At 44.4% G+C, this 288358-nt stretch overlaps 1 protein-coding gene and 1 pseudogene across 39 annotated transcripts; one reads left to right on the top strand and one right to left on the bottom strand.

Moving 5' to 3' along the window:
* Positions 1 to 11355: 11355 nt before the first annotated feature.
* LOC615297 (palmitoyltransferase ZDHHC4-like) lies at positions 11356 to 14143 on the bottom strand (annotated as a pseudogene).
* Positions 14144 to 59301: 45158 nt separating this feature from the next.
* CNIH3 (cornichon family AMPA receptor auxiliary protein 3) lies at positions 59302 to 216674 on the top strand. Of its 39 annotated transcripts, none has more exons than XM_059875510.1 (11): positions 59316 to 59801; positions 66159 to 66235; positions 93574 to 93653; positions 94563 to 94656; positions 96552 to 97305; positions 135183 to 135251; positions 142641 to 142688; positions 198933 to 199045; positions 205735 to 205878; positions 210129 to 210189; positions 214727 to 216674. In XM_059875510.1, the coding sequence occupies exons 5-11, from the start codon at positions 97159 to 97161 to the stop codon at positions 215045 to 215047; spliced, it is 903 nt and encodes a 300-aa protein (XP_059731493.1). In that variant the 5' UTR covers positions 59316 to 59801; positions 66159 to 66235; positions 93574 to 93653; positions 94563 to 94656; positions 96552 to 97158; the 3' UTR covers positions 215048 to 216674. The 39 variants fall into 39 exon arrangements, with proteins under 39 accessions (XP_024832243.1, XP_024832244.1, XP_059731509.1 ...); XM_059875516.1 differs by lacking the exon at positions 66159 to 66235 and adding an exon at positions 105958 to 106188; XM_059875509.1 differs by lacking the exon at positions 59316 to 59801 and adding an exon at positions 60342 to 60429.
* Positions 216675 to 288358: the final 71684 nt, after the last annotated feature.

Raw genomic sequence — 288358 nt, forward strand, 5'->3', positions numbered from 1 at the left:
AGTTGGTAAAGAATACACCTGCAATGCCGGAGGCCTTGGTTCAATTCCTGGGTGGGGAAGATCCCCTGGAGAAAGGATAGGCTACCCACTCCAGTATTCTTGGGCTTCCCTTGTGGCTCAGCTGGTAAAGAATCTGCCTGCAATGTGGGAGACCTGGGTTCGATCCCTGGGTTGGGAAGATCCCCTGGAGAAGGGAAAGGCTACCCACTCCAGTATTCTGGCCTGGAGAATTCCATGGACTGTATAGTCCATGGGGCCGCAAAGAGTCAGACAGAACTGAGCGACTTTCATGTTCAAGTGCTTTACAATATTGTGTTGGTTTCTGCCATACATCAACAGGAACCTGATGTGGACCATTTTTAAGATCTTTATTGAGTTTGTTACCATACTGCTTCTGTTGTTTTTTTAAGTTCTGGTTTTTTTTGGCCCTGAGGCATGTGGGATCTTAGTTCCCCAACTGGAGACTGAACCCACACCCCCTGCATTGGAAGGTGAAATTTTAACCAGTGGACTGCCAGAGAAGTGCCATAAAGCTGTACTTTAAACAGACCCAAGGAATGTGAGGAGACCCATTAGCACCTTTATATGGGGATTGACCAAGGGGATGACTGACGCCCTGCCTAGGAAAGAGCAGGGCATTGGTTACCTGCTTGGCCAGGGGGTCAGGGAGGGACTAGCTCTTCCTGCTGCCTGCACAGCTCATCCCCATCGAATTGTCTCTTATTTTTTTGGCCTCTCACCTTGGGCCCTTGCTGCAGTAACCGTGATTTCAATCAACATAATCCATGGGCTGATTGATCCCTGCTGGTAAATTCTATTTTTATAAAGGTATGTGATACAAACTAGAAAGAGGAATATGCTGAGTTACATGCAAAATCTTTTAGAAAAAATCGAACCTCTTATTGTACTTTATATCCTTCTTTTCATTTTACCCGCTATGTTCCTTCTTTCCAACTCTAGGTGTTTAGCTTAGTCGTATATATGTGTAATTTTTCTCATGGGGACAGAGGATGTGGGGCTTGGGGTGTATATATAGGCCAGGACTTCTGTTTCTTTCCCCGGTTTTGTGCTGCTTTGATTTTAAGGCTTAAATCAAGGTTAAGTTGGAAGTATATTTAAGCCATAAAGCATTTGCTCCAGACTAAGGGGTTCAAATTTTTCTGGAACCATTTAATTTCAGCCATATTTTTTCTCCACATAAACCATCCATTGCTGAATTGTTCTCATGTCTTGGTCTTGCTAATGCAAGTGCCTGTTGTGGGGTGTGAAGCAGTCATTTGTTTCTGCTGTGCTAGTTCATTGCAATGATCATGAAGTAGAGTTTTGTCTAGTTTTAATCCTGTGTTGGTTCCACGCTAACCCTGAAACGTGAATCCAAGCTCTTGTTCACGAAACCAAAGAATAGAATCCATGGACATGCAGACACTCGCACAGGCAAAGTTTTATTTCAGAGAGTAAAAGTACAAAGCTCTCAGCATGGAGACTGAGAGGGGGAAAATTGTCCCAAAACAGTGAGAATCACAACAGTTTATATCTTTGCCAACACTGACCTGTTCATTTTTGGTTGGTTTAGGGGTCCGGATGTATGCAATCCCTGACCGGTCCATTTAAAAGTCATCATGCATAGTTTGTCAATTTTGTGGCCTTTTTTGATCTCTCAGTCCTTGAGTTTTCCTAAGACATTGAGTCTCCATCCCCCGACCTTTTCTGTGACCTCAGGCCATTGTTTAAGGACCAGATGCATATCTTAGTGTTGATGGCTCACCTAGTGTTTTCTTTCTTGATGAGTTGGACAGCAGTTACTGATTGTCTTGTCTTGGGTTTGAGTGTTGTATGGCCTCCAGGCCAGGGAGGCATTCCTCTGAATGCCAGGAAAACTGGAACAACGAGTATGGTTATAGTTTAATGAAGTGAGACGCTTGTGTAAGAAAATAGGTGGAAATTTGAGTGGTATTTTTAAAAGAAGAAAGCAAGGCCTTAACCCTACACTGACTACTTAATAATTTTCTGACCCGAGAAGGTCAACAGAGAGGAAGCATCCCTTGCTTATCACTCTAGTTCAAAGATTAGTGGTTTTCAACCCTAGCAGCACATGAAAATCACCTGAGAGCTTTGGACAACACCTGTGCCTGGGCCTTCCCTCCAAAAATGCTTATTTAATTGGCCTGGAATGGGCTCAGGCTTTGATTCTTTCCCAGCTGGTTCTGATGCACTGTGACAGTTAAGAATCACTTCTAATCATAATCATTTTCAGATAATTCTTCAAGACTCAGCTCAGTCTGGCTTCCCCTGAGAAGCTTTTTCTGACACCCGCTCCTCACAAACCTCAGCTCAGAGCTTTTCCTCTCTGCTCTCAGAGGTACCGAATCTCTCTGTGTGTCTTGTTCTTGGTACTTATCTCCCTTCTATTATAGTTTATTTAATAAATAAATTAGTTAAATTTATTTATAATTTCCTCAGATCAGATACCATATATTTTTAAATCTTTGAGATTCCTGCACTTATTACATTTCTGGGCATGTCTGCATGAAATCAATATTTGTTCAGTGAGTGAATGAATGAAACTGTTATCGAGGCTTGCCCCAGAATCACACTCCTGCCCCTCCCTTGAATAGAAACCAGTTACTCTTATCTAAGTTTTAGGAGGAAGCTGCAAAGAGAAAAAAAAAACAAGAACTGGTTAGAGCCAACTGGGTCCAAGATGGTGGAAGATTTGACTTCCACTTGAGCCTTATTATATGCTCATTGTAATACGTTAGCATTTTATGACACACCCACCAGCACCATGCTCATTGACAGTTGCCATGACAACAACTGGAAAAGCCCATACAAGGACTGAAAAGGAGAGTTGCATCAATTCCGGGTCCAAACCACACCCCTGTTCTTGGATAACTCATGAATATTCCTCCCACAAATCCTTTCCTTTTACTTCAATCCTCCTACATATGTGATGTCTCCATACGAACTGGGTTGAGAAGTTGATTTGTGAACAAAGTTCCCACTTCTCCATTTTTCGGCCATTGAATAAAGCTTGTGCTGTTCCAGTCTCAGCATCTGTTTTGTTATTGGCTACTTGAATCCTATTGGAAAAACAGCCTCCCTCTCTGGCCAGGCTAGGACCTCTACACAGGTCCAGTTGGCCAATTTGGTAACAAAACTACACATAGATCGACCAAGAAGTCACTGCAGTCAATTTGCAAGCTAAGTTTTCCTACAGTTGTACCCTTAGATCTATACTGATCGTGTCTTTTTTTTTTTTGGACTATTCTCAGGATGAGCCCGCAGGCTTCAATATGTTGTAGAGATATCTAGTCCTGGAATCTTCTAATCAGAGTTTAAAAATATTAGGTTGTTTAAAACTCTGGAGAGATCAGAAGAGAATGCTGATGTCTTGAGCTGCTCACCACACAGAGCCTTTGAGGTATTTATTCACTTCCTTGGTTGTTCTGAGGAATCAAGCTGTTCCTAGGTCCTGCATGGAACATGTGTTAAGGCAGTCATCACCTTCCTTACCATGATATATGCAACACGTCTCAAAATTTCTTTGAAACCCCAAACTAGAAGCCTGCTCTCATAGCCTGGGAGAGATTCTGACATTGAAAGGGGTGCAAATGAGTAGAATGTTTGCAAATTACTTAGGATACTAAGCTCTTCTCCAAAGGAACCTCGTTTTCAATAGGAAAACTGCTAGGGTACCTTGTTTAAGAATATGTGTTGTCTGCAGGATCATTCCAGGTATAATTTTCAAAAAGCCTTTTTAGAATGAGCCACTTGAAAGTAAACTACTTGCATACAGGGGCTTTGTTCTGCTCATCTCTGTATCTTCAGACCATACAGAGATTCTTGGCCCATAGGAGACATTCTGTATACTAAACTGATAGATAAATGAATGGAGATGAAGTTCTTTTAGCTTGGTTTTAGACCTCTGCTGCAACAAGCAGAATTCTGAGTTGGGAAAGAGGACCATAGACATTCACAGACACTTTCATTTCTTTCGACAGGTTTGGTTTTACCCCAATTGAGACTGAGAAACTTGTGGACAATACTGAACTGTCACCAACATTCCTCACCACCCTTAAATAAAGACCCAAACTGAAGAGATGATATTAGTGCCTGAGGTTTCCTCAGGCTTAATTTCTGGGGAGAAGTGAACCAGAACACTTGCTGGTTTTTCAGCCTTTGTGTATTATATCCTGATCTGCAGCGAGCATCCGTCCTATCGAGTGACTGGGGCACAGCACACAGCCTTGACCTTCTCCAACCAGACTTAGCTCAGGATTCAGGCTGGTTATTGCTTTTTCTGCAATCTGCTGTTTAGGTCATATTTACCATAAGAGTTAACTTTACTGGAAATGATGGAGCAGGACCAAGGTCAGTCTCTGCCATTGAAACGAGGCCTTGGAAACAGTCATTAAGAATCTAGAGCTACACCGTCCAGTGTGGTCAGCACCAGCCAGCATGTGGTTATTGAAGTTGAAATTAATGCAAATTAAATGCCACTAAAATTCAGTTTCTCAGTCATACTAGGCCCCATCTCACATGCTCAAGTGACTTGAGCAGCCATATGTGGCTAGTGACTACCGTATTGGACAGCACAGAGCAGAATGTTTCCTTTACTGTAGAAAGTTCTGTTGGCTAGTGCTAGTCTAGAGTGTCCAGAGACCACGGTTGGGAACCCAGTCGATGAGCAGGAAGCCTATTCCCCAGGGTGACTCAACAACAGCTGCCCCTGTCACATCTCCTCTAGCACTGTTTACTATTATTATTTTTTCCAAATGTTGCTCAAAGATTCACTATGGCTGGGAAATGATTTCTCAGGTTCTATAGTTGGAAAGATTGAAGGCAGGAGGAATAGGGGGCATCCGAGAATAAGATGGTTGGATGGCATCACTGAATCAATGGACATGGGTTTGAGTAAACTCCGGGAGACAGTGAAGGACAGGGAAGCCTGGCATGCTGCAGTGCCATGGGGTCGCAAAGAGTTGGACACGAGTTAGCAACTGAACAGCAACAACAATACTTGTTAACATAGAGACAGCCTTGTATGGGGGTATAAAAGAACATCCCTACTGGTAAAGAGATTATATTAGATTGAACCATATGAAATAGCTTTTTTTTCTTGTAGGTCAGAAAGGGCTAAATATCAATTTCATGGGGTTCAACCTAAGTCAAGGAAAAGAGTGGTGGAGAGTCAAGGGCAGAATGGGCATCTGTGGCTTGTGTTCCTTTTTTCGTTATGGGTTGGCGATAATACAGGTAGTTTTAACTTGGCAATGGGTGGTTGGCTGAAAGCCTGCTTCTTCCTTGCCTGCTGCTGCTGCATAAAGGGAGGCTTATGTGTGTTCGTAGTGAATAGTCATGGAAGAGTTAGAATGTATTAGTGGTAAGAAACAGAAAACCCAGCTTCATAGATACTGTTTTCCTAACAAGCAGCCTGGATGTGGTAGCTCTAGAGCTGGATGAGCAGTTCCATGACCTCAAGGGCTCTGAGCTGGAGTCTCTGCTTATTCTGCTGGCCTTCTCCTTCCGGTTTACTGGATGGCTGCAGCAGCTCCAGGCATCACATCCCTGTGAAATGATGTCCAAAGGCAGGAACTGAGAGTGGGCTCAGGGGTGGGCAGGACAGCGAGTGAACTCTCTGCCTGGACCTCTTTTCCCTTCAGGGAGCAAAATCTTTCCCAGAAATACACCTCCCCAGCAGATTTTCTCTTCGTCTTAGCCACCAGAGTTTGTTATGAATCCACTCATTAAATAATCTGGAAAAGGGAAGTGTGTTTATTAATCTTAGTTTAAACCAGTTATGATTCATGGCCTGAAACTGGGCGTATTTCCAAGCAAGCTAAATTGAGACTCCGTCAGCCAGGAAGAAGGAATAGAGAAAATGGACCATGGGTGGATAAGTCATACTGTTTCCTCCAAGTTATCAAGATGCTTTCCGTTGGTAAATGACTGTTGAGAACATCTTTTATTTTCACCTGCTGGATATCCACTGGGCCTCCTTCAGTGGCACTCACTGGTTTTCCTCCGGCTGTGGAGGGAGGGGGAAGGGACCCTTTCCCAAAATTCTGCAAGTGGGAACATGATCTGAGGATAAATTTCAGGACTTCTGTTTGAACTGTTAGGAAAAGACATGTTCTACTTACCCTGGAGTCTGAGAAGATAGCATGCCAGTTAAAACTGTTGATGGTGAATTTGCCTGCCTGCCTGAATGCATGAATGATACACGTGCTAACACAATGAATGCCACTTGACTACTTTTTTTTTTTTTGATTGCAGTGCATGACTTGCGGGATCTTAGTTCCCTGACCGGGGCTGGACCCACACCCTTGGTAGTGAAAGTATAGCGTCCTAACTATTGGACTGCCAGAAGATTCCCATGAATGGCACACAGTGCTAACACAGAGGAAAGAAAAATGGAAAGACAGTGAGAAGCTTGGTCCAAATGGAATCGAGCCCCTGTATGCAGTCGCACAGAGTCGGACACGACTGAAGCGACTTAGCAGTAGCAGCGGCAGCATGCAGTTATGACTGATTTATACTGAGACTATTCAGTTATGTGACCTAATAAATCTGTCACCTACCCCCGCCCCCCCACCCCCGCTGCCACTCCCCCGGTCATTTTTTTCACAGGAGCTAATTTGAATTGTGAAAGATTCCAGCTAGGTGTCAGTCTCTAGCCATGAAGTGTTACAAGTGATAGACTTTATTATTTATTTGTTTTTATGTTTTGAGTTTTTAGCTGTCAGGCATGTGGGATCTTAGTTTCCTCACCAGGGATTGAACGTGTACCACTCACTTTGAAAAGCTAAGTCTTAACCGCTGGACTGCCAGGGAAGTGCCCAAGTGATAGACTTTAAAATTAGTACCATCTAAGGTAGAATGGAAGGTCAGGCGGGATCTGACTACCCCTAGCTGAGAAGTTAGCTATCTTTGTTATGCTGTAACAAGGCATCTAGTTAAATTGCTGCCCATTCTTTCTTGGAACACAGAGCGTGTGCCATTTGAGACTGGAATCATTAAAGTCCTTGTAGAACGTCTTAGCCTGTGGAATGTGTTGGCTGCTTCTTAAAGTGCTCAGTGAGTTTTTTATGAGAAAGAGACAAGCTTCTTTCAAAGTTGGTCCATCTAGAAGTAGAAAAAGAGGGAAAAAATGTCGATAGAAAAGGTCTTTTCTGCCTTTCATAACTGAGAGCCAGGTGAAGTTATACCTTGTAAGAGTGGAAGAGGTGAGTTCTCTGCCTTATGATGAAGTTTGTCCCAGCAAAAGCAGGAAGACTAGAAACAGAACAGAACAGAAGACTAAAACCAGGAAGCAGCCTGAGCTTGATTGCAGCTCATCCTCATGGTCATCAAAAGACATCACGGTGGAGTGAAAATACGAGCCACAGGATGGGAGAAGATACTACAGCATATATAACTGACAAAGAGCCCATATCTGGAACTCCTATAAGCAAATAAGAGACAAACCAATAGAAAAGTGGGCAGGACTGATCAACAGGCCTTCACAAAAGGGACTATCCAAATAAATATGAGAAAATGCTCAACCTCATCTGTCATGAGAGAAATGCAATGGAAACAAATAGGAGATCCCACTATAGGTTCTGCCGGAACAGCTACAATAAAGAAGACAGATCATACCCATGTTGTTGAGGAACTGTTGGAGCCCACAGACACTTCTGGTAGGAATGTAAATAGGTGGTTTGGAAAAACATGGTATTATCCATTAGAATTGAATGTGTGCATATCCTATTACCAAACAGTTCCACTCCTAGATATATGAGTGCATATATACCAAAAGGTGCAACAATATTCTTAGCAGCATTGTTTGTAACAGTCCCAAAGTGGAAAACTTTCAACGCCTATCAACAGCGAATGGGTAAATAATTGCAATGAACTCTATAGTCCAATGAACACGATCACACTATTGCCAGCGTCACCAGGAGGACTAAATCTGGTAGATATAATCTTGAGTGAAGAAGCTTGACATAACACATCCTGTAGGGTTCCATTTATGTAAGCTTTGAAATAAGCAAAAACAACCTACGGCGTTAGAAATGAGGCGAATGGAGACCCTGGGAAAATGGGAGGAGGTCTGATTGGGATGGCACACAAGGGGCTTCTGAGAGCCCTGATGTCCTATTTCTTGACCTGGCACTGGTTACACTGGTGTGCTCACTTTGTGATCATTCATGTGTGATTTCAGCATTTCTCTGTCAATAACATTAAAAAAAATCTTCTAATCATAGGCTATGGAAGAAGAGAGATGGTTGTGAGAGTACAAATCAATGATTCATTAAAATAATAATTATCCCCTGGCTGCGGTTGAGAGGCAGCTTCGCTGAATCTTCCCTTTCCAGGCTCCGGTTTGGAATTTTACTGATGCAGATGAGAAAGTGGAGGCCATTAAGCTGAGAAGGAGGGAAGAGCCCTCAAGCTGCTGCTAAGAAACCAAACTCCCAGGCCAGAGTTTAGATTAAGGACAATATCTCTTGCTTTGGTTAATATTCCATGAAATGACCAAATGCAAATTGAAAGAGTAGTAAGTAGTGAGCTTCTGAGGGATTTATTTTGCTGGAGAAATCTCAGCATGGCCAAGGGGGCTTGTGATTGCTCAGCCCTGAGGCAAGCCCAAATTCTGCAACCTGCGCCATCTGGAAGTGAGTCCTCCCCAGTGTCTCTCCTCAGATGGGAATGGGGGACAACGGGCAGAGGGGATTCTCTCAGAGCAGAACCGGGGTTGTCAGATGGGCTGGCAAGGACCCCACTCACTGCTAGCCCACGAATCCTTACTGTTTTTGTCCAGCAGAACACAGTAAAGGCTGCTTATCAGGGCCTGTTTCCCCTTCTCATTTCCAAATGAGACATTTATTGTATTATCCTATTTTCTTTTCACTGTTGTTTACAAGAACACTGCTGTATACGTTGGGAGTATTTATGTCTGTCATTTAGTCTGAAGGATGTCAAACTCTACGTGCTATATCCAGACCTCATTCAGAGGAACCCACATAACTTAAGAGAGACTGGTCTTGGACCTGGGTATAAAAATGGCATAATTTGGATTGTTTATGACTGGAGAGGGTGTGATTTAATTTTTAGATGCGTGTGGTTTGGTTATACTATGTTAGGGATATAGATTATATTATATAGAAAATGGATTATAGAAATTGTATAAATGGAAAGAAGGTTGTATAGGAATAATAAGAGGGTAGGGATGCATTGTAGAATACATTTGTTATTTTTGCCTTCCGAGGAATCTATTTCCTCTTCCTAGGTAATAGCGCGCTGATTTTCTTTTGAAGAACTGCCCTCTTCTCAGTTCTCAGACTATGTGGTTTATCCTTTTCTCTTGACCACAGTGGTTGATTCAGAGATAGCCCCGTGACTGAGGTCAGGGCCCAGCCATGAGGTTCAATTTCTGAACTTTTGAGAATCTCCTGGGAGAAAGAAGCTTCCTTTGCACTGGTGGTGTTACAGTGATAGGATGTGAGCTTGGAGCCATCGGAGGACTGTCCTGCATTGCATGAGGAGTGTCTGCCTAAATGTGGCCAGTAGAGATGAAACCAGGGCAGGAGATGGAGAGAGGCCAAGTTTGATGTCCTCAATCAAGCTCTGATGACAGTTACTCTCCTGTACTTTTTCACTGTATGAGCCACAAATATGAGATACTTTGCCTGCGACCGTGTGATTCAGTTTCTGAAACTTGCAACTGAAAATCCTGTAGTTACAATCAGCTATGGGAAATGCATATGCTATGCTATGCTAAGTCACTTCAGTCGTGTCTGACTCTGTGTGACCCCATAGACGGCAGCCCACCAGGCTTCCCCGTCCCTGGGATTGTCCAGGCAAGAACACTGGAGTGGGTTGCCATTTCCTTCTCCAATGCATGAAAGTGAAAAGAGAAAGTGAAGTCGCTCAGTCGTGTCCGATTCTTAGCGACCCCAAGGACTGCAGCCTACCAGGCTCCTCCGTCCATGGGATTTTCCAGGCAAGAGTACTGGAGTGGGGTGTGCTTTGGGTTTGTTTGGTGCTCTGCACCCTTTGTTAACTGAAAGGGAGGAGAGTGACTTTAACTGAAACAACTATCTTTCAGGAATTAATGCAGTAAAGGGAAGACCTAGTTGAATATGTTCCTCTGTTTCTTTGGTTTGGCATCCAAGGCCTGAGAGGACTTTCATGTCAGCGTGTCACTGGCATACTGCTTGGTACCATGAACCGCCCTTCTCCCCTCCTCCCAGGTGAATGACATCCGGCCCCCCACAGTCCAGGTCCCCATCCTGAACTTCAGCTGAGACAGTCCATCGGGGCATGCTTGTCACAGTGATGGTGGCATGTTCTGCCCCACACATGCATGTGTGACAGCAGCGTGTTCCACACATGTTGGGGGGGTTGGGGGTGTAGGTTTGCCAGCCATGACCAGGAAACCTAGGATGACATGAGACATGGAAAGACTAGCGCTCAAGGTTAGGGATCTGTGGGCTAATGCACAAGGGATAAACAGTGAGACTGAGGAGTGAGGGCTCCCGGGGCAGTGAGTGGAAGGAGCCAAAGGCCAAGTAGAAGAGGTATCAGAATTAGGAGCCGGGAAGCAGAGAACAAGAGTCAGGAGCCAGCAAGACTGAAAAGACAGGAGGGAGGGCTTCTCCGAGGAGACACTGGGCAGGCTGGCCATGTCCCAGGGGATGGCGTTCGTGTTGCTCAGGGCTACTGTCAGAGGTCCGAGGGGAGGCACAGCAGATTCATTTGACAGTTACCTCTCCTGCATTTTCTATTAAGAATTTTGTTTCTTCAGGCTATGCTATGCTAAGTCACTTCAGTCGTGTCCGACTCTGTGTGACCCCATAGACAGGCAGCCCACCAGGCTCCCCCGTCCCTGGGATTCTCCAGGCAAGAACACTGGAGTGGGTTGCCATTTCCTTATCCAATTCATGAAAGTGAAAAGTAAAAGTGAAGTCGCTCAGTCATATCTGACTCTTAGCAACCCATGGACTGCAGCCTACCAGGCTCCTCTGTCCTGATACAAATTGAAAGGTTTAAACTTAAGAAAAAAAAGAATTTCATATCTTTAAATAAGCTTATTTACAAAATAGAAATAGACCCACAGACATAGAAAACAAACTTATGGTTACCAAAGGGGAAAGCAGGGGAGGAATAAATTAGGATGAATTAAAATACACACACACACACATAGATCCAACAAGGTCCTAGTGTTTAGCACAGGAACTATACTCAATATTTTGTAATAACTTGTAAGGGAAAAGAATCTGAAAAAGAATGTGTGTATATATACACACACACACACACACACACACACACATATATATATATATATATAGTGGCTCAGACAGTAAAGAGATCCCCTGGAGAAGGGAATGGCTACCCACTCCAGTATTCTTTTTTTTTAGAAAGTATCCATATGTATAAATAAATGTATACTGTATTTAAAAGCCAGCACCACTCTTCCCATCCCTATTTCTTCTTTCTCTCATAATGTGCAGCAGCAGGTAGAAAGATCTCTCGCAGGTTGCTGCAGTGCCCATGGGAGTGGATGTGCTGGTAAGCCTGGGACTCTGCTGATGGGGGCCTGACCATGTGGCGGCAGTGCTGGCACCAGGCTCGGTCGTCTTTGTACTGCTTGTTAGTGGTCTGGTTGGTGGCAGCCAGGTACAGACAGAAGCACAGGTAGCCCCCCAAGAGGAAGCTCAGCACCACGACAAAGCCCACCAGGAAGAGGATCCTTGGGAAGGTCAGGAACAGGTACTGAATAAGGAAGACAGGGTCAACAACCTACAAGTGTCCGAGGTCATCAGTGTAAGTCTCTAGGTACAAGTCTGACATCACCACCGGCTGGATGAGGAACATGGTGCTCACCACGGCCATGGTGGTGGCTGAGACTGTCAGCGTCAAGAGGTAGGAGGGGAAATACCAGGCGTTCCAGGCCCCGATGCAGTTTTTCACTCACACACAGTGATGGTCAAACTGGTACACACACAAGTTACACACTTGGTGCTTGGACCGCGCTGGTTTCCTTAAATCACAAGTAGGGCACCTCCTGTTCTTTGGGAACATCATTTCATCGAATGCATAAACTTAAAGGAACAGTCGTTTGTTTGCTTTTGTTATGGTACCAGGGTTGGTTACACAACTAAGGGCAAAAAAAAAACAACAAAAAAACAAAACAGGTTTACAATCAGCAGTAGATAAGGCAGAAAAATGTAATACAAAAACTCCAGCTCTTGACAGAGGCCGAATATCTCCCTTGGTATAAACCATCCCTTGCAAGGTGAGATGCAGGATAACGAAGGTGTAGTTTCTTGTATGGAAGAGGTGATGAAGCACTCTTAGCATGGCTCTCTGAAGACATTTGGGAATTATATATGAAGATATCTGTGCTCCTCTGCTGATTAGGCCTTGCAAGTAATGGGTTTTTGAGCCGATGCAGATCATCACAAAACCAACCAGCACCAAAGCCAGGTAGAGCAAGAAGAGAACCAGAGAGTCCATCCTGGGGATATTTCTTTTGTCTGGATAGCTTTCAGCCAGCAGCTCTGGCATTCCTCCTCCAAACATTCACGGAGACCTCAAACGGCGTCTCCTCTTGCGCAGCGCCGTGCGCCTGGCACAACGGGTAGCACCCAAAGCTACAGGAGACATGGTTCCCCTAGGGGGCTGGATCTGGCGCCGGGATCTGTCAACAACCAGCTGCCTCGGGCCGGCACCTCCAGGGCATGTCCCCAGACCCACTCCAGTATTCTTGCCTGGAGAATTCTATGGACAGAGGAGACTGGTGGGCTACAGTGCATGTGATCACAAAGAATCGGACACGACTGAGTGACTTTCACCCATTTACTCCCTCCCTCATATATAACTGGGCTTCCCTGGTGGCTCAGATGGTAAAGCGTCTGCCTCTAATGTGGGAGACCTGAGTTTGACCCCTGGGTCGGGAAGATCCCCTGGAGAAGGAAATGGCAACTCAATCCAGTACTCTTGCCTGGAAAGTTCCATGGACGTAGGTGCCTGGTAGGCTGCAGTCCATGGGGTCGCAAAGAGTCGGACACAACTGAGCGACTGAACAAAGTTGATTTACAATGTTTGAGGTATATAGCAAAGTGAATCACATATTCTTTTTCAGATTTTTTTCCATTATAGGTTATTACAAGATATTGAATATAGTTCCCTGTGCTGTACAGTAGGTCCTTGTTGTTTATTTTATATATAGTACTGTGTATCTGTTAATTCCAAATTTCCAATTTATCCCTCCTCCCACCTTCCCCTTTGGTAACCATATGTTTGTTTTTGATGTATGTGAGAGTATGACCTCATCTTAGCTCTATTGTACCTGCAAAGATCCTATTTCCTAATAAGATCACATTTTCAGGTACTGGGTACAGTTCCCTTTGGGCTTCTCAGGTGGCTCAGTGGTAAAGAATCTGTCTGCCAATGCAGTAGATCTGTGTTTGATCCTTGGGTCAGAAAGATCCCCAGGAGAAAGAAATGGCCCCCTGCTCTAGTATTCTTGCCTGGGAAATTCCATGGACAAAGGAGCCTGGAGGGCTACAGTCCATGGGGTCCCTAAAAGAGTCAGACACGACTGAGCGACTAAACAGCATGGTTCCCTTACAGGTCCTGGTTCAGTTGGAACTTCAGTGTATCTTTTTGGGAGACACAGTTGAACCTGCTGTTTGCAATGCCTGCTAAGCAAATAGTAGGTGACTAAATTATTTGCTGAAGAAATAAATAAAAAGAACGACATGATTGGATATAAGATGTGCATGTGGTTTTTTGAGACTACTGTGGATCTGAAACGCTGGGTGGAGGAGTTCGGGCAATGCTCTAGGGTGGTAAAGCTTGTTGAGAAACACTGAGTTGATTTTATAGGGTCAAGCAAGGGAGAATTGTAGCTTATAGCTTGGGATTTAAGAATTCTAGATTTTCAGTCTATCTAAAGATATCACCAGACTTTTGTCCCTTGATTCTATTAAAAAAAAAAAAAAAAACTGTTAAAAATACCAGTTGCCAGCTTGGAACACCCAAGTAGCAAGTCTGTGGACTCAGAACAGAGATTCTTTTTCTCGAGTTCGTGTCTTTGAAAGAAGCAGTAATGGACTCAAAAACATGTTAAGGAAAATAAACATGTTAAGACCAGTGCAAACGTGGTATCATTTTCTATAATGGAAGAGTCTAAATATAGCCCCTATGATTATAGGTCATCACCATAGACAGCGGATTCCCCCGGAGCTTCCTCAAGTCTTTCACAAACACGACCTATTACATTTCTCACCTTTTCACAGCTTCATTAGAGGAGCTGATATTTTGGCTCACGAGTCGTACTGAATTTGCAGCGAACAAGTCCAAGCGGCTGGTGTCTTCTTAAATCCCCCACGCTGAGCCCTGTAGGCAGGCACAGGTGCTGTGTTGGCAGGTACTAATCAGCTGTAGATAGCATGCCTTGCCGCTTTGGTCTCTTTAGAAACGTGAAGCAGTCACAGACATCTAGCAGCCTATACTTCTGAACCCATCTTCTATGGGTTGAATTGTGTCCCCTAAAAAGACATGTTGAAATCTTAACCCCTAGGACCTCAGAATGGGACCTTATTTGGATATCAGATCTTTGTAGATGTAATCAAGTTAAAATGAAGCCATTATGGTGGGCCATAGTTCAACTTGACTGATGTCCTTATGGAAGAGGGGAATTTGGACCGGGACTAAATGAGGAAAAGGCCACATGAAGGTGCAGACATACAGGGAGCAGGTCATGTGATAACAGATGCAGAAACTGAAGGGCTCCAGCTCAAGCCAAGGAAAACCAAGGATCCTCAACAATTCCTGAACCTGGAAGAGGCAAGGAAGGGTTCTCCCCTTCCTTTTAAGGAAGCATGGCCCTGCTGACACCTTGATTTCAGACTTCTAGCTTCCAGAACTGTGAGAGAATGAATTGCTATTGGTTTAAACTACCTAGTTTGTAGTCCTTTGTCATGGCAGCCCTAAGAAATGAAAACATTTTTTATCTCCCCAGTGTTTATCTGCCTTAAGATACATTTCTCTAGGTCATTGTACCCTGTTGGGTTAACTTAGCTAATTGTTTATTGCTAAGGTATTTGCAGTTGTTGCTATCATTGTGGGGGGTGCGTGGGGAGTTGCTGAGCACCGTGTGCTCTGTGAAGGGACCCTGTGTGACAGGTCACCCTCAGATGTGCTGACTGGGGAGACTTTAATGAAGGGAAACACAAAGGTGGACAGGGGCAAGGAAACTAACAAGGATGATGAAGGATGACTCCTACCAACTGCAGTTCGTAATGGAAGGTGCCATTACCACCCCTTGACCTAAACGAGTCAGGGAGGGACACTCCCGGGAGCCAGGGACCGCAGTAGCTGTGGCTATAGGAGGTGGCTGTCTAACAGGATCTGCATGGCAGGGAGGGAACCAGGGGATACACATCTGCTCATTCTCCTCTTCCATCCTCTGATACCTGTTTGCTTCACCCAACCAGAAGCTGGAGGGCAGCTGGCATGGAGCCTATAAAGGTCAGCTTTCCTGGGCTACAAAGAAGAGTGAAGCAGTTTAGAGAGTGGGTTCTCAAGAAGAGATGGGGGCTGAGACTGTGCAGAGATCATGCCAGATGGGGGCAGAGAGCCAGTTCTCAGCAGCCTACCCTTCCCCCAGTTTTGATTTGCTCGTCCAAGGATATGCCTGGTATAAAAGTTCCCATTTTGATCCTATTTGCATTTTGGTAGCACCTATTTTTATGTGAGAAATAGCTGTCTCTGAATGCTAAGTTCTAATGCAGTTGCTTTTAAAGCTCAAGGGCGATGGGGGCAGAGGCAGAGGGAGAGAAACCTAACAAAAATGGGACAGATAATGGTGGACTGTTAGCTCGGAGGAAAGGATTGCCAGAAGGAGAATACTGACCAGGGATGAGGTTAGAAAGGAAAAAAAAAAAAAAAATCCTGTGCTAAGGGGAAGAAGGTGAGCTGGATTCCAGTTAATAGAGAAAATGAGCTAGAGAAGGACATGAAAAGATGACCCGAATGCAATCCTGAGAGAAATCTTCAAGAGATTTCTGTCTGTGAGAATCAGGGAGAATGAAATTGTATCTTTCTTACCAGAATGTGGTGAGAAGGAGATGAGTCAGTGTAAGGAAGAGTGCTCCTTAGCTATGAAGCACTGTATACATTAAAAGTGTATAACAGCAGTCACTATATAACAGCCATCTAGTTGGGGGTACAAGGAGATGCCTGAGCAATTTCAGCTACCCTGATGGATTGTGTATGGCTAGTCATCATTTTCACCCACGATAAGCAATAGGGACTTCATTTCATCAACTAAAGTAGGGTAGATCTAAGAACAGAAGTCAGATAATTGAGAGGGAAAAGTCTGAAACTTCTGCTTTGCCAAACTCCTGCATTTGTTCCCTTCTTAATTCACCCCCTGAAAGTCTCAAGGACTTGGTAGGTTTCAGTACCTAACTGACTGGCCAGTAGAAGATGTTTCTGAATTTCTTCTGAGCAAGTGTATGGAGGAAAGCTAGGACCATACTTCCATTACTAAGGGGAGATGATGTTCAGTTTTTTTGATGTGGTCGTAATAACAGTAAGTAGGAATCTCTAAGAACTTTTGATTGTTGTTGTTGTTCAACCACTAAGTCATGTTCAGCACTTTGTAACCTCATGGACTGTAGCACGCGAGGCCTCCATGTTCCTCACCATCTCCCGGAATTTGCTCAAACTCAAGTCCATTGAGTCAGTGATGCCATCCAGCCATCTCATCCTTTGTCATCCCCTTCCCCTCCTGCCTTCAGTCTTTCCAAGCATCAGGGTCTTATCCAATAGTTAGTTTTTTGCATCAGGTGGCTGAAGTATTGGAGTTTCAGTTTCAGCATCAGTCCTTCCAATGAATATTTGGGTTGATTTTCTTTAGGATTGACTGGTATGATCTCCTTGCAATCCAAGGGATTCTCAAGAGTCTTCTCCAGCACAATTCGAGAGCATCAAATCGTTGGCACTCAGCCTTCTTTATGGTCCAACGCTCATATCTGTATCTGTGTTGCTGTTTAGTTGCTCAGTTGTGTTTGACTCTTTGCGACCCTATAGACTACAGTATACCAGGCTTCCCTGTCCTTCACTATCTCCCCGAGCTTGGTCAAATTTATGTCCATTGAGTTGGTGATGCCATCCAACCATCTCATCCTCTGTCATCGCCTTCTCCTCCTGCCTTCAATCCTTCCTAGCATTAGGGTCTTTTCTAATGAGTCAGCTTTTCCCATCAGGTGGCCAAAGTATTGGAGCTTCAGCTACAGCATCAGTCCTTCCAATGAATATTCAGGATCGATTTCTTTTAGGATTGACTGGTTTGATCTCCTTGAAGTCCAAGGGACTCTCAACAGTCTTCTCCAACACCACAGTTCAAACGTATCAATTCTTTGGCTCAGCTTTCTTTGTGGTCTAACTCTCACATCCATACATGACTACTGGAAAAACCATAGCTTTGACTAGATGGACCTTTGTCGGCAAAGTAATGTCTTTGCTTTTTAATATAGTATCTAAGTTGGTCATATCTTTTCTTCCAGGGAGAAAGCATCTTTTAATTTCATGGCTGCAGTCACCGACTGCAGTGATTTTGGAGCCCAAGAAAATAAAATCTGTCACTGTTTCCATTGTTTCCCAATCTATTTGTTGTGAAGTGATGGGACTGGATGCCATGATCTTAGTTTTCTGAATGTTGAGTTATAAGCCAACTTTTTCACTCTCCTCTTGCACCATCTTTAAGAGACTCTTTAGTTCCTCTTTGCTTTCTGCCATCAGGGTGGTATCATCTGTATATCTCGAGGTTGTTGATATTTCTTCCCACAATCTTAATTTTAGCTTGTGATTCATCCACCCATTACCTTCAGTTCAGTCGCTCAATCGTGTCTGATGCTTTGTGACCCCACAGACCTCAGCATGCCAGGCCTCCCTGTCCATCACCAAATCCCAGAGTTTACTCAAACTCATGGACATTGAGTTGGTGATGCCAACTCAATGTTGGAATTCTCCATTACCTTGGAATTCTCCGTTACCTTGGTTCTGCTCTAATTTAAGTACTTAACTCTTCTCTGAATTATTTCAGTAGGTTTTTGACATATTAAATTTCCAGTCCATTTTCTTAATTGTCAGATGAGTTATTTTCCTATAAACAGGTCAGACAGTTCTACCCCCTCAGTATCTTCAGTGGCTCTTTCTTGGCCAAAGTATCTGGCTCAGTTCCTATCTGTAGCTTTAAGGCCCTCCAGGATTGAGCCCTGATCTGTCTTTTGAGCTTCCTCACCCACTATGCCCATCTCTGGCCCTGCACATGTCACACTGCACTCCTCACCCTTCCCTGAATTTGCCATTCAAACCTCTATGCTTTTTCTTTTGACCACACCATAAGGCATGTGGGATCTTAGTTCCCCACCCAGGGATTGAACCCATGCCCCCTGCCTTAGGAGCATGGAATCTTAACTACCAGACCACCAGAGGAGTCATGAAAATCTCTGTTTTTATACTGTCTGTAGAATCTTCCTAGCTTCCATTCAAATCTAGATCTCCATATAGCCTTTCTTGGGCCACCTAATTGGAATCAATTATTCCTGACTTCATCTTTCCATAGTATTTTTCTTACTCCTCTCCTATATTTCTTATTTTTACATTGCTTTATATTATAGCTAGTTGCCTTCTGTCCAGATTTTATGCTTCTCAAGGGCAGCCATTGAATCTTATTCCTTTCTGTGTCCATCCCTTAGAGCTTCACATGTAGTGTGTGTGCATGCTCAGTCACTAAGTCGTGTTTGACTCTCGAAACTCTGTGGACTGTAACCTGCCAGGCTCCTCTATCCATGGGATTTCCCAGGCAAGAACACTGGACTGGGTTGCTATTTCCTCCTCCAGGGATAGAACCCCAGAATGGAACCCACAGTCTCCTCCATCTCCTGAATTGGCAGGCGGATTCTTTACCACTGAGCCACCTTCATACATAGTGTTAGTCAGTTAGTTCAGTCATGTCCGACTCTTTGCAACCCTATGGACTGCAGTATGCTAGGCTTCCCCGTCCATCACCAACTCCCAGAGCTTCCCTCTCCCTCCCACCAACTCCCAACTCCCAAACTCATGTCCATCAAGTCGGTGATGCCATCCAGCCATCTCATCCTCTGTCATCCCCTTCTCCTGCCTTCAATCATTCCCAGCATCAGGGTCTTTTCCAGTGAGTCAGTTCTTCCCATCAGGTGGCCAAAGTATTGGAGCTTCAACTTCAGCATCAGTCCTTCCGATGAATATTCAGGATCGATTTCCTTTAGGATTCACTGGTTTGATCTCTTTGTAGTCCAAGGGACTCTCAAGAGTCTTCTCCAACACCACAGTTCTAAAGCATCAATTCTTCGGTGCTCAGCCTTGTTTATGGTCCAACTCTCCATACCTGACTACTGGAAAAACCATAGTGTTGACTATACATAGTGGGTTCTCTGCAAATATTAGCAAATGAATGAATACTAAGCAAATCCTACAGTGTGGATCACTGAGAGGCTGGTGTTGAAGTATATATTATAGCTTCAGAATTCCTGATCTAGAACTTTCCTGGTGGTCCAGCAGCTAAGACTCTGCACCCCCAATGCAGGGGGTCCAGGTTTGATTCCTGGTCAGGGAACTAGACTCCACATGTTGCAACTAAGACCCAACACAGCTAAAAAGAAAAAAAGAATTCTTGATCTTTTTTCACCAGAGCCAGAAGTTCAAAAGGAGGTGATTTAGTTGGTGGAGAAGTAGCCTATGGGAAGTCTGAAACGGGAGCGCAGCTGTATTCCCATTTCATTTTGTTCCTGTAGATTTTGTCTCATGGCCTTGACTTGAAATTTCAGTTGGAAACTTGAAATGCAACAAAAATAGTTTCTTCTGTGTCATCCAATAATAAGGCTTTCGAAATCCTTTATTTCCATGTAAACATTTCTCTTGAAAATCAACTCTGCTACAAAGTGGGGCTAATTCAACTGCCATCCATGCGGATGTAGTTGTGAGGATGACTTTAAATGGGACATTTTTAGACTCTCCAATATGTCAACAAGTTAAGAGTTTCATTCATTTAAAAAATGTAAATAAATGCAGCTGCATCTGGTTATACAGACAATAAAAGTGAGATCGTGATGGTGCTAAAGCAAGTGGGAAGATGCTCTAAATTGAGAGACAACCAGCTTCGAGCCTAATTTAAGGAGTACCAATAAATATATTTAGAAAACTCATGCAACAAAACTCATACCTCCAGCTCATCTTTTTTTTTTCACTCTGTGGGCTAGCTGAACTCATCATGACAACTTCAGAACAACAAATAAAGACAATAAACAAATAAACAACAAATACCAAAACATAAAGTGGTGAGAAAGGAAAGTCACGTGCATCAAACATGCATGTTGGAATTCTCCATTACTCTACATAAAATAATTGTATAACTTTGTATTTCCCGTTAGAATCTTTTGTTGAGTTAAACAGTGTTAAACTTTCAAAATTTAGATTTCCAGAAATCAAAGAGAGCCTGTTTGTTTTAAGATATAATGTATTTTTCTCCTAAAATGTCATTATAAATGCAACTATGTACCCGGGCTGGCCCAGTAATGCCATTTATGCTTATAACATTGATGCCATATCATATATTTGCAAGGAAAATTAGTTTAAAAAAATGTTTGCACTGCAATATTAACATTTATGTAAGTAATTTAATCTCTCATCCTTAAAATTGATGAAGAAAGGCTTTCATTCTTACTAAATGATAATGCCTGTGGAAAAATAGATTTCATTAAAGGAGAATGAAAATATAGATTGGTACTATAGTGGAGAGTCTGAAGGGAAATTTGGGCTCTTTCGCAGGCCTTCTAATTTGCTACTATTGGTTCTTGATGACATTACATTTCACTCCCAAATGCAGGGCCTTCCTTTTTCCTCACATGGATATATCACTAGTACTGCTTTAAACTTATCATTCATGATTACGGTCATTTTTCTTTGACTCACAAATGGAAAAAAAGGGGACACAAGAGACATTTTCCTGAGGTAACTGAACAAAAATTACATGAGAGGAAAGAGGGAGAAGAGGCTCTTAACAAGGCTCTGTGTGCATATGAAGAATAAATTTCCCCTAGTGGTGAATGGAGCTGAGTCAGCAAAAATGCAAGATTCCACCCCCCACCCCCCCCCACCCCGCCTTTTAAAAAAGAAAGGAGCTGGTCATTAGATTTGGTGGTTCTCTGTCATGCTATTACCTCCTGAGAGGCAGGGACCATCACAGGATCAAGCGCAGAAAGCAAACACGGTGCCACTGGCTGTTCTTTTTTATGGGGCATTCATCTATCAGTTGTTTCTAAGTTTGAGATTTACTGCTCTCTCTCATTAACAACTTTGGATTTTATAACTGTGATTTATTTCTCTCATTTTTCCATATGAAGTAAATGAGTGTATTCTGTTTTTTAAAAACTTGTATCTCTATCACCATCATCTCCCATCCAACTTGCTGCTACTATTGAGGTAATACTTTTATAAGACCTTTCTTCAGCCAAGAAAACCTGCGTGGCTTCCCATTTTCTTCACAAGTAGAAACTTTTCTGCCAAGTGTCTAGATTCTCCATAATAGGACCTCCCCCTTCATAGCCAAGCCCACGCCTCCTCCACGTCTCATCAGATCCCTCTTCTGTGATTTGGCCAGAATCTTTCCTGTTCTTTGAAAATGCCACAACCATTCCAGCTTCTATGCATCGTCAGCTCATGTTCTCCTTGCAATTCATACTTTTTCTCCCCAGCTATCTAAATTCCACCTATATGCAGGAAACAATGTTTGGAGATCTAGTCTATTTGTAAAAATTTTAGCCACCCCCTGGTGATGTTTGTGCTACATAACCCAGCCTTTTAAGCTATGTATGATTGGACTAAGAGAGTATATCTGACCCAAATGAAACAATCAGACTCTTTTCCCAGGAACTTGGAAATGAAACTGAAAGCAGTCTGAGTGTTCGGATGTGGAACATGTGAACTTAGGAGCTGAGGATCAACCACATTTTCCTTTGTGGAAGAGAGTATGGAAACCTAATGATAGAAAGAGAGCATGCAGTGCTTAGGGTGCTCGGTAGAAAATAACAGAAACCAACTCTGGTTTGTTTAAGCAGACTATGTATTTCAAGGTCTTACGTAGCTCTTAGAATCAATGGGGAAGCTGGAAAGCCAGGTTTGGAAAATGGACAGGGACCAAGGGAGACTAGGCAGTCAGGGACAGCCAAGGTGTCTGACCAGAGACTATCTGGTTAGAAGGTCACTGTAAGCTCCATGTCTTGTGTTGACTTGTATAGGACCATATAGCAGCTGCAATGCTCCTTCTAAAATTTAACTCAGATTATGCCACTCTCCTGTGGTTGGATAAGAAAGAATTTCTTTGGTCTTTGTCCCAGGTTCCTGGCTTGGTGCTTCTAAAACACCTTAGAATTTCCCAGGTGATAAAAATGCTATTGTTATTCATGGTGGGTCTTGATCATTTATGCTAATGAGATGGCTCTGGATGGGAGTCATTTGGACCTGGAAGCTCTGGACCCCGAGGCTTAGATGAGCATCAGTGGTTGGTAAGCACATCCATGTGCTGGGAGGGTGACTCATCCTGATTCCTTGGGATGCTCCTAGTCCACACCCTATGTGTCTCTTCATTTGACTGGTCCTGATTTGTATCTTTTATAATAAAACTGCAAGTGTAGGTCTAGTGCTTGCCTGAGTTCTGTCAGTTGCTCTGGTAAAATTGAACCCGAGGGAGTCATAGAACCTCCTGAATTTTTAGCCAGTTGTTCAGAAGTGTGGGTGGCCTCAGAACCCTTGAACTTGCAGCTGACATATGAAGTAATGACTGTCTTCTTGGGGGCTGTGGGATCTCTGCTGACCCAGGGGCTTGGTATCAAAATTGTATTGCCATATTCCACCTCCTTGAACTTCCATTAACTTTTATTAAACCAGAATAACACAAATCTTCACCATGGCCTTGCCAGACCTGACCCCTGTTGCCTCTCCCACTACTTTCCCTCCACATTCACTTCACTCCAGCCACGACGGCCTTTTTTTCTGTCTCTCGTACAAACCAAGCTGGCTTCATTTCAGGTCCTTGCACTTGCTGTTCCATCTCCCTAGAAGGCCTTTCCTCCAGATCTTTGCCCAGACTTCTCTGAGGGTGAAAGTGCTGTTGGTCTTGTTCACCTCTGTATCCAAGACCTAGAGCCATGGCTTTATTGGTTGATTATAGACTCAGAGGTCACACTAGAGACGTGGTGAATCTATTCATTGTAATTCTGCAGCCGACAGGATTGAATTTGAGCTCTGATGTTTTAGCTCGATTGGCTCCATGGCTATAAGACAAGAGGTTCTCTTTTGCTGTAATAGAAACTTTATGGTTCTCTAACCCTGACATTAGGGCTTCCCTGTTAGCTCAGATGGTAAAGAATCCTCCTGCAATGCAGGAGACCCAGGTTTGATCCCTGGGTCAGAAAGATCCCCTGGAGAAGGAAGGGGATGGTTACCCACTCCAGTATTCTTGCCTGGAGAATACTGGATAGAGGAGCCTGGTAGTTTACAGTCCATAGGGTCCGCAAAGAGCTGGACACGACTGAGTGGTTAACACTTTCACTTTTCAATCCTGACATTAGCTAAGATAGTAAAGCCCTGAACTGGTCTTTTTTTTTTTTTTTCAATCTAACTCACCAGTGTGTTCAGAAAGCAGCCAGCTCATCCAGAGCCTTTCTAATCATTGTTCCTACCGAAATGGTGACTTACAGCCACCACTTGGTCTCCTCAAGCCTCACCTCCCATAAGCACTTCCTCCCAAGCGGCCAACGGTGAAAATTTAAGTCACCATTTGCTGCTGTGTACCATGGAAACCAGCATCCCAATTTCTCACTGGCATTGAGGTAATCACTGCATTCAAGCCAAGATCGCTCAGATGACCAATCCAGATACCTATTTTTGAGTCAGTTTCCTGGGGCTGTTTTAGAAGCTGAGCATGAGTTTGGTTGGAGAAACAAAAACTACTCTTGGTTTTTTAAACAGAGGGAATTTAACCCAGGAAATTGGTAACGAAGGTCTCGGGACAGTGGAACAGCAAAAACTGATCGTTTGAGGAGGCCGCTGGCCATCCACCTCTAAGGAGGCTGCACAAAGTGAACATGCCTTACCAGAGTGCACCGCTGTGCGGCTGTGCTGACCCGGCCTCCGGAGCAGGAACCCCGAGCCCTCCCTTGCTCCTGCTGCTGCTGCCACCACCACCGCTACCGCCACTGCTGCTTTCGTCACTGCCTCTGTTGCTCTTGCTGACGCTGCCACCGGAATCAGGAAAAAGGATCACTTCTCCCTTTCATCCACTTTTCAGTCTCCTCCCAGTGCCTCCCACTGGCAGAACCAGCTGGCAGGGAGTGTGCAAAATGCAGCCTCAGGCTTCCGGTCCTGGTGCTGGAGAGGAAGTGAAGTAGGGGGAGTGTTAGCTGAGAGGCCACAGCTTCTACATGGCATGAGCTCAAAGGTCACTCCCAGGCAAACCTTCCTTGCCCACCCAGACTAGAGCAGACAAGCTATGCTCACTCTCAAAACTATACATTACTATGTGTAAAATATATAACTAACGAGAACCTACAGTATAGCACCGTGTGGGGAGGGGGAAGAAGGTGCAACTTGTTTGTAGGACATATATCAAGTTAACCTTAAAAACACATTTGAATATACATTGGGGCTTCTCTGATAGCTCAGATGATAAAGAATCTGCCTGCAATGCAGGAGACCTGGGTTCGATCCCTTGGTTGGGAAGATCCCCTGGAGAGGAATGGCTACCCACTCCAGTATTCTTGCCTGGAGCATTCCATTGACAAAGGAACCTGGCGGGCTACAGTCCATTGGGTTTTCAAAGAGTCGGATATGACTGAATGACTAACATTTTCACTTTCTTTCCAATATGCATTAACTGCAGACAAGTATTGTTTAATTCCATTTATACGAGATAACCTGGAATAGTCAAATTCATAGAGTCAGAAAGTACTTTGGTAGATGCCAGGGGCCTGGAATGGGGGTTGAGGAGGGGGAATGAGGACTTAGTGTTTAATACGAATAGAATTTCAGTTTAGGAAGATGAAAAATTTGGAAGGTAGATGATGGAGAGAGTTGCACAATAGTGTGAGTGTACTTAGTGCCACTGAACTCAGTTCAGTTAGCTCTGGTTAAAATGGGCTTCCCTGGTAGCTCAGCTGGAAAAGAATCCGCCTGCAATGTAGGAAATGCTGGTTCTATTTCTGGGTCAGGAAGATCAACTGTAGAAGGAATAGGCTACCCACTGCAGTATTCTTGGGCTTCCCTTGTGACTCAGCTGTCAGAGAATCCTCCTGCAACATGGGAGACCTGGGTTTGATCCCTGGGTTGGGAAGATCCCTTGGAGAAGGAAAAGGCTACATACTCCAGTATTCTGGTCTGGAGAATTCCATGGACTGTGTAGTCCATGGGGTCATAAAGAGTCAGACACGACTGAGCAACTTTCACTTCACTTCACTTCATGGTTAAAATAGTATGTTGTATATTATGGAACTTTTACCGTAATAAAAAAAAAAAACATAAAAACCTCCCTGGACTTAGTCCTCACAGAACTTTGTATGGATTGTTATTGTATATTATATTACACATGTACATAGATGTATATGCATATTTCATATATTTATACATTTGTGTCAGTTTATGTTTTCCCTGCTAGATGCTTCTGGAAGGCAGGGCCTATACAGGTTTTGCTTTCCAGGGTCTGCAGTGCCTACATGTAATAGACACTCATAAACGTTTGTGGAATAAGTGAAGAGCTCCAAACACCCACACCTTACTGCTCATGCTTCATCATTTTCTCTCCTTTAGTCTTAATTCAGTTCCATCTATCATAATATTTCAAATCCCACAAAGAACTGTGAGACTTTTAGTAAGAAAGTTTGTTGTTTAGAAAGGTTCTTATCACCTTTAAAAAAACGTGCACATTCAACAACAGTGTGAAACCCCAGAGCATTTCAGCCCCTCCAGATTCCCTGCCACTCAGGATAACTTTCAAGTTTGTGTTGGAAGTTCCAGCATCGGGCCTCGAAGATCTCATGTGGTTTTAAGTTTAGGGGCCTGACTGGGCAACAAGGTGCTTTCAAGAAGGGCATAACAAAAATAGATGTAAGAACAAACATCAGAAAGTGCCAGGCTGAGGAGTGAGGAGCACAGAGGAGTCAAAGGGCCCTCTGGCATTGAAGGAAGGAGGGAGGCAGGAAGCAATTTCATCTGAGTCAGCTTGAACATAGGGTCTCTGTAAAGCTAATATTGGGCTTCCCAGGTGGTGCTAGTGGTAAAGAACCTGCTTGACAATGCAGGAGACATAAGAGACGTGGATTCGATCCCAGAGTTGGGAAGATCTTCTGGAGGAGAGCACAATCCACTCCAGTATTCTTGCCTGGAGAATCCATGGACAGAGGAGCCTGGCGGGCTATCTTCCATAGGGTTGCAAAGAGCTGGGCATGACTGAAGTGACTTAGCAGCACACGAGGCTAATATTTGGCTTCTGCAACATGTATTTGGCTTCCCTTGTGGCTCAGCTGGTAAAGAATCCACCTGCAGTGCGGGAGACCTGGGTTCAATCCTTAGGTTGGGAAGATCCCCTGGAGAAGGGAAAGGCTACCCACTCCTGTATTTCGGCCTAGAGAATTCCATGGACTGTATAGTACATGGGGTCCCAAAGAGCTGGACACCACTGGGCAACTTTCACTTTCACAACATATATGAGTCTGTGAAGTCTGCCATAATAAAGTACCATAGACTGAGTGGCTTAAACAATAGAAATTTATTTTCTTACTATTCTAGAGGCTGAAGTCAAAGATCAAGGTGTCAGCAGGGTTGGTTTCTTCTGAGGCCTCTGTTCTTGGCTTGCAGCCCCTTTTCACTGTGTCCCCTCATGGATGCCCCTTGGTCCGTGTGTGCATATATCTCTGTCCAGATTTCCTCTTCTGATAAGGACAGCAGTCACACTGGATTATAGTTCACTTGTATGACCTCACTTTAACTTAATTACCTCTGTAAAGACACTCCCTCCAGATTCAGTCACATTCTGAAGTACTGGAGGTTAGGATTTCAACATGTGAATTTGAGGGGCATGATTCAGCCTGCTGCTGCTGCTGCTGCTAAGTCGCTTCAGTCGTGTCCGACTCTGTGCGACCCCATGGACTGCAGCCCACCAGGCTCCTCTGTCCATGGGATTCTCCAGGCAAGAACAATGGAGTGGGTTGCCATTTCCTCCTCCAATGCATAAAAGTGAAAAGTCAAAGTGAAGTCGCTCAGTTGTGTCCGACTCTTAGCGACCCCATGGACTGCAGCCTACCAGGCTCCTCCGTCCATGGGATTTTCCAGGCAAGAGTACTGGAGTTGGGTGCCATTGCCTTCTGCAATGATTCAGCCTATAACACTGCAAACTTGGCTTCCTTCTTGCATATTTGTTTATTTCTATTATGGAAGTTTTTCTCAAACTGGAATCACAATATACTAACCTGTATCTCCCATGTTGCCAGTTTCCAGAGGGCTTCAGGGAGAACTGAAGTGGTTTGCAATAGGACACAGTAAAACGCTGTACCCCGTCCCTCCGGCACACCTCTCAGCTGCTGTCAGTGAGCATGAACTTGAGAGAGACTGCATGAGAGACCATCCTGGGGGATGATGGCTGAACCAGAGCTGGGTCAGGGAAATGAGGAGGAGTGACCTTACACAAAGAGTCAGATATGACTGTGTGACTGAACTGAACTGAACTTATATATGTGTATATATATATATATATATATACACACACACACATACTTTTTTTTTTTAAATGGAGCTTCCCTCATAACTTAGATCATAAAGAATGTGCCTGGAATTCAGGAGACCCAGGTTTGATCCCCAGGTTGGGAAGATCCTCTGGAGAAGGGAATGCCAACTCACTCCAGTATTCTTGTCTGGGAAATCCCATGGACAGTGGAGCCTCAGTTCAGACTCTTTGCTACCCCATGAATCGCAGCACGCCAGGCCTCCCTGTCCATCACCAACTCCCGGAGTTCACTCAAACTCACATCCATCGAGTCGGTGATGCCATCCAGCCATCTCATCCTCTGTCGTCCCCTTCTCCTCCTGCCCCCAATCCCTCCCAGCATCAACAGTGGAGCCTAGTGGGCTACAGTCCATAAGGTTGCAAGAATCGGATATGATGTAGTGACTAAACCACCACACACCATATATATTTTAATATTTATTTTACTTTTGACTGCACTGGGTCTTCGGTGCTGGGTGCAAGCTTCCTCTAGTTGTGGCACCAGGGCTTACTCTTTAGTTGTGGTGCACGGCTCTCTCACTGAGGTGGTTTCTCTTGCTGTGGAGCACAGGCGCTAGGCCTGAGGGCTTCAGTAGCTGTGGTTTATGGGCTTACTTGCCTCTTGGCATGTGGGATCTTCCTGGACTAGGGATCGGACCCATGTTTCCTGCATTGGCAGGTGAATTCTTAACCACTGGGCTACAAGGAAAGCCTTTGTTTTATAGATTTTGTCTAGCTTTCTTGGTAGGTTCATGCAGAAGATAAATCTGGTCCCCTTTACTCCATTTTAGCTGCAACTGGAAGTCAAATAGTCTACAGTTATCTTTTTATGTTTAAGTAGTATATTTAAATTTACATTTCCTAGTCTATCAACTCCAAAAATGAATCAGTGTCTTAACTCTTCCTAAGAAATTCAAAAACATTTGCAGTCTGATAGTACCTCCCCCCTGGATCTCCTGTTTTTGGCACATTCTGAAATTTTTTCCCTAATGTATTATCATCAAAAGCTTATTATTTTAAAACTGTGTAACTCTTCTTCCAAGATATTTATAATGATCTCATAATGTGTTGTAACTCTAGTTACCAGTTAAGATTCATTTCTATGTTTAACTGAATTCAGATCATCCTAGTTTTTTATTTAGGAAAAAAAGCTACTTTGGCTTCTTCCTGCATAAGTTCATTATTTTGATTGCAAAATCCACTGTTGAAGGCAGCTTGTGCCATTTACATCAGTGAATTTGCATTGGTTTCTATTATTAGCTTTTAGGCTAAGCACACCTAGAATGGATCCATCTCTCTGGATAGACTCATATTGACCAATTTCATGAGCGATTCAAAAGGAATCTAGTATGATATTTTGTTCATTTATAATGAAAAATTTAAGTCCTTTTGGGACCAAGGTACATTCTCTGGTCAGTGTGTTGTGTCTCAATAGGAAAGTATACTCAGAAGGTCAAATTTTTTCCAAAGCTTCTAGGTTATTCTGTAATCACAGCAAAGTAGTTGTGGGGGTGAGCTGCACTTTTAAAATAGTTAAGGATATCAGGTTCAGAGCACCAGTCTCTACTGGAGAGATGTCCCCACTATGTGCACCCAGAATCTGTGGGCCAAGGTGTCTGTTTTCCTGCGTATCTTGGGTGGGTCCCCACAGTTGCCTCTGACATTTGTTTAGTCTGTTTCATTGCTAATTTAATGCCTTCCATGTATATACCAATTTAATTGCTTCAACTTTGGATCTGTAACAATACTGAAAGAATTTCCTTATTTATCCAGTGTTTGTTCCTAGCAATATTTTATCTTTAAGGTATTTTTTAAAACATGCTGAATCTCATTAAGACTTGAGTGTTAGTTTTACACTTTCAGTTTTGGGGGAACTTTGCAGTTGCCTCTCAGACAATGATCTCCTTTCTTGGAATGCCTACCTGTTATTTGTGACTTGTTCCCACCTTATTCTGCTTGTTTCTTTTTAAATAATGGTCTTATTGTTCCCAACTGTCAGGATCTTGAGAGATGTCCTATATGTATTTGCATTCTGCTTAATAGTTAGTACAGCATCTTATACAGAGAAAGTATTTAATAGGTATTTGTCAATTGGAATAAAAAGATAGATTTCTTGATCTCCTTCTGTTCTTTGCCATCTTAATGCCCAGATGTAGACTGATGCCCTATGTGTTTTTTAAAAAGGAGATTTGGAAACCTATTTGAGTCCACTTGATATTACAAGGTGGGTTTCCTGGATGGCTCAGAGGCAAAGAATCTGCCTGCCAATGCAGGAGACACGGGTTCGATCCCTGGGTCTAGAAGATCCCCTGGAGGAGAAAATGGCAACACGCTCCAATATTCTTGCCTGGGAAATCCATGGACAGAGGAGCCTGGTGGGCTACAGTCCATGGGGTTACAAAGAGTTGGACATGACTTAGCAACTAAAACAGCAAAAAGCAATGTTATAAGGCATGAGTGACTCAAGTCATAGGAGAAGGCAGACGTGGGTGAATGGGAAGGAAGGGAACTACTAGTTCAAGAAGGAAAATACAAATGAAAATGCCAAGACAGGTATTACTATATTGAGCATAAAAGTTTAAGTTTTTCAAATAAAGTCATTATATCGATGGTTCAGAGTCTATCAGAGCAGCATTACTTAGTCTTGCCCACCCTAAAAGCAGCCTCCCTGACAACAGAACCCAATTATTTCAGCTACAGTTTAGAGGTGGAGTGAAGTGACAGGCTTCTAATAGGGGCTAATCAGTTCTGCCCACGTTCCTGTATGAAACTGTGTTCAGATGAAACTCAATGGGTTTCAGTGACAATGAATAGTAAGGTAATGCCCACTGTGTGTGGCAAAGAGACTGCAGTTTCACTGGCCATCAGTGAGGTCAGGAAAGCTGGCAGAAGGGGATGTAGGAACGTGGACATGCATTCCCATTCATTCACATCAGCTCTGGCCTTCCCCTTGTTCCCCCCTTTCCAAGGCTCTGCCCAGGGTCAATCACCTCCTGACCCACGTCTTCCACTCCAGGTGTGCTGGGGTAGGTGTACTTGTTGTACATTCCCACACCACGCTATGTTTCCATACTACCCCGTGCTTCCTGAGACTGTAGCCCTAAAACCACTGAACCGTAACTGCCCATTTACTTCATTGTCTCTCTCAGGGGTAGGACTGTGTCTTCTTCATCTCTGAATAAAATGCTGTTGGGCTGCACCCCACAGGCCTGAAACCCTTGTCACTGCCCAGCCACACAACCAAAGGAAGAGCCTAGAGATGGCAACTGAGACCTCAGTGATCTATTGGATAGGGAATGTTTAAACTTCTGAAGCAAGGTCCTGGGGTGACCATGTAAGGCAGACAGCAGACAGGACACAGCAGCAGTCTTTGCTGCTCTGGTGGAGGAGAAGGAGTCTATAGTGGGAACTGACATCAGGTTGGCTCACCAGTTACCAGGGAAACCAGCAGAGTGGCACATCCCTCATAGCCCCTCCGGTTAATCACCTGGGCCAATGTTTTCCCTTTGATAAACTATCGTAGTGGCGCTGTTCTGATCTGAACAGTGATTGATGAGGACAACCCCTGGCTGGGGCCAGAGGGCAAGTATGCAGGCAGGTACTGATTAGGAGGGAAGGTCAGTCGTGTGACTAGGATGCAGGTGAAGCAGAGACTGGTTGGGAAGGGGATGCACAGAGAGCAAGAGAGCCACCAACTTATTTATTTATGACTGTGTTGGGTCTTTATTGCTGTGTGCTGTGTGAGCTTTTCTCTCATTGTAGCAAGTGGGGCTACTCTGCAGTTGCAGTGTTTGGACTTCTGATTGCTGTGGCTTCTCTTGCTGCGGAGCACTGGCTCTAGGGCGCACAGGCTTCAGTAGTTGTGGCTCTTGGGCTCTACAGCAAGGTTGTGATGCATGGACTTAGTTGCTCCGAGGCATGTAGAAGCTTCTGGGATCAGGGATCAAACCTGTGTCTCCTGCATTGGCAGGTGGTTTCTTTACCACTGAGTCACCAGGGAAGCCCTGAGAACTGCCATCTTGATTGGCCTGACTGTACAAATGCTTAGCACACTGTGGTGGTGATGAGTGTTCAAGATGTACCTGTAGGAAGACCATGAGGATTAGAGGAGGATGGGGTGACTTTGAGATGCTCGCTCACCTGGCTGTTATAGGACAGGCACATCCTTGATGACAGAGATGCTAAGGCTTTCTCCAGCCTACAAATATTACACATCTGGAACTCTAGGCACAGGTAAGTTGAATGCAGACTACCCTGGGATTTTTACCATCGTAGATACTCGGTTGGAGAGAGATGTGAAAGTGTGCTTGCTTTACGGGGGCTCTCAGGAGCTTATTTGGCTCTTCTGGACACGTGGACTTCTCACCAGTTGGCTTGTTTCCTGCCATCTTTGCCTAGTGGTGCTGCTTAGCCTGTAAGATGCAGATTGGTTTTCTTCTCCCCTGGTAAGAAGTCCTTGCTGTTTCACTCCCACACCCAGATCTGGTTGGGAGGCCTCCGGGGGGGGTGGCCATGTTGTGAGTTAGTTTGAGGTTTGGGGGACCCAGCTCATTCACCAGGTTTTGCTCTCTTTAGACTGCGGGCATCTCTCCACTCCCACTGTCCTCCTACCATAGCACCCCCTACTAAAAATCTGTGCTCCTCTCCGAGGTAGTGCTCCCTAAAATTGGGTGTATATTCTTTCAGTCTTTTTTCTATGCATTTACACATGGAACATCAAAAGTGGAGTTCAAATTCTGTTTTTTCTTCTTTTTACAAATGAGGTCATACTACAGATTCTTTGGTTCTAGGGTCTTTCTTCCTTCTTTTATTTCCTTTCTTCCTCCACTTCTTTCCTTCCCTCTCTCCCCTCCTTCCTTCCCTCTCTCCCCTCCTTCCTTCCTCTCTCTCTCCCTTCCTTTCCCTGCTAACAAAATGGATGTTTATAAGGAATTATCTCCCTCTGCTAAGGGCATATAAACTACTTAATTTGCATTCAAATAATTGTCACCTCTGTAGGAAGCATCCATTTGCTGCAGGTCAACTATGCAGTTTGTTGAGGATTAATTAACCGTGTAGTTTTCCAAAGTTTCTCTCTTTTCTCTCCATAGGCACAAATAATCCACCTTGGGGGGAGGGGTAGAAAAGCATTTCAGAGACCAAAGGGCAAGAGTCTCCGTTGTGAACATGCTGTTTGTGCCCTGGATTTCTTGTTCTCTGCTCAATTCCTATCTGTTCCCTGGCCCTGAACACCCACTACTGTTCTGCCTGGAAGCACGGCCTGACCTTGCCTGGGCAAAACCTGATTGAAGAAGCGTCTCTGCCTGCCTTTGTGCACATTCACCTTGGAAAGATGTAAAAATGATCAAACAGTTGGATAGGGTTCTTAGGGCAGATCCACGTTTCTGTGAATGAATAACATTTATTCAATATTTACTCTGTGCCAGGCATAGTTATAAATGCTTTACATGTATTAACTCAGTTAATCCTCCCAACCTTTTACAGTGGATTCTATCATGCTCCTTATTTTACAGATGAGGAAAATGAGGCTCAGAGAGGTTGAGCCACTTCCCTCAGGATGCACAGTGAATTATGGAGAAAAGATCTGAACATGAGCAGTCTGACTCCAGATCCTGTGCTCATGGTGTGGAAAGTGTTGCCTCCAGATGTAATTACAGTTTAATGAAGACCAACAACATTTCAGTCCCTGTGGGAAGAACTTGGATTCAGTAAGGCCTTTAATGGTCCTTTTTTGCAGATTCAGGACAAAGCTGGCCAGTGCTGTTTTAAAGATCTAGGAACACTTCCTTTGGAGGCTCCATCCTACATCATTTAAAAAAATAAAATGTTACAGGAAATGTAATTTTTTTTGGCTGTAAACACTTGGAAGACCTGTAAGAAATAATTTTGCTTTCAAAGCAATCAAGCTATGAACAATTTACTTAATTCACTATTGGCTGTAGTTTCTCATTTACACTTGGAATTTTTGTGAAGAAAGCCTAAACTGCAGATTGTTTCTAAGCATAATGAAAATTTTATGAATATTAATTTAACAAATGAGGCTGACATAATATTACATTTTGTAGGCATGTAATTAAGTATTTATTGATTGTGGTGTTGTAGTATTCTTTTCATAGTTTATATATATATATATATGTATATATGTGTGTGTATATATATATACACATACATACACTTTTAAAAAATAATCCTAAACTTTTCTCTTGCCCTTGAATGGACTTGTAGACCCAACACTGTGGCTGTGAGACCTAATGAATATTTTGAATCATTCATGTGCCTGGCCATACTCCATATCTGCTTGCTCCTCGCAGCTGATCATAAGTAGGCAGAATAACTGCCCCTCCACCCCAGGTGGCTCTCTGTAAGGCCCCTCCTGCTCCAGATGTGTTGCTCACTGGCAGCTGGTGAAGTTTTACAGGGACTCAGCTACGACTGATGAGGAAGAGTGGCTATAACTTACAGCAGACCCAGCGTGTTGATTTTCTCACGATGTGCTCCCGCATTCAGTTCTTCCAATCCATTGCCTGCAGTCTTGAGGCATTCGCTTTCTTTCCTTGAATCACGCAAGGAGAAACGGCCCCACCCGTCGCTGGGTTTTCCAGTCTTTTTGCATCGCTCGCCCCTGTCTTTGTAATGGCTCCTCTCTGCTTTACTGTGTCCTCTGCCAGGTCGTCTGGAACAGCACAGTGGTTGCAAGGTGGCTTTGGACATCAGACATCCTAATCCTCACAGCCCACTTGGTGAACGGTCGCAGAGGTAGAATGTGGGGTGGAGACTGTGAAAGGAGATGAGGAGCACCCAGGAACCACTTTTCTTACTTCATATTATCATTTCAACCCTGTGCTGCAATTTCTGAAAGATGGAGGTATCATTTTCAGCTTTTCAAGTCAGCTAATTACACTGCTGTGAGCTAGTAAAATAATTAATAAATGTTAACATTTGCATGTCATTTTAATTAAGAAATAAATGTCTTTAAATGAAAAAGTGCCTGCCAGCTTATACATTAATTACCAGAGTACTGAAAGTACCCTTTGCAAGGTGGCTCCCAAAGTACCCTGGGAAAATGAGCTGTCAATCACTTTTTGCTTGTATGAGTCACAGTGATGTCTTTCTTTGGAGTTCAAACTGCCAGCCAGGTTATGAGAGGGGGTGCTAACCCTGATAAGAGGAGAACAGTCATCTCAATTCTCTATATAGTTGGGGTGGTAGCAGACAATTGGGGCTCTATGCAGTTTTACTTCCATGGATGTTTCTGTTAATAATACCTTCTGATTTCTACTTTTTTATCATAAAAGGAAGTGATAGGGTCTTCCCTGGTGGTCCAGTGCTTAAGAATCTGCCTGCCAACGCAGGGGACGCAGGTTTGATCCCTGGTTTCGGAAAATCCCACATACCGTGGGGCAATTACGCCTGTGTACCACAACTGCTGAGCCCGTGCTGTAGAGCCTGTGCTCCGCAACAAGAGAAGCCCCTGCAAGAAGCCTGTGTACCACAGCTAGAAAAAAGCCCACATGCGGAAACAAAGACCCTCCTCTGTCCAGGAGATTTCCAAGGCAAGAATACTGCAGTGGGTTGCCATTTCCTTCTCCTAGGATCTTCCCGATGCAGGGATCAAACCCAGGTCTCCGGCATTGCAGGAGGTGTCCTGCATTACAGGAGGATTCTTTATTGACTGAGACACCAGGGAAGCCTGATGAAGACCCATCACAGCCAAAAATAAATAAATAAATAAATAAGAGAAAGAAAAGTTGAAAAAGAGATGGCAATGCTTTGTCATATCATGAAATTAACTTCTCTGTGCTTGGTCTTCTATTCCTTACATTTTGCCAGGGTTTTCACACAGTCCCTATTAGATAATCAAGTGTAGGCTCTCAGGAGCAGGAATTAGGTCTATCTAGATTGCTCCTCTTTTATAAGATTTTCTCATTTTTTATTTTAAAGAAACATTTTAAAAGCTGTGAAATATAACACAATTAAGAAAAATGCATGAAAGTTAAAAGATTTTAAAAGTTATTATATGGCAAATAGGTCAAAAGTAGAGTGTTGCTAGCATATCGAAACCTCATGCTTATCTCTTTCTAATTTTCTATCTCCCTGAAGGTAACCATCATCTTGACTTTGATGGTTATCATGTCTTTGCTTATTTTTCCCCAGTAGTTTTGCCACTTAAGTGTGAATCCCTAAACACCAAATTTTAGTTTCACTTGTTTTTGAACTTTGTATAATCCTGGAGTAGGTTTCACTCAGCACTTGCGAAATTCATCCATATTGTCAGGTGTAGCATTGACGTATTAATTTTTACTATAGTACATCATGGAAGAACTAGACCACAATTTATTTATCCATTTTTACTCTTGGTGGACATTTGCCTCATGACAATGATGCTGCTGTGAACATTCTTTCTTGTACGTGTCTTTTGGTGTGCATCTTATGCATATGTGATTCTATTTCTAGGTAATTCCAAACCTATGAATTACAGGCTGAGCCTATTAGTAGTCAAGATTGTAAACGGTTTTCCAAAGTGACTGAACCATTTTGCACACTCTTCAGTAACATCAGGGACCTTCTGTTGTTCCATGTTTTCTCCAGCACTTGGTGTTACCAGATTTTTTTAGATTTAACCATCCAAGTGAGTGCTTAGTGATATCTTGTTGTGATTTTAGTGTATATTCCTGTCTTGATTAATGATATTAGGCACCTTTTCATAAGTTTATTGGCCACTAGGGTATCCTCTTTGGTGGAACATCTTTTCAAGTCTTTTGCCCTTTTTTTCTACTCAGTTCTTTGTTTTTTTTTTTTTTTTAATTTTTAATTGACTTTTAGTAGTTTTATTTATAGTCTGGTTATGATCCCTTTATCAGTCAAATGTATTGAAGCTACCTTCTCTCACCCTGGTTTGTCTTTTCACTCTCTTCTGCCTTCCAAAACAGAAGTTCTGAATTTTGATAAATAGAAGTTCTTAATTGCAATGTATTCCAATGAATCCTTCTTTTCTTGTGTAGTTTGTAGGTTTCCTTTCTTGGTCGTAAATGGATTCTCGTATATTATTATTGTTATTTTTAAAAATAAATTTATTTTTGTTGGCACTGGGTCTTTGTTGCTGCACGTGGGCTTCCTCTACTTACTTCCTCTACTTCCTCTAGTTGTGTGTGTGGGCTTCTCTTGTTGCTGATCACAGGCTCTAGGTGCATGGGCTTTAGTTGTTGCAACATGTGGGCTCAGTAGATGTGGCTTAAGGGCTTGTTGCCCAGGGTGTGTGGAATCTTCTCGGACCAGGGGTTGAACCCATGTCCCCTACATTGGCAGGCAGATTCCCAACCTCTGGACCACCAGGGAAGTCCCCTCTTGTATTATTTTTAAAAGTTTAAACTTTTTTGCCTTTTTCTTTTCATATTTAGATCTACAGTTCACCCAGAACTAATCTTAGTGAATGGTATGAGAGGAAATAAAGTTTTTTTTTTTCCTTTATGTCCAATTGATCTAGTCCCTTTATTGAGAAGACTGTCTTTCCCCCATAACTCTGATATTTATGCTGAGGTCACAGTTCTCCCAGGCTATTGCCTATCAGTGCCTGAGCACAGAGGGTACTAAAGCCTCATTTCTGTCCATGTGGGATACCTCTAATGGGGGTATTTGGAGACTACTCATCGGCCTACTGAGACTTTCTCAGGACTCCACTGTGGTCAGAGGCTCTTCATACCCAGGCTTCCTTCCACCCCTCACAGGTGTCAGACCTACAGGGGGTTCAGAGGCTCTCTCCACCTTCTGCCACTCCCTCCTTCTCTCTTTATCCTTCATATGCTGTCCCTCTCCCTACCATTGCCCTCCCCCCACCCCAGTCAACATCTTGCAAATCTAATCCCATCTTGGCTTGGTTCCTTGGAGGACCTGAACTGATACAGAGTGGGAAGATCTTCAAGTAAGAGACAGTCATAATTCAGTGTCAAGATGACAAAAAACTGGGCTGAGTTCAGGGCAAAAGAGACTGGATGAGGAGAATGAATTGAAGGACTTTCTGAAAATAGAGTGAGTGGAAACTGTGCTTGACAATGTGAAGGGCAAGGGAGGGGGTGGAGTTGAAGGTGACTAAAACTGAGACTAAATCATTGCCTCATGGAGGTGGAGCTCATTCCAGGGAACCATCAATGACACTTCCCTCATAGCTCAGCTGGTAAAGAATCTGTCTGCAACGCAGGAGACCCCAGTTCAATTCCTGGATGGGGAAGATACACTGGAGAAGGGATAGGCTACCCACTCCCGTATTCTTGGGCTCATTGCCTCATGGAGGTGGAGCTCACTCCAGGGAACCATCAATGACACTTCCCTCATAGCTCAGTTGATAAAGAATCTGTCTGCAACGCAGGAGACCCCAGTTCGATTCCTGGATCGGGAAGATACACTGGAGAAGGGATAGGCTACCCACTTCCGTATTCTTAGGCTCATTGCCTCATGGAGGTGGACCTCGTTCCAGGGAACCATCAATGACACTACCCTCATAGCTCAGTTGATAAAGAATCTGTCTGCAACGCAGGAGACCCCAGTTCGATTCCTGGATCGGGAAGATACACTGGAGAAGGGATAGGCTACCCACTCCCGTATTCTTGGGCTCATTGCCTCATGGAGGTGGAGCTCATTCCAGAGAACCATCAATGACACTTCCCTCATAGCTCAGCTGGTAAAAAATCTTCCTGCAATGCGGGAGACCTGGGTTTGGTCCCTGGGTCAGGAAGATCCCCTGGAGAAGGAAAAGGCTACCCACTCCAGTATTCTGGCCTGGAGATTGTATAATCCATGGGATCTCAAAGAGTCAGACACGACTGAGTGACCTTTGCTTTCACTCAATGACACTAGTTCTATGCTAATTAAGGGATTATTTTGTGATAAAAAATTAATAGCAATGTTAAATTACATTTGTATTGGATCTAACAGTTTACTGAGTGCCTTTGTACTTTATCTCCCTTTTTAACAATAGGGGAGGAGGGGAAACATGTAAGGGAGGTCCTCTTTGTCTTCCTTTTCGTGTGGTCTTTACTGCCACCCCTCTCACTTCTTTTTCCAAGGGCTGAAGATTCAATTGAAGGAATTGATCAGGTAAGGCCATTTCTAGTCAAGGTAGTGTAGTCGCTACCTTTTGGTCAAGGTAGTGTTAGCTCATAACAAGCCTATGTATGGTGGGAGAGGTCTTAAGGCCATGTGATGGTTGGAGAGGGGAGGAGGGTCTGGGATCTATGTTGATTTGGTTGGGAGACACCATATTTCAGAATACTTAGGGATGGTGATTTCACACAGGGAGCTAAAATGCTGATTTTTCGGGGTCATTGTCAAGAAGTGGAGAGAGACATGAAGGAAAGTGGAAAGTGTCAATGAGAGGGAAAGACCATTATAAGTGGGCCAGCAGAGGGACAGTAATGTATTAAAATGTTTAAACAGGGTTGCATGGAGTATGCATGTGTGTGTGTATACATATATTCTAACCTCAGGTACGGTAATGAAAAAAATAATTAGATGGAGAGAAGAGAAGTGTGAAAGATGTATGGAATTAGAAAGATTCCAACGAACTTTAAGATCCTTAAGACTGGCAGCCATTAATGTAGGCTCAGTCAGCTGGTCCATCTCAAGCATCTCCTGTAGCTGCTAGGCTCTACAGATGCTGTGTCTGGGAAGAAAGCTAGACTTTGAAGTTCCTTTCCATTCTAGGATTGGACAGACAGGTATTTATTTAAAAGAGCCATATGGTTCAAGGGAGTTTCTAAGTTTATACAGTTGGGTACCAGGTTTCAGTCTAAATTTGAGCTCTGGCTTTCTGCTTTCCTGTTGGCCCTGGATTGAGAATAGCCTCTCATTTACCAGCCATCTGGTCCCTCCAAAATCTCTCCTGCTGAGTGGTGTCTCCAAATATCTTCCCAGAGGGAGGACAGAATCTCCAATAAAATCTGGAAGGTGAATGTATATTTTTCCACTAGGGGATCCATAGGTGGAATCCTGGGGAGGAATAGGTCTCCATGTTGAAAGGGTCCATGTGACATGAATCACATTGATATTGATTTGATAGAGTGGGCTCCCTTGAGCAGTCACATGTTGAAGTGTGCCCTGTATGGGGAGTTCATGCCTATGCAGGCTTGGTGCTAATTATTCATCATCTAGCATCAATAAACATTTATAAGTGCCTGCTATGAGCAGGGCAGTGGTGGCGCAAAGGGGCAGAAGAGTCCCATCAGAGATTGTACGCATATTGTACCGTATGTACAACGTCACACCAGATTGTACCATATCATTTGTTAGAAAAGATGACAAAACTAGAGAACAATTTAGCTTTGGCCGTAACAATAATTATTTTCAGGAAAAGAATTCATTATTATCTCCATCAGTACCACATCTGGATAGAAGAGGTAAAGTTGTCACCAGGGCTTGTAGAGATGAAAGTGAAAGTTGCTTCGTCGTGTCTGACTCTTTGCAATCCCATGGGCTGTAGCCCACTAGGCTCCTCTGTCCATAGAATTTTCCAGGGAAGAATGCTGCAGTGGGTTGCCATTGCCTTCTCCAGGGAATCTTCCCAATATTTCCTGCATTGGCAGGCAGATTCTTTACCACTGTGCCACCTGGGGAGCCATCAAGGGGGCTTGTAGAGATCAGATCAGATCAGATCAAATCAGTCACTCTGTCATGTCCAACTCTTTGCGACCCCATGAATCACAGCACGCCAGGCCTCCCTGTCCATCACCAACTCCTGGAGTTCACTCAGACTCACGTCCATCGAGTCAGTGATGCCATCCAGCCATCTCATCCTCTGTCGTCCCCTTCTCCTCTTGCCCCCAATCCCTCCCAGCATCAGAGTCTTTTCCAATGAGTCAACTCTTCACATGAGGTGGCCAAAGTACTGGAGTTTCAGCTTTAGCATCATTCCTTCCAAAGAAATCCCAGGGCTGATCTCCTTCAGAATGGACTGGTTGGATCTCCTTGCAGTCCAAGGGACTCTCAAGAGTCTTCTCCAACACCACAGTTCAAAAGCATCAATTCTCCGGCGCTCAGCCTTCTTCACAGTCCAACTCTCACATCCATACATGACCACAGGAAAAACCATAGCCTTGACTAGACGAACCTTTGTAGAGAACTTAATGTTAATTACACAGTTAACTTTCTCTGCTTTCCATACCCTGGCCTTGACAACCCAGCATTTTGGACCTGGTGAGAGCAGGTCAAAATGAATTCAAGGGCTAACTAGAAGAGGATGCATGGATGCTTAATTGCTTCAGTCATGACTGATTCTTTACGACCCCATGGACTGTAACCCGCCAGGCTCCTCTGTCCATGAGAAGTTACAAAATGGGCCCATGGGGCCAGAGATGCTGAAAAGAATTGAACGGAGCTGTTACCACGTGGTTTGCTGGGGGAAGTCTGGAGTTTGGGGGCTGGGGGTGGAGACGTGAGTCTCAAGCCCTTCCTTCTAAGCACCAGATGGTAGAGCCACCTCACTGCACTCTGCCTGCTGCCTGGCCCATGTGCCTGCGTGGTGCTGGCCTGCTGTGTCTCACACCAGGATGCCTTTATCTGCTGGGAGGAATAATTATAGTTGAAACAAATGCATGGCAATACCTGGATGGATACAGCTCAATTGACTCCTGACAGGTCTCTGACTAAGAGAGCCTGAAGCAGTTGCAGTTCTAGAAGAGCAACTGGGGAGCAGAGGGGTGAGTGGGTAGGATAGTGTAGGACTAAGCACATGATGGGTAGACTCTTTTGTCTCCTCTTACAGATGCCCCTAAGTCTGTGTGTGGGCAGGTCTGGAAATGAAAAAAGTAATTTCTTCCATTCAGTAGAGGTATGCCGTGCTGTGCTTTGTTGCTGAGTCATGTCTTGATTCTTTTTGACCCCACAGATTGTAGTTCGCCAAGCTCCTCTGTCCATGGATTCCCCAGGCAAGAATACAGGAGTGGGTTTCCATGCCCTCCCTCCTCCAGGGGATCTTCCCAACCCAGGGATCAAACCCAGGTCTCCCGCATTGCAGGCGGATTTGTTACCAGCTGAGCTACCAGGGTAGCTCTCAAAAGAGGTATTCTCATCACCAATAGTCAGGCTGTCAAGCTGGTGACCATTCCCAGATATATTCTTTGCAATGCTGGAGACTCCTCTTCATATACGTGTGTGCATGCTCAGTCGCTTCAGTCATGTCCAACTCTTTGTGACCTTGTGGACTATAGCCCGCCAGGCTCTTCTGTCCATGGGATTCTCCAGGCAAGAATACTGGAGTGGATTGCCATGCCCTCCTCTATGGGATCTTCCCAACCCAGGGATTGAACCTGTGACTCCTGTGTCTCCAGCATTGCTGGAGGATTCTTTACCCACTGAGCCACAAGGGAAGCACCTCTCTGTACAGCAGGGGAGTTTCTAGGAGTTGAAGACCTGAGTGTATGGGAGGGGCCACGCTGCAATAGTTTTTCTCTTGCAAAAATTTTAAACCAGTCTTTACTTGTAATTTCAGTTTGTACTGTCCAGCTGCATTCCTTGAATCACTGTCAGGTCCCAACCAGACCTCCCAGCTGGCATCATCCTTGCAGCCAAGCACAGGAGAGGGCGGTGGATGGATTATGCCCTCTGCTCTCCAGGACTAAGGCTGGACATTTTCTGGGCTTGTCTGGTAGGCATGATCCTAAGGAGAGCATGAATGCAGCTCTGCCCTTCTTGCATTCTTTGCTCCAGGCCCTCCGATCCATCTAGTATCCAGAAGGAAACTTAGCTCGCTCCAGAGCCTCCACACCTGCAATTCCCCAACTTGGGGCTTTCTCTCCTTGCTTCTTATACCCACTCGGTTAGGGGAAGCACACTGACTGAAACCACCCACCTTGGCCAGGCACCTTGGTGACCATTTGCGTGAGTTATTTTATGACAGGAGGTCCTCGTAAGGAACATGGAACTAATATGCCACCACCAACCAGAAGAGTTTGGGAAAGGTCAAAAGGCGACACCACTGTTTGACTACCTCCCAGAATCCTTCTCGCTGACATCTGTCTTGGCTGAGCAATGTGTGCGCCACTAGGAAGGACTCAGTCAGAATGATTGGCCAGAAACAGCCTGGAAACTAACACCATCGCCATAAAACCCGAAACTTTGAGCCACGTGGCAGAGCAGTTCTCCTGGCTTCCCTTACCCTCCTGCTCTCTGCCTGGGTGCCCCTTTCCCATTAAAACCTCTTGCTTTGTCAACATATGTGTCCCTTCAGACAATTCACTTCTGAGTGTTAGACAAAGCCCAATTTGGGGCCCTGGAAGGGATCCCCCTTCCTGCAATGATGCCACCACATCGGGTTAACTCCTACTCCTCATTAGAACCGGAGGTTAGTATTGAACCCTCTAGGAAGGCTGAGTCAGCCAGCCCGGGGCCCTGTGCTCTCATGGCCGCCCTGCTTCTCCTCTTTGTGTGCCCAGGTGCTCAGTTGTGTCCAACTCTCTGTGATCCCCTGGACTGAGCTCACCAGGCTTCTCTGTCCATGGGATTCTCCAGGCAAGAAGACGGAGTGGGTTGCCATTCCCTTCTCCATGGGGTCTTCCCGACCCAGGGATCAAACTCGGGTCTCCCGCATGGCAGGCAGAGTCTTTATCATCTGAGCCACCAGGGAAGCCCCGTTTTACACATGACAGTACAGATATGTCAATGCTATTCTCTCAATTTGTCCCATCCTCTCCTTCCTCCCTCCCTTGTATCTTGTCTGGGGCTCTTTGTATGACAGATGTTTTCAAACTGATTTAGGGACTTCTAGCATGTGGGCAATGGCACCCCATTCCAGTACTCTTGCCTGGGAAATCCCATGGACGGAGGAGCCTGGTGGGCTGTAGTCCATGGGGTCGATAAGAGTTGGACACGACTGAGCGACTTCACTTTCACTTTCCACTTTCATGCATTGGAGAAGGCAATGGCAACCCACTCCAGTGTTCTTGCCTGGAGAATCCCAGGGACGGGGGAGCCTGGTGGGCTGCGGTCTGTGGGGTTGCACAGAGTCGGACACGACTGAAGCGACATAGCAGCAGCGGCAGCAGCAGCAGCAGCATGTGGGCCACAGTACAATCCAAGAGCAGGCATGGAGCAAGCCATTGGCTTTCCTCCTTTCTTGCCTGTTGTGTACCGTGTAATGCTGTGCAGGACCAGGCTGAGACAGTGTGCTGGCTTGCAGGCATCCCTTGTGCCTTGATTTTTATTCCTTTCACCATTCAGCTGTGGCTTCTCTCATAATGGTTTCACCAAAGTACCATTTTCCAGTTGAAAAGAGAACTAAAGAGGTAGAAATCAAGATACGAGAGAGAATGAAACACTTCTGGATACTTATTTTTAGTAAAATTGGCATAAATAACTAGATTGTAAGATTGGGGACTGGGAGCGAAAAGACTTGTTTGTCTCTGTCTTTGAATAGATCTAGAATCTGATTCTATAGTCTTCCATCTACCAAGTAGTATTGGAGTTACGAGAGAGCCACTATTTAGTTTTGCTCAATTTTTTTCTAAAATATTTATAGTGAAACAAGAAGTAGAAGAAGAATGGGCACCTAGCATCTGCCAACAAGTGTGCTGTGTATTTTACTGGGTCATCATCTCATTTAATTGTTTTGATTAAATATTGAGTAGCTTCAAAGAGTTGGCAAAGTGTCTCTGCTTTTGAATATGCTATCTAGGTTGGTCATAACTTTCCTTCCAAGGAGTAAGTGTCTTTTAATTTCATGGCTGCAGTCACCATCTGCAGTGATTTTGGAGCCCAAAAAAATAAAGTCTGACACTGTTTCCACTGTTTCCCCATCTATTTCCCATGAAGTGATGGGACTGGATGCCATGATCTTTGTTTTCCAAATGTTGAGCTTTAAGCCAACTTTTTCACTCTCCACTTTCACTTTCATCAAGAGGCTTTTGAGTTCCTCTTCACTTTCTGCCATAAGGGTGGTGTCATTTGCATATCTGAGGTTATTGATATTTCTCCCGGCAATCTTGATTCCAGCTTGTGTTTCTTCCAGTCCAGCGTTTCTCATGATGTACTCTGCATATAAGTTAAATAAGCAGGGAAGAATTGATGCTTTTGAACTGTGGTGTTGGAGAAGACTCTTGAGAGTCTCTTGGACTGCAAGGAGATCCAACCAGTCCATTCTGAAGGAGATCAGCCCTGGGATTTCTTTGGAAGGAATGATGCTAAAGCTGAAACTCCAGTACTTTGGCCACCTCATGCGAAGAGTTGACTCATTGGAAAAGACTCTGATGCTGGGAGGGATTGGGGGCAAGAGGAGAAGGGGACGACAGAGGATGAGATGGCTGGATGGCATCACTGACTCGATCGATGTGAGTCTGGGTGAACTCCAGGAGTTGGTGATGGACAGGGAGGCTGGCGTGCTGCAATTCATGGGGTCGAAAAGAGTTGGACATGACTGAGCGACTGAACTGAGCTTCAAAGAGTATTCATAAAATATATGTGATGTGTAGAGAACTATAATAGTGGACACCTGTGTTCAGCTTTACTTTTGAAATCCCCTGTGTGCCTCCCCTGGCAGCATCCTGCTTCTTCAGATGTAGTCATTTTTCTTTCAGCTTCTGCCAGTCTGAGAGGTGTGAGATGGTACCCTGTTGTGGTTTTAATTTTTCTTTTCCCTCATTATGAATGACGTGAGCACATTTTCCTTTGGCTATGGCTATTTGTATTTCTTTTTCTGCAAAGAGCAGGTCTTTTGCCAATCTTTTTCTATTGGGATCTGTATCTTTTTGTAATAGATTTGTGGGAATTCTTTGTGTATTTTAGATACTACGGGCTATAGACTGAGTGTTTGCTCATGCTCAGTCACTCAGTCGTGTCCAACTCTTTGGGACCTTTTGTACTGTAGCTCGCCAGGCTCCTCTGTCCATGGGATTTCCCAGGCAAGAATACTGGAGTGGGTTGCCATTTCCTACTTCAGGGGATCTTCCTGACCCAGGAATCGAACCCATCTCTCCTGCCTTGGCCAGTGGATTCTTTACCGCTGAGTCACCTGAGAAACCCAGATTGAATATTTGTGTCCCTTTAAAATTCAGATGTTGAAGCCTAATCCACAGTGTGATGATGATTGAGGTAGGGCTTTTGGGAGGTGATTAGGTCATGAAGATGGAACCCTCCTGAATGGGATGAAAAAGATGTCCAGGAGAGAGCCCTGGTCCCTTCCATCATGTGAGGACGCAGGGAGAGCATGACTGACTAGGACTAGGAAGTGAGTTCTTACCAGGCAGAGTCTATAGCCACTTCAATCTTGGACTTCACAGTCTCAAAAATGGTGAGAAATTAATTTCTGTTGTTTGTAAACCATTCAAACTGTGGTATTTTGTCACACAGACTGAATGGAGTGAGACAGTAGCCCAACTATATGTTGCAACAAGTAGCTTCTCTTTTCACTCTCTTTACATGTTTTTTGGTGAACAGGCATCATAATTTTAGCTTAGTACATTTACCAAACTTTCCCTTATATGGTTTAGCTTTTGGTGCCATTTCTGTGCAGTTGAGGTTATGAACATATGGGCTGTATTATCTTCTAAATGTTTCATAGTTTGGCCTTTCATGTTAAAGTCTTCAGTTTATCTGGAATTGATTTTTTTTTTAAAGTTGAACTATAGTTGATATACAATAGTATGTAAGTTTCAGGCATATAACATAGTGATTCACAATTTTTAAGGTTATATTCTGTTTATAGTTATTAAAAATATCAGCTATTTCCCCTGAGTTGTACAGTATGTCTTTGTAGTTTATTTATTTCGTACACAGTAGCTTGTATCTCCTAATCCCCTGCCCGTATTTTGCCCCTCCCCACTTACCTCTCCCTTCTGGCAACCACTAGTTTGTTCTCTTTGTGAGTCTGTTTCTTTTTAGATTCCACATATAAGTGATAACATACAGTATTTGTCTTTCTTTTTCTGACTTTTTTCATCAAGCATAATACCCTCCAAGTCCAAACCCATCCATGTTGCAAATGGAAAAATTTTCTTCTTCTTTTTTTAGTGAAATAATTAGAAAGTATTTGCAAGTTATTGCAAATAGAAATCCTGCTGTGACTATTTCAGTGAATAAATGAGCATTTTCAAAATAGTATATCAGATAATTTCATTCTTTTTTGTGACTGAATAGTATTCCTGTGTGTGTGTGTGTGTGTGTGTGTCTAAGTATTCCATAACCCTAACCTGGTGGCTCAGTGGTAAAGAATCCACCTGTCAATGCAGGTACATGGGTTTGATCCCTGGGTCGGGAAGATCCCATGGAGAAGGAAATGGCAACCCACTCTGGTATTTTTGCCTGGGAAATCCCATGAATAGAGGAGGCTCATGGTGTACAGTCCATGGGGTCACAAAAGAGTTGGACACAACTTATGGACTAAAAAACAACAACAATTCACAACTGAGCCATGTAGTATGCTATGATTACTTTTTCTTTGCTGTAAAACTTTTTGCCTTGTTGGGCTGGTTAACATTCTTTGTACTTAACATTAATTCATTCTCCCTACTTGCTCCCAGTGTATGAAGCTACTCTTACCATGTAACTACATGAGGTAACTTTTTCAGTTTCCTCTTTTTGATGATTCTAGAGCCTCTGGCCTTCTCTAGACTAGATTACTTATGCCCTATGTGTACTGAACAGCCACTATCTTGATGACTTTTTTCACCATCATCTCAGAAATTTCCTTTGTCTTTCTTTTGTGTCTGCTGTCTTAACCAGGATCCTAAAATTTCTTGAAATAAAAAAGGCATGATCATAGGGGAAAATGTAAATCATTGCTCCAGTTCTTTTACTCCATACTGCTGCTGCTGCTGCTAAGTCGCTTTAGTCGTGTCCGACTCTGTGCGACCCCATAGACGGAAGCCCACCAGGCTTCCCCGTCCCTGGGATTCTCCAGGCAAGAACACTGGAGTGGGTTGCCATTTCCTTCTCCAATGCATGAAAGTGAAAAGTGAAAGGGACATTAAGGTACTCCATACTATCTCTTACTTAAAAGCCTTTAACTGGGATTTCTCGAGTGGCCCAGTGGCTAGGACTTTGTGCTCCCAAAGCAGGGGGCCTGGGAATTGATTCCTGGTTGGAAAACTAGGCTCAACATGCAGCAACTAAGATGTGGCAAAGCCAAATAAAAAATAAAAAATAAACTTTTACTTTTGTGTCCCACTTTCATAGGTCTCTACCATCTGCTAGTTAATCTGACTATAGATTTTGACTAATTGACTGGTACAAATAATAATGAGACACATAAATTACTCATTGCTCTTGAGACCATGATATGAAGAACCCAGAGCATTTGATTACCTCCTAATGTGGGGATGGAAGAGAAGTAAATCATACTTCTCTTTTGAGGCCGTGCTACTGTATAGGGTTTGCATCATGGGGAAACATAATTATCACTCTTACGAACCCACTAGTTTGTTATTGAATAGATGGCTTTTTAAAGGTGACATGCATCATTTTTCTTTTCTTGAAGGATGATTTAAGGTCATATTTAGCTAATCTACTTTGCTAAGGATCTTTAGGGATAACATTTGAGTCATTCTAAGCCTAGAGTTTGAGACAGACTGTTCATATCCAAATCACAATGGGATAACAAGGACTCTGGGAAGCCTCGAGAGGAGGGAACTGGAGCTGCATGTCCTGGATGCCTTTTCACATCTCTGGAATCAGACGAAACTTGCCAGGATGTAACATTAAACATTTATCCATACAGAAGATAGGGTAGGCGTGTATAAAAAGGGAATGAAAATTGATTAAGGTGAATTGGGCAAAGGGATGTGGGAGGATGGGAGGAGCTGGTTCTTCTTCAGAAGATCTTTGCATTTTCATTCATAAAGTTAGCTTTCTATCTGGTTATCCTGATATCTTGAGGTTCTGGGGTTTTCTTTACCCTCTCTCTGCACTTACTCCAGCTGTGCCTGAGTTTATTTAACTGCTTTTTATAGTTGATAGATAGCCACAGGTGGACAGGTCTTAAAATGTGTTAATGTACTGACAAAAAGTTTTAGAGGCAAGCGTTTTCTTATTATGATAGAGATAGGTGTGGCCAGGCTTTTCTTTCATAGGTTTGGCTGTGTTAAGTATATTACATAAAAATAGAAAAAAAAAACCATAATTTTTTTTCTCCCTAATGTAGCTACTAACTACTTAAAAAAAAAAAATCTAATCTCTTGATATACTTTTTTTTGCCATGTGCAGCATGTGGGATCTTAGTTCCCCAACCAGGAATTGAACCCACGCCCCCTACTGTGTAAGCATGGAGTCTTAACCACTAGACCATGGAGAAGTCATGCAACTGATTAGTTTTAATCTGAAATAGTGGTGATGGGTATTGAAACATCTGGGGTGATGTCCTTTATGCAACAGACCTGAGTGAATCACCACAAACTTTTCTCCTTACATATATATGTAATGAAATGAAACTTTATTCACCCAAATTCCTTTTGGTATGAAGGAATATGTCTTTAGAAGAAATATTTTGAGAAGCCTGTTGAGGTCAGGGTAGGGGACCCCAAATGGCCTTTCAGGAATCAAAAGATATTTCAAATGCTTTCTAAGGAGGCTGAGTCCTGCTAATAAGAGGGCATTCTTTTTCTGAATATTGGGATGGTCAAGCTGAAAGTTAAAGATTAAGAGCTATTCTTAACCATAGAAGGGAGAAAAACTGGACTTTAATACAGTTTTCATTTATCTATTTATTAATTCAGACATTTTTTATTGAGTCCTTCCTCTCTTTGTAACTCAGATGTGTGACTTCAACTCATGTATTGCTGGGTATACAGCATGTGCCCAGTGTAACAGAGGCCTCGGAAAAAGTGTAGCACATCTGCCTGAGAGATTGGTGGTCTCCATAAGTAGACTACAGAGAATTCAAAACTCACATACATTTTAAAAAACATTAAACTTTAAAGAAATTGCTCTGGGTCCCTTGAGTCTGGGCACCTAGACACTTCCACCTTCATCACATTAGGTACTTACCTTCCCTAGGCACACACGAAGTGCTCTGAGAATGCAGAGGACAGAGAACATTTCTGGTAGTGGACACACTGCAGAGTGACTGATGCCAAAAGCTCAGCTTCTCTGCACTGGTCAAGTCAAATCTCAGAGACAGAGTTTTAGGTGAAGTAGGAAAGAGGAAATCGGATTAAAGATTTACTGAGCATGGCCCCGCCTATCAGAACAAGACCCAGTTTCCCCCTCAGTCAGTCTTTCCTATCAGGAAGCTTCCATAAGCTTCTTGTCCTTCTCCATCAGAGGACACACAGACTGAAAACCACCATCAGAGAAAACTAACCAATCTGATCACATGGACCACAGCCTTGTCTAACTCAATGAAACTATGAGCCATGCCATGTAGGGCCACCCAAGACGGACGGGTCATGGTGGAGAGTTCTGACAATATGTGGTCCACTGGTGAAGGGAATGGAAAACCACTTCAGTATTCTTGCCTTGAGAACTCCATGAACAGTGTGAAAAGGCAAAAAGACAAGACACTGAAAGATGAACTCCCCAGGTCGGTAGGTGCCCAATATGCTACTGGAGATCAGTGGAGAAATAACTCCAGAAAGAATGAAAAGACGGAGCCAAAGCAAAAACATCACCCAGTTGTGGATGTGACTGGTGATAGAAGCAAGGTCCAATGCTATAAAGAGCAATATTGCATAGAAACCTGGAATGTTAGGTCCATGAAAATTGCAAGTGGTCAAACAGGAGATAGCAAGAGTGAACATTGACATTCTAGGAATCAGCAAACTAAAATGGACTGGAATGGGTGAATTTAACTCAGATGACCATTATATCTACTACTGTGGGCAAGAATCCCTTAGAAGAAATGGAGTAGCCATCATAATCAATAAGAGTCTAAAATGCAGTACTTGGATGCAATCTCAAAAACGACAGAATGATCTCTGTTTGTTTCCAAGCCAAACCATTCATTATCAAGGTAATCCAAGTCTGTGCCCTGACCAGTAATGCTGAAGAAGCTGAAGTTGAACTCTTCTATGAAGAACTAAAAAAACCTTCTAGAATTAACACCCCAAAACGATGTCCTTTTCATTATAGGGGACTGGAATGCAAAAGAAGGAAGTCAAGAAACACCTGGAGTAACAGGCAAATTTGTCCTTGGAGTACAGAATGAAGCAGGGAAAAGGCTAATAGAGTTCTGACCAGAGAATGCACTGGTTATAGCAAACACCCTCTTCCAACAACACAAGAGAAGATTCTACACATGGACATCACCAGATGGTTAACACTGAAATCAGACTGATTATATTCTTTGAAGCCAAAGATGGAGAAGATATATACCATCAGCAAAAATAGGACCGGGAGCTGACTGTAGCTCAGATCATGAACTCCTTATTGCCAAAATCAGACTTAAATTGAAGAAAGTAGGGAAATCCACTAGATCATTCAGGTATGACCTAAATCAAATCCCTTACGATTATACAGTGGAAGTGAGAAATAGATTTAAGGGACTATATCTGATAGACAGAGTGTCTGGTGAACTATGGATGGAGATTTGTGACATTGTACAGGAGACAGGGATCAAGACCATCCCCAAGAAAAAGAAATGCAAAAAAGCAAAATGGCTGTCTGTGGAGGCCTTCCAAATAGCTGTGAAAAAAAGAGAAGCAAAAGGCAAAAGAGAAAAGGAAAGTATACCTGTTTGAATGCAGAGTTCCAAAGAATAGCAAGGAGAGATAAGAAAGCCTTCCTCAGTAATTAGTGTGAAGAAATAGAGCAAAACAATAGAATGGGAGAGACTAGAGCTCTCTTCAAGAAAATTAGAGATAGATACCAAGGGAACATTTCATGCAAAGATGGGCTCAATAAAGGACAGAAATGGTATGGACCTAACAGAAGCAGAAGATATTGAGAAGAGGTGGCAAGAATACACAGAACTATACAAAAAAAAATCTTCACAAACTAGATAATCACGATGGTGTGATCACTCACCAAGAACCAGACATCCTGGAATGCAAAGTCAAGTGGGCCTTAGGAAGCATCACTAAGAACAAAGGTAGTGGAGGTGGTGGAATTCCAGTTAAGCTATTTCAAATCCTAAAAGATGATGCCGTGAAAGTGTTGCACTCAATATGCCAGCAAATGTGGAAAACTCAGCAGTGGCCACAGGACTGGAAAAGGTCAGTTTTCATTCCAATCCCAAAGAAAGGCAATGCCAAAGAATGCTCAAACTACTGCACAATTGCACTCTCTCACATGCTAGTAAAATAATGCTCAAAATTCTCCTAGCCAGCCTTCAACAGTACGTGAACCGTGAACTTCCAGATGTTCAAGCTGGTTTTAGAAAAGGCAGAGGAACCAGAGATCAAATTGCCAACATTTGTTGGATCATCAAAACAGCAAGAGAGTTCCAGAAAAATGTCTATTTCTGCTTTATTGACTATGCCAAAGCCTTTGACTGTGTGGATCACCACAAACTGTGGAAAATTCTGAGATGGGAATAGCAGACCACCTGACTTGCCTGCTGAGAAACCTGTATGCAGGTCAGGTTGTATGTATGAAGCAACAGTTAGAACTGGACATGGAACAACAGACTGGTTCCAAACAGGAAAAGGAGTACATCAAGGCTATAGATTGTCACCCTGCTTGTTTAACTTACATGCAGAGTACCTCATGAGAACTCTGGGCTGGATGAAGCACAAGCTGGAATTAAGATTGCAGGGAGAAATATCAATAACCTCAGATATGCAGATGACACCACTCTTATGGCAGAAAAGTGAAGAAGAACTGAAGAGCCCATTGAAAGTTAAAAAGGAGAGTGAAAAAGTTGGCTTAAAACTCAACATTCAATAAAGTAAGATCATGGCATCTGGTCCCATGTCATCACTCCATGGTAAATAGATGGGGAAACAGTGGAAACAGTGGCTGACTTTATTTTTTGGGGCTCCAAAATCACTGCAGATGGTGACTGCAGCCATGAAATTAAAAGATGCTTGCTCCTTGGAAGAAAAGTTATGACCAATCTAGACAGCATATTAAAAAGCAGAGACATTACTTTGCCAGCAAAGGTCCATCTAGTCAAAGCTATGGTTTTTCCAGTAGTCATGTATGGATGTGAGAGTTGGACTATAAAGAAAGCTGAGCACCAAAGAATTGATGCTTTTGAAGCATGGTGTTGGAGAAGACTCTTGAGAGTCTCTTGGACTACAAGAAGATCCAATCAGGAATCAGTCCTAAATATTCATTGTAAGAACTGATGATGAAGCTGAAGCTCCAATACTTCGGCCACCTGATGGGAAGAACTGATTCATTTGAAAAGACCCTGATGCTGGGAAAGATTGAAGGTGGGAGGAGAAGGGAACGACAGAGGATGAGATGATAGGATGGCATCACTGACTCAATGGACATGAGTCTGAGTAAACTAGAGTTGGTGATGGATGGGGGTAGGGGGGCCTGGCGTGCTGCAGTCCCTGGGGTCACAAAGAGTCGGACATGACTGAGTGACTGAACTGAACTGAGGAAAGGATAGCTTTACTGCATTGCCCAGCAAAGGGGGACACAGTGGGCTTCTGTCTTGAAAAACTATGTGTCTCAACCCTGAGAGGATTTGACGAGGGGTTTTATGGCAACCCAGGCTTGATCCCTGGGTTGGGAAGATCCCCTGGAGAAGGAAATGGCTACCCACTCCAGTATTCTTGCCTGGAGAATTCTATAGGCAGAAGAGCCTGGCAGGCAACAGTCCATGGGGTTGCAAAGACTAGGACAGGACTGAGTGACTTTCACTTTATAGCAACAGTTCAAGGGTGGGGTTGCTGATAAGATTAGGGTGTGTGTTAGTAGTAGCAGGTAACGCTTTTTTTATTCTGGCTAAGTTCCCCTACCTGGGATCAAACCATGCTCTGGCACTGGGAGCACAGAGTCTTAACCACTGGTCCGGCCAGAGAAGTCCCTTAGGTAATCTTAATGGTTCCTTTAATCTCTGGTCCCCTTGATCCTGCTTCAGGTGCTTTCTTGGCTGCTCCTTCTTTGATTAACAATAACTTGAATTTGCGCTTTGGAACTCAGGAAGGTCCTGGAGGCTGGAGTTTTGCCTACAGGAAATGGTGGGGTGAAGACGGGGAGATAAAAAGATCTCCTTGCCTGGGAGCTCCACAGGGCCTCATTCAGTTTCATGACCAGAGAAGTCTTTATCAAAGCAGAATTTGAGGTGAGTCTCAAATAACTAGGAATGTTTGTTAGGGAACAGTTGGTGAGTGGGTGTTGGGGTGGGTGGGGACATGCTAGGTGAGGGGAGGCAGTATTCCCAGCTCAATGGTTGAAATGCCAGCCAGGGAGTAGACCAGTTTGGCCAGACTGTGAGAGAGTGAGAGAAAAGATCAGAACTGAGTATGAGATCAGTGGATGGGAGCCAAGTAAATATCAATTTTCCTGTTCACTACTGGGAATTTCTGAAGATTTGGAACATTATTAAAGAGATGCTCTAGGCAGGTTAACTGAGAGATGCTATGCAAAGGTGGAGGGTGAATTTAGAGATCAGATTGTTTGAATCTGAAAGTTGCTCAGTCGTGTCTGACTCTTTGTAACCCCATGGACTTAGCCCGCCAGGCTCCTCTGTCCGTGGCATTCTCCAGGCAAGAATACTAGGGTGGGTACCCATTCCCTACTCCAGGAGATCTTCCCAACCCAGGGACTGAACTCAGGTCTCCTGCATTGGCAGGCAGATTCTTTACTACTCTACCACCTGAGAAGCCCTACAATTGCAACACCCTACTTTAAAAAAACATCTTTTAAAATTAGAGTATAGTTGATTTACAATGTTGTGTTACTTTCTTCTGTACAGCAAAGTGATTCAGTTATACATATACATATATCCACTCTTTTTAAGATTCTTTTTGCCTGCGGGTCATTACAGAGTATTGAGTAGAGTTCTGTGTGTTATGCAGTAGATCCTTAGTAGTTATCTATTTTATGCATTGGAGAAGGAAATGGCAACCCACTCCAGTGTTCTTGCCTGGAGAATCCCAGGGACAGGGGAGCCTGGTGGGCTGCGGTCTATGGGATTGCACAGGGTCAGACACGACTGAAGCGACTTAGCAGCAGCAGCAGCAGCAGTGTGTATATGTCAATCTCAGCCTCCCAATTTATCCCCCGCTACCCTTTCCCCCTGGTAACCATAAGTTTGTTTTCAAATTTTCCATTTCTTTCTTAGATTGACAGGTTAATTTTTTCATCAACATCACTATTTATTTATATATATTTCAAATTAGAACACGTTAGTTTTTCCAAATCACTTGCAAGTGCCTTAGCCTCACTTATTACCCTTTCTTGGGAAATAAATCCACTGAATCCTTAGTTCTTTGAGATCTTTGTGGGCAACTTTTAAAAAGGATTTTTTTTTGTACACTATTATTGCTTGCATCACTCAAGGTTTCAAAAACATTTTATTATAATAATTTCCAGCTTCTTTTTTTGTCCTATTGTCTTCTTTAAAAGAGTTAAAATATACAGAGAAAAGACATTAAGGAAAAAAAATCTCAAGTTTACTTTGTATAGAGGCTCACAATCCCCATAAACGCTGTATGATTATTTGTCCTTGGACATCCTTAGAATAATGGGAAATTCAGAGATAATGTTATGCCTGGTGATATTTAATATAGTAAGGTACTTCTTGATCTTAAACAAATTGAATTTAAGTCTTGTTTGGGGACAAGAGGAAAAAACCACTGGTTTTTATCACAAATCCTTCATGTCAGAGCAAACAATGTTTCATTAAAAGGCAGAGAAAAAGTGCTGATGTAGATCCTTCCTTTTTGGGAAGCTGATCCTTTTGGTCATAGAACAAAGACTGGTAAAAATATTCACATTGTAGTCAACAGGACTGCAGCACTTGAATTTGATGAATAGTATCTATCATTTGAGATATATATGTATATATCTGGCTACATGATTCAGCAGTTTGATTTGCACTGACTCTTTTGAAAAAAGCGAAGCATTCTTTTGTGGTTGAATGTGTTTCTTTGAAATATTTCTAGTTTGTGGTCTAGTTGCTGGCATGGTGTTTCCTTCAGCCTTATGGGAACCTCAGAATGTCAGTGTGGATTGACCCAGCACTAAGTCTATGATGATAAGACCATGGGACTTAATTAGGGTGGGAACAACACAGCTGCATCTGCTAACATCAGTCTCAGTGGGTCAGGGAAGAACCCCCAGGCCTGCTGGCGTCTCCTGTAATCTGTTCAGTTCAGTTCAGTCAGTTCAGTCGCTCAGTCATGTCCGACTCTTTTCGACCCCATGAATCGCAGCACGCCAGGCCTCCCTGTCCATCACCAACTCCCAGAGTTCACTCAGACTCACGTCCATTGAGTCAGTGATGCCATCCAGCCATCTCATCCTCTGTCGTCCCCTTCTCCTCCTGCCCCCAATCCCTCCCAGCATTGGGGTCTTTTCCAATGAGTCAACTCTTCGCATGAGGTGGCCACAGTACTGGACTTTCAGCTTCAGCATCATTCCTTCCAAAGAAATCCCAGGGCTGATCTCCTTCAGAATGGACTGGTTGGATCTCCTTGCAGTCCAAGGGACTCTCAAGAGTCTTCACCAACACCACAGTTCAAAAGTATCAATTCTTCGGCCCTCAGCCTTCTTCACAGACCAACAAAGCATTAATTCTGCCGATAAAAAATTGTCAAACTCTCCACCTGGTTCCACAAGAATGAAGTCGCTAGGCACTGCAGCTGTTGACCTTCAACACCCACTGAAAGGAGTTCAGAGTGTGGATCAGAAATGAGGCACTCTGTGCTCTATGAAAAACTGGCAGAATAGGACTTCAGATAGTTATATTTTCAGGAGAAGATTTTATGGACCCAAATTCTTGCATCTCCTCATATCTAGAAAAGCACTAAAACAATTAATGGAGACATCTGCTCCTTGTGGCTAGCATCAACTTTCTGCCAAAATGTGTGCTTGACTGCATGCAACTCCCGTCACCAAAATCACATATATACTGACCTCCTCCTACCTCATTGGGGCAGTTTCTTAGAGCCATCTGAGAGTCTGTCTCCCAGGCTATAGTCTTCATTAGGCCTTAAATAAATGTTAACTCACAGCCCTCATGTTGTACATTTTTTCGGTTGACAATTCACACGAACAATATTGCAGCACCCTCTACTCTCAGTCTGCAACACCATTTCCTTCCCACTAAAATCTCAACTCAGTGGGTGGCATATCACTCAAGTCCTTTAGAATTTGCTTCAACTGAGCTTTCCAGCCTCACCTGCCACCACCCACCAGTCATGCCAGACTCCTCACCATTCCTGAAGATCCACTCTCTTTTATGCCTCTGTTCTTTTGCCCTTTGTCATGTCATTCCTGCCCATGTCCCTTGGTCAAAATCCTACTCAGCTATTTTTCAAGGCCTGACTCAGTGTTGCCTCTATCATGAAGCCTTCCAGACCCCCATAGTCATTCAACACATACATAATGAGCATCTACCATGTGGCAGGCATGATGCTGATGTTGTGAACAAAGATGGATAAGACACAGTTCCTTCAGGGGATCATATATGTGCTGCCATAGCCCATACAGTAGATGTGCTGGGTAGTATATGAATGATATTCAATTAAAAGGCAGTTCTTTCATGACTAAATGTCCTGAGCTTCTGTACAGTTTCTGTGCAGCTACAGCTGTCCTGTAGCTACACAAACACTGAATCAACATCTCAAGAGAGGCTGTGGGGGGGTGTGGGGGTGGGGGTGGGAAGGGGATAGCCTATGACAGAGGATCATGGTTCAGTTCTAAATTTCATATTAGAGTTTTTGAATCTATAACCAGGCAGTAGTCTTGAAGGCTAGACTTTGCTGAAAGGGCTAAAGACTCACATTTGGCCCTTGCTTAATAGGAGGGAGCCAGTCTGAACCTCTGCAGATCGTGGACTTTTTTACTATGAATATAGAAGGAGCTCAGGATAAGAGGTAAGGAAATCCTCACCTCATAGAAAAAAGGAAACTCCCCTCTCCCCCACCCTGCTCCCCAGTGCCTGGGGAGGGGGGAGAGGGGAGAAATGGGGCAGCTGATATTATAACTTATAATAAAAGACATGTATCTTGCCTTTGTCCACATTTTCTGGCTCATAGCTCCTCAAACACTTGAAATTTTCTAAGCAATACAAGCAATGAGAACATTTTATGTTACAATATATACACACATACATATATGCATATTTTGCCCTCAGTTCCTGAAATGGCTTCAGAGATATAAGGATGAAATAAATGTCTTTTTATTCATTACCAGCTCCTTTATTTATTTAAAAAGTATTTATTTATTTGGCTGCCCTGGGTCTTGGTTGCAGCATGGAACATCTTTAATTGCAGCATGTGGGATCTAGTTCCCTGACCAGGCATTGAAACCCAGCCCCCGGCATTGAGAGTGTGGAGTCTTAGCCACCAGATCATCAGGGAGTCTCTACAAGCTCCTTTGAACCACAGCTGAGTTTAGATTAACAGGGTGACTTTTGGAAAGCCCTCTGGTAATCTAGGGGTAAGGGCTGGTTGGCAGGGAGCTAACCATGTGATTAGAGGGTTAGAACTTCCAATCCCACCACCTACCTTGGGGAGGGCAGAGAGGCTGGAGATTGACTTTGATCATCAGTGGCTACTGATTTAATTAACCATGCCTATGAACTATGCCTCCACAAACATCGAAAACTTCCAAGTTGGTGAACCAGAACACATTCGCGTGCACCCCACACTGTGGAGACAGAAGCTCCTGTGTTTGGGATCCTTCCAGATTCACTCTATGTATCTCTTCATCTGTTCATTCATACCCTTTAGAATCCTTTGTAGCAAACCGGTAATCTAGGAAGTTAACTGACTTCCTGGGTTCTGTGAGCCACTCTGCTAAGTCGCTTCAGTTGTGTCTGACTCTGTGTGACCCCATAGACGGCAGCCCACCAGGCTCCCCGGTCCCTGGGATTCTCCAGGCAAGAACACTGGAGTGGGTTGCCATTTCCTTCTCCAATGCAGGAAAGTGAAAAGTGAAAGTGAAGTCGCTCAGTCATGTCCGACTCAGCGACCCCATGGACTGCAGCCTACCAGGCTCCTCCATCCATGGGATTTTCCAGGCAAGAATACTGGAGTGGGGTGCCATTGCCTTCTCTCTAGACAATTAATTGAACCCAAGGAGAGGGTCATGGGAACCTCCAATTTATAGCCTATTGATCAGAAGCACAGGTAACAATTTAGACTTGCATCTAGACTTCCCCATCTGAAATGGGGAAGGCTTGTGGGACTGAGCCTTCAACATGTGGAATCTGACACTATCTTCAGGTAAATAGTGTCAGAATTGACTTGAATTATAGGACACCCAGCTAGTGTCTGCAGAAGAATGAAATGAAGGCTTAAAACTCATAACGATCATCTTAACAGCTGCAGAAAAAGCATTTGGCAGTATTCTGCAGAACTGCTTAATATGTGGAAATCCTCCCACCCTCCCTATCCCTGACCTTGCATTTGGTGATCAGAAGCGGCAGTAGCATTCAGAGTATAGTGTACAATGTATATGAAAACAGTAGGCAGAGAGGGAAGTTTACATGGGAATGATCTGGTTCTCCCAAGTGGGCTCAAGATCTGGACCTCAAACCTCTAAAGGGAATTGAGTAATTACCAGGTGATCTGGGGACTCTGGGAACATTAGAGCAAATACTCTGTCTGCTTCCCTGGGAGACTGCAAATCTCTTAGGAGCCCTGTATCTGATAACTGGTGTTTTTATAAGAAGAGAAAACAGAGAAAAACACAGGGAAGAAGGCCATGTGAAGGTCAAGGCAGAGATTGGAGTGTTGCTGCTGAAAGCCAAGGGACACTGAGATCTACTAGAAACTGGAAGGGGCATGGAAGACTCCTCCTGCAGGGACTTCGAAGGGCCATGGCCTTGATTCCAGATTTCTGGCAGTCCTAGAAAATGACTACCATGTAGAGCTGTGGAGCAGTGTGGCTTATGAGAGCAACCAAGGTGAGTGGCTTATGAGACTTGGCATTTACATGGGCCTGAGTGAGAATATAGACAGGCTGAAGGAGCCAAAGATAGAGAAGAGTCAGGGATGGGATAAAGGAGGCCGGAGAGGAGGGCCAGATACCCAGGACTTCAGCCCTAGCAGGGAGCACTGCAACCCAGAGCACTAAGAGAGGTCAGTCACAGCAGTGGACACTGGGGTAAGAAATAAGTGTCCAGAGGAGACCAGAAAGACCTCAGTAGAGGACACCAACAGGTCAGGAAGTTTCTTGCTGCACCTGGTGCCATATTGAGAAGGAATTGGGTATGTGGCTAGACTAGAGCTCCTTTGGAAAGGGGAAGAGAACTGAAAGGGAATTTGAACTTGGAAAGTGAGTGAATCTTTACCTGAAAGTAATGTTTTTAACCTAGAAGAACCTGAGGTTTTTTGTTGTTGTTGTTATTTTTTGATTGCACTATGCAGCATGCGCGATCTTCATTCCCCAACCAGGGACTGAACCCAAGCCCCCTGCAGCAGAAGCATGGAGTCTTAACCCTGGACAACCAGGGAAGCCCTGGGCCTGAGTTATCTCTTCCTGAAAAATTTAAGATTTGTGTATGTGTATTGTCACCGGGAATTGAGCGTAAGGTAAGACTACTTATAGAAAGTATATTTCTAGTTTCTGCATATGTGAGTTTTAGTGTGTAAATGTCAACTTCACTCCCACTCCACCGTACACACCTACTCCACTGTGTTTTTCTCCCCGTGTTTGTTTCCTTCCCTGAACTGTGAACTCCTTGTAGGCAGAGGTGATGTGATAAATCTTTGAATACGTGTCCCCAAGACCTAATGGTACAATATGACACAAAATATGTCCTCAGGAAACATTTGTTGAATGAATGAAAAAATTCAAAATGATTAAATGATATTTAAAAAATTTTTTCCTCAATGTGTTTTTGTCAGTTTTAGTTTTTAATTATTTTTCTAGTTTTATGGAGATGTAATTGACATTGTATTAGTTCTAGATGTATACCATCACGATTTGATATTTGTATATGCTATGAAATGATCACCACAGTAAATCTAGTTAATATCAGTCAACCTCACATTGTTATTGGAGAAGGAAATGGCAACCCACTCCAGTATTTTTGCCTGGAGAATCCCATGGATGGAGGAGCTTGGTGGGCTACAGTCCATGGGGTCGCAAAGAGTCGGACACGACTGAGCGACTTCACTTTCACTTCACATTGTTATACATTTTTTTATTATGATGAAAACTTTTAACGTATATATTGGCAAATTTTTTATATGCAGTATTGTTAATTATAGTCACCATGCTGTACACTGCATCACCAGAACAGATTTGTCTTATGACTGTAAGCTTTAACCCCTGATCACCGTCACCCATTTTTTTTTTCAAGTTTTAATGAGTGTCTAGATTTTCTTAGAGCCTTTGCATTGGAACTGTGCACTGCAAGAGTAGAAGTCTGGGGATCAAGTTCATGGTCCAGGCAGAGCCAGAAGGATGGCAGTGGCTTTAGCTGTGATGTCTGAGTGTGAGATCCATTTACGATCTCTCCACGCTCAAGAGTCATGGCTCTATGGCAACGTGTCCTATACCTGTGAATAAATCAGGAATGGAGGAGAGGAAGTTTTCTAAAACAGTACAGTTTCTGGTAATATCTTTGCTGCTACTTAAGAAGTATTTAAAACTTCCACAAGTGCAAATTAATGCAGATGTAAACAACCGTACAGACAACCAGGAATTTGACAAGCAGAGGTGTCTGCCAACATGTCCTGAGTAATTAACTAGATTTTTACACTTTCTTTATTTTGCTGGCAGCACGAGGCAACACTTACTTATTTCTTAGCTCTGACTCGATGCTGCTGATTCTGAGTGTTGAAAGATTTTGAATTTTATTGGCCAGATTCTCAGGTTGTGGAACTTACTGTGAGAGTAAAGGCTGATTCTAGAAACTTCTGTTCTCGATTCTGAAGCTGGTTTAGCATTAAGCCCTGGGCCAAGCCACTAGCTTCTTCCTGATCCTTTTTTTTTTGCGCGGTGGGGAGGGGGGGCATTTTACATGGGATCATTCTGTGTATCAGTTTTCCAAATCTCTGTGAGAATTGATTAAAAAGGCTGAGCTCTGGTGATGAAAGTGGCTGAGTGAGCACAATCATTGCTGTTCAGAAACCTTGAAAATGCCCAAACTTCCTTTTCTGAGTTTGGATCTGCTTTTGCCTCACCTTTGCCTGGACATTAGAACAATGGAATAATTCTCAGGGACGGAAACTCAGTGCATTGTTCTTCACAGGCTCTGCCACAGAGGGTCACTGAATTCCTAGCATCTCTGTGCTCACATCTTGTTCAGGGGCACTTTGAAGGTATAACAGATCTCGTTATTATAAGTCTACATTCTGAATCAAAATAACGGTTTAGTCTCCTTAGAGGAGATGGGGTTAAATGAAAACGAGTTATATACCTTTCAATGTGCAGGCAAAAGTGATTTTTGTCCCATAAACTGCAGGCTGCCCCCTTTTCGAAGCTGACTCTTGGAGAGTTTGGCCAGGATTGCTTTTTGGATTTTTTTTTTTTTTGCCAACAGTTGGACACATATCTCTGATGGCTGCTCTATAACTTAAAGTGATATTCTACCCCAAACTCAAGTTATCTCAGGGAGGAGAGAAGATTTTTAACCCAGAATACACACACAGCTGCCCAGCCCCAGGGAAGGACTCCTTGGCCTGCGTTAGAGAGCTGCTGAGGCCAGCGCAGCAGGCAGGGATTAAAAGCGGTCAACACACAGTTTGGGAAAAAGAAACTAGAGACAGAATTAAAGTTTTAAAGATGGGAACAGGCAACTCAAGACCTCTTGGATCAAGAGCCCTGTTCCTCGGAGCCACATGACTTTTACTTAGTGTCTTGGCATGCAGAAAGTGCATCTGCTGTGCTATGATAAAATCAGCCTCCTGTGTCCCTGGTCATGTCTCCCATTTTATTGGTTACTTTGAACTATCTTTGTTATTTTCTTGTTCAAGGGGTGTCACCCAGTTAGAGGTCATAGACCCGCATAGGCTTTGGGAAAACATCTTGGTGTGTGCACAAGCAGCTTTCTGAACTTGCGCTGATCCGGCATTCCAAGGTCCACACTGTTTTTCCTTAGCTTAGCAGGGCACAATGACCCCAACTAATCAACCCGATGTACTTTTGTTTAGATTATACTGTATTGGTGTATTTTGCTTTTATTCTTTTCCCATGGTGTGTTTTTTCACGGCTTAGCCAAAGCAACAGGTGGCTGATTATTAACCCCTGCAGGGAGCTCCGTGGGGTATTTCTTTGAGTCTCTTCCCATCTCACCTCCACACCTCAGTGTGGCACGGGGGTGGACAGGAGTTGAGGAGTGGTTTCAGGCAACTCCAAATGGAGGATTGCCAGTGGAATCTTATTCTTTTGCTTGGAGGTTTGAGAATTACCAGTATATCAGCATATTTACTTTTAAATGCCAACACAGTACTTGGCAGATGGTAGACCATGAATAAATGTTTGTTAAACAAATGGGAAAATAATGAAAGCCTAAATACTACAATTGGCCATTTGAAAGATTTTGAGGTTACCTGTTCTTTGGGGTTGTTTTACCTCTATAACTTCCTCCCCTCTCCAGGTAACTGCTTCCATCTTTTAAACAATTAAAAAAAATTTATCTTTTGGCTGCACCAAATGGCATATAGGATCTTAGTTTCCTGACTAGGGATTGAACCTGTTGCCCGCTGCATTGGAAGTGCAAAGTCTTAACCACTGGACCATCAGGGGAGTCCTGTCCATTTTAATCTTCAACGTGAGGGTGTACTTATGCCACAGAGTCTTCCTTTCCATGGCTTTGGCTCTTCCCTTCCATCTCTCCTCCCAGGTGGTAGGTACTGGCTGAATTTGTGATGGCAGTTTTCAGAGCCTCTGGGGACTTCTGAGGCTTCATTTATGCCTTACATTTCCCCGTAACATTTACAGGGGTCTTGTGCAGAAACAGCACCTCTTCTAGAGTTGTTTGTACAGAAACATGATGTGGGAGGCACTTGGAAAAGGTAGACTCTAACTTCTCTTGAACTTGTTTTTATTTAATCCAGCTTGGCACTCAAGGCCACCAAACCTACTTTTCTAATTAGGCTTCCCCCCTAAATCCTCTATTAATAAACTCACAGCCAAGCTAATCTGCTCAGTGACTAATGAAATAGCACACAGGTTGGCATCCTCCACTCCATCACCTCCATAAATCCCGCCTCCCTGCTCTTCCAGGTGTGGCTAAAGGATCAACTCTCCACCTAGCTTCCCCTCTCTCCCAGCCACCACCCTCTTTGAGCTGTGAAGTCATTTAGGACCTGCACTAATCTGAGGCAGTTAGTCCAGGCCTTTTTTTGAAGTGCAAGGTTTGAAAACCAGCTCTGTGCTCAGGTTGCCTGGGTTTGAATCCCAGCTCTTCCACTTACTAGCTGCCTGTTGTTAGTAAAGTTACTTAACTTCTCTGTACCTCTGGGCCTTCCAGATGGCATATGGGAGGAGATTGGTCTCACTGGGGCAGATGGGTTTCTTCGAGGCCTGTTCCAGAGGATCAGCAGAGACCATAGGCTAATCAGGTCTAACTGTCTTGGCATCTGCTCCCTGCCCTGCACACCAGGACATGAAGGTTGGCACAGTCCCAGCTGGAGCCCTTCTGTTTGTGAGGCTCCCTGGCCCTGAACTGTACAACAGCCCATTTTCACTCTCAGAGGCTGAGCTGCCAGGTTTCCTCAATCTCTATCCAGGAGGTCCACATCCCTCGGCCTCTACCTCTGAGGCTTAGTGAGTGGGCTTTAGAGTCAGAGCTGGACATGGATCCTAGCAGACCCTGCTGTCTGCTGTGTGACCTTAGGTAAGGGCCTGACCTCTTTGAGGCTCAGTTTTCTCATTGATAACATGGAGACGATAAATACCCACATCACAGAGTGTGGGAATGAGAGGAGAGAGTGCATGGCAAGTACTTGCTCAGGATCTGGCACCCCTCTTTTTTGAATTTCCTTCCCTTTTAGTCACCACAGAGAACTGAGCTCCCTGTACTATACAGTAGGTTCTCATTAGTTATCTATTTTGTGCATCAGTTCAGTTCAGTTCAGTTCAGTTGCTCAGTTGTGACCTCATGAATTGCAGCACGCCAGGCCTCCCTGTCCATCACCAACTCCTGGAGTTCACTCAGACTCACGTCCATTGAGTCAGTGATGCCATCCAGCCATCTCATCCTCTGTCGTCCCCTTCTCCTCCTGCCCCCAGTCCCTCCCAGCATTAGAGTCTTTTCCAATGTGTCAACTCTTTGCATAAGGTGGCCAAAGTACTGGAGTTTCAGCTTTAGCATCATTCCTTCCAAAGAACACCCAGGACTGGTGTATATATGTCAATCCCCATCTCCCAATTCATCCCACTCCTCCAGCATTGATTATTAATAACCACTATTTATCAATACATTCACAGAATATCAGATATCAGAATATTTTCAAAGAATATCAGTACTTTCACAGAACACATAAACAGTTGCTATTGTTATCTGGTGGGGTCATTGTCACATGTGGTGCTCATTCAGATGACACTTCAAGGACTTGTTTTGTCCAAAAGTGAAAGAACTTCATTCCAAGTATGTGCATGATGGTGTGTGCATGTATGTTTACAAACACTCTGATCTTTGTAATGGTTTCAGATATCCTTTATAAGAATCAACAAAATGGAATAAGTGACTCACAGCTTTAATCAATAAAAATGAAAGTGTCAGTAGAGCACAGAGGTGTGGAAAGTTTCAAGAAGAGACAGGACTCTCAGAGCACAGTGAAGAAAGGAAATCATGACAGTGATATTCAGACTTCATAAAATTAGGTCTAACATTAATCTTGTGAGTTACAGACTCATTAGCTGTGGGGCTAAACTTAGTAGCCTCAGATTTTCTGCAGAACGCCTGAAATTGTTATTAAAGACAGCACACCCGCTCACAGCAGGTGGGAAGCATGGGAAGATATTTCACATCTGATGGAAACACTCAGGCCCTCAAATCTATCTGAATTAGCAAATGGAAAAACAGGAATGGCAACACATAGTTTCCATGTTAGTAGTAACGCTGGCCCTGTCTGGAGGCATCCACTTTTGTGCTTTACGAGGATAAAGGCAGACTCCAGCATGTACCATTAACCGCCTCCTGAAATCTCCTCAGTTTCTGAGTAAGACAATTTCCCCTGACACCACAGCTGCCTCTTAAGCAGTATTGTTAAAATAGGTGTTGTATCTCCAGGTGTGAAAGGAGCCAGGGCCAAGAACAGAATGGGGTGTTTCTGACAAAGGCTCATTGTTTGCAATCTGTTTACAGTGCCTGTTTAACAGAGCTAATAATAGCAAAATCACAATTTCCACAGAAGGCTGCGTTGGCAGGAAGATGACATTTCGGTGAGTTCAGAACATGAGCTGGAAGCTGCTTCCCATTCCTCTCCCTCCCTAACCCAAGGACTCTCTGGAACCAGTTCTGTGGTTTCCCAGTCCCCCTGGTCCTCCCTGGTCCCCCTCTGTCCTTCTCCCCACCATTTTGGCGAAAATGTGGCTTCTGTGAAAGGCTGGCTCCTGTCTGCACAGGCGAAGCTGGCTTATACCTGGCGTTCTTGTCAGAATTGAAACACATCTGCAGGGCGTGATGAGATAAATTAATTTGCCTAAAGTCACATAGCTTCAAAGTGGAAATTGAAGCTCAAAGCTTCCTGGCTAGTTTGTTGTCTGATTCAATTCAGTGAAAAATACTCCTGTTGAACATGTTCTATGTCCAAAGCCTCGTGCTAGGTGTCTCTATAAGTATTTGCAGTTCTCTGTTAGGGTTCTTATCAAAGTCATAGATGGCTCTGTTCGTCTCTGTTAGATTCTTACGGGCATTGATTGTGCAATGTTTTGGGGGACAATTGGACTGGTAAGTGCTCTTAGGTAAATAAGTAGGAAATAGACTCGATCCATCTGCATGTCATCAGTGGGCAGACTTAAGTCAACTACTCGACTCGTGACAGTGGTACTTGCATCAGTCCATCCACCCATCTATCCATCCACACACATACACATCCCTTTCTTGAATCCTTACTAGACATCTATTATACGCCAGACACTGGGAGGGATAATGGTGATTCAAAGAAGAAAGTCTGTGAATCTTTGACATAGAGAAAATCTTTATGGCAAAGATGTCCCAGTTTATAGAGGGAGATAGATATTCAACATGTAAAGAGTTGAATTAAACAATATATATATATATATATATATATATATATATAACTCATATGTACGTGTTAGTCACTCAGTTGTGTCCAACTCTTTGTGACACCATGGACTGTAGCCCATGAGGCTCCTGTATCCATGGACTTTTCTGGGCAAGAATACTGGAGTAGTTTGCCATTCCCTTCTGCAGGGGATCTTCCTGACCCTGGATCAAACCCAGGTCTCTTGCATTGCAGGCGATCCTTTACCACTGAGCCACCAGAGAAGCCCCTAAAACTCATATATATATATAACTCATATATATTATTATATAACAATATATATGTAACTCAATCCCTTTGCTGTACAGCAGAAACTAATGTGACATTGTCAATAAATTATACTTCAATAAAATAAAATTTTAAAAATTGAATTATAAGACAGTGTGGTTCAGTTCAGTTCAGCTCAGTTGCTCAGTCATGTCTGACTGTTTGTGACCCCATGGACTGCAGCATGCCAGGCTTCCCTGCTCATCACCAACTTCCAGAGTTTACTCAAACTCATGTCCATTGAGTCAGTGATGCCATCCATCCATCTCATCCTCTGTCATCCCCTTCTCCTCCTGCCTTCAATCTTTCCCAGCATCAGGGTCTTTTCAAATGAGTCAGTTCTTCACATCAGGTGGCCAAAGTATTGGAGTTTCAGCTTCAGCATCAGTCCTTCCAATGAATATTCGGCACTGATTTCCTTTAGGATGGACTAGTTGGATCTCCTTGCTGCCCAAGGGACTCTCAAGCATCTTCTCTAACACCATGGTTCAAAAGCATCAATTCTTATGCATTCAGCTTTCTTTATAGTCCAACTCTCACATTCATACACGACTACTGGAAAAACCATAGCTTTGACTAGATGGACCTTTGTTGGCAAAGTAATGTCTCTGCTTTTTAATATGCTGTCAAGGTTGGTCATAACTTTTCTTCCAAGGAGCAAGCATCTTTTAATTTCATGGCTGCAGTCACCATCTGCAGTGATTTTGGAGCCCAATAAAGTCTATCACTGTTTCCATTATTTTTCCATCTATTTGCCATGAAGTGATGGAACCAGATGCCATGATCTTAGTTTTCTGAATGTTGAGTTTTAAGCCTACATTTTCATTCTCCTCTTTCACTTTCATCAAGAGGCTATTTAGTTCTTCTTTGCTTTCTGCCATAAGTGTGGTTTCATCTGCCTATCTGTGGTTATTGATATTTCTCCCAGCAATCTTGATTCCAGCTTATGCTTCATCCAGCCAAGCATTTTGCATGATGTATGCTGCATAGAAGTTAAAAAAGCAGGGTAACAATATACAGCCTTGACGTACTCCTTTCCCAATTTGGAACCAGTCTGTTGTTCCATGTCCAGTTCTAACTGTTGCTTCTTGAACTGCATACAGATTTCTCAGGAGGCGGGTTAGGTGGTCTGGTATTCCCATCTCTTGAAGAATTTTCCAGTTTGTTGTGATCCACACAGTCAAAGGCTTTGGCATAGTCAATAAAGCAGAAGTAGATGTTTTTCTGGAACCCTCTTGCTTTTTCTATGATCCAACGGATGTTGACAATTTCATCTCTGGTTCCTCTGCCTTTTCTAAAACCAGCTTGAACATCTGGAAGTTCAAGGTTCATGTACTGTTGAAGCCTGACTTAGAGAATTTTGAGCATCACTTTGCTAGCGTGTGAGATGAGTGCAATTGTGCTGTAGTTTGAACATTCTTTGGCATTGCCTTTCTTTGGGATTGGAATGAAAACTGACCTTTTCCAGTTCTGTGGCCACTGCTGAGTTTTCCAAATTGTACTTATATGAAGTATCTAGACTAATCAGATTCATAGAGACAGAAAGTAGAATGGTGGTTGTCAGGGCTGGGGCAAGGAGAATGGGGTCTTACTGTTCACTGGGGGTGGAGTTTCAGTGTGGGAAGTTAAAACAATTTCTGGAGATGAATAGTGGTGATGGTTGTATACAATGTGAATGTACTCAGTATCACAGAACCAAATGCTGAAAGATGGTTAAAGTGGTGGATCTTATATATGTTTTAAAAACAACAACATCCTTTACACAAACAGGGTGGTAAGTATTCTGATGTCTGAGGACAACTGAGCCCTGGAGCCCAAGCCTGGCCCAGACCTCAGAGCCTTGTGTCTCTGCTTGTGGAATGGGGCTTGGGTGGCCGTGGGAATCAGAGCAAATGCAGGTATAAGATCTGGAGGTGTATCTTACCTAAGCTATAAGGGAGTTTGCTTCATTACACACTTCTTTCTAGAAGCCATGAGTTCTATCTACAGTGGACACCAAATTAAAAAGGCCACTTAGTGGATAAAGGGACATTTGCAATGGTCTATCACTACAACACAAACAACCCCCAAACTTAGTTACTTAAAACAATAACCACTCTTTCTTTGCTCATGGCTCAGCCCTGGGCTAGGCTCAGCTGGGTGTTGTCTCTGCTGTATGTGGTGCTGGATGCAGTTAACCCATAGGTCTGGGGTTGGAAGAGTCAAGTTGGCCTCCCCAAAAGTATGGGGAGAAGTGGGGACTGGCTAGGCCTCTCTGTTATCATGAAATCATATACTTAATAATTCAGATTGATTTTTTATTACTTTCAATCCATGGAGCTTTGCAAACATCATTTGGCAGAATGACACCATTTAATAAATAGAAACAACTTAAAAATTCATTACACTGCTGACTCTTGTCATCCCTCACTTTACATAATTTACCTAGATGTTTGAACAGCCTTCTTAGAATTTATAATTTGTTTTGTTTCAAGTGGTATATGATATTTCTTTGTTTCTCTAAAGCTTCCTTTATTTATCCTTAAAGGCTTTATTACTTTTATTAATTATAGAATTAAATCGATTTAACAGAAACACATTTCTTATAAAGTCATGGAAAGTGTGACTATCACTATTAGAATATGGTTTATTAAGGCTAATTCTCTAATTTTTTTCTACATGTTTACTTTCCTTTTACAAGATACATCAAATGAATATAAACATTTTAAATTCTGTGGGGGTGGGATCAAGATGGCAGAGTAGAAAGATCCTACGCTTGTCTCCTCCCATGGACACAGCAAAACTACAACTACATATAGAAGAGTTTTCCAACACAATGTTCCAAAGTCTGAGATGCAGCAAAAGCAGTTCTAAGATGTAAGGTTATAGTGGTACAGGTCGAACTTAGGAAACAAACAAAAAATCTCAAGAAAATTATCCCTATACCTAAAGGAACTAGAAAAAGGTAATCAAACAAAGCCCACAGTTAGTAGAAAGAAGGAAATAATAAAGATCAGAACGGAAAAAAATGAAATAGAGATTAGGTGGTCAAGAAGTACAAACTTCCATTTATAAGATAAATAAGTACTAAGGATAAATCAGTACCAAGTACTTTACATCCTTCATTACATCATCCAGGGGTAATTGAATACAATGACTTAGTGTCAAATTAAAAACATTTAGAAATATTTCTAAAAGTTTGACTGAAATAGGGACTTTCCCCTAACCTACAGGCACTAGTACTGTCTGAACAAAATGTTTCCATGAAACTATGTCTTATTGACACTGTTTTTCTTAAACATCGGCAATAAAGTTTGGTTATTATTTTAAATATTATTCTAACTCCACAAGATCAACAAAATTTTAAATTTCTTGTTTTAAAATAAATTTTGATATGCTTTTATATGAAACAGTTGAAGGTTCATAGAAAGTGCATGTTTTACTTTTTTGATTTATAACTTTTAAAATAAGCTGTTTTCTCATTTCAGTCGGTATATGTTTTCCAATAAGTGGGAACATAAATCTAGAATGTAATGTATTCTTATATAGATACTGTTCTTTTTAAAATGACTGTTGAATATTTCATGCTGGGAAATGCTTGATTATGCTCAAGCACATGCTGGCTAGTGTTAATCTTTTTTTAAAACATGTATATTTATGTGTTTACTTGGCTGCGTCCTGTGGGATCTTTCGTTGCCTCACAGACTCTAGTTGTGGCACACAGGCTCCAGAGTGTGGAGGCTCAGAAGTTGCGGCGTGCAGGTTTAGCTCCTCCGTGGCATGTGGGATCTTAGTTTCCTGACCAGGGATTAAACCCCTATCCCCTGCACTGCAAGGCAGATTCTTAACCACTGGACCACCAGGGAAGTCCCTAGTTAATCTTTTAAAAGGTACTTCCTGAATATTTTAAATCATTTAATCAATATTTTAATTTTGAAGATACTGTTCTTTCAAATATGTTATAGCGTGAAACTGATCTTTTGATTATTTCATTGATAATTACAATTCTTTTTATTGAACCTCAAGCTTTGGCAAAACGTGATTGCCACTCTTTTGAATATCTAAATCTTTTAACAGTCAACTCAGAGCACCATTTGCATCCTATATTTATTTTCCTAGCACTGATGAGACACTCATATTTTGAAACAATCTATTTTGCATTAAAGAAATAAAAAGTATTATGTGAACTTGTACCAATTCTTGCACAGTATAAAAATGTTCAGGTCATTTTGAAATCTACACAGTAGGTATTCTAGGCTACATTTCTTTATTAATATTGTTTATTCTTTGCAGACTCAGAAGATTGAGTTGTATGATATTTAAATGGAACATTAATGAATGTATCCATTCTTGGTCCTCTTTTTTGTTCTGAGAGTTTTAAAAGATATTTATTGATAAATTCTTGAGTTTATAAATATTGAAACACTACATTTACCACTTACACAAACATTACTATGCACAAATATGACTGAAGTAGCAACTAATTAGAATCTGTGGCAACCACATGATTCCAGTATAGTGATAAACAGGGATGTCACCTGCATGGTGTGCTTTGTGATAAATAAGCATCTGAGAGTCCTGTTTATCAGTGGTCCTTGTGACATCCTATGACAATTGACCCAAATGAATGAGTTTAGTTTAGAATCTTTAATTATTTATTAATTTTACTGTTTGCTGCAGTAACTGTCATTGTACTTACCAACTGGAACAGAAATCTTTCAAGAGTATCACAATCACTACAGTTATACCAGTGAATATTGGCCAAATAAGTTGCAAAGTGGAAAGTAGAAGGTCTTTGAAGTCAAGTCAAGGGTTCTTCCTGATTTGGGAGAGATTCTGCGAGATGTCCCTGAGGAGAAAAGATGAGAGAGGAGAGAGAATGGCTTTGGCAGTAGCAAGAAGGAAGCAGGAAGCAATGTCCTGCAGACAGTGAAGAGGCAGAAGTGCGTGTTCTGGAGGAGAGGAGACCCATACAGTGCTCATGCCAGCAACTCATGGAAGCGGCGGGACCTTAGAGACATGGCAGTGTGGTGCCCAGGGAGGCTGGAAAAGCCAAGCAGAGGAGCTCCCAGACACACCACCTAGGAAGAACAGAAGGCCAGAGGTGAAAGAACCCATGACCAGTTCAGTTAGGATGTCTCAGCAGGAACCAGTTGGGCTGATGACCAAAGCCCGGTGCTTTGATGCTACGTAAGCCCCGCAGAAGCTCTATCCAAACTCGTGCGGGAACCCCACTGAAGGCTGATGGTGAATTTCCTACTAGTCCTACAAGCTAGACAGGAAGTCCAATTGGATTTAAATTATTTTAAGGAAAACGAAGAAGTGATTCATCTACCAGTCACGAGTCTACAATTGATAGCCAGCTTCTCCACATGTGTGAATGTGTGCCAAGCAAATTAAGTAGACAAATTCCTAGGCTAGATAATGCTAACTTAGATTTTTGAGGGCATACAGAGCAGCAAACATTGGAAACCAGTGAACAAAGTCACCATGCTCAGCCCAGAGCTGTTAATAGCAGGCATTCAACTTAAAAAAAAAAAAAAGGATTGGTGAATAAACTATATGCAAGCAAAAGGTTATAATGCTTTGAGAGATGAGGGGTGAAGAGAAAATCTTTAGATCGCTGTTTGAACAAACCAGCTATAAAATACAATTTGGGGACAATTAGAAGCACATACAGCAAGACATTAACAGTTGTTGAATCCAGGTGATACATAGTTGAATATTCAAGCTTCTCTTTTCTTTGCTGTTCTATATGTTTGAAAATTTTATAATTTGTTGTTGCTGTTGTTTAGTTGCTTAGTCGTGTCTGACTCTTGTGACCCCATGGACTGTAGCCCACCAGGCTCCTCTGTTCACGGGATTTCCCAGGCAAGAATACTAGAGTGGATAGCTATTTCCTTCCCCTGACCCAGGGATTGAACCCGAGTCTCCTGCATTGGCAGGCAGATTCTTTACCACTGAGCCAACAGGGAAACCCCAAATTATATAATAAAAGCCATTAAAAAATCCAAATTCTCAGGGCATTCCAATAACCAAATTCACCAAAGAGAGAGAAACAGAGAGTCTTGGTGAGGTGGATTAAGTGGGCATATCCTCTGTCTGGTAGGGATTTGAGGAGTATTTGCATAGTGGCTGGGGGAAAAGCTGGTGAGTGGGGTTTACAAAGGAGGATGGGCAAAGCTTTCTGGGATTCTGACAGTTTGGCTGGGAAGCAAAGGAGTAACTGGAGTAACCATACCAGCCCTGAAAGGTGCAGAGTTCATTTATGTGAAGCAGTGAGGACATGTCCTGTGCTGTGCTGAGTCACTCAGTTGTGTCCTACTCTGTGCGACCCCACGGACTGTAGTCCGCCAGGCTCCTCTGTCCATGGGATTCTCCAGGCAAGAATATGGGAGTGGGTTGCCATGCCTTCCCGTTGGGGATCTTTCTGACCCAGGGATTGAAACTGTGTCTCTTATATCTGCTGCACTGGCAGGCATATTCTTTACCACAGGTGCTACCTGGGAAGCCCCAGTAAAGAGATACTTTCAAAAAATTTTATTTGTTTGTCTGGGCTGGGTCTTGGTTGCGACCCAGGGGACCTTTGACCTTTATTGAGGGATATTTAGTTGTGGCATGTCGGATCTAATTCCCTGACGAGGGATTGAATCTGGACTCCCTGCATTGGGAGCACCGAGTCTTAGTCACTGCACCACCAGGGAAGTCCCAGGATATACTCTTGAATTCTGTGCTAAATGAAGTCTGGTCAGATTTTCCTATGAGTGGAATGGGGTTGGTAATGGGATAGAAGGGGCTCACAGCCCACTTAACTGAGCTTCCCATGGATTCAAAGACATACTTCTTTAAACTTTGACTGCTTCTCTGACTGATGCTTATGGGTCAGGTGGAGAGGGAGGGTCAGGGGAGGAAGAAGCAGGATAGGGCTGAGGGTTGGAAGAAGCTTCATGATGAACCAAGTCTTCAGTCATGTGGGGACATGTTATATGCCTTCACTCTTGAGAAACTGAAATGTTACTATTCATAAGAGAAGGAAGAAAACCAAAACTAACCTATATACATAAGCTTGGGAAGAGGTTAGGAGGCTAACCTAACCTGTATAAAGAGGTTCAAGGTCCATTGGAAGTCAAAGCTTCTGCCATCTTGGACCTAGTTGGTTCTAACCAGTTTATATCATATCCTCAAGGGCTATGTCATTCATTTATAGGATGTGTCCTGCCCACTTTCTTCTGTTTCAGGAGGCCCAGCTATGTTGTCAATGGTACTTGCTTCCTCTGTCTCTTTAGCTTTTCCATTCTTAATGAGATGATTTCCTTCTTATGATCATGAGACTGCTGGTGTATTTCTAGGCATCAGGTTTGCATTCCAGGCAAAAAGAAGTCTATATCTTAGAGGTTCAAGCTGCGTCACAACGGTCACTCTTACCTGTACAGAGGCTGGGGAAGAAAAAAATCAAGTAATTGGCTTTTCAAATATCTACAGCAGCTAAAACAATATAGGTTGGCAGGATATTATGATTTATAAGAAATATATATATTTGGTCATTCAAATGTCCACTGTCCTGACTCACTGCTCCAAAAACTCTTAAAATATCCTGAGAGATAAGAGCAGTGTGAGCATCTTTTGTTATAATATTTGGTCTCTTGTCCTCAGTTCCTGAACTCACTTCAGAGCCAGAAAGGTGAAATGGTGTCTTGCTATCCATAACAAGCTCCTTTCTACAATAACTGGCTTATGTTAATGATGTGACTTTTGGAACACTCCTAAGAAAGGGGGCTAGTCGAGTGGGGAATCAACTATGATTAGTTTCTGACAGTGGGATTGGTCCTACTCCCTGATTTCTGGCAAGGGGAGAGGGGATGGAGGTTGAGTTTGTCAAAAATGGCCAAGAGCTTCCAGGTTGCTGAACCAGAACACATCACTGTGGGTGGTGCATCCCAAACTCCATGGTGACAGATGCTCTTAAGTTCGAGAGCCTTCCAGATCTTGTTCTATATATCTCTTGATCTGGCTGTTCATTCATATCCTTGAATATCCTTTGTAATAAACTGGTAATCTAGTAAGTAAACTGGATTCCTGAGTACTGTGAACTGCTCTAGCAAATTAATCAAATCCAAGGAAGGGATCATTGGAACCTCCAATCGGTTGCCAGTTGGCAGAAGCAGAGGTGATCGTGTGATTGGCATCTGAACTGGAGACTGGCTTGTGAGACTGAGCCCTTAACTTGTGGAATCTGATGCTATTAAGATTTGAGTTGAATTGTAGGATGCCCAGGTGGTTTCTGAGGATTGCTTGGTGATATGGGAAGACCCCTCACATTGGAATTGGGTACAGAACACTTTAGTTGGTCACTCAACACCCATTCCTAATCACTTTATTCCTTGCCTTCCTGTACTGTGTCACATGCACATTTATTTTATTTTTTTAAAGACATTGGCTTGTGGAGGAGTTATGTACTACTTCAGCAATCAGCCTGGGAACTTTATGGGTCCTTAGGAATGCCCACAAGAGATGGGGACTAGATAGTTGTTGAATAACAGTAACTGCCTGGGATCTTATTTTCTGAAATTCTACCACTGTAGTCACCTTTACTAAGATACCACTTTATAACTGATAAAATGAGATACAGCACGGCTGAGGAATGGGCAAGAAAAATAGAGCCTGTGATATGGATGGATACTTGAAAGTCAGAGTGGTAGGATAATTAAATTTTCCTTTCATGTACAGGCTTCTGATTCTGGTAATGCTGGGTTAGATAATTCAGACCAATCTTCCTGCTGCTGCTGCTGCTAAGTCGCTTCGGTCATGTCCGACTCTGTGTGACCCCATAGACGGCAGCCCACCAGGCTTCCCCGTCCCTGGGATTCTCCAGGCAAGAACGCTGGAGTGGGTTGCCATTTCCTTCTCCAATGCATGAAAGTGAAAAGTGAAAGTGAAGTCGCTCAGTCATGTCTGACTCCTAGCGACCGAGTGGACTGCAGCCTACAAGGTTCCTCTGTCCATGGGATTTTCCAGGCAAGAGTACTGGAGTGGGGTGCCATTGCCTTCTCCGGACCAATCTTCCTACTGAACACAATTTTAAAAGCTGAATGAAATATGTGTATATATATATATTTATATATTTTTAAAAGCACCAAACTCAACAAAGGAGTAAGGAATTACTGAAGCCAAGTTCTGAGTGGTCAGGAACCCAGAGAGGCCAGACTAGCACTTCGGCCAGTTTTCTCTAGAGACATTTGCTAACCTAGAGGAGATGGCTGACAGGCTGGGTTGTGCTTTTAGTGCTTTCCAGGGTAGGGGCAAAAGTCAGATTCCAAGGACCACCATGGTTTAAAACTTGATAACCCACTTGCTTTGGCTTGGGATCTAAAGTGATTGCTCCACTTGAATAAGACTGAACCAGAAATAAAGACATCCTTCACGCAGATCATAGTTAGTAGGTTAGTCCACAAAATCTCAGTCTCTGAAACTGGATCCAGGTAATTTTAGAGTGCTCATTTCCCCCAGACACTTGGCAAAAGAAGTATAAAATTTTCCTTGGAGAAGGATAACATCATCTTAGAAACCTCAAATTTCCACAAAGAACATCTCAAAACAAAGTTTGACATACAATATAAAATTACTAGAGAGATGAGATGCTAGGATTCCATAAGAAGGAACCAGTAGAAACAAAAGATAATACATTAGCCTTACTACTACTACTACTACTACTACTACTACTAAGTCGCTTCAGTCGTGTCCGACTCTGTGCGACCCCATAGACGGCAGCCCATCAGGCTGCCCTGTCTCTGGGATTCTCCAGGCAAGAACACTGGAGTGGGTTGCCATTTCCTTCTCCAGATCAGCCTTAAGGGTCTCGAAATATTTGAATGATCAAATTTCCCTTTGAGATTGTTGTATTGTTCTGGTGTTACAAAAATTTATGAAGCATAATCACAACAATTAAAAGAAATAACTGATATAAAATAAACAGCAAAAAACAGAGCTAGAAATACACCACTTTTGTGTTAGTGGCGTCTGAGAGTGGCAAATAGCGTTTGCTTCATTTTTTTCCATCTCTGTATTTCCAAATTTTCTTAAAGAAACTTTATACTCAGAGACATATTTAGGTGAAAGATAAAGTGGCAAAAAATATAACACAGGGCAGGGCTGAAGTCACAGGTGTGCAACTTCTACAGTTGCAGGGCTTGGGGGAGGGTGTCCTGTACTCAGACGGGCCTCAACCTTGGTTTAATAATCTGCTGTTCCTATGTTGAAAGTCTCTCTCTGTGCTGTGCTTAGTCTCTCAGTCGTGTCCGACTGTTTGGGACCCCATGGACCGCAGCCCGTCAGGCACCTCTATACATGGGGATTCTCCAGGCAAGAACACCGGAGTGGATTGCCATGCCCTCGTCCAGGGTTTTTTCCCAACCCAGGAATCGAATCCAGGTCTCCTGCATTGCACGCGGATTCTTTACCAGCTGAGCTACCAGGGAAGATCCCCATCCCCCATATATATTTAAATAAGAAGCCCCATATTTGCATTTTGCACTTGGCAGTGCAAAGTATGTAGACCCAGAGGCAATTAAATGTTGACCCTTAAGCAGATAAGAAGACCGAGATTTACAGAGGCTAGGAAGGGTGCAGTTAGAATGGGGTTTGACTGCAAAAGCACAAGCTTTTGACAGATCCACTAGACCAACGCCAATATACACCGAACCATTGCTGCCGCATCTCCAGCCCACAATAGTCCTCAAAGTCTAGCTTCCTCAATCCCAAGGTCAGACGGCGGGGGAGGGTGAAGGATGCGAAGGAAAGATGCTCACAGAGAATTTGCAGGGATGCGCTGCAAGCGCAACCTGAAGCATTATGAAATCCATAGCTGGGAAAATCCACTGGACAACCCTGGGGTCCAAAAGATTTTCCTGTCTCCCCAACCAACACAACATCAGCATCCTCAGCCCCTACAATGCCCACCCCAGAGTAACTGCGAGATCCGGGAGAAGCCGCAGCCTTTAGGTGCGAGGTACACACATACCCTTCCGCAGCTTCCCACCTCCTCCAGACGCACGTGTTTAAAGAGTCCCTGCTCCTCCCCACCCCGCCCCACCTCGGCACGGCCGTCCCGTCCCGCCCCGCCCCGCCCGCGCTGCTGGCCTCAAGTTTCCTCGGAGAGGCCGGCGCGCACAAGTGAGGCAGCCTCGGCGACCGAGCGCCCAGCAGCGCTTGGCCGCCCACCTTTCCCCGGCCCCGTCGCCGCCGCAGTCTCCACCCGCCGGGGAGGGCGTGCTCGGCGGAGCCGGAGCCGAGGGTGGGGCGCCAAGAGGGAGGGGACCCCGGCCGCGCAGCTTCAGTGCTCTTAGCGGCACAGGCAGCAGCAGCAGGTGGAGCGAGCTTCGCGGTGAGCAGCTCTTGGCCTGAGATCCACTCCAGCGGGCCTGCTGGGCTGGAGCCTGTGTGGCCGGGCTCCTGTGCCGCTTAGACACAGGAGACACTAGAGTCCCACCCCTAGTTTCCGGGGAACTTGGATTACCAAGGTTGGTGGGCCCGGGGGCCGCCGGAGCCTGGCGCGCCTAGGAGCGCACGGCAGCTCTGGAAACCGCATCCGGGGCGCAGGGCCAAGGAAACCTCGCTCTTCTCGGCTACCTAAAGACCTGTTTCCGCGGGAAAGAGCCTCTGCTGGATCTGGGATTTGGGAGGAGCTCGGGGTCGCCCCCCTCCCCCGCCCCCTTCCCGGGCACCTCGCTGGACGCTCTCGGTTGGCGCCCAGGTGGCGCGGGAGGGTCCTGAGCGGCGCTCTCGGCTCTCCTGTGCCGCTCAGACGCGGGAAGCAGAGGGGGCTCTTCCCTGGGATTCCGTGGCTCGCGTGGTCCTCCGAGGAGTCCTCGCACCCCCGCGTCGTGTTGTCTCGAGAAGCTGGCTGGGTGGCACTAACTGCAGAAGTTCGCTATTGATTTGGTTTCTTCTTCGATTTGGGGACAGTTCCCGCCAACGACGCGCGACGCACCTGTCTTCGCGGAGGAGCTGGCGTCTCAGGTCGCCGGAGCCTGCGGGAATCCTGCCCCTATCCCAGCCCCGCACGGCTCTCCGCTGGCGTGCCTCCTTCCTAGCCACTGGCCTCGAGCGGAGGGTGCAGACCTGGCTCCTTGCTGTCCCCCGCCTTTTGAGGGAGTGCGGTCCTCCAGAGGGACTTCGGCCTCCTAGGCGCTGCTTGGTGTGTTGGTGTTGGGGTGCGCGCGGCCCCCCGCCGGCCGGCCATGGCCTTCACTTTCGCTGCTTTCTGCTACATGCTCTCGCTGGTGCTGTGCGCTGCCCTCATCTTCTTCGCCATCTGGCACGTGAGTAACCGGCAGCGGCTTCTAACTCTTTTCTTGCGCCCCTGGCCGCCTCTTTCCCCAGGTCCTCTGGAATGCCGCCTCACTTTCTCCACATCGCGAGTGTGGGCTGAGAGGCGGCCGGCCGCTGCGCACCCGCGGTTAGACCCTCTGCCGCCGCCTGGTTGTCCCGGGCGGGAGATGGTTCAGAGCATCCCGAGGCCGGCGCGCCTTCGGTGCCCTCCTACTGCCGGCAGGCGGAGGGACCGCCGGGCCGCGGGGCAGGGCATCCTCGCCAGGGCTTGGCCTTGTGTCCCAGGCCCCGGGATGAGCAACCTTCCCCCAACTTCCCGTGCCCCCTCCTCTCCTGCCCGCGGGGAGGCGAAGGAGAAGCGCCACCATGGGCCCGGCAGTTAGTCAAGTAACTATAACAACTAAACATTTAAAATGTCAGCATCTGTGGTGGGTTGCGTTTCCGCATAACTGGAGACAAAGTGGAAACACGACGGGAGCGCCTTGTAAGAGGAAGTAGGGAGAGGCCGGGCCAGGAAGGGGAGTGGAGGGAAACCAGGTGATGCAGGTGGACAAAGAAGGGGGTGGGCCAGTGAGGATGAGAGAGAAAAGCGAGGACCAGGGAGGGAGACCGGAGAAAGACACGCATGAATGAGGCTGTGGAGGAAAGTCTCGAAGAGACAGGTGGAGGGGAGAGTTTCCTCCATCGCCCTCCTGGGGTCTGAGCCAGTCAACTCCTGAAAGGCTTTGCGATGGCACACCTCCTTTCCTTTTGGCGAGATCCCCGGCATCCCCAGTGGGCACACACTTGCCTGCTGCCCTTCCTGGGGCTGCATCAGGTTGAGGGCAGTCATAATGAGTCCCGACTCTGCAGGTGTGGCTTGGGAATAGGGGACAGAGTGCTTCTGAATAGAAGGAGGGAGAGAGAAGTGAGGAACGCTGGTTCTCTTACAGAGATGCACAACATGGGACATGGCTAGTTACTCTCAGAGCTTCCTTCTCGGAGGTTGTTTAAGCTCCCCGCCCTCACCATCAGAGACTTGTTGGGAAGAATAGCTAACGTCACACATTTTAGGAACACCCCGGTGCTGCCCAGCAAGTCAGGTGCCAGGGAAGGATGCTGAGATGAGTTCCTGGAGTCATGGTTCCCGTGAGCCTCAGAGAACATGCATCTGGTGGATTGAAGACCAGGAGAGAATTTCGTGGTGGGTGGGATGAAGATGTTTTGTACAAATGGTTTCCAGAGTGAGAGGATTTCTTTGAAAATAGAACTAAGTAGCTAGAGCAGCCTCTGTTACAAGGCTCTCTGACAGGGAGGAGCAGGAACCCCAGGAGGGGGAAGACTTCTGACTGTGTCATCCTAGGGAAGATGCTTAGGAAAGGCATCTCAAAAGTGAGAAAGTTGACCTGGATGATCTCCAAGCTTCCCCTTAGGTCTAAGAGGGTTTAAGTGTGTGCATCAGTTGACCTATTAATCTAGGGATGAGAGAGAAGAAATTCATACCTGGGAATTTCAGGGCTGATCAAAAATCCTGCGAGTGAGAAGTGATGGGATTTTGCACCATCTCTTCCTCTGTGGGGAAGGCTGGCTCTATCATACAGTGCAGAATGGAGCCTTGAAGTTGCTGGCACTCATTAAGGGAAAACAAAACTTAGGTTAAAAAGGGGTGCAGAACAGATCATGCTCAAACATGCAACAGACCTTTCCTAATGTGCTTTAAAGGAGCTTGCTGTACTTCTTGAGATCAAGGGAGTTGTTTGCATTCTAGAAGACTAACTACCCCTCTTTTTAAGAAATACTTCATTTGCTGTTTCTTTACATTTTTGCCTTGGCCAGGGGGTGGCAGGTACCAGAGAGCTTCATCAAACTTCATCAGGCTTAGAGAGCTTTGAATTAGCCCCTGAAGCAAAGCAGGTAACCAGAAAGAATAATTTTCTCTCACTCGGGAAGATAATAAATAATTCAGGAGTAGGTTAATTAAATGGATGGTCTGAGCAGCTGGTTGACTGATAGACATTTGACTCAAAACCGAGCATTATTGCAATCCCATGTTGGCCTCTACTCTTCTGGTTTCCAGTGCTCAGCCCCCTGTCGAGGGGTAGCTGGACGTGGTCAGGTTCAAAGTCTGGGTCAGGTCCAGACCGCCTTCCTGACCTGGCAAGATTCCAGTTTCTGATGATGAAAAGAGTTTGTGCTCTTTGAATTCAAATTACAGTAACAACTCCCAAGTCTCAGCCCCTTTTCCTTTCCTAGTCTTTTCTGTCACCCTCTCTGCAAAGAAAACAATCCAAAGCCACAACTGCATTGCTTTGGTTCCTGAACACTGAAAGGGGAAATCTGAGACACGTCTACACAATCTGTGTACCCATTGTGTGTGTGGGGCTGTTGGTTATATGGTGATGATTATTTCAACCAAAATTTAGTTAGCCTGTGTTATACTGTGTTTTCTTTTTTTCCAGCGTCTTATGTTCCTTATACATTTCTTGATCTGACAAGCCATATTGATTGCTTACTACATATTGACATCCTAAATAATGACTTGGGCACTTAACAATTTACAGCAGTTAAAAGACCTGTCCCCCTGCCATGTCTGGGCTGAAGAAAAGAAGATGGTTCTTCTTACCTAATTGTACATACTTAGGGACAGTAAGAGTAGTTGCTGTTTGCTGAGTGTTTGTTGTAGGCCAGTCTTAGGGACTTACAGAGGACTCCTCAGGTGTATCTTCAATTGCTTACCTGTCTCCTCTTGCAGACAGGAAGTCTGGAAGCAAGGATGGATGTGGCCAGTCATAGCACAACTCAGTTTTTAAAAGTGACTCTAGGTATTTTTAAAAGAAAATTTTAAAGCCAGAATTTTTAAAGCTTTCAAGTTTTGCTTTTTACTTTGAAAATTTATCTGCATTTGTTTTCAAATGGAAAGATTTCACATTACTGATTAATTTATGCTATACGAGCCACTGTCTTTGAGTATATTTGTTACATTTAGAAGATGCAGAATAAAACTGAGGATTTTTTTGTCTGTGTGGCTTTGCATACCATCAGATACATGGTCCCTTATTGCCCAGGCAGCCTTTTTGTCCTTGCAACTGACATTTTACAGATGAAAAGACTATATGAAGAGGTTATGAAACTTGCCTAAGGTTGCACAGCTGGTATGCATTAGAGCATTAGAGTGTTTAGCAGAGTCTCAGGCTCTTATGCCCATGTCCCTTTTCTAACTCTCGTCACTGTCTTTGGATTGTTTAGCTTTGATAATAGTGACTAATATTCCTATCCAAAGAATTATCTTTTTATGTATAGATGAAGTATTTGGAGTTGGAATTTCTGATTAGAGTCACAACAACAGGAAGACGACACCAAACATACTGTATATCCTTTTTAAAAAGAGAAAATTCTATTTCATTTTTTGAAAAAAATATATATTTTTTCTGTTTATACAAGTTCATTGCCCCGAATTTTGAAAGGACAGGTACATAGTCATGGACCAAAATCACTGCTAATGTCATCATCCAGAAGAGGTTTGGATGTCTCTTCTTCCAAACATTGTGTGTGTGTGTATTTTTAAAAATGCAGTTGGGTGTTTAGAAGGGGAAAAAGTGTTCTAAAGACAGATGCGAAGTGATGTCTGTTTCCAGCCAATATAAAATGAACAATGTTACTCGCAAGAGCCCTCTCAGCTCCAGCTTGGTTGAGCCTGTTTGCAGACTGTCTCATTTATATAAACACAGATGAAACCATTCTTTGAAAAGATCGAAGATTCACACCAGTTATTTCAGATTTTTAGTTAAAAAAAATGTTTTTTAAATATCTAGAGTCACTTTTAAAAACTGAGTTTTGCGGCATACAACTAAAATTAATTTCCAATGATATTTCTTTGGATTCACAGCAGCATTTGCCATTGGAGAGTTTTAACAGGCCCCAACAGAGGATAAAAAATAATGCTGACTGAGGGGCAGTTTTTCTAGGTGAAATATCTTTATGATTGAGCCTTCAGCCAGTTCCAGCCTGTGTCACAGGGAACTGAGCAGACCTCTCAGTTTCTCAGATTATCCATCTGGAAATGAAAATAATGGGTTTACGTGATATGGTTGGATGCCTGGGCCTGTCCCTTGAGGATCCTGCTTTGATCTGTCCAGATGGGGGTGCTGCCCTCTTCGCTCTGCCTTACTGGTCTCCACTGTCTGGAGTGTTTGAGGCATCCCCATCTCCTGCGGTATGTCACTCGTAGATGTGATGTTCGCACATCCTTCTTCCCCCACTCCCCTCCTCTCTCATCCCCCACCGTGTTCTTCCTCCACTGCCTCACAGCTAACAGGACGACGCTCCGTAAGAGCAGGGGACCCTTACTGCTTATCATGGTTTCTCTGGAGCCTGGAACAGTGCCTGCCATGTAGAAGGGGCTCAGTAAATCCTCATATAGCTTAATGATGAGGCTGGCAAATATTTTTAATTTGGTGTAGAAAGGCAAATAGAAGACTTTTTTTTTTTTTTTTTAAACGTTTTGGCTGTGTGGGATCCTAGTTCTGGACCAGGGACCGAACCTGTGCCCCTAGTGACGAAAGTGTGAAGATTCAACCAGTGGACTGCCAGGGAAGTCCTGAAGACATTCTTACATATACTAAAATACAGCCAAAATATAAACTATAAAACTCTAAAAAAGATCTCTAAACCGAGATTAAGCTCTTAGACTCTAATGGAGCCACCAGTGTTTCTGTGCACAGCGTCAGAGGCATTGAGAGCCTTAGAGAATCTTGGTTGGCACATGCCCTGCTACAGGGCACGGGATTGCAGACTGAGGCTGGGATCTCAGGAGAGCTCTCAGGACAGTGTCCACAGCAGTTTGGTGCTGGGGGCCTGCCGCATGGTAGTGTCTGCCTGCCTGCAGTTGGCCTCCGACTCTTCCCATCTCATGGCCCCAACTCCACAGGTAGACTCTGTTGCCTCCCAGAAACGTGCATTTTATTCCTCTTTCCACAAGGAAAGACTTCTACCCTCTTAGGTCTAAATTCTGCATATTTTTTCACTGTCTCGTTCAAATCTCACCTTGTCAACTCTACTCACTCCAGCCTACCATAGGCTTCTAAGAAAGCTCATGTAGCTCACTTTCTCATGTGTGTAGGACACTTTCATGTGTGTGTCCCAAACTCTCTAAGTACAGTAGGCACTGTTAGTCGGGAGGGTCCTTATCTGTTCATGTCATGCATTCACAGAACTTAGGAGGATACGGTGACCACATGGGGATCATGTGGCTGGCAGATTGGCCATGAAAGGAGGAATGAAAATCACCTCTTTGGTAGCCTCGTTTGGCTCATTGACTCAAGAGTTTACCCTTTGAGATGTGGTATATATATATTATGGAATATTACTCAACCATAAAAAGGAACGAAGTCAGGTCATTTGCAGAAACATGGATGGACCTAGAGACTGTCATACAGAGTGAAGTAAGTCAAAAAGAGGAAAACGAATATCGTGTATTAACTCATATGTGGGAAAATGGTACAGATGAACCTATTTGCAGGGCAGGAATAGAGATGCAGATGTAGAGAATGGATGTGTGGACAGGGTGGGGGGTGGGGATGAATTGGGAGATTGGGACTGACATATATACACTACCACGTGTAAAATAGGTAGGTAGTGATAGCACAAGGAGCTTAGCACGGTCCTCTGTGATGACCTAGGTGGATGGCAGGTGGGAGGGAGGTCCAGGAGGGAGGGGATATATATATTTATATACGTGTGGCTGATTCACTTTATTGTACAGCAGAAACTAACACAACATTATAAAGCAACTGTACCCCAATTAAAAAAAAAGATCTTACCCTTTGAAGAAAAGAGAAAGCCTGTGGCTCTGGTGACTGTGGTGGCCGGCCTTGAGAGCAGGGCCTGGGCCACAACCGGGTGGCGCTCTGGCTGGGTGCTGTCAGTGCTGGTGAGCTGGCAGCTGCTCCTTCTATTTGCTCCGAGACTTGACCTGGAAGGGATGCACCAGCCAGGTACCGCTGTCACAGAGGTTGGCTTCATCCTTGAGGGGCTGGCCTCTTACTGCAGGCTCGGCACTCCTGTCTGTGTTGGGGCGCTGAGAACAGAACCATCACCGCCTGACCCTGAGGCCATCGTCACAAATAAACAATTCCATCACTCTAGCTGCAGGGCTTGTAAGGGCCTCAGTTACACACAGGCAGATAGAGGGCAGGGACTATCTTCTCTCTTACCTGAGCTTGTGTAGACACTGATTAAGTGTGTGTTGAATTGGATTGGAGATTTCTGTCCAGTCTCCATCATTTAGTTATACCAACCCAGCTTTAGACTCAGGCTGCCTGGTCAAGCTGTTTTCTCTAGTTCTGTCCTGTTGCTACCTTTTGCTCAGCCTTCTCTGTGTTTCCCTGGTTACCTGAGAAAGAAAACGGGATTACACCTAACCCTGCAGTTTCTACTTTGGACTCTCTCTGGCTCCTCTCATTTTTCAAACTGATTAAATTTTTTTATTGTGGTAAGATAAATTGGCCATTTAAAAATCATTTTTAAGTTTACAGTTCAGTTGCATTAAGTCTCTTCATGTGATTGTACAACTGTCACCACTATCCATCTCCAGAATTTCCCATCATTCCACACTGAAACTCCATACCCGTTAAACAGTAACTTCCCGTTCCCCCGTCCCCTCAGCCCCTGACAACCACCATTTCACTTTCTGTCTTTAGGAATTTGACTATTCTATGCACCTTATATGGGGCTTTCCTGATGGCTCAGACAGTAAAGAATCTGCCTGTAATGTAGGAGACGCGGGTTTGATCCCTGCGTCAGGAAGATCCCTTGGAGGAGGGCATGGCAACCCACCCCAGTATTCTTGCCTGCATAATCCCATGGACAGAGGAGCCTGGTGGAATACGGTCCATAGGGTTGCAAAGAGTCAGCTCTGACTGAAGCGGCTTAGCACATGTACCTTATATAAGTGGAGTCACATAGTATTTGTCCTTCTGTGTCAGCTTATTTCACTTAGTGTAACATCCTCAATGTTCATCCATGTTGTAGAAGGTGACTGCAATTCATTACTTTTTAAGATGGAAGATATTCCAGTGTATGTGTGTACCACATTTTGTATATACATTCATCTGTTGGTTCCACCTTTTGGCTGTTATTGTGAATAGTGTTGCTGTGAACATGGGTGTGCAAATATCTCTTTGTACCCTGTTTTTCATTTTTGGTGTATACTTTATTGACTATGCCAAAGCCTTTGACTGTGTAGATCACAATAAACTGGAAAATTCTGAAAGAGATGGGAATACCAGACCACCTGATCTGCCTCTTGAGAAACCTGTATGCAGGTCAGGAAGCAACAGTTAGAACTGGACATGGAACAACAGACTGGTTCCAAATAGGAAAAGGAGTACATCAAGGCTGTATATTGTCACCCTGCTTATTTAACTTATATGCAGAGTACATCATGAGATATGCTGGGCTAGAGGAAGCACAAGCTGAAATCAAGATTGCCAGGAAGAATATCAATAACCTCAGATATGGATGACACCACCCTTATGGCAGAAAGTGAAGAAGAACTAAAAAGCCTCTTGATGAAAATGAAAGAGGAAAGTGAAAAAGTTGGCTTAAAGCTCAACATTCAGAAAACAAAGATCATGGCATCTGGTCCCATCATTTCATGGCAAATAGATGGGGAAACAGTATAAACAGTGGCTGACTTTATTTTTTTGGGCTCCAAAATCACTGCAGATGGTGATTGTAGCCATGAAATTAAAAGATGGTTACTCCCTGGAAGGAAAGTTATGACCAACCTAGACAGCATATTAAAAAGCAGAGACATTACTTTGTCAAAAAAGGTCTGTCTAGTCAAGGCTATGGTTTTTTCAGTGGTCATGTATTAATGTGAGAGTTGGACTGTGAAGAAAGCTGAGCATAGAAGAATTGATGCTTTTGAACTGTGATGTTGGAGAAGACTCATGAGAGTCCCTTGGACTGCAAGGAGAACCAACCACTCCATCCTAAAGGAGATCAGTCCTGGGTTGTTGAGGTCCTTTAATGGACTGGAACCTGGTGGTCTGGAGTCGACAATAAGACAGTAAAGGAGAGAAAGAGGCTGATATTCCTTGATTTATGCAGAAAGCCAATGAAGCCCCTGGTACGGGGCTTGCTCTGTTCACGGTGCCCTCTCAATGGGGTAAAGGTGCAGAGCGCCTTCTCAAGAGGGTCTTAGAAGCCTGGGCAGGAAAGTGAACTCAGAGGGCCTCTGCGCTCCAAAGAAATAGCCTGAGAGAGAGAGAGAAAGAAAGAGAAAGAAAGACACAGGGACCAGAGCTCTGATGGAGCAAAGGTGTTTTATTCAACATTGTGTAGGTATTTATACTGTCTTACAAGATAGCTATTTTTAGAAGAGATAAAATCAAAACTTACAAGTTATCAAGAAAACATGAGGTCATCCATATGAAAGAGAGAGTTGTAAATAACCACTTTTACCATATGGTTCATAAAAAGGAAGAGGGTACTTATCACTGTATAGAAAAACTAACGAAGGAAATGCCTGGATTCCTCAGTCCCGGGAGAGGCTTGCCTCTCCTCTTAATTCCTGAATATTCAGATCCAAATATTCAGATCCAATTCAGATCCAAAACAGCACACAGGAAGCCTCCTGTTAAATGCTTCCTGACACTGGGTGTTCATTGGAAGGACTGATATTGAAGCTGAAACTTCAGTACTTTGGCCACCTAATGCAAAGAGCTGACTCATTTGAAAAGACCCTGATGCTGGGAAAGATTGAGGGAAGGAGGAGAAGGGGATGACAGCATAAAATGGTTGGATGGCATCACCGACTCAATGGACATGGGTTTGGGTGGACTCAGGGAGTTGGTGATGGACGGGGAGGCCTAGCGTGCTGCGGTTCATGGGGTTGCAAAGAGTTGGACATGACTGAGTGACTGAACTGGACTGATCCCACAAGTGTGTTGAAAAGCAGAGACATTACTCTGTGATCAGAGGTCCAAATAATCAAGGTTAAGGTCTTCCCAGTGGTCAACATGCAGTTGTGAGAGTTGGACCATAAAGAAGGCAGAGTGCCAAGGAATTGATGCCTTCAAACTGTGGTGCTGGGGAAGACTCCTGAGAGTCCCTTTGACAGCGAGGAGATCAAGCCAATCAATCTTAAAGGAAATCGACCCTGAATATTCATTTGGAAGGACTGATGCTGAAGTTGAAGCTCCAGTATTTTGGTCACATGATGAGAAGTGCTGACTCATTGGAAAAGACCCTGATGCTGGGAAAGATTGAAGGCAGGAGGAGAGGGTGTCAGAGGATGAAACAGCTGGATGGTGTCACTGATGCAATAGACACGAACTTAGGCAAACTCTGGGAGATGGTGAGGGACAGGGAGGCCTGGCATGCTGCAGTCCATGGGGTTGCAGAATTGGACACAACTGGGTGACTGAACAATAACCCACAAGAGGAAATGCAGGAACTTTTTCAACCAGGAACTTCCGGTCCTCAGTCTTTTCGGCACCAGTTCTGCCTTTTCTTGACTCTCTGGCCCCTGTCTGTTGCTGCTGTCCTCCTTGCTCTAGGATGGACCAACAGCAGTGCCCCAAACATCCTGGGTTTATTTGCTTGCTTAAAAATCTGGTCTGTTTTGCTACATTACTCTGGAATCCTCAAGTCTTCTAGGTGAATAAAATAGTTGCAGAATCTTTCTTCAAGCCTTAGCATGGAGTCCTAGTTGAACCTTATTGAGAAGTCGTAAATGCTCCTTAAACAGATTTTACCGAATCTGGGGTTTTGCTGTCGCCCCATGACCACAGCCATTTCTTCCAAAGGATTTCATCAGGAAGAGCTAGCAGTGTGTTCTGAGACTTTCAGCCTAGATGTGTGAGGACTGAGAAATGTACCTGATGTTGAGAACAAAGGGATCTTGTGCAAAAATTTTTTGTTGTTCATTTAAACCTTTGCATTTCTGCTCATAAATCTATGGGAAGCCCAAAGGCCCAGCACTTCTTTCGGTGGCTGCCAGGGAGGGGAACCAGGCAACTTTACCTGGGCCGAAGACTCAAGTTCAATTTTACCCCTAAACTGGGGACTGCTGGGTCATGGAAATGAAGAGGTTTTAGCTCACTGGAAGACAGTTTGGGGGATGACTCAATTTCCTAGTTTCTTTAAGTTGTCTTGGGTCACAGAAGTGGTTTTAAAAAGCAAACCAGACTTATAAAAATGTAATACACAGACACACACACACTTGTGCGCATGTGCATACAGTTACCACCACAACAAAAACTCTCCACAGCAATGCAGATCCCACCTTTTCTTGGCCATAAATTTGGGGAGGATGGAATTTGCTTTCCTCTATCTCTCTGGGGGTAAGGGTGGCTGCGGGTGGTGGGCATCCCTGTGTGTCCATTTGCAGTCCCCACAGTTGGGGTGGAATGCCTTAGTGGGAGCTGTTAACCACACATCCATACACAACCGGTGACTGCTGCTTACCACCCAGAGGCTCGGGATCAAAGGCCCCCATGCCTGTTTGCATGGTCTGCTCTTGAGTACGTACAGCACCTGGGACTGCCTGTGGGGTGAGGTCCAACTTCTGTGATGCCATCTGGCTGGCTGGAGCCATGACCTCTGGCCCTTTTCAGTGTCTGTAAATACCATAGACAGGTACTCCGGACATGTTTCCAACTGAATGACACACCCACTTCCTTCCTTTGGACTTCCACTTCCTTCCTTCTTTCCTCCTGGAGAGGGAGACACTGCAGGCCAGGCAACTATGAGTCCAGGGTTCACCCCTCGCCCACCCTCATTCCTCAGCTTCCCCATTCACATCCTTTTCAGGTTTTGGCTTCCCATTTATATTGGTGGTTCAGACCGTAAAGAATCTGCCTGCAGTGCAGGAGATCTGGATTCAATCCCTGGGTTGGAATCCCCTGTGAAGGGAATGGCAACTCACTCCAGTATTCTTGCCTGGAGAATTCCATGGACAAAGGAGCCTGGTGGGCTATAGTCCATGGGGTCGCAAAGACTTGGATGTGACTGAGTGACTGACACTTTCACTTTCACCCTCCCTGGCCTGGCACTTGGAGCTCAGCCCCTGGACTGCCCGGGTTGCTCTGGGCTGGCTGGAGCCTGTGGTGGTTGGCGAGTCCCTGGCATTAGGGATCCAGGCCTTGATGGCTCTGTCTCCCTCCTTCCTTCTTCCCTTTCTCTGCAGCTTCCTTCTATTCCTTTTCCTTTGCATAGATCTTACTCTGCCAGAGCCCGCACAGTATTTCTTAGCTCAGCTGGAAGGCCTGAGTGCTGGGATGTTAGCTGACACCACCTCCCTCCCCCAGGGCATCTAGAACTGTGGGCTGATATTTCCAGAACATTAGCTTTAGGTATCTTTTCTGTTTTTGTGTTCACATGGTCCATTTTGACGATGGGATATAGCTCTCCTGCTGGGGAAAAATGCAGGGGAGGAGAGCAGAGTCTTGGAGCTGACTTCCTTTTCTTTTTTTTCCTTATTGGTAACTGATTCATGAACCCTAAAAAAAGAGTTGATAACAACATAGCCAGCTAGCAATAGCAGCCCAGATGGTCCCCTATATAATAGAGGCATTTGTATCCTGGATAAAAAAAATATATTGAAATGTGTTCTGCAAATCTTACTGAGAAAAGGAATTAGCAGCAACTGCATTCAGGTATTGTGGGTATGAAACTAGCCAAATGATTCTAGTTTTCCAGAAAGCAGAGATTAAGGAATGGGAACTGGGAGGTGGAAGGCTCAGATATGGAGACTCAGTGGGGGAAGATGGGTTTGAGGGCATGGCACTGCTCTGGCTGTCGGCCTGAGGTAGCCCACCCTCGGGTTTGTCGGGGGAGAGGGATCCGATCTGATCATGTGTGTGTGGACTTGGAGCTGCACGTCCGGATTTATGTCCACCTCCCACCTGGGAGGCTTCAGAGCAGCTGTAGGCAGACCAGGGCCAAAGAGAACAAGTATGCTCCAACTGTCTCTAAATTCTACGTGGACTGGATACACAAATGATGCTTCCCTTGTTCCATAGGCCCAGTGAATCCCCTAGGCCTGCCTGAAATATTTTTTTCTTATAAGTATTTATTGAATCTGTTCCAGTATTGCTTCTGTTGTTTATGTTTTGGTTTCTTGCCCCTGAGGATATGGAAACTTAGCTCCCCAACCAAGGATTGAAGCTGTACCCCTGCATCTGAAGGTAGAGTCTTAATTAACCACTGGACCTCCAGTGAAGTCATGGGCCTGAGATCTCTATGGAAGTTTTATTCTTATCAGATATCCTAAGCAGGCCATCGGGTGGGGCTTGGAGATCTTTGAGAGGCATTCTGAACTGTGGTGGCGTCAAGGCTACCTTGGAGGATGAGGGGTGGGGGGAGGGCATCCGTAACCGTCAGTGAGTGGGAGTGTGTGAGGGGTGGTGGCTGAGGAGGGCCGGCCTCTTACTGCACGTGGAGTTGCTGTCTGGAGTTGGGAACCGGGGCCAGATGCCGAGGAACCTAAAGCCACTTCATCATTAGCAGACCGTGACTTCTTTGGGATAATTTTTCTTGGAGGTTCTGGAGAGTGATGAGGAAATTGAACTGAAGCCAACCAAGCATATGTGCTGACTGGAGAAAAATGACTGGAGAAAAATGTGTCTGGGCTTGACATCCTTTTCTCTCACTGGTTGGCAGTTTTAGAACCGTAAAGCCTGCCCTAGAAAGGGGCTGGTGGCTAATGGGGCTGAAGCTGCTGCTGAGTGGAGCTCTCAGCAAGCTGCTCTGGGCTTTAGAAAAGTCCCCGCATCTCCCCAGGCCTCTTGTTTTTCTGTGTGTAAAATGAAGATGCTGAGTAAAGTGATCTCTGTCTAGCCTCCTATCCAGCTCCAGAATTCTGTGATTCTTCCATCGCCTGATTCATGCATCTCTTCTCGTCTGAGCAAGCACATACTTGCCACGTGCATCTTGTATTTCTCTTCTTTTTCTCTTGTCATGGTTTTTCTTTTCCGGTGGCCTTCCTGGGCATTCAGTGTCAGATTTCTATGGAGGGAATAATTAGTTAAGGTTCTTAGATATCAGGGCTGCTGCTGCTGCTAAGTCACTTCAGTCGTGTTCGACTCTGTGTGACCCCATAGAGGGCAGCCCACCAGGCTCCTCCGTCCATGGGATTTTCCAGGCAAGAATACTGGAGTGGGTTGCCATTGCCTTCTCTGAGATATCAGGGCAGTCCCCCTTAATCAAAGAAATAACTTATGGAAATGGAATTGGAATTCTCGTAGGATGGACAGAAAGCCTTCAAAACTAGATTTGAAGCAATAAGATAACTTCGATTTTGATCACTGCCCATCTTTTTTCTGTCCCCGATACTCCCAGGGATGGAGAGGGTTATAGACTGAGTCTGGGTCGGTGCCCCTGTGGGCTGTAGTGGTGAGTAGAAGTAACACAGGGATCTCCCAGCCTCCCCAGTAGAAGGACAGGCACCTGGGTTTACCCTCCCACCTGGACTCTGCAAAAGGTGTGTGTGTGTTTTAGTTGCTCTGTCATGTCCAACTCTTTGTGACCTCATGGACTGTAGCCCGACAGGTTCCTTTGTCCATGGAATTTACTAGGCACGAATACTGGAGTGGGTTGCCATTCCCTTCTCTAGGGGTTTTCCTGACCCAGGGGTTAAACCTGGGTCTTCTACATTGCATGCAGATTCTTTACCTCTGAGCCATCAGGGCTCTGCATCAAAGAGAGAGGTAATTCTCCAGAGGAAATCAGACTGGTGTAGAAAAGGGGGTATGAATGTTGAGTGACCAAAGAAGTGACTGATGTTCACTACTTGAGCCCTTCAGTTTAACTGTCACCTCCCCTGTAATCAGAGAAAGCAACATTTTCTCTAAAGGTTAACTTGTTGCCATAGGCCCCTGTGATATGTTATCCTAAGTGAGCTGCTGAAAAAGATCTTATTTATCTTCATTCCAGCCTGATGAGGAGCTGCTGTGCGCTGGCCAGGAGGATGGACTTACTAGACTTGTGGTCCTGAGTGTGTTTCCCTGATTTGGGTAATGACCGCCCACTGCCTCTTAATAAAGTCTCCATTGTCTCACTGTTAAAACATTGGAGGCAAGGTGATGGAGCCTGCAGCTTTCACAGAGACCATTTGGATGAGGACTTAGCAGGCATTTAACAAAGCACATGCTCTAGAAGGAGGAACAGCAATTGTGTGAAGGAAGACTTCCCTGGTGGTCCAGTGGTTGAGAATCCACCTTCCAGTGCAGGGGACGCAGGGCCGATTCTTGCTTGGGGAACCAAGGTCCCACTTGCTGCGGGGCAACTAAGCCCTCGTGTCTTAGCTAGAGAGCCCAAATGCTGCAAAATAAAGAATCCATGAGCTCTGGAGCCTGCGTGCCATGGCCGAAGAGAAGCCTGCACTCTGCAATGAGGATCCCAAGTGCCTCAACTAAGACCCAACTCAGCCGAACAGAAACATAATAATAAAAAAATAAAAACAAAAGTGATGTCTTGCCAGTTTGGTGTCTTCCAGGCTGTTTAGCCCCAAATTCTAGAGCATACGTGGTAGAGTGAAGCCCAGTTATTCCTTTTCCTCTTGGGAAAGCAAACCCTTCCCCTCAAATGCCTTCCTCTTTCTGAAAGCCCCCCACGGCCCCCTATCTAGACTGGGCTGAGCAGATGTGTTCAATTACCGTTCCCTGCTCCATACAGAGCCAGGACAGGACCCCCTCCCAAGCCCTGTGTGAACCACTTAATATGACCCCCTCTGCATTCCTACCAGGAGTCACTCTCTTACAATTAGCAAAGTTGGCAACTTCCACCACTCTACAGAGTAAGTTATTTTGCTCTGTAAATGAGAGGCAGCATCAGTTGTCTCCCGAGGGGAGAGGTGATATTATGGCTCAGAGCTGAGTTGTGTGCTGGCACCTCTGTTAAAATTAGCTGCTCTGCTGTTTCAGGGTTTGTCGTGAAGGAACTGATGAAGTTTGATGTGGCAGGATTATTAAAGCCAAGGGAGAAATGATTCTAGGACCAGCATGGTGTTTTCAAGAGGTCAGTCCCACTGAGCTGTGGGAGGCAAGTGAAGTGCTGGGCCTGGGGCGGGGACATTGACCTTGGAGAGGAGATGCTGGCAGGACCACACGGAGAATTTGATTGCTGGAGCTGCTTTTTAGTCCATGTTTTCCCTTAATTTTTCAGTTTTTCCTTTGTTATATCAAAACTCCGAGTGAAATATCTTTTTGTTAAAATGCTTTTCTTAAAGATTTTTTTTCCGATGGGGACCATTTTAAAAGTCATTATTAAATTTGTTACAGTCTCATTTCTGTTTTGGTTTTTTGGCTGCAAGGCATGTGGAATCTTTGCTTCCCAGTCGGGGATCTAACCCACCCCTGCTGCATTGGAAGGTGAGGTCTTAACTACTGGACTGCCAGGGACGTCCCTCAAGGAGAATATCTTATTTAAGAAAAAAAAAAAAAGTGGAAACCTGAGCCAGTAAAGAGTCTGGAGTCCAGGCTCAGCCAGTTGTTGCTGCTGCTGCTGCTGCTAAGTCACTTCAGTCATGTCCCATTCTTAGCGACCCCATGGACTGCAGCCCACCAGGCTCCTCCATCCATGGGATTTTCCAGGCAAGAGTACTGGAGTGGGGTGCCGTTGCCTTCTCCGCAGCCAGTTGTTAGGAAGAGTCAATTGCTATGCATTGGCCCTTGCTGCCCTCTACCTTGCTTCGTCTGGAAATGAGGCAGAGTAGGTTTGGTTTCGTTTACAGTTTGCTGGTTTGTTTTCTATTTGACTTACATTGATGACAAGGGATGGAGCCACATACTCGGACAGGCCTGGAATCCCCACACCTAAAGGCACCTAAGATCATCTGGTCTGTCTGTACGTTTGGAATGAGGTGCTTTAATGTGGAGAGGTGAGGTCATGGCCAAGCCCAAAGCATACCTCTAGATTTCCCAGTTCCCCAGCTGGTTCTTCCTCCAGTCCAGGGGGATTTGATCATGCAAACCTGTCCTGTTTTTATCACAACTGAAACAGAGAATAACAGTGTGTCTCCTTGACCTTCCGGAGAAGGCAATGGCACCCCACTCTAGTACTCTTGCCTGTAAAATCCCATGGACGGAGGAGCCTGGTGGGCTGCAGTCCACGGGGTCGCATAGAGTTGGACACGACTGAAGCGACTTAGCAGCAGCAGCCTTGACCTTCACAGCTGTGCAGACTAAATCTTCATACTTCCCCCACAACTCATTATCAGATTTTATGATGTTTGGTTGTTTTCTAGGTGGGCTAAAGAGAACACTGGTAACTGAATTAAGAAAAGAGGGACACGTGATATTTTGTCAGTCCCCATATTTAAGATATTGCGTAGCTCTGGGAAGATGTGAGTTAGAGGGTTGTTTTAAATTTTTTCATTTACTAAAATTACTTTAGGGACTTCCCAAGTGGTCCAGTGGCTAAGACTCTGTGCTCCTAATGCAGGGAGCCGGGGTTCCATCCCTGGTCTGGGAACTAGATCCCACATCTAAAATATCTCACGCTCTGCAGCAAAGATGGACGACCTCACATGCACAACCAAGACCCAACACAGGCAAATGAATAAGTGAATAAATAATTAAGAAAGAAAATGAAATACTCTGGGGCTTCCCCAGTGACTCAGATGGTTAAGAATCTGCCTGCAATCCCTGGGTCGGGAGGATCTCCTGGAGAAGGGAATGACTACCCACTCCAGTTTTCTTGCCTGGAGAAATCCATGGACAGAGAAGCCTGGAAGCTATAGTCCATGGGGTTGTGAAGAATCAGACATATTTTTTAAATAAAATAAAAATTAAAAAAATATTTAAAAAACTATGTTAAGAGGTGTCTTTTCCCCTTGTGGCCAGAGGCTTATTTCTGTCTATGAGGCCCAGCCTCATATATATTGTCATCCTATTTATTTAACTTATATGCAGAGTACATCATGAGAAATGCTGGACTGGATGAAGCACAAGCTGGAATCAAGATTGACAGGAGAAACATCAATAACAAGATATGCAGTTGACACCACCCTTGTGGCAGGAAGTGAAGAAGAACTAAAGAGCCTCTTGATGGAAGTGAAAGAGAAGAGTGAAAAAGTTGGTTTAAAATTCAACATTCAGAAAACTAAGATCATGGCATCTGGTCCTAACACTTCATGGCAAATAGATGGGGAAACAATGGAAACAGTGACAGACTTTATTTTTTGGGCTCCAAAATCACTGCAGATGGTGACTGCAGCCATGAAATTAAAAGACACTTGCTCCCTGGAGGAAAAGCTATGACCAACCTAGACAGCATATTGAAAAGCAGAGACATTACTTTGCCAACAAAGGTCTGTCTAGTCAAAACTTTGGTTTTTCCAGTAGTCATGTATGGGTGTGAGAGTTGGACTATAAAGAAAGCTGAGCACTGAAGAATTGATGCTTTTGAAGCATCAGTTGGTGGTGCTGGAGAAGACTCTTGAGAGCCCCTTGGACAGCAAGGAGATCCAATCAGTCCAATCTAAAGGAAATCAGTCCTGAATATTCATTGGAAGGACTGATGCTGAAGCTGAAACTCCAATACTTTGGCCACCTCATGCAAAAAGCTGACTCATTGGAAAAGACCCTGGTGCTGGGAAAGACTGAAGGCAGGAGAAAGGAAGGACAGAGGATGAGATGGTTGGATGGCATCACCGACTCAATGGAAGTGAGTTTGAGTAAGCTCCGGGAGTTGATGGTGGACAGGGAAGCCTGGTGTGCTGCAGTCCATGGGGTCTCAATGAGTCAGACACAACTGAGTGACTGAACTGAACTGAACTGAACAAGGCCCAGCCGCACGTGTCATCCTGATTTAGCATCTGATTCATAATGTGTGCTGTGCCTGGTGCCTCTCCCCAAGCCACCTGACATGTCAGTTCATCTCTCTTTGCGTTGTAGTCTCTTTAGTCATCACACAGGGGAGTCTTTTCTTCTTCATGGTGTCGTGAGTTGGGATCACTTTTTCTCCAGCTTTCATGCGAGACATCTTGGTCATACATTCTCAGGGTTTTGTTTAGCTCCCGTCCCTCCCTTGCCTTGAGAACGTCTTTGTAAACCATCAGTGAAGCCACACCCTTCCTCCCTTCCTCTGAGTCAGTATTAAATTAAAGGACAGTATTAAAGGACACAAAGTCCTGAGCACGGTGATGGCTGGCTTGCTGGTCACACTGTGACTGTGTGACCACCACCCTCCCAGCTGGGTGTGGACAATGCTGTGGTGGTGTGTTTTGGGGTGAGGGTGGGCCCTCTGAGACCCTTTGCTGTCCTAGATTTTCAGTTGATCCCTTTGGTCAGCAGCACGTGTGACCCCTGCCTTTCAGAGGACAAATTGGATTGCTTGTGATTATCAATGCTTTTCAAATGGATGAATAAGAAGGACATACAAAGCAAGTGGTACTTCCTGTTTAGTGTTATGTCTCTGGGCTTCCCTGGTAGCTCAGCTACCTGCAATCAGCTACAAGAATCCACCTGTAATGCACGAGTCCCAGGTTTGATCCCTGGGTTGGGAAGGTCCCATGGAGAAGGGAATGGCAACCCACTCCAGTATTCTTGCCTGGAGATTTCCATGACAGAGGAGCCTGGTGGGCTACAGTCCATGGGGTCACAAAGAATCAGACATGACTGTGTGACTTTCACTTCACTTCATAGTGTCTCCAAGATAGAAACCCTGTTTTCAGAGTGAGATGGGGAGACTGCTTTGCAGCCATGTCTGGGGAGGGGGTGCCAACATGATGATGGATGAGGAGGGCCTGATCTCCATCTTAGACCCAGGACTCATGAGGCTCTGCTTCCTGAGGCTTTACAGTCAGTCTGGGTGATGCTGAACCACCTGGAAGAGGAAGGGCGGTGTCTGCAGAGGATGTTGAACAGTTGAAAGGCGCAGGGAGATGCTGAAGGGGCAGAGGAAGGTGATGGGGCTTCAACCTGGCCCCTGCCTCCCGGCTGGACAGGGAGGAAGGGGTCAGCCTTCTGTGGCAAACCCGGTAGGCTCCACCCCCCACCCCTAACTGTGCTCTGCCTACCAGGGTGCTCATCCCAACAGTCAGGGGGATTCCCTCCACCTGTTGCGGACCCTTCTTCCCTGTGTCATGTCAGGCCTGACCTTCTGAATCTGGGCTTCAGAACTTGCCTCCTCTTTGCCTTTCCCGACTTCACCAGCCTCGTCTCACTGCTCTGGGCCTCACTTTCCGACTCTGTGAAAGGAGGTGCCTGGACTAGTGGTGCCTACAGATGCCTGACCCTGGGGTGTTATTCTCAGCAGCGAGGGGCCAGGACTCGGAAAGCTCCCAGGCGACTTGGACTTTCAGGCAGCATTAGGAAGCTGCAGCAGGCACTGGATGGGATCTCCCTGATGGTCCATGGCTCTTTTGAGTCTTATTCTAGAAAGATTCCTTTCCAGAGCACCGTGTTAAATAAAGTTAATCACCTTGTCATTCCTTTATTCTCAGTTTGGTCCCACATGTACACTTCTAGCATGTAATCTTTTTTGTTTTTTGAGGATAATTGCTTTATAAATTGTGTTAGTTTCTGCTGTGCAGCAATGAGAATCAGCTCTGTGTATACATATATATCCTGCCTCTTGCGTCTCCCTCCCCACACCCCCATTCTACTCCTCTAGGTCACCACAGAGCACTGAGCTGAGCTCACTGTGCTGTGTACCAGCTTCCCATTAGCTATCTGTTTTACACATAGCATGTAATCTTTCTATTTGCAGTTCTATTAATGTTTTCTATAGCTCCATTTTTTCCCTTCTCCAGGAAGTTTCCCAGAATTTGCTTCTTACCTGCTGGTTTCTGTTTTGACTCAGGTTCTCCCTAGGCCCTCCAGGTGGTGTATCTTGTTTCACAACAGAGAACAGCTTTTTCTGTTTTGTTTTTGCTTTATGTTTAAGGATCTACTTGCATTTTCTGCCCCTTATTTATTTTTTATGACTTTTTGGGGTTGTTGTTTTTTGTTTATTTATTGATTTTTTGGCAGTGCCATGTGGCAGGTGGGACCTTAGTTCTCCTACTGGGGATTCCCTGCATTGAAAGTGCAGAGTCTTAACCGCTGGGCTGCCAGGGAAGCCCCAACCTTGACTGTTTTGATGAGGAGATGTGTTCTCTCAGTTGTTTGGTCTGTGAATTTTCTTTCCCCTGTAACAGAGTGAACTCCTGACTGTTCTCCCCTCTCGGCAAGGGGCCTGATCATCACTATTGATCCTTGACCTCTGTCTTTTATGGGACATTAACAGCACTGCTCTGTTCTCTTCTTGAAGTGGACTTTCAAATACAACAAGCCCCCTTATCTGACACTTTTGTGAGTCAGACATTGGTGGGGTCCACCTGTCCCTACCCCTACCCAGTAGCCCCAGGCCCAAGTGGCTTCAATAGGAAAAGGAGTGACATCGGCTGCCTGCTTTGTGGCCTACAGTTTCTTCTCCTTCTTTTTTTAAAAATAATTTAATTTATTTATTGATTTTTGGCTGTGGTGGGTCTTCATTGCTGCTTGGACTTTTCTCTGGTTTCACCGAGTAGGGGCTCCTCTTTGTTGCACTGTGCAGGCTTCTCGTTACAGTGGCGTCTGTCGTGGAGCACAGGCTCTCAGGTGCTCAGACTTCAGTACTTGCAGCACATGAGCTCAGTAGTTGCGGCTCCTAGCCTCTATCGCGTGGGGCTCAGTAGTTGTGGCACACGGGCTTAGTTGCTCTGTGGCATGTGGGATCTTCCGGGATCAGGGATGGAACCCGTGTCTCCTGCATTGACACACAGATTCTTATCCACTGAGAGGCCTGCAGTTTCTTTTCGCTCTCCACGTGTGTTGAGTGCAGGCTGAACACCTCTGCTTTGTGACAGTGACCTACCTCCCCAGCCTCAGCCCACCTCTCTGGGCTGTGGTTTTTCCCATCAATAAAGTGAGGCAGTGGGCACGGTGACAGCTGAAGCCCCTTTCAGCTCTTAAGAGAGTGAGCCCCACTCACTGTTCGGCGCCCTTAACAACAGGTGCCTGCAGAAGCGACTGATGAGAGCTGCTTAGAAAAGGCCTTTCTTTGCAAAGGATGTTGGTGTCAAGTCTGTCTGGGGAAGCCACATGTGCACTCTGGTGATTCAGACTCCTGGAGAACCTTTGTGTCTCTTGGTTCCTGTGATCCTCTGAATAATTTATTTACCCCTTAGCATCCCCACTGCCTTTTCCAGCTCTTCTCTGCTCATTAGTGTCTGTGCCCTGAGCGGGCAGGGGCCGGAGGAGCCAGGGAAATGAGGATGAATTGGTGGAGTGGGGGCAGCACTGGGCCCAGGGACAAGAGGTTTGGGTGACGATGGAGGACCTCCTCCACCATCTGCTGGGATGCTCAGGGACCCTGAGTGGTCGTTAAGGGGCAGGGCTGTTAGGGGTGGGCTGGAGGCTGCTGCTTGCTATTTCCTAAGCAGCAGATCCAAAGGTGAAGGGAGAAGGAACACTCGATTGTGAAGAGGAGTTGGAAGTGTCACGTTTCCCAAGAAATAGTTGACATTCTGGGAAGATTACACTGAATTGTTGTACTTTGCATGTGCTATATTTGCTTCCTTGATCAGGCAAGTGCAGTTCCCTAGGGCCTCCGAGACTTACCTTCAGTGCAGTTGGGATATGAAGATGCTGCAATTAGAGTCTTCGGGGGCACAGTGTGGTGGTGGCAGAGTCACTGAAGGGGGCAGCCTGGGCTCAGCCTCTTCTGCAGACCCAGGTACCACCCAGAGGCTGCCTGGTACCTGCTACATCAAAAGTGGTTTAGCCCCGCCTGTAGGGTAGGCCTGCAGCACTTTTGAAAGGAAGATAGAGAAGATTCCCTTCCCGGGGAGCATGCCTCCCTGCTCCCCAGTCATTTCTCAGGGCTGTGCCCAACACAACCAGGTACCATCCAAGGGGGAATCCCCCTCCATCGTCCCCAGCTGGGCTCTGGAGTCCTGCTTTTATTTAGTGATGCTGTCTTCTTCCCAGGTACGCTGGGAGAGCTCCTCCTTGCCTCTCCATCCCCCAAGCCTGTGTACAGAGAAGCAAGCCCTTCCGGTACCTCCCAGCCTTTGCTTCCTCTTCCAGCCACCAGCCCAGGACCCCAGTTTGGACCACCAGCCCCGTGACTAATCAGCATCGTGACATCTGAGTAGAACGTTGCTGAGAGCACGGTTTCCACAGCTGTGGCCTCTGGGCTGGTCTCTGCAGTGGCACATTTCTCAGATGAAGGGCAGCCAGCTGTCAGAGGCCATGGGGCTCTCCCCACAGCACGTCTCCTTTTCCCTCTGTCACTTCTCTTATGTTCCAGCATCTTTCTCACAGGAGGGGGTATTGGCCTGTCCCACCTCCAAATTCGAAGCTGCCATGCCCCCACTTTTCTTTCCCGCCAGTAGTTAATGGAAGATAAATGGATTACATTCGTGAGATTCATGATGACAGCTAACTCCCCTTCACATCACCTGAGATTAGGACCTTGAGCCCCCCGGTCTAGTCTGCTGTCTTTCCCCTGCTCTGTCTCCTTCTCTGATGATGGTTACTTGATGAGAATGGAACACTGAGTTGTCTTTGTAAAACTGATGAAAGCTATAGGTTCCATTTCTCCGGCATCTTGTAGTCATTCCATGTGGGGTCTCCCTTATAGGCAGAGTAAGTCCCTTACATATGAACCTTCAAGTTGCAAACTTTCAATGATGTGAACATGCATTTGGTTCCAGGAAGGAACCAGAACCTGTGCCATCAACATCAGGCATGGGTGAAATTAACAGCTTGCCCTTGGTCTCCTGTTGCTGACGATCCTTCAGCTCTACCATCTCCCACCTCCTCTCCCTCCTCCAGTCAGTAACTCTTTTTGTCTGTTCACTCAATGTCAGCCCCTGTATGCCAGCTAATGTACTGTACTACTGGACTTTTCGAGGTACTGTTCAGTTCAGTCGCTCAATCGTGTCTGACTCTTTGTGACCCCATGGGCTGCAGGATGCCAGGCCTCCCTGTCCATCACCAACTCCTGGAGCTGCTCAAACTCATGTCCATAGAGTCAGTGATGCCATCCAACTGTCTCACTCTCTGTCGTCCCCTTCTCTTCCTGCCTTCAAGGTACTTCAAGGTACTGTACTGTACTGTAAGATTAAAATGTTTTATTTTTTGTTTGTTTTTGATGTTTGTGTGAAAAGTATTATAAACCTGTTACAGTACAGTAGTATGTAGTTGATTGTGTTAGTTGGCTACCTAGGCTAGCTTTGTTGGACTTATGAACAAACCTGACTGTTCTCGAAACAGAACTTGTTTATATGTAGGTGACTTACTCATATTCTTATATTCTCAAATTTGAGTGTGCATGTGAGTCACCAGGAAATGTTCATGAAGTTCAGATTAATTCCTGCCCTTGGGGATTCTGGTTTGGGTGGGAGGACTGATCATGCTCAGTTTGGGTATAAGGATTTGCTAGAAAATGAGCTTTTACCTGGATTGCTGTTCTCTGCGAGGATGGGAGGATATTCGCTGTGATGATGGCTAATATTGATTAAGTACTTAGTCCACCAGGCAGCATCCTAACTGTAGCGACTCATTTAATCCCCACAGGGTCCTCTTGTGCAGATCCTGTTGTTAGTTCTATTTTTAGATGAGGAAATGGAGGCACAAAAACCTTGCCTGTGGTCACACAGGTAATACGCCAAGCCAGTAGGGATTCCAGGCAGTCTGACCCCGGAATATGGCTCCTTCTCATGTGCTACCCCACCTCTCTGCTGTACCTTTTGGGTAACTATGCCAAACTCTCTGTGTTCTGTAGGGAGAGATTTTTTTTTTTTTTTTAAAGAAAATGATTGGTATTTCTGAGGAAGATCCCCTGGAGAAGGAAATGGCAACCTGCTCCAGTATTTTTACCTGGGAAATCTCATGGACAGGGGAGCCTGGTGGGCTACATGTCCTGTTCTAGCAAAAGACTCAGACGTGACATAGCAGCTATACAACAACAGCATAGTCCTAGAACTGTATGTACGTGTGAGTATCTCTGATGAAAGAAAATGCAGAGGTGGTTAGGTTATCCGTCTTGAGATAGAAAGCCTGAGCCCTACTCAGTACTCTGTAATGACCTATGTGGGAAGAGAATCTAAAAAAAGTAGATGTGTATGCATATGTGTAGCTGATTTACTTTGTTGTACACTTGGAACTAACACATTGTAAATCAACTATAATCCAATTAAAAAAAAAAAGAAAAGCCTGAGCCTATGAGGTTAGAGGTGGGCAGAAGGAGTAGTCAGGACAGTGTGAGCAGATTCTACTCTGCGCTCTCTCTCGAGAGCTCTTGTCAATACAGCTGGACATAAAAGTCAAGATGCAGGGCCCCCAAAGGGTTCCTATTTTTGCCAGTGTCAGCCAGCTGCCACCTGGCAGCTTGGACCAGTCTGTAGGCCTTTTGTGGTCTTGGTGGCTGTAAGGCTGGCGTTTGGAGAGTGTGCATTTTGGTTTTAGCTTTTATATTCCTTTCCTTAAATGCATATAGTCCTTCCACAATCATCAAGTACCTACCAAGGGTCCTGGGCCTCAGGAATATAGGGAGGAAGAAAATACAGCCTGCCCTGAAGGAGGTAGCAGTCTCTTGGAGAAGACATATATAATAGGAACAGTAGCACTCCAGGGCGCTGGTTGCTGCCTCCGCAGGGAATCTTATTTGCAGTGTCTCTGGGACACTGGTTCCAGCCACATCTACATGGAGCTCATTCACACTTAAGGAAACTGGAGAAGATGCAGAAAGATGTTAAATATAACCACACTGGGCCTGCCTTGGGCCCTGCAGGCCCATCAGCTTGCCAGGAGTGATCCAGGCAGGACAGTGAGTCCAGGAGGCAGGACCAGGTGAGGCAGGAGGCCAGGCAGCCTCCCTTCTGTGACCCCCAATGTTGGGGGCACCTGGGATGAGAATCCAGCCCAGATTAGCAGGCTCCAGGGTTTCCGTAGCTGGAAGGTGGGTACTGGTGCAACCCTGGTGAATGCTGCTGGGGCCTTTGGTCTGGGTTGGAGGCTGAGTGACTCTGGGGGCCTCTTCGACTGGACTTTCTTCATGAATGTGGGGCCGATTCTGCCTTGCAGTCTCTCAACATGTGCTTGGTGACTGAATGTGTAGAAGAGACTGTAAATATCTCTACTGGATAATTTCACATCCAGCGTGGCAGCTATGGAGATGGATTACAGCATATCAGAGAGAGTGGGGTTGGACCAAATGATGTCTAGGGGACCTCTTGACTCCAACATGCTGCCTGGCAGCACAGCAGCATGTGTCTGTTGAAACAAATTCTACAGTTTCTGGAAGAAAAAAAGCATCCACATAACCCTTCCCCACTTATCATTGTTCTCATCCATTTTTCATTAAATTTCTCCTGGCTGCTGCAGGTGGATGACTATCCTTTACCCTGAAGACACCTGACTGTTCAAAACAGCCTTGCCTTCAATTTGAAACCCATGTTTTTTCTCTGAAATGCTGTAATGCCTATCCACTGCCACTAGAGGGCTGAGGTTTTTCCAGAGCAGCCTCCAGTTCAAAGGTTTGCCTACTGGGAAATCTGGACCGTGGGCAAAGACCCTGATGTTGGGAAAGATGGGAAAGATAGAAGACAGGAGGGGACGGGGATGACAGAGGATGAGATGTATGGCATCACTGATTCAATGCGCATGAGTTTGAGCAAGTTCTGGGTGAAGGACAGGGAAGCCTGGCGTGCTGCAGTCCATGGGGTCACGGAGAGTCGGACACGACTGAGCGGCTGAACAACAACAACAAGGCAAAGGCCAGTTCTGAAAACTCAAATGAGCAATAGATGTTTAAGCAGCCAAACGCCTACACATCTGAGCTGGAGGCGCAGGGGGATGGCGGGGGCTCCTGTGTCAATAGCCCCTGTGTGGCGGTAGCTGAGGTCTCTGTGCAGCTAAGGGAAATGGGAACATGTTAGAGAACCTGTGTGGGCAGTAGCCACGGGGGTGGCAGTGGCTGCCTCACCACTTTGAGCCATGAACAAACATCCGAAGGTCAATTATTTCCACCCCCCCCCCCACTGCCTCTATCCCCAAATGGAAGAGTTTATGTTGTAGCGCATGTATATTTATTTTTTTCCCCCAGTCATCCTTCCCTGAAGGAGTTAATAAGGACTGAAATGACCAATGAACAGAAAGCAGTGGGGGAGATGTGAGAAAAGAATGGACCGTTTAATTCATGGATCAGATAATCTCTTGCCCTTGGCAATGTGCAGGATGTTTTCAGCCCTGAGCTGGGCAGCCCTTTAGGGAAACCAGTTTTATTTAATTCTGTTCATAGTTATGTTGAGCACTTGTGTATCTGTCACTGTGTTTGAACTTACAGGAGACATAACATGTAAGATTAAGGCCCCATCCTCAGGGATCTTGGAGTCGAAGATAAGGCGGCTGGGGATCAAAGCAAAGTCGCTGAGGTGAAACAGCAGTGCCTGGGCCTGAGGATTGGGAAGAGGCAGAAACTGGCTAAGCATTTGCTGGCAGAAACTTGGTTCTGTGTGGCCAAGCCTGTGGCAGGAAGTTCTCACCTGAGACTGAACTGATGGCAAGAACCAAAGTGGTGAGCTGGGTCAGAACCCCTAGAAGAAAGTGAAGCTGAAAAACTTGGGAGACCCTATACGAAATGCACTATCAAGCCATGTAAACACTTGAAGGAAACTTTTTTTTTTTTTTTTTGACCAGACTGTGCAGCATGTGGGATCATATTTCCCTGACCAGGGATGAACCTGTGCCCCCAGCATTGGAAACATGGAGTCTTCACCACTGGACCACCAGGGAAGTCTCAAGGCTTGAGGGAGGCTAATGCGTATTACTGTGTGGAAGAAGCCAATATGAAAAGGCTACATACTGTACGATTCTAACTCTGACATTCCAGGAAAGGCAAAACCATGGAGACATAAAATCATCATTGGTTGCCAGGGGTTGCAGGTGGGGAGGGATGAATAGGCAGAGCACAGAGGGTTTTTAGAGCAGAGAAACTCTCTGTTTGATACTCTGATGTGGACCCATGACATTGTACATTTGTCCAAACCCACAGAACGTACAACGCCAAGCATGCACCTTAGTGTAACTGTGGACTTTGGGTGCTTATAATGTGTCAAGTGGACCACTCTGCTGGGGGATGTTGTTAGTGGCGGAAGCTGTGCATATGTAGGGACAGCGGGGAAACCTCTGTGCTGTCCACTCAATTTTGCCAAGAACCTTAAGCTATTCTTAAACAACAAAGTCTTAAACAATCTGGGGGAATATGTGTTAACCTCAATTCTGGAGAAGACACAGGCTGGGATGGGGTGAGACTCCCCCAGAGCCAGAAGTTTATGGCTTGGTAGCAGAGTGATCAAAGAAAGAAGTGTGGAACCAAGTGGGGTGATGGAGAGAGGAGGAAACATCTTGGAAGATGGTCAGACCACCAGTGTAATGAGCAGGTACAGACTGGGTCTGGGTGGGTCAGCCTGGCTTAAGGGACCAGTGGCAGGTGAAATAGAGAAGAGTTAGAAGTAGTTTAAGTCTTGGAGCCCCTCTGAGGGCTATGAATTCAAAGGTAGGACGAGATTTCAGAGAGGTGTGCTGATGAGTTCTTTTCTGGGCGTGTTAGGTTTGAGGTTTTGAAGGATCCTGGGAAGGAAACTTTGAGTCTGGAGTTGGGGAGAGGGTGAAAATGTCCAGCTAGGAGTTATCAGTCTAGAATGGTAGTGGAATTTGTGGGAAGAGATGAGATCACCAAAGGGAAAGAGCATGAAGACAGGATGTTTTCCGTTCCTTTATTCATTCACTGGATGTTTGTGTAGCACCAGGAATTGTAATAGGCAATCCTCATTCTTCAGAGTCCTCTAGAAGCTAAGAGCACTTTTTGGGCTTGAGGAGAAATTTGCCTTATTGAGGTGATGTTGGAGCTAGTGATGGGGGAGTATCTGAACTTCTCATCACTTCTCCCTGGGATGTGGATATGAGGAACAGTAAAGCGCACCGGGGAACGAGGATTCACTTTATGAGGACTCAGGCCTGTGCTCAGGGCTCCCGGTGCAGAGAGCTCCAGCACAGCTGTGTGGGGGCCCACACCTCGCGGTTTATCACTGAACTGGGAATCTCTGCCTCCTCTTAGCTCAAATCCAACTTTGATCACCAGTGTGCGTCCGCACCCACAGGGTGTGATGGAGAACTGAGTAAGACAGCGGGGCGTTCGGCTCCGGAGAGAGGAACGTCCTGTGAGGGCTTGTTGAGCTTTCAGTGCCCAGTGACCTGGCCTGCCAGGAAGCAGGGCCTGCTCACGTTCTGCAGTCAGGTTGGTAATTGTTCCTTCCTCGGCAGGAGGAGCAAGAAAGCCCTCAGCCGTTCTACAGTGTGAGCTCCAACCACCACTACGAAATGTGGGAAGTAACAGGCTCAGAACTGATTTGTTCTGAGTTGTGAACAAGCCACTGTTCGTTGTTTCTTGAGTTTCTTCCTTTCAGAATCCCTGAATGTCTTCCTTTTCTTTTTTTAAATTAATTAATTTTGGGCTGCACTGGTGCCTCTGGTTGCAGCACATGGGCTTCTTATTGTTGTGCCTTCTCTTGATGGGCTCAAGGGTGCTCTGGCTTCAGTGGTTGTGGCACACAGGCTTAGTTGCCCTGCAGCATGTGGGATCTTCCCGGACCAGGGATCAAACCCATGTCCCCTGCATTGGCAGGCAGACAGAATCTCTCACCTTCTTAGCCAGTGTGTAAGTGGTAGGGCTTTCCATATTTATTGTGCTCACAGATTGTGGTAGAAAGAGGCCCCAAAGATGTCCATGCTCCCTCTCTGTGACCTGTGACTGTGTTACCTCACGTAGCAGAAGGGACTTCCACAGATGTGATTAAATTAAGGATGCAGAGATGAGGGGACTGTCCAGGTGGGCCCAGTGTAATCACAAGGTCCCTTTTAAGAAGAGACAGGAGGACCAGAGTCAGAACAGGAGAAGTGATGAGAGAAGCAGAGTTCAGAGGGATGCCATGGCTGGCTGAAGCCCACAGCTGGGGATTGCAGGCGGCTCGACACTGGGAGAGAGAAGGAAGCAGATTCTTCGCTAGAGCCTGCAGGACTCTCAGCACTTGATTTTAGCCTCTTTGTGACCCATTTTAGAATTCCAGCCCTCAGGACTGTGAAATAATACATATTTGTTGTTTAAGCCACTAAACTTGTGGTCATTTGATACAGCAGCTATAGGAAATGAATATACCAGCATGCACCTAATTTCCAATATATACCTACATAGGTGCTCAGTTTATTGGATGAATACTTTAAGCCCCAAGCTACGGTTCTCAATGGTGTTTTCTCAAATCTTTTGTTCTGCTGTAGTTCAGTTGCTCAGTCGTGTCTGACTCTTTACAACCCCGTGGACTGCAGCATGCCAGGCTTCCCTGTCCTTCACCATCTCCTCGAGCTTGCTCAAACTCATGTCCATTGAGTCGGTGATGACATCAACTGTCTCATCCTCTGTCGTCCCCTTCTCCTCCTGCCCTCAATCTTTCCCAGCATCAGGGTCTTTTCCAGTGAGTCAGCTCTTCACATCAGATGGCCAAAGGATTGGAACTTCAGCTTCAACATCAGTTCTTCCAATGAGTATTCAGGGTTGATTCCCTTTAGGACTGACTGGTTTGATCTCCTTGCAGTCCAAGGGACTCTCAAGAGCCTTCTCCAGCACCACAGTTCGAAAGTATCATTTTTTTTGGTGCTCAGCCTTCTTTACAGTCCAGCTCTCACAACTGTACAACAACTACTGGAAAAACCACAGCTTTGACTATACCGACCTTTGTTGGCAGAATGATGTCTCTGCTTTTTAATACACTAAGTGTGTCATAGCTTTCCTTCTAAGAATCAAGTGTCTTTTAATTTCATGGCTGAAGTTACCATGCACAGAGATTTTAGAGCTCAAGAAAATAAAGTCTGTCACTGTTTCCATTCCACCCCCCCACCCCGTTCTATTTGCTTCATTTGGGTGGGTAGAGACTTGGGGGAAACTGCCCAAGCAAGGAAATCCCCAGGTTCAGTTCAGTTCAGTTGCTCAGTTGTGTCCAACTCTTTGGGACCCCTTGAACTGCAGCACACCAGGCTTCCCTGTCCATCACCGACTCCTGGAGCTTGCTCAAACTCATGTCCATCGAGTCGGTGATGCCGTCCAACCATCTCATCCTCTGTCATCCCCTTGGATCCGTTCTCTAATCTGGGCCACCCAGCGGAGCAGTCCCGAGAGGGCTGTTCAATTGCCTTGGCTCTGTCTTGCCCTTCACTGCTTCCACACTCTCTTCACTGCAAATCCAAATCCAGGAGATTTCCATGAGTTCAGAAAGCCAGGTCGAGTGATAGCTGCACGCGAATGTTGTGCTTAACAGAATCTTAGTCGTCTGGGAATTGGCAGGAATTTAGTGAGCGAGGTGTAGCGGTGAGTGGGGTCAGATGGGCATTTGGCTCAGGAGATAGGAGCAGTGGGTAAGGGCTTGTTGAACAGATGTGCTTCCTGCACTCAAGATGCTCACACAGGCCAGCAGCTGATGCTCGGAATGATCTACAGAAGTGCTCTTGTGTCTGGGTGGCGGCTGAAGTTCTGCTTTGCACAGAACCTAAGTGTCCTGAAAAAGGTGAAGCCTCCAACACAGGGCTGGGGCCATGCTGTCCACACCCTCAACCAGCTTCTGAGGCCAAGGAGCTCTTCTGGGTTGGGCTCAGGGTAGGGGATCTGGGTGGATAAGGTGGGGAGCTGGGAAGGGTGGGAGAACCTCCCCCCGGAGGACTTTCTGGAGTGTAGAAGAGGCACTCCCTGCTTAAGTAGTGCTTTTCAACAGGCTTGCTGTGTCCCTGGATCCAGACCAAGCAGGGCGGTTCATTGAACACACACTTCCAAAAAGTTGCACAAACTATGCAATTTGATTTTAAAAACTTAGAATTAGGCCTCTTGAGATCCACGTGTAAATTTTTGCAAATAAGCACCAGAGCCACATGACCTGGCCCAGCCGCCTCGCTCTGGACAGCGGCCCCTGACCCTGCTGCCCCTGTGTGTAGCCCTGTTTTTGGCTCTGGGACTCTAGACTGTAATGTTGGCAAAATGTAGGTGGTGGAGGGAAGGACTGTTCCCACAGCCACGACAAAAACAATTCTTTTAGAGCCTTGGCATGCTGTTCCTAAAAACTTTCTATTCACATGAGGTTCCAGAGGCCTTAGAATTTTCACTTATTTATTTGACTTATTTTAGGCTGTGCTGGGACTTCGTTGCTGCACTTGGGCTTTCTCTGGTTGCGGTGGCTCTTCTTGTCGCAGAACATGGGTTCTAGAGCCTGGGCTCAGTAGTTGTGGTGCTACTGAGTGGGTCTAAGTTGCCCCACTGCATGTGGGATCTTCCTGGACCAGAGATTGAACCTGTGTCCCCTGGATTGGCAGGCAGATTCTTAACCACTGGACCACCAGGGAAGTCCCAGAGGCCTCATAAACTCTCTTCTTGGAAGTAAGAGGTTAGGAGATTTGCTAGAACCCCACTCCTGGGATGGTGATTGAAGAGGAGGCTCTTTGTTGGTGCCAGAATTCGGGCAAGTCTCCCCCAAGCCTGGTTTAAGATCTGGGCTCCCTTTTCCTGCAAAGGTGACTAGGTAGATATGGACCCACCTGCCTGTGTTCAGTGTAGACACTAACGTGATGGGGTCTTCTGGCCCAAGTCAGAGAGAGAACACTTTCTCTTTCTCCCTCTTCTCACACATGCAGGTCAACATTGAATCCAATGCAGATCCTCTATGATGTGGTTTACTTGGTTGGAGGTAGGGAGTGTGGCATGATGGTAGAATTAGAAAAGCAGGGGAATAAAGAAATTAACATAAAATAGCTTTGAAGGGTATTTTTTCTGACTATATGAATAATTCATACTTAATAAAAATGCAGATGATGCAGGCATGGTATAAGGCCACCGCACAGTGATAACCTGTATTAGCGTTCTGGTGACTATACTTTCATGTATCTTTTTATGGACACACATAGCATAATTTTACATAAAAGGAATTATATGAAATTACATCATATATTCTATTTTTTTCATCTCCACTTTAGAAAGTTCTATTTTTCGCCTCTGTTCTTGTTCTACTGTTCTGTCCACCCGTGGGCACTTGCCTTCCCTTCCCACCACTGTCACCTCCCATACTCAAGGTCACTGGTGTTGGCAGCCTGGTGGGCATCTGCCATATATTTCTTCATGGTCATGTAATCACATACAAACACAAATACTCCTTAAGGGAGTGTCTTGGATTTGGTTTGAAGTTTTTCTGCATCCTGCTTTTCCTGCTGAGTAACAGCTCAAGGAAGCCGTTCTCAGTTCATCTGTGTAGCTCCAGCTTGGGGTGGCGTCAAAAGCCATGAATTGGACCCATCACTGCTTAGGCAGCCATTCTCTTACTGATAAGCATTCACTGTGTTTCCAGTTTTTTTGCCATCTCAGACAGTGCTTGGACATCTAGTCTTACCTAGTGGTGCCTTGATTTCAAGAAGCTAGAGCCCCAGAAGGAGAATTGCTGGGTGAAGGGGGTGTTTGTTTTCATTAACAGTAGATGTTATCAGATTGCTTTCCAAAGGCTGTGTCAGTTGACATTTTCACCAGTAGTGGGTGGGGGTTCCTTTTTCTCTGCTTCCCCAACAGCAGTTTACTTATCATAATTAAATTTCTTTTTCAGTTTGATAGGGGTCAAATAATATCTCACTGTTACCTTCATTTGCATTCCTTTGCTTATCAGTGAGGTTGAAAAACTTTTTTAATGCTATTGACTTGTCGGCTATTTCGTCTTCATTTTAAAAAAAAATTAAATTTATTTATTTTAATTAGAGGCTAATTACAATATTGTATTGATTTTTTTTTAATGAATGCTTTCATTTAAAAAAATTTATCTATTTATTTTTGGCTGTCCTGGGTCTTTGTTGCTGCGTGGGCTTTTCTCTAGTTGTGGTGTGCAGCCTTCTCACTGAAGTGACTTCTCTTGTTGTCGATCATGGGTTCTAGAGCACAGGCTTAGTTGCTCCCTGGCATGTGGGAACCTCCCAGATCAGAGATCGAACCCGTGTCTCCCACATTGCATGTGGATTCTTTTACCACTGAACGACCAGGGAAGCCCCTGTTGGCTGTTTCTGCAAAGAAGTATTGCCTGGAATTTTGACCTTTAATTTTCGGGTTTTGTAGGGTTGGGAAAAAACTGGTGTGTGACCTCACCCAGACCTTTCTTCCCTGATCAAGAGGCTTGATCAGATAGGAGCATGCAGATGATGTCTGTGTTGAAGCAGATCAACAAGGGAGACTGGGGTCAATGCCTGGACTGGACTCGACATCAGGGGATCGGGAATAATGTGGCTCCAGTCCTCAAGGGTCTGCTGCACAAGAGTCAACAGGTTTGATGAGTTCAGCAGCTGTAGGCAGGTTGCTGAAAGTGAGGTTGGAGCAAGTGTCCATTCCAGGTAATCAGTCCTTTTGCAGTCAGCTGGACTCTAGCCAGTTGCTTGGTATAGGAGGAAAGGGTGTGGGGTAAGGAAACAGAATTAAAGCCCCTAGGAGGGGGGAGACAAGGGCTAAGCAGTGCTGGGGCCTTGACAAGCACACTCCTGTTACAGCAAGCAAGTCCTATACTGGGCAGGGTGGCTGAGGAAGGATCCTTGTTGTACACACCATGTCCCCAAAGAAAGAACAGGAAAGACATCAGAGCTGCACCACACAGTCAGCTCTGGACTTCCTTTAGAAACCAAACCCAGGGAAGCAAAACTTAGTCCAGGTTGCAGCAGCTGATGTGGCTGGGGCTGCTGATGTGCTTCATGACCCTGGTGAGGATTGCTTAGGAGGACCTGAGCTTCTGTTCTCCACTCAAACCTATCTGGGCAGGTCTTAGCAGCTCTGGCTGTGCAGGGGTGGAGAGGACAGAAGTGATGGAAATGACGCAGAAGCAGGAATCACTGGAAATTTCCTTTGCTCATGGCGAGGAAAGGAACATGAGGAAGGGAAAACATTTCATGCCTACCCAGTTGAGTGACTGGCCACATTTCTGTAGCTAAAGTAAATTATTAATTAGGTTACATTTCCCTTCAAAATCATTTTTTGGCTAATCATGTTTCAAACCAGGAAGACCTCATCATTTGAAGTGACTGAGTTTATTAGACATTTCATTTACATTTTATGTTTTTCTTCCTTAAGTTGTGGGTTTGCATTTCTTAAACCAGTATTTTACATGGGGAGCAACTGGGTTTCAGATATTTCTATCTTTTTACTGATCACTTTTAACACTTCTCTCAGGAAGGCAGCTGGTAAAGAAAATATAAGACTGTCTAAGGCTTTTGCTCTGTGGATGGTGAAATTGTATGAACTCAACATAAACTCTCAGTTACTGTTGTCTTTTAACGCTATTGCAAGTCAATGTGAACCCAGAGGCTTCTACTAGGTCATATATTTGTTTTGAACAGAGTAAGGCAGCTGTGTTCCAGCCCCTCTTCCTTTTTAACCTAAGCTCAAAGATTTGAAGTTGCTTTTGGATAATCTAGGTGCATGTCTCCTTGGTATGGAGCTTGTCTTTTTTTTTTTTTCAATAGGATTTTCTGTATGCTGATGATACAGTTTTTTCTTTTTTTAACTTTGGTCATAAGCTAACAGTGGCCTCAATAGGCACTTATTTTAGTCATTGTGTGAAACCTAGTTCTAAAACCAGCATCAGCAGATGTCCTGTAAAATTTAATTGGTTACATTCAATAGCGCCATAGAGCAGGTCACTTCCTTTAGTTACTTTGGGCACACTTTGCAAATAACTCATCCTGGAGAATTCATTAGAAAGATGTTTTATTCAAAGGCTGCTATTTCACAGGCGTGTTACTGAGATTTAAAAAACAAACAAGCAAACAAACAAATTCCTCTGCTGAGCAATTAGTTAACTAGTAGTACTGGCTTTGAAATTTATCTAGGCCAAAATGATTCTATTCTGTATGACATACAGAATGTTGAGAACTTGATTAACCATCGATTCACATGCTGGAATGTATCTAGAATATTTATTTGTTTGTTTTGGTGCCAAATTACTTTATTTGAAGGAATGGTACTGAGGAAAGAGTTTAAGTAGATGTTTTGGTACTAGAGTGTTTCCTTGTTTCATTTTTAGAAGTATGCGTGTGCATTTAGTTGCTCAGCCGTGTTTGACTCTTTGCAGCCCTATGGACTGCAGCCCACCAGGCTTCTCTGTCCATGAAATTTTCGAGGCAAGAATACTGGAGTGGGTTGCCATTTCCTTCTCCAGGGGATCTTCCCAACTCAGAGATCCAATCTGAATCTTCTGCATCTCCTGCATTGCAGATGGATTCTTTACCACGTTAGACCTGGCCTAACCCTCAGGTCTCTTGTTGGCTCTATATTGGTCAGGATTGCAGTAGAAGACAGATGACACATTCAGAGGAGGTGATTAAGGATGGTTTAAAATTTACAGAAGAGGAGTTGGGTTAAGAAACCAACATGGATAGTGAAGCACCAGGGTCAATCAGAAGGGGAAACTTACCACTTCCAGTCTGGAGGGGCAAGTGGGGTGCAGTTGCCAGAACTTCATGAGAATTGTGGAGGAGAGGGTGCCTCCTGAGGGGCCTGTGGCCTCAGGTGGAGGGGCAGAAACACTGCCTAACGCAGGTCCAGCAGGAAGGGACCCGGGGAATAAGTACCCTGCCAGTGCCTCCTGTTGGCTTGAAATAATAAGAAGCCAGAGGGCAAGGAGAGCCAGGTGGTACATTTCTTAGTGACTGAGCATAGGGTGGAGGAGAGCTGAGTGCGATCTAGAGGGGTAGATGGAGACTTTTCAGCACAGCTCACCTTCAGGTGGAAGGAAAATGGACATCCAGGCAGGAGAGAGGAACCTGGCTAGAATCCTTGGTTTTCACAAATCATTGTCAGTGTTGCTGGTGGCCACTGGAGCTCCATGTAGTAGGAGAACCACAGGATACCTGCAGTGGGGGTCCCTACTGGGAAAACCAGCCTCTTCTTATGTGTTCTCCATCTGTTCAGATGCCTCAGTGGGAGATAGATTCATGGAAGACTATTTGCAGAACATGCAAAATCTGGACAGTATGACTTGTTTTTACTGAGTCACACTTCATGTTGAGTTCTCAGCCATCACTGAGTGTGGCTCCAATGCCAGTCTACCTATTGCTGTGTATGCCCTCTACTGTGACTTAAAATATGTGCGATAAATAACTTAGGTGTGAGTCTTGGGGATAGTTTGGTTCCCCTGAAGAACCCTTTTTCTTTCTGGACATCGAGAACTGCGTAGCTGATTTCTCTTCCTATCTTAATTTTGGGGAAGCCTAGATCCAAATTTTCAAGCCCCCTAATTTGGCTTCCTTTGGGTCCTAGAGTTTGTGTATGTTTGTGTGTGTGCGTGCACATGTGTGTGTGTGTTTCCTTCTCTCAACTTTTACCTTTCATTCAGATTTGAATTTTTTCCTGGATCTAACTTTTATTCTCATTTTTTAAAACTATTTTAGGTAGTTCTGATAAGCTATCTGAAATAACTTCCTATAAGGTAGAGTATTCTATCACATTTTGAATATGGGTAAATTCAGTTAATCACTTAGGGAGTCTGGAGGAGAATGGTCTAGACGGAGGTTCCGAATCCTGGGACCTGCCTCATGATGGATGGACATGTGATTGCCCTCAGGAAACTGACCTCTTGAATGCTGGAGTTCCCTAGGGCTCCATCTTTGGTGCAGAGATAATATTTCCTTAAGTGTATGTGAGGGTAGGAGAAGGATGTCCCTCACTTTGTCTGCAAGAAGCATTGGGTGGGTGAAAGTGAAAGAAAGTGAAGTCGCTCAGTTGTGTCCGGACTCTTTGCGACCCCATGGGCTGTAGCCTACCAGGCTCTTCAGTCCGTGGGGTTTTCCAGGCAAGAATACTGGAGTGGGTTGCCATTTCCTTCTCCAGGAGATCTTCCCGACCCAGGGATTGAACCCGGGTCTCCTGCATTGTAGGCAGACGCTTTACCATCTGAGCCACCAGGGGTGGTTGTGCTCAATTAATGAAGTATTTATGTAGGTATCTTGAGAAGTTTAAAATGCTTCCTATTTGTCCATGTGCTCATTTAACATTTATTGCAAGCACTGGGCCATGGATACAAAGATGGGTAAACTTGTTCATTTATCCTTTCGGTAGAGATTTGTTGAACGTCTATTGTGTTGGCCCTAATCCAAATGGTGGGAAGGCAGCTGTATAAGGAAAAACTGAGATTTTTCCTTCTGTTGTGTTTCCTTTACAACTTCATTTCTGGTCACCAAGTGTGTGGAAGCCCCCTGCCACACACATCCCACATAATTCTCTGCAGAAATCAACTGGGTGTCCTACAGTTTAACTCAGTTCTAGCACTGACTGCCTGGAATAGTATCAGATTCCACAGGTTCAAGGCTCAGTCCCCCAAGATGAGGTTCCCTGGTGGCTCAGATGGTAAAGAATCTGCCTGCCAATGCAGGAGATGCAGGAGATGTGGATTTGATCCCTGGGTTGGGAAGATCCCCTGGAGAAGGAAATGGCAACCCTCTCCAGTATCCTTGCCTGAGAAATCCCATGGACAGAGGAGTCTGGCAGGCTACAGTCCATGGAGTTGCAAAGAGTCAGACACGGTGACTTAGCGACCAAACAACAACCCACAAGATGGTTGCCATTTCAGATGCCAACTGCAAGTAGTGGTCCCCAGTTTATATGTAAATTACCTCCTACTTGGCTACAAACTGGAGGTTCCCATGACCCCGTCCCCCTCAGGTTTGATTAATTTGCCCCAGCGGCTCACAGAACTCAGGGAAACACTTCTTTTATTTACCAGGTTATTAAAGAACATGATAAAGGATATAGATGAACAGCCAGATAAAAAGATACAAAAGTCAGGCTCTGGGAGGGCCCCGAGCACAGGTGCTTCTGTCCGTGTGGAGTTGGGGTGCATCACTTTCCCAGTGTGGATGTCTTCACTAATCTGTGAGCTCTCCAAACCCTGTACTCTTCGGATCTTATGGAAGCTTCCTCACATAGGCATCATTAATCATTTACTCATTCCCAGCCCCTCACTCCTCTCTGCAGAATGAGAAGCTGGAAGTTCCAAGCTTCTAATCATGACCTGGTCTTTCTGGTGGCCAGTCCCCATCCAGGAGACAACCCAGAATTTCCTCAATAGAATGAAAGTTGCTCCCAGTCACTTTGGAATTTATAAGAGTTTTAGGAGCTCTGTGCCAGGAACAGGGGCAGAGACCAATATATTTACTTTCTATTATCTCACAGCAATGATGAACAGAACAGCGTCTCTTCTCACAGAGCAGTTCATCCTGAAATCCCAGAGGCACTCATAACCAATGGGGTTCTTTGCATGAATTCTTTCTGTATGGGGGATGTGTGGAGGCTCACTGTTGAAATCAAAGCTATGTCTTCAAATTAGGGTTTATAGATCTAAACTACTGTTAAAGGGGACTTCACTGGCAGTCCAGTGATTAAGACTTTGTGCTTCCCTTACAAGAGGTGAGGGTTCAATCCTTAGTCGGGGAACTAAGGTCTCACATGCCGCTTGGTGTGGCCAAAACATAAAATAAATTTAAAAGAAACCAAGATTAAAAATAAATAACTTTGTTAAGGTTGTTTGTATTCACAAAGAGGGGCTTCCCATCCTAAGTGATGCTAGTGGTAAAGAATCTGCCTGCCAGTGCAGGAGACATGAGAGACACAGGTTCGATCCTGTAAATAGGAGACCTGGGTTTGATCCCTGTGTCGGGAAGATCCCCTGGAGAAGGGCTTGGCAGCCCACTTCAGTATTCTTGCCTGGAGAATCCCATGGCCAGAGGAGCCTGGCGGGCTACAGTCCATAGGGTTGCAAAGAGTTGGACATGACTGAAGCAACTTAGCACACACACACACACATTCACAAAGAGATTTATAGGTTTTTTCCCATTTTCTCAACACCATGGAATGGTATCTACAGGTAAGAGTTAAAGACAGTGATAAAGTTGAGGACTATGTCTGTAGTTCCTGAGGAGGCTAATATGCTGGGCTTTTCTTGTACAAGGGATGCTGCAGGTACATGATGTGATAACATTTTCCAAGTCTCACATAGCACGTTAGAGCAGAGAGAAAGGTAGTTTTCAAGTGGTTCTGGCCATGCTATCCTCATTTTGACTTGGCAGATCAAGGGCAGGGCTTGTGTTTTGACAATGTCCCTATAAAAAGCCGACATGCTTACTGTTCCTATCCAATGTTCAGAAATGCTATCTGCCCCCATGTGCTGGTTTGGCATACAAGGAAACTGAGGCACGATCAGGCAAAGAGATTACCCAACATCATAGTCAAGAGCAAAGCCCAGACCCAAACTCAAGTTCCTGAGTCCCACACAGAAAGGTACCCTTTCCCTGAGCTTGGGCTGTTTACCTTGTATGTGCCTGCAGGTACTGAGGGTGGGGAGGTGGGCTATTGATACACGCTTGCTGTGAGGTTATCCACCCGCTTTCTCCCCTGCTCTGGAAGGACTGCCAGCAGAGGCATGGCCTGGGCATTTTGGTTTCATTCCCACTTGATACTGTAGTTGCTATTCTTCCATTGCATTATTTCAATTATTAAATGTATAGTGCCTGGCTCTTAAGACTTCTCAAGGCAGATGGTGCTGCTTTGAAAGCCTTAATAAATAAAGTGTTTAGGTATTCCTCTGGTGGGGAAGTCTCTCTGCAGCAGAAGATCATTCCAGCAGGCATTTGCTACCTGAAGTGTTGTTGCAAGCCCTTGGAGGTTTCCACAGAGAGTTATGGCTAAGCCTTCCTTCGCTGAACTCATTCATGGGTGTGTGTAGTTATGGAGGAAATGACTCCCAGAAAAAGGCTTTCCAAGGAAAGAGTCTGCCCATTAGGTGCACTACGGAGGCTGAGTTGAGGGCATTTGATCAATTTTTTCTTCATGATTGATTCCACGTTTGGTTTTGAAGACTTGATTGTTAAAGCCTAACATTCTAGTCCTGGTACAAATCCTTCTAGATTGGGGAAGGAATTCTGCCTTTGTTTTTTTTTAATTGAGGTATCACTGACTTACAATATTGTGTTAGTTTCAGGTGTACAGCAAAGTGATTCAGTTATATATATATATAGTTTTATGTATATATATAAAAGAGTACATATATTCTTTTTCCTTATAGATTATTACAAAATATTGAGTGTAAGTATCCTGTGCTACACAGTAGATCCTTGTTGGTTATCTATTTTATATATAGTAGTGTGTATATGATAGTCCCAAACTCCAATTTTATCCCTCCCACCTCCTTTCCTCTTTGGTAACCATAAGTTTATTTTCTATGTCTATGGGTCTATTTATGTTTTGTGTATAAATTCATTTGTTTTTTTTTTTAGATTCCATATATAAACAATATCATATGGTATTTGTTTTTGGCTTACTTTACTTAGTAGGACAATTTCTAGGTCCATCTATGTTGCTGCAAATGAAATTATTTCATTCTCTTTTTAATGGATGAGTACTATTCTGTATTATTTATATATATATATTATAATGTGTGTGTGTGTGTGTGTGTGTGTGTGTGTGTGTGCGCGCACGCGTGCGTGCGCATTTGTGGCTGCTCAGTCACTTCAGTTGTATCTCTTTGTATCCCCATGGACTTCAGCCCACCAGGCTCCCCTGTCTGTGGGATTCTACAAGGAAGAATACTGGAGTGGGTTACCATGCCCTTCTTAATATATACATATGTATGTGTGTATCTATCTATCTATATACCACATCTTTATTCATCAGTCAATGGACATTTATTTAGGTTGATTCCACATTTTGGCTATGGTAGTTAGTGCTGCAGTGAACAATGGGATGCATGTATCTTTTCAAATTATGGTTTTCTCTGGATATATGCCCAGGAGTGGGATTGCAGGATCACATGATAGCTCTATTTTCAGTTTTTTAAGGAACCTCCATACTGTTCTCCATTGGTGGCTGCACTGATTTACATTAGACTGGGAAAGGAATTCTAAAGTGCCAAGGATGTTCCTCTCTGGGCTATTCTTGGGATATACAAATATTTGCATAGTCATTTTCATCTGACTTGCATATGATTTACACATGCCTTCTGAGACAAGTCTCATCCAGGCAGTTTGCAAGTTGAAATTTAATCTCTTCAAGTTAGGGTTGCCCTTCCCGGATTTCTCTCATCTCCTATTATGTCACATGGAGTTGCTATTCCACTCCTGTCATTGAGTCCAAGGACAATGTCCTATTGTCTATCTGCTGCTCCAGGGACAATGTTTTTTCTTCTGTCTGCAGCTCCAAGCATAATGCCTCACAGAGTAGGGGCTCATTAAATATTCAGTGAATGAATTAATAACTCTGATCCCTTTTAGTTGACTCTCCATAGCCTAGTCACTGGGCTTTCCTGGTAGCTCAGTGGTAAAGAATTCGCCTGACAATGAAGGAGATGTGGGTTTGATCCCTGAGTCGGGAAGATCCCCTGGAGATGGAAATGGCAACCTGCTCCAGTATTCTTGCCTGGGAAATCCCATGGACAGAGGAGCCTGGAAGGCTACAGTCCATAGGGTCACAAAGAGTCAGATGTGACTTAACAACAAGTGAAGTCACTGGTGTGGGAGGACAGGAAAGGACTAACTAGAGAACTAAAATCTCATAAAGAAAATGGAAAATAACATAAGAGTCTATCTGTGTGTCTTGGGGACAAGGAAGAACTTCTTTTTTAAAAAACTTCAAAAAATATAAAACATAAAGGGAAAATTTGATTTCCACTCAATGAAGGATACTACAGTTAATAGGTGATGGATGAGAGGAGGTATTCAATATGTCTAAAACTGAAAGAAGATTCACATCTACAGCACAGTAGCAACAAGTTCGAATCAAAAAGAAAAATAGCAACAACCACAGAGAAAAATGGTCCTAGCAGCTAAGCAGGCAATTTACAGAAAAGAAATATAAAAGGTCTCCGTTATATGGAGAGAGGCTCTATCTGGAGAAAGCAAGTTAAAACAACAAAAAGATCACTTAAAACCTATTAGACTTCAAAAGGGGGAAAGCTGGATGCTGCTAGGTGTTGGCAGGCAGGTAGGATGAAGAGTCCTTAGCACCCCACAGCGGGGTGCAGCCCCTTAGGAGGGTGGTGGCGGAGTGCGTGCGTGCTTAGTTGCTTCATTGGTGGGCGACTTTTTGCGATCCTGTGGACTGCAGCCCCTTAGTACTTAGTTCTATTAAAAAAAGCCATAAACCTCATGGCCCAGAGGTCCCATTCCTAGGTATAAAGCTAGAGGAAATGTCAGACCAATCCCTAAGGGAACATGCATGGGGATTTTGGAGCATTATTCGATGTGCAAAGGTCATTAGTCTGTGTCTCTCCCTGGGAGCACAGATAGACAAATGGTAGAGGCTATACCTGTGGAGCCCTGTAGCTACTTTGCTAAGTGCAAGAGGTAAGCAAGAGAATGCGATACAGTTAGGTACATTAAAAATGTGCACACACAGGGGACTTCCCTGTTGGCACAGTGGATGAGAGTCTGCGTGCCACTGTAAGAGATGTAGGTTCGATTGATTTCTGGTCCAGGAAGATCCCACGTGCTGTGAAGCAATAAGCCCATGCACCACAACTACTGAGCCAAGCTCTGGAGCCTGGAAATTGCAGCAACTTAGCCAGTGTGCTGTAACTACTGAAGCCTGAGTGCCTAGAGCCCATGCTCCACAAGAGAAGCCACTGCAATGAGAAGCCCTTATATCACAATGAAGAGTAGACCTAGCTCACAACAACTAGAGAAAATCCTGTGCAGCAGTGCAGACCCAGCACACATGCAAACACACACACACACACACACATGTACACAAACATATGCACATTTTGTAAGAATATAACAAAGAGAAAGATACCCATTAAACATAAACTGATAACCACCTCTAATGGAAGGAAAGGCTAATGGGAGAAAAGGAAACGAATAGATAAATTAGTAAAGTAAGAGAGGGCCTTGCTCAGATCCGTGATGACAGTGTGTTATGAACCAAGGAGTGTGGTTAATTCACCCTCTGCTTCTGAGGATCTCAAGCCAAAAGAAGCAACCCACCACCACCAACTTAGAAAAATTTAAGTTCTGTCCTAGAGCTTGGGGTCTTGCATCCCTTTATATATATCCCACCTTTAATTTGATTAAAGAGTTCACACTCACATTTGGAAAAGTCAATGTTTTGCTTAATAGGCTGTTGTGCCCTGAGGCTGTTGCTTTTTCGAAGTTAACATGAGAATGAATAAATTTAGTGCTAAAGAAAAAATTATTCTGGCACTTGTTAAAGTGGTAAGGGAGGCTTAATCAGGGCTATTGCAATAAGGGAGATAGAGTGGGCTCAATTATGAATACAAGGACAACAGAGATTTTTAAAAATATTTATTTTAGTTTTGGCTGTGTTGGGCTTTAGTTGTGGCACATGGGATCTTTTATTGTGGTGGGTGAGTTTCTCTCTAGTTATGGCTCACAGGCTTGGTAGTTGTGGTGCAGACTTAGATACCCCGTGGCAGGTGAGATCTTAGTTCCCTGAGCAGGGGTGGAACCCACATCCCCTGTTTTGCAAGGTGAATTCTTTTTTAAAAAACTAATTAAATTCATTGATTTTTAATTGAAGGATAATTGCTTTACAGCATTGTGTTGGTTTCTGCCAAATGTCAGCATGAATCAGGCAAGGCAAATTCTTAACCCCTGGGCCATCAGGGAAATCCCTGACAATGGGGATTTGTAGCCAATAAGCATGGTAAAGGGGTTGGTGATGAAAAATCACTAAGATGAGACCTTATGGGTGGGTGGAGAGGTTTACTAAACTGACTTACTAGCATTCTTACTGAAGACAGGCCAGGGTGATCAGATATCTAGAGTAGGGATTCTCTCAACCAACTTAGCAAAACTAGACTTGGTAAGGATAGACGCAGAGCCCAGGACTGAAGCCTGGCTGAGAAGAGGACTCAGGAGACCTTGGTCAAGTGACCTTGGTCACTGGGAGAGCCCTGTGCCTTGTCTGCCTTCCCTTTTATGGCATCTCCAACTCCTACCATGGTGCCTGGCAAATGGTAGATCCTAGTAAGTATTTATAAGAAGAGTGATGGACTTCCCTGTGGGCTGGGTGGTGAAGAATCTGCCTGCCAATGCAGGAGATGCAGGTTCCATCCTTGGGTTGGGAAGATCCCCTGGAGAAGGAAGTGGCACCCCACTCCAGTATTCTTGCCTGGAGAATCCCATGGACAGAGGAGCCTGGTGGGCTGCAGTCCATGGGGTTGCAGTGAGTTGGATACGATTTAGCTACTAAACAACAACAGCTGTGATAAGGATGGATCTTCCTGGAAGATTCTCCGGGGTGTTAGAGCCTCCCTGATGCATGTTCACACTTACCCTTGGACATGTGCGCCCCCAGAACTGGGCGCACTGGCTGTGGGGCACTGCAGGCCTGGGGGCTGGAGGGGGCACTTGCTTGCCCTAAGAAACAGAGGACATTGGAACCAGAAGGGAGGAGCAATTCCAAGAGCTGTGTGGGAAGCTGATGGCCAAGACCCAGAAAGGTGTCTGGAAGGTCACCAAACCCTTCAAGCCAGAAATTGCTCCTGAAATCTCAAGTTTGAGAACCAAGGATGGCAGAGCAAGTGCAAGTGTGGTAGGAGAAAGGGGGAACCTGAGGCTGCCAACAGTCACTTAGACTCTGTGGTTCCCAACTTGCATCACATAGCAGGTTATGGTACTGTGGGTGCTGGCTGGGTTAGGGGCTGAGTGGAACAGGGGCCTGTGGCCTGCTTGAGTGAGACCAGGAAGACCTCAGAATGCTGCCCGCTGCTGCCCTCCTGTTACCGAAGAGCTTGTACTGCTTGCTGTGTGACAGGCCAGTAAATTCAAAGACAAGTCTTTGGGAAAAGGGATAGTGACTTTATTTGAAAAGCCAGCAGACGGAGAAGATGTTGGACTAGTGTCCCAAAGAATCATCTTTTTTTTCCCTTAGATTTGTTTTTGATGTGGACCATTTTAAAAGTCTTTATTGAATTTATTACAATATTGTTTCCATTTTATGTTTTGGTTTTTTTGGCCACAAGGCATATGGGATCTTAGCTCCCCAACCAGGGATTGAACCCACAGCCCCTGCATCGAAAGGTGAAGTCTTAACCAATAGACCACCAGGGAAGTCCCCCAAAGAATCATCTTACCCAAGTTAAAATCCAGGCTTTCTTTTATACTAATGGAGGAGGGGGTATGGCTGGTTATTGCAGACTTCTTTGTGTAAGAATCTTTTGTTCTTGAAACTGTCCCTGTAGGTGTTTAAAGATCATGACTTTCCGGTAAACCTCCAACAAGACAAATGATATCCTCTGTTCTGCAACTTTTTATCTCTGTGTGAATGAAAAAGGGTTATGCCTCTAAAGGTCGGAGCCTTGAGGATGGGCTGTCCTGTACATCCCAGGCTACATGCGGCATTCTTGTAGTGAAAGCAGAGTGGAATACAGAGATTAAAGTAAGAGAAACATTCAGAATGGAGTGGGATTTGTTCTTCCCTGTTCCACTCCCACCCTTCCCTCACTGCGTGTGTTCTTCAGAGGGGCTGCCTCGCCCACCCCAAGTTAGCAGAACGTGGGGGCCTTCTCCTGACCTCCTCCCTTCTGGAATGTCCCCTGGCTGAAGCTGTGCCTGCCTGGTCTCCTGTTCTCTTGGCTCCCATGCCAGACATACCTGGCTCTGGGGCGTCTTTGTTTTTTGTTAATTAGATGAGCACCGGGGAAACAATGTCAAAACTGACTGTGTCTGCACTGGCACAGGCAGTGGCAAATAGGTTGTGTCCTTGTGTCCCCAAGTGTACTCGTCATTTGGGTCCAGGGGTTGGTCTGGGGGCTGATGTCTGCTTTCGCAGCTGATGTGCTGATCCCAGCCTCCTTCCCAGTATACCAGTGCTCAGTCTCCCACCGGGGACAGGATGGGCCCTGCCACTTTCTCATCCATGTGTAGCCTCAGAATGGTTCCACACCTACCTACATCCTCCTCCCCTAAAGTGGCTGGGTTTTTCTGGATCCAGACTGTGCTCAAGGCCAGGGAAGTGGAGTCCTAGCATCTGCATGCTGGTAATAACTACAGTAATAAAAATAACAATATTTACTCTTGCCACTAGGCATTGTGCCCAGTGCTTTTATGGACATTATTTCCATTAGTCCTCACAGCCACAATAGGAAGTGGGAACCATTACTGTCCCGTCTTTATATTTGAGGACACTGTGGTTGGAAAGGTTAAACAGTTTGCCTGCCGTCTCACAAATAGATGAGGTGGAGTTTCGATTTGAACTGAGACTTTCTGACTCACAGGCATAGGCTTAACCATTCTACCATGTGGCGCCTTCTCTGTAACGGCAGTTCACTCCTCATCCAGCCCCATCTTTATCTCTCCTGCTCTGATGCTGTGATCTGTGGCACCTCATTTCACACTCATGGTGCCGTGTAGAGGTAGGGATGGTTATTATTTCCATTTTCTGAATAAGGAAACCACAGTCTGGAGAAGTGAAGTGAGATTTGCCCAAGGTCACACAGCTAGTCTTTGCAGGGTTAAGACCCCACCGAGCCCTCCTCCAGGTGTGGGCTTCTTGCCTCTAAAGAGACAGCAGGAGGCGTGGAGTTGATGGTGGCTCACTTAGCGATGGTGCGGAGCGGGCTGTGGGGCCGGCAGAAGTGGTACCCATGAGTGTGGAGCTGATGCTGCTTTCTTCCTGGGGGTTCAGGTGTGGCTTAGCAAACTGTTGCCCATAGCCATTTAGAATCCGTGAATAGAACCTTTAGGATGCTTCAGCTGCTCCAGCGTCAGACATAAAACCAACACTAAACTGAAGCCATCTGTGTTACAACCAGTAAAGCTGTTCCCATCCCCCTTCTCCCTCCCATCCAGTTGAACTCCTGACTCTCAAAAATGGCCCCAAGGCTTGGGCAGTGGTTTGAAGGAATTACTCCTGTTGGGACAAGACGTGGAGAAGAAGTTAAAAAAAAAAACCAAAAACCTGACTTCTTTCTAAATTAGAAGTATATTCTAAGCATGACTTTAGGGAACTTACAAGGCATGTGGTGAGTGTAAATGCCTGTTTCCCCAGGGAAGGTATATATTTTGGGTTGGAAATGCTTCTGTTGGCTTCTTTCACACTAACCAACTTTCACTGATAGCACCCCATGCCCTTCTCTTCTGGTAAACATCTTAGGTCACAGCAGCAACAATTTCAGATATTTTGCAAGTAGAGTGTATTGGTTTCCCAGGGCTGCCTTAACTAATTGCTACAAACCCGGTGACTCAGTAGGAATTTATTTTTTCACAGTTCAGGAGTCTGAAAGTCTAAAGTCAGGGCATGTCCCTGCTCCCTCTGACAGCTCTAGGCAAGCTCCTTCCCTGTGACTTCCAGCTTCTGCCGGCTCCTGATCATCCCTCATGCTCCTTGGTTTGTAGCTGCATCATCCCCACCCGCCATTTCTGTGTGGCCTTTTCTGTGTCTTATAAGGATGCTGTCACTGGGTTTAGGGCCTCTAATCTAGTATGACCTCATTTTAACTGATTATTTCTGCAGCAATTCTATTTTCAAATAAGGCCATGGGGACTTCCCTGATGGTCCAGTGGTTAAGAAAATGTCTTCCAATGAAGGGAACGTGGGTTCGATCCCTGGTTGGGGAACTAAGATCCCGCATGCCACGGGGCAACTAAGCCCGAACGCCACAACTACTGAGCCCATGTGCTGCAGCTACAGAAGCCCGCAGGCCACAGCAGGGACGCAGCCCGGCCAAAATTAAAAAAACACAAACAAAAACGAAATAAGGCCACATTCTGAGGTTCAGCCCACAACATGGAGAAATCAAAAAAGAAGGTCTGCCCAGGTGGCCCTACTGCAGACAAGAGTCTGAACACATATCTGGGTGAAAGAACTGTCCCTGTTGATAGATGGTCAGTAGACAGAACTTCTGGGGGTCTCAGGCCATGTGCCCTCCCGTTAGAAAACTTTGAACAGCTCTTCTCGTGTCCAGTCACTCTCTGGGTTGGGTTAACCCAAAGTCACCCTCTGGCTTTCTGGGTCTGACTAGCCAGGATTCCTGGTCTTTCCTCATACTGCCTCTGAGCACTGACTTTACATTTGAGTGATTTAACGGCCTCGCAGGAAGGACCAGAAGATCATCAGCTTGCCACCTGCTCCCCAGTGTGCACACACGGCACTGCTTTCCCACACTGACCTGTCTCGTATCGTCCCTCTTGGTCACACCCCTTCGTTGGATTGTGAACCACAAGCGGCCAAGGCACTTAGTTCTGAGAGTCACGTAGAGGCCACGTCACCAAAGGAGCAGTTGGGCTGAACAGGGTCTCTCCTCTCAGGTCTGCTTTGAGGAGTGGGTTATTTGAGTCCCACACAGGTAGGATTCTTGGTCAGTCCTACTCTGGGCCCCATCCCCTCCCGCTGTCTCTCTCAGTCACTGGGCTTTACCTGCTGTGGCCTTTCTGCCCCTCACCCATGATGACCTTGTTCCCCCCTGGGGCCTCTGCAGCATAATAACTTCCTTCTTTTGAAACTTTCTGTGTCTGGTTCCTGATCACTCAGTCTCTCAGCTGAGATGGTACCTCCTCCAAGAGGCCTTCCTTGACCACCCCCACCCCCCCAGTTTTATGTCTCCATATCACCTTGTTCTTTCTTCACACAGCCTGGCATTTTCAGATTTTTGTTTGTTTGTTTATTTGTTGATTCTGTCTTCTGCCCTTGTCTGTGATGACAGAGACCTTGTCTTCTGGTTCACTGCTATATCCTAGAGCCAAGACCAGTGTCAGGGACATCGTGGGTGCTTAGTGAAGAGTCTTTGGGCCATCTTCAGTAACTCAATACTTTCTTTTTAGGATTTCAAGTCACAGAGAGACAACCACATGGAGTATGTAGACAACTGCATGGTGCTACATGGAGCATCAGCTGATCAGGATTCAGAAACATTCTGTTCTGCTCAACATTCTGTCCCTCTTGAGCAGCGTCCCCTGCACAGCGCAGTCCCAGGCAGGATTGTAGGCAACCTGATTGGCTAAAATGTTTGTCATGCAGCTGGTGGAAGAGCTGCTTGTCTTGCTGTGTCTCCACTGTCCTGCTGCTGCCTTGTCTAGTCTTTTCTGTGTTCACTCAAAGCTCCATCTCAAAAATTTGTCAAGAGAACAAGGAAGGAAGATTCCCTATACAAGAAATTGAAATAAGCAGTGAAGGTGACTCTGATATCAACCTATAAGTTTGACAACTGTGATGAAACTGGCTAGTTATAAGTCACACACTATCCAAGCTCATGTAATAAGAAATAACCTGGTAGTCCTAAATCTATTAAAGAAACTGAATTTTTAGTGTAAACTTTCCCTTATGAAAACTCTAGATTTTAGGAAAAAACCTAAGAGAAAATCTTTGTGGCCTTAGGAGTTCTCAGATCCAGCACCAAAAATACAATCAATAAAAGAAAAACTGATAAATTGGATAAACTGATAAATATTAAAATGAAAAACTTTTGCTCTGAGAAACATCCAGTTAAGAATGAAAAGACATGATACAGAAAAGAAAATATTTGCATATGATACGAATGAACTTATTTACAAAACAGAGACAGACTCATAGAAAACAAATTTATGGTTACCAAAGGGGAAGTGGGGAGAGGGATAAATTAGCAATTTGGGATTAGCAGATGCAAACTACTATATATAAAATAGATAAACAATAATGTCCTACCTGTAAAGCATAGGGAACTATTTTCAATATCTTGTAACAAACCATAATGGAAAGAAACATGGAAAAGCATATATCTATATATGTATACCTGAATCACTTAAACCAGAAACTAACAACATTGTAAATCAACTGCTGTTGCTACTGCTAAGTCGCTTCAGTCGTGTCTGACTCTGTGCGACCCCATAGATGGCAGCCCACCAGGCTCCCCCGTTCCTGGGATTCTCCAGGCAAGAACACTAGAGTGGGTTGCCATTTCCTTCTCCAATGCATGAAAGTGAAAAGTGAAAGTGAAGTTGCTCAGTCATGTCCGACTCTTTGCAACCCCATGGACTGCAGCCCACCAGGCTCCTCCATCCATGGGATTCTCCAAGCAAGAATAAATCAACTACACGTCAATTAAAATTTTTTGAAAATTTCAATTTGCATAACTGACAAAGATTTGTATTCAGAATATACAGAGAACTCTCAAAAATCATCAATAAGAAAACAAAGAGATCAATTTTTAAAAAGTTGGGCAAGTGATTTGAACACACTTCACACATCACCAAAAAAGACATACATATGACCATTAAGCCCACAAAAAATTGCTCAATATCATTAATTATTGGAGATATGAGATATCTCTACACTTCTATTGTCATGGCTAAAATAAAAGAAACCCAAACTGACAATACTAAGTTTTGATGAGGATGTGGAGTGATTGGAACTCTTTTATGTTACTAGTGGGAATACAAAATGGTACAGCCACTTTGGAAAATAGTTTCTCCATTTCTTATATAAACATACAGTTAGTTACCACATGAACCAGCAATACATGTCCTATTTACTCAAGAAAATTGAAAACACATTTGCATGAAAACTGTTACGCAGATGTTTCTAGCAGCTTTATTCATAACTGTAAAAAAACTGGAAAAACCCACATGTTCTCTCTCTTTTTTTTAAAGAAGTTATTTATTTGGCTGTGGTGGGTCTTAGTTGCAGCACGCGGGATCTTCAGTCTTTGGTGAGGCATGCGGGATCTTTGGTTGTGGCATTCCAGTTCTTAGTTGCGGCACTTGGGGTCTAGTTCCTTGACCAGGGATCGAACCCAAGCCCCCTGTATGAGAGTTTGGAGTCTTAGCCATTGTACCACCAGGGAAGTCCACCACGTGTTCTTTAACAGGTGGATGAGTAAACAAACTTTGGTCATCTCTAGTGGAATACTACTCAGCAACAAAAAGGAGCAAGCTAATGATGTAGCTGGGTTGCACGGGGGAGCAGAGGCTCAGGTAAGCTGGCCTTTGGATACAGCTGAATTAAACCGGTCATCCTTTGATCATGGCATCGTCATCATGCTTTTCTCACAGTCCATCACTGATGCTAATGGCATGGCTCCAGATAGAAATCTGTGGCACCAAAGGGCTCCACTATCCTGTACTGAGTGTTCTGTTCTCAGATACTGGCCAGGAGTCTGGGAGTGGTAAACTAGGAACTAGTGCTAAGAAGCTGCTGCTGCTGCTGCTAAGTCGCTTCAGTCGTGTCCAACTCTGTGCGACCCCATAGACGGCAGCCCACCAGGCTCCCCCCAGAGGGTAACCCAAACCTCACAGCTTCTGGGAAGCTTTGTTTTTGTTCCACAGAGATAGGTGCTCATCCCACCTGTCCTTGGACTGTGTTTCCTTCTCTCTGTGTGTACTGGAGGTAGGGTGACTTAATGGTAACTGTATAGGTTTTAGTGTTAGAGAGGCTTTGGTTTAAATCCTGGCCCCAAAGCAGTGATCTTGGACAAGTAATTTAATCGCTTTTGGTCTCAGTTTTTTAATTTCTGAAATAGGGACAAAACTAGTACTTATCTCATGGGGTGGCTGAAGACTTAAATGATAAAAAGCATGTTTAGTGTGAAGCCTAGAGCCCAACATGTAAGCATGCACTAAATGGTAGATATTATTATAGTTGTCTTGTTAATAGTACTTATCGCATTATAGCATGATGATCTGTTTACATGCTTGTCTTCTTTTCTAGACTTGTTGAGGACAGGAGCTGTATTTTGTTGATTTTTGTACCTGCAGGGGCTAGCCCAGTGCCTGTGGGTAAAAAGTGCTCACTGAATGTCAAGTGAATAGATGGATTGTTTAGTTAGTAGTTAGCGGAAGGCAATGGCACCCCACTCCAGTACTCTTGCCTGGAAAATCCCATGGACAGAGGAGCCTGGAAGGCTGCAGTCCATGGGGTCACTAGGAGTCGGGCACAACTGAGCGACTTCACTTTCACTTTTCACTTTCATGCATTGGAGAAGGAAATGGCAACCCACTCCACTGTTCTTGCCTGGAGAATCCCAGGGACGGCGGAGCCTGGTGGGCTGCTGTCTACGGGGTCGCACAGAGTCAGACACGACTGAAGCGACTTAGCATGCGTGCATGCAAGGGAGGGGATACTGAAAGCCTTTCTGTCCATTACCATCACCATTATCAGAAAGCCCATGAAGTAATTGTTATCTCATGGAGCTTGAAGGCATAAGCTTCACTCTGGCCTTCCTTTTTTCACAGCTTCCTTCAAGTCGGGTCCTGAGATGGGCTGTGGTTGCCTGCTGTCAGACTCAACTCAGCAGCTTGAAACCCCCTGGGGCTCCTGTCTAGCTGCTTCAAGCATCAGCTGCCTTTGTTCCCTTCAGCCCAGACTCACATCCCTTTACTTAGATAGGGAGCGGGCTGGAGGCAGGAATCACGCGGGTTTGTGTCTTCAGTTACAGCGGTGATGTGGGGGGCTTGATCCCTTTTCTGAATGGACTACCAGCCTCTTTGGGGAGCTTATATATGTTGTATCAACAGTAATGGGGTTCTAACGCCATCCAGAGATTTTTAGTTGACTAGATGAAATCTGATGAATTGTCTTTATAATTAGGTACATAATGAGTGGAATGCTTGTTTATGTCAGCCTGCTGGGATCTAGGAGGGCGATCTTCAGGCTCTGCCCTTGGTTCTGCTCAGTTTGCATTTATATCTGGGGATATAGATGTAGATGTTGAGCACATTATGTTCATTAACATTTGTAGTTTGGAGACATATCTCAACACATTGGACCAATAGGGAGGAGTTAAAAGGGATAAATGTCAGTTACCGCTTTTAGGGACCAATAATCCAATAATGGGTGTGTGGAATGAAGTGGGTTTAGTTTAACTGAAGCACATAAAAAAGACCTGGGCTGTTACGTAACGCAAGTTCAGTATGAAACCAGGCATATGATGTGTCTACAAAAAGGCTAATGCTATCAGGTCACGTTAACAGAGGTACAGTTTACAGAACAGAGGAGGTGAGTGGTGCTTTTACTCTCTGAGCCAACTGACCTCACCTTGAGTATGGTGTTTAGTTCTGACAGTCATGTTTTAGTAAAGACGTTTACAACTGTAATGTGACTGAAGGACAATCAGAAGGGTGAGATAATTTAGTGCCAGTTAACATAACGGCTGCCCACTCCAGTATCCTAGCATGAAGAATTCCATGGACTGTATAGCCCATGGGATCACAAAGAATCAGACACGACTGAGTGACTTAAAAAAAAAAACATATATATATATATATATATATATATATATATATATAATGGTTGGAGAGATTTAGCCTGAAGAAGGATTTGCTGGGTTCACCATAGCTGTCAATACTGATAGGAATTCCTTGTGGAAGAGGGACTCAGTGATCCTCTGTGTCTCTAAAGCAGTGCATTACAATAGAACCTTCTGTGATGATGGAAATGTGTTATATCTATGCTGTTTAATAGCTACTAGAAAGATGTGATTTTAAGCAATTAGAATGTGGGAACTGAATTTTAAATTTAATTTTAACTAATTAAAATTAAAATAGCCAAATGTGGCTACCATATTGGACAACATGCAGCTCAGAGGAGAAATAAAAGAATAGAACAGAGGTTAGCAAGTTTTTTTCATTAAAGAGCAAGATAGTAACTATTTTGAGCTTTGCTGCCCATATGGTTTCTGTTGCAGCTACTCAACTCAGCCATTGTGGTGCAAGAAAATAGACCATGTATAAAAGAATGCATGTGTCCATGTTCCAATGAAACTTTATCGATGGACACTGAAATTTGAAATGATCTAATTTTAATGTGTCACAAAATATTATTCTTTTAATTTTTTCTGTTATTCTAAAGATGTAAAAACCATTCTTAGCACACAGGTTGTGCAGAAATGAGTGGCCAGCTAGATTTGACCTGTGGGCTGTGGTTTGCTCACACTGGCTTAGCATGTGGGTGTAAACCTTAGGGAGTTATATGTGAGTTCAGTTAAGGAAGATAATGATTAATTAGAGGTAGCCAGGGATAGAAGGAGCATCTTCAGTAACTGGTGAGTTTCTTGTTACTAAAGCTTCAGGTATCAGCTGGATAATGAACTATCTGGCAAGGGATGATACAGAAATGTGTCTCTCTAATATTACTTACACTAGAATTCTCCCCTAATTCTGTAGGAGTATTAAAATCAGAGTGACATGTGACTGAGCTAAAATCATACCTGCTTTTTTAAGGGAAACAAGTCATTTTCCCTCACTCGGTACTTGCTCTCAACCCCTGCTGCTGGAACAGGGACTATTTTGGACAGGGGCACTAGCTTCACCATTTCAGCAATTCTCCCGAGTGTTCAGGGACCCCTGGGATATGCCTTCCTGGGGGAGTTGGTTTGTCCATTTGTGTGCAGCCCAGGACAGGTCCTGAGACCCTTGCACCCTAGGAGAGGACACCCTACTGGCTGTACACACCTTTGTTCTGTTATTGAGTCCCTGGTGACACCTGGGGGACAAAGTGGTGGGGGTTAGGAAGCGTCCCTTCTAGCTAGTTCTTTCTGTGGCTGGGTCATGCCTCACTCTGTGACTGGAGAAGGGCACCTCTAATATTTTCCCCTCCAGACAGATAGGGAAACCATTGCTTTCTGGGGACCTCTGAGCTTCTGTCCAGAATGACCTTGAGAACTCAAGTCCAATGGAGTAAGCTTGACACCTTGATTGTCCAGGAGCTGATCATCCAGCCTTTGAATGACTAAAGATTCAATTGTTCCTAGTATTGTCAACTCTGCTTTCTTAATTTTCTCTTCTCCCTTTTGCCTGACTTCTATCCATTAAACTTCTAATCAGCATCTCTGCCAGAATAAACAAAAGTAAAAAATAAACAACTTTTTCCTTCAGGAGAAAATGGAAAGTGCTGGTTTCAAGTTTTAACTTTGTGAGTGTGTGTACCTTTATCCAAAGCCCAGCCTGCTCTCACTGTAACAAAGTTTTCTCTACATTTTTATGAAGCACTGGAAACTTAAAAAAACCTTTATTTGGGGGATTTAAAAAATTCAGATAGTTGACATACAACATTGAATACATCTAAGGTGTACAGTGTATGGATTTGGTATATTTATGTTACAATATGCTTGCCCCTTTCACCTTAACTAACACCTCTAGCCCATCACAGTTACCATTTTTTCTAGTACTTGAAACAATTAAGATCTAGTCTCTTAGCAAGTATAATGTTTATAATAGAATTTTGTTTTCTGTTACCACTGTACAGTGTATTAGGTCTCCAGGACTTATTTATCTGCTATTTTAAATATGTACCCTTAAACAACATCCTTCTCATTCCCCATGTAGGGGATTTTCAGGCATATACAATGTAGACAGGAGAGTACAGTCAACCCCAAGTGCCCCTCACCAGCTTTGACAGTGATTCCTGGCCAGTGTTGTGTCACTGGCACCCCTCTCCTGCCTCCTGAGTTATTTTGGACCACATCTATAGGAAGCTTTCCACTTGGTGAACTGACTCATCTTTGTACTAACATCTTGACTCTGTGTTTTCCATTTCAGATAATTGCCTTTGATGAATTAAGAACGGATTTTAAGAGCCCCATCGACCAGTGCAACCCTCTTCACGCGGTGAGTTGTGGGTGACTGGAAGGGTGGTGTCCTTCCAGGCCACCCAGGGCCTGTGAAGGAGGGTAAGGTTTTGATGAGTAGGGTGAGTGAAGCACATACTTGGCCCTGGCTGCACCTCCATGTCTGGTTCAGGGTGGTAGTCCCTGAGGCTGCAGAGGTCTCAACTTATCCTGAAAAGTCAAGTATAGCAGTCCCAGTACCTGGGTGGGAAAGCTCTGTGTGCCGTGGCTGTGGATTCCTCGTGGCCCCGTGTTAGTGGGTCTTGAGCAGGGAGAGCGGCTCCAGGCTGTCCATCACATTGGTGGATGTGGGAGCATCACTGTGGTCATCCCCACTCTGTACTTTGCCAGGTTTCTCAGAGGGAAACTTGCAGGGGGTTAACATGCACAGCTCATTTCACTGTATCCATCACCCAGGGAGCATTCATCTTGGGAGGCTGTCTGGGTTTGAGGTCGGTTCGCTTTCCCCTGGGAACCTGATGTAGTCCAGTTGTCTGGCCCTGGTTCAGAATATGAGAAACCCCCTGCCCCTGCTGCTCCCTGAGTCCTCCTGCTCTGTCTGGCTTGTCAGGCCATGACCACTGCTTCCACGTGCCTGGAATGGATGTAGGAAGAAGCCTCGACACGAGCAGAGGAAAAGGACCTCGTGTCTGCAGAGTCGGGTGGATGCTGGCTATCCACTCCTTGGCTCAGTGCAGCCCACGTCCCAGAGCCAGGCACCAGCCAGGCCTGTACAGAGCCTTTTCCAGACTCTTCTGGACCAGAACTCAAAGGATGGAGCTCATAGTTCATGCAGGTCTGTCTCTCAGTCTAATAAGCTCAGTGAGCCTGCATTGTGTTGAACTTCCCTCCAGGCCCTGGTTTCCAGGACTAAGGCAAGTTTTTGTTTGAATAGTTCTATTGATAGTTTCAGTTAAAAGTTGTAGAGTGAATGCCAGGATTTACTAGTGTGACTATACATATATACACACACACACACATATATAGTATATATCTGTGTGAATATTAGTATTAACCTGGAAGGCTTTAGTGGCATCATTTAGTGACATAATTCTCTAGTGATAGGGACAAAGAGGTCTGTTCTCCTTAGCTGTGGGCCCCCTGAAGAGAGTTGTATTCTTCGGGAGGTACTAAAAGACCAAGGGAACAGGCTTTGGTGTCCACTTGTAAAGTACAGGGTTATTATTGGATTATTATTTAACAGTTATTACTGTTAAATTTTGGGTGGGTTTTATTACATTCCAACAATACAAGAGAAGACTCTACATATGGACATCACCAGATGGCCAATACTGAAATCAGATTGATTATATTCTTTGCAGCCAATGATGGAGAAGCTCTATACAGTCAGCAGAAACAAGACCCGGAGCTGACTGTGGCTTAGATCATGAACTCCTTATTGCCAAATTCAGACTTAAATTGAAGAAAGTAGGGAAAACCACTAGACCATTCAGATATGACCTAAATAAAATTCCTTACGATTATACAGTGGAAGTGAGAAATAGATTCAAGGGATTAAACCTGATAGACAGAGTGCCTAAAGAACTATGGATGGAGGTTTGTGACATTGTACAGGAGGCAATGATTAAGACCATCCCCAAGAAAAAGAAATGCAAAAAGGCAAAATAGTTGTCTGAGGAGGTCTTACAAATAGCTTTGAAAAGAAGAGAAGCAAAAGGCAAAGGAGAAAAGGAAAGATATACCCATCTGAATGCAGAGTTCCAAAGAAGAGCAAGGAGAGATAAGAAAGCCTTCCTCAGTGATCCATGCAAAGAAATAGAGGAAAACCATAGAATGGGAAAGACTAGAGATCTCTTCAAGAAAATTAGAGATACCAAGGGAACATTTCATGCAAAGATAGGCACAATAAAGGACAGAAAATGTGTGAACCTAACAGAAGCAGAAGATATTAAGAAGAGGTGGCAAGAAGACACAGATGAATTATACAAAAAAGATCTTTGTGACCCAGATAATCACAATGGTGTGATCGCTCACCTAGAGCCAGACATCCTGGAATGTGAAGTCAAGTGGGCCTTAGGAAGCATCACTATGAACTAAGCTAGTGGAGGTGATGGAATTCCAGTTGAGCTATTTCAAATCCTAAAAGATGATGCTGTGAAAGTGCTGCACTCAATAGGCTAGCAAATTTGAAAAACTCAGCAGTAGCCATAGGACTGGAAAAGGTCAGTTTTCATTCCAATCCCAAAGAAAGGCAATGCCAAAGAATGTTCAAACTACTGCACAATTGCATTCATCTCACATGCTAGCAAAATAATGCTCAAAATTCTCCAAGCCAGGCTTCAGCAGTATGTGAACCATGAACTTTCAGATGTTCAAGCTGGATTTAGAAAATCCAGAGGAACCAGAGATCAAATTGCCAACATCAGTGGGATCTTCGAAAAGCAAGAAAGTTCCAGAAAAACATCTACTTCTGCTTTATTGACTACGCCAAAGCCTTTGACTGTGTGGATCACAACAAACTGTGGAAAATTCTTCAAGAGATGGGAATACCAGGCCACCTTCCCTGCCTCCTGATAAATCTGTATGCAGGTCAAGAAGCAACAGTTAGAACTGGACTTGGAACGACAGACTGGTTCCAAATTGGGAAAGGAATACGTCAAGGCTGTATATTGTCACCCTGCTTATTTAACTTATATGCAGAGTACATCATGAGAAATACTGGACTAGATGAAGCACAAGCTGAAATCACAAGATTCCAGATCACAAGCACAAGATTGCAGGGTGAAATATCAATAACCTCAGATATGCAGATAACACCACCCTTACGGCAGAAAGTGAAGAACTAAAGAGCCTCTTGATGAAAGTGAAAGAGGAGAGTGAAAAAGCTGGGGAAAAAACTCAACATTCAGAAAACTAAGATCATGGCATCTGGTCCCATCATTTCATGGCAAATAGATGGGGAAACAGTGGAAACAGTGACAGACTTTACCCTTTTGGGCTCCAAAATCACTGCAGATGGTGACTGCAGCCATGATTAAAACATGCTTGCTCTTTGGATGAAGAGTTATGACCAACCTAGACAGTATATTAAAAAGCAGAGACATTAATTTGCCAACAAAGGTCCATCTAGGCAAAGTTATGGTTTCTCCAGTAGTCATGTATGGATGTGAGAGTTGGACTATAAAGAAAGCTCAGCACCGAGGAATTGATGCTTTTGAACTGTGGTGTTGGAGAAGATTCTTGAGAGTCCCTTGGACTGCAAGGAGATCCAACCAGTCCATCCTAAAGGAAATCAGTCCTGAATATTCATTGGAAGGACTCATGTTGAAGCTGAAGCTGAAACTCCAATACTTGGGCCACCTGATGCAAAGAACTGACTCATCTGAAAAGACCCTGATGCTGGGAAAGATTGAAGGCGAGAGGAGAAGGGGATGACAGAAGATGAGATAGTTGGATGGCATCACTGACTCAATGGACACGAGTTTGAGTAAACTCCGGGAGTTGGTGATGCACAGGGAGGCCTGGTGTGCTGCAGTCCATGGGGTCGCAGATTCTGACATGACTGAGCAACTGAACTGAACCGAACTGAAGAAACTATATATATATATATATTCAGTGGTGATTTAGTTGCTAAGTCATGTCCAACTCTTGTGACCCCATGGACTGGGGCCCACCAGGCTCTTCTGTCCATGGGATTCTCCAGGCAAGAATACTGGAGTAGGTTGCCATTTCCTTCTCCAAGGATTATTCTTGTGTTTCCTACATTGCAGGCAGATTCCTTACTGCTGAGCCACCAGGGAAGCCCCATATAGACACACACACACACACACACACACACATATAAAACCTAAAATTCTCATAACTCTGTGAGACAGGCCTCATTTGCCCAATTTAGACTCTTATCCAAGGACTCAAAGTTCATGCGCAGTGAAGTCAGAATTGGAACCCAGGTCTGCTTGTGTTCTTACCACTTACTCTATGTTGTAGAAAAAGAGATAGATCTGATTCTTTAAACACCTGTTTTTATAATCCCTTGATTCTGTGAAACAGAGCCTACCCTTTCTAAGTCAACCGTGTGAAGCAGAGTTTTGTGGCAAGTTGGAAGAATCCCTAAGATCTACTTTAAAACTGACCTGTCTTGTGAAACTTGTCATTATTTAAAATTCATTTTGTTTCCATCTGCCAGCCTCACCACCCCCCAGGGGTAACTTGGCTCCTCCAGACCTGAAAGGGTTGCACCTCGGGCCTCCTTTCACTCTGGATGTTTTTGTGGTTGGCACCAGCATCGCACACCTGGCCCATCAATATCGACCAGGTGCACAGAGCTGCTCTAGGCTGAGAGGGTGCTTCTGTTTGGAATGTCAGGGAGTCAAGAGCCTGTTTTGCTTCCTTCTGGTGGCTTGGGCTCAAATGAGAAAGTGGCTCACTTAGAATACCCAGAGTTCCTTGTGTCCTGCCCCTCAAATCCAATCATGTGAATTCAACACCAAGGTGCAAGAGGGTTGATGAAACCAGGAGACAGGTTCGTGATGCCCGTTTCCATCTTACCTTGACAGTTTTCTTAGTTCGGGCAGAACAAAGAAAATTAGGACCAGTGTATGTCCAATGGGAAGCTTCTGCACAAGGTCAGTGCAAGGACAGAACCTGCACACAGTAGGTGCTTAATAACTTTGTTGCTGAAAGAATGAATGACTGTTAAAGGGTGAGGTTGCATAGCAGAGAAGCTGAACCTCAACTTTTTATTCCTATGATGAAAGCCACACTTGTTCACAGATATAGAAAACAAATTTATGCTTACCAGGGGTGGGAAAGAGGGGGGATAAATTAGGAGGTTGGGATCAACATAAATACACTACTGTGTATAAAATAGGCTTCCCTGATAGCTCAGTTGGTAAAGAATCCACCTGCAATGCAGGAGACCCCAGTTCGATTCCTGGGTTGGGAAGATCCCCTGGAAAAGGGAAAGGCTACCCATTCCAATATTCTGGCCTGGAGAATTCCATGGACTATATAGTCCATGGGGTCACAAAGAGTCGGACACGACTGAGCGACTTTCACGTTCATATATAAAAGATAACTATTAGGACCTACTGTATAGCACAGGGGACTCAATATTTGTAGTAATGTGGGAAAAGAATCTTAAAAAGACTGGATATATGTATGTATGTAACTGATTCCCTTTATTGTACACCTGAAGCTGACATAGCATTGTAAATCAACTATACTCCAATAAAAGTTTAAAAAAATAAAGCCACACATCTAATCAGTCAATGAATTAATTAAGGAGTCTGGGTCTCAAAGGCCAGACATCTTATAGACAAACTAAAGCCCTTAGCTTTGTAAAGGACTCCTGTCTGATACTTTTTAAAGCCCTAATGCAAGAGTATTAGGCACATTCCCCCTGGATTTTATGATGTTACTCCCTGGCAGGAACTTAAACTTTGGATGCCTAATTTAACTCATCCTTAAGCTCTCTGGGCCCCCATAGAGCCTCTGCAGCAGCATCTCAGGCTCAGGTGGCTTGACAAAGCTGCTTCACTGGTTGCTAACTGTAGTCCTGGACAAATTTGTGCAAACAGCTGCTGATTGGTGTGGAGTATTTCTAAATGAACACACATGTCTTCTCGAGATCCAGGAGGAGCCTCATTATCATCATGTCTACCGCAACCAAATTGCCTTGGTAATGAAGCACCAGGAGATGCCACAGCTGTGTTCAGGGTGGTTTCAGAGATCGCGAAAGTCACTGCAGGAAAGGGGAGGCAACGTTCAGTGTGTGAGCCTAGCATCATCACCTGCCCACCCCTGGGGCATTTTTCCATGGCAGTGAGCCAAACTCTAGAGACGGCCATCTTGAAAATTCTTAGCCCGGGGGCACTGCTGGTGTCTAATGAGTGGGAAGATTGCTTCCTCTAAATACAGTCACTTTAGAAAAATAAAGTCAAGGGCAGAGAGCTTCCCCATCTTATTCACTAATCAGGCACATATGCTCTTGGAGACTTGAATGGGAAGCCCTCCAGGGGGTCTGACTCCAGGCTTCAGGACATTCATGAGCACGTGGTCCCTATTCTTTAGTTTGATTGTCTTACAGGGACATGGAGGTTGTAGGAAAAAGAAATAAAGAAACCTGTGCTGGGCTGAAAAGAAAGCTGAACCCCATGCTGTTTGCTGGGGAAGTTGGGTTAAGAGCAAATAATTGTGACAAGATCAGTAGAGAAAAGCTTGAAACTCTTATTTCTTTCAGTTTTATTAAGATATAATGGGCAATAGCAGTATATTTAGTTTCAGGTGTATGGCATAATGACTTGACTTGCAAATGTTGCAAAATAATTGGTTAACATTGCAAAATAAATGGTTAGCATCTATCATGTCGTATAGACATGAAAGAAAAATATTTTCCTTGTGATGAAATTTTGGGGATTTATTCACTTAGCAACTTTCAAATATGCCACATAGCATCTTAGCTATACTTGTTATGTTATACATTACACCCCATTATTTGCCTTATAACTGGAAGATTTTAACTTGTGATCGCCGTCAAATCCCCTCTCTACCTCTGGTAACTGCAAATCTGATCTCTCTTTCTGTGAGTTCGTCTTGTTCTTATTGTTTTGTTTTTGGATTACACAAATAAATGAGACCACACAGTATTTGTCTTTCTCTGATGTTTCATTTAGCATAGTGCCCTTGAGGTCTGTCTATGTTGTCACAAATGGCAAGGTTTCCTTTTTATGGCCGAATAATATCCCATTGTTTATGTATATACAACTGATTTATCCATTCATCTGTCAATGGACACTTAGGTTATTTCTATGTCTTGGCTACTCTAAAAAAGCTGTTATGAACATAATGGTGCAGATATTTCTTCAGTATAGTAATTTTGTTTCCTTTGGATATATCCAGAAATGGAATGCTGGATCATGTGGTACTTCTATTTTTAATTTTTTGAGGAACCTCCATACTGTTTTCCATAGTGACTGTACCAATTTACACTCCCACCAACAGTGTAGGAGGGTTCATTTTTTTCCTCACAGCCTCACCAGCACTTGGTATCACTTGTCTTTTTGATGCTAGTCATTCTAACGGATGTGAGGTGATATCTCATTTTGGTTTTAATTTGGATTTTCCTGGTGATTAGTGAGATTGAGCACCTTTTCATGTGCCTGGTGGCCATCTGTATGTCTTTGGAAAACTGTTCAGATCCTCTGCCCATTTTTAATTGGTTTATTTGTGTGTTTTTGTTTTTTTTTTGCTCTTGAGTTATATGAGCTGAAATTCTTCTTAGCAAAAGGTCGGAGCTTGAAGGTCATGGCTGGGAAGGGTCTGTGGTGGACTCTGCCTCCTCCACTAGGGGCTGAATGAGGGGTTTCTCCTGTTTTTCCAGCAGAAGACTTAACCTCCCCTCTCTTTTCTTTCTTGTGCCTCCTGATAGAGGGAACGGCTGAGGAACATTGAGCGAATATGCTTCCTTCTGCGAAAGGTCAGTGCAAGTGCCCCATGCCAAAGGGTGGATGATCACATGGTCACGGGTGGTCACACAGTGAAAGGGACTGGTGAGGCTGAACGCCTGCTTCGATCCCTGTCTCCCCACGAAGGCAAATGATGGTGGGGGAGAAGGAGGTGGGAGCAAGTGAGTTCTTTGGAAACCTCCAGAGACAAGAGGCACTAATTAAAAGGGGTGGCCATCAATCAAAGTGTCAGGACAGCACTGGATATTTGCAAGTGCCCTCTGGTTGGATTTTGAGGTTCTTTATCTTTGCTTGATGATGGATGGCCTTTACAGCTGATAACTGCTTCACAGCCTTTGTTCCTGTCTGATGCTGGGCTCAGAAATGCTCCCGCCTGGCTCAGCCAAGTTTTTAACTGGTTGTTGGGTTTCATTTGAGGTTTCAACCTGCCACTCAGCTTTGCAGTTTGATTGACAGCATCATCAGGAGTGTTGGAGGGGTGGGATGGGAGATATTATTAAAGGGGGAGCCAGACATTCAGAGAGTTTCTCTGAATGAATGGTCAGTAGGTCACAGCTGCCCTCAGCGCATTCAGAAAGCACACGTGTGCACGCATATTCATGTATGCATGTACAGCTTAAGCTTAGTATTTAGCAGGGCTCTATGATGTAGCTGGGAGACCCCTGTGACAGAGATCAGTCTGCCACTCTCCAGTAAGGAAAGCATGTACTTTTTGTAGCAAAGTGTGGAGAATAGCAACTTGCATGTAAAACTAAGTGTCCATTACCTTGAGCCAAGGGACATCCCTGATGTCTGTTCAGAGTGGATGGGCTACAGGCTGTAGGAAAGCCACCCGTCCACCCAAAAGGAGTTTTTGAGCTTTATGTGAATAGGAGAGAAATCAAATGCCATGCCAACATTGATGGAAGGGAAACAATTTTGCAAGCTTTTGATTTTTTCCCCTATATTTCAATAATGATGCCTTTCATTGGGAGAGAGAGCTTAATCAAGAAGTCAGTTATTTTTCTAGCTAATTACTTGTCCTTTACTGTTTTTCAAGAAACTCAGTATGTCAGGGTTCCGCATCTGCTATGACAGAGCAGGGAAGTAAGCTCAGATAATGAAAATACTAGTGATCCAAGGAATAAAGAATGATTAAGAAAATAACATATGACATTTGGTGTTAAGGGGCTTCCCCGATGGCTCAGTGGGTAAAGAATCCACCTGCCAATGCAGGAGACACAGGAGATATGGATTTGATCCTTGGCTTGGGAAGATCCCCTGGAGGAGGAAATGGCAACCCACTCCAATACTCTTGCCTAAAAAATCCCATGGACAGAGGAGGCTGGCTGACTACAGTCCAAAGGGTCCAAAGAATTGGACACGACTGAGCACACGTGCATGCATTTGGTTTTAAGGGTGATTCATGAATTTGTAGATTATTTTCACAGAGAATGTCTTAGACACCAATAATCCTCTCCAGCTGTCACTTCCATAGTCTCCAGTTTATTTTTTAAGGCTGATACCCAAGGTCTTTCAACTCCAAGTCCCCCCCCCGCCACCCTTTTAAAATGTACCATCCTGAATTCTCTGGCAGAGCAGTAACCTCAATCAGTCACGTTTGAGCCTTGCTCACTTTTTTGTGTTGCTTGACCGTTGACTCTAGCCAGACAGCAGGCAGTAGCCTGTGGCTGCCTCTGCCAAGGTCCTATCTTCCGGCCCTGTGCTCTACAGCCAACCGTTACTCACCTATTTCATGCTTGGTTGTTTGTATCTGTTAATCCCATGCACCTAATTTGTCCTTCCCCTCCTTCCTCTCTCCTTGGGAAACCATACATTTGTTTTCCATGTTTGTGAATCTGTTTCTGTTTTGTATATAGGTTCATTTGTCTTATTTTTTAGATTCTATGTAGAAGCCATATCATACAGTATTTTTCTTTCTCTGACTTACTCAACTAAAGTATAATATTTTCTAGGTCTATCCATGTTGCTGCAAATGGCAATCTTTCATTTTTTATGACCAATTAATATTCCATTGTATACATATATATATACCATATCTTCCTAAGCCAGTTGTTTATCGATAGGCACTTAGGTTGCCTCCATGTCTTGGCTATTATAAATAGTGCTGTGAACATTAGGGTACCTGTATCATTTTGAATTCGAGTTTTCATTTTTCCTAGGAGTTGGGTTGCTGGATCACATGATAGCTCTATTTTTAGTTTTTTAAGGAACCTCCATACTGTTGTCCATTGTGGCTGCACCAATTTACATATTCCCACCAACAGTGTAGGAAGATTCCCTTTTCTTCCTTTTACCATCTCCAGCATTTATTACTTACAGACTTTTTAATGATAACTTTTCTAACAGGTATGCGGTGATAACTCATTGTGGCTTCTTTTAGAGAAATTGTATTTAAAAATAGTTTATATTGGCATGTAGTTGATTTGGGGGGCTTCCCAGGTAGCTCAGTGGTAAAGAATCCACCTGCCAGTGCAGAAGATGCAGGAGACGTGGGTTCAGACCTTGAGTTGGAAAGATTCCCTGGAGGAGGAAATGGCAATCTACTCCAGTATTCTTGCCTGGGAAATCCCATGGACAGAGGAGCCTGGTGGGCTACAGTCCATAGTGTCACAAACAGTCAGGCACAACTGAGCAGGCATGCTCAGTAAACAGTTGATTTATAATGTATTAGTTTCCGGTATACAACAGAGTGATTCAGTTATATATATATAACTGAATATACTGAATGTACATGTATCTATTCTTTTTCAAGCTATTTTCCCATTTAGATTATTACGGAATATTGAGTAGCGTTCCCTGTGCTATATAGTAGGCCCTTGTTGGTTATCTATTTTAAATACTGTAGCATATATATGTTAATCCCAAGCTCCTAATTTATTCCTTCCCCCTTTCCCCTTTGGTAACCATAAATTTGTTTTCTAAATCTGTTTTCTGAGACTTAGAAAGTTCATTTGTATCATTTTTTTAGATTCCACATATAAATTATATCATATGATATTTGTCTTTATCTCTCTGAGTTACTTCACTTAGTATGATAATCTCTAGGTCCATCCATGTGCTGCAAATAACATTATTTCATCCTTTTTTATGGCTGAGTAATATTCCATGGTGTGTATATATATATATATACACACACACACACACACACACACACACCTTCTTTGTATATCCTTTCCTCTGTCAGTGGGCATTTAGGTTGCTTCTGTGTCTTGGTCATTGTAAATAGTGCTGCAGAGAGCATTGGGGTGCATGTATCTTTTCAAAGTATGGTTTTCTCCAGAGATATGCCCAAGGGTGGGATTGCTGGATCATATGGTAACTCTATTTTTAGTTTTTTAAGGAACTTCCTTACTGTTCTCCATAGTGACTATACCAATTTACATTCCCACCAAACAGGGTAGGAAAGTTCTGTTTTTGATGATGGTTAACCTGACAGATGCAAGGTGATATCTCATTGTGTCTTTGATTGCATTTCTCTAATAATTAGCGATGTTGAACACTTTTTCATGTTCCTGTTGGCTATCTGTATGTCTTCTTTGGAAGAATGCCTATTTCGGTCTTCTGCCCATTTTTAAACTTTTTTTTTTTTTTGCTACTGCGTAGTGTGAGCTGTTTGTATATTCTGGACATTAATCCCTTGTAGTTCATATCATTTGCCCATATTTCCTCCCATTCCATAGGTCGTCTTTTCATTTTGTTGCTGGTTTCCTTTGCTGTGCAAAAGCTCTGAAGCTTGTTTAGATCCTGTAATAGTCTTTTCATTTCTTCGTTTCAGCAGTGTCCATGACAGAGCACAAAACTTAAATCTTACCACATTTGCTACTTACATCAGGTTTGTATTTTAAAATCGAATTTAACTCTTTACTGTATTCATTATTGACACAGAAAGTCTCTAAGCTCCAAGTTCTATCCCCTTCCTTTCCTCTGTGTTTCTGTCCTCTCCCCTCTTTGTAGTCTATATTTAACCTTACAAATAAATTCTCTCTACCTGTTCTGGACAGGCACTGGGCACATGATGTAGGGCGGTGGCAAAGTGTGCAGGCTTCTGATACTTCCCGCCTGTGCCCGGATTCTCTGTGTCACCCCCAGTGTGACTCTGAAGTGGGGGTGATAAGTTCATCACCCTCCTCATGGAGTTGTGAGAATTAAATGAGATGATACATGTGCGTCTAGCTCATAAATACTCAGCACATACTAAATGTTACTCTTATTATCCTGACCCTTAGCTGCTGCCTAAAACTTCTTATAACATCCCCAAGCATGCCCACGGTGCTGAAGTAACCCAGGACTGGCCACAGCCCCTCACATTTTGTAGGGGTGAGGGTCACTTGCCATTTAAGCGGAGTCACGGGGCAAGAAGGCCTGCCTCCTCCCTCCTATTCTGATTGGGCTTCCAAGTTCAGATTCCCCAGCTGTGAGCACATGCTGGGGGAGGTGGGGAGGGTGAATGGGTTTCTTTAGCACCACCACCTTCTGGGAACTGTACCTTCCAAGAAATTTCTTGGAACTCGTCTCTTAAGTACCCCGGACTGTGATGTATCTCAGCAGTTGATTGTTGTTAAACCACCTCCTCAGCTTTCTCGGGAGAAAGGAAGGAATTTTCAGAGTGGATCCATTTTTAGCTCTATAATTATCAGAAACTGTGTTCTTTGGGTAATTGTCTGAACTGCAGGATTCTTGTGTCAATTTGTGCTTATGATTCATCTTCTCGTGCCAAGAGCCACTTGCCCTCCCCACCAGGTGTGCAGTCCCTCTGAGGGTCACTGTCAAGTGTAGAGAGCCGGGTGGAATATGGAGAGCAGAGGTTGGTTAGATGGCTCTTCTCAGGAAGGGTTCTCGTGTGGAGGAGATTGACTAGGGGCCTCCTGTTGCATCTCCAAGTTCAGGGACTGGTTAGAGGAAATGAACTTAAATGAGAGCCTGAGAGTGGCATAGAATGAAGAGAAACTTCGTTCATAAGCAGCTGTCATCTAACCTTGGGGTTGTTCATCTCAGGGACTAAGAAATGTTCACCTCCCTCAGATGAAGTTAGCCTGATGTCTGAGATGGTTTTGAGTTAGACTGAACCTGCCTGAGAGGCTTTGGGATGTCCCTTTGGTTTGACAAACCTTTGATTCTCCGTTTCACACCCCTGATTTCCCCAAGACTGTGTCTAGTCTCTCTGCAGGTTTTCTGACTGTGGTGGATGTGAAAAGCTCTCACAGATGGATAATTTTACTCTTTCCATTGAGCAGTCACAGTGGGATGTGAACAGAGGATAAGTGGGGCGGGGGGGTTGGGAGTAGGTGGGGGTGTTGAGTTCACTGCTACTACTGCTGCTGCTAAGTCACTTCAGTCGTGTCTGACTCTGTGCAACCCCATAGACTGCAGCCCACTAGGCTCCTCTGTCCCTGGGATTCCAGGCAAGAATACTGGAGTGGGTTGCCATTTCCTTCTCCAATGCATGAAAGTGAAAAGTGAAAGTGAAGTCGCTCAGTCATGCCCGACTCTTAGCGACCCCATGGACTGGAGCCTACCAGGCTCCTCTGTCCATGGGATTTTCCAGGCAAGAGTACTGGAGTGGGGTGCCATTGCCTTCTCTGGTTCAGTTCATTGGGGAAGTATAACCAGTCTGGTGCAGGGGGCCAGGTGCTCCAAGTTTAATTCTGGAAAGAACAAAGTGGTGGTAAGGCCCCAAGTGTAACAACTGATGACCACTTGGGCCCCTCCCTGTTCCATGCTTGTCAGAACCACACCTCTGTCTTAGGGAGGGCATCATGGTGTGACCTGAAGCCGAATGGTGTGAACCTGGGTTCACTGCAGAAATTCTTCCACGTGGTGCTGAATGCAGGATCTTGGAGGAGTTGGGAAATTAATATGACACTTCTGTAGTCCAAAGTCAGTTTGTTAAGTAGGAGGATTCCATTATTGTTCCAAATTCTTTATCCTCCCCCATATTCAAGTCTGGCTCTATAATTGGCAGGGCCCAGGAAAAATGAAAATTTAGGGATCCATGACAAAAATTTATTAGTAATCTTACACAGCTGACAGCAGAGCGTTCAGCCAAAGGTGGGGCCCTCCTGAGGGTAGGGCCCAGGTGCATCTGCATGGGTGGCACGTCCTGAAGCTGGCCCTGCCTGCGTCCTTTGCAGATGATTTTGCAGTTCTTCCTGCTGGAAGCAGAGTAGATTTCCCCTCCCTGCTGATGTGGGGTTCAGCCATGTGACGGGATGTGTCCACTGGAATGAGAGAGGACTTGTGAGTGTGTACTGAGACATTAAGAGTAACTGGACATTTCTTCTTCCTTTCTTGCACTTCTAACATCACCAAGGCCAGCCCACTGGTGCAAGGAGCATGGGATGAATGAGATACAGCTTTGAGCCTACCTGTAGCCCAGAGCCAAACCAACTAGGTGATGTGACACCCAGTCAACCTTTAGATGCATGAACAAATATAAATGTTGTTTTAAGCCACTGAATTTTGGAGTGATTTGTTATGCAGCATTATTATGACAATAGCTAGCTGATACTACTATAAGCATGTCCCATTTTTATAAGGTGGTGGGGGGGAATCTTTTTATTTTTTAAGAGATTTCATTCTGTGGCAGAGATCAGCCATTTGCTGACTCTACAAATTTATAAATAGACACTTTCAAACTCTGTCCCAATTTCTTTGACCTAAGAGGAGGCTACTAAATGCGTTTATATACCAGAACTTGGAGAAAGACTCATGTCACTTTGGAGCACAAAATTTGTCATTCATTAACTATGTGGAAGAAGGGCAAAGGTGATGCCTTTTCTGTAATCACTGGCACTCCCTGCCACAAGGGATTCGCTTGATTTCCAGTCTTTTTAGCTGTTAATGTATTTCTTCCTGCAGGGCTCTGGAGGGAATGGTGTATTTTCATGGAGAGACATACTACTGAGAAAAGGGATGCAGAAACTCAGAGGCAGATGAGTGGAATGCCTTGGAGAGACCATCCTTGGCTCAGACGTTTTCCAGATGAGAATTCTCTGTGGCTTGGGGAATGTCCAAGGCGTGACAACACTGCTTACCTTTCTTGAATGACTACTGTGTGCCTTTAAAAGGATTGACTCTCTTAATCCTCACAACAATTCTATGAAGTAGCCACGATTAACAGCCCCAGTTAACAGGTGAGAAAATCAGGCTCAGAGAGTTTCAGTACATGTTTCCTGGAGTGTTTTAGGTCATAAGTTGGTAGAACTGGGATTTGAAGGCAAGTCTGTTTGGACACAGTCCACAGTTTCAGTCTCCACACTGAAGGAGGAATTGTCAGTTCTCTTTGAAACACACTCCTTAAGGACCACCACTACAGCAATACTGCTCAGCTATTTTAAAGGGAAGATACAAATACCAAAGCTCCAGAGGGCCTCAGGGACCCTATCATATGCTTAGCTCACCGTGATGGGGCCAAGCGGATCTCTTTAAGGCTCTTTTCTAATTCTATTTAATTTCTTGGTGGGATTGTTCACCCCTGGAGGGAATGTTTGAAGAAAAGTAAAAATATCCTGGAACAGAACTTGCAACTAGTTCAGAAACTGTGTCTCATGTATAATTTATTTTCAGATGCCTTCTGTGGCAGACTCCTTGTTAGTCAAAGGGAAAGGGGGAACATTTTACTCACTGTGTAGATAATGGTGCTGTCACAGGGTTGCTGAACCAGAAGCTGGAGGAAGAGCTCTGTCCTCATTTCACTCCACTCCCAAGCCCGCAGCTGGAGAAACCAAGGACTTCACGACAGCTGCCTTACACACTCTTGTTGTTCAGTTGCTAAGTTGTGTCTGCCTCTTTGCAACCTCATGGACCGCAGCACACCAGGCTTCCCACATGGGCCCTGTCTTCTCACTCTAATCTGGAGGAGCTGGTTGGCCCTGTCCTTATTAGGTCTCCATTGCCACGATGATAGCTGCTCACGTCAACCATGATTTATATTTTTTGTAAGTCCTTGAGTGATCTGGTAGTTCCACTGATCTTGGCTGGGCTTGTGGGGAGAAGAAGGTGTTCTTCTGGTCTTGGCTGGGCCTCATTCATATATCTGCCTGCAGTCAGCAGGCTGGTAGCTAATCTAGGATGCCCTCAGCTGGGGTGGCCCATCTCATTTTCCAGAGACTATTCCAGACTTATTCTTGTGGTGTCATAGAGAAGCAAGAGAAGTGGAAACACACAAGCATTTTTTCAAGCTTTGGTTTTCATCAAATCCTGTGCTCAGTTGTGTTCAACTCTTTTGACTGCATGGACTGCAGTCTGCTAGGCTCCTCTGCCCATGGGATTTTCCAGGCAAGAACACTGGAGCAGGTTGCCATTTCCTTTTCCAAGGGATCTTCCTGACCCCAGGAATCAAACCCATGTCTCCTGTGTCTCCTGCATTGGCAGGTGGATTATTTACCTCTGAGCCACCTGGGAAGCCTGCATCAAATCTTCTAGTGTCTTATTATTGGCTAAAGCAAGTCACATGTCCAAGCCCAGGGTCACAGTGGAAGGGACTACAGAGTTCCAAGGCAATGAGCGTGGATCCAGGGAGGCCATTAATTGGTACCATGACAGTGAAAAGTGTTAGTCAGTCAATCATGTTGACCTCGTTGTAACCTTATGGAGTGTAGCTCACCAGGCTCCTCTGTCCATGGAATTCTCCAATACTGGAGTAGGTAGCTATTCCCTCCTCCAGGGAATCTTACCAACTCAGGGGTGGAACTGGATCTCTCGCATTGCAGGCAGATTTTTTTACTGTCTGTGCCACCAGGGAAGCCCAATTGGTGCCATAAATGCCATCACGTCCTTGCTGCTGCTGCTGCTAAGTCGCTTCAGTCGTGTCCAACTCTGTGCGACCCCATAGACGGCAGTCCATCAGGCTCCCCCATCCCTGGGATTCTCCAGGCAAGAACACTGGAGTGGGTTGCCATTTCCTTCTCCAATGCACGAAAGTGAAAAGTGAAAGTGAAGTCACTCAGTCGTGTCCGACTCTTAGCGACCCCATGGACTGCAGCCTACCAGGCTCCTCCATCCATGGGATTTTCCAGGCAAGAGTACTGGAGTGGGGTGCCATTGCCTTCTCCGATCACATCCCTACTACTTAATTATCTTATAAACTGGAAGTTTATACTTTTTTGATCACTTTTATCAAAGTCACTCTCGTTCTTCTGATAATCAAAAATCTGATCTCTTTTTATTAGTTTTTTGTTGTTGTTCTTACTGTTTGTTTTTCGATTACACATGAAAATGAGATCATACAGTATTTATCTTTCTCTGTTTGACTTATTTCACTTAGCACAGTGCCCTCAAGTTCCATCATGTTGTCACAAGTGGCAGAATTTCCTTCTTTTTGTGGTTGAATAAATGTGTTGTTGGAATAGACTCTTGAGAGTCTCTTGGACTGCAAGGAGATCCACCCAGTGCATCCTAAAGGAGATCAGTCCTGGGTGTTCACTGGAAGGACTGATGTTGAAGCTGAAACTCCAATACTTTGGCCACCTTATGCGAAGAGCTGACTCATTTGAAAAGACTCTGATGCTGGGAAAGATTGAGGGCAGAAGGAGAAGGGGATGACAGAGGATGAGATGGCTGGATGGCATGACCAACTCAATGGACAGACGTTTGGGTAAACTCTGGGACTTAGTGATGGACAGGGAGGCCTGGTGCCGAGGACCAGCCCCGGCTGATCCAGGGTATTCGAAGGGGAGACGGCGTCGGCGACTATTTATATGCTAATTAGGGATATAGAGAACAATAGAATGAGGATAGCTCAGTAGGAAATTTCAGTGGAGAAAAGAAGCTGAGTAGCTTGGTTTACGCGGGAGACCAATAAAACTTCAAGACAAGAAGTTTGCACCACTTACGTAGGCCGCAGGCGCCCTCTCGAATAGCGGAAGGTGTCTCACCCTAGACACCTTCTCGAGTGGGTCTTAGAAGCCCAGGCATGATTAGTAAGCGTGGTGGGTTCCGCGCTCCAGATGGAGACTCAGCTGGAAGTTAAAAGAATGACATGGGGAGACCAAGCGTTGGTGAGCAAGGCCCGTAGCTTTATTTTTAACAGGGGCTTTTATACCCTAAGTTACACATAGAGGATAATAGGGGATGCAAAGTCAGCAGTCTTTGGTTCTTATCAAAAACCAAGGTTTCTTTCCTGCAAATGTATCGTATACAAATGGTTTAGGTGATTCACATCATCTTCTGGCCAGAAGGCCTACTAACATTTTATGACTCTTGACAAGGACTTATCAACAAAGACTTACTTTCTCTAAGAGTAATTATTTCAAGGTTTGGCACCATCTTCCAAAGATAAAATTGCATTCCTATAGGGCGGATGTGTAATGGGTTTACAAAGAAAGAATTTATTACCTTAAGGGTCTAAAGTTACTAACACCAAGGCCACTACTTATTTTTTCTACATACCCACTATTAATTGATACATATTCAAGGATACAATTCAGGGGATGTGAAAACTTGGCAACAAGCATTGACTCATCAATGAAATCCTTTACTAGTTTATTCTGACAGTTTTTAACTCTCTGAGAGGCTCTAAGCTATTTGAATATCTTAAGCTTCCCATGCCTCTCGAGGCTGGGAGACTGTAAACAATCGTATGCATAGCTGCAGGAGTCCGGGTAAACTTGTCAGGCGAGTTAGAGAGCCATCAGAGGGGTTTGGATTTAAACACTCCTAATTGCCCAGGAACTTTATTAATTGGAGCTGTAAGTTAACTCTTTGACAGAGAGAGAGCGAGATGGTGGTAGGGGACAGCCCCCAGTAAAGTCAGAGGTGAGAGCACAAAGCAATAAAGTAGGCAGACTCTGGTTTTTTGGGGGAAAATGCTCGAGAATATCCGGGGGGACTCCTGAGGCTCGATCCCGCCTTTGCGTATGCCGAGCCTCCTTCCTCATGACCTTTGTCACGAGTGGAATGCCTCACCGGCTCCCCGCATCTCCCCCTTTTTTATTTCTTAAAACAGCCAGATGTAGCTCAGTCGCGAGCCTCTGAATGCTCTGCCGAAGAATCCTGACAATACAAGGAAGAATGATTATTAGAAATAAAATTAAAACAGCCAAGGTAGCGTAGCCGAGGAAGGTAGACAGAATATTTTTTCCTGAAATGTAATTAGAGAAAGTATGGAAGAAATCATTTGCTGTTCCAGCGGCAGTAAAATCTAATCGGGAGTGTTCCAGGGTTGCTATTTGATTGTGAAGTTTCCCTAAGTCTAAGCTAATGTCAGAGCTGTTCCAAATACCTGAAATATGGTTTTTAATCTTTTCCCATTCAAAATCTGTGTCATTTACTTTCAGGGGTGTTACACATATCCACCGGTAGTCAGCATGACAGGACAATGCCATTTTCACCTTTAAAGCCTGCAATTCAGTCCCAATATGTATTACTGCTTCTTCTAGGGCGTCTACCCTCATCTCTAATTTTCTGTCTATAGCTTCCTGTGTTGCCAATGCTAAAGAAACATTTTTGGACATAGAATCAACATATTGAGCAGTATGTACTTGTTGAGTCAATGATATTGCTGCCACAGTAACAGAAGTAATTGCACTTATCAAAGCTGCTATTCCCAAGATAAGTAAGCCCACAAACCGTCGTGTTCGCATTAAATCCTGCAGTTGTTGTAATACAGCAAGAGCATAATTCAATAAGTGGTTACATCATAAGGTAAGGTGGACGTTGTAACATTACAAAGGAGCAAACATTATATTGAGGATTTAAACAAGATGAGAGCATACATTTGTTCACAACACCACCACAAAGGAGCAAACATTATATTGAGGATTTAAACAAGATGAAACAAGGAGCAGCTGTAGGCATCGGCTCGGCGGAGCAGTGTCCGCAGCATCAGGAGGCAGAACGCGAACGGCAGGTTGTGGGCCGAGGCGTCTACGGCGGGCGGAGGGGCGGGGTTCGCGGACTCGGGCTAGCCGCGCCGCTTGGGCTCGGGGCGTTTTCCTGTCGCCCGCGGCGGGAGCGCGCTGGTCTGGACTGCACTGCGCGGGCGCGCTTTCCTCTCTGGCCCTCACTCGCCGCACAGACTTCTTTGCTCTAGGTCTCGGGGTGCAGCAAGGAGGGTGCAGGGCGCCGCTGGCGGCGGAGAGAGCTGGCTGGGGGAGGGGGAGCGAGCGAGTGCGCGCGCCGCGAACCTGGTCTTTGGGGAAAGTGACATGACGAATTTTTCTGAGATCCAAATCGGAGAATCTGCATTCTGTAGAAATATATAAGCATACCCTCTCCCACAAGTTAGCAACACATCTGGCCTTTTACACTCTCCAGTAAGGAGGTCTTTTTACTTGACCAGGGGCCGAGTCGTAGCCTGTAATTCAGGCATCTAGTGTCTCATCATTGTAGTCTGCCCCTGTGTGTTTACCTTTAAGTGATTAATTACAATTTGGACATAACTTTACTATTTGTCCAGCTGTTTTCCTAGGGATATGTTAATTTAGGTCTAATGTTTAGTTTAGGTCTCTGTATAAATTTAAATAATAAATGTATAACCTCCTTATCTCATTTTGGTATACAGACATACCTAAATGTAAAATGTATTTATATATGTATTTATATATGGCAACAAGTATAAACTTATTGACATATAATATATATAAATCAATATACTTGAATTAATCTTTATAATTAATATATTAATTAATATATATTACAGCAATACAACACATACACAGCTAATACCAACCAACACAAACCAGTGTACTGTAATAATACATGTCACACATATACAATTATACAGTATATAGAACATATATCATCACAGCACACCAATCCATACCAATTAATATCAGCCACACACATTATATTACTGCAATATACCTTTAATTATACAGTATATATATGTATATATAGTATACATATTAATTTATATACAAATTAAGTATAGATCTATAAGTAGAATTAGGTATACCTTTATTATATTTTATTTATACCCATACCTAATTAGGCAAACTGTAATTAGGCAAATATATTTATATTATGTATTTATAACAATATATAAAGTATTGTTAAATGTACCACCTGTATAGCATCCCCACCTCACATACCACTTTCTCTAATCCCACCAACTCATTTTCAGTAGTATGTGTTGGCCAGGAGCTGGGCCAGTCTTTCCCAGCAATGCTAAGAGACGTCTGTTCCTGTGTCCAATAGCCCTGGCATTTTATTCTCTGGAATTAAAAGATCTTTTAAAGGCCTTGGAGCTGTAATTTCCTGCACCCAAAAGGCTAGATCACTAGATCCAAATGTTTTGTGGCTCTTAACTTGAGAAGTCAAGTTTTTTCTTGTCTGATAATAAGGTAAAAGCAAAGGCTGTGTTACTCTTTGACCTTTATTAATTTGTACAGTTTTGGTAGGCGGTGATATCAAGACTTTAATTTCTCAATATAATCAGAATCTACTACACCATGCACCACCGAATTTTTTTTTTTTTTTTTTTTTTGAAAAGAAAGCGAGCTATGCCCCAGGACAGATCTTACAATGTCCAAAGGTAGGGGGCCAGCCACTCCCGTTGGAATTGGAGTAAGCGGCACATCAGGGGTTAATATTGTTGCTAAATCCCCTTGCGGTTTCGCTTTTCTCCTAGCCTGGGTGAGACCCCCCCTGAGGGGGTTTTCTCTAAGAAGCATGCTCTGCATATTGTGCACGCAGTCTGTTTTAAAAGCTCCACTGTTCAAAAAACTTTTTATCTTCCTCAGGCTTAGGCAACGCTTTGAGAGGCTTTGGGGGCAAAGTGGGGAACTCCTGGGTCCTGGGAGGCACAAACGGAGGCGGTGGCGATCACCTTAAATCAGAAAGTGGTGGATAAGTTTTTTAAAGGTTTGCGCAGAGGGGGAGGGAGCTCGCCAGGGCGCTCGGCCGCAGCGTCCTGTAAACCCTCTCCTTCCTCGGGAGGTAAAGCACTTTCTCCCTCCTTTTTTTTTTTTTTTTTCCAATAGCAGAAATTATGATCTATGCAGAAAGTGGAGACTCACCACCATCTACCGCTATAGCCTCCCTCAAAGGCTATTTAACAGCCTCATGAGAGGGGTCCAGGACATTTCTAATCATATTTCACAGAGCCAATAAACATTTCTCTTAGATGCAGAGAAACCCATTTTTTTTTTAATTTTTTTTTTGAGAATATTTTTATTTATTTTGTACCTTCTTTACCCTATCTAAACTGCAGAGGGGACTAGAAAAGAAGCCTCAAGGTGAGGATCAAATTTATCCTTGGGACTAGAGCAAACCCTTCTCGGGGAAACTCCTAGAGGAGGCCCTTTACCCCCACACGGAGGAGGAGGCATGGGGGGAAGGGAGCGTCCCGTATTTCTCTTCTCCTGCTCCGGAGATCCTTTAACTGTTTGGTGATTAAATCTTACAAACTGTCTGATCGGGGATGTTTCCCTCAAGCTCCTAGGAGCGGATGGTCTGACAGGGGAAGTTTCTCTTAGGCCTTTTGGGGCATCTTTGTTTAAGAGATGCCAATCTCCATCAGAGTGATATTTAGTTGTTATCTCGCCTAAATTCTCTTTTTGTTTTGGGGAAGGCTGATCTTGTTCCTCATCCCTATCTTTAGGTTGTTCCTGAGTAGTCACGGCTGTTAACATTTTTCTTAGTTGCCGATAGTCAGGCGGGTCTTCGTTTTTCTCATTTTCTTCAGGTTTAACTACGATTTCGACTTCATTTTCCTCTTTAAAAGTTACTCTTTTAGATTTAGGGGCAGGTTTAGCTACAGCATTTTCTTCACTGTCACTTTTAAGATGTACTTTTTGTGAATCAGGGGCAGGGTCTAAGACATCTCTAATGATATTCCATAAGGAAAAGGCGTCATTAGGCACCTTTTCTAAGCCAAGTTCGGCATGGTAAGTTTTTAGCTGTTTTCCTACTTTTTCCCAGACATCTAAGTTAACAGAGCCTTCGTCTGGAAACCAGGGACAGTGCTCTTGTACAAATGAAAAAAATGATTGAATGGCAGATTTTTTAACTTTAATTCTTCTTTTACCTAATAACTGTAAAATTACTCCTATAAAGAGCTGTCTTTCATTTGATTCAGTATTACCCATGTCAGAAAATTAAGTATAGTAAAAGATTTTGCTTTTAGCTATCAAAAGATTAGGCCTTTTTTGTCAGCCTTTTTAGAAATCGTTTTTTCTCTCTAACTCTTCAACACTTTCAACACTTCCCACTCCTCTCTCCCTGTCTATTCTACAGGGGGGTCTGCAGCACCCTAAGTGGGGTCCTATCCGTCCCGAAAACTCAACACTGGGGGAATGGGGTTGGGGACTTACCTTCGAAATCCTGTATCGGGCGCCACCTGCCGAGGACCAGCCCCGGCTGATCCAGGGTATTCGAAGGGGAGACGGCGTCGGCGACTATTTATATGCTAATTAGGGATATAGAGAACAATAGAATGAGGATAGCTCAGTAGGAAATTTCAGTGGAGAAAAGAAGCTGAGTAGCTTGGTTTACGCGGGAGACCAATAAAACTTCAAGACAAGAAGTTTGCACCACTTACGTAGGCCGCAGGCGCCCTCTCGAATAGCGGAAGGTGTCTCACCCTAGACACCTTCTCGAGTGGGTCTTAGAAGCCCAGGCATGATTAGTAAGCGTGGTGGGTTCCGCGCTCCAGATGGAGACTCAGCTGGAAGTTAAAAGAATGACATGGGGAGACCAAGCGTTGGTGAGCAAGGCCCGTAGCTTTATTTTTAACAGGGGCTTTTATACCCTAAGTTACACATAGAGGATAATAGGGGATGCAAAGTCAGCAGTCTTTGGTTCTTATCAAAAACCAAGGTTTCTTTCCTGCAAATGTATCGTATACAAATGGTTTAGGTGATTCACATCATCTTCTGGCCAGAAGGCCTACTAACATTTTATGACTCTTGACAAGGACTTATCAACAAAGACTTACTTTCTCTAAGAGTAATTATTTCAAGGTTTGGCACCATCTTCCAAAGATAAAATTGCATTCCTATAGGGCGGATGTGTAATGGGTTTACAAAGAAAGAATTTATTACCTTAAGGGTCTAAAGTTACTAACACCAAGGCCACTACTTATTTTTTCTACATACCCACTATTAATTGATACATATTCAAGGATACAATTCAGGGGATGTGAAAACTTGGCAACAAGCATTGACTCATCAATGAAATCCTTTACTAGTTTATTCTGACAGTTTTTAACTCTCTGAGAGGCTCTAAGCTATTTGAATATCTTAAGCTTCCCATGCCTCTCGAGGCTGGGAGACTGTAAACAATCGTATGCATAGCTGCAGGAGTCCGGGTAAACTTGTCAGGCGAGTTAGAGAGCCATCAGAGGGGTTTGGATTTAAACACTCCTAATTGCCCAGGAACTTTATTAATTGGAGCTGTAAGTTAACTCTTTGACAGAGAGAGAGCGAGATGGTGGTAGGGGACAGCCCCCAGTAAAGTCAGAGGTGAGAGCACAAAGCAATAAAGTAGGCAGACTCTGGTTTTTTGGGGGAAAATGCTCGAGAATATCCGGGGGGACTCCTGAGGCTCGATCCCGCCTTTGCGTATGCCGAGCCTCCTTCCTCATGACCTTTGTCACGAGTGGAATGCCTCACCGGCTCCCCGCAGCCTGGTGTGCTGCAGTCCATGGGGTCACAAAGAATCAGACACGACTGAGTGACTGAACTGAATTGAACTGAATATTCCATTATAAACATATATCCTGGAGGAGGGCATGGCAACCCTTTCCAATATTCTTGCCTGGAAAATCCGCATGGACAGAGGAGCCTGGTGGGCTAGAGTCCATGGGGTTGCAAAGAGTCAGACATGACTGAGCGACTAGACATATAAACATATATACTGCAAGTGCTTTATCTGTTCATCTGTCAGTGGACATTCTGGTTGTTTCCATGTCTTGGCTATTGTTAAAAATGCTGAACATGGGGGTGCAGGTATCTCTTTAACATAGTGTTTTTATTTCCTTTTGGATACATACCCAGAAGTAGAATTGCTGGAGCTCACTTATGTGATAGCTGCATTTTTAACTTCTTGAGAAACCTCCAGACTGTTTTTCATTGTAGATGCGCCAGTTGACAATCCCACCAACAGTGCACAAGGGTTCCCTTTTCTCCACATCCTCTAACATTTGCTATCTCATCTTTTTTGATGCTAGTCATTCTAACAGGTAAAGTGATATCTTATCCCTTCCCTTCAGAAATATGGTAGATTGATGGCAAGGTCAGCTAGCTCACGGGTCTGGTTCCAGAGCCCATGGTTCCACTCCCTTTGCATTTTGCTGTCTTGGTCTATGGGAGCTGGTAACCTTGCTCACCTTTTACAGAGCTTCTGTTGACCCCAGGAATCAGTCTCTATGAGTCACTCACCAAGAATGACCATCACTTAGTTTCCCCTGTAGTCTCCATGGGCCACGTAGACCAGAAAAAAGAGGTTAGTCAACTTCTTTAATTCATCCGCAAAGCAGATTCTCGAAGGCTGACCCAAGCAGACTTATGGATTCTCAGTAGTTCTGCTATGAGAAGTCACAAGTCATTGACCGTACTGATAGAGGTCATTTGGTTTTCTGCCACACCTTCTCCTTTGTTTAATATACAAAGAAACTCCAGGTACTTTAGGATGTGATGGAGGCAGGTAAGCAGTTTACAGGTCTGACTGTGAGTAAAAGATACAAGGGAGCCCGCTCTGTCTGAGAGGAGCTCGTCTGGGCTGAGGGTGGGATGGGAGAGGACCGTGCTTCACAGAGGTGTCTGGGGACCCAGGCTCCTCCCGCCTTCGGAGCTCTGCCATCACTAGGGCATTGTCTTGTCCATGTGGTTCACGAGGGCATCACACCATGATGTCATTTCAAGCAGCAGTGTGGGTGGGTAACAGGAAAAGGGCCGCTTCAGAGAAGGGCATGACCTGGAAGCTGTGCACATCACTTCCACTGAATTCACCAGCCAGTTCGCAGGCAAATGGCCGTATCCGGTCTTTTCTAACAGGTTGGGGGCGGGCTATATGCTTAGCGGGGGGCAGGTTGGGGGCGGGCTATATGCTTAGCTCCAGATCAGGGATTTTATTTCAGAGAGCAGGGGGAATGGATGCTGGAGGATAGCTGCCTTGGTCTCTGGGAGAAATTCAGTCAGCAGAGTGGCCAGTGCAGGGCACCCAGCCAGTGTCCGGCACCCTGGAACTCCAAGGGCAGTGTGAGGTGGGGACTGGGGACGGGGGCAGAGAGACTCAGCATTAGAGGTTGAGGTGACGTCTGGTGGTACCTAGAGGAGCCTGGACATGGTGGGGGTAGAGAAAGGAGCCAGGGAGTCCTGGGTATTGGCCTTGATGAGCGCCAGTGAGAGCAATCTGAATTTCTTCATTCATTCAAGGAATTCATTTAGACCTGCTGCGTACGGAGTCCTGTGTTATGTGCTGATGAGTGTTTGTGCGTGTGTGTATCTGTGAGATGTGTTGCTTGTGAAGACATCAGTCCAGCTCAATTTTTCTCTGATTTCCTGCCTGAGTCTGAAACCTCTGATCTCACAATGCCTCACATTACAGTCACTCATACACCTTGTCTTCCACGGTTGATTCTTGAAGGCAGGGATCATGTCCTCCTAATTTTTGTGTCTGCTGCGTTGCCTAGCATGGTGTCTGATTCATGTTAATTAGCTAAATGGATTAGTGAGCATGAGCCCAGCAACCACACAATGGCTTGGATTATTATTTTCTTAATGTATGCAGTAGAATTATCACTGCTGAGCACGGGATTAAGGCAAGTGAAGGAGACCAAAGGAAGGTCTGTGGCAGGTGTGACAGGCTTTGTCTTGTCAGAGCATCCCACTGAGCACAAGAATGGATGTTTTGGGTTGGCCAAAAAGTTTGTTCAGGTTTTTCCATTATATTGGCTAGGAAACCCAAATGAACTTATTGGCCAACCTGATGATTAGCGGGCTGGTTCTCAACCTTGGCTGCACGCTGGAATCACCTGGGGAGCTTAAAAAGTACTGTTCCTGGATCCCACCCCCAGCGTTTCTGTTTCAGTGTTCTGGAATGCAGCCTGGGCATTGGCAGGGGTGGAGGGGGTGTTGAAAAAGCTCCCTAGGTGATTCTAATGTGTAGCAAGGCTGCAGATCACTGAGTTGAAGGGTAGACCAGGCTTCAGCAATGCAGGTGAGGAGGCATTTTCTCTTGCTTGGTCCCCCAGAGTATGATTTAGAGAGCCGTAATTTTCTAAATGGTACCAGAGTAAAAGCAATAATTTACCAGCAGGTGCCCAGGTGGACTAAAGGAGTGAGGGCCTAACTTCCTGCTTCCTGGGAGATGCTCAACCCAGTGGGAGATGCCTTGCAAGTAACAGGCATTTCTCCGTGTGAGCTTTGCTTCTAGCTGCTGCCTTTTGCAAAATGCAATAAGTGAAAATTCTGGTTTTCAGCCCCCGAAATGTTCACCCTTCCAGATACTCATTCTTGCCCTTTCCAAACTGCTGAAAAAGCAATAAACATTTCTGGGTCACGTTTCTGGGCCACAAAATGTGCCAGTGTTACCAAATCCTAATGGTCTCTGATTCCCTGTGGTTGCTGCCCAGTCTCTGTCTCTCCTGACAGTTAGAATCGGGTACCAGCCTCCGCCCAAGCAGGGCCCACAGGGAGAGCCCTGAGACTCAGAAGAGAACTCCTCTGGGCTCCCCGGCTTGTGCTGAATTGATTCCCATGCTCCAGATGCATCTGCTCCCCACGGAATAGCTGTATTGCTGCATTATCATGCTGGCTCCATTCGCAACTTCTGTGGGATTTGTTATTCTTTAAGAGATTTGGGGCATCGGGCCTCCTCCAGCACAATTTCACTGACTGATTCGTAAGCTGTCTCTACGGCACAGACAATTACAAAACACATGGGGTTTTGTTTCATTAGGATAAGACCAGCCAATAGACAAGAAAATGCACTGAATACGGTAAATGTGCTATACAAATGCAAAGAGCCATTATTACAAAGGGACAGAAAAGCCATGCTGTTCCCTTTCTGTGTCTGCCACATGGTCCGAGCAGTGATGAAATTCTGGAAGACAGTGGTCCCTGATTATAGCACAGGGAGGTGGGCGGGCAACACACGGCAAAAACAGCTCTGCTATTGTGGCCTTTCTCATGGTGACATCACTGCCCTTACCACTCAGTGCATCAGCATAAAGTGGTATCACTGGTGTCCTGGTAGGGACTGAATAAGGGGGCCACTTAAGCAAGATCCCCGCTCTCGGGAATGTATACACTGTTCAGATGACGTCAGCAGGATGGACTGATGAAATATCCAACAACGCCTCTCCTGTGAGGGTCTGTATAATCCTCTTTGTATTAACCATCACACAAATGTATAACTGTGCTACTTCAAATGCCTTTTGATAGTGGTGATGCCAACTGTTAATAAAAACCAAAAATGAGGGACATTGGATTGTTTTGGAGTATTTGACATTTAAGTTATTCAGTTATTGACGAAATACTTCGAGCCCCAATATTGTGAACGTGAAAGGAATGCAGTGTGGGAGGGCAAAGTCAGAAGGACGATTCTTTGTAAAATGTTTGTTTTCCTTAGTCAACTATAATGTTGGTGAGGGCGGGGCCCTTGTTTCTTGTTCCCTGCTTAACACATGACCTAGAAAACAGCACCTTTTCAGTAATTCTTTGCTGGCAGAATGGCTGGATATGCTCTGTACTTTACCCACAGTCTTGGGTTTATTCTTGGATTTATTCATCAACTCTGTGAGGTGGCGATGGGGACCTGAGGCCAGAGGGCTTACATCACTCAGGTGGGGAGTGCTGGGTCTGGATTCGAATCCAGCTGTACTTTCAAACGCCTGCCCTTTCTAGTAGTTTTTATGTCTCCATGCACTAGGGATTAGAAGCATGTTTCTCTGCCTTTCCCAGGACAGTTCCATGCATGGAATTTGCAGAGCACACTTGGATACCGCCCTCTGACCACTGGCATTTATCCGTTCAGGCGATCCCCTGTCAGCCACAAGCATGTGTGTGCCCTGCCTTTCTCCAGTCTGACTACAAGAAAGAGGCAAAGGTGTTAACGGGGTGGGCTTCTCCTGAGGCCTGTCTCCTTGGCTTGACTTCTTTTTGCATCCCCACCTGGTCATCGCTCTGTGTGTCTATGTCCTAATGCCTTCTTCTTGTAAGGACACCAATCATATTGGAACAGGGTCCACTGTTGTGACCTGATTTAACCTTAACTATGGCTTCCTGGATGGCTCAGTAGTAACGAATCTACTTTCCAATGCAGGAGACATAGGAGATGTGGGTTCAATCCCTGAGTAGGGAAGATCCCCTGGAGGAGGAAATGGCAACCTGCCCCAGTATTCTTGCCTGGGAAATTCCATGGACAGAGGAACCTGGCAGGCTACAGTCCATGCGATCCCAAAGAGTTGGACACAACTGAGCAACTGAGCACACACACGTACACACACCCATTGATTTAAAGACTTACCTCCCCAAATCCAGTCACATTCTGATCTGATTACTGGGAGTTAGGACTTTAACATGTGAATTTGGGGGGAAAACACAATTCAACCTGTCACAGGATCCATATGGGTACCAGGAAAGAGTTTTTATGGCAGCGACATTCCCTTGGTTAGGAGCAGTGTTTGGCCTTCCCTTGAATTCTGCTCCTTGACAAATAGCAGAGTGAAAGGTGAGCCCTGGGTTTAGATTTCTGGAGTGTTTTCTTATCACGCACAAGTGTTATCCAGGGAAAGAGAGGGCAAGACTGATTCTTTCTGTTGGATTTTATTGGGTGTTTATCAGAATAAAAAGCAAGCTTGTTCTGAGCAAAGCCTGTGAAGAAGTGCTCCTATCATTGTCCAGGAGAGATGCTCCAAACAGAAAGAACAGGGCCTGGCCTCTTCGAACTGTCACACCCCTTGCAGGGAGGTGCGTGTGGAGCCAGTCATCCAAGCGTAGAGAGTTGACTCAGCACACGCTGGACAAGGCTGGGGTCGTTCATCATTCTAATTAGCTTTGGCTCCTTTCTCCTCAGCGGGCCCAGGGTCAGGACCAAATCCATGTATGCACTGTGAGCATTTACAGAAGGGCCAGTTACTGAGGATGGCTGAAGTTTTATAATTATTGTAGCTATTTTTTGTTTGTAGGACATCTTTTCCCAGGAGATCCCAGGCACTTCCCTGCCCAGAGGCTGTCACTGGGTAGCAGGACAGTGTGACCCGTTCCAGAGCTGGAGGAAGTCATAAAGAACACTGCCCACCCGTAGTGCAGGCTGCACACAAAAGTCACTATATGCACAGCTCTAGGGAAGGTTGAAGCAAAGCAGAGAGTGACAAGGGGGCTTGGGTTTTTTCTTTGCTGGAGGAGGTGAGCTTACCTAGACTTTGAAGATTGGTCTTTAGTGACTTAGGGACAATTTTTTCCATGACAACAATGTTTATTAAATTACTGTATGTGGCCTAGAATATGCCAGATGTCGTCGTGCAAAGCGCTTGCCTGGTCATCTCACTTAATGCTCATCTCTGATGTGGGTGCCATTCTGATGTAGGCATCACTTTGGTCCCCTTTTGCCAGTGAGCATATTGAGGGCAGAGGGATTAAGGAACTGAAGCTAGGACATGCAAAGCCAGGACTTGAATCTAGGTCATCTTTCCCCTGGGCTCAGTGGTAAAGAATCCACCTGCCAGTGCAGGAGACTCCAGTTCAATCCCTGAGTCGAGAACATGCCCTGGAGAAGGAAATGGCAGCCCACTCCAGTAATCTTACCTTACAGAGGAGTCTGGCGGGCTACAGGATCCTGAAAGAGTCAGATACTCTGTGGGTTTTCTTCATTGATGATTTTAATTGTAGATGTCGTATCTCCTTGTTTTAACTAGAAAATGATGCTCAGTTAATTCAAAGTAAATATTAATAAGCTCCCAACTCCTCTCTATTCCTGACTCTCTGACATAACTAATGTTAAAAGCTTGGGTCTCTGCTCCTACGTCCATGCACAAACACAGACAAAAGCACATAAGCACACACACACACATATGTGTACATTCACTCAGAGTTGGCCTTTTGCCTTTTTTCCCCAGTAATTGAAAAAGATTTTTTCTGTAACTTTTTCCCCCACATACCATTTTATTATGGACAACCCTCTAGATTAGTAGAGTCTGTAGATCTGTTTTAAGAATAATCACAAACTCTCATAGTATTCCACAGTGAAAGTGAAAGGCACTTAGTCATGTCTGACTCTTTGCAACCCTATGGACTATACAGTCCATGGAATTCTCCAGGCCAGCTGGAGTGGATAGCCTTTCCCTTCTCCAGGGGATCTTCCCAACCCAGGAATTGAACCCAGGTCTCCTGCATTGTGGGCAGATTCTTTACCAGCTGAGCCACAAGGGAAGCCCAAGAATACTGGCGTGGGGTAGCCTATCCCTTCTCCAGCGGATCTTCCCGACCCAGGAATCTAACTGGGATCTCCTGCATTGCAGGCGGATTCTTTACCACAGTCCACCCAGTTTGTTCAGTCATGTCCATATTTGTGGACTTTCTGTCTCTTTTCAGTTTTGTTGATTTGGCCTATATCAGTAACTCTGCAATAAACACCTTTGTGTGTTTATATCGCAGGAGTGAGATTATCAGGTTAAAAAGGATATGAATTTGTACTCTTAAAATTTTGCTGGATTACTTTCCCAAAAAGGTTGTGGTCAGGAAGTTGTTCTCACAGACCTGAGCTTCTCAGTCTGGGCAGCACATTGAAGTCTCCTGGAGAGCTTTTAAATTCCAGGTCCACCCATAAGAGTGTCTCACTTAATTAGCCAAGGGGGCACGGGCAGTGGTGTTTGCCAGAGCTGCCCAGGGGCTTCTCATGTTCCACCAGGGTGGAGGGCTTCTGAGAGCGATCCTTGCAGACTCCAGGGTCCTTTCTTCCCTCTCACTTCCCTGTCTCTCCCCTCATCCCTTCCTCTCTCCTCAAGGCCCTCTCCTCACAGGTCAGGGGAGTTTTCACCAGAAGCTGCAGGTAATATCCTTCCCCCAGCAGCCTCCTTCTAGTCACTGCCCTGGTCCCACAGAAACACACTGGTTGGAAGGGCTGATGTTAGCGCTTGCAGCACGTCCCCTCTGGAGAGCCTTCGGGACCTTTGAGAGCCTTCCAGCTCATGCCAATTTGGAACGCTGTCTCTGGGAGAGAAGGGGCTGTGCATCACTTCTCTTTCAGGGCCAGAAAAGCGAGGATGTGCTGCTACGTAGGTGATGTCATTTTCATCCTGCAGTCTACAGACCTTCCATTCTTCCACCTGCATCCCACCCCTTATCCCCTGCAGTATGTGTACTGGCGCAACCCACACGGCTGCCTCCAGAACAGCAGCCCAAGGCCTCACTCGACCACCGGCAAAAGCCAAAGCTCTCCAACTTCAGCCTTTCGTGGCCTGATTGGCACACAGCTCTTCACTGCCATCCACTGCTCACCTTGAGTCAGAATGGGTAGAATGCCCCACGGGCTGCCGTAGGGAGCTTCAGAGCAGCGGTGACTCGGGTGTTTTATACACAAGCGGTGTGTGTGTGTTTGGCAGGGGGCTGGGGTGTGGGTGTGCCTGGTGCTTACCTAGTTCTGCTGAAATGCCCGTGGGGTGCTGACCCAGCCCATGGCCGATGTTGGGGCTGGTAGAGTCCTGTAGCTGGCCACCGCCTTTGTCAGGCCCACATAATTATTAACCGTGATATCTAATGTTTGCAAAGTACTCTGTTTTTCAAACTTGGCTGCACACTGGAATCCTTGGGGAGTTTTAAGAAATTTTGATGCCTGGGTTCCATCTCCAGAGATTCTGACTTAATTGGTTTGGCATAAATCCTGGGAGTCAGGATTTTTAAAACCTCCCCCGCCCCGGTGATTATAATACGCAGTCAAGTTTGAGACTCTTTGCCCGGCAGGATTCAGCATTCAGGTTCACTACTGCATGTAAGTGCCCCGTGTGGCCTGGCTGTTGTGGCCCAGTGGGTCCTGGGGCCGACTTCCTCCTTGACCCTGCGCCTCCCCTCCCTAGCGCAGGGCTGGGTGGGGTGCACAGACACCTACCTGGTCCTTAGCTCCCCCCAAATCTCCTAGCACCTCCAACAGTCGGCAAAGCCTTTCAGCTGCTGGGATGCATAGGCTTTTAGAGGTCAGAGGTGTTTCCAGCTCCAAGAAAAAACAGGGCAGCACTTTTCATGCCTGCCTGAACCAAGGCCCTCTCCACAGCGTTTCATAAAATGCTGAGGCCCTGGCCCCACCCTCTGAGTTTCCAATATAGTGGTGAGATTTGCTACATAGGAACTTACAAACATTTTTTTTTCTTGGGGGAGGGAGAAATGTCAAATGGAAGGGAACGTTTCAAGAGTAAAATAATGAAAAATTCATATAGATGGTCTTATTTACAAAGCAGAAATAGAGACAGATGTAAAGGACAAACATATGGGTAGTAAGGGGGAAAAGGGGAGTGGGATGAATTGGGAGATGGGGACTGGCACATATACACTATTGATACTATGTGTAGAACAGATAACTAATGAGGACCTGCTGTAGAGCACAGGGAACTCTACTCAGTGCTCTGTGGTGACCTAGACGGGAAGGAAATCCAAAAAGGAGGGGATATAGGTATGTGTATAGCTGATTCACTTTGCTGTTCAATAGAAACTAATGCAACACTGTAAAGCAACTATACTCCAATAAACTTTTTTTAAAAGAGTAGTATGTTGCTGCTGCTGCTAAGTCGCTTCAGTCGTGTCCGACTCTGTGCGACCCTATAGACGGCAGCCCACCAGCCTCCCCCGTTCCTGGGATTCTCCAGGCAAGAACACTGGAGTGGATTGCCATTTCCTTCTCCAATGCATGCAAGTGGAAAGTGAAAGTGAAGTCGCTCAGTCGTGCCCGACTCCTAGCGACCCCATGGACTGCAGCCTACCAGGCTCTTCCATCCATGGGATTTTCCAGCCAAGAGTACTGGAGTGGGGTGCCATTGCCTTCTCCAAAAGAGTAGTATAATGAATACCTATAATGTAGTCTTCACCAAAAGTTATCACTCACCATGTTTGCTGTGTCTGTTCTCCCCGCCCCCTAGGTATGTAGCTTTTTTTTTTTTTTCCTGGACCGTTTAGTTGCACATGTTATGACATTTTACCCCTGAATACTCTCTCCAGCATAACCACACTACTGTGATCACACCCAAGGCCATTGTCATCATAATGTTATCTATTAATAACAGTTGTCTGTAGTCACATTTCCTCTCTTTTCCCAATAAGTTCTTTATGGTTTTTAAAAAACATCCAGGACCCAATCAGGTAGCACACACAGCATTTAGTTGCCATATTTCCCACTTTCTCCTTTAATCTGAAAGAGACTCTCCATTTTTTTTTAATGACACTGACTTTTTGGAAGCATCTATGAATATGGGTAATTTTTTAAAGTTCGCTGGACATTTCCAATGGGCAGCAGGAGGGTTGAGGAGCCTTGCACCAGAGGACTATGCGAGGTGATTTCCCCACAGGAAGGTTTATGTGGAGGCTGCCCCTTCCTGCTTCTCAGTCCTCAGAGACGGCTGCCCTGCTTGCTGTTTACAGCCTGCTGCACAGAGCACAGCCCTGCCCCACGATGTTTATTTTTAATTGATCTGGAGTCACCAGCCCCTGTGATCACTACCTTCTCTGGTTGCCCAGCATCCTCATCTCCTCCTTTCCTTTCTCTTCTAGCATCTCCTGTGCCCTTTCTGTGTTTTGTGTGCTGGATTTTCAGGGTCTAATTGCTTGATGCAGCCTCACCGAAGTGGGTGTGGCAGGGGTGTGTCTGATTTCTCCTTGAGCAGCTGCAGCGGGTGGTGGAGAAGTCTCTACAGAGGGGGTGGTTCTTCTTAGGCTGCCTGCTTCCCTGCTCTAACCACACCCAACTAAGCTCCATTCACTTTCCCTCTTCCTGCTTATTCTTCCTTCTTTTTTTTTTTGGCTGAACCTACCCATTCTTTAAAATTCAGCTCTTGTCACCATTTCTGGGAAGCCTTTTGCTTCCTCCCTTTGTTGGAGTCTTGCCCCTTCTGCAGGGTTCCACAGCCCCTGGGCTGATGTCTACCCTAGGGCTTACCAGGCAGCATTGCATGTCCCTCTCCCCGACTAGACCATGAGCTGCTGAAGGACAGGGACGGAGTCTGTTGTAGATCGAACTCCCTAGACCCCAGCATGGTGCCTGCACTGTATGGGTGCCGAGTCAGTGCTCAGTGAGTGAATGGTAATGGAAGTTGGACCCAATTCTGAGACTCCAGTAGTCACAGACTTCTGGGTTAGAATCCTAGAATGTTAGAGCTGGGAAGGGCCTTTGTGAATTCCGGTCCAGCTCCTTCCCTGAAGATAAATGAAAGTGCGGAAAGACAGAGATGCAGTGTCCCCAAAATGGCAGAGTGAAAGCTAACTCTGTCCCCTCTTTACCCTGAGTCCTTTCCCCCTCCACCCACCTTTATTTCATTGGGTTATTTATTCACTTCATATTTCCAAGTCCTATTGACTTTCCATCATTCACAGATGGATAATCCTTCATATTATTGTCTACCGCAGTATCTAAACTCCAGTTGGCTATCTCTCCCTTCTGACCATGGGAAAGAGAAGTCCGTTGGGAAAGAAAAGTCCGTTTTAATGCGAGTATAAACCAGATGTACTCAGAAGAGTAGATTTGTTGGATGAAAACCAACAATCACAAAACCACTCCTCAATCTAGAATAAAGGCTCTGTGCTTCTTTGGAACATCACAGGGACCCCCTCTACTGACGTGGACAAGCGACAGTTCACCATCAAGTTCGCAGATGCAGTTTTTCTTTTCTCCTTTCTCCTTGTGCAATTGGCCAACCAGCAGTGGGAGTCCAGCGGTGCTGGCTGTGGTACAGCTGCCTGTGGTACATTCAGACTCCCAGGCCCCACCCAGATCTACAGGATCCTGGTCTGGGTTTTAACAAGATCTCCAGGGGGTCTGGATGCACATTATTTTGAGCAGCACAACTGAGACCCCGATTGTCAGGTACAGAGCTGACTGGCCACACTGTTCTTCAGTATTCTCTGAGCGCCTGCCATGTAGCCCTGAAGGAAGGAGCAGCAGGCGTGAACACCTTGCCCCAAAGACTTGCCTGTCCCACCTCGTCAGTTCCCCTATGCTGACTCATTATCCAGCTGGCCTCTCCCTACAGGGGGTCCTCACTGCTTGCAGCTGGCCCCTGACTTATCCCTACACCACTGCCTCATTGGGTGCAAGTGGCTTTCTCCACTGTCCTTCAGCGTCCAAACTGCTCTGCCGTTTCTCAACAGTGACCACTTTCGCTTGTGAGTAGATGGAGCCCATCAGCGCCAGGTTCCCAGGTTCCTGTCTCTTTCCTGCTCTGCTTTCCATCTTTGTCTCTCAGAGCCTTCTCTACCTCCAGGCCCCTCTCTGCTGCTTCCATGGGTTCCCTTGACTCAGTCTCCTTCTGACTCAATCTGGAGCATATCCAAACTAGTTCCCTCTTTCCGGAGTACCTTCTTTCTCTCTCACAGCTCTTTTTCCCTCCATCTTTAACTAGTCTGCCTTATTCTAAACAATTTCACTGACCTTGGTAACCCTTCATATTGCCAGCCCACACATTTCTGCTTTCAATTCTTGCCAAATTCTGGGAAGTCATCAACACCCCTGCTTGCACTTCCTCATTCCTACTTGTCTCTGAATTCCTTGCAGTTTGCCAGATGCTTCTTTCATTCAATTGAAAATGATATCTTGAAGGTCACCAGTCAGTCAGTTCAGTCGCTAAGTCGTGTCCGACTCTTTGCGACCCCATTAATCGCAGCACGCCAGGCCTCCCTCTCCATCACCAACTCCCGGAGTTCACTCAGACTCATGTCCATCGAGTCAGTGATGCCATCCAGCCATCTCATCCTCTGTCGTCCCCTTCTCCTCCCGCCCCCAAACCCTCCCAGCATCAGAGTCTTTTCCAATGAGTCAACTCTTCCCATGAGGTGGCCAAAGTATTGGAGTTTAAGCTTTAGCATCAGTCCTTCCAAAGAAATCCCAGAGCTGATCTCCTTCAGAATGGACTGGTTGTATCTCCTTGCAGTCCAAGGGACTCTCAAGAGTCTTCTCCAACACCACAGTTCAAAAGCATCAATTCTTCGGTGCTCAGCCTTCTTCACAGTCCAACTCTCACATCCATACACGACCACAGGAAAAACCATAGCCTTGACTAGACGGACCTTTGTTGGCAAAGTAATGTCTCCGCTTTTGAATATGTTATCTAGGTTGGACATAACTTTCCTTCCAAGGAGTAAGCGTCTTTTAATTTCATGGCTGCAGTCACCATCTGCAGAGATTTGGGAGCCCTCCAAAATAAAGTCTGACACTGTTTTCACTGTTTCCCCATCTATTTCCCATGAAGTGATGGGACCAGATGCCATGATCTTCATTTTCTGAAGGTCACCAGTGATGTCACAAATCCAGTAGATTGACTTCTTCATTCCTATTCCCTTGACTTTTCTATAGTGTGACATTACTAGACACTCCTTTTTTTTGACTTCCTGACACAAGACCCTCTTAATTTTCTTTCTGTCTTGTGTCCACTCATCTCTAACTCCTTTTTGACTCCTCTTCCCTCTCCAAATGCAGACGTTCTTTCATGTTCTGCCTTTGACCTTGTTTTCTTCCTGTTCTATACTAGGAATTGCAGTCAGCAGTCTATGGGTCATATATGGCCTGCCAATTTGTTTTGGTTGACCCTTTTAATATTTTAAGAATCTGAAAATTTGATACAAAAATCTGGATTTTCAGCTTCTTTTGGGAAAATAATTGCAAGGGACCTGGCAGTATTGGAACCATACCCCTTAAGGCAACAATCAGCTGAAGTGAGGTAGTGATGATGCCTTCAGATGGGAAGTGCATTTTTCTCCTGCTCTGTCTTCCTCTTGAATTCCAGGCAAGCATTTGAAGCCATCTGTTGAGCATCTTTACCTGGTTCTACTTCTTGTACCTCAAGGAGTGCTAATGAATCACACTTCTCCACCTCTTTGGGTTGAACCAATTGAGAACAGACATGAGTCTAGATGAGGATGAAAATAGTGTCCTATCCATCCAGCTCCATGGATGGTCAAGGTAGCATTCCATCACCTTCAGTAATGAATACCAAAGAGGGATGGGCTCAAGGCTTGTGTTGCCACTTAAGCAGGCTTTAGACCTTGGCCACATAAACCTACCACAAGTTTGCAGGAGTGGAGGAAAAGAATGAATGAAATTTAGGGACAGGCAGTCCCCAAAGCAAGAGAAGCCAGGCCACACGCTTCCTCCCTAATACTTCCCTAAGATGTGGAAACTGTTGGTTGAATTCCTATTTTATGGGTTGGGGCAGAGAAAGGAATTGAAAGGCTCAGAGTTCTCCCTTTTGTCACCTGTCCATAAACTTACATCTACTTCTGCTTTATTGACTATGCCAAAGCCTTTGACTGTGTGGACCACAGCAAACTCTGGGAAATTCTTAAAGAGATGAGAATACCAGACCACCTGACCTGCCTCCTGAGAAATCTGTATACAGGTCAGGAAACAATAGTTAGGACTGGACATGGAACAACAGACTGGTTGCAAATAGAGAAAGGAGTACGTCAAGGCTGTATATTGTCACCTTGCTTATTTAACTTCTATGCAGAGTGCATCGTGAGAAACGCTTGGCTGGAAGAAGCACAAGCTGGAATTAAGATTGCCGGGAGAAATATCAATAACCTCAGATATGCAGATGACACCACCCTTATGGCAGAAAGCAAAGAAAAACTAAGAGCCTCTTGATGAAAGTGAGAGGAGAGTGAAAAAGTTGGCTTAAAACTCAACATTTGGAAAACTAAGATCATGACATCTGGTCCCATCAGTTCATGGCAAATAGATGGGGAAACAATGGAAACAGTGACAGACTTTATGTTTTTGGGCTCCAAAATCACTGCAGATGGTGACTGCCACCATGAGATTAAAAGATGCTTGCTCCTTGGAAGAAAAGTTATGACCAATCTAGACAGCATATTAAAAAGCAAAGACATTACTTTGCCAACAATGATCCATCTAGTCCAAGCTATGGTTTTTCCAGTAGTCATGTGTGGGTGTGAGTTGGACTATAAAGAAAGCTGATCGCCAAAGAATTGATGCTTTTTTTTTTTTTTGAATTGATGCTTTTGAACTGTGGTGTTGGAGAAGACTTTTGAGAGTCCCCTGGACTGCAAAGAGATCCAACCAGTCCATCCTAAAGGAAATCAGTCCTGAATATTCATTGGAAGGACTGATGTTGAAACTGAAACTCCAATACTTTGGCCACCTGATTCGAAGAACTGACTCATTTGAAAAGATTGAAGGCAGGAGGAGAAGGGGACAACAGAGGATGAGGTGGTTGGATGGCATCACCGACTCAATGGACATGAGTTTGAGTAAACTCTGGGAGTTGGTGATGGACAGGGGGGCCTAACGTGCTGCAGTCTATGGGGTCGCAAAGAGTTGGACATGACTGAGCGACTGAATTGATAAACTTACTATAGATTTACAGCCTACTCTTTTGGTTAATCACCTTGGTTAATTGGGACATTAGCTTTCGTGCCACTCAGGTTTACTACCACATCTGTTACTGGTCTGTGGATTCTATTTCTGAAGTGCTTCATGAATTGCAACTCTCCTTCCCCAGGCCATTTCCTCGAGAGCTCTGGCTCTCCTTCCTTTTGCTAGACTATTGCAGTAACCTCCTAGGTGGGTTTTTCCCTCTGGTCTTTGGTCTGCTCCCTAGCCCTGCTCCTCAGTTCACTCTGCACATAATCGTTGGAGTGATCTAAGCCAATCTTTACCATATATGACTTTTTTATCCAAAGTCTTCTTGCTTTTGCTTAGTCATATCCAACTCTTTGCGACCCCATGGACTGTAGCCTGCCAAGTTCCTCTGTCTTTGGGAATTCTCCAGGCAAGAATACTGGAGTGGATTGCCATGCCACCCTCCAGGGGATCTTCCCAACCCAGGGATCGAACCCAAGTCTCTTGCATTGCAGGCTGATTCTTTACCAACTGAGCCACCAGGGAAGCAAAGTCTTCTTGGGGTCCCAACTTTAGAGAATGAATGACCAATACTTAGCATTTCTTTTAAGACCCTCTTTGATTTCCTACCCCCTCTTCTAACCTTATTGAAATCTACTTCTTTTCACTTATCTGTTCCCCATTTATTGAGTACCTACTATGTTCTGGGGGTTGTGCTGAGTACCATAGATAGATAAGACTGTGACTTCCTTTCTTTGTGCCTTGTCTTACACTATTTCATCACTTGGATGTCCTCTGTGGGCTAAAATGCTGTCTTTCAGTTTCAACTCAAATGTGGCCTCTTCCATGAAATCTTTAATAATCCACTAAAGAAGCGTCTGCCTTCTCTGTCTGACTGGCTCTTTCAGTGGTCTTCCTACATAATGATGTCTTATTTACATATCTGACTCCTTTCCTGGTCGCAGTCTTCCTGGGGGCCAGTGCTACGTCTTCTTCAACCTTGAGTTGGCTGTGGTCCTATGCTGTCCTGGTACACAGGAGGCACTCTATTGATGGGTTGATAAAATCACATTTTCTCCAAAGTAGGAAATAGAACAAACCCAGAGAAAAGTGTTTAAAAACACAAATAAATGAAGCATGATCCTAGGTGTTACTAAATATAGCTTTATAGAGATGAATATGTCGTGACTAATTAAAAACAAATCTGTTTTGAAATAAAGCAGCACATTGACATTAAATACTGTTTCTTCATCTCTTTTCATTCCTACTGCAACCAGCTTAGTTTTTTTTTTTTTTTTAATGTCTTTACTGTTAATAATCAGAGATTTCTCTAAAACCAGATGCCAACTTTGACTGATCTGTCTGTCATAACAGCCAAATTTTTCCCGCTGACATTGCCATATGTGTGTCCCTCCCATCCTTGGAGGCCTTTGATTGTTTCTCATTGCCTGTTGCCTCCAGTCCCGACCCCTTCACCTGGTCTTCTTGGCCCTCTCAGGGGCCTTTTCTAGGCTGTTGTCCTACTTCTCCCCAGCTTGAACCCAGGCCAGCCAGGTAACCCCCCTCCTCTTAGGTGCATATCTTCCCTAGACTCTAAAGGCACATCCACTTCTGTGAAATCTTTATCATTTTGGCTGAGGGTAAATTCTTCCACCTGTCGCCAGTAGCAGCTGTTTCTAGACCTGGTTGCTCATCAGAGTCAGATGCATAGCATTTAAAACCCAGATCCACAACATGTATACACTACTATATTTAAAATGGATAACTGACAAGGACCTACTGTATAGCACAGGGAACTCTGCTCAATATTATATGGCAGCCTAGATGGGAGGGGAGTTTGGGGAAGAATAGATACAGTATATGTATGACTGGGCCCCTTTGCTGTCCACCTAGAACTATCAGAACATTGTTAATCAGTTATGTTATTTAGTTACTCAGCTGTGTCTGACTCTTTTTGGCCCCATGAACTGTAGCCTGCCAGGCTCCTCTGGGATTTTCCAGGCAAGAATACTAGAGTGGGTTGCTGATTCCTTCTCTAGGGGATCTTTCTGACCCAGGAATCGAACCCAAAACTCCTGAATTGGCAGGCTGATTCTTTACCACTGAGCCACCTTGCTATGCTATGCTAAGTCACTTCAGTCGTGTCCGACTCTGTGCGACCCCATAGATGGCAGCCCACCAGGCTCCCCCGTCCCTGGGATTCTCCAGGCAAGAACACTGGAGTGGGCTGCCATTTCCTTCTCCAATGCATAAAAGTGAAAAGTGAAAGTGAAGTCACTCAGTCGTGTCCGACTCTTAGCGACCCCATGGATTGCAGCCTAACAGGCTTCTCCATCCATGGGATTTTCCAAGCAAGAGTACTGGAGTGGGGTGCCATTGCCTTTTCCACTGAGCCACCTTAGAAGCCCCAAAATAACATGGGGCTTGAACCCATGGCCCTGGGATTAAGAGTCCAATACTCTACCAACTGAGCTAGCCAGGTAATTGGCTATACTCCAATATAAAACAAAAAGTTGTTTTAAAAAAATCCTCTTAGAAATAAAAAAATATCCAGATCCAGATTGTGAAGTGGGGTTGGAAATCTGCATTTTTGTGATGTTCTAACATAGTATTCTGATGTGCAACAGTTTTGGGAACCACTGACTTTTGGGGTCCTACAGTCGCACGATCAGATCTTACACTGCCTTGTGTTGTATTTATGTATCTATCTGACTTGCCCCTCTAGACTCTCCCCAAAGTCGGGACCATGCCACTGAGTCATCTCACCTTTGTATCACCTGGCAGGATATCTCACTCAGAGTAGTTCAATAAATTGCTCAACCAGTGTTGTTTGAATGCATGCATGCACATGTGAGAGACTTCTTCAGTGAGATGGGACTTGATAGGCAAGAGGAACCTGAAATGCAGACATGAGTTGAAAGAAAGTTCAAGTGGAGAGAGGAGCTTTAAATTTCAATATTTTGTGCAAAAAGCAGATGATCATCCAAACTCTCAGGAGTCACTTCGAAATCTGTTTGCTTCTAGGGTCAAAATATTGCTCACAGATGGAGTTAGTTTCAGTTTTGAGAAAATGCTCATCTTTATAAGACTTTCCAATGTGTATCCTATTATTTGGTTGTATCATTTCTGGCTTTATGATGAACAACTGGTTGTTTTTAAAATAGAATGTTTCAACTCTTCCAGTATGTGGTCCCTAAGGTTGCTCTGGCAACCACCTTGAAAACTCTGGAAAGCTTTATCCTAAGTTTCCAAACTTCTCAGATTTTCCAGCTGCCACATTGATTTTTAGCAGTTGCTTTGACTGAAAGAGTAACATTAAATAACCTTAATTAATTTAGCTAAATCTAAAATTCCTTCCACCTCCCCCTCTTCCAGCATTCTCAGCAGTATTGTCCTGTATGCCTCTTTCGACTGTAGCGGTGTTAAACCCTGGATCTTCAGGGAAATACGACCTTCAGTAGTGAGTTAATCATGCGTCAAACAGACACTGCCTGGGAGACCTCCCTCTGCAGTTATTTAAAATATCATCACTGTACCTGTGGTTTCCAGACCCATCTCTGGTTTTACTGAAAAGTCAAAGGGAGGAAAAAGAGTCACTGCTGAGAGGCATGTGTGGTTTTGATTGTCACGACAAAGTCTCTGCACAGTTCTCAGGAGTCTTGTGGACATCACGGCTCTTGCCTTGTGTTGATTGTTCAGTATGCATTGGTTCATACACTGGCCCCTGTATATGGAGGGCAGGGAGGGAGCGAAGAAAAAGGCAGCCCACTCCAGATTGGTAGGTGGCAAGTCTAATTACAAGGCTGTCCTGTGTGAAGACAAGGTGTGAGTGGATCTCCACACCTACCCCGAGAATCTTAAAAGTTTATATAGAGGCCTTAACTGGGTTAGTCATGTATTCAGTCCACAGGGTCTCAGTAACACCTTGCTCTCTCTTGGAACAGGCCCCACTACAAGAGCAGCAGGCAGAGGACAGGGGAGGGGGTGAGGAGCCTTGATGCCCCGGGCCAGCTCAAGGGTCAGCCAGTGGTCCCACCCTCTAGCTGATCTCCTCCATCACTTCCTCCTTCACAACCGGCTCTTACAATCTTGTATGTCCCCCTTTCCATAATGTGCCCTGAGTGGTCAGCAAGGGTTTTCCTCAGCATGGAAGGGGCTTGTTGGGAGGCTGTCTGGCTGCATTGAAAACTGATGCCACAGTCTAGACAAGTGCAAGAAAAAACACAGATCAAGATAATGATTCCTAAACTAAATAACATTGTGTGTGTGTGTGTGTTATCAAGAGCCCTTTTGGAGCTCAGACTATGCCTCAATGGCATATTGATTATTTTGAAATTAAGTTACTTAAGAAATGGCTGATACAAGAGGGACAATTTCACCCCTCTCTGTTTCCCTGCAAAGCAGGAAATTTCTCTCATGTCAGAGGTGAGCTCTGTGCATCTGAGTGTAAAAGGACACCATTATCGCCAGAGACTGGGAATTTAGGGCTGAGAAGCCTGGTAAACATGCCTCGTTATTGCTTTCACTTACTACCCCAAGCCCACACAATTTAGATTCTTCACTAATTAAGCACCCAAAGCTTAATTTCTTTGTTCTGTCAATTCCTCCCTCATTTATTGTTTCTCTAGGGAGGATCCCCTGGAAAAGGAAATGGCAACCCACTCCAGTATTCTTGCCTGGAGAATCCCATGGATGGAGGAGCCTGGTGCGCTACAGTCCATGGGATCATAAAGAGTCAGACATGACTGAGTGACTAATACACACTTACTGTTTCTTGGTCTAAAAAGTATAAAAACTACCTGCTTTGGCCACGTCTTAGATCCTACTTCTATAAGACCTCTGTGCACATGAGTTAAAATTTCTTTTTCTCCTGTTAATCTGTCTTGTGTAAATTTTTAGTCCAGCCACAAGAACTTGAGAAGGGTAGAGAGGGAAATTTCCCCCTCACCAATAGCCATATGATCTGAATCACTGATTTATGAAGTCTCCTAGGCTTGGGGTCAGGTCACTCAGGGCATTCATTTGTGTCTTTATGTGATTTAATAGTGATGATGTATTGGCGAACTCATCAGGTATGAACACACTACCTTCTGTTTAGATAATGCCATGGGTGCCTCCTTATGATATAATGTCCAAGGCAATTCTATTTTGGAGGACAGCTTTTCTCATTGTAGACATTTCAGTGTTCATTTAAGGGCAGGCTTAAATTATTTGAAGGCTTAAACACTTTGTTGGCTTAGATCATTTGAGGTTTGCTCAGAGAATTTTGTCGGAGAAGGCAATGGCACCCCACTCCAGTACTCTTGCCTGGGAAATTCCATGGACAGAGGAGCCTGGAAGGCTGCAGTCCATGGGGTCGCTGACGGTCGGACACGACTGAGCGACTTCACTTTCACTTTTCACTTTCATGCATTGGAGAAGGAAATGGCAACCCACTCCAGTGTTCTTGCCTGGAGAATCCCAGGGACCGTGGAGCCTGGTGGGCTGCTGTCTATGGGATCACACAGAGTCGGACACGACTGAAGCGACTTAGCAGCAGCAGCAGAGAATTTTGTAAGGCTTCTAGACACTTTATACTGTCCTCTAGGCTGATAGAGGGGACGAAGATGATGGCCAAATGATCATACCAGTGGAAAACAGAGTGTGTCCCCTCCTTGAGGAGAAAGAGATTGGCAGTTTTAGGACTTGACCTGGTTGTATGTACCGTACATGTCTGCTGAAGGAGGCAGAACTGACAGGTGTGAGGAGGTGGACACGAATGGGATATGCCAGACCAAGACCCTCAGTTTCTCTCCTCTTTCGATGGTGCATGTTCTGTTCCAGCTGTAGTGTGTTTTCACAGATCCAGCTTGCAGTAGGACAACAGGATCCCACTAGAGTTATCCCTTACCTGGGGGTGCCAAGTACCTTACCCATCCCAGTAGGATATCTCATTGCAAATTCCAGTAGGTAACTTCTTTCCTAGGTGTGATGAGGCTTGGTGTTCTCAGCAGCATAGCATGTTGATCCATGGTGAGAGTCGGGGCAGTGGCTGTTTGCTACAATTTCCATGCCTTTATAGTATTGGGTGCATTGGTAGGTGTCCCCAGTCTGGCACATGGGGCGACAGGCTCTACTGGTTGATCATTCAAATCTATTAAATCCTGGAAGAGCACTTTAGTCTACTCAGCCAAGATAGTTTTACTTGTTAGGAATTTTAGCTGCTGCTTTAATGTTTTATATTTTCTTTCTGTTAATCCCGTTGTTTGTGGGTTATAGGGGAGATGAAACCTCCATTCAATGCTGTGTTCTTTTGTCCAGTCTTGCATATCATGGCCTTTGAACTGTGACTTCTGATCACTGTTCCATGAGGGTATCTGTACGTGGTACTGTTTCTTGAGTTCCTTGGCGATGGTAGCCTGATTTGCATGACAATAGGGAAAAGCTTGGGTTAAGGCAGATGTAGTGTCCACACAAACCAAGGCATATTTAGAATGCTGTCTCAGAGTGGGGTGGCCAGTATAATCAGTGTGCTAGTCCCTTGATGGTTGGGAATTCTGTGGATGACCCCAACTTCCTTGGCACTTGAGTTGGGCATAGTTTTGAATACACAGGACATGCTGTTACTGCATCAAACTAGTCATTTCAAGGGTGGCCTTGCATCCTTGGTAATGTGTGCTGTGGTAGCTTCTCTGTGTATCCAATCTGCTGTATAAACTGGAGAGTCAGTTGCTAGAGCTCATACCCGAGCTAGGGCATCAACTTCCTGGTTGCTATGGCTGTCAGTGCCAGGTGCGTGGAGGGCAGTTAAGAAATGCCTCAGGCTCTTGCAGATGAACCCAAATGTCTTTCCAGTTATCCTGCCCCCACAAGGGTTTATTTATGATCATCCATCCCTTGGCTTCCTGGGTTGTTAACAGCCTGGACTCATGAGTGATCACCAGCCAAACTGCTCTGAGTTCAGCCTATCGGTGGTGTGGTTTATTCCTGTTTCTAGGCATCTGTATACCAGGCATCAGCAGGAAACTCACCTATTCTCTGTTGGCCATAGAGGCTGCTATAGGCATAGAGGTCATTTGGAGGATATATATATTTTACAGGGCTTAGTAGCACCTACATTTTTAGAGAGAGTGGGCTGCATCAAATAAGCATGCTATTGAGTCAAAGTGGGATCCATGGCAGAGGTAGGTCAGTGGAACATATTCCAATCTATCCCTTGATAGGAAGGGATGTTATTACCATGATATGTGAGGCATTCTACTTGGAGGAGTATTATGTACATTGCTAGGAGCTGTTGCTCTATGGGAGTGGATCAAGTTTGTGCCCCCTTTTAAAGCTGGGGCAAAATCCTTGGGGTACTCGCTCCTTCCCTGGTCTCTGCCATAGCGCCCAAACATACCTTCCAGAGTCATAGATATATCTAACTCAATGGTAGCCCTGCTGGGGAGTTGTCCAGAGCTTTAGAATTTTTGCCTTCTCAAGGTGGCTTCTTGCTGTGATGCCCAATCCCACATGTGCCTTCTCTTTCCCAGGCAGGTCAGGGATGGAAGTGCTGTGCCAGGTGGAGAATAGAAGTCCTCCAGATCCCAAATCCTTGCAAAGGCTTGCATCTTTTTCATGCTCTTAGGGGTTTTAATAGGCTTGCATCTTATCAATCACAACTTCTGGGACAATAAACATCTTCTTTAACCAAATGATTCCCCCAACCTTTAGGGCAGTACCTGGACCTTGAATTTTCCACATGTCTACCTCGAATCTTCTCCCTCACAGGTGTTCCAGCAAAGCCTGCAGAATGGCCTGCAGCAGAGGCAAGTCTTCATATGTTAACCTTACGTCAGCACTAATAGGCACATTTTACTGATGTGGGGAAGAAAAACAGGCTGGGTCTCAGGTTACCATTCCGGGTATATTGGGTTGGCCAAAAAGATTATTTGGGTTTTTCTGTAATGTCTTATGGGAAAAATCCCAGTGGCCTTTTTGGCCAACCCTGTATTATGGTGCTGTGCCTCATGGGAGTGCTTGAAAGCTCCACTGCTGTCTCTACCATATGAAGGCAAATTGATCTTAGTTTCTCTGTGAATCTCCTTGAAGAACCTTTTCAGGAACATTTATATTAATGACACATATTTATATAAAAAAACCTAAAGAGAGTTTAGCGTCATTTCTCATTTGATTGTTTTCCATGTAACTTAGCATACCAAATAAGCCTAATATAAACCCAAAGTAATTTCGAAGTCAATAAGACTTCATTTAGAATTTCATTTTGGGATTTAAAAGATTTTGCCCAAATTTAAGTTTGTAAAAAATATCAAAAGGTTTAAAACGCTTGATTAAGTAGGGTCAGAGTTCATTTTGAAACAACACTTAGTTATCCATTTAACCAAAGTGACAACTAAGACGTCAAAGGCAAATGCAGAGTAACATAGTTTATATATATATATATATATATATATATATATATATATATATATATAAGCTTAGCTTTTTTAATAGAGAAGATTTCACTTTCTCAAGACCTGATAAAGAACAGGAAATTATTTTTTATAAAACACAGAATCTTTGCTTTATAGGCAGATTACTTAAAAGGTAAAGAAAAGCATTTCTAATCATATCACAAACAGGCCAGTAGTCCAAAAAGCCTTCTTCCTTTTAGCAGATGAAAGAAAAAGTGAGTTTGAGTTTTATATAAGTCCATTATTGATATTAAAGCTTATTTTTTTCTTGAAGCCAATTAGATAGAGCTCTTTAATAAAATAACTTTGATAATACTTTCCAGAGATAGAAAAACATCACGTGCATAACATATATATGCACAGATACCGAAACATACAGAGACCCCATAGCTTTCATTCCAAAACTTTAGCCATGAATTAGGTTCTCCTTCACATGGTTAAAGCTTTTTATCCAATATTTGTGAGGAAGACTTTTAAGATTTATATTTGACTAATACAACAAAGGTCCATCTAGTCAAGGCTATGGTTTTTCCAGTGGTCATGTATGGATGTGAGAGTTGGACTGTGAAGAAGGCTGAGCGCCGAAGAATTGATGCTTTTGAACTGTGGTGCTGGAGAAGACTCTTGCGAGTCCCTTGGACTGCAAGGAGATCCGACCAGTCCATCCTAAAGGAGACCAGTCCTGGGTGAAGGAAGGACTGATGCTGAAGCTGAAACTCCAATACTTTGGCCACCTCATGCGAAGAGTTGACTTATTGGAAAAGACCCTGATGCTGGGAGGGATTGGGGGCAGGAGGAGAAAGGGACGACAGAGGATGAAATAGTTGGATGGCATCACTGACTCGATGCACATGAGTTTGGGTGAACTCTGGGAGTTAGTGATGGACAGGGAGGCCTGGTGTGCTGCAATTCATGGGGTTGCAAAGAGTCAGACACGACTGAGTGACTGAACTGAACTGAACTGAACTGAATACTGTCAAGGAGGCTGTGAACTAGATTTTGGGCAAGGGAGCTTCTATATCACTCTATTTTTAGAAATACTTATTTATGTTTGACTGCGCTGATAGTTGCAGGGAACAGGGGTTACTCTCTTAGTTGCTCTTAGTTGTGAGATCTTCCCCAACCAGGAATTGAACTGGTGTCTCCGGTCCTGCAAGGCAAATTCTTTACCACTGGACCACCAAGAAAGCCCAGCAGTCTATATTTTAAAAAACCTTTCTCCTCCTTTTTTTCCTTCAGTCTTTGTAGGCAGTGACTTAGTTGTTCTTTGGGGTGTTTACATTTCAAAGACATGATAAGATTTACAATTTCAAGGGATGGAGAAAGAGTGCAAGTTTGCTCCTAGGAGTTTTGGGGTGTATTTATCTGTTATCAGAAGTCTAGGGTAATTGCTATTTAAAATTTCCTTTGTATTAGGAGTTGGATTACGTGGGGGCACTCTGTCTGTTTTATTGTCAATTACTGTAATATCCTCCCCTTCATTATCCCAGCTTCTCCAAGGATTCTACCTCTAGTATCTAACCAGGCTTTGTCACACGTGCTCAGATATTAATCTGTGGCATCTTGTGCCCTCCTGGCTTTGCAAAATCTTGTACTAAAGTCTCCAATTTACTAATCTTTTCTCCCACCTTATCTGCTAGCCCCCAAACTAGCAAAATAGTAGACAGTTGCATGTTTTGTTTTGTTTTTTTCTAATTTCTGCTCTTCTTTCAACTCCCTAACCTAGGCTTTAGCCTGTAGTTGGGCATCGATGGCCACTGGCCTACCCATAGTAAAGGCCATTTACTGGGGCAGCCATTCGCTTCTCTTTGCCACAGTGTGCTCTGCATAGTGTTCCAAGCAGATGCATTAAAGCAGTGGCATTTTCAGAGTGTACTCATACTCATGCAGGGGTCCACAATCATCTGACATATAGGGCACCCCTCCCCACTTAGAATTTTATGGCCAGTGTGGGGTTTCCTTCACAGATGCCTCTTTCCTAAAGCCCATTTCTTTAGTCTCCTGGCTGGCTCACCAATTTTTGGTTTGAAAATTAATCTTTGTATACATACAGAGAGCAAGGAGAGACTATTGAAAGAGGTATATCACTCTAGATTGATAGATGGCAGGTTTAATAAGCAAAACATAAATTTAAAAATTTATTTATAAGGCTCATCTTAGGTGGCTATAAAATGAGTAGATCTCTGCACCGACCCACCAGAATCTTAAAGTTTATGTAGGGGTTCAGTCGTATATACAGTCCAGATGGTCTCAACAGCAGCTTACTCTCTCAAGGCTACATCCTTGGTGCAGCTGCCACTATGGCAACAGGAGGCTGTGTGTATCTTGCAAGGACAGGCGAGGGGTTGAGAAGCCTTCAGGTGCTCAGATCTGGCTTCAAGGTCACCTGGTGGTCCTGTCCTTTTGATGACCTCCTCTAGTGCCTCATCCACAATATGTGATGTGTGTGTGTCCAGGGATTTACATCTGTGAGTCCACATTCAGTCCACATATATGACCACTTGCCCAAGGTCATATAGCCCTGATCAAGTTACTTCTCTGAGCTTTAATTTCCTGCTCTGTAAGAGCTCCTCCTTCAGAGGTTGTTGCAAGGAATAAATGGATAAGGCAGTAAACACTTAACATAGTGGTTAGGGCTGAATGTACTTTGCTGTGCTTAGTTGCTTAGCTGTGTCCAACTCAGTGTTCCCATGGACTGTCCCACCAGGCTCTTCTGTCCATGGGGATTCTCCAGGCAAGAATACTGGAGTGGGTTGCCATGCCCTCCTCCAGGAGATCTTCCCAACCCAGAGATCGAACCCAGGTCTCCTGCACTGCAGGTGGATTCCTTACTGTCTGAGCCACCAGGGAAGCCCATGAATACTGGAGTGGGTAGCCTATCCCTTCTTCAGGGGAACTTTCCAACCCAGGAATCGCACTGGGGTCTCCGGCATTGCAGGCAGATTTTTTACCATCTGAGCTACCAGGGAAGCCCTAGGGCTGAATAAACATTAGTTATTATTATATCAACCAGCATATATGCTTATAGCTGGCTTTATTGCAAGGAGAAAAGTATGTGCTATTTTCTACCCAGTATGAAATCTGTCTTTTTAGTGCTTTGGTCTGACTTTTGATCCTTCCATTTCAGTGTAATTTTTAGTTAGTCTGAAACGCATAGCATTAATGTTGTGTTTGTTCTAAGCAGTCTCTACAGGGCCTGGGCTCCCTGAAATTAAAGCAGCCTCCAGACATCAGCTTGGGAGTCACAGACAGGATAACACCAGCCCTTATGTTTTAGTCAAACATTTCCAGAGTTCTCTATCAGCACAGCTTTGCAAAAATATATACTTTCTTAAGACCCTCTCATTCCTTAAACTCACTGCGAATCATCTTATCAAGACAGATTTCTTATAGGCACCAGGGAAAATGTGAAAGATAGTGACGAGTCAAGAGGAGGCGTGTACTGGCCCATTTCCTTTGCTCTTTGCATGGAAGTAAACACACGCTGGGGATCCTTACTTTCCAAGGAGTGTGGAGAGCTGCCTGCTTTGCACTTCTCAGGTGGCAGCAGGATGTGTTTTGAAGGACTTGTTTGTGCCTCCCGCACGTTCGCTCTGTGAAGTGGTATAAGTTCTGGCTGGCCCAGGCTCTGATACAGGCTAGCCCCTGAATAATGTCTGTTGAATGAGTGGATGGAATGAATGAGCTGGCCACAATTGAAATTCCATAGAGAAGTGATTAGAGGGACCTCAGGATCACTCCATTCATCCACTCATGGATGAGTTATTATCAAACACTTACTCTAGGACCCCTGGCAACATTATTCCTCAGAACTGCAGGGGCTACAGAAGAAGCACGGGCTGTCGCCAGCTTTTAAATGGATTGTCTGCATTCCAGAAATTCACCTGAAAGTTGATTGTTTGATTAAAAAAACAAACCCTTTTCCACCTGCCGTTCAGTCTTTGGGCTAATCCAGAGATTCATGTCACCTTATATGGTGAAGGATGGGAGCACTATTACTGTAGGACTTGTCCATATCCATAGGAAATTTTGTTTATCTCATGTGCCTTCCTGAAAACAGACAAAAACAAAGCCCTTATCCCCATGCGCCTAGCTATTGCTCTTCACCAGGCTCTTTTTCACAGTGAATGAAATGGCTTCCCTGTCCCCGAATCCAGTGGGCATCTTTCCCTCCCATGATGTTCATCTCCCCCAGCAGTGTTTGGCTGCCCATTTCTCCTTCCATCTCCAACCACCAAGATCCCCTGGCTTTACGACCCTGTGCCCTCTGGTCCTCCTCCTGCCTGTCTGGTTGCCCTTTGTTATTCGCCTTCTTGGCCTGCTCACCCCTTGAATATTGGTGAACCTAAGGACTTTAACCTGGACTTTGTTCTTGATCTCATCTCACTCTGCACTCTCCTACCAGGCAATCCTAATTTCGTTTACCATCAGTGTTTCTATAATCTCCAACTCCTCCTTCTGAGGACCAATCCTCCACACTCAACTCTCCTACAGACTTCTCAACCACTGGCCAGTCCTGAGCCCTTATTTTACCCCCTGCAAAACATTTCCTCTTCCAATGCTATTCATCTCAATAAATTTCATCACCTAGCTGTTGAAGATTTCTGAGAGTAATCTTTTCCTCTCTTCTCTCATCTAATCATCTAACACCTCAGCTGGCTCCCAGCTTGAGTATTCTGCTTTTCCTCATACAGCTAATCTTCTAAATCTCAACTCAGAGGCCATCCTCTTCCAACGAGCCCTCCTTCAACTCCTCATTCAGAGTGGATGTTTCTTCTTTCCTTTCTTCCTTCCTCGCGCTGCTTTCATGCTGCCTCTATACCTCAGCTCTCATTTGTTGTGCTGGAGAATCCGTGGTTTCCATGCTGGAGAATCCGTGGAGACACGCCAGTCTCCCCCAGCGAGACTGCTTTGCATTCACTGCCTAGTAAGGGCTTATGGGCTTCCCAGGTGGCGCTAGTCATAAAGAACCCATCTGCCAGTACAGGAGACATAAGAGACGCAGGTTTGATCCCTGGGTTAGGAAGATCCCCTGGAGGAGGGCTTGGCAACCCACTCCAGTATTCTTGCCTGGAGAATGCTATGGACAGAAGAGCCGGATGGGCTACAGTCCATAGGATCACAGAGTTGGACACCACTGAAGTGACTTAGCATCCATGCATCCAAGGGCTTATAATAAATATTTACTGACTGAGTGCGTAAGTGGAGCTCTTCAGCTCTGGAAGGCTTGTCAATCACTTATCCCTCTGCCCTTTTCATTCTAGAACTTTCCCTTCTGTTTGTCTCTCTCCTCTCAAACAATCTGAACTTTTGCCTAATCACTCCCTGTATTCTGAACACGAAAATTCCCACTCTTCTCATCCCTGGCTTAGAGAAAGAAAGGAAGGAGTGGGTAGCTACAAGTGTTAGCTTAAGATGTCTTTGAATTGCCAGCTAGTTGTAGGAGAATTTTGTCCCTTTAAAAATATGGCATTATTTGAGAGCGTGCTTTTATTCTCACCTCCTCCTTGAGTGGGCTTATAGGTAGTTTAGTAATTTAACAAGCATGTGAGGAAACTGGAAGAGAGGCTTTTGAAATTCAAGTGTGTCTTGAAGCTGCATGAAAATGGTGATAAAGGCAGGCTGGGAGGTGTGGGCCGGGCAGGACTGGAACCCCAAAGGTTTGTTCCTAAAACAAACCAGTCATCTCCCAGGTCTAGAAAGTCCACTGAGACACAGGGAAGGCCAGAGATGGGCAGGAGGAGATTGTGTGTGACATTAGAGGTCTGGGGGTCAGCTGCTGGGGACAGAGAGAAGATACTGGGAAATAGAGGCCACGAGGTTCTGGAGGGGAGAGGAGGCTCGAGAGGTGACCTCCATCCCTGGAAGATGCCAAGGCTAACCCTTCAAGGTTGGACACCATGGCCTTGGTTTCTCAGGGAGCCTCATGGGGATTCTCCCACGTGGCAGTGGCTTGGAGAGCTGGGAGCCAGACACTACCACCCTTATCTGCATATACTACCTGCCCAGACTCAGTCCATGAGCAGTAGTTAGTGAGCATTACTCTGTGAGCGCTGGACTGTCACCGCCCTGCTGGGAGACTGGAACCCGGGGTCTTGAAAATGGAAGCCTCTGCCTTTTGTGTTCTTCAAACTCTTGGCTATGAATCTCAGCTCCAGTGTTTAAGAACATCACCTGGGATACTTCTGAAAATTGCAGATTCTTGGCTGGAGAGTTTATCTTAGCAAGTAGATGGGTGTAAACTCAGAAATCTGCATTTTAAACAAGCGTCCCAGGTGTTCTGCTGCAGGTGGCTGGAGGGCCCTCTTTTGGGAATCAGTGGTAAGCAGCCATTTCTCAAACTTTACTGTGCATACAGATCCCCTGGGGATCTTGTTAGCCTTCACCAAGTTCTTATTCAGCGGTCTGGATGCAGCCTAAATTCTGTGTTTCTAACAAGCTCCCAGGTGGTGCTGATGATGGTCCTATGACCACACTCTGAGGCCTGAGGTTCTCAGCGGTTCACCTGGGCGCTGGTTAGAAAGGCAGATTCTTAAGCCTCACCCAGACCTACTGAATCTGAAATGCTAGGTGTGGGGCTCAGCCATCTGCATTTTAGCAAAACCCTCAGGTGATTCAGAAGTACCATACCATTTGGGAATCACTGCTGGATAATGGTGAAGCTTGAAGACATGGGCTGGAGAGGGGGCTGGTGGGAGTGTCGGGTCGGTAGAGCAGTGGCCTCTTCCTCATGGTGTTGGTCATGCCCACTTTCCTCCTGCGTCCCCAGCACAGGGCAAAGTTAGTGGGGAACTGCCGGGGGACTGGGCTTCCCGGAGCCCATGGGAGTCAGGGTGGAACTTGGTCCCCCAGGAGCACTCGGGACTGAAAGGATCAGGCAGCTCCCAGGAATCAGGGCAGGGAGCGGGAAGCCAGAGCAGTGTGCAGGGGCAGGGCTGGTGTGTAGAGCATGTGTGACCAGGGGGAACGGGTTTGTCATGGCTGTGTCCCAGGAGAGGCCTCGGGGCCGAGCTGTCAACTGGGGCTTCTCCCTCCAGGTGGCCAAGAGCAGGGGACAGTGGGGTGTGAGCTGTCTTCTTCTCTCCGTGGGCATTTTCCTCTCTCTGTGGCCTTCTCCTCATTCAGAGCAAGGCCCCTGGGTGCTAAGAAAGCAGCAGAAACTTCCCCAGTATGGATTACAGATGCTCAGGAAAGGTGGGTGAAGGAGAGGATGGGAGGAAGCCAGAGGGCCCTGTGGGGTTGGAAAGTGGGAGCCCTGCAGAGGAAGCCCCGCCGTGGTAGAAGGTAGTGCTCTGTGACTCCCTCCCCACCTCTGTGCCCTCTCACCTCCTGGCCTCTGCAGGCCAGAGGGAAAATGCTGTGTCCAGGCCCTGGGTCACTCAGGCAGAGTCTCCTTATCTTACTGTCTCCCCTTATTTCCCCTGTGTTCCTGCAGAACAGGCTCATGGGGGAAATGATCAGTGCCTGGTTCCCTTGAGGCCTGGCTCTGTCTCCTGGGATTGGATGTGAGGGTCTGATCCTGACTGTGACAAGGGCAAAGCAATACTTGGCCCAGGCATTTGGGAGACGTGCTGGCAGCAAAGAGCACAGAGCCACGCCTGCAGTTCCTGGTGTGCATACAGTTGGCATCTGTCAGATTGATTTTATGGTGACTTTTTCTTTTTCTTTTTTTGCAGTGTTGTATTAGTTTTTGGTGTACAGCAAAGTGATTCAGTTTCAGTTCAGTTCAGTCGCTCAGTCATGTCCGACTCTTTGCAACCCCATGGACTGCAGCATGCCAGGCCTCCCTGTCCATCACCAACTTCCAGAGCTTGCTCAAACTCAAGTCCATTGAATCAGTGATGCCATCCAACCATCTCATCCTCTGTCATCCCCTTCTCCTCCTGCCTTCAGTCTTTCCCAGCATGAGAGTCTTTGCAAATGAGTCAGTTTTTTGCATCAGGTGGCCAAAGTATTGGAGTTTCAGCTTCAGCATCAGTCCTTCCAATGAATATTCGGGGTTGATCTCCTTTAGAATGGACTGGTTGGGTCTCCTTGCAGTCCAAGGGACTCTCAAGAGTCTTCTCCAACACCACAGTTCAAAAGCATCAATTCTTCAGCTCTCAGCTTTTCTTTATAGTCCAACTCTCACATCTCTACATGACTACTGGAAAAACCATAGCTTTGACTAGATGGACTTTTGTCAGCAAAGTAATGTCTCTGCTTTCTAATATGCCGTCTAGGTTGGTCATAGCTTTTCTTCCAAGGAGCAAGCGTCTTTTTATTTCATGGCTGCAGTCACCATCTGCAGTGATTTTGGAGCCCAAGAAGATAAAATCTCTCACTGTTTCCATTGTATCCCCATCTATTTGCATGAATTGATCAGACTGGATGCCATGATCTTAGTTTTCTGAATGTTCAGTTTTAAGCCAGCTTTTTCAGTCTCCTCTTTCACTTTCATCAAGAGGCTCTTTAGTTCCTCTTCACTTTCTGCCATAAGGGTGGTGTCATCTGCATATCTGAGGTTATTGATATTTCTCCCAGCAATCTTGATTCCAGTTTGTGCTTCATCCAGCCCAGCATTTTGCATGATGTACTCTGCATAGAAGTTAAATACGCAGGGTGACAATATACAGCCTTGACGTACTCCTTTCCAAAGTTGGAACCAGTCTGTTGTTCCATGTCTGGTTCTAACTGTTGCTTTGTGACCTGCATACAGATTTCTCAGGAGGCAGGTCAGGTGGTCTGGTATTCCCATCTCTTGAAGAGTTTTCCAGTTTGTTGTGATCTACACAGTCAAAGGCTTTGGCATAATCAATAAAGCAGAAGTAGATGTTTTTCTGGAATTCTCTTGCTTTTTCTATGATCCAATGGATGTTGGCAATTTGATCTCTGGTTCCTCTGGATTTTCTAAATCCAGCTTGAACATCTGGAAATTCATGGTTCATGTATTGTTGAAGCCTGGCTTGGAGAATTTTGAGCATTACTTTGCTAGTGTTTGAGATGAGTGCAATTGTGCAGTAGTTTGAATATTTTGGGGCATTACTTTTCTTTGGTATTGGAATGAAAAGTGACCTTGAAAACTCACGTTTTCTAGTCCTGTGGCCACTGCTGAGTTTTCCAAATTTGCGGCATACTGAGTGTAGCACTTTCACAGGATCATCTTTTAGGATTTGAAAAAGCTCAACTGGAATTCCATGTCCTCCACTATCTTTGTTCATAGTGATGCTTCCTAAGGCCCACTTGACTTTGCATTCCAGGATGTCTGGCTCTAGATGAGTGATCATACCATTGTGGTTATCTGGGTCATGAAGATCCTTTTTGTATAGCACAGGGGTACTATATATATATATATTTATATATAGATTCAGTTTATAAATATATATATGTTTCCCAGGGGGTGCTAGTAGTAAAGAACCTGCCTGCCAAGTCAGGAGATGTGAGAGATGCAGGTTCGATCCGTGGGTCGGAAAGATCCCCTGGAGGAGGGCATGGCAACCCACTCCAGTGTTCTTGCCTGGAGAATCCCATGGACAGAGGAGCCTGGCAGACTACAGTCCATGGAGTCACAAAGAGTTGGACATGACTGAAGTGACTTAGCACAGCACACACAAATTACACAGTGTGTGTTTGTGTAATGTATATATGTAATATATATGTTATATGTATATAAAACACATATACTCTTTTCAGATTATTTTTCCATTGTATGTTATTACAAGGTATCGAATATAGTTTCCTGTGCTATCCAGTCGGTCCTTGTTGTTTATTTTATATATAGTAGTGTATATCTGTTAATCTCAACCTCCTAATTTGTCATCCCCACCCCCCAATTTTATGGTGACTTTAAATTACAATTCTAATTGCATTTTTATTTGGCCAAGTTGCATATGTACCAGAGTCATCTGCTTTCCCCATAAAAATCCTGGATAAACATTGATGCAGAATCCAGGAGGTCAAACAGCTTGACGTGCCAGCATCATCAAATAGGCAACACTCCAGTTGGCCCAACCCAAGTCCGAGCTGTTGGGATGTTCCTCCTTAATTGTGCCATCTGTGGTTGGGATGCCAGCCCTCTACCGGAGGGAGCAGAGGCTGCAGGGAAGCCTTGCCTCTGCGGAGGCTGACTGGCGAGTCTGGGCGGCCCTCCTCGGCCCGTCTGGTGCAGGCCCTTGCCTCCCTGCTGCGGGGGAGCACCCTCTCCAGGAGAGCTTTGCTGTTGTTGTTCAGTCACTAAGTCTGTCCGCCTCTTTGTGACCCCATGGACTGCAGCATGCCAGGAGAGCTTTACCCAGAGCAACTAAAGAGAAAGTGCCTTCCTTTGAGTAAAGGGACTAAGACAGAATAAGGTTTCCTGACAGTGCCTGGATGCTTTTTTATAGTCTTCCAGTTTAGCAAAATCCCAGGTTCCTGAGCTGCCATCCTGTGCCTCTTATCCTGCAGTCTCCTCCTCCTCATGTGAATTATGTGCACGATGGTTCATATGGGGACAATTGGAGAACAGATCCCCATGCTGGACATTATGAGAAGATTGTCTCCGCCCTGCTCATCCCAGAAGGGCATCTCTGTTTTAGGGCCAGTCTGGTGTGGGCTGGGCAATCAAATGAAAGAGACATTATCTTTTCTTCTTCTTCATAGTCACTGGCTCCTGGGGAAGATAAACCTCAGGACAGACACACAGGGAACTGGGTTGTTGTTGAAAACAGGCGAGGACTGGGGCAGGCTGCTAAACAGCTGTGGGTTTTTCTTCCCATTTGGTGAAGCTGGAAGCTTGGTTTAATCAGAGAAGGGGAAGGTCAGAGGAGATCGGATGGAGACTCAAGAAACTAAATTGGGTTCTGGGACATTTCACTTGACACGTTACCTGCCTGAGCATGGCAAATAGCTCACATGTGACCATTAACAAAGATAATGATCACTTTCATCTCCACAACGACATCTTTCTTTCTTTGATGTTTCTTCCGCCTTGAGAGCACTGTCACAGGACACCCTGAGTCCCTTCTAGCAACTTTGTCGGTAGGTTGCACATGTTGGCATTTACAGATGAGGGAAATAAGCTTTTCTCAGTATCATACCGTCGATCATTATGTAACTGGTAAGAATTTATATAACACGTTGAGATAGTGGGCTAATATTTTTAGCTCAGTGTGATCACAGCAGAAAAGCTTATTGTCTGAGTCAACAGGGTTCATTGAAAGATGGGTGGTCTCATAGCTGACACTCCCTTCAAGCTACACGCAGCCCTGGGACCTTCCCCGTGGCTTCTGTGTCTTGGCTCTTAGGGTGTTTGGCCCTAGCCAGGCTTATCCCAGCCCCTCAGAAATCCTGCCCCACTGGGATGCTGGTGGGAGCCAGGAGTGCATCCCACTGCTAGGGATGCTTCGTACCACCTCTCCACCTTCGCCATCTCCTCCTCCCCAGTCTTAGGGAATCCACTCTCTCCCTAGGGAGCTTCATTCCTTTGCTTCAACTCCAAGCATTCCCTCTCTCTTTTCTCTCCCTTTAGGGGTTAGAAGAACTTCTCTTCCTGCCCCCAGGCCCTTCTCCACCACAATGAAATAAGACAGACATCGATACATTATTATAGTATTCTCCCATCATGAGTAAAGGTTATTCAGTTCAGTTCAGTCGCTCAGTCGTGTCCGACTCTTTGCGACCCCATGAATCGCAGCATGCCAGGCCTCCCTCTCCATCACCAACTCCCGGAGTTCACTCAGACTCACGTCCATCGAGTCAGTGATGCCATCCAGCCTTCTCATCCTCTGTCGTCTCCTTCTCCTCCTGCCCCCAATCCCTCCCAGCATCAGAGTCTTTTCCAATGAGTCAACTGTTTGCATGAAGTGGCCAAAGTACTGGCCACAGCTTTAGCATCATTCCTTCCAAAGAAATCTCTGTGGGCTAAAGCAGCTAATGAATGGATACATGAATGAATGAGATGATGCTTAAGTAGAAAGAAAATAAAATTCCTGGGGAAAACAGGTGGTGGATGAAAGTTTAGAGCTGAGCTGAGTGTGGCACATATAGGAAGAAGAGGTAGCTGCTCTGCTGGACAGAGCAGTGTCCAGGGACAGAAACTTGCTAGAAAGTTCTTGCACCAGCCTTGGGAGAATGTGCTGGGGCCCATTCTCCAGTAGGGGAAGTAGACCAGTAGGGGAAATTTAAAAAGGGAGAGCAAATCCAAGTGGCTGTGAAGAAGAAATGGCAAGATTTGGAAACTGTGGGGTGAGAAATGGATAAGACAGAGAAGCCAGAGATGGCTATTGTTAGCAGAAATTGGACGTTTAGGAGATAAAGCTTACAGGTGCTGGGAGGAGATTGAGCTTTCAGCACCAGGTGGTTGCAAACTATCTGGATGGAAGCATCTGCCAGGAACTGGAAATTGAGGACTAGAATCTGGGCAGGGAGTCAGGATAGGTGATCCTCATCTATCCATCCTCTTAGAGGCCATGGAAGAAGCTGGGGGTGGTGGTGGCGGGGGTGAACCCTTTGAGGTCTTCACTGACAAGTGTCTGAGCTTTGCTAGTGTGCTCCGAGAACTTCACCTGATACTTGACCTCTGCGAGCATCAGGGCAGGGTGGAGTGGCAGGAGGCTGTGCTGTCATTGTACTCTCATGACCAGCCCATATGCTGCAGTTTATGATGGCGACACACAAAGGCTGCAGCCCTGGGGGATGAGAAAGCTGGGTCCCAGCAGGGGGGGAATAAAATGAACATTTACCCGGAACTTGGCTCGCATCAGGCCTGGCCTTAATCCACTCAGTGGTGACTAAGTAGCCTTTTAGGTGGGCTTGTGAAGAACCCGCCCAGGTGGTGACTGTCACCTCTTTCTTTTGTCCCATCATTTCCTGTTCCTGGAGGGCTGACTTCTAGCTTCCTCGTGTGGTTAGGTTTTACTCATCCTTTCAAGTTTCCTGGATTCCACCTTGATGACGAAACCTTCCGTGAGCCCCCTGGTTGGAGTGAATTGCAGTCTTTACAGCAATCTCACAATACCTGTATTGAGACCACTTATTTAGTATTTATGACTCTGTAAAGCAAGGCGTAATGAGACAGGAATTCAATAGACTGGGGCCTGTGTGAAGCAGTTCCTCTGTTTGTTGTATGAAAGAATGAGATTGGCACCATTCAACAGCTTGTCTTATGAAGGAAACAGTATTTTCCATTGAAGGGGATGACTCAGGATGGTGGGGGGACAGTCAGTGCTCCCCTCAGTGTTCCTGTAGTTGGCCCAGGAGGTTCAGGGACAGTCTTTGTAGAAGAGTGAGATAAGCAGGGTTGGGATGGGGCAGCTAGTCCAAACAGCCCACACAGAAAATAAGCATTGTGCCCACTTGGTGATCATTCAGCCCCTGCCTCAGTGTACCCAGTGCTGGTGAAAGCAAGGGCGGGCTGCTCATCAGGAGGAGTCACCACTTTGCTCTTCCCACTGATTACTCATTCTGTACCAGACAAGATGGGTTAAATGATGCTATGGTAAGAAACAGCTCCCAAATCTCAGTAGCATAGAATGCAGTGCAGTGGTTAAGACTGCAGGTGGATTGGAATTCTGATCAGGGAACTAAGATCCTGCATGCTGCATGACTTGGCCAAACAAACAAACCAAACAACCATAAAAAACAAAACCAAACACCCAACAAAAACACAAACCAAACCAAACCCTCCAAACTGCATTTCTTTCTTGTTCATGCTGGGTGTCCATCCCTGGCTGCCCCAGCACCTCTCTCCTCACTAATGGCTTCAGGATGATGGAGGACCCCCCACCCTAAGTGTGTTTTGCTGTGTCATAGGGGAGAGAAAGAGACCCCAGAGTGCTTTGTTTTGGCTGGTAAATCCTCCAGCCGATTCTGCTCACAGCCCTTCAGCCCCACCCAGTGACATCCCAAGGGCAGACGCAGGAAGTGTGAGGGGCGGGGGCAGGGGGGTGGGAGTAGGGGGGTGGGAGTGGAGGGGAGCCGGGGTGGGGTTGGGGGGTAGGGGGCAGCAGTAACGCCCACTGTGCAGGTCCGGAGCACGTGGCCTGGCCAAGGTTCAGTGGGTCCAAGAGGAACAGTCCCCGCCACAGAACAGGGACCTCCTGGGGAAGCAGGAGAAAAACAGTGCGTGGACATAAAGGGCACCCTTGCTGTCCCACCTGCAAGGGTGCTGCTCAGTGTTAGGCAGAGGCAGCAGGGAGAAGCCACCAAGAGCAGCACGGATTCTCAGCTTTTATCCCCTGTGCACCCAGGTGGCCTCCATTAAGCAGTTCTCCTCCGTGTGGTGACAGTGACGAAGCCTCCCTGCTCAGAAGGTTGCAGCTTCCACTATAAATCAAGCTCCGAAGAGAGAAGCAGTGATGGTGATGAATAGGGGGGCCTGTAATCAGTCGGAGATTTGTCACTGGAGCTGCAGACGGGGATGATCCAGGCCCGTAGTGGCTGTCTCTTAACATGTTAATTACCTCGGCATAAGTGTCTGAAATTGATGATTAAAAAATGAAGAGATGTAAGTAGTAGAGGTCACAGCCACTGCCCCCTGGAGCTGGCAGGCTGAGAACTGGAGGAGGGAGGAGGGGGGTTTTCTCTTTAAGCAGGAGGAGGTAAGGAGGAGGCTTGGCTGGGCACAGATGGGGTTGGTAAAGATGGCTGCAAGGTCCTGGGAGGAGAAATGATGGGACATACCCCCTCCTACCAGATGGTCCAGGCTCACAGGGGCTGGCTGTGCCCAGTTCCCCCACTGAGGTCACTGCTGGCTCTTGTAAGTTGATTCTAGGATTACTGCCTGAGAATTATAAGATGTGGGTCAATGCAGTTCATTCTTCTCTGGACTTGAGAAGAAAGAAGATGCCACTTACAAAATGCATTTCTTCCACATGTGCCTCTGCATGTATTTATTCCAAATGCGTGTCCCTCACTATATCTGTCATCTGGGGCAGTTGGATAATCTGACTAAAGTGAGAGACGAAAGAGACCAAGGTCGTGTGCTTTCCCCCAGATGGGACAGTTAGAGGCAGTTTATTTCCCATCCAGAGGAATTTTGGTTTGTGGCCACAGGCTGCACACCTGATGCCACCCAGCCATGCTCCAGCCATGTGCGCATGGTCAGTTCAACTGATTTTGTCAAATACTTGCTAAGTCTCTACTAAGTGCAAAAAAGCACTGTGCAAATGGAGATGAGAAAAGAATAGAAAATAGAGTTTGGCCAGGACAGTTTATAGACTTGTGGAGTAGATCCTGGAAGAGATCTAGGTGTGTTGAGAGGTGGGAGGAACGTCATGACTCCATCACGGACCTGGAGAATCCCCTGGGTGAGGGTCAGAAAGCATCCTGCGGGGCTGAGACCTTTAGGGAGGAGGGGACAGTGTGGTGGGATGGGCAGAGCTTCCATTAGAAAGTGGTGTTTGAGACAGGTCTTGAAGGATGGTTAGACTATGCTAGCTGGATCAAGGCATTCATCATGGTCTAAACAATGCCCAGAGACTAACCACCCCCCGTCCCGACATAGATGTATACATTCATTAAATACTCATTCATTAAATATTTATTCCTCTATGAGTGAGAAAGATGGTGCATTTATATCTCTGTTTTAGGGTTTCCTTGCTACTTGCTTGGGTACCAGATTTCTCTTTTATAGTCACTTTGATTTCTGTTTCAGCTTTACTTTCTGTTAAGATGTAACCACCCTTAGGAGGGGGTGGTTCACAGTCGTTGAGCTCTTTTTACCATTTATACCAGTGTGGGTAGATTGGGGTTGGGAGGTTTAGTCTTCCTGCTGGTCACATTCTACCGTCTGATCCTTCTTGATCTGGACCAGACTCTTTTCCCTCTGGAGGCTAAAGTTTCCCTCTTTTATCATTACATGTCGTTCTTTTCAGGTTCTTCTGGATCCATCCACCATCAAGCAAAATGCCGTTTCCCCAAGTCTCCTTTATTTGAACTAAATAGTTGGATACAACTGAAGTGACTTAGGACGCATGCACACATATTAATATTTGCTTTAGGTTTGTGAGTCTCTATATGTGAAACAGGAGCAGGGCAGTTGTTGAATCACTGAAAACCCTATCAGTGTTCTTCCAGTGGGTCCTGCCCGGGGTCAGACATCACAGGGGCTGGATGGCCTCTTCTGCTTCTCCCAGGGGGTCATCCATGGGTGACCCTCTGAAGCAAGTGCCCTGTTCTGGTATGTAGGGTGCTGAGGGTCTCTGTCCGTTTAGGGCTAGGTATAAAGCATGGCTCTGGTCACATAAAGAGGAGAACTTACCAGAAATGGCCGGGGGCAGTGACTCTGTGATGCTGTGTGGGGGTAGGGGCTGTGTGTCATCAGCATGTTGGAGGCAGTATCCAGGCAGACATCAGATGCTGTGGAGGCCGGAGTGGGACTTCTCCTCCCTCTCACTCAGGCCTGTGTCTCTGCTTCCTCTTCAGCTGGTGCTGCCAGAATATTCCATCCACAGCCTCTTCTGCATCATGTTCCTGTGTGCTCAGGAGTGGCTCACCCTGGGGCTGAATGTCCCTCTACTCTTCTATCACTTCTGGAGGTAAGTCTGCTTGGGACTGCTCCATCCTTCCCTTTCCTGCTCAGGCAGCCTGCCATGTAGAGATGACATCCCCCACATGGACCAGCCAGCTGTGCCTTCCTCTCACCCCTTCCCAGGTTACCCTTACCCCAAAGCCTTCTCTGCAAGTTGCTCTCAGATAGCAGTCCAGTAAGGGAAGGTTCTTCCTATAGATTCCACTAACCACAGCCTCAACCCTCACAGATCAGCATTAAAGGCTTATATGCAGAGTACATCATGAGAAACGCTGGACTGGAAGAAACACAAGCTGGAATCAAGATTGGCGGGAGAAATATCAATAACCTCAGATATGCAGATGATACCACCCTTATGGCAGAAAGTGAAGAGGAACTCAAAAGCCTCTTGATGAAAGTGAAAGTGGAGAGTGAGAAAGTTGGCTTAAAGCTCACCATTCAGAAAACGAAGATCATGGCATCTAGTCCCATCACTTCATGGGAAATAGATGGGGAAACAGTGGAAACAGTGTCAGACTTTATTTTTTTGAGCTCCCAAATCACTGCAGATGGTGACTGCAGCCATTGGAAGGAAAGTTATGACCAACCTAGATAGCATATTCAAAAGCAGAGACATTACTTTGCCAACAAAGGTCCGTCTAATCAAGGCTATGGTTTTTCCTGTGGTCATGTATGGATGTGAGAGTTGGACTGTGAAGAAGGCTGAGCACCGAAGAATTGATGCTTTTGAACTGTGGTGTTGGAGAAGACTCTTGAGAGTCCCTTGCACTGCAAGGAGATCCAACCAGTCCATTCTGAAGGAGATCGGCCCTGGGATTTCTTTGGAAGGAATGATGCTAAAGCTGAAACTCCAGTACTTTGGCCACCTCATGCGAAGAGTTGACTCATTGGAAAAGACTCTGATGCTGGGAGGGATTGGGGGCAGGAGGAGAAGGGGACGACAGAGGATGAGATGGCTGGATGGCATCACTGACTTGATGGACGTGAGTCTCAGTGAACTCCGGGAGTTGGTGATGGACAGGGAGGCCTGGCGTGCTGCGATTCATGGGGTCGCAAAGAGTCAGACACGACTGAGCGACTGATCTGATCTGATCTGATAGCATTATTCACAGTAGCCACAAAGTAGACAAAACCAAGGCTTCCCTGGTGGCTCAGCAATCTAGAATCCACCTGCCAATGCTGGAGACATAAGAAATGTGGGTTTGATCCCTGGGTCAGGAAGATCCCCTGGAGAAAGAAATGGCAACCCACTCGTTTTCTTGCCTGGAAGACCCCATGGACAGAGGAATCTGGCTGGCTACAGTCCATGGGGTCGCAAAGAGTTAGACACAACTCAGTGACTAAAAAACAACAACAACAAAGACACAACCCAAATGTCCATCAAAAGATGAATGAACAAATGAAATGTGAAATATCCTTACAACGGAGTGTTACTGAGCAATGAAAACCAATAAAGTGCTGATACATGCAACACCATGGACAAAGCCTGAACATATTACAAGTGAAAGAAGTGAAGTGAAAGTCGCTCAGTCATGTCTGACTGTCTGCGACCCCATGGAAATTCTCCAGGCCAGAATACTCTTTTCGACCCCATGCAATTCTCCAGGCCAGAATACTGGAGTGGGTAACCTTTCCCTTCTCCAAGGGATCTTCCCAACCCAGGGATTGAACCCAGGTCTTCCACATTGCAGGTGGATTCTTTACCAGCTGAGCTACAAGGAAAGAAGCCAATCACAAAAAGCCATTTATAAGAAATGTCCGAAATAGGCAGATCTATAGAGATGGAAAGTGGAGTGGTGATTGCCAGGGGCTGGAAGGGAGTGGGAGTGAGGAGTGACTGCTGATGGGTACGCTATTTTCTTTTGAAATTGATGAAAATGTTCTGAAATTAGATACTGGTGATGTTGTACAATGCTGTGAGTATGTTAAAAACCACTGAATTGTATACTTTTAAAAGGTGAATTTTTTGGCATATGAATTATATCTTAATAAAAATAACCCACCTACCAGATGGGCTACATTTTCTGGGACAGTTCTGATTTTAAATGTTCTATTCCCTGCTAAGACCATGCATCAGATCATATGATTTGGGCTTTTTGTAAAAGAGAATCACCATATGGGTATAGAAGGTGGGTTGGGGGTGGGGGAAGCGTATACCAAAGTAGTAAAAGATGCAATTGTACAGATAAATGAGCCACACTTTTGATCCCCCACAAACATTTAATCATTGTCATCATACCATACAGTATAACCTGTATTTAGTCACGTCTGGAACATTCACTCCTTCATTTAGCAAACATATGGAAGACACACTATGGGCCAGACATTGTGGGGGATTCCAAGATGAATGTAAAATATAATATTACCTTCAAGGAATATATACCCTAGTGGTGGAGGGAAATATATTCTTACCAGGTGTATGAGGAGCATGGGTAGAATGTAGAGGAATGGAGGGGCAGCACTGGGAAATCTGGAAAAGCACATTCGAGGTTAAGGGACTAGCCTGTGCAAAGGCTCAGAGGTAAGAGAGCTCCTGGTGTTCTGGGGAGCAGCGGTTGTTCAGTGTGGTTGGCTGTGGGGTCCTGAGATGAAAGGGAGCAGAGATGGCGTTGGCAGCTGGGGATCAGGTGTGGAGGGTCTGAAATGACTTGGCAGGAAGTTGGAAACGTTTCTTCTGTAGGGAATGGCTCTCTCTCAGGAGCTTTCCAGGAGGAAAATGACATTGCCGGATCCGATTTTTAGGATGGTTGACCCTGACAGCAGCGGGAAGGCTGGGTAGGAGGGTGAAATTTTAAGGACGAAATCTAATTAGGAGGTTCTGGTGAAATTCCAGGTGGAAAGAATGAAGGCTTGTCCCAGGTAATGGAAGTTGGGATGAAGAGAGAAGAGGGGGAGAGGTCTGGAGAGGTAAACTGGACATAATTTGGCCAATAATTGGAAACAGGAGGTGAAGAAGAGGGGGCATGTCAAGGCTGGGTTGCTAGGAGGTGACCAAGAGCAGGATGCAGGTTTAGGGAGGAATGAAGATGATTCAGTTACATACGAAAGTCCTTTTATGTAAAGGTAACCTACTAAAAGCTACCCCACGTCCGAGGTCAGGGGCAGAAGCCGGGAGGACCCCATGCCCAAGGGGAGGCAGCCAAGAGGAGCTACCCCACGTCCGAGGTCAGGGATTGCAGTCGTCTCACACGCTAGTAAAGTAATGCTCAAAATTCTCCAAGCCAGGCTTCAGCAATAAGTGAACCATGAACTTCCAGATGTTCAAGCTGGTTTTAGAAAAGGCAGAGGAACCAGAGACCAAATTGCCAACATCCGCTGGATCATCAAAAAAGCAAGAGAGTTACAGAAAAACATCTATTTCTGCTTTATTGACTATGCCAAAGCCTTTGACTGTGTGGATCACAATAAACTGTGGAAAATTCTGAAAGAGATGGGAATACCAGACCACCTGACCTGCCTCTTAAGAAATTTGTATGCAGGTCAGGAAGCAACAGTTAGAACTGGACATGGAACAACAGACTGGTTCCAAATAGGAAAAGGAGTACGTCAAGGCTATATATTATCACCCTGCTTATTTAACTTCTATGCAGAGTACATCAGGAGAAACGCTGGACTGGAAGAAGCACAAGCTGGAATCAAGATTGCTGGGAGAAATATCAATAACCTCAGATATCCAGATGACACCACCCTTATGGCAGAAAGTGAAGAGGAACTAAAAAGCCTCTTGATGAAAGTGAAAGTGGAGAGTGAAAAAGTTGGCTTAAAGCTCAACATTCAGAAAACGAAGATCACGGCATCTGGTCCCATTACTTCATGGGAAATAGATGGGGAAACAGTGGAAACAGTGTCAGACTTTATTTTTCTGGGCTCCAAAATCACTGCAGATGGTGATTGCAGCCATGAAATTAAAAGACGCTTACTCCTTGGAAGAAAAGTTATGACCAACCTAGATAGGATATTGAAAAGCAGAGACATTACTTTGCCAACAAAGGTCCATCTAGTCAAGGCTATGGTTTTTCCTGTGGTCATGTATGGATGTGAGAGTTGGACTGTGAAGAAGGCTGAGCGCCGGAGAATTGATGCTTTTGAACTGTGGTGTTGGAGAAGACTCTTGAGAGTCCCTTGCACTGCAAGGAGATCCAACCAGTCCATTCTGAAGGAGATCAGCCCTGGGATTTCTTTGGAAGGAATGATGCTAAAGCTGAAACTCCAGTACTTTGGCCACCTCATGCGAAGAGTTGACTTATTGGAAAAGACTCTGATGCTGGGAGGGATTGGGGGCAGGAGGAGAAGGGGACGACAGAGGATGAGATGGCTGGATGGCATCACTGACTCGATGGATGTGAGTCTCAGTGAACTCTAGGAGTTGGTGATGGACAGGGAGGCCTGGTGTGCTGCGATTCATGGGGTCGCAAAGAGTCGGACACGACTGAGCGACTGAACTGAACTAAACCGAACCTACTAAAATCTGAATTTAAAGAGAAGTCAAATAGAAACATTATGGTGTTGAAATGGATTGAGTACCCACCCAGAGACTTTTCATGTCTGCCTCCTCCAATATCCACAACAAAAAGGTGGGTTGTACACACAGGTCACAAAGACTTACCAAGGTTGAGTCACAACCCAGCATTACTCAGCTGGGACATGGCAGGTCCATTTCTGTAGGGAACACAGGTCATGTCCTTGTCACCTGACGGCTGGCTCTTCTCCCTCTAAAAGTCATTTATCCCAAAGTTCTTCAAACACTTCGTTGTTAATCCAGGGTATCAAAAATGTGGTTTATTTGCCGAAGTTTGGTTAGTGCACTGATTCTTAGGGCTCTCACCCCTCCACAAGGAAGGGAGGGAGAGCCAGCCATGCCGTTACACTGGAACATTTCTGTGTATAAGGAAGTGACTGCAGTCTTCTTGCCAGTAGGAAGTTAGCCTTATGTTTTTGAATCCCTGACAGATCTAGCCTAGTTCTGGCAGTTTGTAAGTACCCAGAAAATGAAAGAAAAAGGATTGAGGAAGGGAAGTGTCCTTTACAAATCAGAGTCCTTGAACCCCCCTCTCTTTCCTTTCTGCCCACCTCTCCTCTCCGAAGGTCCAGCCCAGCGATGTTTCTAGGGCAGTTAAAGCCCCCTCTGCTTAGCTCTCAGTTCGCTTAATTGCAAGTAGAACAGCAGGACTTTTGTTCAGCATCTGTTCTTTGAGATTATTTGGACCCATCACTTCACACAGTTTTCACAGCAGCCCTTTGGAGTAAGCAGTTTCAGTCCCATTTTACAGATGTGAAAGTTGGGGTTCAGAGAGGTTAATGGCTGACCCAAAGAAGCTCAGTCCCTGAGCCACTCAGCCCCCCTGCCACCCTTGCCTCCACTTAATGATGTCACCTGGGAACAAGGCCACAGCAAAAGCAAATAGGTTTTGAAATCTGCTCCAAGGAAGAGGAGCGGTGAGTGGCCTGGAGGGCTGTGAGCTGGCAGATGTCATTGAATCTGGCTTGTGATTTCCTCTCGGCACAGCGTGGATGACAGATAATGTCAGCGCAGTCCTCTGAAGGGGATGAAGAGGGAACTGAAATACCAGCTCCGGGAGTTGCTGCGTTACGGGGATGCTCTTCAAAGCCGGTGTGATTAAGCCCATCAGACCCCTCGCCTGGTCCTCCATTTCCCTCGAGGACCACGGCGGGACCCAGAGCCTCACAGGAGCCACTAATTTGCACCCGGCTTCCTGATTCCCTCACCAGGCTGACAAAAAAGCAGCTGCAGAGCGATTTCAGCTGCACTTTGTTCTCTGGCTTTGAATGAGGTGCTGGCTGAGACCCTGGGGGCAGTGTCTTTGTAAGGGCCAGACAGATGGACAGCCTCAGGGGCAAGACTCACCTCCTGCCTGACCACTTCCCGAGGTCTCACCCAGCACAGCTGGAGTCTCTCCCCTCCTGTGAGCACAGCGGGTTCACGCTGCGCCAAGGCGATGTTTTGAAGATGACACCAAGTCTGCATTTGCCCCCTCCTCCCAGCGCTCTCTGGGTTCACCCCGTTTCCCTCTGGAGCAGCTCTCTCCCTGCAATGGCCGATGTTCTTTTTATAATTTTCGTCCTTCTCTCAAGGAGAAAATTACCTGTAAACTCCTCCGCACTCAAGTGGGAATGTGATGTCCCTTCCAGAGTATCCGGGATTTTAAAAGAGGGTCTGGGAGGAGGATAATCCAAAAGGAATTGTTTAATCCGAAGTAATGAATATTTATGGTAAAATTATGGTACAGCAACACTGGGAGGCAGAGATGCAACTGACGTCCACACACACCTGTGCCCCTAGTGATGCCCAGATCTGTACACATAACAGACACCACCACCCCCCCGACCTGCCCACAACACAGACCACCCTTCACCCACCCACATCCCTGGAGAAAGGAGGCTCTTCCTGGTACCTCCCAAGTGACATGGTTTCCTTCTGTCACCTGTGTGTGGGGCGAATGTGACGCTGGTGGATCTGCATACTCGGGTGTTACCATCTGCTGGAGGATAGTGGTTGAGCCACTGTTTAGTGATTCCTGGGCTGTATTTTGGGCAGTGATTCTGGCAGAATGCAGATGACTGCTTGGCAGTGACTCCTCAGAGGGAAGCCAGGCATCAGGAGGACTCAGCCCAGGTGACTTCCCATGTCCCTCCCAGGTCTCAGAACCGATGACAGCCTGTCTGCTCTCCCTGCAGGTATTTCCACTGTCCAGCAGACAGCTCCGAGCTCGCCTATGACCCACCGGTGGTCATGAACGCAGACACCTTGAGTTACTGTCAGAAGGAGGCGTGGTGTAAGCTGGCCTTCTATCTCCTCTCCTTCTTCTACTACCTTTACTGGTGAGTTTCTGCTCTTCTTTATGGATTTGACTCCTGTAGCAAGTGGAGGGGATATCAGGCCTTTGAGCATTGGAGTCCTGGCCTGTCAGGGACGGTTGGAGCCATCTAACAGTTTCTGTATGAAGGAGAGGGAGGGGCACAAGGTCCTACCTTGCCAGCTGACAGTTGCAGCCTTTGAGCTACACAGTGAAAACACATTCTGCCAACCCCTCTTAGGAGATTGTTGGTAAAGTGCACTTGGTTTCTCCTCCACAGGGCTCCCTGCCCCCAGCAGCTCCACAGCTCAGACAGTCAGTTCACCAGTGGCCGTGGATGCATAGCCTTATCGCCCCTTGACCCCCAGTTTCATGTGAAAGCATTCTTGGGAACCATAACAGAGACCCCCTGGGGCAGTCACGCTTCACAAATGGGCATTTTGGGTCCTTAAATGCTTATACTCACAATTCTCCCAGTATTATGTAACACCACTCTAATTAAATAAAACATGCTGACTTTGTAATTCTGTTTCGAGAGTCTCCCCTCTTTTCACTTCACTTCTGAGTAGAACATCCTAATGAAGTGGATAGCTATAAACAGACTGTCTTGTGGTTTGATTCCCCAGGAAGTGCCTTTTCTGAAAATGTCTCCTCCTCCTTCCTGTTCCTTTTGGGCTCATCCCTGAGGTGTCTCACCTGTCACTTTGCTCTCCTGTCCCTCTCTGCACCAGGCCACAATATCTCCAGGTACCCAGCGCTATCCTCAAAGTGGTCTGGTAGGCAGTAGCTGGGCGAGGAAGAGGGGCCTGCCTTGGAGTTTGGGTTAGGCTGGGGCAGGCGGAAAGCAGCTGCATTTACCCAGTATTTAAACAACCCAAACAAAAAGTGGGCAGAAGACCCAAACAGACATTTCTCCAAAGAAAACATACAGATGGCTAATAAACGCATGAAAAGATGCTCAGCATTACTCATTATTAGAGAAATGCAAATCAAAACTATGATGAGGTGTCACCTCACACTGGTCAGAATGGTCATCATTGAAAATCTACAAACAATAAATTCTGGAGAAGGTGTGGAGAAAAGGGAACCCTCTTGCATTGTTGATGGGAATGTAAAGTGATATAGCCACTATGGAGAACAGCATGGAGATTCCTTAAAAAACTAGCAATAAAACTATCAAATGACCCAACAATCCCACTATTGCACATATATACCCTGAGGAAAACAACAGAATGGGAAAGACTAGAGATCTCTTCAAGAAAATTAGAGATACCAAGGGACCATTTCATGCAAAGATGGGCTCAATAAAGGACAGAAATGGTATGGACCTAACAGAAGCAGAAGATATTAAGAAGAGGTGGCAAGAATACACAGAAGAACTGTACAAATAAGATCTTCACGACCCAGATAATCACGATGGTGTGATCACTGACCTAGAGCCAGACATCCTGGACTGTGAAGTCAAGTGGGCCTTAGAAAGCATCCCTACGAACAAAGCTAGTGGAGGTGATGGAATTCCAGTTGAGCTATTTCAAATCCTGAAAGATGATGCTGTGAAAGTGCTGCACTCAATATGCCAGCAAATTTGGAAAACTCAGCAGTGGCCATAGGACTGGAAAAGGTCAGTTTTCATTCCAATCCCAAAGAAAGGCAATGCTAAAGAATGCTCAAACTACCACACAATTGCACTCATCTCATACGCTAGTAAAGTAATGCTCAAAATTCTCCAAGCCAGGCTTCAGCAATACGTGAACTGTGAACTTCCAGATGTTCAAGCTGGTTTTAGAAAAGGCAGAGGAACCAGAGATCAAATTGACAACATCCAATGGGTCATGGAAAAAGCAATAGAGTTCCAGAAAAACATCTATTTCTGCTTTATTGACTATGCCAAAGCCTTTGACTGTGTGGATCACAATAAACTGTGGAAAATTCTGAAAGAGATGGGAATACCAGACCACCTGACCTGCCTCTTGAGAAATTTGTATGCAGGTCAGGAAGCAACAGTTAGAACTGGACGTAGAACAACAGACTGGTTCCAAATAGGAAAAGGAGTATGTCAGGGCTGTATATTGTCACCCTGCTTATTTAACTTCTATGCACAGTATATCATGAGAAACGCTGGACTGGAAGAAGCACAAGCTGGAATCAAGATTGCTGGGAGAAATATCAATAACCTCAGATATCCAGATGATACCACCCTTATGGCAGAAAATGAAGAGGAACTAAAAAGCCTCTTGATGAAAGTGAAAGTGGAGAGTGAAAAAGTTTGCTTAAAGCTCAACATTCAGAAAACGAAGATCACGGCATCTGGTCCCATCACTTCATGGGAAATAGATGGGGAAACAGTGGAAACAGTGTCAGACTTTATTTTTCTGGGCTCCAAAATCACTGCAGATGATGACTGCAGCCATGAAGTTAAAAGACACTTACTCCTTGGAAGGAAAGTTATGACCAACCTAGATAGCATATTGAAAAGCAGAGACATTACTTTGCCAACAAAGGTTCATCTAGTCAAGGCTATGGTTTTTCCTGTGGTCATGTATGGATGTGAGAGTTGGACTGTGAAGAAGGCTGAGTGCCGAAGAATTGATGCTTTTGAACTGTGGTGTTGGAGAAGACTCTTGAGAGTCCCTTGCACTGCAAGGAGATCCAACCAGTCCATTCTGAAGGAGATGAGCCCTGGGATTGCTTTGGAAGGAATGATGCTAAAGCTGAAACTCCAGTACTTTGGCCACCTCATGGGAAGAGTTGACCCATTGGAAAAGACTCTGATGCTGGGAGGGATTGGGGGCAGGAGGAGAAGGGGATGACAGAGGATGAGATGGCTGGATGGCATCACTGATCGACGGACGTGAGTCTCAGTGAACTCCGGGAGTTGGTGATGGAGAGGGAGGCCTGGCGTGCTGCGATTCACGGGATCGCAAAGAGTCGGACATGACTGAGCGACTGAACTGAACTGAACCCTGAGGAAACCATAACTGAAAGAGGCTCATGTACCCCAATGTTCATTGCAGCACTATTTACAGTAGCTAGGACATGGAAGCAACCTAGATGCCCATCAACAGATGAATGGATAAAGAAGTTGTGGTACATATATACAATGGAATATTACTCAGCCATGAAAAGGAATGCATTTGAGTCAGCTCTGATGAGGTGAACGAACCTGGAGCCTATTATACTATGTGAAGTAGGTCAGAAAGAGAAAAACAAATATTGTATATGAATGCATATATGTGGAATTTAGAAAGATGGTTCACATTTGCAGGGTGGCAGTGGGGACACAGGCATAGACTAGACATGTGGGCACAATGTGGGAAGGAGAGGGAGAGACGAAAGAGCAAAATGGAAACACGTACATTATCATATATAAAATAGACAGCCAGTGGGGATTTGTTATGTGACACATGGAGCTCAAACCCAGTGCTCTCTGACAACCTCAAGAGGTGGAATGGGGTAGGAGGGGAGTTCAAAAGGGAGAGGACATATGTATGTATACCTATGACTGATTCATTCATGTTGATATATGGCAGAAATTAACACAACATTGTAAAGCAATTATCCTCCAATTAAAAATTTTTAAAAAGCCAAGCCATGCTTTGAGCTAAGAGCTTGATGTATATTGCCTAGTGTATGAGCTAAATGTTATTATCGCCCTCATGTTGACAATGAGAAAACTGAGTCTGAGACATTAGATCATTTTCCCACAGTCACAGCTCGTAGTGACAAAGCTGGAAGTCCCTCTCAAGTTCAGTCCCAAAGACTGAGCTCTTAACTGGTGGCTCTTAGAAAATCTTTGTTGTTGTTTAGTTGCTTATTTGTGTTTGACTCTTTGCGACCCCATGGACTGCAGCACACCAGGCTTCCCTGTCCTTCACCATCTCCCGGAGTTTGCTCATACTCATGTCCATTGAGTCAATGATAGCATCCAACCATCTCATCCTCTGTCACCCTTTTCTCCTCCTTCCCTCAATCTTTCCTAGCATTAGGGTCTTTGTCAATGAATTGGCTCTTCCCATCAGGTGGCCAAAGCATTGGAGCTTTAGCATCAGTCCTTCCAGTGAACATTCAGGGTTGATTTCCTTTAGGGGAATCTTTAGGAAAGTCTTTATCGAAATGTGGTCTTTGGATCTTCTGCCTTAGGATCAGGGGGTGAAGAGGGTGTGCTTTTTAACAGAGCAGATTCTTGGTCTCAGATCTGCTGATTCAGAATTGCAGGGCTACACATCATCCTGGAGATGCTGCTTGGTCCACCTCCTCTCGTCTCTGCATCCGCAGGGTCCAGAAGACTCAGAAGCGCTGCATCTATAACTCCTTCTGGAATAACTCAGCCCTGGAGGTGATTCAGAATATTCTACCACATTCTTTTTTTTTTTTTTACCACAGTCTTGTTGGAGTCAAGGGTTGGTTCAGGCTCAGGGTGACACTTCTGTCCTCTTCCTGGATAGAATGTCCTGGTCCATTGCCTATTTCAATTTGAAAGGAGCCTAAGGGTCTCTGAAGCCTCTCTGGAGCTTTTCAAGGTGCCCAGCAGATTGGCCCAAGTGTCTTAACGAAAGCTGGCTCAGACTGCTTTTTATCTTGGGAAGCCTGCAGAAGGTGACTCAAGGTTTCATGGGCTTAGCGATTTGCTCACCTTGGGCTAACAGAGAGGTTAGGTTTCCTCGCTGGAGTGTGCTCAGCTTCCTTGTGGGGCTGTGGGCAGTCCCTGCTGCTGAATCACAGGCGAGGGGCCTGGCCCCAGAGGCAGTGTTGTCCCTCTTCAAAGCCAGCAGAACAAGGAGAGAACTTTCCCCCGATCCTGCCCTGTTCACTGGGGATCCGCTTTAGTCTGGATGGCAGATCAAGCTCCCTCATTTCAGTTTTGTTGCAGTAACTGCTGGAACGTAAGGTGCTGGAGGGAAGAAGGCATAGGAGTCCTCATGACTTTGCTTTCTGTCTGCTGAGCTGTGGGGGCAGTGCTGGGGCTCCTGCCTGTTAGATGGCTGTGATCATCCTGTAACTGACCATGTTCCAGACATTCTGTCTGATTGTCTGTCCTTTAGTTCAGTTTGACTCTGCCTTTATGTTACATTCGTTAATGACTTTGTTTGCAAAACAAAAGGGGAAACAACTGCTTCTCCCGCCTCACTGTGACCCTGGGTGGCAATCAGGGTTCTGCCTTCTTTGTTGAATCTGACTTCTTGGTGCTCTTCAGAGCTCCTTACAGACCCTGTTTCTCATATCTCAGGGGCTCCCAGCTCCTTAGATCCAGGGCTTGTGGTGAGCACAGGACTGTCAGTCCAGGCCATTCTCACAGGGACAGAAGGGGACCCATGTGCACGGAGAGCTGCTTCTGAGTCAAGCACAATGACGGACTCGAGTGACAGCCACTGGGAACCCTGTAAAGGAGGGGCTTTGGATTTTACAGTTTGAGGTTCCCGATGGGTTCCTAATGACATCATGGAGATTAAGAAATGTGTCGAAGGTCCTAACTGACAATTAGCAGTTGACCCCAGAGCCTGGACTCTGCCCCCTATGCCACGTGAACCACCCCAGCATCCAGTGCCACCCCCTCCTCAGGTTGTCTTGTGGAGCAGGAGACCTTTGCAGGTTACATGTGATGGGGGTTGTGCATGTGTGCTAAGTCACTTCCATCGTGTCTGATTCTTTGCAAGCCTATGGACCGTAACCCACCAGGCCCCTCTGTCCATGGGATTCTCCAGGCAGGAATACTGGAGTGGGTTGCCATGCCCTCCTCCAGGAGGTTTTCCTAACCCAGGGGTCAAACCAGAGTCTCTTTCATCTCCTGCATTGGCAAGTGGATTCCTTACCACTAGCGCCACCCAGGAAACCCCACGATAGGGGCTACTTATTTAATATTAATACTTTTTTTCTCCTTTGCTTTTTGCGTCCCTTCTTTTCACAGCTATATGTAAAGCCTCCTCAGACAGCCATTTTGCTTTTTTGCATTTCTTTTTCTTGGGGATGGTCTTGATCCCTGTCTCCTGTACAATGTCACGAACCTCCATCCATAGTGCATCAGGCACTCTGTCTATCAGATCTAGTCCCTTAAATCTATTTCTCACTTCCACTGTAAGGAATTTGATTTAGGTCATACCTGAATGGTCTAGTGGTTTTCTCCACTTTCTTCAATTTCAGTCTGAATTTGGCAATAAGGAATTCTTGATCTGAGCCACAGTCAGCTCCTGAACTTGTTTTTGCTGACTGTATAGAGCTTCTCCATCTTTGGCTGCAAAGCATATAATCAATCTGATTTTGGTGTCGATCATCTGATGATGTCCATGTGTAGAGTCTTCTTTTGTGTTGTTGGAAGAGGGTGTTTGCTATGACCAGTGCGTTCTCTTGGCAGAACTCTATTAGCTTTTTCCCTGCTTCATTCTGTACCCCAAGGCCAAATTTGCCTGTTACTCCAGGTGTTTCTTGACTTCCTACTTTTGCATTCCAGTCCCCTATAATGAAAAGGACATCTCTTTTGGGTGTTAGTTCTAGGAGATCTTATAGATTCTGGGCTCCAAAATCACTGCAGATAGTGACTGCAGCCATGAAATTAAAAGACGCTTACTCCTTGGAAGTGGAGAAGGCAATGGCACCCCATTCCAGTACTCTTGCCTGGAAAATCCCATGGCTGGAGGAGCCTGGTAGGCTGCAGTCCATGGGGTCGCTGGGAGTCGGACACAACTGAGCGACTTTACTTTCACTTTTCACTTTCATGCATTGGAGAAGGAAATGGCAACCCACTCTAGTGTTCTTGCCTGGAGAATCCCAGGGACAGGGGAGCCTGGTGGGCTGCCGTCCATGGGGTCGCACAGAGTCGGACACAACTAAAGCGACTTAGCAGCAGCAGTACTCCTTGGAAGGAAAGTTATGACCAACCTAGACAGCATATTAAAAAGCAGAGACACTACTTTGCCAACAAAGGTCCGTCTAGTCAAGGCTATGGTTTTTCCTGTGGTCATGTATAGATGTGAGAGTTGGACTATAAAGAAAGCTGAGCGCCGAAGAATTGATGCTTTTGAACTGTGGTGTTGGAGAAGACTCTTGAGAGTCCCTTGGACTGCAAGGAGATCCAACCAGTCCATCCTAAAGGAGATCAGTCCTGAATATTCATTGGAAGGACTGATGCTGAAGCTGAAACTCCAATACTTTGACCACCTCATGAGAAGAGCTGACTCATTTGAAAAGACCCTGCTGCTGGCAAAGATTGAGGGCAGGAGGAGAAGGGGACGATACAGCATGAGATGGTTGGATGGCATCACCGACTCAATGGACATGGGTTTGGCTGAACTCCAGGAGTTGGTAATGGACAGGGAGGACTGGCATGCTGCGATTCATGGGGTCACAAAGAGTCGGACACAACTGAGCAACTGAACTGATTGAATATTAATACTAATGCTAATATTAAAATCAAAACCAATAGAAACTGGTTAGTCCAGTGAGGATTCTGCCTGTTCAGCATAAAGGCCTTTTAAAATTAAGGGTGTAAACCAGAATGATACTAATACCTAAGGAGCACCACCCTCCTAACCAGTTGCTCTGGGTTGTGCCTGCCTCCCCTCCTGTTCATTTCTCTCACTCTGGTTATGTTATTTATGATGTACTTGATGGCAGAGACTTCATCTGTTTCATTCATCTCTGTATCTGCAGTGCCCTGGTTGTGCCCAGCACATAGTAGGTGCTTGCTCAATCCTTATTATTGCTACAGCTTAACTACACCCTCCCTCAGTGCAGTGGATGGGGCTGCATACTCCATCATTGTTTCCCAGCACTGAGAATAGGGACTGGCACTCAGGAGACGCTCAATAAATACTGAATGAACGCGGGAAGGAAAGTGAGTGAACACATACTGTGAGGCTCAGTGTTATAACGGAAGGAGCACTGGTTTTGGTTTTGGGACGTGGCTCCTCGCCTTGCTGTGTGACCTTGAGTGATCCGCTTTTCAGCGACCCCTGTATTTCCCCATGTCAAATAAGACCGCTCTAGCTCCAGACCTGACCGGTGAGGCTCTGTGAGCATGAGGCGTACCTCGTTCTCAAAGGCAGAACTTGAGCTTCTCAGAAGGGCCTTGTTGGGGCTTTGCAGCTGCAGAAGGTTAGAAGCAAAATTCTTCAGTTTCATTGTCTTTGGTTTTGTTTCTTAGATTTTCCTTTCTTCTCTCTATATTGTAAAAGAGTTGTTTTTCTTTCTGCCAGATAGAGTGTATATTTTGGTATAGAACCTTCTTCCTTGTTGCAGAATTAGCTTGCAGCCCTTTCTAAGAGTACAGGGATGTGTGACCCCCTCCTCAGTGGTGTTAGAACACCACCGTAAGACACATACTCTTAATGCATGTTTAATGCCTGGACTTTGTTAAAAACAAGAGGGCCAGGGAATTAACCATTTACGAATTCATTTAGTTTGTGAGCCCAGAGGGCCTGTGTTCACACACACGTCCCTACAGTCATGATGGTGAGCTTCTCCCCAGCACTGACATATTAACCAGCATAATCTGGGAGCCCCTGGACATGGCCATCACATATGCATGTGGCAGCTGGTGGCATAAAGAATCCACGGCACCCCGGACCCCTGGGGACCTGTCCTGCAATTGCAGAAAAGAGGAATAGCAGCCATAATCATTATCCTGTTGAGAATAATGAGAGACGCTCAGAGCAGTCATATCTCTCATCCAAGGGGCACAGTGTGGGCTCGTAACAATGGTTACACGAGGTGGGAAGTAGAAGAGGGAAGAGTTTGGGGAGCAGATAAGTTGCTCTAGTGACAGGAATGAAAAAGAAGCCAGGGGTCTGGCTTCTGGAAGGTGCCTCTTTTAAGGGCCGTCTAAGTCCTTTGCAGGCTCCCACTAATGCCGTCTTTTTTCCTCTTCTTTTTGCATCCAGCATGATCTACACTTTAGTGAGCTCTTAACTCCAAGACCACGCACATCCACAGAGACTGAGATGGGAGAGGCCCGAGGCTGTGCAGTCCATCCTGCTGGTGACAGGAGCAGGGACCAGTGTGGGGATGTGACAGACAGAGATGGGCAGATACTCGGAATTGGGAGCCGGAAGCAGGCAGCAGCCAGCGCCCGAGCCAGCCCGCTGTCACACGTGTGGTCGCCCTGTGTACCAGTCTTCCGCGTTCGCACCCCACACTTGGCCTGTAGATCCCTTCTGGGCAGCAGGGGCATGTGGGGTGATGAAACACGAAACCTCTTCTGAACGAGAATTGCTGCTTCCTGAATCCTCTTTATTGAAAGGCTCCCTGAAGTTCATGCTGCGTTCCTGGTCTGTGGGTGTGATGGCTGGAAGGCTGGAGGGTGCCCTCTGAGGAACCGGGTGACCCAGAGTCAAGGCTGCATCTGTGGGACAGATTGAAGATCTCAAGGATGTCATGGACTTACCTGAGACGCTTGTGTTTCTTCCAAGCCCTGGCCAGGCCCTTCACTTCGATGGGCGGGGCCTAGAAGGTGTGCAGACTTGCCTTGGGCTGTAACCAGCCTTAAGTCTGCAAGGGTGTCTATTTTTCTGCTCTGCTTTGTAAGAGCCCAGTGATGTTGGGAACTGAGTTTGGGGGCGGTATGTTGGTAAAGAATTATGGCCAAAATCAGGAGTGGGGGCTGGGAAGTGGGAAGGGGGGGAATTGTAGGAAAAATGATTTTTTAAAATACTGATGACATGTTCAAAGTGTTAATTCTTCGCCACCACAAACTGTACTGTTTTGTTGTCATCCCAAACCATCACAGGGCCATTGGAGGCGAGTCAATTAATCAACACTAGTCAAAACTACTAACTTTTAAGGCTTCCCAAACAGTCCCGAGGCCAGAAAGAGCTGGTGTGGCAGTTCTGTGCTGTGGGCATCCGGCTGCTGAGAAGTGAGACAACATAACTATAGCTGCATTGATGCTGCTGCATCATTCGTGCTGTTTGATTCAACACGAGGACATTAGTTCATTTAGAATTTTCCATTCGACATTCTCTCCTTCTTGGGTAGGAGTTGTACTCGGGGTTGTAAATAATGACAAGGCTGAGATTTTTATTATGTTTAAATTGGGCACCATGATTTTGACCTTATTCCCCCAACTTCCCTTCTTTTCTTGTGTTTGACATACACAGGCTATTTATACATGTACCAGCTTCCTTCTGAAGTCTGTGACTCAGGTTTATGAATGGTGTTTGTGTAACATGTATTCTGTGTTTAAAACGCTGAGATTGCTTGAGTGTCTCGCCTACCTGGCTGTCTCATTTTAAACCCGTTACAGGCTGGCTTCATCTCTATATAGATGGTAAACTGGTAGGTGGAGAAAGCAAAGTTTCAAAAAGACACGTTGCTTCTAAAAATTCTACAGAAAACAAAATGCAGATTTATGCTTTGAGGTTGAAGGTATGAAACCAGAGGATTCAAGGCAATATTTTTGGGATCAGGCTTCCCCTTGGCTCAGTAACTGTGGTTGGGGTGGAGAGTTTCCTTTAGGGCTGGTTAGTATCATTTCTGATTCGATTCCTGAGATAACCAGCTACCTTCAACCAGAGAAACCAGTCCTGGGTTCCAGGCTGCAGACAGCAGATCTGATCCTACCGCCATCTTGCAAATGCAACTGAGAGCAGAGGATAAATGGTCCGGGAGCTGTTGTTTGTTTTTATACTTTACCTCTTTCCAAAGCAATTTGAAATGACATAATAGCAGATACCGATGTGAAAAGACTGTTAAAATGTAAATAGCAACTTCCAACTTAAAAAGGAGGAGGACACAGAGATACGGGGCTTCCTGAGGGACTCTGTTTACTGGGATTGAGCGTTAAATATGATATCATTTCTCTTAACAGTAAATAATAACAATTCACATTTTCATAGTGTTTTGCATTTTACAGACTGTTTTTACATCTCATTTGACTTTCCTCACATTCCTATGACGTTGATATGATTCTTTTTTCCATTTTCTAAGTGAGGAGACTGAGGTTCAGAGAGGGTAACTGTCTTACCTATAGTCACACAACAGTCCCAGACCTGCCTTTGACTCCCAGGTTGTCTGACCTTAAACCCCATTTTCTTTTCATCACACCTGAGAGCTGGGAAAGTAGCTAGGATCCTATTAAGTTTTGATTAACATTAACTTTCTGAGAGAAGGAGAAGATTTTTAAAACAGAGTTATAGAGGAAGCACCTGATTTTCTTTTTTTTTCATGGGCAAGCCTCAGACTTGCTTTATTGTGGGCAGTTCTTCTCTAAGGTGGTTGTCTAAAAGCTTTTAAAAACTTCAAATGTCTTTTGGGCAGTTCTTATGTTTATGAAAGAGAAACATCCAAATATTTCTCCCCCACGAGTTGTGACTGTGAAGAAATGCCAGTGGTTGTTGGGAGTTTGAGCCAATTTTCAATTCCTGGGAGAATTATGATAAGATCAGAGTAAAGTACACAGTTGGTGGAGCCATTTTGTGTGCTGAGCTTTGTGCAAGACCTCTCCCAACTCTCACAGTGATCCTACATGGCAGGTTGCATGTTCTCAACCCCCAGTTTACAGGTCAGGAAAACAGGGAGGCTCAGGGCAAATGAGTCTTTCCTAGATGAACAGCCAGACCAGAGCTTAAGGCTACAAATAAATGGCCAGATAATAGCAATAGCTTAGTAATTGAGAAGTTGGGCATTATTCTATAAATTTCATGTGCTTCTGTCTGATCCTCATGAGAAAACCATGATGTCGATATTATCTCTGCTTTATTGATGAAAAATGTCCAGAAGATGAATCACTTGCAGAGACCCAGAGCTATTTAATAGTAAGGGGTGTGTCTATCGCTACAGCTGGAACTGAAGCCCAGGTCTACCTCTTCTCACATAGTTTTTCCTTCTTGAGTATCTTTCTCACTTGTCATTTATCCCACAGAAATTACCAAAAGGAGGAAGGAGGGTGAAGCGGGAGAAGCAGCACCCTGGATCAGTCACAAAATGAATGTCACCCTTGGGTGATGGAGAGCTCTTCCTACCAAGCGTGTGTGTGAGCATCAAGGAGGAGGGGCACAGATGTCACAGGGGGGCATCCATGCTGACCTGGTGCCCGTTGCCTTAGGGAGGCAGGGCTGTAGGCTTGGTGTGGCTGTGCCCTAAGGGTCAGAGTGGGACCTGGCGGGGGAGGGGGATCATTTAATTTTACTTTTCACTTTCATTAATGAAGGGAACAGTGGCACCCTCTGCACTGACATTATAAAGATTAAATGAGTTCACATCTGCAGAGAATCTAGAAGAGTGCCCGGCACATGGTAAACACAACTCTTTGTAGGAGGTGGGTCTTGCTCGCCATCCTTTTCTCTGCCTGGTGCCCACCCAGGCCAAGGTCTTCCAATGGGAGGGAAGTAACCTGGCCATGGGAAGGAGTGGAGATTCTTTTACCCAGCAGCTACCCCCCGTGATGTTTCCATCTGTAGTCTCCTAAGTGGAGGTCAGGCTGGGACCTGATACCTCTTTTCAATGCCATGTTCTCTGGCCAATCATGATAACTGCTGTCAAGTATTTGCCCTGTGCCTGGCATTGTGCAAAGCATTTGACCTGCAAGGTGTCACTGAATCCTTACAACAGTGCTGTGTGGCAGGAGCTCTTCCTGTCCCCAATGTATAGTTGAAACACTAAAGCTCATAGAGGTTAAACAAATGAGCAAGTGTCACAATTACTAGGAAGTCATAGAGTGTAGACTCCAGCCCAAGTCTAGCTTTGACCAGTTTTTTTCCAAGCACTCAACTTATCAACATAAAAATCCAAGTTGAAAAACAAGGCTTTTACAAATTGTGCAACAAAGGAAAAGTTTTTGCCCTTGGGCTCCAAATTCTAATCCTAACCTGACTGGATGACCTCTCTGAACCTCAGTTTCCTCCTTTGCAAAACTGCTATGATCCCTCCCATCTTAGGGGAGCTGTGAGAGTGAGAGACAATGGACAGAAAGTGCCTGGTTCAGTGCCCACGCTTCATAGATGCCCAATGAATTGCAGCCGTAATAATACAATTTATTAGGCAAGTGATCTGGAAAATCCCCTTTGTTTCTCTGCTTTTCTGTAAAATGGAAACAATTAAGCATAAGGAGTTAAATGAGGAAATGCGGATAGACACCTCAGGTGGTTCTGGATCTCAGCAAGAGCTCCACCAATGATCATGGGATTCACCTGAAAAGGTACGTAAGATACTGTGACTAGTATCTCTTCATTAAAAAGAGAACCTCACAAGAGCTGCCAAAACTGCCAACAAGAAGTCACATCAGATTGGAGCCGAAAATTTCCATTCAGCTGCACTCGGTCAGACTCTGCCCAGAGTCGACAGAGCCACAGCTCCTAAGCTGTGGCAGTGCCTGGCCCCCAGAATTGGGCTGGGTTCCTTCTTCTCAGAGATGTGGGGCAGAAATACCCAACTTCTCTTCCTATCTCTGCTTCTGCTTTCTCTGCCTACCTCTTGGGCAAGCTGAAACCTCTCTCTAGCTTGTCTGGCACAGTCTGAGGACACATGCTTAGGGGGTGCAGACAGATCTGGGTATTAGTCAAGGATCTGCCACCGCTGTGTGGCTTTGTAGCCTCGGCCATTTTTGCCTTCCTGCAAGAGACGGCAAGGGAATGAGAGAGTAGAAAAGGGGATGAAGAAGGAAGGAGAGAGGAGGCGTTATCCTGAAGTGCGGCTCTGCTCACCTCACAGGTTTCACAGTGAACAAGTCCCCGTCAATGACTGTTGTTTGTTTTAATCTTTATTTTTATTTATTTGGCTGTGCTGAGTCTTAGTTGTGTTGTGCACAATCTGGTTCCTCAACCAGGGATCAAACTTGGGCCTCCTGCATCGGGAGCTCAGAGTCTTAGCTGCTGGACCACCAAGGGAGTCCCTGAATGACTTTGGGTGTGTGTTAGTCCCTCAGTTGTGTCCAACTCTTTGTGATCCTATGGACTGTAGCCCACAAGGCTCCTCTCTCCATGGAATTCTCGAGGCAAGAATACTGGAGTGGGTATCTGTTCCCTTTTCCAAGGGATCTTCCCAACCCAGGGATCGAACCCATGTTGCCCACATTTCAGGTAGATTCTTTACCATTGGAGCCTTCAGGGAAGCCCAAATAAATGACTTTGTAATAGAAAGCATTTGAGCGTGGGATCTTGTAAGAGCTTCTTAATCTTTCTGAGACTCAGTTTTCCCATCTGTAAAGTGGGGATAATACCTCCTTTTGAGAGAGGTTACGGTAAAGTGATTATGTATGTAGAGTGTGTACAGAGAGCCTATCTCATACTGGGTGCTCAACAGATCTTGCTTCTCAGAGCTCTGCTCCACTCCTCCTCGCTTCACAGAGTTGAAGGGAAGATTATGTCACATAAGACGGTAAAACGTTTCTCATAGTAGCACATGGCAACATTCAATGAATCTAAGCTTCCTTCCTCTCCACCCTCCATCCTGGGAGCAGAACCGTCACAGGCATGGGTAACAGAGCTCAGCTCTCTCAAGCAAATCTCCCCTCTCCTTCCTATTTTTAGGCTTCGTAATTGCACCAGTGTTGAATAAAGTTGTCACCATTATGACAGTTTTGTTCTCCTACATAAGAGATGAATGCAGCCAGCAAAATGCTTTGACAACAATTAATTGCGCTCACGCTGTGTCATTGCACAGATCTGTTTCATAACCTTTTCTTTTCTTGGACTTGGGCTGCTCTGTTCTAAACCGTGTGCCGGCAAATGAAGTTTAGATCTCAGAGCTGCCTCTGCTGCAGAGGACTAGGCAGAAGGCTGTTATTGCTGTAGGTGTTTGAGGAGGCATCCTGGAACATGCCCTCATCCAGGCAGAGGGAAGTGTGAGCCGAGAGGAGAGGTGATTCTTCAGGACACAGCCAGGTGTTTCTGGGGAAAGATGGGACAGGTGTTAGTGTCTTCTTGATTAGGAACCAGGAGCTGTCTTGTTGCCAGGAGCTCTGCATGTGATGCAGTTACTTTGCATAGTGGCATTTGCAAGGGAGAAAGCATTCATACTGACATCTCTGATTGGGTTTCAATTATCAATCCACTCACAACTGGGAAATAGATACAGGGTCAATACAGCCACAGAATACTATCATCCATGCTTTGCTCCACCACTGCTATGATCTTCTCTACTGTTAAATTCTGTTAAATTCTGCTGAGACAGCTCTGGATGCCCCAGGAGTGTCTTCCTGTGCTGTGAACTTGACCACTTGGACACCTTGTGATGCCCACATTTTCTTCCTCCCCAGCTAGTAGTGTGCTTGAGCTGGCTCATACAGGCTTATGAGAACTGATCACTACATTTTTAGGGATTTTGCAAAATGGTTGTTAAACACAGCTATCATTAACACTGGCTATGTAAGCTTAGAGTTAAATTCATTAAATTAAAGGCAATGGCACCCCACTCCAGTACTCTTGCCTGGAAAATCCCATGGATGGAGGAGCCTGCTGGGCTGCAGTCCATGGGGTCGCTAAGAGTCGGACATGACTGAGCAACTTCACTTCCACTTTTCACTTTCATGCATTGGAGAAGGAAATGGCAACCCACTCCAGTGTTCTTGCCTGGAGAATCCCAGGGACAGGGGAGCCTGGTGGGCTGCCCGCTATGGGGTCGCACAGAGTCGGACACGACTGAAGCGACTCAGCATTAGCAGCAGCAAAACAAAGGTAAAATCTAGTCAAAACTCATCACCTCCTAATTATTTTATTACGTTTTGCTGTGACCTATGCTTCTGAGATGATGTCAGTTGCATCTGTGATGGAAACACTGTGTAACGGCACACTAGTTTGCACCTCCTCCCATTTTTGTGTCCAGTGATGTCCCAATTTAGCTTTCAATCAGCCATGCTGGGAGGATTTACACCACAGAATTTGGCAGATGCTACAGAAGAGGCCCGAAATTGAGGAAATTGAGGAAATTTTCTAGACTCTACAAGGTACAGACATCCCTCTCCATGGGCTGGAAATCACCGCAGAATCCAATGCCTGGCCTATGGACCAGATACCTAAGAGATGGCTTAGAACCCTGCTGCCTGGGCAACCAGTCTTTAAAATTAGCAGTTCTTCGTATTGATTAATATTTCACGATTAGATTAAAAATGGGGCTTCCCCAGTGGCTCAGTGGTGAAGAACCTACCTGCCAATGCAAGAGAGAAAGTTTCATTCCTTGGGTTGGGAAGATCCCCTGGAGAAGTAAATGGCAACCCACTCCAGTATTCTTGCCTTGCGAAATCCCATGGAGAGAGGAACCTGGTGGGCTACCGTCCATGGTGTTGCAAGAGTTGGACACAACTGAGGGACTAAACAGCAACAACAAATTAGATTAAAATAACTGCACTATGGTATCTAGCCCTAACTAACTAACATGGTTGCAAGTGCAGTGGAAAACTTAGCACTGAAGAGCCAGCGGTGGCTGTAGCACTTACCTCTTCTAGGTAAAAATAAGAAACTGAGGCCTGATCACATTCCTCATTTGAGACACATGCCACCTAGGTGTGGGTTACAGGGGGAGAAGCTCCATCACAAGTTTCAACTTCACAGCTCGGAGAAACCCACTGCCTTCTAGACCCGAGTGTTCAGCACCCCTTGGATGATGATACTTTCTAGGGAGCTAAACAGAGGGCACCCAAGGGTGCTGGTTCATGGATCAGCATCAGCCTGGAAGGTGGAAGGTCATCCTGAAACAGGTGTTGTGGGGCTTTGCACTCGACTCTGTCCCGTGTGACATTTATTGCTAATGAACTTCCCATGAAGGCACCAGATCCGTTCTGGAATGCATGCATCCCGAGCAGGGTATATAGAATCCATTTCATAGGACTGGGCACAGAAGCTTCAAGGATACTCTCTTCAAAGAACTGAAGGCTCCAGAAAGGCTGATGGTAGGATTTGGGTGGGGGAAGTCTTTCCCCACCCCTTATTCTTCATTTGGGGCTGCAGCAGTTCCTTCTCAGTGAGGACTCTGAAGAGGTGTCATGTGGTACCCATGGAAACTGGGCTGAGTGCATCAGCAGGCTTTCCTAGACCTACCTGGGCAGAGCCTGCAGTCATGAGCATCACAAGGGATGACGGTCTCTGAAATGCAGCAGGAGAGACTCAGAGAGAGGTGTGGGACAGAGCTCTCTGGGCTCGATGGTGACAGAGCAATGAGTATGTATTATGGGATGGAATGGGTTCCACATATGGAACTAAACATTGCAAGTAACATGAAAAATTTGGGCTTGCTCCAAACTGGACAATGACACTAACGATAATCCAAATAATTTGAATGTAAGAATAAATTGAAAGGGTTGAATTGAGTATCACGTAGGTTATAAACTCTTTGAGGGTAAGTATTTATTTCAATAGTTCCAGAGTTAGGCTTAGTCGTAAAAGTGTTCTCAGTCGCTCAGTCTTATCCAACTCTTTGCAACCGTATGGACTGTAGCCTGCCAGCCTCCTCTGTCCATGGAATTTTCCAGGAAAGAATACTGGACTGGGTTGCTACTTCCTACTCCAGGGGATCTTCCTGACCCAGGGATCCAACCTGTGTCTCTTGGGTCTCCTGCATTGACAGGCGGATTCTCACCACTGAGCCACCTGGGAAACCCTTAGTCCTAAACAGGCCATAGTAAATATATGTTGAAGTAAATTGAAATTTGGATTGCTTTTAGAATCAGCAGGAGGCAGAGATAAGTCCTACAGTCAGTAGGAATCACTGTCCTGGGAGGAATGTAGGAGGGAAGAGTGTTAAAACAACGGGGAGGCCCGCGTCCTGGAGAGGTCTTGCTGGTTCAGTAACAGGAAAACAGGCAAAGACCCAGACAGAGCGTCTGCAGGTTATTTACCCCTGCAAAGCTCCCTGGGCTCACTCTCCTCCAAATCACTGAAAAACACAGACTCAAAGGAGCAGAGACAGCTGGGTCTCCAGAGTAACAGAGTGACTAACACTGAACTCCATCACCTTCTGTACCTGTAACAGTTGAGAAACCTTGGGGGAAAAAAGCCAGGTCTTTCTCTGACTGTTGTTTTTTTGGCTTGTGAGACTCTGGCTCATGGAAGCAGCTATGGGGAGGAACATACAGAAAGCCAAGCATGGTCTCCTGGGTACCGGGCAGGTGTCGGAAAGCCATCATCGGCTCAGCCCTTGTGTGGTGCTTCTGGCAGAAACAGGGCCCTCATGGCTCCTGCTCTGCCCTCAATCTCTGGGAAATTCTCCCAGCTGGGGCTGTGAGGGGACAGGAGTAGGTGGGAGCAGAGTGAGTGCAGGGAGTATGGCTTTCATGCCAATCACTTCTCCAAGGTTGTCCTTTGTTCAGTGTCCAATTTTTGGGGTGTTGTTAAGTCTGGTCTCAAGGGAAACAGAAGAGAAGGCAGGAGTGAGCTGGGTGATGGATGAGAATGCATTCCGTTTTGATGTTGTGTAAGTCAAGGTGATTCCAGCTGTGGTGCAACAGAGTCTGGTTCTGTTTTTGATGTTTGATTGCTGACAGCTGCCTTCCCCCTTTTCCCATATCTGAGCAAGCTGATAAGAATGTCAGAATGACATTCCCAGTCACATAACACCTGGCTTGTTTGGGAGCCTTCCCTGGTTTCATCCACTAACCACAGTAAAAGCCTGAGTCAGTCACCCTTCCTCACTCTCCTAAGCCATCTGTAGACCTTCTTGGGAGCCTGTCCTGCTTTTCTCCTGAAAGATTCAACCTGTGACTAATAGATCACTTCATGCCCTCTTGCGCACACGTAGCATCATCAGTGTTAACATCCAAACCAACTTTGGAGCTGGGGGTTGGTCACCGCCCCCCCTGCCGCCCCCCCCTCCACACCTACCCAGGAAACCAAAGCATGGTAACACATAAATCCTGAATACAATGGAAGTTTATTTTGGGTTCACATCCTAGTTCAATGCAGGAGTTCCCAGCCAGAGGGACTCCCACGAGCTCATTCAGAAGCCCAAGCTCCTTCCATCTTGTGGCTGCTCAACCTATTCAAGATCTTTAGAATCCTTTCCATGCCGTCAACAGATGGGCAAAGAACAGGCAGTGTCACATGACAGGTTCTGCAAAGTGTCAGTCAGGCTTGGTACTGATCCACATCACTTCTCAACTTTCCTTTGCTTAGAACTTGATCATATAGCCACGCCTACCCACATGGAACACTGGGAAATGTAGTTGAGGTGGGTTTTGGTGAATGTGTAGTAGTCCCCACCACAGATATGTTGACTCTGAAGATCAATTGGTCATTGAGGTGAGATATTTAAAAGGAAATAGGACAGAGGGGTCTGAGGCAAAAGTTCTGGGCTAGAGTTATGCAATGATAAGTCTAATTTCTAGGCAATGAAAGGGAAAGGGAAAGAAAAGGGAAAAGAGGTTAATTCTATTTATAATTTTCATTTTGTTTGATTTTTGTCTTTGAGGATTGCCTTCTAGAAGCTCACTAGCGTTAAGTGAGGTGTTGACAGGGGGAGAAATAGAGCAGGAAGATATAAAATGCCATCCTTTGAAATTAGAATCAGCAGCTTGTCTACACACACACACACACACACACACACACACACGAGTGAACATCTTTTTTTTTTTTTTTAATGATCTGGCCCCTCCAGTTTCCTGCCCTTCTAAAACTCCAGTGAGATGATGAAGGAAGTGGCAGGCTAATTGGAGAGAAAAGTGAAGGAAAGGCAGAGTAAGTAAAGGAGAGAGGAAATCAGTTTGCTATTTTAAGGCTTAGAATGTGTTCCTATAAGTCATTATGATCTCCTTGCCAGTTAATTTCATTTCAAATGAAGTTAAAAGGTGATCTGATAGGTGTCATTATCTGTGCAAATAATGCATAAGTTCAGATGAACTCAGAACCATGATATAGCATGTAGGAGGATTCCAAGGTCTGACAAGGTGATAATTACCAGGACTGCACTGAGGCTGACAGCTGGTATTGGAGTGATTTCTTTTTTACTGAAATTATCTGTGTGATTAGGAAAAAAGATGCCTAAATAAAATTAATCTGCAGCAGTTGGCAGATCCATATTGCTCCAGTGCAGACCAAGAGAGCTGTGTGTGGATATGTGTAGAGATGGCAGAGTCTGTGCCTGATTTAGAACTTCACAGTCAGGAGACTCTCACATCTAGCCAATGATGAGAGCTGTTCAGATATGCAGAGCCGAATGGTATGTTCAGTTCCAGAAATCTGGAGAAACCTGAGGTAGAGAATCAGAATACACTTCACAGCCCAAGTCAGCTCCTTTGTAGTAGCTCCTGCCTCGCTCAGGCTGGCGATGTATTGCTGCATTAACTGGTTACATCATTCTGCAATCTCCTCTCCCACTGCCTTGTCCCCAGATGGATGGCAGCAAATGAAGATGGAACATAAGTGTTTGTCTGGTGGACTAGAAAGAAAGATTATGTCTTTTGCAAGCACTAAATGATTGCTTTATGGTAAGTATACTGAAGCTGATGGAATATCTTCTTCAACCTTGAAATATATATAAGCTTATAAAATAAACTCATATGTTTCAGTATAACGATAACAGTGAATGGATAGATAGAATGTATATTAAAAGATTAGTACTTGCAAGTTAATTTATCTATTTATTCATTTGTTTATCACTCATCTATTCCATAAGAATTTAGAAAATATCTGCCATGTACAACACTGAATATACAAAAATGAATAAGATGAAGCTGTTGCTCTCAGCCTTCAAGGAGTTCACACATTTCTCTACCTCTGTCTTCATCCATGCATCTATCCATGCATGCATGCATCCATCAATCCCTCTGTCCATCTATCCATCAATCCAAGATGCCTACTGGGTCTTTAGTGGCTCTCAGAGATTCAGTTGTGCCCCAAGCCTCAGTGTTACAGCTCTTTGAAACTCTGAAAGTCCGTCCCGTAGTTTATTTGTGCACTTGATGTTTGTTGTTCCTCCTCCTCTCTGCTCTGTGCTTTCATGCTGCCTGGACAGCCCTTATCCCAGCACTTTAGTATGAAAATAAATCCTAGCCCCATCACTGGTTTCCATCTCTCCAATTCACGTGTCTCAATTATTTTGTGAGTTTAGTAACTTTACGTAAGATGGAGGAGAAGCAAAGGAAAGAGTCATGTCATGGAGACTTTGACCTTCACCCCTTTCCTCTCCCTTCTCTCACCCTTTTTGTGTTTCTCCTAAAGATATAAAAATGTATGACTTCCAACCCTCTCTACCCCAACACACACAAACACATGCACACAACTGCTACAATCTCACACTGAGTAAGTCATTCTCTGGGGGCTCAACTTTTACCCCAAGTCAGTTGGTCAAAAGGCACTGACTTCCACGGGGCATGTACTTAAAGGCACCAGATTCAATTTCATGAATATCTGAGAGCAAGAAACCAGTGGAAGCCGAAATGGGAAGGTGGGAAGCAGTGATCTCTCTCATCCCTGCTTCTTTCTAGTTCCTTTCTTTTTGCACATGTTTGAGGCCTAATATGGTCATCTCAGGCTCCAGTTCCACAAACTTTTCCCTTCAGCATTAGCAACAACAATAACAACAACAATGTATACTTTCTTAATATATTTTATAATAATTATTATAATGGCTAACATTTCTTGAGCAATTATAGTCTATGTTCAAGGTTAAGTGCACTGCATATGATTATATTTAACTGAAAAATCATATGCTTATTTTGGCTTCTCAAGTGGCTCAGTGGTCAAAGAATGTGCCTGCCAATGCAGGAGACTCAGGAGATACAGGTTCAATTCCTGGGGTGGGAAGATACCCTGGAGAAGGAAATGGCAACCGGCTCCAGTATCGTTGGCTGGAGAATCCCGTGGACAGAGGAGCCAGGCAACTATAATCCATGGAGTCCCAAAGAGTCGGACATGACTCAGCGACTGAGCACGCATCCATGCATGCTCATTTTACAAATTAAGAGACTGAGCACAGTGATGTTGAAGGTTACCTGGTTAGAACTTTCCTGTCACTCATTTTACTTTTTTTTTTTTAAAGCAGAATCTCTCTGTTATTGCCAATTAGGTTTTCATATGTGGCCAGGAAGATTGATATCATAGTACAGAGGCTGTTCCTTCTGAGGCTGTGGGAACCACATAACAAACTAGATGGAAAAATTAATCATGACAGGAAAGTTGATTTGCATATCTGCTGGAGTAAGCAATCATTTGGTTAAGCTTAAGACTTTGCCTTAATTGCCACCATTAGTAAATAGAAATCTATTTGCACAATGTGCAGACAGCAGCTAACAGAATGAAAAGTACTATGAAATATTTTTTCTCAGAATATCAGCAGTTTAAATGTATGCCACTCTTTTTTTGTATTAAAATTTGCCATCTTGTGGCTTGTCTTATAGCTACTGAAGAAGCCGGGGTTTTTGAAAGTTGACACAAGGAAAAATCCAGAGGAAGGGTGGATGTGTATTTCAAATATACATTCAGCTCCCTTTGCCAATAAGTGGGAAGATAATGAGCCAGAATTTTCCCATAAAAAGTAGAGAAATTATTAAACTACCAAGGGCTACATCCCACTCTATTATATTATTGTCTGATTCCATATATTTATATTTGTATTGTTTCTGGTGAATTCTTATTCACCAAGCCAGTGAATAGCAAATTTGGATAAGCTGGATCCATTTCCGAGATATAAGAGTGTTCACCCATAAGTTCAACAAACACTTGTTGAGCTTTGGTGTGTGAGATGTCATGGTGTGGCCATGGTGTATTCAGAATTCATTCAACATTTCTGATTGTATTTATTGAGTCCTTTTTAGCTTTCTGACACCTAGGTAGATGCTTTGAAGGTTTAAAAAAATAGGGAGTATGATAAATAAGACAAGCTTCTTGTTCCTGAATGACCTTGAAATTGCATTGAGAAACAAAATTAACATGAAATAATCAAGGAACAAAACAAGAAAGTCTTTTTTAATTTCTTCAACATAATGGGACTTTCTCTGAATTCTTCTGGTTTATACATGTTCAGACAAACATCTCTGAAAATGAACTACAGCAATGATCCCTGAAAGGGTAGTCTTAAGACAGTCATTCAGTTCAGTTCAATTCATTTGCTCAGTCATGTCCGACTCTTTGTGACCCCATGGACTGCAGCACGTCAGGCTTCCCTGTCCATCACCAACGGCCAGAGCTTAATCAAACTCATGTCCATCAAGTTGGTGAGGCCATACAACCATCTTGTCCTCTGTCATCCCCTTCTCCTGCCTTCAATCTTTCCCAGCATCAGGGTCTTTCCAATGGGTCAGTTCTACGCATCAGGCAGCCCAAGTATTGAAGCTTCAGCTTCAGCATCAGTACTTCCAATGAATATTCAGGACTGATTTCCTTTAGGATTGACTGGTTGGATCTCCTTGCAATCCAAGGGACTCTCAAGAGTTTACTCCAACACCACAATTCAAAAGCATACATTCTTTGGTGTTCAGCTTTCTTTATAGTCCAACTCTTTCCACACATGACTACTGGAAAAACCATAGCTTTGACTAGATGGACCTTTGTTGGCAAAGTAATGTCTTGGATTTTTAATATGCTGTCTAGATTGGTCATAAGTTTTTTTCCAAGGAGCATCTTTTAATTTTATGGTTGCAGTCACCATCTGCAGTGATTTTGGAGCCCAAGAAAATTAAGCCTGTCACAGTTTCCATTGTTTCTCCATCTACTTGCCTTGAAGTGATGGGACCAGATGCCATGATCTTTGTTTTTTGAATGTTGAGTTTTAAGCCATCATTTTCACTCTCCTCTTTCACTTTCATAAAGAGGCTCTTTAGTTCTTCTTTGCTTCCTGCCATAAGGGTGGTGTCATCTGCCTATCTGAGGTTATTGATATTTCTCCCAGAAATCTTGATTCCAGCTTGTGTTTGGTCCCGCCCGGCATTTCGCATGATGTGCTCTGCATAGAAGTAAATAAGCAGAGTGACAATATACAGCCTTGATGTACCCCTTTCCCAATTTGGAACCATTCTGTTGTTCCATATCCGGTTCTAACTTCTTGACCTACATACAGATTTCTCAGGAGGCAGGTAAAGTGATCTAGTATTCCCATCTCTTTAAGAATTTCCCACAGTTTGTTGTGATCCACACAGTCAAAGGCTTTGCTGTAGTCAATAAACCAGAAGTAGATGTTTTTCTGGAACTCTCTTGCTTGTTCTATGATCCAATGGATATTGGCAATTTGATCTCTGGTTCCTCTGCCTTTTCTAAATCCAGGTTGAACATCTGGAAGTTCACGGTTCATGTACTGTTGAAGCCTGGCTAGGAGAATTTTGAGCATTATTTTGCTAGTGTGTGAGATAAGTGCAATTGTGTTGTAGTTTGAACATTCTTTGGCATTGCCTTTCTTTGGGATTGGAATGAAAACTGACCTTTGCCAGTCCTGTGGCTACTACTGAGTTTTCCAAATTTGCTGGCATATTGAGTGCAGCACTTTCACAGAATCATCTTTTAGGATTTGAAAAAGCTCAACTGGAATTCCATCACCTCCACTAGTTTTGTTTGTAGTGATGCTTCCTAAAGCCCATTTGACTTCACATTCCAGGATGTCTGGCTCTAGGGGAGTGATCACAACATTGTGGTTATCTGGGTCATTAACATCTTTTTGTACAGTTCTTCTGTGTATTCTTGCCACCTCTTCTTAATATCGTCTGCTTTTGTTTAGGTCCATATAATTTCTGTCCTTTATTGTGCCCATCTTTGCATGAAATGTTCCCTTGGTATGTCTAACTTTCTTGAAGTGATCTCTACTCTTTCTCATTCTATTGTTTTCCTCTTAATTCTTTGCATTGATCATTGAGGAAGGCTTTCTTATGTCTCCTTGCTATTCTTTGGAACTCTGCATTCAGATGGGTTTATCTGGGCTTTTCTCCTTTGCCTTCAGCTGTTTGTAAGACCTCCTCAGACAACCATCTTGCCTTTTTGCATTTCTTTTTCTTGGTGATGGCCTTGGTCACTGCCTCCTGTACAGTCATGAACCTCCATCCATAGTTTTTCAGGCACTCTGTCTATCAGATCTAATACCTTGAATCTATTTGTCACTTCCACTGTATATTCATAAGGGATTTGATTTAGGTCATACCTGAATGTTCTAGCACTTTCCCCCTACTTTCTTCAATATAAGTATGAATTTTGCAATAAGGATTTCATGATCATTAAGAGTGCATTTTTTGTGGTACAATCTCTGAGAACACCAGGAGTTTATAGTAGGGGCTGAAGAGTGGGAGGGAGGGGTGGGAGGCTTCTTAGGGGAGATTCACAGGGGCAGGTGCACTCACAGGGGCTTGTTAAGACCCCGGAGAGTAAAGGTGGATGGGATGCTAAGGAAGACAAGAAAGGAGTGCTCTGGAGAAATTCCCACCACTCTGACTTGGTTTCACCCTGGGCAAGACTTTTTCTGTCATGCACCTCACCCCCGACACACCTCTGAGCAAATCCAGAGCTAAACTGATTGCTCTGATGCACATTCAGGTTCAGATGAGGCCAGGTTAGAGTCTCATGGGCTCTGAACCTGCAGCCCATACAGCCCCCTGGATTCTAAATATGAGACTTTGACCCAGTTGGGTCAGTTGGGACCTGACTCTCAGAACCTTTGGTTTTTCTCTGGCTTCAAAAGGTAAAGCCAGGGCCCATCGTGGTGAAAGCTCAGAGCAGAGTGACAAGGGGATTCCAAGGTGAGCGCACAGCCTGAAGGGACAGGTAGTCTGGAGGAAACAGAAAGATGAAATAAACACGATTCTTAAGCATATCAAAGGTCTTACACCAGGCCAGAGCCTGGTGACTAGCGCTGATTTCTCTGAAGGGCTGTGACTACACTGTCATAAAGTTTGGGGTCAGTGCTGTTGCTCAAGTGCCTATCCTGACATGACTGATGCCTCTGCCCAGGCACCACCTGTGAGGGGACCTTCAGGATTCTCCTCGAGTGGCCAGCCACCCCAGTTTGCCCTTGGTGGCTCAGATGGTAAAGGATCTGCCTGCAATGTAGGAAACTCAGGTTCGATGCCTGGGTTGGGAAGATCTTCTGGAGAAGAGAATGTCTACCCACTCCAGTATTCTTGCCTGAAGAATTCCAAGGACAGAGGAGCCTGGCAGGCTACAGTCCATAGGGTCATAAAGATTCAGACATTAACTATATGTCAGGATGTATGCTCAGACGCTCAGTCATGTCTGACTCTTTGCAACCCCATATACAATAGCCCCCAGGCTCCTCTGTCCATGGGACATGGCTGAATGACTAACACTTTCAGTTCTCAGACTGAGACTTTCCTGGGCAAGAGCACCTCCTCTTGGTACTTATGTTTTGACTCAGCAGCTCACCTGGTCCAGGCTCAGGTGTGCTCCCCTCTACCACTGCCCATGGTGGGCCCAGGATCCCTAAGATGACCCCCAAGACCCTCAGTCCCATGGGTGAGTTGAACAGATAGGAAATTTACCCAAGACCACATGGTCTGGTTGCTCAGAGAATCCAAGCACAGCTGGAACCAACGGTGCCACCTACCAGGCCTGCAGGTCACCCTGGGGAACAAAACGGGAGAGTGAGCAAGTGCTGGCATGAGAAAGATGACAATAAATGGACTGATTCTTCTGTTCAGTTGTCCCAGCTGGGAAAAGGAATTGGGCGGAGCCACAACTTTGCTCTGTGTCTCTCAGGCTCACACGGTGAACTTATTTAGTCTCTCGGCTTCTGCAGATGTGTCAGGCATAATTTCTGACAACTCACAAAACTAATTCTCTGCTGATAACATTTCTAAAAGGGCCCAATCTCTTTGGAATAATTTTAGTTGTATCTCAGACAGGAATGATTTTTTTTAAAAAGGGTTTTGATTACACATAAACATTTCTACGAGCTTGGCACCATGCTAAGTACTTCACTGGGATTATTTTGCTAAACCCTCAGGCTTAATCCTACAGGCGAGGTGCCATCACCCTCCCTATATTAGCAGGTGAGGACACTGAGTCAAGGAAGCAAGGTCACACAGTGTAAGCAAGGCACCTGGCTGATGAGTTTGGCCCCAGAGCCCATGCTTTGCATTGTGCGCTGCATGGGCTAACCCAGCAACCGAAATGAGCTTTAGAGACTGAATTTTATCTTGGTGTCCAGGAGACATCCACCACTCTTAGTTGGCCCAAATGGTCAAATGAATAACCAGCACCTTTTATATTTAGCTGATTTTATAAGAAACTATTGAAATACCTAAAAATAGTGTCTCTGTTTTTGGTGATGTTGGTTCTCAATTTGAAAGGTAAGGACATGGTGACAGAGAGGTGAAGCTATGATTCTATTTAAAGGATCATTACTCTGGTTTTGAATAATGTAAGACTACGCTGGGATGAGGGTTTACTAGGTTAAATGCTATTTTTCATGCATATAATTGAAAAGAACTAAGTTTGGGCTGTCAGAGGAGATGAGAGAGCAACTCAGGCCTGAGCTTCTTGCTTCATGAAACTCACAGCTACATGCTCTTGCTGGGACTTCAAGTTCCCAGACAGGATGGAGAAAAATAAACTTGACCTACTCAGGACATTTATCTTGAAAACCATAAGTGGTTGAACCAAACTAGGCACCTCAGATCACATCTTGTCTTAGTCTGTTCGGGCTGTTATAACAAAGTATCATAGACTGAGTGACTTATAAACAACAGTCACTTATTTCTCACCAATCTGGAGGCTGGAAGTCTGAAATCAGGGTGCCTGCAAGACTGAGCCCTAGGGACACCCTTTTCTGGGTTGAGGATTACTGACTTCTTGTATCCTCACTGGGTGGAGAGCAGAAAGATGCAAGTTCTCTTGTGACTCTTAGAAGGGCACTAATCCCATTCATGGGGGCCCCACCTTCATGACCTCATCTAACCCTAATTAGCTCCCAAAGGCCCTACCTCCTAATACCATCACATTGAGGGACAGGATTTCAACATACTAATTTGGGGGATATACAAACATTCAGTCTATAATATCCCCGTGATGAAACCTCACAGCTGGATTGCCTAAACCAAACAGGATTGGGAGCATCTGGGCTGTCTGATGTGGATTCCAACTGTCAAACTGTTAATTCCCAGTTCAGAGTGGCTGAGCTATCCCAAGGGCACCTTCGTGGCCATTAAGAAAAGTAACCCACTTGCTGAGCACTGAAGAATGAATGCTTCCAAATTGTGGTGCTAGAGAAGACTCTTGACAGTCCCTTGGACTGCAAAGAAATCAAACCAGTCAGTCCTAAAGGAAATAAACCCTGAATATTCATTGGAAGGACAGATGCTGAAGCTCCAATATTTTGGGCACCTGGTGTGAATAGCTGACTCATTGGAAAAGAATCTGATGCAGGGAAATATTGAGGGCAGGAGAAAAAGTGGGTGACAGAGGATGAGATGGCTAGATAGCATTATGGGCTCAATGGACATGAATTTGAGCAAACTCCAGGAGATAGTGAAGGACAGGGAAGCCTGGCATGCTGCAGTTCATGGGGTCGAAAAGAGTCGGACATGACTTAGTGACTAAACCACCACAACAACCTACTTTTGGTGGATGTGGCTCCAGATGAAGGTTGGTTTTCAGTCCCATTTCTTCTTCCACCTACCTTCTCAGTCCTGCACCCCTCAAGGGCCTACATGGTAGCTCCAGTCTCTGGGAAAATCTGAAAGCCTTTAGGTTCAGCCCCTTTCTGGGTCAGGTTCTCACAGGGTTCAAGGATATAAGAATGAGTAAGATAGTCTTCTCTTTCAAGAGCCAAGCAAGATCCTCACTCTGCTGAGGGAAGCAGACACATCAGCCCATGAAGCAATGCAGTTGTGAGCAAGACATGGCCTGGGAATAGGGGAGCTGGAGGGTGGGAGGGGAGGGACTAAGGAAAGCTTTCTGGAGGAAGGGGCATGAGGGCTGAAGTATGTACCTGGATCCTCTATTCAGAAGCACCTGAGGCTCCACAGAGTTAAGTGTGGTTAAGAGCTTAGGGTCTGCCATCGGCTGGAACTGAGGGTCAGCCTTGGCTCTGTCACTTACTACCTACACAACTTGAGCAAGTTATTTATCCTTTCCAAATCTTGGTTTTGTTATCTGCTAAGTGGAAAAACAATAATATCTACTTTTATAGGGGTGTTGTGAGGATCAAGTAAAGTAATGGATGAGAAGCCCTTCATGTCATGGTGCTCAATGGATGGCATTATTATTATTATCGTCATAGGTAGTTTTGCCCAAAGGCCCCTTCTGATGCATACACTGATGTAATCAGAAGGGAAAGGGTTTTGAGGGTAGCCTAGGTGTCAGTCTTGTGTGTAGGTGGTCAGGGCTGTGATTGCAGGAGGGTCAGGGTCACCAGGGGCTTCCCAGGTGGCACAGTGGTAAAGAATCCACCTGCCAATGCAGGAGACCCAGGTCAGGAAGACCCTGGGTCAGGAAGATCCCCTGGAGAAAGAAATGGCAGCACACTCCAATATTCTTGCCTGGGAAATCCCATGGACAGAGAAGCCTGGTGGGCTACAGTCCGTGACGTCACAAAAGAGCTAGACATGACTGAGAGACTGAGCATGCACGCACACACACATAGTCACCAGAGCCCTCTTGATCACCTGAGCCCCTTTCCACTCTCGGGGCATGGGAATACATTCAGCACAGGACAAAACCTTCCATTGTGCAATCAGATGAGTGTTAACCAGTAGACCATCCCAGAGATTTCAGAGAAGAAAATTCACTTCAAGCTTCTGTTCTCAGATAGTTTCTATGGTAGAAGGTAGAGAAATGGTAAAAGGGTAAAGAGAAAAGAAGTTGGGGACCAAGAATCAAAATTCAGAGGAATTTTGGATTTGTTCAGGTGAAAATTTGGTGTACAGAGAAAAACAGACCACAGCAGCTGACAAGGTCACTCCCTAGGTGGTTGGATGGGCCTGTCCCTCCAGACGCCAGTTGGGTCTGGTCTGAAGACCCCTCAGTCTTCTGAAGGAGCCAATTCAGGTGGAGCTGGGAGTCCAGGATCCTTAGGAAGCTCTTGCTTGTCTTGCTCCCTCTCTTGGTCAGGTCAATCTTCTTGTTTTTCCAAAGCTGAATCCCAGGGATATGGGGACAAACATTCTATTGTCAACAGAAGCCTGAAGGATATGGCGCCAAAGGGCTGGGCAGAGGGGTGAGTCTTCCCAGGTGATAGCCTTGAACTTCTGCTTTTCAAATCCCTTTGATATTTTCTTCCAGCATTTCCTCCTCCTGCGGTAAAGTATTTCTCTGAATTATTATCTGTGTTTTCTTGCAATGGACTCTGGGGAAATGACTCAAGAATTGCAGTTGAACCAAGGAAACTTCTTTCTTCATTTCTTACACTGTCCCAGCAAAGATCCTGGCTCTGGCCATGTCACCATCTTGTCCATTCCAGCCCGGGCCTTCTGGTCTCCTGGTCTCACATGCCCTTAAGTTGTGCTTCAACACCTCGCTCTGTTTGGAGCTGATTGCCTTCTGTCCTTTGAGACCAAGTGGCATTATATAACTCACCTTTTGCAGGTGAGCAGGAAATATCATTTTACCGGAAGGGCTGAACTGTGTCAAAATGGTGACGTCCAAAATGTAGAAGTGGTGGGTAAAAATAAGCCATGCTCATTAGATAGCTCCCTGCCCTACATAGCTGCCCAAAAACTCACGTCTCGCTCTGTCCAAGTGTAAATAGTCTCCTTATTTAGAAATGGCACAGTGGGAGGTAAATGAATCGGCTAGGACAGACCAGTCATAACTCATCACATTGAAAAGCTTAAAAACTCTTTATGGAAAAATTCAAATGCCTATCAGTTGTTGAAAGCCAGGCTCTGTGCTAGGAGCTTTACATACATTATCTTATTTAATCCTCCCACCAACTCTGCAAGGTTCTTCTTGTTTTATTTAGCAGATGAGGAAAGGAGGCTCAGCAAAGTTAAGCAGCTTGTTTGCGGTCATGATAGGTAAATTGGGAGTCAGACAGTGGCCACTCTTGTCCCAAGCCTGTATTCTTCTCACTAGACCCTACTGCTCATGACTGGCCAGATGATGAAGTTATCAGGCACATTTGAACACCTCATCCTTTATTATTGTCAGGAAATTCTTGGTCTGATCCTTGACTGTAAGGTGCTCCACAGGGAGGCTGCTTATGAAGGACAAAGCATGAAATTAAATTCCCTCGCAGGACTTCCCTGGTGGTCCACTGGCTAAGACTCCATGCTCCGAAAGCAGGGGGCCCACGTTTGACCCCTAGATGGGGAACTAGATCCCACGTGCCACAGCTAAAGATTCTGTGTGCCATAACAAAGTCCCAGCACAGCCAAATAAATAAAAATAAATATTAAAAAATTAAAAAAAAAATTCCTCTCACCATGGTTGAGTCCATCCTGACTTTCCCAAACCCTAGACTCTTTGCCTGGTTCTTGTTCTATAAATGATGGTCCATATGACAGAGATACCATTGGTGTCCTGCTTGTCTCTGTTCACTAGCTTGTCCTTGATTTTCTGATAATAATGACTTTTGGTATTTTTTTTTAAGACTTATAATTTTATTTTATTGTCTTTTTGGCTGCACTGAGTTTTTGTTGCTGCACAGGGGCTTTCTCTAGTTGTGGCGAGTTGGGGGCTACTCTTTGTTGTGGTTCATGAGCTTCTCATTGTGGTGGCTTTTCTTATTGTGGGGCACCTGCTCTATCTAGGGCGCTCAGGCTTCAGTATTTGCAGTATGCAAGCTCAGTCGTTGTGGTTTGAGGACTCTAGAGTGCAGGCTCAATAGCTGTGACTTAGCTGCTCTGACATACATGAGATCTTCCTGGATCAGGGATGGAACCATGTTCCCTGTGTTGCAAGGCAGATTCTTAATCACTGGACCACCAGAGAAGCCCGACTGATGGGATTTTGAAGCAGTCCATCATGCAAGTCCACTTCAAGCAGTCCAACAGTGCTTGCAATCCTGTCCAGATTCTGAATCAGAAATCAGGCAGAGTAGGATAGATGTAGGCCAGATAGCGTCTTAGTGTGGATAAGGACTAGATTGGACAACATTGCTTAGTGAGAGCAAATGGGTTTCTGTTGCACATTGTGGGAAGCAACATCTGAGCTGGAGATTAGGTTGCAGGAAGTCTATTGGGGAATCCTCGTGTGATCTACAACCATAGGAGCAAATGGAAAGAAAGCAGGGTTGGCAGAGAGGAAAGAAGCAATGATGAGGGCCATTCAGAGGTCTCAGTTGGAGCACAGTTGGTCTTTATACTTTTATATAGGCCAGTCTAGGACTCAGGCTACCCCTGGAAAAGGGTGTGACTTTGAAAGATAGCTATATTCAGTTAAAGACAGTCCCTAGAGAGGACTATTGGCTGAGAGCTGTCAACTAGCAGCATCTACAGCAGAGGAGGAATAATTGTTTTGTCCTCAAAGAAAATCCTGGCCACTCATAAGAGTGTCCACTACATGAATCTACTTCTTTATTCAATTTCTGGAAGCAACTTTTCCATAATGCTTCCAGGCTTTTTTTCCTGGCAAAGGCATAGAAGGAAAACATTAGTGGGACAAACTATAGCCCCATCATCACAGGAGCTGGTCTTGAGACCACAGCTGGTACTCACTGTCTCCCTCATCCTCAGAAAACACCTCTACTGGTCTAAGTGGCTATCCAGGTGATGTGATGAGATTCTCATCCTTGATGATGTTTTCTCTGGGTGCCATGCCTTCCTTAGGCTATGGTTGCTAAAGTTGTCCATTTACCATGAAAACTGGTCAAGGGAATGCCAAGAGAGGCAAAACAGATGACCTGGGCACCAGATTCCTTTGTATGCCCAGTGTGCCAATGTGTTCAGCAGCCCTACCTCCTTCTACGGGCCAGAGTCAATTTCTCTTGCCAAGATGGTAACTGTACTTCTTGCCAAGTTCCTTGGCACAGTGAGCCCCAAGTAACCTGGTAGTAGCCATTACTTATAGTTCAGTGGTTCTTTTGTTATAGTCTCTGGTGGGAATGGACCCCCTCCCCAACCTGGAAGCTGGACCTCTAAACCAGAAAAGCCCAAAGTTGAGGAGATGGGAAATACCAAGTCTCCAATGGGTCACCGGCAGTGACAGTAACAGGAGCCATGTCACTACAGCTTCCTACTACCGAACCCTGGGTTTAGCAGACCTAGGGCTGGAAAGTGTGAATCAGGGTGGATCAGGGTTACATAGACTTCTTCCCCTTTTCCATTCCCACCTCTTTCTCTGACACCCCCGCACCCAATTCTCATACAAAAGCAGTCTGTCTCTGGAGGAACAGGGAGGGTTTGTACTCTTTGGGGCTAGTTCATTCCTAAGAGGAAAAAGAAGCAACTGAACCAGGCATGGCCACTGTGCTCTTGCTGCTTTGATCAGTGTGATATCCTTCCTCTCCACCTTGACTGACGGCTGAGAATGTTATGTTAATGGAGCTCCCTCCACACAGAAGGAAACATCGAGGGTGGTAAAGAAGCACTTCCCTCTTTAAATAAAGTAAGTTTATTGAGCACTTACTTTATGCCAAGGGCTTCCCAGGTGGCACTGTGCTAAAGAATCCACCTGCTAAAGAATCCAGAAGATGTGGGTTCGATCCCTGGGTTGGGAATATCCCCTGGAATAGGAAATGACAACTCATGCCAGTATTCTTGCCTGGAAAATCCCACGGGCAGAGGAGCCTGGCAGGCTACAGTCCATGGGGTTGCAAAGAGTAAGGCATGACTGAATGACTGAACACACACACACACACACACGGTATGCCAAACTCCAGGCTAAGTGTATTTCTTCAGTTATCTTCACAATAATCCTTTGAGGTGGGGACTATTTTTGCCTCCAGTTTACATAAATATAGTGAAGCACATAGAAGTAAAGCGATAAGCCAAGAATCAAACCCAGGGACTTCCCTGGTGATCCAGTGGTTAAGACTGTGCTTCTACTGCAGGGGGTGCAAGTTCAGTCCCTGGTTGGGGAACTAAGATCCTGCATGTTGCAGCCAAAAAGAGAAAAAGAAAGAGACAAACAAACCAACTTTCTTGAACTGAATAAAGATGAAATACAACATATCAACTTGAAAATTTATATAGGAAAAGTAACAACAACAGCAAAAAAATCAAACCCAATTAGTCCCAAGGCCCAGGCTTGAAACACTATTCCCATAGCTCTCAAACTGGTAAACGTAAGAACCATGGGGGTAGTTTGTTAAAACTCAGGTCCTGAACTCACATTCAAAGATCCTGATGGGCCTGAAGAAAGCCCAGGAATAGGAATTTTTAACAAGGTCCCATCTACTCTCTGCAGAGAAGAACATGACTTAGCGATTTGAGACCCAGCTTTGAAAACTGTTTTGTGATGGTATTTACTTCCTTCTCATTTGTAAGCCCCTTGCATGAAAATAATTTGTTACTACTAGTTGAGCATATTTTCTGTTCCCCCTGCTGGAGGGAGGGAGGGAGCACAGGGAAATTTACGGGGCTTCTGTGGAACACAAGTAACCAAAGGTAATAGAGCACACCACTGACTGAAGGGACTCAGACCACAAAAGCAATTAGCATTTAAAAATGGACACTCAACTGTCAGTTTGGCCTGAGTGATTAGTAAAGGATTTAGATAACTGTGGTGGTAGAGAAGAGTCAATTCTGGGAGTAAGAGTGTGAGGAGCTACCTAGAGAAAGCACTTAAAGGAAAAAGTTTAGACACCGGGAGCATTAGGAAAAGATGCTATATGGGAAGAAGCAGAAGCAAGGGAAACATCAGATTGTAATGGCAGTGAACAGTACAGAGAATGTCAGTTTCCTCCTAGAAAAGGGCTCAAGCCCCCAGACCCTGAACTCATGCACACAAGAACACAAATGATCTACAGAAAGCCTGAGGAACTGTGAAGATGAGACAAGGACCATGGATCAGCAACACCAAATGGATGTTTCAACAGCATTTATTGCCTATTGGCATCATGCCAGTGCTTCAGATGCAGAGAGAAATAAAACCTAGTCCCTACCCTCCATAAGGTACCCCCAGATGTCCAGTGTTAGGGGAGAGAGCTTAAACATTTTCATTTCTTTTGTAGGGAAGGAAATATGATTTTATTCTATTCTTCTAAGTTATAGCTTGGGTCCCTTCTTTCTTTCCATTTACTCCTATGGATGTAGATTCTAGTGGAAACCTCGGAAGACAAAAACCTGCAAAAACTGGTAAGCATGGCTCAAGCATTGAAAAACTGTTAAAGTGCTTGCCACCTAAAACTTGCCACCCAAAACTCTCACATTAGGAGAAGTTGGTCATGGAAAATGAGTTAGAGCAACACTAGGTCACTCACCAACCTCAAGACAACTTCTGTGCAATGAAACATACTATAAAACATTGCACTATTCCCAGCCCGGCAGCACATCACTTTTAGGTATTAGTTTGGCTCTGAGAGACTCAAAGTCTTAGCTAAATAAGTAAACAGAACTCTTAAATTCCAAAGAGTTGAACACAGCACCTTTGGCACACTTGCCTATTTCATGTCAAAGAACTGTGGTCCTGGAACTTATAAATATCTAGAGAAATGTTAAAATCTTACTTGGAAAAAAAAAGAGAGAATTATAATGGCTGTAATGGGGAGCATTATAATTAGACAAGATCATTCATTTAAGAAGTATATTTGAAAGCAAGTTTTCCCAAAACAAATCAAACAGAATGGGATATCTATTTTAATTGCTGTGCAGAAAATTCCTAAAGCCTTAAAATTACAAAATGGCTTCAATGAAAGGGTCATTACAAATGGCTAATGAAAGATTAAAGATACAAGCAGAGAAAAGATTATCTAAAACAAAAGACTATAAGATTCTCATAACTCCTGCTCCCCTCTATCCTCCTTTATTTTAATATTCATCCTGGTAATCCTGTCTGAATTGTCTTTTCACTCTAAAGAGACTATGAGAATGTAAACAACAATCCATCAAGTTAGTGGCCTTACAGATACCCCATATCACCTCAAGTCAGGGCCCCTGAATGGGTTTTTCTCATAACTAATGGGATGGCAACCCACTCCAGCACTCTTGCCTGGAGAATCCCATAGACGGAGAAGCCTGGTGGGCTACAGTCCATGGGGTCGCAAAGAGTCGGACACGACTAAGTGACTTAACTTTCACTTTCAACTTTCTAATGGGACTCAGAGATTTTTCTGGTAAACGTCTATGTTATTCTGATCTCAGGTGGCCTCCAACATTGGTATAAGACCAGATGTTAGGTGGAGGCTTCTTTATGTGTGATATGCATTACCTAAGGTTCAAGTCCCTGAAGTTTAGCTGCCATCTGGGTAGTGAGAAGGACCTGGCATAGTCCCTTCCAAGACAAGTCAAGCTCAGGCTTTGTTTTCAGTAATTCCCAAGAAGGGTGGGAAAAAATTAGAAATGTTCATTTGGAGAGCTGTAGGCAGATATCTGAGGAAACTAGAAGAATTCAGAGCCCAGTCCAGTCATGGGTATATAGCAAAACCTCAAAGGCAATCAACATGACCAGAATCCAACATCGACGAAGGAGCAAACACAGTTTCTTCCCTCTACAATGACCTCAGTTTTTTTAAACAAAAGATAATCACAGCAAAAGTAAATTGCTACCATTAAACTTGGCCTGATTATATACACAAATGCAGCAAGAACAGTGATCAACCACATAAGATCTTTTCAAGACTGCTTTGCTGGAGCCTTCTAAGCAAAGTATCAGGTTTCTCCAAGGGACTATATTGTCTCTGTAAAAGCCAATCTCAGTTCCTTAAAACAGTCTGGTCATATCTGAGTATATCCACATCTCCCAAAGATGACATTCCAGCCAAAGCCTTAGTGGTATAGCCAATGTTTCCAACTGTGTCTTATTAAAGGAGAAGAGGTCCTTATTGAAATTATGCAAATAATTAACTATGTTAGCCATGAAAAGAAGTCAAGGGACTTGATTGGTGTCCAGTGGTTAAGAACCCACCTTCCAACGCAGGGTACACAAGTTCAATCTCTGGTTTGGAAAACAAGATCCCACATGCCGCGACGCCACTAAACCTGTGCATAGCAGCTACTGAGTCCCCGAGCTCCAGAGCCCATGTGCCACAACTAAGACCCAAAGTAAATATATATGGAGAAGGAAATGGCATCCCACTCCAGTATTCTTGACTGGAGAATTCCATGGACAGAGGAGCCTGGCGGGCTACAGTTCATGAGGTTGCAAAGAGTCAGACATGACTGAGCGACTAACACACACACACACACACACACACACACATTTTAATGAAAAGAAAAGAATAGTCAAGAATTTCTGAATTCTGGAGTGATCAGCTAGGGGGCTGATGTTTCATCTATGCTTACAAAGGTATGCTTTACCAAATTGCTGTAGGTAGCTTAAGAGAAAATGTTTCCTTAAGGAAACTTATGTCTGGAAAAACAAAGCATTAAAGAACCAGCAATGTTTCAAATGAGAAGTCATAAAAATTGAGTCCCATGTTGTTAATTCTTTTTCTGTTTGAATCTAGTTTTTCCATTAGTTCTGGAAATTCTTACCCAGTTTGGTTTTATGCTCTTAAAGTTTTCAGAAACCTCTACATGTCAGTTTCTTTTCTATGAATCTCCTTGAAGATGCTTATACGAACACACCATAAAGAAAACTTACTATTCCTTATTTGAAAATGTTTCCCATTTAATGTAACATATCAAATAAGCCTAATTAGTTTAATATCTCTGCAGTTAAATAAGCAGGGTGACAATATACAGCCTTGACGTACTCCTTTCCCAATGTGGAACCAGTCTGTTGTTCCATGTCCAGTTCTAACTATTGCTTTTTGACCTGCATACAGATTTCTCAGGAGGCAGGGAAGGTGGCCTGGTATTCCCATCTCTTGAAGAATTTTCTACAGTTTGTTGTGTCCACACAGTCAAAGGCTTTGGCGTAGTCAATAAAGCAGAAGTAGATGTTTTTCTGGAATTCTCTTGCTTGTTCTATGATCCAATGGATGTTGGCAATTTGATCTCTGGTTCCTCTGCCTTTTCTAAATCCAGCTTGAACATCTAAAAGTTCATGGTTCACGTACTGCTGAAGCCTGGTTTAGAGAATTTTGAGCATTACTTTGCTAGTGTATGAGATGAGTGCAACTGTGTGGCAGTTTGAGCATTCTTTAGCATTGCCTTTCTTCGGGATTGGAATGAAAACTGACCTTTTCCAGGCCTATGGCCACTGCTGAGTTTTCCAAATTTGCTGGCATATCGAGCGCAGCACTGTCACAGCATCATCTTTCAGTATTTGAACTAGCTCAACTGGAATTCCATCACCTCCACTAGCTTTGTTTGTAGTGATGCTTCCTAAAGCCCACTTGACTTCACATTCCAGGATGTCTGGCTCTAGGTGAGTGATCACACCATTGTGATTATCTGGGTTGTGGTCTTTTTTGTATAGTTCTTCTGTGTATTCTTGCCACCTCTTCTTAATATCTTCTGCTTCTGTTAGGTCCATACCATTCCTGTCCTTTATTGTGCCCATCTTTGCATGAAAATTTCTCTTGGTATCTCTAATTTTCTTGAAGGGATCTCTAGTCTTTCCCATTCTGTTGTTTTCCTCTATTTCTTTGCATGGATCACTGAGGAAGGCTTTCTTATCTCTTCTTGCTATTCTTTGGAACTCTGCATTCAAATGGGTATAGCATTCCTTTTCCCGTTGCCTTTAACTTTTCTTCTTTTCATAGCTTTCCCAGGCAACCTTTTTGCATTTCTTTTTCTTGGGTATGGTCTTGACCACTGCCTCCTGTCCAATATCATAAACCTTTGTCCATAGTTTTTCAGGCACTCTGTCTATCAGATCTAATCCCTTGAATTTATTTGTCACTTCCACTATATAATCATAAGGGATTTGATTTAGGTCATACCTGAGTGGTCTAGTGGTTTTCCCTACTTTCTTCAACTTAAGTCTGAATTTGGCAATAAGGAGTTCATGATCTGAGCCACAGTCAGCTCCCAGTCTTGTTTTTGCTGACTGTATAGAGCTTCTCCATCTTTGAGAAAGACTGAGGGCCCATACACATGGGCTTCCCAGGTGGCACTAGTGATAAAGAACCTGCCTGCCAATGCAGGAGACATAAGAGACGCAGGTTCCACGTCTGGGTCAGGAAGATCCTTTGGAGGAGGGCATGGCAACCCACTCCAGTGTTCTTGCCTGGTGAATGCCATGGACAGAGAAGCCTGGCAGGCTATAATCCATAGGATGGTAAAGAGTCAGACATGACTGAAGTGACTTAGCATGCACGCATCCATATACATAAACATACATTCAGAAGTAAACAGAGACCTTATAGCTTCCGATTTCCAATTTTAGCTGTGGATCCGGTGCAGTAATACTGTTGCAGGAAGGCGGACCCCTTCAGGACCTGAAATTGGGCTCTTGTCTAACACTCAGAAATGAATTGTCCGAAGAGACACATGCTGACAAAGCAAGAAATTTTATTGGGAAAGGGCGCCCGAGTGGAGAGCAGTAGGGTAAGGGAACCCAGGAGAACTGCTCTGCCGCATGGCTCGCAGTCTCGGGTTTTATGGTGATGGGATTAGTTTCCGGGTGGTCTTTGGCCAATCATTCTAATTCAGAGTCTTTACTGGTGGCCCACGCACCACTCAGCCAAGACGGATGTTAGCGAGAGGGATTCTGGGAAGTGGACGGACACGTGGTGTCTCCTTTCAACCTTTCCCGAACTCTTCCGGTTGGTGGTGGCTTATTAGTTCCGTATTCCTTAACAGGATCTCCTGTCATAAAACAACTCATGCAAATGGTTACTATGGTGCCTGGCCAGGGTGGGCAGTTTCAATCTGTGTGCTTCCCCTAACAATACTGAACTCACCAGTTATAAAAGACATTGGATCCAAATTTTTTTTTTTTTTTTTTGGCAGATGAGATAATTAAAAGTTACCTGCTTAAATGGCTAAAGCTTGTTAATAATTGGAGGAAGACAGACTTTTTTATTCACCTAAGCTTCAAAATAACCTTTCCCCCTTTTGTTTTTCTTCTGATAAGAATTACCTCCCTGAAGTTGGTATTTCAAAGAGATGACCTAGATAAGAATTCCTAGAGGAATCAAGTAGAATATTTACACCTGAAAGGCACAGGAAAAGAATAGAAGTTCCGGTTAAGAAGGACTTTTGTTTCCTAAGGGCAGAAATTTTTTTTACAATACCTACAGGTTTTTTAAGATGAATAGGCCAGGTTAATTGCTAAAAAGGACAAGTAGGTTGCAGCTTAAATGCCATCAAAAGTTGAGCTGCCTATCCAACCACAGTATCTTCAAATTGCTTCTTTATATCAGAGAGAAGATTTCCACCTAAGATGGAAATCAAAAGACATATGTCCTGGATTTAGAGCTTTTGTCTTTGAAATGTTTTAGTAAATCTTTTCACAAAGTCTTTGGAAGACTTTTTTTGCTCCTCTGGGTACACAGTTTTATTTCAGCTTAAGGGAGGAGGCCTAAGAAAAGTTCCTATCAGGTTCTGAATATCGGCTTTCCATTTGTCCAGTTTCTGGACACAAGGCTACTTTGAAAAAAATCCTTTCAAATATCTTGTCAGTTTTCAGTTGGGAAAACCAGTGACTATTTCTGCCAGTATTGAAGAACTGAACTCTGTCAGCCTTGAACTCAAGAAGCATTCCCTGCCCAGATGAAAGATAAAAAACCACATATTTCTCATGCTTGAAGTCAGGAGCCCACCCTGACCACACATGCGCAGAAAGGCTTCTTGGAGGTAAAAAAGGGAGTGATCCTAACTGATGCTCACTATCCATAGGCCTCTTTAATAGAATCCATCTTGGCTAAGAGATGTGTGTGCACTTGGGAGGATCCTGAGGTATATCAGAGATGGACTCGGAACCAGGCAAATCAAAACGATGGGCAAAGGAAACCTGGAAGAAATGTCCCTGTTACTGAGTCCAAGCTCATTCTGCTCGCCGCAAGACAGGCCAATGAATCCAAGAGACGACATGTTGAGGCAAGAGACTTTAATCTGGGAGCCTGCAGACCGAGAAGATGGCAGGCTAGCGCCTTAAAATAACCATCTTATTGGGGTCTGGATGCCAGGTTCTTTTATAGATCAGAGAGAAAGAAGCAGTAAGGAACGATGAAAGTCAAAGGCAGCATAGAGAGGGAGATGAAGTGGGGAAGTAAAGCGAAAGGGTCTTCAGTCTTGTAAATCATCTCCAAGGGAATGTCCAGCTTTTGAAAGGGGTGTGTTCATTTCTTCTGTTCACAGATGGGCAGGGACAAACTATCTCTCTAGGAGCTGAATAAAGGCACTTTAATTTGCAGTCTAGCAGAGTGGCAGGGTCCTCCAGGCAAGCCATTGAGTATGATTATAATAACAAAAGCAATGGAAAGCAAGTCAAAGAAACGGTTTCCAACATGGAGTCAGAATTGACTTTCTCCCTGCAACACCCTCATAAAAGTAATTCAAGCTACCACAAGGGCAAGACTCTCACTTTCCCTCTGAGTCTGTGCGTGTGTCTATCCACGCATACTGTACTCTTTTTCTCCTACTAATAAATACTTTATTTGTTTCACTACTTCCAGACTTTGTGGGAATTCTTTTTCTGCAAAGCCAAAGAGTCAGGGCCTGGTCACAGACCATTGGTCTAGTGGCTAGGATTCTGTGCTCTCACCCCTGCCGTTCGACTTAAATCTCTGGCTGGAAACTGAAGTCCTGCTTCAAGCCGATTAATGAGGAAGAGAAGCAGCTGACATATGACATAGAATGCTTCTACACAAGACGTTGGGTCAAGACTTCCTATTTTAATAAAACATAAAACCCTTTCTTTTCTTTCTTTCCTTTACTCTGGCATTGGCATGTAAAAATAACGCCATCACCCTGTACATTCACTGCCGGAAGGGATGGTGGTGGTGGTGGTAATCTTTCAAGACTGCAGGATTTGTCATAAAAGAAACTCTGATATGTCCAAGATGCTGAGGACCCTGTGGTCCTCACTATGACCGATTTTTCTTCTATTCCCAATGTCATCATAATCTTGTATTTCTGCCCATTACAAATTTCACCCAGATTTTCAGTGCCTCAGTTTATCTGGAATAAACTCAGCCTCCTTTTGTGTCAGACTCTGAGATTCTGTGGGTCCATTTCCCTGTTTCTGGTTAACAACCCCAAACTTGAGGATCTTTGTTTCCAGGCTCTACACAAAGAAAGGGACACAAGGCAAGGGTAATAAGAATAAAACCACCTGTGACTTTTACTAGCCTACTTTTCCAGTCTTAAGCCACAGACTCAAATGGAAATTACCGAGAGGCATTCATGATTCAAAATGAGTTGCTTTGGCTAGGAGTAAGTGAAAATAAGTCTATGACCAGAAACCTTTCTTAGCTCTTGAATATATTGCAGAATCTACTGCTAAAGCAGGAGCTGCCGAACAAAAGTCCTTAGACTCTTTGGCCAAAATTGTACCTAATATTAGGATATTATCCCTGATTATCTTTTAGCTGAGCAAAGAGATGTCTGTGCTGTGGCCAACATCAACTGCTGCTCCTGGATTAACACTTGTGGGAAAATTGAGGCTCAGGTACAGAAGATCACTGAGTGAGCCACTGGCTTAAAAAGGTGACTCCTTCAACAGGGTCTTTCTTGAACTTATTTGATTTTGGTTTCGCTTTTGGGACCATGGCTCTGAAGTGAGCTCCAAACGTCGGGAATTACCCTGCTTATAACAATCACAGTCGTCTCCCGAGTGCATTGTATTCTCTCAAAAGCTTTCAATGCCTGTTTGGAGGTGCTCACCACAAAGCAAATGTTCTTTCTAAGGCTGAAACGTCAGAAAGGGGACAAAGAGAATAACCAACTTAAGAAATGTGAATCTGAAGTCCTGACCTATGAAGATCATAGAGATTCAGCAAAAAATGTCATGTGACTACCACACAGAGGATCAGTAAAAGCTATAAGAAATAGAGACAAGCAGCGGGAGTGATGCGAGTGCCTTTAATTTTAATCTCTCAGTTAAAGTGAGAGTCTGATCAAAAGGGAGGAATTATTTTAAAAAAGAAGAAACAAAGAAAAGGAACAGCAAACACCAAATGGAGTCAACCTGTACTAAGTCCCAGGTCAGCAAATCAAGACTTAACATCTAACCTAATACAAGTGTCAGCCTCTGCTAGGAATGCGAACTTAAACTGGTCAGTCTGGAATTTCCTGGTCAGCACTATTGAGGCAATCCCCTGATAGGCCTGTTCTGTCCCCCATAGGAAGGTGACCTTGACTGAAACAATCCGCTTTTTTTTTTTTTAAGCGTATCGTGAAAACTTTTTTCTAATTGGAGGATAATTGCTTCACAATGTTGTGTTATTTTCTGCTGTACAATGTGAGTCAGCTATAAGTATACATATATCGCCTCCCTCTAGATTCTCCCTCCGACCCCCCAATCCCACCACTCTATGTCAACACAGAGCACCGAGTTAAGCTCCTTGTGTTTATTAGAAACTTCCTTTTCCTGCCCTCTTCTGCCTGTAGAATCCTTCCATTTCATACACCTCATCAGAGCTCCATTCCATTTGTTAGATGGAAGGCTGTTTGATTCATGAATTATTGAATAAAGCTGGCTAGATCATTAAATTTACTTAGCTGAATGCTGTTTTTAAGAACATGTATTACTCATGTATACATCAGAGATACCCAAGGGAATATGAGTGATTCTCAGAGGTGGCTTAAAACTGCAACTTATATAGCATCTTCTTCTACTAAAGACAAAGGAAAGAAAGGTATGTATGTGGTAGGGATGAAGGAGGATCTGAGGAGGTGACCAGGAAAAATATAGGTAACGAGAGAATAATACAAATTTAGGCCCATGCCTTCTCCATTGATGAAGGTTTCAAGTTGTTGGGGATGGGGGCTGATTAACCTTTGTCCCTCCTAGTAGAGAGGGTAAGGGGTCATGTTGGTAAATTTATGTCCTGCTTTTAGGCAAATTGTGTGAAGGACAGAGAGTTCTTATTTTTGCTTCTTCTCAACTTCTTTCAGCATAAAATAATTCTAAAGCCTAAGTGGCATCTTTTGGGGTGTCATATTCAGCTAGACTTCATTTTCATTTGTTTGTTGAGTGAAAAAAAAATTATAGCCTTGAAGCTGAGAATTACGTTTTGTTTGATGAAAACTTGCTGAGGGCTTAAGCCTGGGAGGCAGCCTCTCATATAGCTCTGAGAGAGTGCTCCAAAGTGGTTAAGGGAGAAGCCAGGATATATGGGTAGTCAAACAAACAAATGAAAAAACAGGCAGTGAGCATCAAAAAGATTACTGCTAATTAAAGAAAACCAGACATCTCAGGTTAATGAATTTAGTGCTTTACTATGTATGGGAAAATGCAAGAGTCTAGGCTTATTAGGGGAACCACTGACCAAAACCACCTGCCCTAGCCAGGCCCAATAGTAACCATTCACTTCAGTTATCTTAACAACAGAGGTCCTGGTAAGGAATATGGAACTAATAAGCTACCACCAATGAGAATTTGGGAAAGGAGAGAAGAGATGCCAGTCCATATGTCCTAAAAACCTCCCAGACTCCTCCTCACTGGAATCCATCTTGGCTGAATGATGTGCATGCCACTAGGAAGGACCCTGAGTCAGAACAATTGGCGGGAGACAACCGGGAAACTAACCCTATTACCATCAGACCTGAGATTGTGAGCCACGTGGCAGAGCAGTTCTCCCGGCTTCCCTGACCCTTCTGCTTGCCACCTGCATGCCCTTTCCTAATAAGAAGTCTTTAGTTTCTTGCCTTGGAAGGGGTCCCCCTTCCTGCAATAGGCTCATTGAAATCATTCCTTTGACATTCATCTTAACTACTGAGGGCCAGTATCCTATTTTTCTTCTTGAATCCCCTCAGGTTGCACAGTTGAGGCAGCTATGGTGCATGATGGCTTAATGGTTGCTACATCCTCTGTTTACTGATATGGCAGGTGACATTTTTTGTCCACATATTAACCAAGTTTTGTTTTTTTTTTGAGCACTCAAGATAGACTTTGTTATTTTTTAAAAATTGAAGCACATTGCTTTACAATGATTCAGGAGTACAGGTGTATATACATATATATATATATCTCTGAAGGGGGCACTAGAAGAGTGTTCAGTTCAGTTCAGTCGCTCAGTCATGTCTGACTCTTTGCGACCCCATGAATCGCAGCATGCCAGGCCTCCCTGTCCATCACCAACTCCCAGAGTTCACTCAGACTCATGTCCATCAAGTCGGTGATGCCATCCAGCCATCTCATCCTCTGTCATCTCCTTCTCCTCCTGCCCCCAATCCCTCCCAGCATCAGAGTCTTTTCCAATGGGTCAACTCATTGCATGAGGTGGCCAAAGTACTGGAGTTTCAGCTTTAGCATCATTCCTTCCAAAGAAATCCCAGGGCTGATCTCTTTCAGAATGGACTGGTTGGATCTCCTTGCAGTCCAAGGGATTCTCAAGAGTCTTCAACACCAGAGTTCAAAAGCATCAATTCTTCGGCACTCAGCCTTCTTCACAGTCCAACTCTCACATCCATACATGACCACAGGAAAAACCATAGCCTTGACTAGATGGACCTTTGTTGGCAAAGTAATGTCTCTGCTTTTCAATATGCTATCTAGGTTGGTCATAGCTTTCCTTCCAAGGAGTAACCATCTTTTAATTTCATGGCTGCAATCACCACCTGCAGTGATTGTGGAGCCCAAAAAAATAGTCTGACACTGTTTCCACTGTTTCCCCATCTATTTCCCATGAAGTGATGGGACCAGGTGCCATGATCTTAGTTTTCTGAATGTTGAGCTTTAAGCCAACTTTTTCACTCTCCTCTTTCATTTTCATCAAAAGGCTTTTTAGTTCCTCTTCACTTTCTGCCACAAGGGTGGTGTCATCTGGATATCTGAGGTTATTGATATTTCTCGCAACAATCTTGATTCCAGCTTGTGCTTCTTCCAGCCCAGCGTTTCTCATGATGTACTCTGCATATAAGTTAAACAAGCAGGGTGACAGTATACAGCCTTGACTTACTTTCCTATTTGGAACCAGTCTGTTGTTCCATGTCCAGTTCTAACTGTTGTTTCCTGACCTGCATACAGGTTTCTCAAGAGGCAGGTCAGGTGGTCTGGTATTGCCATCTTTTTCAGAATTTTCCACAGTTTATTGTGATCCACACAGTCAAAGGATTTTGCAGAAGACTGTTAATCTGTTTTAAATTGCAAGTTTTCCCAAAGGAGCCTGAAAGAAAGTGAAAATGTGAAAGTGTTAATTGCTCAGTCATGTCTGACTCTTTGTGATCCCGTGGACTGTAGCCACCAGGCTCCTCTGTCCATGGAATTCTCCAGGCCAGAATACTGGAGTGGGTTGCTATGTCCTCTTCCAGGGGAACTTTCCTACCCAGGGATCAAATTCATGTCTCTTGTATTGACAGATGGACTCTACCTCTAGCGCCACCCACCTAGGAATCCCTCAAAGGAGACTAACCACAATGAAATGGCTTGTGATTTCATACTTTGCTTCATCCCACGACAAAATCCAGGTTTCTGCCATGTTAGCAAAAAGCATGGGGAAAGGTGTCAGCCTTGGACAAAAGAAAGGGGCAGAATCCGAGTGCAGCACAGATGTGGGGCTCCTGCTCGATTGCCTCTTCTGTCCGTCTTTGAGATGGGCTGTGTCCCTGGCCTTTTAGACCTGAGCAGAGAAGAAATTTCAGGTCTGGTAGCACGTGTTAGCACTCCTCATCTAGGAGATGAGGCTGCCCTGAAGCTAAGTTATAAGATATGGATAACTCCTGTTTCTCTGATCTCTGATCTCTGTCCACGTTCATGTTCCCCATCCCATATCCCAGAGTGTACTACATACCTGCTTTCTGGGGGCTGGCCTTCTTCACCCCACCTCTCGTTTCCTGTTCTCAACACAGCTGCTTTCTTCTTTCCTAGACCCTCAGTCTCCACTCAGCAAGGAACATTCTGAGCATGAAGTTTAATTAAGGTCTTGTTAGTGTTCCATGGAAACTGAAGGTGCTAACCTTCCGAGGGTAGCACACTTTAACTCAGACCCTGGGTCCCAGACAAACAGAACATCTCTAGTTTGGAACTTTCAACATGGAGATTGGTGGGTGGGCGAGCACCAGCTCTCAGAAGGTATTTCTGGAATATTTTAAGTTTCCCCAGAGAAGCAGTGTCGTTTCCCCAAGGAACTGCAGTCTGGAGTCAGTAGTCTGAGTTCTGCCTGGGGCAAGTCGCTGAAACTCCCGGAGCCTCATTTCTGCTATTTGTAAGATGGAGAGGAAACTTACTAAGTCAAGTCACCCAAATTGTTCCCAGTGAAAATGAGATGCGAAAGTGTTTGTGAACCAAGAGGCATGCTTTTCTTACAATGTGGGGATGCTGGCAATGGCTGTGAAGTGCAAGGTGTGGGTGGGTGGGTGGGGAGTGGAAGTGGGTGCAGGTTAATCTACAGCATTCAAACAGGCTGCTGCCGGGAATCCTCACACCACTCGCTTAATCGCTTTCAGCTTGCGATTTAAGGCAGCCAGCGCAGTTCCCCTCCCTCCTGCCCTCCTTCAATCACCCCTGTCTCACTCAATGAGAGGCTGAGTTAGGAATGAAAAAGCTCACTTTGTAGGAGTGCAAGGCTATTTCTGCTTCCATGTCTCATCCCTCCTCATTCAAAAAAGAAGCAAATAAATATTCAGAAACATTGTTACGGAGAGAGGGAGTTCACCTGCTTGCAAGGAGGCAAACAAGAGCAGGATGCCAGGGAGGTAGCTCCGCGTGTAGGAAGCTGGGTTGGTGCTGCTGCCCTGGGGACCCTGTGTGACTGCCTCATTTGGGCTGAGCTTAGCAAAGAGTGGACAAGCTTGGTAATTATTCAGAGACTATTAAGCACATATTGCTTGTGGATTAATTAGTTTAGAGGAAGGAAGGGATTAAGTGGCCCCTTAAGGTGATGGGAAGCTTTAAGATATGGATGGCAATTAATCTAGGCTATTTGGTAAATTTGTAAGCACACTTAGCAAATAAATCTAATTATTATGGCCATTATGGCTGGAAGTAACTGCCCCTGGTCTTAACACAAGCAGGGCCACAGTCCCAAGGACTTGTAATTCACACAAAATGTACGTGGCGTTTCTCAGACAGTGTGAAAAGGAGGAGAGATGAGCAGAAGGAATTTAGAGAAGAAAAGAGGAAAAACCAGAGAGGGCATAATAACATCCCTGATTAAAATTCAGCAGAGAAGCATAAAAAAATTGAAAAAAGATTGAAATACTGAGAAGACTGTAATAATTTAAGCCCCAGATGAAATCAGTAAGCAGATACTCCATTGCAATGAACACAATGAACCTGTATTGACTTTAGAGTTAATTTTCATCTCAGTTGAAGAAGCATTTGGTCTTTACTCAGTCATTTGTGAGATGACACACGCATTTTGATTCTGTTGATCCCAGGTTTCTGGAAAGTGTGCCCTTACTCAATTTAAACTCTGACACTTGAGGAGTTATCTGTTGGGCAGGAGGGTAGAAAGCCTTACCAACTACAGCCAGTTAATGTTAAAGGTCCTTCCAATAAGCCATCTCATTTAAGGCTATATGAAACCCAGAGAAGAGGGCTGATAAAATTGGAACATATGGTCTGCCCAGGGAACAGCAATGATATATTAATACCCTTCATTTATAAATGGATTTCTCCTAAGGAAGGTTTTTTGAAATTAGTAGTTTTCTACCCCTGGAATTGCCAAGGGCATTTTTAAAATAATAGGTAAATAAATGCCCCATGACCCCATCTCTCAAAGATTTTGATGTCATCGATGTAGGATGGGTTGCTCTGGTGATCTTAGGGTATAGCTAAAGTAGAGAAATGCTGATTTTAGAAGTTTGTCTTATTGTACTTCCTGAGGGCAGACACTGAGCTCACCTTTGCATGCATGCATGCTAAGTCACTTAAGTCGTGTCCATCTCTTTGCGACACTATGGACTACAGCCCACCAGGCTCCTCTGTCCATGAGATTCTCCAGGCAAGAATACTGGAGTGGGTTGCCATGTCCTCCTCCAGCGGATCTTCCTGACCCAGGGATTGAACCTGCATCTCCTGAGGTTCCTGCATCGCAAACGGATTCTAAGGAAGCCCAGAGGGCTCACCCTTAGAGTTTCACATTCAGCAGGTTAGGGGTGGGGCTTGAGAATGTGCATTTCAAACAAGTTTCCAGGTGATGCCACTGCTGCTCAACCTCAGGCCCCCACATCAAGAGCCTATCGATCATATTCTTTATGGTACAGTTGATAAGCTTTCTGATGGTTAGACATGGCCATGCCCGGCAGCCTGTCAGGGTGATCTGTGGCTATTCCAGCATCCTTTTGGACAGCCTCCCAGGATCCTCCTAGAGTTGCTTCAGACTGGCTTCTTTGCTACTCTGGCCTACCTGGCCCCTGACCACCAGCTTCTCTTGCTCACAAAGAGCATTTGGATGTGGGTTTTTACTCTGGCTCTCCTGGCCCTGACTCTTGGCAGTTCTTCAGGTCTTGTCTCAGTGTCCTGTCTTCTGACTCTTTATACTCCAGACAGCTCAGACTGGAAGCCTGTCCCTGGTTTCTGTCCCTGGAGACCTAGTGCTGCCTCATTTTCAGCCCTCCTGGCCCTTTTAGGGAGAGGAGGGTGGATGGTGACCATGGAAGTAGTGAAGATATGAGTGCTTCTCAACATTGTTCTCTTGCTTCTAACCACAGCCTCGTCTATTTTTTTTTAGACTTTATTTTTAACTTTGGCTGTGCTGGGTCTTCATTGCAACACACTTGCTCTAGAATGCATGGGCTCAGTAGTTGTGGCATGGGAACTTAGTAGCCCCGACACAGGTGGAGTCTTACTTCCCTGATCAGGGATTGAACCTGTGTCCCCCTGCATTGCATGGCAGATTGTTAACCACTGGACCAGGGAAGCCCCACCACAGCCTCATCTTCACAATAGCGATCGTAATGGTACTAACAGCTGATGCTCTTTGAATCCACACTATGTGCCCGGGATATGATATGCTAAATACTTACATGGATAATCTCCTGTTGTATTGTTCTTGTTTTCCCAACTTTACTGTATGTTACCTGTGGCTGGGGATCAGGTCTTACATAGATTGCCATTGTAACCAAATGGAGCTAATGGTCTTATGTGGCTTTTGGTCATACCATCACTTTATGATATGCAGTAACTTCTCTCATTAATTTGAGATGTTAAAAGAGAGAGGAAAAATATTGATCTAGGTAACTATGCCATGGTCACTGCTATGAATGTCCACACCACTCTGGCCAGCTGGGAGCTTTGTTGTTGACTGTCTTTCCTCTTGTGTGGTTGATACACCTCTGAGGCTGCAGTGCTGAAGGCAGTGTCGGGGGGGCGGGGGAGTGAGGTGGGTGGGAGCGACCTGGAATGCTTCCCTTCACAACTGTAGTAGGGATGCTCCACACTCTGTAGCAAACCCTGGGAGAATGCATTGAAGCAGCACGTAATAGCTAATTCTCTCTTAGTCTTCATCTGAAACACAAGAAAACCCAGGACTCATAGCCATGGTGTGGTTTAGTGGATCAGCAAAGACCCTCACATTATTTGGCAGTCAAGGCTTCCAAAACTGCTCCCGTCAACTCTTCAGGGCAGCAACGACTTATTCTAAGGTACAGAGTGAACTTGTAGTCTCAGTTCTAAAGTCATGTTTACATATTTAGCATTTAACATGGGACTCCTTCTTAGAATGGGTTTAGGCTCTTTCTGAGAGCAGTTTCTGAAGGGCTTTCTTGTAGAAGTGGATTATGAAAATTGACTGAGGTGATGTTCAGGAAAATAACAGTATGCAAACTCGTCAGCAGCTTTTAGTTCAAATAAAAGAGGCTGTGTATGTATGTGTGTGTGTGGAGTGGGGGGAGGTGACAACATTTGATTCTTCCACTAGATTAATGTGGAAGATGACCTCTTACTGACTAGAGATAGCTGTCTGCTGTGGACTAAGTTTTTGCACGCATGCATTCTCAGTCACTTAGTTGTGTTCGACTCTTTGGGACCCCATGGGCTATAGCCCACTTGGCTCCTCTGTCCATGGGATTATTCCAAAGAATACTGGAGTAGGTTGCCATTTCCTCCTCCAGGGGGTCTTCCTACCCACGTCTACTGCGGCTTCCGCTTTGGCAGGAGGATTCTTCACCACTGAGCCACCTGGGAAGCTCTGTAGATTGAATTATGTTCCCCCACCCCGCCCCAATCCAGATTCATATACGGAAGCTCTAACCCACAGTGTGATGGTATTAGGACTTGGGGCTTTTGAGAGATAACTGGGTTTAGATGAGGTCTTGAGGGTGAGATCCTTATGATGGAATTAGAGTCCTTATAAGAAAAGACCAGAGAGTTTGCCCCTTCTCTCTGCCTCATGAGCACAGCAAGAAGGCAGCTGTCGACAAGCCAAGAAGAACATTCTTATCAACCACACAGGCACCTTGATCTGGGACTTCCTCTAGAACTGTGAAGAAGAAATGTCTGTTGTTAAAGCCACCAGTCTATGGTATATTGTCATGGTGGCTTGAAGTGTCTTAACATGTGTGGGGAGAATTGTAACCAATTCCATTTTCAGTCTGGTCTGTCAGAGGGTGCATGTAGGGGACTCTTTGGGTGGAAAGAACTGGGGAAGTATTTCCTAGCTACTCCAGAGTCCTAGAAACTGACCTCAGGCCTTCTCTTCAAATAGCTCCCTCAGTCTACCCAGGTGAACAGGCCTCCTGTGAACTGAGGCAGCTACCTGGCTAACAGGGAGAGACCTCTGGAGACCAGTCAGCTTGAAACCCTGGCAGTGTTACAATTTAGATTATCAGATAGGCCTGGACATGGTAGAAAGGAGCACCATAATCAAAGTTTTTGTATTCTATTTGGATTAGAATGAATGAATAAACAGAATGAGAAGGACCCTGGAGAAAGGCAACAAATTACATGTATTTTTTAAAATATAAATTTGATTTATTTATTTTTGGTTGTGCTGGGTCTTCACTGCTGCTTGGGCTCCTCTCTAGTCATGGTGTGCGGGCTTCTCTTGGTGGTGGCTTCTCTTGTTGCGGAACACTGGCTCTAGGTGCTTGGGCTTCAGTAGTTGTGGCTCTCAGACTCTAGAGCACAGGTTCAGCAGTTGTGGTACATGGGCTTCATTGCTCTGCGGCATGTGAGATCTTCCCAGATCAGGGACTGAACCTGTGTCTCCTTCATTGGCAGACAGACTCTTTACCACTGAGCCACCAGGGAAGCCCAAATTACATGTATTTTAAAAATACTTTCTCTATAAAACTTGGTCCCCTTACTACTCAATATTTGTTATGCTCAATTGTTTTAGGCTCCCTTAAATTAAGAAAAATTAAAAGACACAGAATTTTCAGAATTTTAAGGAGCTAAAGTTTTCTTTGCTGTTTCAATTTCTCTGAGCTACAGAAGGTGCGTAGCCTTCTACCTATTGTACAAAGCAAAACCAAATGAAGAGAACAGAAAAAGCAAAAGGCCTACCTCACTGATGAACACAGGCAAACACGTTCTAAACGAAACATGAGCACAAAAAATGCAGTCCTCCTCTCCACAATGCTGTAGGGTCAATGCTGGAAGGGACTATTCAATATTAGCGAATTTATTAATAGAGCCAATAAGAACCTTGGTGATGTTGAGAGGTATTGGGATTATGAAGTGGGAGTGTGGGAAGGTTTTGAGCAGAGTGGAATGATGTGATAAATAGCTTAATAGGATCACTTTGGCTGTGGAGAAAAGATTGAAATGAGGCAAGTGAAAGCTGGGAGATGAGTTAGAAGTGTGGTAAGCAGAATAAGATCCTCCCAAAGATGTCCACATTTTAATTCTGGAAGCTGTGGATATGTTATTTTACAGGCAAGGGGAATTAAGTTTGCAGGTGGAGTTATGATCGCTAATCAGCTGACTTTGAGATGGAAATATTACCCTGGATTTTCCAGGTTGGACAAATGTAGTCACAAAAGTCCTTATAAGTGCAAGAGTGAGGCAGGAGATTGAGAAAATGATGCAGTGTGGGAAAGACTTGACCATGAGCCAAGCAATGCAAGTGGTCTACAGGAGCTCGAAAAGGCAAGGACCCAGATTCTCCCCTAGAGCCAGAAAGGAAAGCAGCCTTACTGACATCTTGAGTTTAGACCACTGAGATCCATTTTGGATTTCAGACCTCTAGAACATTTGTGTTGTTTTAAGCCACTAAGTTTGTGGTAATTTGCAATGGAAACAAATACAGGCTTGCTACTTCAATAATCCAAGTGGGAGTTGATCACACCTTGGACTAGAGTGGTGGCTGAAAATGTGTTAAAAAGTGATTAGATTCGGGACTTTTCTGAGGTCAAGTCAACAGGATTTACTGGTAAATGCAGGGCTGATAAACTGAATGCAGGAGATGTCAAGGTGATTCTTAGCTGAAAGCACTCAGGATTTCCAGGGAGATGGAGAATTTGAAAAAGTCCCCCTGGAAATAAACAACTTTCCTCTTCCCTCTCCCAGCCCCTGCACCCATCACACCCAAGGATCCCTGGTCCAGACTAAAAGCATGCCAATTGTGTCTGTGGGCCATTTTTTCTAGATCTACACCCTAAGCTAATCCTGAAGATACTGCTACATGATGATAAGAGTCACAAAGAAAAAGTTAAATTATGAGATTTACAGCATTTTCCCCATGCCCCTGACAGTGAAAGAAAGAGAATCATTGAATCTTCCTCCCCCTCCCCTTCTAAGAGAAAGTTTGAACTTGTCAGCTCAATGCCTGGGCTGGAGCATCTAATGGGAGAGGCCAGAACTTTTCCATCAAAAAGGAAGCAAATATCTAGTGAGCGAGAGAAAAAATAGATCCAAGAGTCGGGGGTGTGGGGGTGGGGGTGGGGGAAAGATGGGAGCCAAAGGAGTTGAGAGTCACTTGGATGAGTTATAGCGGAGGGTTGGCAGCGAGCTGGAAATGAAATGGAGAGAGAGTCTTTGAACAACAAGGTGGAGAAGCAAGATTGAGAGGGAAGAAAAAGAAAGGATTTTAAGACACGTTGCTATGGTTTAGAACTATATCCTCTGTGAGATTCTTTAAGAACATCAGTAAAAATTGGAATTGCTTTTAAGTGCAAAGTGGAAAAACTTCTCATGTCCTGAAATATATTTGTTAATACTGCTGTGCTATCCTCTCCTTTCACTACTGTGAGTTCTCAGATCCTTAGCCCATTACATTTTTTTCCTATGTGCTAAAAAGTGGAATTATGTTGCTTAGCCTTGAAACTGTGTCCCCTTTCAACTGCTGATGAAAACAATCTCAGCAAGATGAAAAGTTCTCAGTTTTCTTGATACTGTTCTGCATCATAAAATAATCCTTGCAAATGGCAAAGGAGACTTGTAAGGAAAAAACCCTGCAATTTTTTAGTTTAATCATGTATTTAACCAATAAATCATCTAAAAACTGAATAAATGATTAACCATTATTTATTGAAACAATTCTCTATTCTTTTTTTTTTAATTTATTTTTTAATTGAATTGTAGTTGATTTACAGCCCTGTTTTTCTGGTATATAGCAAAGTGAATCAGTTATACATACATACATACATACATATATATATACATGTACATATATACTTTCTTTTTCATGTTCTTTTCTATTATGCTTTATTACAGGATATTGAATACAGTTCCCGGTGCTATACAGTTAAGACTTTGTTTTTAATCTGTTTTGTATGTATTAATGTGTATCTGTTAATCTCAAACTCCTAATTTATCCCTCCCACCTCCCTGTTCTGTGGCAACCTCAAGTCTGTTCTCTGTATCCTTGAGTCTGTTTCTGTTTTGCAGATGTTTATTTTTGTCATATTTTAGATTTCACATATAAATGATATGTGATATTTGCCTTTCTCCATCTGACTTGCTTCACTTACCATGGTAATCTATAGGTCCGTCCATGTTGCTACAAATGGCATTATTTCATTTTTTTGGTAGCTGAGTAATATTCCATTGTATATGTGTATATATATATATATATATATACACACACACACACATATGTATGTATATATATATTACACATAGTCTTTATCCATCCCTCTGTTGATGGACACTTAGGTTGCTTTCATGTCTTGGCTATTGTAAATAGTGTTGCTATGGACTCTTTGCTACCCCATGGACTGTAGCCTGCCAGGCTCCTCTGTCCATCAGATTCTCCAGGCAAGAATACTGGAGTGGGTTGCCATTTCCTCCTCCAGGGGATATTCCCGACCCAGGGATCAAACATGGGTCTCTTGCATTGCAGGCAGTTTCTTTACCATCTGAGCCACCAGAGAAGCCCTGAACATTGGGGTACACTATCTTTTCAAATTATAGTGTTGTAGCCACGCGTTCCGGGAAACAAACTCACTCAGAAGGACAATGCAGATAGTGGAGTGCAGTTTATTACACCGGCGGGCCCAAGGCAGAGTCTCCTCTTAGCCAAGGACCCCGACCAGCAGCTGTGAAAATCTTTTATACCCAACGTGTACGTGTCTGAACCCACCACCCCAAATTCCTTGAGACTTACATAAACCAAGGAAAATACAATCCCAGTAACCCCATCATTCACGTGCTATGTGCTCATGTGCTCAAACAGTCAAACAGTTAGCCAATCATCAATAAACCCAAGGTTATACTCCTATAGATACAGAAAAATTTATGGCCTGTCTGGAGGAAGGGGTGATTAGCATATGTTTTCTCTTAGGTGATGAGTAACCTAGATATGATCTTCAAGGTTCCCCTCTCTGAGGGGGTCTTATCCTTCTGTTGTTGTTTTCATAGGCACTAAACGCAGAGTTCATAGTCCATTGGAAAGGTGGCCGAGCATGATCAGCATGAACAGGCCTAAGATGGAGTCCAGGCCCTATGAATTCCTTCTTCAACAGTTTTGTCCAGATATAGGCCCAGGAGTGGGATTGCTGGATCATATGGTGACTTTATTTTAGTTTTTTAAGAAGCTTCATGTGCTTTTTTTATAGTGGCTGCACCAATTTATAGTCCCACCAACAGTGTAGGAGAGTTCCCTTCTCTCCACATTCTCTCCAGCATGTTATTTGTAGATTTTTTAACGATGGCCCTTCTGACTGATGTAACGTGGTAGGTACCTTATTGTAGTTTTGATGTGCGTTTCTCTAATAATTAGTGATGTTGAATATCTTTCTGTGGGCCTGTTGGCCATCTGTTTGTCTTTGGAGAAATGTCTATTTAGGTATTCTGCCCATTTTTTTTTTTTTATTGGATTTGTTGTTGTTCTTGAGTTGTATGAGCTGTTTGCATATCCCATGCTCTTGGATTGGAAGAAATATTGTTAAAATGGCCATACTGCTGAAAGCAATCTACAGATTTACTGCAATCACTATCAAGTTAACAATGACATTTTTCATGAAACTAGAACAAATAAATCCTAAAATTCATCATGGAACTGTAAAAGGTCCTGAATTGCCATAGTAATCCTGAGGAAAAATAACAAGCAGGCAGCATAACCCTGTGAAGTAACAGATTATTTTTCAGTGGCAGCCATCTCCTAATCTGTTGGCCTCACAATACCTGAGTTATAATAAAACCTACCTTTTTAAGACACTCTAGCCAAGTGCAGGACATGTAAGAGTACCAATAAATATTCATGAATAAATGATCATTGAGATGGGCAACTCAGCAAGTCAAGACTCTTTGGTGTAATTGCAAGAGTCCAAAGTTATGGCTAAGATTAACTTTACTTTTCAAATTGTATTTGGCTATGTCCTTCACCAAACTTACCAGACCAAACCACATAAAAGTCTAGGAAGAGCAGTGCATGCTAGGAAGAGGACTTGCATCAAATTTTTGATTCTCTACAAGATTGAAAACCACCATGCCCCTTCCATTATCAAATCAATTCATTATTCTCTCAGAAAAATGAATGTTCCCCCAAATTACAGAACCTTCTGCAGTGGTCCTCACTTAGATGACTGGTGGGAGTTTGGGTTTATTTTTCAGGAGCTTGAACATATTCCACTTGAATTCACAGTGCTGTTCCTACACTTCCAAGGTGGGCTAGCTCCCAGGTCCAGTCTCTTTTCAAAGCTACCAAAGTACTCAAGAATGTTGCAGTCATCTTTATGGGGAAAAAAAAATCACCAAATTGCCAAACCAAATGTGACCAATGCAACAGCTATGAACTAAAGAAATAATTATCTTACATTGAAAGTCATTAGGTGCTCGACATCACTAGTTATTCGAGAAATGCAAATCACAACTTCAATGAGGTATCACATAACACTGGTCAGGATGGCCATCATGAAGAAAACAATAAACAATAAATGCTGGAGAGGGTGTGGAGAAAAGGGAACCCTCCTACACAGTTGGTAGGAATGTAAATTCGTGCAGCCACTGTGGAAAACCATATACAGTGTGGTGTCCTATCCCAAGGCCACAGGTTGTAGGCTTTGTACTGAGGCTGCTGAAGCACAGCCCAGAAAGAAGGTCATCTCCAGAACTGGCTGAACCCCACTGGAACCACTAAGCCCCCCTGATCCATTGGCCAGCTTTCTGACCCCAAATTATGCAAAAACACCCACCCTAATAGTTACTCGGTAGCACCCTACTGCTGCTGCTGCTGCTGCTAAGTCGCTTCAGTCGTGTCCGACTCTGTGCGACCCCACACAGCAGCCCACCAAGCTCCGCCGCCCCTGGGATTCTCCAGGCAAGAACACTGGAGTGGGTTGCCATTTCCTTCTCCAATGCATGAAAGTGAAAAGTGAAAGTGAAGCCGCTCAGTCGTGTCTGACTCTTAGCGACCCCATGGACTGCAACCTACCAGGCTCCTCCATCCATGGAATTTTCCAGGCAAGAGTACTAACCAGTCACCTAATTCCAACCCTCCAGCAGGAGTTTTCTTTGTTTTGAGACTATAAAAATTGGCTTCTAATCCACAAAAAGCATCAGCTCTCCCTGGCCTGTCAGGAGGTGTCAGCCCACTATGCTTGCAATGCCCATGTTATCTCTGCTCTTTGTTCTTAGTATACTTGCTTCTTTCTCCAATACTGTGTCTGGAAATTGTTTTACAACCTGCATTGGACTGCCATGACATGTGGGTTGCTTAAAAAATGAAAAATAGAGCTACAATACAATCCTTCAATCCCACTCCTGGGCATATACCCAGAGAAAACCATAATTTGAAAAGATACATGTATCCCAGTGTTCATTGCAGGACTATTTACAACAGCCAGAATATGGAAGCAACATAAATGTCCATCAACTGATGAATGGATAAAGAAGACGAGGTATATATATGAATATTATTCAGCCATTAAGAAGAATGAAATGATGTCGTCTGCAGCAACATGGATGGATTTACACTGAGTGAAGTAAGTCAGACAGAAAAAAAAATATCGTACGATATTGCTTACATGAAGAATCTAAAAAATGGTACAAATAAACTTATTTATTGTCAGGAAGCATTTAACAGGAGGCTTCCTGTGTGCTGTTTTGGATCTGTCAGGAATTCTCTGTTCCTTATTAATTCCTGAATATTCAGGAATTAAGAGGAGAGGCAAGCCTCTCCTGGGACTGAGGAATCCAGGCATTTCCTTCCTTAGTTTTTCTATACGGTGATAAGTACCCTCTTCCTTTTTATGAACCATATGGTAAAAGTGGTTATTTACAACTCTCTCTTTCATATGGATGACCTCATGTTTTCTTGATAACTTGTAAGTTTTGATTTTATCTCTGCTGAAAATAGCTATCTTGTAAGACAGTATAAAAGGCAATGGCACCCCACTCCAGTACTCTTGCCTGGAAAATCCCATGGACGGAGAAGCCTGGTGGGCTGCAGTCCATGGGGTCGCTAAGAGTCAGACACGACTGAGTGACTTCACTTTCACTTTTCACTTTCATGCATTGGAGAAGGAAATGGCAACCCACTCCAGTGTTCTTGCCTGGAGAATCCCAGGGATGGGGGAGCCTGGTGGGCTGCCGTCTGTGGGGTCGCACAGAGTTGGACACGACTGAAGTGACTTAGCAGCAGCAGCAGCCTGAATGAAAACCAGGAATCCTAACTGTGAGACCCCCAGAGGCTAGAGTTTACAAGCAAAGTTCCCTGGTTTTTCCTCCATTTGAAAGCAAGAATGTTTCAAGGAGGCAAAAACTGTAAAAACAGGTACAAAGTTGATTATTAGAGACACAGCACAACAAGTGGGAGACCACACAGAGAAACAGGCTCTTTAAAACAGAAGCAAGGCAGAAATATACCTCCCAGAGAGAAAGGGTATGGGTGTCCTCTCTAATGAAGAGGAGCACAGTAAATCAGAAGCTAGGTAGAAATACACACCAGAAGAGGAGGACAGACTTCCTGAAGGAGGAACTCAGGAGGTGATGTAAATCACTTGTATAGCACACTCCTTCTGGGTCTTTGTTTATATTTCGGCCAATTATCTTGTTTCTTTCTTGCATCTGACTTGTCCTAGGACTCTCCCCAGGAACTGTGTGCAACATTTTGCTAAACTGGATCCCACCATAGAGGCCCGTGGTGCATGTCCACACTTATTATGGGGTGGTGCCCCCTCCCATTTTGTCTCCCAAGAAGCCTTCCTGTGCATGTGTAGACGGCGAAGTTTTCCTTGACCTCAGGAGTGGGCACCTTATCTCTTTACTTCAGCAGAGCTCAGCTTCTGCCACAAGCTTTGTCCTTGGAGCGTCTGGGTGAGAACAAAGCTTCAGATTTGTTCCACTTGACGAACACCAGCTGTCCAGCCCAGGGGCCTGTCTATCTCCTACATCAAGATCATTCGGAAAAAAACATTACAGAAGATCACAGAAATAATAAAATTAAATCCCTGTTCCTAATAAAATCTCTTTTTAAAAATTAGGAATAAATGGATAATTTCTTATTCTGATTTAAAAGTATCAGGCTTACCATCAACCAGCATCCTATGAAACAGTGAAATAATGAAAGTTTCATCAAACCAGGCACAGAAAAGGAAACCCATAATCACCATTTTAATTTATTTTTTCTGGAAATTCTGGCCGATTTGGTAAAAAAAAAAAAAAAAGCTTATTATTTGTGGATAGGACTGTATCTATAGAAAACTGAAAGGAGCAAAATTGGAAAAAATATGAAAACTAATGAGCTCAGTAGAATACTGAAAGCATTATAAATATATAAAAATCAATAGCTTGCTTTTATAAACATTAAAAACAAGCTATAAAATATAATAAAAACTGGGATCCTGATTACAGTAGCAAAAAAATATGAAATGCCTGCAACCAACCTTAACAAGAAAATTGAACAATGTATTAGAGAAAACTACAAAATGTTAATGAGAATTAGAAAAGAAAACCTGGATAGAATTATGGAATATCATAATGATGTCAAGTCTTGCAATTTCATTATTCTGTTTAATGTTATTTAATTCAATAGTATAATGTGATAATTTCATAAGTTGAAAAAAAATAATTCCTACTTTCATCTGGAAGAATAAGCAGTCAAGAAGAGCAATGAGTTAGGGAGGAAATATTAACTTACTAGAAACTAAAATTAAGAAAACTTCAATAATTAAAAGTGAGATATTTGTGCAAGAATAAGTTAAGGTACTCTTGCCGTGAGCCACCGTGGTCCTCTCTATTTTCTTTATAGCTGTTATACCTATTGATGTGTTAGTGACAGTGTTAGTCACTCAGTTGTGTCCGACTCTTTGCAACTCCATGGACTATATAGCATGCCAGGTTCCGCCCTCCATGGGATTCTCCAGGGAAGAATACTGGAGTGGGTTGCACCATTGTATAGTTAATAATTGGTTTATTTGTTTAGTAAATTTGCTGTCTTTATGAATGTATCCTTAAGACCTGGTACAGTGTCTGGCACAGAGCAGCCATTGAATTAATATTTGCTAAATGAGTGAATGGATAAATGAAAGGAGAAAGCAAAGAAACACATCCTATTACATATAGGCATCTTATCTCATTTAACAGGAAAGAGAATATCTGCAATAAATGGGCATAGGGTAAGTGATTAGGAATTCAAGAGAAAAATTCTTCTCTTTAGTATGTGGAATACATACTAAATTAAAATTTTTGATGGACTAAGTCATTAAATATAAAAAATTCAAACTACAGAAAAAAATGATACTTACCAACTTTCCAACCTTAGAATAGAGGGAAAGACTGACATTCACAAAATAAACTTCTAAAAACCATTCTAGGTCCAACAAATAAACAAATCCATGTTTATTATCCATGTTAGTTGTGCAAACAAATAAACAGATCCATGAAAATTAAAACTTTCTATGTTGAACAAAAAATGGCAGATTATAGTAGGAAACGATGTGTGTCAAGATCCTTAAAAATATTTACACTGTTTGATATAATAAAAGAACAGTATGTTTGGATGGAAAGAAAGGAATTTTAAAACGAAAGGATCTCAGTTAAGCTTTAGTGTTACATCTTAGAATAAATTAATGCCTGAATCTTGGTGTCTTCATTTACAAGATGGGGCTATTATTATTTACCTGAAAAAAGTCATTGTGAATAAGAGTAATATAAGTAAAATTCCTGGAGACTAATGAGTGCTCAATAAGTCATCAGTATTTTTATTAGCCATTATTACTATTTTGTATCTAAAAATTATCTGTCTCAGAGTAAAGCCAACATTGCTTTAATTAGCTTTATACACAGAAGTGTTGACATGGATTATTTATAGTCAGAAATATTCTAAGTGCCTTCCCACAGGGAATGGCAACAGAAATTATGGCTCTTCTCACTGGGATATCTTGCAGCCATTAAAATGAATGTTTTTGTAGGTTATGTAATATCATGGAAAAATGCTCATGGCAAGGTTTAGTGGAAAAAAGCTGAGTAAGACTACAATTTTATAAAAGGAAAAAAAGTATGAATAATAGCCTGGAAGAAAAATTGCTGAAATGTTAACAATGACTGTGATTGTGAAGACTATGGATGGTCTATTTTCTCATATTATCTTCTTCATTTCCAATATTCTTAAAGCTAATATGAAATATTTTTTTAAAAATCTACAAAAGTAAAGACACTCTGAAAAATTACATTTGTAATCTGGATATTATTTAAAGAGTTAGTCTTGGGCAACATGACTGAGGCTATGATACTTCTCAGCCCCTGCAAAGGGGGAGGAACTCTAAAGTTCTAAAACTGAAGACTTGTCAGTGACTTCATCTATTATGAAAATCACTGAGGACTCTGATGGGGACCACAGGGGAAGCGTCCAGAAGCATTGGCCAACCAGAGCTTATTCCTGGAACCAAATTCAGGAAAATGGATAAGCGCCCTCACCCACTGCACTCTGGGAAGAACAAGCTCCTGGATTACAAACATGTGAGTGCTGTCTGCCTCTGAATCTGTCTTTTCCTGCCTCCTTTTCCCTTTCTTCCTCCTCACCCTTATCATCCACCTCCCCTCAAAAGCTGAGTTTAACAAAACAATCCAGTGTAGAATGTAAAATAAAACAGTGTTTCTGTTTTCTGCTGAAACAGGGTTTCAGCAATAATGGGCATATCCTTCAATGTGATCATCTTACTATTGGCAATCAATCCCAATGACCTAAACAGAGAGATGTGGGGAAAGATGTGTTTAAGAAGCTGTTGATAGAGGCTTTCCTGGTCATCCAGTGATTAAGAGTCTGTCTTCCAATGCAGGGGACATGGGTTCTATCCCTGTCTGGGATCTAGATCCCTCAGGCCCCGGGGCAACTAAGCCTACACGCCCCCAACTACTGAGCCTGAGCATTGCAACTAAAGATCCTGAGTGTTGCAGCCATTGTAGCCAAATAAATTCTTTTAAAAAAAAACTATTTATCCTAAGGAAAAACAAACAGAAGGTATAGTACAATAGCAGGGGGCTGGTTGAATAAATTAATGCTTCTCTATATGATGAACTCATATGTAGCTATTAAAATTGTTTTGGAAGAATATTATTATAAGAGTTAAGTGAAAAAAGCAATATAAACTAAATTGTATATGCAATAGAACTCCAATGCAGGAAAAGAAAGACAAACAAAATCCCCACAGATATCTGAATATGTGAATTTAAGTTAACCAGGGAAATACTACTCCAGTAAGTTAAAATAGTTTTACCTGGGTGGCATCATGTTGCATGATAACCCATTTCTTTACGCTTTCTACATGTTTTTAGGGTTTCTTTTTTAACAATAAGCATATATTATTTTCAGATATAATGAAAATGAAAATATTCTCTAACAAACAAATTAGTAGTTATTATGGAAATAGGAGAATTTTTGTTGGTAAGATTAAATTCTAAGGAGAAAATGATTGCTTTTCTTGGCTCTTCAGTCCTTTTTACCTGGGTCTCCTCACCAGCAGCAATGACACCATCTACTCAGAATACTTAGTGAATGTGTTAGGAACTTCAATATGCCCTGACATTCAGTTCCTTGCTTTAATGATGAGTCTATATGTAGGTTCATTTAGTGCTTATGAAAAGATTTTGTGAATTGTTTTACCGCCTATGCCTACCTTCTTGGGCTTCCCTGGTGGCTCAGATGGTAAAGAATCCACCTACAAGGCAGGAGATCTGGGTTAGATACCTGGGTTGGGAAGATCTCTTGGAGGAGACCATGGCAACCCACTCCAGTATTCTTGCCTGGAGAATCCCCATGGACAGAGGAGCCTGGCGGGCTACAGTCCACGGGGTCACAAAGAGTCAGACATGACTGAGTGACTAAGCACATGCCTTCTTTCAGAGACAATTGGATTTTTCTGCATCGGCCCTGGTGAATACCACCTGCCAAAGATTGCTGTGGAAACAGATTTTGACCCCCAATCAAAATGTTGGCCCCATGAAGGTAAGGACTGTGTTTGTCTTATGGCTTTATGTTCAGCAATCAGCACACCTACCAGTATTCATAGGAATCACTTAGTAATATGTGAATAGATTTTGAATGAGTGAATCAATGAATTAATATTTGTTTGATAAATGAAGGAAAAATTAAACAGAAAAGAGTGGTGTGTTAACACCCCATTACATTTTTAGGGGGATGGGAGACAATTCTTTATGAATCTCTCACATTCTTCTCAGCTAGGTTTTAACAACCAGTTTACTCAGATTTGTTTACATTCCAGGAGAGTAGAGAGAATGTTTCCTTTCATGGAGAGAGTCCAGGACAGTAAAGATAAAGACCTCTCTCTCCCCTTCTCAGGGAAGATTTGTTTATATTGCAGGGTAATAGATATCCTGTCTCCTAGGGGTGTGGGGTGAGGGGAGGATAAGGCAGCTCAGGGTTCCTCGGGGGTCAGACACCCACTCCTTGCATGATATTCAAGTGTGCCTGCCTCTGCGTCGCCCCCATGGGACTTGGGGAGTAAGGACCTGATGCAAACAGGGAGCTTACACTGTCTGCTGCGCTGTGCGTAATAAAACGTCTAAATCTATCTGGACTGACTGTCTTCTTGCTGGCCAAAGCTATGGGGCTGTGAGAAGACAACCTGTCTGTTACTCCCGTGCTGCTGCTTAGTGAATACTTGACAGTTGGACACACTTATTATTGCTTTTGTTTGGTGGCCACGGTCTGAGTTAGCAAGAGTGGATTAGTGGAAGTAGCCTGAGTATGTGTGTCATTACTTTGTCGAATTAGCATGTAGTAAGTGGGATCCATGGTGCTGGATAGTGAGCTGAGTTCAATTTAAAACAGACCACAAGAGAAATTGAAATAGAGGTTTAGTCCTCCTGGGCAGAAGGAAGTACCAGGCACACTGCAAGGGGCCACATGGGGAGGTCAAGGCAGAGTTAGAGGGAAAGGCAGGACCTGGGGCACGTGCCTTTATTAGGGTCTGTGGGTGTAGGGCTTTGGAGATCCTGGGCTAGGCCCTGATTGGTCAATACAAACCAAAAGAGCAAGGTTTTGGTAAACTCCATTGGGAGAGCATGGCTTACCTAAGGGGCACCTGAAGGGAAAGAGCTGGGGGGCAGGGGAGACTTGATCACAAGTACTGTTGAAAAGTCATATCAGGAACTTAACATTCACTTGTGACTCTGTGGCTGCTATCCAGGGCTTGTGCTTGCATGAGAGGCCTCGTGTTAGTTTAGGGTCCTGCAGACTATTTGGCTGAACAAAATGGAGGCAGAGGCAGCAATACCGTCAAGTAACTTGGCTAAACTCTCCATGATGCGCCTCGTTGTCAGACAAACTTCTCTTTTGTGACTTTGGCTAAATTGCTTAATGCCTCAAGTTCCTCTATCTGTAAAATGACTTTCTTATAGCGTTGCTATAAAGATTAAATATAAAGCACCCAGCCTAGTGGCAGGCACCCAATAACACCACCCTGCAAAAGTTAATTTACCCTCTTCCCTATAAGCCCAGAAGTCATATATTACAATTTACTTAAATAGCCACCCTATACAGACTACTCTTTCATGACTTTTAATCTACAATTTCCACTTAGAAGAAAAACCCTTTTTAAAAAACAGTCATTTAAAATTCTTGTTAAATGTAATTATAGATGCTTTTTCACAGCCATATTAAAAATACTTTCATTAAAAAGTTATAAATATGGAAAATCATGCAAGAAATATACAAACTAGTTTACTGTGCAAATGAAAATTTTATTTATCTTAATTCCCCAGAGGGGAGGGGGAGAAGGAGTATTTATTAAGTGACAATCTCCAAGCCACTTTATTTGCATTATCTTATTTAAATTGGTCAGCGATTTTCTATTTCATTATTTTGCAAATGAAGAAGCTGCTGCTCAGAGATATTGTAACTTGTACAAGTTTACAGAGTGATGAAACCAAAGTTTGAAACTTGGGTCTATTTGACTTTAGAGCATGAAGTCTTTCTTTTACAAGTTTTAGGAGCTGATCTATAGAAAGTATCCACTCTAAGCCTTAAGACCTCGGCTCCTCATTCCCTGCCCCCTTCCTTATCTTTCCTTGGTATCCCAACTGTGTCCTCCTTAATGAATTATGACTGAGTTCCCCATTGTCCTCAGAATGGCAGCACCTTGATTCCTCTGGTGTATAGGGTTCCACCTCCTCCCAAATATTGAATTGCATAATTTCATATGCAAAGAGGATTTAAAACTTTTTTGGTTTGCTTGCCTGTTTTTGCCAAAGGAGTAAAGAGGATCTGGTGATAGAGCCAGGGGGGAGAGTGATAGTGGGGGGCTACGTGGCATCCAATGGACCTTGGCCCTTTTTATTTAATCATTTTTGCCCTAACTTCTGAATCTTCTTGTATATTTAGGACTTCCACAGTGTGAGGGGAGAAGTCTAGCCCACTGTTACCCTGGCCTTTTTGCTGCCTGTGTGTGATGCATGACTGAGGCCTGGGCAGTCAGACAAACCCTTCAAGGACTCTGCACTGGGAACTGGTGAGCAGGAGGAGGCTGGGGCCAGAAGCTGAAAGATTAGTGTCATTGAAAGACTTTGTCCCTGTCTGGGAGCCATCAGCATCTTTTGGGGGTGAAGAAACAGTAAAACTCATAGTCAGATAAGGGGCTGTCCTTCTACTCCGCTTCTGATTGCCACCGCCCTGGGCATGTCTGGTACCCTGAGAACTCCAGGTTCATCAGGGAAAGCGGCCCGAGTCTATAGAGGTATCTTTGTATCCTCCTGGGGTTCAGCCTCAGTAGAGGGGCCAGGAGCCTCAATGAGGAGCTGGGGCAGAGAACATGAGCAAGTGTTTTCTGAGCACTCATGAGATGCTCTCCCAGGGAGGGAGGGAGACTAGGGGGATTCAAAGGGGGTGATTTCTGTGTAAGCAGGTGGCAAAGAGTCATGTACTTTATATAGATGAGGTCTGGGATAGTCAGGTGACCTACACATTCAAAAGACCTCTTAACAACAATCCTGCCAAAGAGTGGGCTTGAAGTAGTAAAAACCGATTTCACATCCCACCTCTGGCACAAATAAGGTGTGTCAGTGACCTGTGGCAGAAATGGAGTCACAATGTCCACATCTGTGAAATGGGCATAATAATACACCTTCATCTATAATTTGTAGGGCAATCATGAATAAATGAGAGTCTATAAGTCAAAGAGCAAGACTTTTAGTGGGGGAGCCAGGATTTAGGTACCAGCTACATGTGTACCTTAGAAAACATTTACTACGTTAACCAGTGCTAGGCAAGTGAGAGGTAGCTAATGGAAAAAAGCTAAATTAAAAAAATTTATTTATGTATTTATTTATTTTTGGCTGCAGTGGGTTTTTGTTGCTGCACATGGGCTTTCCTCTAGTTGTGGCGAGAGGGGGCTCCTCTCTAGTTGCAGTGGACGGGTCATTGAGGTGGTTTCGCTTGTTTGGAGTACAGGCTGTAGGGCACACAGGCTTCAGTAATTGTGGTGCATGGGCTTAATTGCTCTGAGGCATGTGGAATCTTCCCAGACCAGGGATTGAACCTATGTCCCCCGCATTGGCAGGTGGATTCTTAAACACTAGATCTCCAGGGAATTTCGTACCCAAGTGTTTTGATCTCCTAACATTTGCCTGTAACACATATTTGGAGCATTCCAACAAGGAGATCCAACCAGTCCATTCTAAAGGAGATCAGTCCTGGGTGTTCATTGGAAGGACTGATGCTAAAGCTGAAACTCCAATACTTTGGCCACCTCATGCGAAGAATTGACTCATTGGAAAAGACTCTGATGTTGGGAGGGATTGGGGGCAGGAGGAGAAGGGACACCAGAGGATGAGATGGCTGGATGACATCACCGACTCGATGGACATGAGTTTAAGTAAACTCCTGGAGTTGGTGATGGACAGGGAGGCCTGGCGTGCTGCAATTCATGGGGTCGCAAAGAGTCGGACACGACTTAGCAACTGAACTGAACTGAACTGAACTAGTAATTCTGTCCTTTTGGCTGAGAAGTCTTTGATTGGAAACATAGTAGAGTGAATGTCTGCTCAGTTGTTTTTGAGGAGGGCACAGCATCCCTTCTTTAGAATTTGCCTTCCCAGACCTGATGGGTTCTGATGCAGCTACTCATTTCAGTACTCAGACTCCTGACCACAAGAACTATATGTGGTCCAGACAATTAGAGTGCTTCACTCTTTCTGGAATCCAGTCTGGAACAGAGACACTCGGGGTCAAAGCCTCCGGTATCGTATTTAGTGGCTGTACGTTAGAGAAATGGAGACCACAGGCTCCTGCCCGCCGAGGCCTGTGCTATGTCTTGTCTGCCACTCTGAAACCATTTCTTCAGCTTTTCCTCAGCATGCATTCAGTAACGCCTGTCTCCTATTTGTGTTAGAGTTTACTTCTTTTGCTCAAAGTAAAAAATATCCTTACAGAGTGATTTTAATTTGTGTAATGTAGGGGAAATGTCACTTAAAATGAAAACTGTAAAGAAGCTTTTGGTTTTAGAGAGGAGGGTGGTTTCGAGATGATGGGGAGGTATTTCTAAGTCACGTCCCTTTCCTGTTACAGAGGCTGAAGGGAGAGTGAGGAAGAGAAGGCAGGGCATCTCCTTGCAAAGCCACGCCTAGTGGGCACGGAGATGGACTGAGTAGCTCTGCCTAGCAAAATATGAGAAGTATCTGGAAGGCGGTAAGCAAAAAGATGGTAGGAAGCTAGAAATTAGGGGTAAAGTGGCCAGAGGAATCTTGAGAATAACACATTTGATGTTAAATAGTTTGAATTATTTCACTGTGAATTCAGTATCCATTTTCCCATGGATATTTGTCAGCTATGAACAAATTTCTGTATGACTAAATGTGTGTGTGTGTTAAGGAACAGGCCTAGGATCTATGTCTGGCATGATGTGGTGTAGAATAAAGATAGAAAATATGAGAAGGCAAGATGATCCGTACATTGAACCACTTCATTCCACAGGGTACATGCTCATTTACCCTCGAGAAACTGGGTGGCGAGCAGGCTACCCCTGCAAGTGGTTTCGTTTTAATCTCAGAGAGCAGAGTGCATCAGCTAACATCTGGTTTTTACGCCCGTATTCATAGTCAGCACACTTGGATGGGATTTGGATGAGACAAAGAAAAGCTTAGAAGAGAAGTAGGGAAGAACCTTGTTCCTCTAGAGCAGGGGCTGGCAAATGACAGCTGCTGGTGTAAATACTTTGACTGCAACACAGCTCATTCGTGTGTATCATTTCTGTGGCTGTTCTCACCTATACAGGCAAAGGTGGTTTGCCACAAAAAACATGTGGACCGCAAGGCCTAAAATTGTTACTCTCTGGTCCTTTAAAGAAATGTTTGCCTACTCCTGTGGAGAAGGCAATGGCACCCCACTCCAGTACTCTTGCCTGGAAAATTCCATGGATGGAAGAGCCTGGTAGGCTGCAGTCTATGGGGTCGCTCAGAGTCAGACACGACTGAGCGACTTCACTTTCACTTTTCACTTGCATGCACTGGAGAAGGAAATGGCAACCCACTCCAGTGTTCTTGCCTGGAGAATCCCAGGGACAGGGGAGCCTGGTGGGCTGCCATCTCAGGGGTCACACAGAGTCGGACACGACTGAATCGACTTAGCAGCAGCAGCAGCTCTAGAGACCAAAAAAAAAAAAAAAGCTTTTAGGAAGAGACAGACTTTGGCTGAAGGTATAAAGAATGTCCTACATATTTGGCTCATAAGCCTGAGTTGAGATGACAGTTTATTTCAAGAGAAACCAGGTGAAATCTAAACCAAGTACAGGAATGCCTTTTTATTCTATGTATTTGTTTGGCTGTGGCAGGTCCTTGTTGTGGCACATGGGACTTTTAGGTGCGGCATGTGGGATCTAGTTCCCTGAGCAGGGATCAAACCGGGCTGCCCTGTATTGGGAATGCAAAGTTTTAGCCACTGGACCACCAGGAAAGTCCTAGGAATGTCTTCAGAAAAACTCTAGTTTATGAATTTCTTAATTCTCTTCTTCTCTTGACTGTCATTAGAAGCAGTCTGATAGACAGTAGAGGGCATCAGTTTGGGATTACATGTTCATAGACTTGTACCCTGGCTCTTCAACATACTGGCTGTGTGATTTTGAGCGATTTGCTTGACTTGAGCAATTTGTGATATATATCTATTTTCTTACTGGTAAATGTGTAGAATAAAGTTCATTACATGGGGCTGTTATGAAAACTAAATGATACAATGCTCAGTGTGCCTAGAATTTTGAAAATTCTTCATTCACCCACCCTTCTCTTCCTGCCCTCAACTCTTTGCTGTACTTTGGGCATATAATGGAGGGCTTCATAATTAGCCAAGTGTCCCCAAGTTCGTCTTTTTGCTACTAAACAGTCATAACTATCCATTGTTTGACTTCATGCCAGCTAGGAGATTAGGACAGGCTGAGGGAATAATAATGTTTAGATCCACCTGGAGTCTTCATATTATTCCAAGGAGAGAAGGGAAGTCAGACCTGCCTGGTTCTCTAGGAGTTCCCCAGCCTTCTGAGTCCAAATTCCCACTTCTGGACCTCAGTATGTAAGTGGGGAGGAGGAAACCAAGGTCAAGAAGGGTTTTAGGCTAGGCCTGTAGAAGGGTCAGAGGCCCAGCAGCAGAAAAGCCCAGACTAAATATTTAAGATAATTTGGGCTAACACCTTCTCTTTGGATTTGTGGTGGTGGTGGTGGTTTAGTTGCTAAGTCGTGTCTGACTCTTGTAACCCCATGGACTGTAGCCCGCCAGACTCCTCTGTCCATGGGTTTCTCCAGGCAAGAATATTGGAGTGGATTGCCATTTCTTTCTCCAGGGGATCCTCCTGACCCAGGGATTGAACCCAGGTCTCCTGCACTGCAGGCAGTTTCTTTATCAACCAGGCTACCAGGGAAGCCCAGGTTTAAAATCTGAGATATGACATGGGAATTGGTTTCTGTGACTATAGTATCTCTGCTTGAACAAGGCTTCCCTCATGGCTCAGTTGGTAAAGAATCTGCCTGCGATGCAGGAGACCCGGGTTCGATTCCTGGGTCGGGAAGATCCCCTGGAGAAGGAAATGGCAACCTATTCCTGTATTCTTGTCTGGAAAATCCCATGGACAGAGGAGCCTGGCAGGCTACAGTCCATGAGGTCGCAAGAGTCAGACATGATTTAGCAACTAAACCACCACCACCAAGGCAATACCCAAAATTACCCCCTACCAAGAAATTACCTACCCACCCGCCTTCTGGGAAAATACCTTACAAGCTAATGTGCTGGGTTTCCCTGGTGGCTCAGAAGGTAAAGAATCTGCCTGCAATGCAGGAGATCCAGGTTCGTTTCCTGGGTTGGGGATATCTCCTGGAGAAGGGAATGGCAACCTACTCCAGTATTCTTGCCTGGAAAATTCCATGGACAGAGGAGCCTGGTGGATTACAGTTCATGGGGTCGAAAAGAGTTGGACATGCCTGAGTGACTGACTCATGTTCACTAATGTCCCTGAAAAGCTTGACCTCTTAGACATGACTATATCACAGAACTACCCTGCCTTCTACCTTGTTTCCATGTTAGGAGAGAAAAATGCTTCTCTCCCACCTGACTGTCAAGCCAGCTTTCAGTATGCTGAAGTTAGAAGAACCCCAGTCTGCTGGTTGAAGTTTTAAGTCCTCTTCATTTTTGAATGCAAGTTAAGATCTCTTCAGGCTCATAAAACTCATTGTCACCATAAGAATGCTGGTAGCCACCACTGAGTTCTTGCTAAGCATCAGTTGTTTCACAGGGATCTCTATTTTTTTTTAAACAATTTTTTTTGATGTCTTTATTTAATTTATTACACTATTGCTTCAGTCTTACGTTTTGGTGATCTGGCCGCAGGCAGGGCATGTGGGATCTGAGTTCTGGACCAGGGATCAAACCTGCACCCCTTGCATTGGAAAGCGAAGTCTTAACCACTGGACCACCAGGGAAGTCCCTGGATCTTATTTATAATCTACATCACAAGTCAGATGGGCTGGACTTGTTACCTCCATTTTAGAGACGATGAAATTGAGGGTTGAAAAGTTAAATCTCTTGCTTAAAACAAATGTGGTGAGGTCTGGTTAACTCTAAAGCCACACTCTGAAGCTCCCTTGTCACATCTATATTAATTTTGCTCACAAAGATCTAGATCAGTGTTTCCCTAACTGCCTGGTGTTTCCCTAATCTCCCCTGGAGATTCTGATTTGGTGGATCTGAGCTGGGTTGGGAGAATTTAGGATCTGACAGGTGATTCTTGTCGTCCAGAAATCTAAGAATTTGTCATCTAAGAAATTTGGGAAGCACAGGTAGTCATCAAATTCCTCCCTCCCCCCATAGTCCCAAACTGTGACTTTTATGGGGAGGCTAAAGTCAGGCATGTATATGAGACACGAGGCAAGAGGCTTCCTGAGACACCTGCCCCTATAAAATCCAAGCATAAGGAGATGAAAAAGCCCAAGTTTGATAACAGCTCCCATTTCTTATGAGCCTGACATGATTTCCTGGGGATCTGAGATATATAACATGGACTAGTAACTGTGACTGGGATAATTGTGATGAATTAGCTTAATTAGCTTTTGTGGACTGACTTTAGCAGATGCCAGCTGTGAAAATGGCCAATATAAACTAGGCAGGGCCTCAGAATGACTGAGGGAAGTAGATTTCTTGGGCTGTAAGAGCATAGTGGGCTCAGTGACATGGGTGGTTGTAGGTGGTTGCAATGATGCAGCTGCAGAGAAGATGCCAGGTCCAAATGCTAAACAGACACAGCTGGACCTGAGCAGGTCGGGGTGGTTTCTTCCCTACAGGGTATCCTTCCTTATAGGCTGCTAAAGAAATGCTGGAGTATGCCAGTATATCAACAGAAAGGACAGGGAGAAAAGATTTTTAAAAGGCTTTAATTTAAATTCAAACTTATGACATGTCTTTCAAGTGGCAGCAATTTGAAAATAAAGACAAAATCATAAAACATTCATCTCCAGGCAGAAAACTGGCCTTTCAGAAATAAAATAGAAAATAAAGGGATGTGGGGCCAAGGGAATTTTGTTTAATGTTCTGAATGGACAAAACTAACCTTCCCCCCACCAAAAAAAAAAAAAATACAAGATGAAACAAAGACAGGAAAAGAGAGAAAATAAACAACAAAAACAATAACAAGGAAACAATAACCAAGTAATTTAAAAACAGAAACAGATTTTATGTTTTTAAAAACCTGAACCTCCCATCGAAAAAACAAGAAGAAAGGAAGACAATAAAAGAGAGAAAATAAACAACAAAAACAATATCAAAGAAATAGTAACAAAGTAATTTAAAACAGAAAAAAATATTTTTGCTTGTCTAGAATGAAAACTGTTTGGTCCTACTACCATTCAGATCATCTCCTCTATTGGTGCATGATTCTATATCGATTCAGAATAAAAGGATGTATCTGTTAGAATTAGGTCCAAATGTGTACAACAAAAATAAACATATAAGTAGAAGTGGCTTCAAAAGAGAGTTTAGTTCTTGCCATCATGAAAGAAGTCCAAATGGAGACAGTCCAGAGCTAACGCAGTGGCTGTTCACAGCCTCAGAGACCCAGGCTCCCACACTGTTTCAGTTCATCCATTCCTTCATCAGCATCTGTCTTCTTCCCCCTAAAAGATGGGGGCTTAACTCCATGATGGCTTAAACTCCAGCCATCGTGTCCACATTTTGTCCTCAAGAATAAGAAAGAAAGAGAAAGTAGCAAAGAGCATGCGTTAGCTAACTTTCAAGGAAGGTTCCTGAAAGTTACTCCATAGCACTTCTGACCCCATCTAACTGACCAGCATTTAGCCTCAGGGCCATATTTAGCAGCAGTGGAGAATGGGAAGCTGGTCTTCAGTCACACACGTGCACAGCTGAAAATTAAGGATGTAATCACAAAGACAGAAGGGGTGAAGGGATAGCAGAGTGGGCAAATTGTTTTGCCACAAAATGTAATGTTCTACCCACAAGGAAACAGCTTATGGAAGCTCTGGGCTTGGTAACCAATGGGGATCTTAGAATAAGCCTTTCCTTTCTGGCCCCGCCCCCTCACCCGAAGCAGGAGTCTTGAGGCTAAAAGAAAATGCTCTTGCCTGATCTTTCTCTGCACGGCCACCCCCACAAAGCCTCTAATCAGGTGCCTCAGACAAACTTTTGCCATGAACTCCAGAAGGCTGTGCAGACTACTAAGTTTCACCTACATCCTGGGAGCAAGTCACTGATTCAGAAAGGAAGGTCCCATCTGCGCACTGCCAGGTGTGTTCCGGAAGGTGGGTGCTGTCCTGGGGCGTTGGTGATTCCACTGCTGAAACTTCCTGCCGTACCAGCTGGGCTGAGACCTGCAACTAGCACTCCTGCTGTAGCAAGCATTATCCCACCTTGTTTTCTCTCGCCCAGAGTGTGAGAACTGATCATTTAGCTGCCCTCAGTAGGGCTGAGAAGGCAGTAATGATGGGATGGCTGGAGGAGGAGGGCTGCACAGCTCAAAGGGTTGGCTATTCAGGTTAATAAGCACATCCAGTGAGCTTTTACTCTATGCCAAGCACCATTCAGTTTTTTTTTTTTTTTAATATTTAATCCTCACAGTAAACTTGGGGTGAAGATGGACTCATTGTACCAGTTTTGCAGATGAGAGAACAAAGTCTTATAGAGGCTACTTGTTCAAAGTGAACTCAGCTAATAGATAAGTGATCCAGTCAGGTTTTAAGCCCTAGGCCCTTCTGACCTCAGAGAGTACCCGTTAGCCCCTACACGATGCCCTCTAGCATTTGTAGGGAGCTGCTCAGAAATGCTCATCCTTTCTCGATGCTTTCACATCGACATGTAGGCAGAGCACAGGTACACGGCTCCAACTGGGATAAGGGTCATAGGCTGCGTTTTGTGTTGTTGTATAGGAAGCCAGAGGGAGACGTGAACATCTGAGCAAAATTGACGCTGACTTATTGCTCTAAATAAGAATCTGCCCAGTGTAAGCTTGAAAGTGGCAACTTTTTTTTCCTCCCTACTTCATTGCCACCTCTCTTGCTCTGCTGCCTTTGAGCAGTTGTCAGTGATGCTAACAAGCTGGCAGAGGATGTCAGGAAAGAGATAATTTATTCCCCATCTCCAGCAGCTGAGGATAGCACCTCCCCAATGACAGACACTCTTCCTACAGAGAGAAAGCAGCAAACCCTGGCATCTAATGAGTGGCCAGCTGGGGTTTCATCCCTCATGCTCACGTGGTGAAAAGGAAAGGGGAAGGTTTTATTTCTAGATACATTTCGGTGCTGTCTGAAAGATGTTGGCTTATGAGGCACAAAGGCTGGCTCCTGGGACCACCACGAGCAGTGGCCCCACTGTTAAGACAGCTAGTGCTGAAGAAGGTTCTGGTCCACCCACCCCTGGAACTTCTTCGAAGACATCAAAAGAGACTGGCTTAGAAAAGTAGAGAGCTTGTTTTCATTGCTGTTTATTTAATTTCTGTTCTTTTTTTTTTTTTTTGTAATACAATTTGTCTCTTGTTTAGGTAGCCGTCTTCCTTATTACCAGTGACCAGGCAATAGAACCAAATCTGTGGTGGTTCTGGCAACTTTTTGGGCCAATGAGTACACATCATCAGAATAATAACTGTTTGATAACAATTCTCTAGTCCAGATCAGTTTTTCTATATAGTTCATAGTGTCCAGAAGTAAAAACAATACATTCATGTTGCTCAGGAGTTCTTTCTGGAACTGAGACCTTAAAGAAATTTCTACCGTGGTTCTTTATAAAGTGGCCTCTAATATAATGAACAAGATGTTTAGTATTAAGATATTGTCACGATGAGGGTTGCTAGGTTAAAATAAAACTATAGAACACCAATTAAAATTGAATTTCAGATAGCAATGAATGATTTTTTAGTTTAAGTATGTCCTGTGAAATATTTTCAATATTGCTTCTACTAAAAAATTATTGGGGACTTCCCTGGCAGTTCGGTGGTTAAAATTTCTGATGCAGGGGAAACGAGTTTGATCTTTGGTCAAGGAGCTAAGATCCTGCATGCTATATGGCATGGCCAAAAATAAATTAAAACAAATTATTGGATACTACATAATCTCCCTTATATGTGGAGTCTCAAAAAGTTAAACTCGTAAAAGCAGAGAGTGGAATGGTGGTTGCCAGGGGCTAGGAGTGCAGAAAATGGGAAAATATTGGTTAAGGGTACAAAGTTTCAGTTATGCAGGATGAACAAGCTCTGAAGATTAAGTGTGCAGTATGGTGGCTGCAGTTAATAATACTATATCATATACCTAAAACTTGCTAAGCAAGTAGATTTTAAGTGTTCTCACCACATATGCACACACACACACACAAAGTAACTATGTGAGGTGCTGGATATATTAATTATTTTGATCACGATAATCATTTCATAATGTAAACATATCAAAATATCACATTGTATACCATAAAAATGTATAATTTTATTGCCAAAATAAGTTAAATTTAAACAGTTTTAATGTTTATTTGAAATTCAAAGTCATTGGGAGTCTCCATATTTTATTTAGCAACCGGACTTGATAAATACACCATGGAGACTCATAGAGCTGCTTTTGTTTTGTTTGTTTAACATTTTATCTTCACCCACATTACACACCCACAAAGTGCAGGAAGTCAAACAGTTCGATGTGACTTGCTATAAAAACATGGTTCTTTTACTCTTCTCTTTCTTCATTTCCTGCAGATCCAGAAACAACTATTTTCAGTTCCTCTACCTGATTTTTTTCTGGCAAGCGAAGTATAGCTTCATTTCTCTAACCTCGATGCCGTACTGCTACATCTTGATTTCTCAGTTTCAGACATTATCTATTGACATCCTTCTATGGAAAAAAGAGAATTTTAGCTTTCACCACCTTCTGCAAGCTAACTGTCCTTCTCCACAAGCTCCCAGTGTAGTTATATGGTCATTTTGATCCAGTCAATAGTCAGAATTTACATTATTATGACCAGGTAAACCCTATTCACAGCGGAGCCATTTACATTTCCTTTGTGGCATAACCTTTGGAATCTATTTTTGTTGTTGTGGGGGGTGGGGTGCGTGTTAATAATGGTCTCTGCTGAGTTTTTAAGGTACTTACCACTAATTAGTCCCCAAGCTCTTTCCCAGTTATGTAAATCTGTCAATTATTCAAAACACAGTGGGTATTCTAGCAACTTCATCTTCTCAGAAAAAAATTTCACCCCGTTTCTTACCTCTGACGAATTGAGCTTCATCCTGGGATTCCCCCCTTTATCACCATTTGGGGCACATCTTTTTCCTCTTGTACAGGTTCACCTATTCCCTGGAAGCAGTGTCTCCTGTTTCTCCGGTCACTCCCTCATCTAATGTGGTATGCCCTCTGATAAGCCCTCAGTGACTGCTTGCTGAAGGAAGAGTGGATACCTCCATGAAGACTCCTGTGCAGGATGAAGACTCCGGCGTCTTGGAGTGTCACCACAGGGGCCTTCACCTTGCTTAGCACATGCTGCCGTAGCTATCTCAAAACTCTGGATCCCACCTTCCTGCTCCTGTCTCCAGCCTCCTTGGCTGGTTGGCCTTCTGGTCTCCATAGAAGTCAGGATCTTCATTTCCCATATGAAATGTCAGGGCAAATAGTGTTCATGAGTTAATTGGAGAGTGGCCCCTGGGTGGCAGGTAGGATGCCAGAATGTCCTGCTGGGTTGGGCACTGCTGAGGGACACCTGACCCGTTATAAAGAAGTCTTGACTCTCTCCCACTGTTGCAAACCAAACTGTCTGAGTGAAGAGCCATTAAAATGTCATTAGAAGCAGCAGGCACTAGGTGCCGAAACTGCAGTGAGAGTGATGAGTAATGAAGGAAATAAGACACTTGCTCTATTTATCTGTTTTCCCTTCTTCTTCACTAGTGATTAATTAAATAAAGTGCCTAGCGATTTAATGCTCTGCCTCTCTCCTAATTGGATGTGGATGGTTGTAAAAGGGATAGATTTATTTCCTATTTCCAAATTGTAGCCTGACAGGAATGCTTCTGCTTTCTGATCCCCACTCTCATTTTTCTCTTTCATCTACTTTTCCTCATCCGATAGAGTAATCATCAGGCAGCATGCAATCTTAAGCACTTCCACCATGACACCACCTGGCCTGACCAGATGTGACGGCTGCATTTATCCAGCTAATAAAACAACATGGCCTGGCTTCATGATTGCAACAAAAAGTTTTATGGTTCAAGATGTCCACATAGATCAAAACCCTTTTTTTTTTTTTTTAAAGAGGAGGAGGGACTTCCTTCCTTGGAGATGAAATGTGAGTTATAAATAACAATAGGATTATATACAAGTTCACTTTTTTTGGATTCCATAGTGAGAACAAAGGTTGGTCCAGCCAATTTTCTATAGTAGGTAGAGAGACTGAGGCAGAGAATTCATATCTAGGTGAGAGAAACATGGAAAAATTCCTCTGGAACAACATAATTGGAATGAAAACTGGAGCCCTGCTCATGGCTGTGTAATTAGAAATCATATTCAATGAACAATTATGATGAACACTGTCATTTGCCATCTATTCAGGGGAAAATAACTAATATACTTACTTGTGTGGGATATCACTCTGCTGGCACACTGTAGTTCATGGGGTTGTGAAGAGTTTGATGCAACTTAGCAACTGAACAACAACTTGGAGGGAAACATCTTCATGAAATTAATTTCTTTCACTAACAATTAGGATAGTCTTAGCTGCCATTGACTGTCAATAATAGTCCCAACATCAAGGTAATAACTGTTGGGGAAAGTACTTGTTAATTCTGCAGCCAGTTTGAGAAATTTCATCTTTCCCTCAAAGTAGGTCTGACAAAATGGTTACTGATACTTTCTGAGAGAAGAGGAAGGTAAAAAAAAAAAAAAAAAAAAAAAAACAGAAGAAGGAAGGTTTTAAAGGGTGAAAGGTGGATTACAGCAAATATCAGATTATGTTGAGAGGGAAAAAATTTCCCTTCTTCCTGTCTAGGTTCTGTGACCGGTCTAATTATTAAATTGATGCAAGGCACAATTGTACTCATCTCACACACTAGCAAAGTAATGCTCAAAATTCTCCAAGCTAGGCTTCAACAGTATGTGAACCAAGAAGTTCCAGATGTTCAAGCTTAGAAGAGGCAGAGGAACCAGAGATCAAATTACCAATATCCATTGGATCATAGAAAAAGCAAGAGAATTCCAAAAAAAGCATCTACTTCTGCTTCATTGACTATGCTAAAGCCTTTGACTGTGTGGATCACAACAAACTCTGGAAAATTCTTAAAGAGCTGGGTATACTAGACCATCTGACCTGCCTCCTGAAAAATCTGCATGCAGGTCAAGAAGCAACAGTTTGAACCAGACATGGAACAATGGACTGGTTCCAACTGGGAAAGGAGTACATCAAGGCGGTATATTGTCACCTTGCTTATTTAATTTCTATGCAGAATACATCATGCAAAATGCTGGGCTGGATAAAGCACAAGCTGGAATCAAGATTGCAGGGAGAAATATCAACAACCTTAGATATGCAGATGACACCACCTTATGGCAGAAAGCGAAGAGGAACTAAAGAGCCTCTTGATGAAAGTGAAAGAGGAGCATGAAAAAGTAGGCTTAAAACTCAACACTTTTTTTTTTTTAAAGTCAACATTTAAAAAACAAAGATCATGGCATCTGGTCCCATCACTTCATGGCAAATAGATGGGGAAACAATGGAAACAGTGACAGACTTTATTTTCTTGGGCTCCAAAATGACTGCAGATGGTGACTGGAGCCACGAAATTAAAAGATGCTTGCTCTTTGGAAGAAAAGTTATGACCAACATAGACAGCATATTAAAAAGCAGAGACATTACTTTGCCAACAAAGGTCCATCTAGTCAAAGTTATGGTTTTTCCAGTAGTCATGTATGGATGTGAGAGTTGGACTATATAAAGAAAGCTGAGCGCCTAAGAATTGATGCTTTTGAACTGTGGTGTTGGAGAAGACTCTTGAGAGTCCCTTGGACTGCAAAGAGATCAAACCAGTCAATCCCAAAGGAAATCAGTCCTGAATATTAATTGGAAGGACCGAAGTTGAAGCTCCAATACTTTGGCCACTTGATGTGAAGAATTGACTTATTGGAAAGACCCTGATTCTGGGAAAGATTGAAGGTGGAGGAAAAGGGGATGATAGGGGATGAGGTGGTTGGATGGCATCACTGACTTAATGGACATGAGTTTGAGCAAGCTCCGGGAGCTGGTGACGACAGGGAAGCCCAGCGTGCTGCAGTTCATGGGGTCGCAAAGAGTTGAACACAACTGAGTGACTGAACTGAACTGAACTGAACTGACTGAAAGCAGATTAGCATGAGAAAAAACAAATTTAGTTTCATATGTATGGAAGTCCTAAAAGGATATAGGTCCAAATAAAGAAGCTTTTATACCTTTTAAATAAATAAACAATAAATATCTGAAGAATTGACAAGGCAGAGGGGTTTGGGCTAGGGGTAGTAAATGATGAAGATACAAAACTTGTTTTTACAGCCTTTTTGGTCCTAAATCAACCTGTCTCTTGTGATAAGGATGTCTCCCTTTCTCCTGGTACAGGCAAGGTACATTTCACATGGAAGATTTATCTCTTGCTTTTATGAAAGAAGGGCGGGTGGTGGGAGAGTTCAGAGCAACCTTTCTGCTTTTACTGTTTTCTTTGACTCCTGCAGCTTAAGATAGTCAGCATACTGGGATGCCATATTTTAGTGTAACATGTCCTCAACCCCATCAGTGGCAAAACATATTTAGCTATCAGTTCAGTTCAGTTCAGTTCAGTCTCTCAGTTGTGTACAATTCTTTGTGACCTCATGAACTGCAGCACGCCAGGCCTCCCTGTCCATCACCAACTTCTGGAGTCCACCCAAACCCATGTGCATCGAGTCAGTGATGCCATCCAACCATCTCATCCTCTGTTGTCCCCTTCTCCTCCTGCCTTCAATCTTTCCCAGCATCAGGGTCTTTTCCAATGAGTCAGCTCTTCGCATCAGGTGGCCAAAGTATTGGAGTTTCAGCTTCAACATCAGTCCTTCCAATGAACACCCAGGACTGATCTCCTTTAGGATGGACTGGTTGGATCTCCTTGCAGTCCAAGGGACTCTCAAGAGTCTTCTCCAACACCACAGTTCAAAAGCATCAATTCTTTGGCGCTCGGTTTTCTTCACAGTCCAACTCTCACATCCATACACGACCACTGGAAAAACCATAGCCTTGACTAGACAGACCTTTGTTGGCAAAGTAATGTCTCTGCTTTTGAATATGCTATTGAGGTTGGTCATAACTTTCCTTCCAAGGAGTCTTTTAATTTCATGGCTGCAATCACCATCTGCAGTGCTATGGTGTTATTTAAAATAATGACAAACCCAGTAAAGGCCAGAAAATTGAGAATGATGGATATACCCAGGTAGAGATAAACCAGCAAACCACCAGGAGGTCTTGGACAAATCTCTACCTGGAATGAGCTTGTCCACTTTCTGTCTTTACTCACACTGGGTCTTTGGTCAGACACACCTTCCTTCCCAGCAGAGGATGAGATGGTGGGATAGCAGCACTGATTCAATGGACATGAACTTGAGCAAACTCTGGAAGATAATAAGTGATCAGGAGGCCTGACAGGCTACATACAATCCATGGGGTTGCAAAGAGTCAGACACAACTTAGCAACTGAACAACAAAAACATTCTCATTCCCTGCTCTAGTTGGCAGGAGGGTACTCCCTATTGGATGCTTCTTTCAAATGTCCTTTCAAGTGAATCCCATTCCCCACCCCCCCACCAAGATGACTGGGTCCTCCTCCTGTGCATCTGCAGCATCTGTACCCATCTCAGATCCCACTGTACTGTAGTTACTTGTGCTATCTTTGAGGTCATTTTATTCATTTTCATAGCCCTAGAAAATGTCATGATGCTTGAAAAGCAGTAAATATTTAGAAAATAAATATTGAACAATTTAATAAATGCCTTTAATTGTTAAATAATAAAAATAGCTTGCTTTTGAATTGTAGTCTATAATTTTCAAAGTACATCCACACACATTACCTCATTTGCTTCTTGGAGCCTACTGTGAAGTAGGCAGGACAAGTGTTAGTATTAAATAGGGCTTAAAAAGCAAATTCAATCACTTCTTAAGCTTAGAGAAGAGATGACACAGTCCAAGTCACATTGATTATTGCACAATGAGAAAACCACTGGGGAACACTATGTGCTTGATCAGAATCCCTTTTTGGGGATTCTAGAAACAAATTCTGGGTCATCCTTCCAATTATCTTTGGTTATGAACAGACGGCCTTGTTTCCTAAGTCATGAATTGTGAAGTCTAGGCACACATATATAGAATTACTCTTGAAATTATAAATCTAGTAGTAATGACCTAAGACTGAAAAAAAAAACTATGTTCTGGCTCAGGGTGTGAGGTATGGAGAGTTTAAGGCTATATTCACTTTCCATCATTCATCCCTCTGGGGGTCCAGGAGTTTGGGTTGTCAAGTATTGAGTCATACTCGACAGTAGAGAAGGACCGTATTGGAGTGGAGAGACCCTCAAAACATACGCTGGACTTCAATGTAGCTGTTTTTATTCTTGGGTATAAAAAGATGCTATAAAACTAAGAAGAGAATGGAAGAAAAAAAAAGAAACACAATTTAATTTAATAAAGTAATGGGCACTTGTACTTTTCGCCTGCCTACTATTTATCCCTCCTTTTCTGAGAATAGCTCTGATTTTCCCTTGGAAAACCACTTCACTCCATAAGGTTTTGGTGAGGTCAACCCCCTGGTAGTTGGTACCAGGAATAACCGTATAACCTTG

Source organism: Bos taurus, chromosome 16 (assembly GCF_002263795.3).
Source record: "Bos taurus isolate L1 Dominette 01449 registration number 42190680 breed Hereford chromosome 16, ARS-UCD2.0, whole genome shotgun sequence".
Lineage (NCBI taxonomy): Eukaryota > Metazoa > Chordata > Mammalia > Artiodactyla > Bovidae > Bos > Bos taurus.

Coding starts and splice junctions, on each gene's coding strand:
- CNIH3 (XM_024976469.2), top strand. Junction 135,252..142,640: donor AGTGCAACCCTCTTCACGCG/GTGAGTTGTGGG, acceptor GCCTCCTGATAG/AGGGAACGGCTGAGGAACAT. Junction 199,046..205,734: donor CTCTTCTATCACTTCTGGAG/GTAAGTCTGCTT, acceptor CTCTCCCTGCAG/GTATTTCCACTGTCCAGCAG.